The 288,358-nt window shown below is 48.0% G+C and overlaps 1 protein-coding gene, 1 long non-coding RNA gene and 1 other non-coding gene across 4 annotated transcripts; 1 reads left to right on the forward strand and 2 right to left on the reverse strand.

Annotated features, from left to right (window-relative positions):
* Nucleotides 1-40,979: 40,979 nt before the first annotated feature.
* On the reverse strand, nucleotides 40,980-229,769 carry PTH1R (parathyroid hormone 1 receptor). Of its 2 annotated transcripts, XM_074985260.1 has the most exons (15): nucleotides 229,497-229,769; nucleotides 228,056-228,450; nucleotides 143,052-143,123; nucleotides 133,552-133,648; nucleotides 102,768-102,878; nucleotides 101,939-102,057; nucleotides 92,817-92,911; nucleotides 86,687-86,873; nucleotides 80,462-80,615; nucleotides 68,031-68,091; nucleotides 62,559-62,625; nucleotides 58,852-58,946; nucleotides 50,599-50,740; nucleotides 48,181-48,222; nucleotides 40,980-45,577 (listed from the first exon to the last, which is right to left on the reverse strand). In XM_074985260.1, the coding sequence occupies exons 2-15, from the start codon at nucleotides 228,128-228,130 to the stop codon at nucleotides 45,215-45,217; spliced, it is 1,680 nt and encodes a 559-aa protein (XP_074841361.1). In that variant the 5' UTR covers nucleotides 228,131-228,450; nucleotides 229,497-229,769; the 3' UTR covers nucleotides 40,980-45,214. The 2 variants fall into 2 exon arrangements, with proteins under 2 accessions (XP_074841361.1, XP_074841362.1); XM_074985261.1 differs by lacking the exons at nucleotides 133,552-133,648; nucleotides 143,052-143,123.
* Nucleotides 124,784-124,856, reverse strand: TRNAR-CCG (transfer RNA arginine (anticodon CCG)). The gene has a single exon. It is a non-coding gene; the product is annotated as a tRNA-Arg (tRNA).
* Nucleotides 229,770-266,370: 36,601 nt separating the features above from the next.
* Nucleotides 266,371-276,769, forward strand: LOC142008967 (uncharacterized). Its single transcript, XR_012644284.1, has 3 exons — nucleotides 266,371-266,492; nucleotides 269,823-269,893; nucleotides 276,685-276,769. It is a non-coding gene; the product is annotated as an uncharacterized LOC142008967 (long non-coding RNA).
* Nucleotides 276,770-288,358: the final 11,589 nt, after the last annotated feature.

Genomic DNA, 288,358 nt, shown 5'->3' on the forward strand with positions numbered 1-288,358 from the left:
TGGAAATAATGCATTGAATATGCAAATTTATGCCTCATTTGCATTTTCGATTTGCCTAATTTGCATGCCTCTTTTGAAAGAGGAATGCAAGTGTAGACACACCCTTAGCCTCACATTGGCTCTCTTAAAGTGCGTCTACACTTGCATTCCTCTTTCAAAAGAGGTATGCAAATGAGGTAAATCGAAAATGCAAATGAGGCGTAAAATTGCATATTTGGCACCTCATTTGCATATTCTACTTTCAAAAGAGCTTCTTTCAAAAGAAGAAAGCAGTGTAGATGCTGCTCTTTTGAAAGTAAACCCCATCTTTGAAAGAATCCTTCTTCCAATTAAATAAAGGGAAGAAGGATTCTTTCGACGATGGGGTTTACGTTTGAAAGAGTGGTGTCTACACTGGCTTTCTTCTTTCAAAAGAAGCTCTTTTGAAATTAGAACATGCAAATGAGGTACCAAATATGCAAATTTACACTTCATTTGCATTTTAATTTGCCTATCTCTTTCCAAAGAGGAATGCAAGTGTAGACATACCCCTAGTCTCCTGCCTGTGTTTCCTGCTTTCCTAGCATTCCTGGGGACTCTCTAGGACCTACTGTCTATGGTTTTAACCTTTAAAGATGAGACAATTTCTCAAGAGTAAACCACTGTGAAAAGACTTTAGTTAACTGACTGGCTGGAAAGTCCAGAAAAGGATTTTACCCCGCTCATTCCTCACACAAGCCAATTATTTGCCCATCCTTGAGCATCCTGTTTCCCTTACCCACCTCTCTTCACTCTGCCTGCCATAAAGAAACTCCAAAGGCACAAAGGGAAGTCAGATGCTAAGTGACTGTCAGTGGGTATTAGATTTCCTAACTGCCCCTTGTACCATAAGAACACAAGAATGGACATATTGGGTCAGACCAAAGATCTGTCTAGCCCAGAGGGAGTGAACTGAACAGGTAACGATCTCTGTCCTGCCATCCATCTGACAAACAGAGGTGACGGACACCATTCCTTATCCATCCTGGCTAATAGCCATTAATGGACCTAACCTCCATGGATTTATCTAGCTCTTTTTTAAACCCTGTTCTAGTCCTAGCCTTCACAGCCTCCTCTGGCAAGGAGTTCCACAGGTTGATGGAGTCTGTGTGAAGAAGAACTTCCTCTTATTTGGTTTAAACTTGCTGCCCTTTAATTTCATTTGGTGTGCCCTCGTTCTGATATTATGGGAACAAGTAAATAATTTTTCCTTGTTCACTTTCTCCACACCACTCATAATGTTAGAGATCTCTATCATATCCTGCCTCAGTCTCCTCTTTTTTTTTCTAACGTCCTAATCTCTTTAATCTCTCTTCATACAGGACCCGTTCCAAACCCCTAATCATTTTAGTTGCCCATTTCTAAACCTTTTCTAATGCCAAAATATCTTTTTTAACCTTTGAATGGGATTTATTTCTGCATGGCAGGAAGACTGAAAGAAAAGAGTCCTGAAGTGAAACTATCAGCAAAACAGAGCAACGAGATACAGATACACATTTATGCGAAAGGCATAAAGCACTTCGGCTGTGTAAAGTACTAGAGAAAGCTGAAGCATTGTCATGATGCTGGTGCCCTTTGGTCCAAAGGGCCTGATCCTTGGGGATCTAGGTGAACAGCTGGACAAAGGACAAGTCCCTTTGGTTTCAGTCAAGCTAATGAGGTAGGTGAGGGATTGTGATGGTTATAACGTGTGATGCTGCTATACTTTGTTCTGAGGGGACTGGTCCCTTGGGTTCCAGTTTAACAGATGGACAAAGGACAAGTCCCTCTGGTCTCAGTTGAGCTAATGAGGTAGATGAGGGATTGTGGGGATTGTAATGGGAATACATTAATATACACTGCTTATCAGGAAGAGAGAAATGAATCATTCCTGAGCATATACCCTAATTAGGTGTTGGTAGAAGGAAGATGTCCATTGAATTGTCTTTGAGCCAAAGGATATTGACACTATTTCCAAATAGCGCTATGGCTGTGGCTACACAACCCCTCCCTCTCGGAAGGGGCATGTAAAAGCAGCCTTTGGAAAGTGCAAAGGAGGTGAGGATTTAAATATCTCATGCCTCATTTGCATACTCCCACAGGATCTCGAATCACAAACAGCTGTGTAGTTGGGATTCCTTTGAAAGCGCCCTTCTTCCCATTGTTATAGACCAGCCCTGAAGCTGATGGTTAGTCTGGTAAGCTTAGACTCTCCACAAAAGCACGTTTCCACTTTAATAACACGTAACTTATTATTTCCAGTCTCCTCCCTCACTGTCTCTGACATCTGGATCTTTGAACATAACACCTGATCACATTCACTACACACACAGCGCGTGCTGTGATAGGAAGCTAGGTGCTGATCCTGAGCTGATTCAAATGAGGGTGTGTGCTGTTCCCCTGGGGACAGCAGACCTGGGATTTCTGAGGGCTATAAAGGCTTGGACGCCTCTGTTCCCTGTAAGCTGAGCACTTGGATGGCACCCAGGAGAGCTTCAGGTGCTGCCCAGAGCCACCCACAGTGGGCAGCAAGGGTTTCTATGGGTGGTGCACATCATACAGGCCTCAGCGCACGTAATAAAATGTATTCCGCTCATGGGAAAAAAGGAGAGAGAAACCTTCTGGGCATCATGGGAAATTGCTTGAAAGGGGTTCCTGGAATTGGGGTGCAATGGTTGTTAACTAGCAAGGCAAAGACAGGGCTCACAGGCTAGGGGGGCAGGAAGTGGACACCCATTTAAGCACAAGACTCTCTCTCTCTTCCTGGAGGCAGGGGGACTCACAGTCCTGAGCTCCCTGCCAGAAATGTCGCAGAAGATCAAATGATTGCTCAGAAAACAGGACACTCATCTTTCTGGTTGTCTTCAGCATGCTGAGGCCTCGTGCTGTGTGAAATTGTCCTCTGCACAGAAAGCCGTTTCAGTCCTTCCGTGTGTCAGAGAAACACTATGCCGATATGCCAGGGCTGAACGGGGCCAGTTAGCAAAGTTTAATTAGAACTGAAACTGCAAGAGCAAAAGCAAAACACAGCACTCAGCATTTACTCTTCCCCCAAAAGGTCACCCACCTTTGGATTCAGTTTGTGCATTTCCCCAGGGCAGCGCAGTTTATGTGGATTAGCAATTAGCCACAATTCCAATTAGAAGTAGTTTATGTGGATTAGCAATTAGCATGAGAACAGGGGACTTCAAATTCTCTAGGCTTTGCTTCTTCAGCATTTTGGGCCAGCTGCCTTGCGCTGTTGATACCATGTAGAACTGCGAGCATGTTGCAGAGAAGCCAGGATTTTCCAATGTGTTGCTTGAGTTTTGTTACCCCGCTCAAGATACCTCAGAGGGACCTGTTTTTCAGGAAGTGCTGAGCATCTGCCAGGGGCACAGGGACAGGGAAGGGTACTGGGCCGTGGAACCTCCCCTTTCTACCAGCTGTAACATGCAGTGTGGGAGGGGGATGGAGAGCAGGCAGCAAGGGTAGGGTCTTGGGTGGGAGTGGCAGCATGGGATGGGGAATGAGGGGCAGCGCTCAGGGAAGAGGCAGTGCGGGAGCAGTATGGTTGAGCAGGGCCAGATTTTGGGCACGAGGGGCCTCCCACCTTGGGGAGCTTCCATCACCCGACCCTCTGAGCATCAGCCCCTGCTGAATCTCAGCCTAAGCAGCCAAAATCGAGGCACTCAAAACGCATTAGTCACTCTGGGGAAACTCGGGCTTACACAAATACCACCGGCATCTTCATTGACTCTGTGCCCCATCACATCACTCCTTTTCTCCAGAGGTTATTCCCCTGTCTAATCACTGTCGAGCTCTGCTCCTAAGGTCTTGTCAGGGGAGAATCCCATCAGGCTCCAGCATGGAATATTCATCATTTTGTAAAGCAAGGGGAAAAAAATGAATGTCCTTGGTTGTTAGCAGTAGATTTTTTGTGCTGCACTTTTAAGGTTTCGAATGTTCCTGGCATTTGGAGTTGTGGCCTTGTTTCTACATCAGTCATTCTTCCTTTTATTCCCCTGCCATCCATGTGACCTACTTCTGAAGGAAAGAGCAGTTCTGTACGCAGAAGCCACATCAAATAAAATCGGAATTCAGCCCTTGTACTGGCCTCCCAGTGCAGTGTTCTAGTCACCGCCAGGAGTGAGGCCATGTCGTCTTCTCGGAGCTCGCCGTTTGCACTGGAAGTCGAGAGATGGGACAGGAAACACACAAGAGGGGGTTCTCCAGCTCTCTCGGACGCAAGGGGGAAGGAGACCGATGTCTCTTGTTCATGCCAGGCCTCCGACTTTGCTGCCAGACACAGCCACGCCCTGACAGTGAGGAGACCATGTCCACGGAGGACCTGCTAGGCCTGCCTTTGGCTGTATATCCCAGGGAGACAGGGGTTACCTACAGAGCTGAGGTACCAAAGGAAGCATTATAAGGGAGTGGCCCAGAGACTGGCCTGTTGGCAGTGTTGCCCAAATCCAGGTCAGGGTGCTTCAGGCAGACCCCGGATGACCCAGCGGCAGAATACTCCACCTCTCTTAAAAAGCTCCCTCTAATCTTTTCCATCCATGCGCAGATTTTTCCACTCCCTGTGCGGAATAAATGTTTTTATGTGCACTGAGGCATGTATGAATGTGCAGCACCAGGAGAAACACAAAACCTAGCTGCAGGTGCTCTGCTAATCGGAGGGGTGGTGTGTGAATTTCTCCTCAGCCGCTGCCCAAGTGCACAGCTTACAGGACACACTGGCTTGCAGGGCCTTGGCCTGGGACCTGGTGGAATAGGGCGGGTCTGGGTTCCCCTGCCCCCTCCTGCCAATCTCACCCCTATTATTGTCAGCCAACTGCTGGAGTTTGGATGGCAGGCTGGTTGGTGCTCTGCTGGAGTGCTACAGCATGCAGACTGCATGTGTGCTCCCTTCTGCCTGAAGGCCTGAGCCACTACTACATTGCTCCTTAACTCTGCCCTGACTGAGGGCCTGAGCCTACAAGCACCTCCTTAACTCTGCCCTGCCTGAGGGCCTGAGCCTACAAGCACCTCCTTAACTCTGCCCTGCCTGAGGGCCTGAGCCTACAAGCACCTCCTTAACTCTGCCCTTGGGAAATGAAGCTGAAGGGGAAAAGAGTTCAAGAGAACCGGCAGTATTTTAAAGAAGTCTTACTGAAGGTGCAGGAACAAACCATCCCTCTGCATAGTAAGAAATACAGACATGGTAGGCAACCAGTTTGGCTTAACAGGGAAATCCTTAGTCATCTTAAACTCAGAAAGGATGCATACAAGAAATAGAAATGTGGACAGTTGACTAAGGCTGAGTATAAACATATGGCTGGAGGATGCTGGGGAGTAATCAGGAAAGCGAAAACACAATTGGAACTGCAGCTGGCGAGGGATGTGAAGGGTAAAAAGAAGGGTTTCTACAGGCATGTTAACAATAAATGGGTTATCAGGGAAGGTGTGGGGCCATTACTGGATGAGGGAGGTAACCTAGTGACAGATGATGCAGGAAAAGCTGAAGTACTCAATGCTTTTTTTGCCTCAGTCTTCACAGACAAAGTCAACTCCCACACAACGGTCCTAGACAATGCAGTATGGGAAGGTGGAGGGCAGCCATCTGTGGGGAAGGAGCAAGTTCTGAGCTATCCAGAAAAACTAGATTTACACAAATCCATGGGTCTGGATTTAATGCACCCAAAGGTACTGAGGGAATTGGCAGATGTCATTGCTGAGTCTTTGGCCATTATCCTCATGGCCATTATCTTTGAAGACTCTTGGAGATCGTGAGAGATCCCTGATGATTGGAAAAAGGCAAACATAGTGCCCATCTTTAAAAAAGGAAAGAAGGACAATCCAGCGAACTATAGACCAGTCAGCCTTACCTCAATCCCTGGGAAAATAATGGAGGGGATCCTCAAGGAATCCATTTTGGAGCACTTGGAAAAGGGGAAAGTGATCAAAAGTAGCCAACATGGATTCACCAGGGGCAAGTCCTGCCTGACCAATCTGATTAGCTTCTATGATGAGGTAACAGGCTCTGTGGACATGGGGAAGTCAGTGGATGTGATATACATTGCCTTCAGCAAAGCTTTTGATACAGTATCCCACAAGATTCTTGCCCATAAGTTAAGGATTGGATCCTTGGACTATAAGATGGGTAGAAAGCTGGCTTAACAGTCAGGCCTAATGGGTAGTGGTCAATGGCTCAATATCTGGATGGTGGTTGTTTCAAGCGGAGTGCCATAAGGCTCAGTTCTGGGGCTGGTGTTGTTCAACATCTTTATTAATGACCTGGATGAGGGACTGGATTGCACCCTCAGCAAGTTTGTGGATGACACAAAACTAAAGGGGGAGGTAGATACTTTGGTGGGTAGAGAGAGAATCCAGAGTGTCCTGGATAAATTGGAGGATTAGGCTAAAGGAAATCTGATGCGGTTCAACAAAGAGAAGTGTAGAGTCCTGCAGCTAGGGTGGAAGAATCCCAAGTATTGTTATAGGCTGGGGACCGACTGGCTAAGCAGCAGTATAGCAGAAAGGGACCTAGGGTTATGGTGGATGAAAGGCTGGATATGAGTAAACAGTGTGCCCTTGTAGCCAAGAAAGCTAATGGCATACTAGGGTGCATTAGGAGGAGCATTTTGAGCAGATCTAGAGAAGTGGTTGTTCCCCTCTATTCAGCACTGGTGAGGCCACATCTGGAATGTTGTGTCCAGTTTTGGGCCCCCACTATAAAAGGATGTGGTTGTGCTGGAGCAGGTTCAGCGGAGAGCAACAAAAATGATTAAGGGGTTGGAGCACATGACCTATCAGGAGAGGCTGAGGGATTTGGGCTTGTTTAGTTTACAGAAGAGAAGACTGAGGGGTGATTTAATAGCAGCCTTCAGCTTCCTGAAGGGGAGCTCTGAACAGAAGGGTGAGAAACTGTTCTCTGTGGTGTCAGATGGCAGAACAAGGAGCAATGGTCTGAAGTTAAAGAGGGAGAGGTGTAGATTAGATATTAGGAAAAACTACTTTACCAGGATGTTGGTGAAGCACTGGAATGTGTTACCTAAAGAGGTGGTGGAATCTCCATCTCTAGAGGTTTTTAAATCCCAGTTTAACAAGGCCCTGGCTGGGATGACTTAGTGGGGGTTGATCCTGCTTGAAGCAGGGGGCTGGACTCGATGACCTCCTGAGGTCCCTTCCAGCCCAAGGATTCTGTGTCCTGCCTGAGGGCCTGAGCCTATAGAGAACTCCTTAACACTGCCCTGCCTGAGGGTCTGTGCCCACAGACTGCTCATTGGTTCTTCCTGACCTGAGGGCCAGAACATACACAGCTGGTTATTTCCTCTGTCCTGCCCAAGTGGTTGAACTTATGGACTGTCTGGTGCTCTGCCCCTGCCAAAGGGTCAGTGCTCTAGCTTTCATTCATTAATTCCCCTAATTCTAGACAGTGATCTCAGTGGAGTAGCGAGTGGGTGTGGCCACCCTTCAGCCCAGAGGGGAAGGCTTTCTACCTCTGCCCTTCATAGCTCTTTATTTAACAGAGGTACTTTTGTATCCCAGAGATCAATTTAGGAGTGGCTAGATCAGTGCCGAGATTCCACAGTTCATCCTCTGCCGTAGGGGCTTCCAAAGCAGAACCTGCAGTAGCTCACTGAACCGCCCGGGTGCCGCAACTGAGCATTTTCAGGCTCTTTTAAAGGCATTCTTCACTAGATGCCAATCCTGAGAAGTGCAGTGGACACCTGTGTGACCACCAGCTTTTTTGGAGGGGACAGCGGTTCATTGGCGATTCTAAAAAAAACAGGGATGGGGGTGGGAAATTGTTTCAGATGGAACCAAAAATGAAACTTTCCCAAACTTTTGGCATTGCTGCTAAGATACAAACCAAAAGGTTTTGTTTCTGAAAATGTCAAAAGGAAATGTTTTAATTTTTTTTTCAGATTTTTTTTTTAAATTTTCAGCTGCAACCATTCAACAAAGCTGATGTCAATTGGTGAAATGCTTTGATATCATGGCATCTGCAGTTTTCACTCCTAAAAAGTTTCCTCCAGAATATTTTATCCAGGTTTAGAGTCGAGCACCTCTGTGGAGGTGGTGAGTGGCCTCAACCTGGAAGAATTGGACCTTTATAGAGCAACTGTGATGTGAATTACAGTGCTTGAACTGAAGTTGGTCCCTTGAAACAAACAAAATAAAATGTTGAATAGCAACAGAGAGAAAACCATGCTAGTCTATATACTACCAAAACAAAAAAGCAGTCAAGTAGCACTTTAAAGACTAACAAAATAATTTATTAGGTGATGAGCTTTCGTGGGATAGACCCACTTCTTCAGACCATAGCCAGACCAGAACAGACTCAATACTTAAGGCACAGAGAACCAAAAACAGTAAGCAAGGTGGACAAATCAGAAAAATCAGGAAATATTCATATTTTTTTCTGATTTGCCCACCTTGATTACTGTTTTTGGTTCTCTGTGTCTTAAATATTGAGTCTGTTCTGGTCTGGCTACGGTCTGAAGAAGTGGGTCTGTCCCACGAAAGCTCACCTAATAAATTAGTTTGTTACTCTTTAAAGTGCTACTGGACTGCTTTTTTGTTTTGAAAATAAAATGTATGTGTCCAATTCTCAGTTCACTTCCAGAGCTGCAGAAGTGTTTGCCCACGAAAGCTTACGCTCCAAAATATCTGTTAGTCTACATGGTACAACAAGATTTCTTGTCGATTTAAACTTGTGAAGGTTTTGGCCCAAATCCTTTAAATAAATCCATACTTCTGTTACTTAGAATATGAGAAGAGATAATGACATCAGAACCAGGGTTAAAAAAAAGACTGCTTTTCCACTGAGCACTTGTCCTGCTTGTCTATCGCTCTGCAAGAAGAATGGAAAAGGGAAATGTCATATTTCAGGCACAGTTAAGTCACTTTTGCACACAAATGTAGGTTTGCAAGTGTTCGCATGCTTTCTTGGGAGAACTCCTGCATGTAACTCGTGCTTTTCTTGACTCTAACCCCAGGCGCAACTGGATACAGTCAATAGAGACTGTTCGTTTTTTAACTGAACACTGAACCTCATAGAAAGCTCACAGTAACCTGGAACCACAGCAACCAAAGGCATCTTCAGCGAGGCCGTGGCAATAATAAAATGCACTTTGGGGTTGCAGTGCCACATGCCTCAGTGACCTTCACATCCTTAACTCATTCGTTGACTTTTCCTGATCTGAAGCTCCCTGTTACTTAGAGAGGCCATAAAATTACAGCTGCCACAACACAGAATAACTATAGCGACTGATCAGAGCATGACACTAAAGGGTGATTATTCTGCACTCTTGCTGCTCTAGGTCTAGTTGGCTGAAATCTTTTCCAGAGGTTGGAAGTTCATGACAGATCTTCTTAAGGTGTCTTAATGAAGGAGCGAATGTGCCAGCACTCACCAGAAGCTGAGATTTTACCTGTCACCGGCCAGTTGACACAAAAGAAGGATGATGTGGTTTAGCAATTAAAGGCACTAGCCTAGGTGTGAGTTGAGACTGGTGTGAGCTCTGCTCTCCCACAAACTTCATAAATGGTCAGTGATCCCCGTAAGCTGAGGGCTTGGGTGGCCACCTAAGAGAGATTCAAGTTCCACCCAGCTGTTTATCAGAGTGCCAACAGCCAGCAGCATGTGTTTCTACAGTGGTACACATCTGCACATGCCTTGGTGTGCCTATTCTGTGTGCCTCAGTTTCCCCTCTCTATAATGGGTACCGAGAGGATAAATATAGTAAAGCTTGTGAGCAGGCTTCCCTCTAATTTTTTCCAGCCGGGGTGGAATAACTGTTATGGGCACCAAGGCAGGTATGGATGAGCACCACCCTTAGAAACACATGCTGACGGCTGTGGGTGGCAGGCGGCGCTCTGCGAATCAGCTGGGCAGCACCTGAATCTTTCCTGGGTGGCCACCCAAGTGCTCAGCTTACAGGGATCCCTGGTTGTGTATGGATTTGATGAAACCTCAAAGACATTGAAAATGGACGGATTTTCCTCCATCCTGTAGTCTATATTCTTGGGGCCAGATCCTCAGCTGGTGTAAACTGCTGTAGCTCTGTTGAAATCAACCCAGAAGTACTGATTCAAACCAACTCAGACTCTGTGACCCACCCTATTGTTCTGTGGCTGGGAATTTTATTTTGCTTGTGTCCCTGATCCTGAGAATTGCTGTCTGGGTGGCTGCCCTCATTGACTGGTCACCCTTTGATTACATTGCAAGTTGGTAGTTTGATCTGGCTTGTTTTTATTTCCTTCTGGTGGAAAGGCCAGTACTGCCAAGACAAAACAGTGTAAGCAGCAGATGCCTATAGCAAGAGGAGGGATAGCTCAGTGGTTTGAGTATTGGCCTGTTAAACCCGGGGTTATGAGCTCAATGCTTGAGGAGGCTGTTTGGGGCAAATAGATATCAGGGATGGTGCTTGGTCCTGTTGAGAGAGCAGGGGACTGGATCAGGTGACCTCTAAGGTCCTTTCCAGTTCTGTCATTATTTATAATGGTATGCTCAGTGCCCATTGGTGTCTCATGCCTCTTCCTTCCAGTTTCTAGGAGATGTGTATCTCCAATTATAAAAACGTCAAGCCACATCTACATGATGTCTGCAACAATGCAGGATCACCATGGGGTAGAGCTGTGGTGGGGAACAAGCAGAATGTTATTGTAGCCCAGAGGCAATGCACACCTTCCTTCTGTGTTCAGTAGACCTTCAACATCATTTACTTGCCTTGCTCCTTTGAAATCAATGGGAGATGGGAACTTGAATATGTTGGAGGGTGTGGGCTAAACTGCTTTAGTGGCTGCTCAGGAGATCACAGAATCACAGGGCTGGAAGGGACCTCAGCAGGTCATCTAGTGCAGCCCCCTGCTTCAAGCAGGATCAACCCCCACTAAGTCATCCCAGCCAGGACCTTGTCCAGCCGGGACTTAAAAACCTCAAGGGAGATCTGATATTGCGAAGTATCTTCATCGTGCACCTAGAGAGAACAATTGACAAAATTAAGGAAGAGGTAGAAGGGATATCTGTGCACAGGATGAGAATCAACAACTTGAGGTTCATGGATGATGTAGTTATCATTGAAGAAGATGAAGAGAAGGTAGTGAGAACGGTGAAGGTGCTAAAAGAGGAAGGGAAGCAGTATGGACTGGTTATGAACATTGATAAAACACAAACAAGAGCATTTGGAGATCAGGAAATAGGAAGGAAGATCAGTGTAGATGGGACTGAACTAGAGAATGTAGAGAAGTTTGTGTATCTGGGGAGTAACACAACGTATGGTCTGTAAGAAGGGAATAGCAGAAGAAAGAGCGAGTTTGAAGGTGATGGATAAGATCTGGAAAAGCAAATTGATTAGTTTACGAATGAAGCTGAGTGTCTTGAAATTGTGTGTATTCAGCAGCATGTTGTACGGATGTGAGACATGGGTGATAATGAAAGATTCGCGAGGAGGATAATGGCATTCGAGAGCAGTTGTTATAGAAAGATCCTGAGAATAGGATGGATGCAGGAGGTCACCAACGAGGAATTATATAGAAAGATACAGCTGAAAAAGAACCTACTGCAGAGGGTTATACAAGGGAAGTTACAGCTATTGGGGCATATCTATGGAATGAATGACGAACGAAAAATCATGACCCTGGTACTCAGCATAATGGACAGTTCAAATAGGAGAGGCAGACCCCACAGGGAATGAGTAGATGATATAGTAGACTGGTGTGGAGCTAGTCTACAGAAACTAAGCCACTCCGCACTGGACAGGGAAAGATCGAAGGAAATAGTGAGGGAGGCATCAGACACTAACAGGCACTGAGCTCATGGTTGTTGTTGATGATGATGGTGATGATGATTAGTTTTCTCTTTAATACAGGGCCCATATGGCATTCCTGGCCTGCAAAGCACACCCGTGTGTTGTGTCACCCTCTAAAACCTGCTTCTCTGCAAGATAGCTGACTAATAGCAAAGCCCTGCAAATCTGTGTGGCTCCACTTTATCTCTGCAGGTAGCCCCATTCATGGATATGGGTGCATGTAGCCATGGCTCATTTTTGTTGATAAGGATACAGAATTTGTCTCTCTATGCAGGGCGGCACTCGATTTACCTTGTTATCTCTGGTGGTAGGGATCTGAGCTGCTTTTCTCAAAGTCTTGTCTTCAAGTCATGAGGTAATTTTTTTCTCTAGTCTGCAAAATATGTTTGCAAATGTGTGCAAGTGAAGGAGTGATAATGAGTGTGTTTGCCTGTGTGTACGGGGGTGAGAAAGAGTGCATGTGGGAGAGAGAATGTGGGAGAGTGTGTGTCTGTAAGAATGAGTGTGTATGTCAGGATGAGCATGAGGATGAGGATGCATGAGTAAGAGTGTGTCCGTGTGTGTGTGTGTCTGTGTGAGAGCATGTGTATGTGAAAGAATGTGTGTGAAAATGTGTGCACGAGCATGAGTGTGTGTGAGAGAATGAGTGTGTGTGGGAATGAGAGTCAGTATTTTCCAGCTGGCTTTATTTCGTTCCTCACCTTCTGCCCTCAACAGCTTTGCTTTGAGTCTGAGAATTCCCCTGGCCAGATCCTCAGCTGTTATCAATCCATTCAGCTCCACCAGCTTCCATGAAAAATCAATTTCTGCTCCTTCGGGGATGAATCCTAGGACCCTAAAGTGAAAATCACCGTTCCAGTGGTGCAAGAGTTACACCGTTCATGGAAGTATCTGAGACCACCAGGTTCTCCGCCTTCCTCTCCTTCCCGTGGGAAATGCAGTTTGTCTAAGTGCTGGTAGGTTTTGAGGAGGAGGTGGGCAGGTGGCTGGCTGATCAGCAGGCCCATGTGCACAGCAGTATCTGCTATTAGACAAAGACAAGTCAGAAGCTCACCAGGTGTAAACTGGAGACAGTGGTGCTTCTTCATCCCACACCAGCTTCAACTCCGAATTGGACATCACTGGGGCCATCACCCACATGTTGTCCTATTATTACTGAGGCCAGGCCTACGCTAGACAGAAGGCCTCACTCTTGTATAATTTATAAGGACAGCCCTGCACACATGCAAAAGAGCCATAAGGCTCTTCAAAGTAAGCAGCTAAGGATTCATGTCGGGAGAGATCAGGGCGTATGTGAGAGGAACATAACTGGCGGACTCCTGCAATACCCGAGCTGTGCAGTGTCTCCTTCGGGGGCCACCACCTTCTGGCAGAAATTAGAATCACCCTTATGACTCAGGCTTGCCCAATGGGCCCTGTGTAGCCATGGAGATCACAGGACCCTACCTGCCTAGAAAGAGTCCCCTTTACAGTCATTGCAAGCCCTTATAATGTGCATAATGAACCAGGCATGGAGCGGGGGAGTCAGCAGGTAGTTAAACAAGGAACCAGGTGGCTATGTTTTTGGCAACCATGGAGGGTTGGGGTCTGTGGAGCTATTGTCCCGTCAGATGCGTGACACCTGAATATAAGACTTTAAGGGTACGTCTACACGTAGCTGAAGATTGACCCAGTCAGGACTGATCTCGCAAGGCTCAATTTCATGTGCCTAGTGGGAACGTGCAAAATCGAACCCTCAGGGTTCAACAGTCAGTCCTGGTCCTCCTCATTATCGCAAGGAGGAAAAGAGGCGGACTGGAGAGTTTCTCCCATTGACCTCCCTCCGTGAGGATGGCCAGATACCTCGATTCCAGCTACGCAATTGTCGTAGCTGGAATTGCATATCTAGGATTGACTTTCAGGTCTAGAGTACACCTGGCCCAAGAAGGTGGAGTGCATCTGGTTTACCCTACACCAGGGGATGATGGGCTGGAGCTGAACTTGCAAGAATGGGAAAGAGGAAAGGAAACAACAGGGCCGGGGAATCATCAGTACAGGAGGCCTACAAAACCCAAACACCCACAGGGAAAGGTGCTGAAGCGATTTCACCATATAAGGTACAGCCCCAAACTAGGGAGGGTATAGAGGAATATTACCTTCTTTTTTCACTGTTAATGGCAGTGCAGCTGTAGAAAAGCAGAGCGTGATTGTGCTCTTCTGTATAGCGATCGAGATTTACAGTTTACTGAGACACCTCTTTACCCCAGAAAAGCCCAGAGATTAAGATTGTGATAAGCTAGTAAATCTTCTAAAAAACCATTTCCACCCTTCACCCAGCAAAATAGCTGAATGATTTAAGCTTAACTCAGTCGAGGAAATCCAGGGAGACAGTAGGGGAATTAGGGGCGGAACCAACGCAGCTCTCTTGAGATTGTAATTACAGTGAGGTTCTAACACAAATACTGAGAGAATGATTAGTTTGTGGCATTAACCCATGACAAAATTCAAAGGAGATTGCTCGCCGAACCACAATTAACATTGGCAGCAGCTCTGAAATTGGCCCGGGCTGGGGAATCGGCAAATAAAAACATACAGGAGTTACAAATACAAGTCACTGGCGCCTGGGAAGATGGAAGCAGCCTGCAGGAAATGTAAGAGCTTGTGCATACAATTGCAAGACAACCTGGGAAACAGATTCAATTAGCTAGCTGAGAGCATTGTCAAACACATAGTGTTCAGCTTTCACAGTGGAAGAATGTCACATTTGTGATACATTCAGAGTGTTGAACCAGAGCCAGGAAAGCGGACTCAAAAGCCCATGAGTAAAAACAGTCTTCCAGCCATGGTACAGATTGAACCTCTCTCACCTGGCAACATCCTCCTGTGTTAAATGGCATGGTTGGACCAATGAGTGGATCTGTAAATGGGGCCTTGGTAGAAGCTATAGTTTAATAGTTTCTCAGCCAAGCAGATTTCAGCAGACATTGGCAGGATACTGGGATGCAACAGCTAGCTGGGAACCAGTTGCCATCCTAAAGAGCCAGATCCATTATTGTGGGGATATTGCCTACTTCATGAACCTCTGCAGCAACCTCCGTGGAAGTTGGAGGGAGGAGCATAAGTTGCAGGTGAGGCGTTTGGGGGAGGCATCAGGAAGTTAGTCTGCGTGCACATGGCTGGAGAGCTGGCCGTAGCATCTCTGTAAATAATTCTCTTCCGAAAGAGCCATTTCAGCTGCACAACGATAGAATTCTCTCCTGGCACGTGGGACGTGAACCAATTGAGACACTAGAGGGAGACAAGACTGCGTGAGGGTGGGGTACGCGAGGTACCCATGACATTCAGCCTGAAGAAACTTTGTTTGATGAGGGGGGTGGAGGAGGGGACAAATGCTGAACACCTGGCAGAGGAGGGGCAGCAAAGCATAGGATTTAATGGGATAAAGAGCCCTTAGGCATCCAGCCCAGGGGGGCAGCAGACAGCCCTCCCCCTCGGACAGCTTTGGAGTGGCTGCTGCAGAACGAGCCATGTTGCATCATGTCTATGTCCACATCACAAAACTCAGCACTACCCACCCCAGTACCGGAGCCTTCAGCAGAGCTGCGTGGGACTCCCTGAGCCATGGAGCCAAGCTGCGGCAGAGCTGGAGGGGAGATATGGACTGTGGGATGCAGGGTGAAAGTTTGCCCTGCTGCTGGTTCTATCTTAGGTACTGATAGTCCCCATTAGTGCCGTATTTGAGCATCCCCCATGCTTTTAATCAAATTTAAGGTAGAGCTGCTTTATTATCCTCATTGTACAGAATCAGAAGGTGACTAAGACATGGATCCTCAAAGGTCGTTAGCTGTCTCATTTCCACTGAAGTCTCTAAGAGGTGCCTAAATACTTTGAAGAATCTAGGCTTATGTCCTTCTGAAGGTCACATGGGGGGATAGGGTGAATCAGGGCAGGGTTCTAGCCCCTGGACCATCTTTCCTCTCTGTTGATAAACTTCAGTCTCCTGGCTCGTCAGTGTAACCCACACACCCACTGGCTCTGTTCCTGGCCTCATGTAATGGCAATGAGACCACTTACAGAAAGAAAGAATGAGTCTCCTCTACAGCCTTAGCTGACAGCCAGCTGGATTCTAGCTCAGCTGGTAGAAGCTCATGCACTCAGCTCCCAAGGACCCTGCTGGTGTTACAGCAGCACAGACCTTTTCACCAGTACAGTGGCCACTCGAAAGAGCTCCTCGCCACACAGTTCCTGTCATTACCCTCCATTACCTGGGTGAAATAATAGCCTTGCCAAGGGTTACTCCCTGGGATCCACTGGGAAGGAGACGAAGACAAAAATTTCAAACCCAGCATCCGATCCAAATGTTCAGGGGAAAAAGAGAGAGAGCCTTGAAGATTCACCTGAGCGGGCAGCTGTTCTGAGCAACACAGACAGTTCCCTCCTGCAAATGTTCTACCCAATTTCCATTAGTTTGAAAGGTAACCTCTTGTTAGCTGGCTGCTCCATGCAATGAGCAAGTTCCTTTTTGCTTCCACCAAGCTATATTTCTGTTGTGCTTTGAAGACTTCATTCAATACACAGCACTTTCATCAGCTTGCTACCAGCCTCCTTCTGATGAAATGCAAGTCCTGAGCAGGTTAAATGACAATGAAATCCCTTTTGACAGTACCCAGATATGTCACCACACAAGGCCAAGACCGGACAGGATTATGGGGTTCACTTCACTACAGGGACAATTAGGGATAATGTGCTTTATTAAGCTTATCTGCTCCAATCTACTACAGCATTAAACTCACAAGGTACACATTAGCAAGCAAAAGCACAAGAGGAATGTATGTGACTGGATAAGAGACATTTTGGCATGCTTACGTCTTCTCTGGCGCAGGGAGTGCTGGTCCCAAAGCACCTCACATCAGGGCTGCAGCAGGCATGGCTCCAGCTGTGGGGATGACCGAGGCACCCCTGAGGTGGAGAGCCCCTGTTGAAACTCAGCTAGGGGCGGGACCTCACAGTGATTTGATCCTTTAGCTTCTTTACTGGGTGTGTGCATACTGGTTCAATGCCACTTTTAATGTTCTCCTGGGGCTGAAGCCAAGGTTGCCCTGATTACTGGTTGCTTAGGTTCCCACATCTAAGCTGCGTCTACACGTGCACACTATTTCGAAGTTAACTTCGATGTTAGGCGGTGAGACGTCGAAGTCGCTAACCTCATGAGGAGATAGGAATAGCGCCCTACTTCGACGTTCAACGTCGAAGTAGGGACCGTGTAGACGATCCGCGTCCCGCAACATCGAAATTGCCGGGTCCTCCATGGCGGCCATCAGCTGGGGGGTTGAGAGATGCTCTCTCTCCAGCCCCTGCGGGGCTCTATGGTCACCGTGGGCAGCAGCCCTTAGCCCAGGGCTTCTGGCTGCTTCTGCGGCAGCTGGGGATCTATGCTGCAGGCACAGGGTCTGCAACCAGTTGTCGGCTCTGTGTATCTTGTGTTGTTTAGTGCAACTGTGTCTGGGAGGGGCCCTTTAAGGGAGCGGCTTGCTGTTGAGTCCGCCCTGTGACCCTGTCTGCAGCTGTGCCTGGTATCCCTATTTCGATGTGTGCTACTTTGACGTGTAGACGTTCCCTCGCTGCGCCTATTTCGATGTTGGGCTGAGCAACGTCGAAGTTGAGCATCGACGTTGCCGGCCCTGGAGGACGTGTAGACGTTATTCATCGAAATAGACTATTTCGATGTCTCAACATCGAAATAAGCTATTTCGATGTTGGCTGCACGTGTAGACGTAGCCCTAAACACAGGTGTCAGGGCTGGTATGGCTATATGGTGTTTATGTTTGTGGGGTTTTAAGACCGTGATAGACCATAACATAGGGATGGGAACTCGGTTGTGTTACAGGGATGGACGTTTCCACTCCTGCTCTCTGAGGCCTGCAGGCTGCTCTTTAAGGCCTTTAGGCCTGCAGACAGGCCTACTGGCATGTCATGTGACAAGATGGAGTTACGTGGGATGGAAATAGAGGGTGAATTTCTCTAACCTGGCACTCTCTGGCCCAGCAACATCTGTAATCGGGCATTAGTTAATTTAGCCAGATGTTCATTTAGCATGGGTGTGGCCAGATTTTCCACAGCCCCATAAAGTTTGTTTCCAGCCACCAGTCCTGGTTCTTATTGCTGTTTTTATCTCCAATACACCCCTAAATGTCTTCTCAGAGCCCAGTAAGCAGTGGAAGTGTAGGTAATGCACTAGACAATATTGACCTCCAATGGTTTGGCAAATTCTCTGGTTTGGCCCAATCAGATCCCAAGGGTGCTGGACTAGAAAGATTGAACCTATATACATTTTTTTCTTGCTGGTGCAAAGTAGGGAAATTCTTAGCCAGAGTTCTTCATTAAAACAGAGTTCAAGTTTGCAATGAAGCAATGGGCTTAAACTGCAGCAAGGGAGATTTAGGTTGGACATTAGATAAAACGTGCTAACTTTCAGGGTGGTTAAACATTGCCTAGGGAGGTTGTGGAATCTATGTCACTGGAGATATTTAAGAGCAGGTTAGACAGACATCTATCAGGGATGATCTAGGTGGTGCTTGGTCCTGCCATGAGGTCAGGGGACTGGGTTTGGTGACCTGTTGAAATCCGTTTTTGGTTCCACTGTTCTATGATTTGATGTTTTCAGACTGAGCTGTACTTCTGTGTCCCCTCTGAGTGCACCGCAGCAGATTCAGCTCTTGTGTCTGTACCTGGCCATGGTGGTGGAACTTTGCACTTTGCTAACTCTTAGGACTCTTCTTCTCTCCCCCAGTTGGTCCTACGTTACTCCACTTCAGCTGGCCAAGCAATCACAGTGCCAGACATGCTCAAGTGAGGGATTTGGTGGGCTGTGCAGAGCGGTGGGATGAGCAAAACAACTAATACAAAACAACTGCATGATTAACTCCAGCCAGAAGGGTCAGAAGCTCCCTTAAAGTGGGTGGGGGCACAGATGCCCATAACATGGCCCTGCCCTCGCATGCCATACTGCCTCCAAGACTGGCTATTAGGGAGACTAGTGAAGTAATATCTTTTATTGGACCAGTGCCTGTTGCTGGAAGAGATCAGCTCTCAAACTGCACAGGCTTCTTCTTTCAGGCTGGGAAAAATCTTTAATCTGTGTCTAGGCAGCAAGTTTTAGTCCTGATGGAGGTGGAGACTCATTATCTGTCTTACGTTAGTGCTTGAATGGGTGGCAGCCCCTCTGTGTTAGGGGCTGCACGTATACACAGCCACAGACAATCTTTGACCCAAACAACTTGCAATCTAAACTGCCAGGACAGACAAACTGAGGTACAGAGAAAGGATGCAAGTTTGTTACTAGATTGTGCCGTGGGTTATAGGAATAGAACATAAATGCACTGAGCCACAGTTCAGGCCCTTATCCGCCAGATCAGGAGAGGCCAACTACAATAACCTTCAAATGTCTGAGAGCCACAAAACACTCACAGTTCACCCCGTGGGATGGCGTTTGCCGCGGCTCAGGGGAAGACACACCTGTCTGAAGCCCTGAGCCCTAGCACCTCCTGCTCTGTGGGGCTAAACCCACAAGACTTCCCCTCTCTCAGCAAGGCATAAGCCCCTAGTCTCACCACCCTATTGGGGTGGGGGGCAGAAGGCCTGAGCTCCCTCTTCTAGTGTGGCAGGTGGAGAATAGGGGCAGAGTTTTGGGGCTCGGTGAGCTGCGCTTTAACTGTAAAAGAGCCATGTGCCATTTGCAAGCTGAGGTTGGGCCACACCTACACTGGATCATGCTGCCTAGAAAGAACGGGCTAGGCATGTGAAGAGGGCAATAAAAATGCAAACTATCTGGCTGCAGCCTGCCATCCCTGTAATATTACCTGCTTATTATCCCAGAGGGGAAGACCCGCTAATCTCATTACCCATGAGCGAATCACGCTTCCAGCTGCGTTGGCCTCCTCTCCAGGTAAAGGGCAGCCTGCCTGGCATTTTTGCCCCTCAGAACAGGCGAGCCTAGAGTTACAGGGACATGCTCAGCTCTCTGGCGAGGTATTCCCGAAGTCAAGAGCCAGGCCTAAAAATAAGCAGAGCTGTAGTGTGATCGCAGCATGCTGTTACAACCAGGCTGGGGGCAAAGTGCTGCTGCTAACACACCAGCTGAGCAGAATTCAACGATCCTTCCATTAGGATCTTGACAGATGATACCAGTGTCTATTGTTAAGTGTTTTGTTCTATGTACATGTTTGGAGTTATGGAAAATTAAAGGGGAGCGGGTCAGACAATGAGCTGGGTCAGGTGATAATGATTTCATCCTGGGGATGCTGATTTCAAACAGTGAAATCTTTATCCTTGTGAAACACAAATGATCAGCCTCACACGTCCAGCTTGACAAGGTGAACATCCTGCAGCTGTCAGTTTTCAAGCCACGTTTGTCTGCACCCAGGGAGACTTTTTCCATCAACGGAGGTGTGAATAGTGAAATTGACATTTACTGACCTTTACCCATCAAAAGGGCCTCGTAAATTACTCACTGGCGAATTGTTTGGTCCCTGTGAGTGGAGTTAGTTTTCTTGCAGGAAACTTATCCTTCTGATATTTTCCCTAGTTTTGTGCAGTGCTTTTCTGCAGTGGCCAGCCATCACAAAAGGTGCAACACAACCCTCCTCTCAGACACTGTGGTGGCGGGAAACCTCCTGGATATCGAGCTTGTGGATCGTTAGGTCTCCCCAACTTCACCTTTGTACCCAGCGGGCATTTACTGACCTCAGTGTCAGTACCCGGCCCTCTGTCCCTTTTGGGGGGACCCACGCCTTCATTATTCTTCAGCTTAAATTGCAGCAAGGAGGGTTAAAATTGGATATTAGGAAAAAATTCCCAACTGTCAGGGTGGTTAGGTGCTGGAACAAATTGCGCAGGGTGGTTGTAGAATCTCCATCACCGGAGATATTGAAGGTTAGAAGGAACCCACCATGGCCTGTTCAGAATTTGCCATGTGCATTACAGGAAGGGCTCTGGACCTGGAAGCATGAGCGAGAGGTGATGGACTGATCAAATAGGACAAATTCTACGTTCCGCCCATACAGTGTGCAGAGTGCTGTTAGATCAGGGGTGTGTGATCTGAGGCTCCGGAGCTGCATGCAGGTTTTTAAGGACTTCTTTGTGGCTCCCAACTCTATAATTGCAAAATAAACAAAAACAAAAACAAAAACAAAAACAAAAACAACCCTTCCGATTATTTTTGATAAATGACGAATGTCAAAAAGCCCAAAAACAAACAGCTCCTATCTAAACAGCAAACGAGATGTGATCTCAAAACTTCCCCTTTAATATGTGCAGTGCATTGTGGGGTATGATCCTGTATCTGTGTTTTGATCGTGTTGCTAATAAAGTCTTGATTCTGACAAGGAAAAGGAAGCTTGCGACATTTCTGCTATGATAGCCATTTTAAGAGAGAAAACTGAAATTAAACATGAAATAAAATCAACGTCATTGGCGTGGGGTTGGAATGGCTTCAAAAATGAGGCAAATCGAAGGTGAAAACAGAGAATTTCAAACTGAACGGACTCAATCGTTTGCATTTATATCGAATTCGGCTGGGCTCCCTTTAGGTCTCATTTGCCATGAGAAATTTACCACGAACAAAAAATGCAACCTGGAGAGAGTATGTAAGACATTTGTGAGCAGCCTGCAGTAAACATGTATTGCATTGCCAATCACTATGGCTACGTCTACACGTGAAGCCAACATCGAAATAGCTTATTTCGATGTAGCAACATCGAAATAGTCTATTTCGATGAATAACGTCTACACATCCTCCAGGGCTGGCAACGTCGATGTTCAACTTCGACGTTGCGTGGCACCACATCGAAATAGGCGCTGCGAGGGTACGTCTACATGCCAAAGTAGCACACATCGAAATAAGGGTGCCAGGCACAGCTGCAGACAGGGTCACAGGGCAGACTCAACAGGAAGCCGCTCCCTTAAAGGGACCCTCCCAGACACAGTTGCACTAAATAACACAAGATCCACAGAGCCGACAACTGGTTGCAGACCCTGTGCATGCAGCATGGATCCCCAGCTGCCGCAGCAGCAGCCAGAAACCCTGGGCTAAGGGCTGCTGCCCACGGTGACCATAGAGCCCCGCAGGGGCTGGAGAGAGAGCATCTCTCAACCCCCCAGCTGATGGCCGCCATGGAGGACCCGGCAATTTCGAAATTGCGGGACGCGGATCGTCTACACGGTCCCTACTTCGACGTTGAACGTCGAAGTAGGGCGCTATTCCGATCCCCTCATGAGGTCAGCGACTTTGACGTCTCGCCGCCTAAAGTCGAAGTTAACTTCGAAATAGCGCCCGACGCGTGTAGCCGCGACGGGCGCTATGTCGAAGTTAGTGCCGCTACTTCGAAGTAGCGTGCACGTGTAGACACAGCTTATGTGTGCTACCCTTAGAATAGAGGTTACAAAAAGTGTGGTTTGATGCTCTTTGTTAAGGGCCATCTCGTATTCATGTGCCTTGCGGCTCTTGGATTACAGATTTTTTTACTGAATTCTTGGTCTTGGTCTTTTGGTTGTGGACCCCTGTGCTAGGTCCTGCCCACACTTCCTTTCCTCCTCCGGTCTCTCAGTAATACCACCCAGCCCCAGCTCTGCAAGAGAAGATGCAACAAGCAAACTGCCTCCCCTTTAGCTCCTCCCATGCCACAGCCAGCCTTAAAGGGATAGGGTATATCCAATGGAATAAGACCCTGCAAGAGTCTTAGTGCCAGGCATGACAATTGAAAGAAAACCAGCTGACTGAGGTTCACAATTTGCATCCTGTCTTCCCTGATCCCAGCAGATCCTTTGTCCCTCCTCCTACCAACCTGCGGGGGGATAAGCGGCCGGGGCTGAGGGTTTAAAACAAACCTTTGCTGCAGGCCTCATGAGTTAACCTGAGCTATCAAAGGGCTCCAGGAACCAGCAGGCCGCAGCGCCCTTGAAAGCCAGTGACCGGTTTGCAGCTTGGCCAAACAAACCCAAACTGCTGTCCTAGGCAGCTTGCAGGGCTCCGTTCTCAATGGTTCCTTTCTCTCTCCGTCCCCCGGCTGCTTCAGGTTGAAGCTGAGGATAGACTTGAGGCTTTGGGAAGAGCAGATGAATTCAAATGATGTGTCGTAAACAGCCAGGGGAGGCCAGAAAAGCCGCCTCCCGGCCTTCACAGAGGGAGCCCAAGGAAAGAAAATAACCGAAGAACAAGCTCTGCTCACCCTTGTCCCCAAGCTTGTTTTCTTGCTTGACTCTGGCCATGTTGTAAAAATGCAGACGTTTATTTTACAGGCTGCGGTTTCCCGAGCTGAACCCTCCCCAGTGGCTCAGGGACGTGTAGCTAGCTGTCCAGCAGAGCCAGCAGATACTGGGCTCCATCAACATGGCTACGTGCAGGTACTCACGCACTCTGAGCGGCACCGGGGCCGTGCTGGGAACCCAGACGCATGCCGACCTGTGCATGCAGGATGAAATGCAGAGACACGCAGCGCCACCAGCACCGGCCTCAATGCACACTCACTGAAGCACATGGCGATGTGGGTGTGCCTACTCTCTGCTGCACAGCCATACCCAGGAGCAGAGCTGGACCTGTGTGTGCTTGGGCCCAGTGACTAAGAAAGGCACAAATTAATCAACCAAACCGGAGAGCGTCTCTGGAAGTCACGGCCATGCCAGGTTCCCAACCCCTGCCTCAGGAGCACACCTCCAAGGCCTCTGCAGGCCCCTTTGTCTGCCACGCTGCACAGATTTCAGGGGGTGGGGAGCCCCATACCACAGTCTGAGCAGCACAGAGTGCTGACTGCCCTTGGCCTCGCCCATTCCACCCTAGGCCCCGCCCCTTCTGGAGGCGCAAAGATGGGCCTTCCTCCCACTTTGCCCCAGGGCCCACGGTAGCTGTCTGCCCGTTTGGTCATCTCAGGACCCATATGTAAATCGGTGGCAGAGACTGTCCTCGAAATGAGGGATTACCAATGCTGCTGCTGATCTGAGTCACTTTCTCCAGCTCTTCTCTGCAGCCACAATGGCTAGAAACACCCTACCGCACTGGCCTTCAGCCAAAGCTGGGATTCTCTCACCATCTCAGCATTGCTGGAATTGAGGCCCTGGAGGGGAAAAAAAGCACCAAATATTGTGAGGCTCACACTAAAAGCGTGAGAGCTGAGGATGCTCTGGGCTACCCTAGACCTGAAAGTCAATCCTAGATATGCAATTCCAGTTATGACAATTGTGCAGCTGCAGCTGACGTATCCAGGATCAAGTTCTCTGGCCATCCTCACTGAAGGAGGCCGTGACCTCCCTTACGCCTCATGAGAAGGAGAAGCACAGTGATCGGCTGTCGAGCTCTCATAGTTTGATTTTGCAAGTCCCCATTAGGCATGTGAAACTGAATCCCAATGATTGACCCTGACTAGATTGATCTCCTGGTAGGTGTAGATGTAAGAGAAACTCTGGGGAGCTCCTTCTGGGTTGGGAGATCTAAGCCCCAAGAACCTAACTGCAGAGCTCACCCTGGGAGATGATAATAATAAAACAAATATTTATTAACTTTTTATTTATTTATTGTTAAATTTCTATGTCCTGGCAGGAAGCCAGAAAATCCTATTTCATATAGTCAGGAAAACGTGTTCTTTGCATTCAAAGTCATTTCCCTTGATGAAAAAGTCCAGGATCTTTGGAAAAGATGGGTCAGGTTTCTGCAAAAACTTCTCTAAACATCTGGAATGTTTCTGAAGAGTTTATGAAAACAAAACCTTCCCGGGGTCTCCCACCCCACTGGCGCAATGGTTGGAGGTTTTGCCTTCCTTTGGATGTGGTTCAGATGTGTCCATAAGCTCCTTTCCTCTTCCTCCTGACCTTCACTCTGAGGTCTGGGTTTCACGTGAGCCTCCATGGCCAACTGAAGCCATGAAATTTCACCTTGATGGCCATGAATCATCCCAGGATCCCTTCCAGCTGGGCCCAAGTTTGTTCACACATTGCTAGTGAACACAATGGATTGTCAAGCAATGGAACCTTTCCCTAGGCAGGAGACCTCACAGACACAAAGGTAACTGCACTGCACTCTTTATGCCCTTTTATTGGCTGCATCTTCTTCCACAACTCTGCTTCCTGGTTTTACTTTGGGAACATCCAGCTGCGGAATCAGCAAGGGTACACATTCTCCCATGATAGCACCTTGCAAGGGTGGGTAGCCTTCTACACTGAGATTTGTGCCTCTTGGATCTTACCACACACTGCCAGAGATATCCTGTTATGCCCGATTTTATACCCACCAGAATAGTGAGCTTTACTGATCACGGCTCTGCTGCCTGCATAGCACTCACCAAGCTCCCAGGGTTCTGTCCCAGGATGCACTGGGCTCAGTGTGAAACCAGCGTTTGGTGTTTTCTGAAGTCCTGTAGATGGATTCTGCACAGCTTGGGTAGTGATTGGCTCCCCTCCGTAGCTCATTGGCAGGCTTTGAACCTGGGACCTACAGAAGTGCAGCATACAGAAGGGCTCCACTACCCAATAGTAGTAGTAGGTTGCTATCATCTGGTGGCTCAGAGGCTACAAGAAGGGCAGACACACAAGTTGGGATGACACACTACGCCTGCATCATCATTTACCCCTGTGTAAGTGGCAGTAAAGGATGATCCCAGCTCAAAACGGCACCAACTGCTCAGCAGAGACATAGTGACAACTCAGGAAGAGTATGGAGGAGTGATTCCTTGGGTAGGAATCTGGAGGGGAGTCTCCAGGACATCATAGTCTCTATCTTTGGGAAGCAAAGGGGGTTCCCGTGAGGACACAGCCCTCTACAGCAGAAAGATGCCGAATTGAGGGGGCCTGTAAGCTATGAATGATACTGATCTGTCTCCCTCCACCACTGTCATCACAGCATTTGAACATCTCGGAGCTATACCCTCACAGAGGCTGGGCAGAGCAGGCTGGGATCTGAGACATCAAAAGGTTAAGGGACTGGCCCAGGGTCATACAGGATGTCGGCAGCAAAGCAGAAGTGGAAGTCGGGTATACCATAATGCAGGCTAGTGTTCTAACCACTGGACCACCCTTCCTCTCCACTGTAAGCCAGGAAATGGATGGAGAGGTGAACAGGCTCCTTCCCAAGGCTGTTAGCAATTCCATTCTCTTGCCCTTGCCGAAGGCCCACCGCTGCATCCCAGCAAAGCTCTGAACGCTGCCACATGTGGCTCTGATGTTCTCCCCCTGCCGTATTGCCCTTGACACCTCCATAGAATCACAGAGCACTAGAACAGGAAGGGACCTCGAGAAGTCCTTGAGTCCAGTCCCCTGCCTCATGGCAGAACCAAGCACCATCCAGAGTCTCTAGACCATCCCTGAGATATGTCTGTCTAATCTGCTGGTAAATATCTCCAGTGATGGAGATTGCACAACCTCCTTAGGCAATTTATTCAAGTGTTTAACCATCCTGGCAGTTAGGAAGTTTTTTTTCCAAATGTCTGACCTAAACTTCCCTTCTTGCAAGTTAAGTCCTGTCCTCAGAGGCCAAGGGGAACAACTTTTCTCCCTCCTCCTTGTAATTCTCTTTTAGGCAGTTGTAAACCGCTATCATGTCCCCTCTCAGACTTCTCTTTTCTAAACCAAACAAGCCTAGATTTTCAGTCTTCCCTCATAGCTCATGTTCTCTAGGCCTTTTATCATTCTTGGTGCTCTTCTCCGGACCTTCTCCACATTAGGGGAAAACCTGGCACTGGATCCCGGGCTGGCTTCAATGGGAGCCATTCCATTCAATCAGTGGAGCCACCCTGCCTTTTATGCTAGCCCGAGATTTCGCCTTGCTCCTTCGTAAATCAACCATGGCTGCACGTTCGATACACTTGTCTCTTTGGACCCAGCTCCCCAGCTGTGTCGCTGCATTGGCGCTGTTCTGAGTTACACCACTGAGGCCTTCGCCTTGTTGGGTCAGATTTTAGAGGGACAGGCCCATCCCACATTCCTGATGGCACATTTCTGAGACTAATTTCTGCCATCTTGTGCCTCGCTGGGGGTTTCTCAGGCTTCTCTGGTCTCAGCTCCCCGCTGAAAACAGTTCTGTGGTTCACATGAGAAAGACTGGTTGGACCAGCCTCTGACAGGGATGCTCTAGGGTTACCTCATCTTGCCTCACCGCAGGGTAACTTCTCAAGGTCCTTTCCAACCCTACTTTTCTGGGGTTCTATGATACTACACCAAAAAAGTGTGTAAATTTCTGTAGTTATGTATTTATTTGCTGTAGATTATGAAGCTGCTAAGTGTGTCTGCGTAATGTATGGAGTTCTGGGCAGGGCGTGGTCCATGGTAAACAAAAGAGATGTGGTTGGCACACAAGATGTGTGGAAACCTGGTTTGTGGCTGCAGTTGTCTCCTGTATAAAGACAACTGTGATTCCATGTATGCATGTAGGTATCGCAGGTATTTTATATGGCTCCTGTGACCATATTACCTGACCACCTCTCAAGATTTAATGTGATGAACCTTAGAATCCTTCCGTGAGACAGTAAAGTACTAATATCACCATTTTGTTGATGAAGAATCTGAAGCACACTGAAGCTAAGCCAGGTCTACACAAGAAGCCCTTGGCTGGTTTATTATTTTGGCAAAGCGCTCGCTTTGCTGTGTCCGTACAGCTTTATTCCTGCACTCCTGAATGAAAAAAGTGTTATGGGTATAACCATGTCTTAATCCCTCACCTGACTGATACAGCTTTGTTGTAGACCTCAGCCATACACTGATTCTGTGCCAAAAGATGGAATTGACACATCCTCACATATGTCTATCCCGTGTTTCATGCATGTCCTGCCTATAACACCTGCTTTCTTTCTGCCTTTTGGTTGCCTTTCACTGGTATGGTTATCCTGGGGTAATGACTTGTTGTTTACCAATGGCTGTGGCTGTCACCCTCCAGAAGAAGTGTGAAATTCTGGTTGTGATTAGACTACCTGACTATATACTGCTTCACAATCCAATATTTATTCACTTCTGACATGTAACAAGGGGTTTATTAGCTGATCTCTTCTGTGCATCCCGCCTACCCCTCTGTAAGGTACTTTAGCTGAAGAGGTTGGTTGCTGTTGCATCGGGGAATTTATTCTTCGTGCCTTCTAAAATGATCCCTTAAGGGGAAGGATGATCCATTGTGTGGAACACTAGGTGCATATCTACACTCCAGAGTTATTCCAGAATAGCTGATTCCAGAGTTATAATTCCAAAATAAACTATTCTGGAATAAAGTGTCCACACTACAGGGAAGCCCCAAAATAAGCAAAACTTATTCTGAAATAGTGTGTCCACACATAATAGAGCCTATTTCAGATTAGAGCCCCTAGAAGTACAGAAAAGACAGGCACTTACAACCAGTGTTCTATGTCTACACAACAGCATTATTGGGAATAAACGCTTTTGGAATACCTTATTTAACAGGCACTATTCCTCATAGAATGAGGTTTGCAGAATTCAAAAGAAGCCATCCGCTATTTGACTATGGTTTCAAAATAGCAGTTGCGTTGTATAGACAGACGCTCATGAAGTTATTTCAGAATAATGGCCATTATTCTGAGATAACTTTGCTGTGTTGAAACACACTAGCTTAGAACGCGAAAGAATTGGAGTTGAGTCTGCTCTGCTACAGACTTCCTGTGTGACCCAGGGCAAGTCACTTAAAGTGTGTCTACACTTCAGTAAAACACCCTGTGACGCTGAGTCGCAGAGCTTAGCTCAGTACACTGGAGCTTAGGCTGTGGGACTAAAATGCACAGTGTAGGCATTGAATGAAACTGGAGCTGGGCTTGGAGATCTTCAGGCTACGTCTACACTAGAAGCAGCTGTCTACAGAAGTTACCGTTGGAAGACATGTTCTGACAAAGCATCTGTTAATAGAGTGCGTCTACCTATAACAGCGGATTGATCTTTTGATCTGCTCTGCTGACAAAAGGGCCCCCTGGAGTGGCTACACATTTTTTTGTCAACAGTTTCTGTCCACAAAACACATATTGTGTGTGTAGATGCTCCGTTTTGTCTCCAAAAGTCTCGAGCGCAGACCTAGCTTGGGTGTTTTAGAACCCAGTTGTAAACATCTGCACTGCAGTTTTGAGTCCAGCAGCACAGGCCAGCTTTCCAAGGCTATGCTGCAGGCCTTTTATTGCCATGTTGATGTGCTCCAGCAGGTCCGGCTCCTCCAAGGTATATACCTATGGGAATTGGGCACCTAAAACCTATGGGAATTTGGTCTCATGTTTGCTGGGCCTCAGGTCTCCCCAGAAAAAATGTGGCTGGTAGCACTTCCCTTCTTAAGTACATTCCTGAGTATCCAGAGTTCAGGTACAATGGAAATAGGTCTTGCTGTGAGTGCAGGGGATTTGACTCAATGACCTCTGAAGGTCCCTTCAAGAGACAGGTATATCTCTTCATATGCTTTCTTCAGCAGAAGATTTATATTTCTTTCTTTGTGGCGGGTTGATCCTGCTTTTGGGGGTTGATCCTGCTTGAAGCAGGGGGCAGAACTAGATGACCTCCTGAGGTCCCTTCCAGCCCTGTGATTCTGTGAGATGAGGCCCAGACAGATGCCCAAAATAGATACGTTGACTCTTTATTGGCAGAGAATTACTGTCGTGTTTCACTCCATAGGTAGCTGCATTTTAGCAGCTGATGAGTGATTCTCACACACATTTGGGATACACCTGCTGCTCCAGTAAGTAACCCATCATTGCTCCATCCCAGGCTTCCCCTCCAAAGAATTTATATAGTAGTGGATATAAAAGACAGCTGTTTGAACTTGGCAAACATAACCCCTTCTACTTTTCCAAGGGATAGTGTTTCCAAACAGACATAGTTTGAGAGGTTTGGTTTTTTTTTTTTTAAATTCACAAAGGTTGGCTGGCTTCAGCACAGCTCAATTTTCCACGACAGACGATGGTACTTTGGGAGCTAATATTACTTGTTAATCTCTTTCAGTTCCCTGGCCAATGGAGTGCATAGAAATGGAAAAACTCATGCCAGAGCATTTCTGCCAAGAGTCAAAAGACAAATGCTTTGGAACCTGCAGTCGCTAGCAGGTGGTGAGCTAGTTTATTGTGCAACAAACCAAAGGCTTGTTTTTTTTTACTGCTCCCCAGTAACTTTCTTGCATGTCCATTTTGTACACCTGTGGTGTTTTGAGACAGCCCAAGAAAAAGCTCTACAGGCCAAGGAACGCCTTGTTAATCACCGTTAAGTATAGCGCCCAGCACAAGAGGGCCCATGGACATTATATCCATACAACATCTTGCACAACAAGGCCCTGATCTCAGTTGGCATCTCGGGGAATTTCCATAATTCCAAGATAATTATTTCTGGCCAGACCCACATAATAATTAACTCTGGATGAGTAGGTAGAAAGGTGGGGTATTTTGTGCCCCAAATGGACATCTCTTGTGCTGCAGGTATTCCTGTAATGAGGACACAGGTCTGCAGAGCTGGGCATTCCCCCATCAGCTGGATTCTCCTGTGCATGTGGGTATTATGCAGATAAGCATTCGTTCATTGTGCATTAGACGTTTTCTGCTAAGCCTTTGGAGCATTCTGGAGAAACAGCTCTGCATTGTCCACTGCTGGCTTACTGAGGGCCTGGCATAGTTCTGAATGGAAAGAGAAGCTCTATGAGATACTGAGAGCACAAGAATATCAGGTGATATGGGAGCATCTTTCAAAATAGCCCTTGTGGCCACATTACGAGAATAATAGAAGCAAGAGGAATGTCTGCCTGGAAGGGCCCATGGTGGGAAGGAATCTCCTTCAGGCTCTATTATTGCAGCTTCACTTATTCTCCTTGGTTTTGTCCATTTCCACCAGCCTTAGCTAATGGGAATGCAGGGACTGGACACCGAGAGATGATGAGCATCCCCCAGCTCCCACTAAGTCAATGGAAAGTACTTGGGGTGTCATCTACAAAGGCACTTTGGCTCCTAACATCCATTCTGGATGCTGTTGCCCAACCCTCCTTGGGGGAGGCATGGAAGGCTGAATGGTGGATTGTTCTGCTGCTCAACATGCTGAGTTGAACTGTGTTGTGGATTCACATAATTAGAGAACACTGGAACTTGAAGGGACCTCAGGAGGTCATTGAGTCCAGTCTCCTGCCCTCACAACAGGACCAAGCATCATTTAGACCATCCCTAACAGATGTCTATCCAACCTACTCTTAAATATCTCCGCTGATGGAGATTTCACAACCTCCACAGGCAATTTGCTCCATTGCTTAACTATCCTAGCAGTTAGGAAGCTTTTCCTAACATACAGCTTAAACCTCCCTTGCTGCAGTTTAAGCCCATTGCTTCTTGTCCTTTTTCAGAGGCCAAGGAAAATAATTTTTTTCTCCCTCCTCTTTGTAGCACCCTTTTAGGGGCTTGAAAACTAATATCACACCCCTCCCAGCCTTCTCTTTTCAAACTAAATAAACCCAGTTCTTTTAATCTTCTCTCATAGGCCATATTTTCTAGACCTTTCATCATTTTAGTTGTTTTTCTCTGGACTTTCTTCAGTTTCTCCACATCTTTCCTGAAATAAGGGGCCCAGAACTTGACTGACTCCAGCTGAGGCCCAATCAGTGCAGAGTAAAGTGGAAGAATTATTGTTCATGTCTTACTCATAACGCTCCTGTTAATCCTTCCACTCAGCACTATCTGGGTGGTTTTCTCATGGAAATGCCAACCAGCCAGGTCTTCCAATGGAATTCCAAAGGTCCTTGCAAGCATGGAAACCCACTGCTCACAGGTAGTTCTCCTCTGTGCATCTCTGTAGCATGTTATCTTATGCTTATTTTGAAGTTACCATATTGGGTCAGACCACCGTTCTACCCAGTTACCTATATGGCTGGGACAAGAGCCCAGCATTTTTGAAAATTCATCCCACAGGCACCTAAGCAATTGTATAGGGTCTTGCTCTGTTCAGTGCAGACCATGAAAAGTGTGGGGGCTTCTGCAGAAACAAGGATTTTCCCAAGGGTCTTTGGTCAACAATGTCCCTGTGGCCCCACCACTGGGAGCAGCAGGAACTCAGCATGTTGAAATCCAAGCAAACCAATCCAGGCATAGCTGCCTGTATAAGTGGCCTGGTTTTCAGAAAAGCCCGGGCCCACAGTGCTGATAGAAGTCAATGGCAGTTTAGTCTGACAAAAAGACTTCAGAAGTTTCCTTGATACATTAGCCTAGCAACGATCAGTTGAAAATGAAGTGAAATGCAGCCACTTCTGGGCTACGTCTACACGTGCAGCCAACATCGAAATAGTCTATTTCGATGAATAACGTCTACACGTCCTCCAGGGCCAGCAACGTCGATGTTCAACTTCGACGTTGCTCAGCCCAACATCGAAATAGGCGCAGCGAGGGAATGTCTACACGTCAAAGTAGCACACATCGAAATAGGGATGCCAGGCACAGCTGCAGACAGGGTCACAGGGCGGACTCAACAGCAAGCCGCTCCCTTAAAGGGCCCCTCCCAGACACAGTTGCACTAAACAACACAAGATACACAGAGCTGACAACTGGTTGCAGACCCTGTGCCTGCAGCATAGATCCCCAGCTGCCGCAGAAGCAGCCAGAAGCCCTGGGCTAAGGGCTGCTGCCCACGGTGACCATAGAGCCCTGCAGGGGCTGGAGAGAGAGCATCTCTCAACCCCCCAGCTGATGGCTGCCATGGAGGACCCAGCAATTTCGACGTTGCGGGACGCAGATCGTCTACACGGTCCCTACTTCGACGTTGAACGTCGAAGTAGGGCGCTATTCCTATCTCCTCATGAGGTTAGCGACTTCGACGTCTCGCCGCCTAACGTCGATTTCAACTTCGAAATAGCGCCCGACGCGTGTAGACGTGACGGGCGCTATTTCGAAGTTACTGCCGCTACTTCGAAGTAGCGTGCACGTGTAGACGCAGCCCTGGTGACCAGCGCACACAGCTTAGCATCAAAGGCCGGGGGGAGGGAACAATTTTGTCCAGCAGCACTTACATCTACACTAAACTCAGTGGTGCCCCATATGGAATCAGTGGAGCTGACAGCCCCCGCGGTCACCTGGGCAAAGACTGTGTAGGGGTGGGGCTTCAGGCAGAAGGGGTGGGGCTTGGGCCAGCTAGCCCTCAGCATTACCCAGAGTGCAGTGCTGCCCCTCACCCTCAGCGCTATGCAGCACACACACCGCCAGACTCCCACAGAGCTGTAAGGGGCCTGGGCCCCATCAGCAGGCCTATACAGAACGTGCTGCGACTTGCAGCGGTAGCTTCCTAGTCAGTAGAGGTACGCAGATCTAGAAAGGTTTGCAGCAGAGGGAGGGCTGGTGTGCACGCTTAGGCAGAGGGAATACGTAGCACTGGTCCTACCAAGAGGGCTCGCAAAGGAGCTGGATACATTCATGGCGGTTCGGTCCATCAATGGCTATGAGCCAGGATGGGTAGGGACGGTGTCCCTCGTCGCTGTTTGTCGGAGGCTGGTAATGGACAGCAGGGGAGGGATCACTTGACGATTCCCTGTTCTGTTCACTCCTTCAGGGGCATTGGGCATTGTCCCCTGTTGGAAGCCAGGATCCTGGGCTAGATGCACCTTTGGTCTGACCCAGTCTGGCTATTCTTATGGAGCATTGGGCTGGAAAAGAGACGTTTCTCAGGGTTTGTATACAGAGGGACACACACACACACACACAAAACCCCGGAGCTCCTCGGATGGTCACAAAATCAATAAAGATTTATTTTAACTTTAATTCCCTTTTTTGTACATACATCCGTGTTTGTTTTTTTTTTCCATTTTCCTTTCATTATTTTGGTCCATACAGAAAAGTAAAGGTGGAGGAATGTAAACCATATGCGTTACTGAGGACATCACAAAGACGTGTCTCAATAGTACATAGAAATAAATCACAGTTTTGTCCTTTAGATTATTTTCCCCTCTGGTGTGAAATGTGATCTAAAAACCAACAGCCCAATGCAAAGGCTCCTTGGCTAATGCCCGCCCCTTTCCCTCCTGCTCCAGTCAGAAAAATGAGCTAGTATTTCGAGAAGAGGGCATTGCAGGCTTATGGGAGACAGGTGCTCTCTCCCGTGCCCATAGCTTGTCACTGGTAGCCACCAGCCACTGTTGGCTTAACATGGAGTTGCTGAGACATAGCAGTGGGTTTTAGCAGCAGGTAAATCACCTCCCATCTGTTTCACCCAGAAAGACAAGCAAATAGCACGGTGCTCGGCAGATAGGAGCCAGCATGATTTCTGCCCAGGCAGCTACAGTCCAGCTGTGGCTTCTCACATGTGTGCGTGACCCAGATCTGCAGCTGACATAAGTGAGTAAGTCCCAAGTCAATGAGCAGCTGTTGCAGAATTGACCTGTGGTGTTGTTCTTTATTAGAAGCCTCAGTGGGGGAACTAAGCCACTGAATGATTCGTATCTCACCATATGCCCCTGGCTTCCTAGTCCGCATGTCCTGTCACCTGAAACAGAGCTCATTTGATATTGAAGTAGCCTCTTAGGAACTGCCCCTTGCCCCTCCACACGCATAACCGAAAAACGTTACTGACAAAGTCTAGCATGGAAAGCCTGGCCCATTGTTCGGAAGATGACCCCGCTCTGCTCCCACTCCAGTTGTAGTAGAAGTGGGTTTCCCAGACAAGTCATTGTTTCCCCTTCTGTTTCAGGTGCCCCAGGGACATTTTGACAGGTTAGTCCAAGCGTTATAACTCTGCCTGATTGTCACTGTCTTCATGTCAGAGGAGGCAGGCCCACTTCTACCGGCAGGTGCCAAACCATTTAGTTCAACCACTTTCTTCCCAAATGGTCTCCTCTCCAGCTGGGCCACCATAGCCAGAATCACCTGTGTCCTCACTACTCCTGAATACCTCAACTACACATCAGACCTAGCTTCTGAAGTTCTGCTTCTGAGATCCCATTTCATATAAACGAGGTCATACATCTACATTACGCTGCCCTACCGCTCTTCCTTCTGTGCTCCTTCAAAGCTTGTGCTAATTTAAAGCAAGGAGGTTAGGGATCTGAAGAATCATACTGAGTGTGACATCCTGCCCCACTGCAGGCAGTGGGGCCAGGAGTTCCTCTGTAATTGACTTCAGTGGTACCATGCTGAGAGCCACCAGCTGAGAATCTGGCCCCAAATTACTGACTCTTGCACAGTCCCAGAAAGGAGGAAGGGCAGGCATTCACCAGAACTCAGAAAGGGGTTAGATCTGAGAACAAGAACCCTGGAATTCCTGGAGCCCTCTCTTGTGCTCAGACAATTGCAAGATGCATCTTATGGAAGGAGGGAAAGGACAGAAGGACGGAAAGAAGGTTGAAAAAGTGATCTCTGGCCATGCGGGGGAAGGGAGAGTGAAAGAACGGATGTAGTCAAAGGCGCTATTTGATCGCCCAGTGGGGTCGCCCTTCAGAGCAGAACTTGCTTTCGTGTGCTCATCATGTTCATCTTTACTCAGAAGAGCATCTCAGGATATGCTTTGCTAGGCTCTTGCAGGAGTGTTGTGTAGAGACGTTCTCCAGAACTGGTCCCTCACTTATATTCCTCTCTAGTCACTCATTCTGTTCATCAACATGGACTCGTTTAAATTTTGTTCATTGCATTACTTTCACCTGCTCATGTTTCCTCGAGTCAGAGCCCGGATTGGAGCTGATGCTTAACCTCACGCAGCCTCATTAAATGGGACAGCATGGCTAATTAGGGCTAAATTTGTTCCATTATGTTTGCAGAAGCAATGGCTTTCATGCCAATATAAATTCAAGAGCTTAACCTACAGAGGCTGGTACTGTTTCTTCTTATTAAAAAAGCCCCAAACATCAGCTGACTGAGCTATCAGAGAGTAAGAGGTCCCACTTGTAGCTGCAGTAACTAGAAATCTGTAAGTGGCTAAGCCAATTACAGAGAATTGTCAGAGGTAGAACTAGGAGCATTGGATTAACAGCATGAAACAACATTCTGTAGGAACCTCAGGCAGTGGGTTCAATTTTGATTGCTTTTATATGGTGTTTTACTCATTTAATTCAGTGTGTCATCCATGGAGTTACTCCTGGTGTACAACCATGGCTGGGATATCAAAATAAGGCCCTTCTTCTAACTGTGTGGCCTTGGTGACCAATTATGAATGGTCAATTGCCTCAATTTATTACTTCTATTCCATCCACTGCTCAGAATTGCCATCTGCTCAAGAAAGATTGGACAGCCAGGCATCATGCAGACATTGAAATAATAATGACACTGAAAATAATCTGGTGAAATAAATGCATAGTTACTTATCAGCCTGCCTCTGGGAAAATAAGTGTTTAATTACTAGCTGTTCCTGAGAATGGCATTTGCCTAATAAATGCACTCTTCCAAAAAACAAGAGACTGATTTGGCACTGTGCTGCTTCAGTTTTTCACTGCTGTAACACCACAGAAATCAATGGGAAATTGGAGTACTGTTGTGCTGAATTAAGCCTATTATGTCTCCTTTCAGATACTCTGCATTGGCTTTGTATTAAAGCTGTAGAGTGGGCTTTCCGCCAAAGCATGAAATTGAGCCCAGATAAAAAACATTTTACTGCATGAAAAACTAACCTCTAATATCTCTCAGCCAGCTGAACTCTTCCTGCAGTGCTCTAGCCAGAGAAATAGTTAGTGAAGGTAGTTGGCAGTAATTCCTAAACAAGGCCACTTGAGAAAGAAACCCCTTTGATAACATTGTTCTTTTAACAGATAGATGTAAAAATAATTTGGGGCGATGTGTGCGTGCGTGAATTTCAACCCATTACCAATGTCTGCGGCATAGGGTACATCTACACTACCTGGTAGATGGACACAGTCAGGCTCAATCTTCCAGGGTTTGATTTTGCAAGCCTAGTGGGGATGCACAAAATCAAACTGTTGAGGGGTCAACAGTTAACCCCTGTACTACTCAGTCTCACCTGGAGTAAGGGAGGTCAACAGGGAGAGTGTCTTCCTCAGTGATAATGGCCAGATAAGTTGATTGAAGATAAGTTGATTCCAGCTACGCAATTGATGTGGCTGAAATTGATTATCTTTGATTGACTTTAAGGTCTAGTGTAGACCTGCCCTAAGGCTGTTGTGGCAAAGATTGCAAAGAAGTGTAGAAATTCGAATGAGTTGCTTTGAGTCCAGAAATTGCTCCTGTGAAATGGATTTGGGTCAAATTCTTAATGGATAAATGTCTCCATCCAAACTGGTTCTAATTGGTCTTTTTGGCCTCTTCAGTGGAGAAACTAAGAATCAAAGGAGCCCTCAAGACCAGATTTGCCTCTCAAACCTTTAAATGAACATCCATTAATGGAAATAATAAGAAGCCACCCCAACCTCCTTCTCTCTTGTCAATGAAGCCAAGTGAAGCCAAGCTTGTGTGCCTTTCACTAGGATATGATGAATTGATACAGATGAGCTACATTTTGACTTCTCATGTTCTGTCACATGGATTCATAGAAACTTAGCCATGGTTTCCTTTCCTGCTGAAGCCCTGGCTAAGAGCTCCTCCCTGTAGCCAAAATTCTAGTTTTGATGCTGAAGGAGATCCGAATGAGGTCTGCCTGGCATGGTGATGAGCAGTAAACTTTTATAAGGGAGGTAGCATTTGATGTTTTGGGAACAGTATGTTTTTTTAGGCCAACAATATTTGCTGTCCAATAGGTCCAAGCTTTTAATTTCACATGTAACAATTTTATGCAGTCCAGATCACTAAATGGGGTGGACATAGTCTTTTCTTTTATTCAGGAAATTTAGAAACCGTGATGTTTTCCAGGCTAACCGAAAGGCCCTGGCATTCCTACTGGATATTATTTATTCCTACAGGTCTTCTGCAACCTAAGGATATGTCTACATAGCAAACATATTTGAGAATAGCAGCTGCTACTTTGAAATAACTATGTGAGTGTGTGCACAATTAATAAATTCAAAGAAACTGATGTCGTCTTTGAAAATTGGTATACCTCGTTGCATGAGGATGAGCACCTATTTCAAAATAGGTATAGACAGGCAATAGGGTCTATTTTGAAATCAGCCATAGTCCACCCACTGTCTCTGTTTTGCAGTAGGCTCTATTGTGCCTAGATGCTCTATTTTGAAATAGTTGAGCGCTATTTTGAAATGAATTGTGTGTGTAGCTGCGCTAATTCCAAATAAACTATTCTGGAATACGTCTTCCAGAATAGCTTATTCAGGGATAATGCTGCTGTGTGGACATAGCCTAAGTTTTCTGGCAATTTGTCAATATTTGTCATTTCAAGAGATAGGAGAGAAACCCCAATCTATGTGCAGAGATGCATTAAAAGCTTTACAAGTTTGGTATCTGGATGGGGTTTTGTGGGTGTCTTCTGCTCACTCTGAACAAAATGGGAACCTGTCACAAATACCAGCGAATTTAAAGTCAAAGGGCAATAGCTTTCCAGCAGAAGTCTCATCTAGGAATATCTAGCCTGAACGACATGCCCATGGGCGCAATACATTCTCTCACCCAACATGTGCAGTTGGCTGGCATGATGAAGACCTAAGCCACCAGGACACAAAGGCTATGGCTACACTAGTGAGTTTTGGTGGAACGTCCACACACAAAATGTGTTTTGTCGACGTCAACAAAAGTAGGTACTTCCGCCAACACCCTCCTGCCTCTCCCAGAAGAGGAAGAGCACCTTTTGTTGACAGGTTCTGTTGACAAAAAAGCTGTGTGGACGCTCCAGAGGGCCTTGTGTTAGCAGACAGGGCTTCCAGGACACAGAGTAGCTCTGTCTATTGTGCTTCCAGGTGCCTGTTTTGTCCAGAGAGAGGCGTTCTGTTGACAGAGCAGAGAGCTCTTCCAATTGGCTTTTGTGTGTGGCCCCACTCTCGACAGTGACTTCAGTCAACAGACCACTGTAGTGTATCGTAGCCAAAATGTTTTACCCATGTGCCAGACAATTACAAGTTGCAGATAGCAGCGTGGTGCCCACATTTACAGAGGATTTGAAGGTTAAGAGACCAAAATTGAAACCACCTGGCTGCCCATGAAATATTTTGAATTGGAAGAGACTGCTCTGATTTCCATTAGCTTGCATCGGAGCTCAAACAACACAAGACTCAGACCAGGAGATGGGGGAAGAGATGGTTTTGATTCTGTGTTTGCTTAGAGCATCAGCCCTTCAGTGCAAATAATTGTTAATTTTGCTGACTTTCTTTTGGTTTAGTTTCTCTTGCGATGGGCACACCCCTGTCTATAATCAGTTATGTACTTCTGAGGCCATATTCGTGTCTGCACAACTGAGTGCTGGGACCAAAGCAGTGTCCCTATAAGCTGAGCAGTTGGGTGGCTGCCCAGGAGAGTTTCTGGTGCCACCCAGCTGATTAGCAGAGCGCCCAAAGCATCCACACCTAGTAGCGTATGTTCCTACTGGTAGCAGCCATCCACACATGCCTCGATGCACATAACAAAATTTATTCTGCCCCATTTGGAAAAAATTAGAGAGAACACTGATGGCAATAATAAGATGATGATGATGATGATGATGATGATGATGATGATAAGAGACCAACCCCAAGATCCTTCTCTCTTGTAGGTGGTCTATAGACACACACGGAGCAGAGATGATAGCATCAAAGATGGCACAATGTTTAGAACAATGCAGAATCAGGCTCCAAATAATTTACATGCTCCTTCCTAGCACCTCCTAGGATCTAGTTCCAGTTTGACAGGCACCATCCACCTACCCGCATAAAGATGCTAAATGTGCAGAAACGCGGTCTCCTAATAATACACTAGAGCCAGCAACTTGATGGAGGGGAAAAAAATCTCTTGATTTAGCCCGTGGACAAAAAGAGGCAGCACAGAAATGAGTTCTCTGAGCTGCGTAAGAACCTCCAGACTCTACAATCGCAAAACACTTGACGTACCTAAGTTAGGAGTGACACGTCTCCCTGGGGATTATGCCTCACACCCTTTCATTCCAAAGCAAGGGAGAAGAAGAAGATGATGCAGGCACAACGAGATGGGGAACTCCAGAGCTCTCTGGTCAGTAGGGGGCAGAGTTACCCACAGGATGGCTTCACATATTACTCCAACAAACCCTCCAAGACAAGGGTGGCCAACCCGCAGCTCTTGAGCCACATGGGGCTCTTTGAGCCATTCAGTGCGGCTCCTTCTCAGAGCTGTACACCAGGAGCGCTGTCCACCACCCTGCACTCGTGCGCCAGCGTTTGGTGGAAGAAGCATGTGGCAGGAACTGCGGCAGGGGTGGCGGCTCCAGTGAGTCACCAGCAATGAGTTAGAGTGAGGGGGGCAAAGGGAGCTGGGGTGACTGGCTCTTGGGGAGGAGGGGCATTAAGTTAGAGCAGGGAGGCTGGGGGGGTCCCTGGCTCTCAGGGAGGGGGAGGCCATTGACTTAGAGCAGGGAGGCTGGAAGTGCCTGGCTCTGGGGGAGGGCACTGAGCCACATATTATATATATCTTTAATAGCTATCTATCTATCTATCTATCTATGTTAGGGTGACATGGGTTGCTATTCTGTCACATGAAATAGGTCTATTGTCTCCTTTGGGCTTTTGTTACAGGTGTTTTTTGTTTTTGTTACCTAGATAGATAGATAAATTGATAGATAGATAGCAGAGGTATATGGGGATAGATAGATAGATAGATAGATAGATAGATAGATAGATAAAACTAAATATATAACACATGGCTCTTTGCACTCCATCCATGGCTTTTAGCCCCCTAACTGATTGGCCACCCCTGCTCTAAGGGCTACCTCATACAGCACTTGCTCTGTTTTCTCACATTGCTTTCTCAGGAGAAGCGTCCATTGCACTAAATGAGAGCTTCGGCTTAGTAAAGGCCAGACTGATCCATTTACTCTTGTGGATTAGTACTGACAGATTCATGGCATAAAGTATTAATTAGTGAATGTGAGTAGAGCTATCGGAAGTTACAGCTGGCTAAAAGAACCTATAAAGACATTTTGCCCCTTCATTTTGAAATATTGACTTCTAAATTATTTCAGTCATCTCTACAGACGGTCAAAACCCCAAAGAGAATATGCTTTTACAAACAGGTCATCACCTTTTCCCCCCCAGTATTTTCTTAACTTTAGAATGGTTACCAAATTTTTGAAAGTTCACTTTCCATCAACACTATGAAAAACTGACCCAAAGAACGGACTGCGTGAGGGCCACGAGATCTTGCTCTTAAACAGTCAGAACTCCAGGAAGTTGAGAAGAGACAAAGTGGAGGAATAGGGCAATAAAGAAAAGAGACCATCTCTCAGGAACAAAGGTGAAATGAGTTTATAGGTGCTCAACAGACACACGCACAGCAGAGACTATAGGAGATTCCCCAGGAAGAACTCAACTTCTTCCTCTGAAGAGTCACTAGGAAGGAGAAGAGGAGCATCTCTGTATTTCAGGGAGGAGGCAGATCAGAGAGCTCAGCTTGCATGTAAAGGAAGAGAGTGGGGAGCCGGGTGGAAACAGAAGAGCAAAGCTTGGATGCGAGATAGATGCCAACTCCAAAAAGGGGCTCAAAGCTGCAGATCATTTTTTAACATGGGCAAAGCTGAAAAATAAGACATTGCAGAACAGACATCAAGGAGAATTGTGAGCTGGCTCAGATAAAAAGGAGGACAACCGCCCCCACTTAGAACCTTCTCACAACTGATCTCTAGACAAGCTTAAATTTCTTCTTGGGGGTCTGAAGTAATTCGGTAATTCCTTCCTTGCATCCAGTATCTGACCTGAACTAGAAATGTTGACAGAGTAATGAGGCGTATCCTTTCAGTGCTAGCGGTGGCCATGCCAGAGAAGAAGCCTTTGCACCAAGCCATCTCCCCGCTTTGGGTGGACACAAATTCACATCCTCTTTGTAGTCATGCACCAAAGTTCAATTTTGGAGGCTTCTTCCCTTTTGCAAGCAACTATTGGCCTCATCCAAAGCCCACCTCCACCTTTGTCATTATATCAGGCCCAGTATATTCCATCATCCATTATCTGCAACTCTTGCTTTCAGCACAGGTAGGATTTGAACAGGATTCAACAACAATACAATGAGATTTACCCTAAAACCAGACAAATTCCATTTTTATGTTCTTAATTCTTACATGCAAGTCTTTTCATGCATATGGACACTCAAAGGAAAAAAATTACTTATCATTACTAATAATTTGTGCTGGAAATGATCAAGAATAGATTTCCCTCCCCATCACCACTCTACATATCATTTTTGGTCATGTTTAGCAACTGACAGTCATTCAATCCGGTGACAAATTTTCATTTATTTACTATACACAATTATCTTTACAAATAAATTAATTTCATGGCTCTTGATAATTACTTGAAGTTCGCTAAAAAATTTCCAAATATGTGATTAATCTCAAGCTGTCTTCAGCAAACACGAGTAAATAATGAATCACTAGCAAGGAAACATTGCTAAGTGATTTCTTTCTTTGAGTGATACAGTCACAAGGGTCAAGCGTCCACTTGGTCAGTTTTGAGCCAAATAAATGTCCGTTGGGGACTGGGGGAGGGGTGCAGATTGAAAGGGTCCATGCAAGGGCTGGAAAGCTGGAGCCAACACACGGAATGCACCATGCTCCTGAGCTGAGATTACACATTGACAGCTCGTCTGAATGGGATGTTAAGTAACTCAAGTGTACACATGCTGGTGGCTGATTGACTGGCAATAACTTCTGCCTCCTCCAATTCCCTCCAGCGTGTCACACTGACCCAGCTTTCTGCAATGCTGGCTTGCTCTCCAGGCCAGACTGTCACTCAGTCCATTTTAACTAGCGAGATTGCTTAATTTATGCATAATATTATTAAAAAATAACCCACAACCAAACTGATTCATCCTTTGGAGACCTGACATTTCAATAGCTGCCATTCGGTGGTAAATTGCGAAGCATATCTGAACTTAGTCTAATCACACAAAACAAAAACAAACATCAAAAATAAATATTGTCACCTTCCAATATTTGCCTTATGTATATCTGAAATGGGGGTGCAGTTCCTTCAGAGACCCAGAGGGTGTGCCCTGTGGGTCATCACAACCCCCATCCCAGGTTCCGATCGGAAGCCCATCTAAATCAAATGGAATCTTTCCAAGGACTTGGTTGGGCTTTGGATCAGAGCTTAACCTGAGAGGTGCTGCAAAGGCAGGTACAGGACACTGAAGGTGGGGTCAGAGTACCAGCTGCTCCTCCTAGGGCCCCACCAGATTCCATCAGCCTTGGAGCTTGGGAATGAAGGCGATATACCCTGCAAGGAGCAGCACAGTCATTCGTACATCTCTGAGCTACCGGTCAGCAGACTTCACCAGCTCGGCTATGAAAGAGCAGAGCAGAGAGTTGATTGGCCAATGGGTGGCTAACTGCCCACAGGCCGATTCAAACCTGGGACTTTGGGAACTCAGTGAAGGCGCCTCAACAGTTTGAGCTAAAAGCCTGCTTGCGCTCAGCTGAGGAGGTTCGTTCTTCCTCTGCTTAAGTGATCTAAATGCCATTACATGGGAGAGTGAAACACCCAGAAGGTGTGTGGGTCACAGGTGCACCACTGGGTCTCCACTGGATTACTGCACCCTGCCATGACACCTCTTTCTGACTATGTTTTGACTGCAGCCTGATGATTCCTACATGGGGATCAGAATATATTCACATACTGGAAGCGCTTCCAAAGCGTATTATTACGGGCAGGATCAAGGCTCTGAAATCATAGTTCACCTGGGGCCATTAGGAGCGCAAGAAGGAGTTTAGCCTGCCTCAGCCACGTGTCCCCCAGAGAGTCTGTGAGGATGACCACATTGGAACGGCAGCTCTGTTATGACCCCCTCATGGCTCTAAATCATGCTCAGATATCAATGGCGATGTAAGGCAATAACCTCCGTTGGTGTGAAATGGCTGTCAGGAAGTTATGCCAGTTTTCAGCAGCCAAAGATCTAGTCCCCAGATTTTACCATTTGTCTGCCTCTTAGCCAGTCTGTCACTTAAAAGTACGACGTGCTGGAACACGAACAGCCCTTACTTCCATGGTGAAAGCAGAACATCAACAAAATCCACCAGCAAGGGAGATGGTAGCTGGTGAAACTATTTCCCTGAGCCCTTGTCATGCCCTTCACACAGATGCTACCTGACAGTTGTCCCTTTTTGGCCAACCACTGTGATCTCTAGACATCTGCTCTCAATAGGGAGTTACAGTGACCTCAGTGGAGCTACGACGGCACAACCATTTCCACCAGCTGAGGCTCTGGCCCACCTATGTGTGTGTGCGTGCATGTGTTTGTGTGTGTATTAATGATGGTCAAACCCCAGGAAATCTGGCAAGTTCAGCCATGAACCCAGAAGTCTGGAATTGCAAACTACCTAAATACCTTGGTTCAGCTGTCTCGCCCAGTCTCAGCTCCTTCCTGCTCCTTGCTGAAATGGGAATACTGCTAGAAAAGTCCCTCAGAGGATAGTTTGGCCTGTCCAGACCCAATGGGAATCAGGAAATGCAGAGGTGAGAATGAAAGATTTTTTTTAAAGTCAATTTTCATGAAAGTCAAAAAGAATGCAAGAAAGCAAGCAAGGAAGAAAAGATTTGAGTTGGCTTTATGCAAACACACATCTACTCACAGCCCAAGGCTTCTGCAAACGTTCCTCTCCATCCCCACCCACTTAATAGCAAACAGAATGGACCTCTTTCTAAGGCTGGACAAGCTCATGTTGACATTCTGATACGTGCATTTTAATCCTAGGGTTGTACTGGCTTCTCTCATTTTCTGGGATCTCATAAGAGAACAGGAAGCCCACTGCATCCAGTAGTTGTGAGTCATTTACCACAAAAGCATGCTGCATCACCAAAAAATCAGAAAGAGGGTCGTTCCAGGAGGGAATGGGCACAGAATGAACCCAGAGTGCTGGGTTTTATGAGAAAGGGGAACAAACATCAAACACCAGAGCTGTCCAGGCTGCGTTCTTGAACTGGTAGACATGGCTTGTGGGACTCGGCCAGTCTTGCATGAGTGATTGCAGGGTGGCTAGATCTCTGTAAAACGAATTAGAAAATCAAACCCAGCCAAGCAGTGATAGCAACACTCCAGGGCAGCTTGCACCACTAAAAGAAAATGGCGTGTCACATTCCTCACCAGATGGTCTTGTTTCACTTGGTTGAACTCCCTGCATCTTTGTGCTTGTGGACACTCTCTGAGAAGTGAAACTACAGAGTAGCATTTGTACATCCCCTTGTAAACTCTGAATATTCCTGTTGTTCAATAGGTCACAAGACCCCCGGGTCTGGAACACACTGCCTTCATTAACACCTTGGAGACCAGACCACTGAGTAAGTGTGATCAACAGCAGGCCACATCTGTGGTCCACTTTTCCCATATAACTTGATCTCTTGTCCCTCAGAACAGAGAAACTGTATGAAAACTCTTGGCATCCGATGTGAGGCCTGGCATTCTTGTGTCAACTGAATGCTCTCCAGGAAATACCTTCTTCTTCTTTCTTTACATCACTGTCTCTCTTTCTTCTTCAACGAGTACTGTGGGTCTCTCTCCGTCGTAAAGCCCGGAGCCATTCAGGTACTCCTCTTCTTTGTTGTACTGCTCTGGCCCAGAAGAAGGCATGGAGTTTTCAGAAATGGAGCCATTTTTGACATAGCCGGGCAAATTTCGGTGTCCGTTGATGGCACCTGGTACAAGTCTCGTATTGAGATGTAGGGCAAGTGCCCCTCTGGTGGTCACATTAGTGATGCTGGTATGGGAAACCATGGGTCCATAGCTATAGGTTGTGCTTCCACTTCGTGCTTTCCTTTTAAAATCAAGAGCTAAAGTCCACCTGCTCCATGACTTCTTTATTTCAGCTTGAACCTGGAGACGTGGAAAGAAAAGCAAGGAGATGAGGAATGGGGAAAAGTCCGGCATTGGCAGCTGGGGTCAGAAAGAGGGAATGCCAATAGGGAGACCTGGCTGGGAAATAACTAGGGGTAAGGTGATGCAATCGGGAGAAAAAGGATAGTTAAGCTGGGAATCGCAAACCATCCCTTGTTAGGTGAGATTGTGGAATGGTCTACTAAAGGAAATGGCAGAAGTCCCCTTGCTTGCACCGTTTACCACTTGGGTGGGCCAAGTGGCAGCCTGAGATAGACTAGAAGGCCTGTCAGGTCTTTCCCATCTCACAACTGGTATAAATGGACACAGCTTCCCCCTTCAATGGACTCTGGATTGACATGGATGGGCATATATGCATGTGCATCCTTTACAGGTCTGGCCCGCTATGGGTATATCTATACGACAGAGTTATTCTGGAATCGCTTATTCTGGAGTTAGGGTTCCAAAACTGACTCGAAATAGTATTTGCAATGTTCACAGCGCAAATTGAATTTCATATTTTGCCTTAGGGGCATGGTGGAGACATGGCCTATGTGTCCCTGACTCCCTCTCCTTCACATTATCTCTTACTCCTTGTGAAAGATGCGTGACCGTCCTCTCCAGATTTCCCAGCTCACCTGCCTATTCAATGTCCTGTCTGAACCATAAAGAACCACACCTCTGACCTCTAGCTAAAACGCTGAAAGGCTCAGTCCCACAGGAAGCCACACTACATTTCTTCAAAGTCTTCTCAAAAACCATAGTATGCTTCTGGTATAATGGGATCATTCAGTTTGTTCTCCATCTGCAAGTCTATTCCCCACCAGCCTGCCCTTAATTTAGAGCCATTGTTGGTTACACTCAGAACAGTAATCAGTGATCCCTTTTGACCGTGGGCTCTCCTACTTTTGAGTGAGCGAGTGTTGTTATCATGCCACTTGGTAGTTGCTATCAGGGCATGATGAATGTTTCTCCTCTAGTCTTTCTTAGGCCATTTGCTTTGTTCTTTTCCTCAGGTCCTGTTGAAGCATTAGTATTGAAATCAAATGCTTGGTCTGGACTAACATGGAAATTTAGAGCAGTAGAAAGTCATTACCCAGATTAGAATGTGGCTGGAGGGCCGTGGCTAACACTTCTATGCTGAAAAATAAAAAAATAAACCCCCTCAGGTTAGAAATAGCTACAAGCTGGCAGGGCTTTGGTTGTATACCCCCTCCAAACGATGGTACTTCGAACAGCCACGTTCTCCCGTTTGGTGCAAAACTGAGGAGAGTTTAGAGAAGATCTACAAGAAGAACGAGTGGCCTATCATGCGCCCCATGAGAGACTGCAGAAGCTCACGGACGGTCTAGACAGTACTTGGTCCTGCCATTGGGGCAGGCAGCTGGACTCAATGACCTCTCAAGGTCCCTTCCAGTCCTAGCATTCTATGATTCTGTGATAGGTAACTCGTCAAAGAGAATGTCTTGAGGCAAGCTGATGATGGCCCCTTGCATACTGACACAACGAGAAGATACCTGGTAGCAAAAGGCTGTATAATCTAGCAGAGCAAGATCTAGATCTTGGAAGGTGAAGTCAGCAACGTTCAAAGTGCCAATTTTTGACAGAGATGGTAATTAACCATTGGAACAGCTCACCCAGGGATGTGGTGGCTTCAGGTCATTTGCAGACATTCCAGCTAGACTGGGTATCTTGCTAAGTGATTACACTCTATTTCCAACACTAGCGATTGGGCTTGAGGTAGGACTCAGAGGGTGATATTCCCGAGCCTGTGTTATGCTGTGGATGATCACTGTGGTTCTGGCCTTAAACCCGGTGCATCTCTGATAGTGATGGATGGGAAGATGATGGACAGGTGACCCAACCCCACCTCAGCTCTCTCTGCTTCTCCAAGAACTATAGACAACTCCCCTAACCCCTCCAAGCAGGCATCCCAGATGATGCGGGAAAAAAGTTTGAGTGACGGTTTAGTGTCTGGTGAAGTAACTTAAGTATTAAGGTTCCAAGGGCAGAAGGTACCTCTGTCCCTGGAGGTATCTAAGAGCAGATTAGACAAAGACCTATCAGGCTTGGTCTTGTTACTATGCAGTCCTGCCTTGAGGGGAAGGGAACTGGACTAGAAGACCTCTCAATGTCCCTTCCAGTCAGAGCTGTCCCATCCATAGGATGATTTGGGGCAGCTGCCCCAGGACCCACACTTTTGGGGGTCCTGTGGTGGCTACCCAAACCACCTGAGGGATGGGAGGGACCTGGAGAATTAAGGGGGCCTAGCACGGGAGCAGCAGGGGTTGCCTCCCTCCCACTCACCACGGGGGCGGCAGGAGCCAGAGCGACCTCGCAGCCTGCTCCACCCTGGTCCGCTGCCCTCATGCTGGTGTGTTGGGGCATGGCCTGAGCTGGACTTCCATTTTAGATCCACTTTGCCCGGGGGAAACAACTATGAGAGGTGCAAAGCAGGGGAGACATTTCTACAACCAAGGTCTCATTCTCTGCTTGCCCGACTCTAGTGACCTCACTAGAGTTAAGCCCAGCAGGTAGTTGAATGTAGATATTCGGACCCCACTTCTAACCCCAGGAGAACCTTAAGAACCAAAGACACTCACCTCTCCGTTGCAAAAGCAGTATATGATGGCAACAAAAAATCCCTGGAAAGAGAAAACAGCACATTAGTACTTATCCTGTTGCATCCCACTGCCTAGCCACTGACAAGGGAGCGAGACCAGTTTATTTCAGTGGAAAACCAGGCTGGCTGTAAAATGGACACATAGTGCAAATGAAGGAAAATCCTATTGTCTGCTGGCCTACAACAAACAGGTGACAATTAATGACTGGCCGCCAGGCCAGTGGTTCTCAGCCAGGAATCTGGGCCACCAGCAGGTTTCAGGGGGGTCTGGCAAGCAGGGCTGGCCTTCAATTGCTGGGGCCCAGGGAAGAAAGCTGAAATCCCACCCCAAGGGATTGAATCCCTAATGCGTGAGCTCCCCCCTGAATATTGTAGTTTTATGAGGCCCCTCTGGCAGTGACCACTGCCAGCTGCCCTGCTTCTTACCCTGGAACGCTGGTCCTGGCTTTAATTGTGGTAGTGCAAGGGAGCCGTGGAGTTTTTCATAGGATGTTTGGGGGCTGGGGGCCGAAAGAGGTTGAGAACCCTCGCTGCAGGCTATCTGCTAACCAGCATTTAAAGCTGTGGTGGTCACCCTGTGGCCAAGGGGCTCCACACAACCCATCGGTCTTCTCTGTGTGGCCCCTGAGACATTCTGTTTACCGTTGTCAAGATTCTGCTGTTTTTTGTCCGTGTAGGTTTTTTCCTACTGGTATTATGAAAGTGAGACACGCTCAAAGGGAAGGCACAGGAAGTGAGGTGTGTCATGATTGTGTGACCCACACATCTACTGGGGGTGCTTCACTGGCCCATGTAGCGACACCTAGGCCACTCACGGAGAGCAAGAAGAGCCTCCCCTACAGCCTTAGCTGTGAGCCAGCTGGCCTTTAGATCAAACTGGAAAGGTTCCTGCACAAAGCTCCAGTGGTCCTAGATTCCAGTCCAGCTGGCAGCAGTTATGACTGCACACAACATCATGAGAGCCACGTGCTCCTCGACATCCAGGCAAAGGGTTGCTATGATTCGACTGGCACACCCCTCAAATTCTAGGCACACAAGTGCAGTTAGCAAAACTACCCTCTATCCAGAGGCCGCCTTGGCTATGACCATCTTGTGGCCCACTGAGATGAAGGTGGGCCCTACGTACAGCCCCTTCACTAGCCTAGGTGCCCATCCTGGATTTAAAGCACCATGCAAGCACTGGTCAGTTGACACGTCTGTGCTGGACTATGGTAGCATATGAACATTTGCGTCCTGTTGCAGAGGCCCTTCAAAAGGCTTTGCAGGAGCAGCTACTCAATGCCGGCCTGTGCCATTTTCCTGTTGTGGGAGCATTTTCAGCCTTTCAGAAAGGATCCCGTTTTGCATCAGGACAAAGTCAGGTTCTTTAGAAATTTTTCACAACCCCTACCCCCACCACCAGTGCTCTTGGAAGATCCCACAGCCCACGGCGTCAGGGCACTCAGTGGGGAAGCGGCCGTCCCAGGTTCCAACCCATACTCTGAGCCAGGCAGAGCAGAGAACGGCAGCTCCCTCTGCTACTTCTCAGGTGGGTACCCAAATTGCTCCTCCATGGAGTATAGCTCTCTAACACTCTTGCTGGAGCTGTTCCACCTTGTACAAATACGTACTTAGAGGTGGGAGAAAGGGGCTGACCCTACAGACCCATGTTAGGGCAGTCATTTGTAGGTAGACCATCCAGGATCAGTTGAAATGAGACACCTGTCACGCATTCCCTGGACACCCAAATGGGAGTCCAGGTTGCACAAAGAATGCAGGGCCTGGCCGGCCTGTTGGAGGTCAAGTCTGAATCTGCACTTCCCCAGGCTTTTGATCCAGGGTTTATCTGAGCCCAGCTGTAACTTCCCAGCCTCCTGTCAGCCACGCTAGTCAGTCGCTTAAGACTTTAAACTATCCGTCAGTGGATGGCCCTTAAGATGTGCAGAATGCACGTCACACAGTTTTCGTCAGAGGGCAGCATTCATTTTGGCTACCAGAGCGCAATCCTGAACTTGGATTCCTCTGCCCCTGCTTCTCATTGACTGCTGTGGGGCACTGCGGTGGGGCACTGCCATTCATGTGAGTGGATCAGTTTTCAGAACGAGGACACAATGATTTGAGACCAGCTGGTTTAAATGCATGCGGTTCTCTTAACCGATCCCAGCTGGGGTTCTAACCAGACCTCAAGGGATTTTCGTGGAAAAATGACATTAAAACAGTAAAATTCTCTGCCTGACACACTGCCCCAAATGCCTCACAAATACATCTATATCCAGTGCCAAAGTACAGCCGTTAAGTATTGGGAATTAGGCACATATTAAAAATCCTTTTCCAAACACATTTGATGCCCTCTTTCCATCCCACCAACCATCACTACATTGCCCATAAAATGCCCCGGAAGTTTAACAGGGTACTATACCTGGAAAGAGTTGAACAGCATTTCATAGTGCATTTGAACTTGCCAAAGAATCCCTGACACTTCTGTGTATGGCATAGCCATGAAAACTATATAGTGAACTCCAAACAGAGGCATAAGGACGAGAGTAGATTTCAGCAGCTTCCTGTGGGAACAGGGGAAGGAGAGAACACATGGAGAAAGTCACGAGTCTGAATTATCCTCTGGAACAAGAGCCGGCTGCTTAGGGTCTGGATTGAGGTAAAGTGATGGGATGGAAGGAGCTTGCCCATGATGTGCCACATTTTGGATATCTAGTCTCCACGCCTGTTAAGCCAATACCTTCCACCAGCAATAAAAGGTGGTGCTGTTCCACATTAGGGCTGGGCTGCCTATGCTCAGGAGGAAGAGTTTCAACACTGAGTGGAGCTTGCATCCTCTGGGGGGCAGGCCTCTCTTGTCGGAGCAGAGCAACTGAGCTCGATGTCAGGCAGCAGGGCTAGAAGGAGGCACTGGAGAGAACACAACCCCATCCTATGGAATGGGGCAACGCCTCTGCTATCGCCTTGCGGTTCCCTGGGGTGTAATGTGTGCTGGAAGTCCTCTAGATGGAGGAGCTACTCCACCTCACCAGAAGCCTGAGCCTTTGATACATCCCAGACCCTAGCATTTGGCTGTTTTATCCCTCGGAGGCCTAAGAGCACAGGCACTGACCAGAATTGAGGCTGATCAAGGAATGGAAACAACTGCCAGTGATTACAATTGCCAAACTGAGGCAGCTAGCAAGGGGGCACTGTTTCCAGGAGAGCTGGTGCTTTCACTGCCCAACGACTGACAATTAAAAAATAAAAACAGCTGAATCCCTCCAAGCCACAATTAACAGCAAGTCTCTCTGAGCGAGAAATAAACAAACAGAGAAGTCACGGGTGTGACATGGCAGCCAAATAAACGTTGCATTTTTAGGCCAAATTCCAGCACCACTTCCAATAAAACACAGAATCCAGGGACTGGAAGGGACCTCAAGAGGTCATGGAGTCCAGCCCCCTGGACTCATGGCAGGACTGAGTATTATCTCACTTTTGGATAATCTTTTGGGAGGAACCCAGGAGAGGAGATCTCGGAATCCTGAATTATTTTGCTTTCTCTCCTCGAGCTGTTGTATGCTGAATCATTTGAACTTGAGCCTACAAACGCTCTGGGAGTTCTCTAGCTGTGGAGGTCTCTCGGTTATTTACTTTCACAGTCAAACTTTGACTATGTTGCAAATATGCTTCATTGTCAAGGAATGAAAAAAAAAACAAAAACAGGACAAAATTCCAAATTTCCCATGAATAGTTAGCTTCACTTGAGCAATCACATTGTAGTTCAGCAAATGTTTCCAGGCAGCTTGAAAGAGGAAGTTTTAAAAAACAAGGAGGGAAAAATATAGAAAAAGGAAGGGTGGAATTTTACAGTACAGCTAAAGCCTTTTGCTTTATGCTCTTGCTTTAAAGTCAACCCAGCAGAGTGATGATTGAAAACTGTTAATTATTTTGGTTAAAGTACTGGGACCCCATTCTGCTAGGCTCTGTACAAATATCATTTATAGGCCCATATGCATTAGAGGTGCAAGGGGTGAGAATGCATCCCCCCCCGCCCGCGATCTCCAGTTTCTCTTCCTTTCTCCCTGCTGCATTGTGCGGGGGGGGGGGGGGGGGCAGACAGGCATGATGGGAAACCCAAGGCACCCTGGGAGCTGTAGCTCTTTGTCCAACTCTCTGTCTAGAGAGCTGGCCCTGGAGAACAGAAGGTATTAGTTTCCCAGTATGTCCTTCGTTGCTAGCAATGGGAGAAGGAGGGGAAAACTCTTCTTAGAGATGGAAACTAACTACAAACATGTCTTAGATGCTGCTGTGAATGTACTGTCATGAAGAAAAGTTTGCCATTACCTAACTTCATTATTACTAGCCAACATTTTAAAAGGCTGTGTCTACCTAGGAACTAACTTTGAAGTTAACTTCGAATTTAGGCACTACTTCGAAGTAGCCAGAAGAGAGTCTGCACACATTTCCCTTCAAAGTTAACTTCAAAGTAGGGAGCCCAACTTCAAAGTCCTTACTCCATTCCTGGGAATAGAGTAGTGCCCCACTTCAAAGTTTAACTTCAAAGTAACGTGTGTGTAGACGCTCAACTTTGAAGGGGTGTGAGATCTAGGGAGGTAATTGGCAAATCTGGGCTCCACCAAAATCAATGAGAGTTTTGCCATTGACTTTAAAATAAAGCCAGGGTTTTACTCTTAAGTGACAGGGCCAAGGTCTCATAGAAAGTCTGGGCACAGGCAGTAATTCCACTGAGACATTTTTTTTATTTTTGTCATGTAGACGCAGCCATAGTATTAACTGAAAAACTCCGAAGACGGAGAGTGGAATATTTTGGAATATTGTTTTTCACCTATAATATTACAGCAAGATCAGAGAAGGTGATTTCTACAAAGCCTTTATTACTCTCCACATTTTAGTATGTTACAGCAAAATCACTTTACCAGTCACTGTTTCCACTTAAATTTTTCATTAACCTCTCTTCTGCATACTCATTGCACCACTGTTTTGAATTCATTTCTATTTAAAAAAATTGTAGTCCACATTTCCACAATGAGCGCCCCCCAGCACCAGAAGTTCCTGTGTACAGGCCTCACGTAAGAGATGGCCTGGGAATGCTAAAAAGACAAGGCAGATGTAGGCATCCTTCAGTCTGCATAGACTATGGATCGCGCCCTTTAAAGTTGCAATTGAGGACTTCATTTACAGCGTCTATTGTGACTATGAAGACCCACACGAGAGTGACAGTCCTTGCTGCATCTCTTGCAGATGTGGTGGGTGTCTGGCAAGTCCTTATTGTGCTTTCTGTGCGCTCGCTTCTCCTCTGCTAGCTGTCTGATCTTCATCTCGCCCTTCTGAAGGCCCTTGTGTAACCCCTGCCTCCATCTGCTGCGGTCGTCTGCTAGTTCTTCCCAGTTGTCCAGCTCGATGTCTACCTCTCTGAGGTCTCTCTTGCAGACATCTTTGTAGCGCAACTGGGGGCATCCGGGAGGTCTTTTGCCAGAGGCTAGCTCACCATACAGGATGTCTTTTGGAATCCTTCCATCATTCATCCTGTGGACGTGGCCAAGCCAGCGGAGTCAATGCTGCCTGAGGAGGGTGTGCATGGTTGGGATTCCAGCTTGCTCGAGGACGGCTGTGTTGGTAATTCTGTCCTTCCATGATATTCCAAGGATGCGCCTGAGGCAGCGCAAGTGGAAGACGTTCAGCCTCTTTTCCTGGCGGGCATCCAGGGTCCAAGTCTCGCTGCCATAAAGGAGGGTGCTGAGGATGCAGGCTCTGTAGACTTGCATTTTGGTGTGAGTGTACAGCTTGTTGTTATTCCACACTCTCTTGCTGAGTCTGGACAGAGTTGTGGCCGATTTTCCGATCCTCCTATTTAGCTCCGTGTCCAACGACAGGGTGTCAGTGATGGTGGACCCGAGGTAAATGAACTTGTGGACGACCTCTAACGTATAGTTGTCAATGCTGATTGATGGGGATTCAGTAACATCCTGACCGAGCACATTTGTTTTCATTAGACTGATGGTAAGCCCAAAGTCCTTGCACGTTTTGGAGAACTGATCCAGCAGTTTTTGAAGCTGGTCTTCTGTGTGAGACACTACAGCAGCATCGTCTGCGAACAGCATGTCTCTGATGAGGACTTCCCGCACCTGAGACTTGGCTTTCAGCCTTGCAAGATTAAACAGTTTCCCATCAGATCTTGTGTGCAGCAAGATGCCCTCTGTTGAAGATCCAAAGGCGTGCTTCAGGAGGAGTGCGAAGAAGATCCCGAACAATGTCGGAGCAAGCACGCATCCTTGTTTGACGCCGCTCCTGATTCTGAAAGAATCCGATAATGCGCCGTCATATTGGATGGTTCCTCTCATGTCTTCATGGAACGACTGGATCATCTTGAGTAACCGTGGAGGACAGCCTATCTTGTGGAGCAGTTTGAACAGACCATCCCTGCTGACCAAGTCAAAGGCCTTGGTCACGTCAATGAAGGCTATGTAGAGTGGCTTCCTCTGCTCCCTGCACTTCTCCTGCAGCTGCCTTAGAGAGAAGACCACGTCAACGGTAGACCTCTCTGCGCGGAATCCGCACTGCGATTCGGGGTACACCCTCTCAGCAATCTTCTGGAGTCTGCCAAGGATGACGCGAGCGAACAGTTTACCAGTGATGCTTAGGAGGGAGATTCCATGGTAGTTGTTAAATAACAAGGCAGACAAAGACCAGAAAATCACCTGAGTCTCAAGGCAGAGCCAGGACGAAAACTGAGGTTTCCCAAATGGCAGGCCAAGGTCCTAGCAACTGGACTAGGCTACTCCACAGCTGCTTGTTGATTCCTCCGTACATGGTGCAGATGTCCACAACACAAATACCGCTGTCATTGTCAGCCCTTGAGGGCTGCACCAGTAGAGAGGACATGTGCCAAACTGATCTTGGAGCTGAACTCTCTCAGCCTATTCCCTGGTCCCTTCAGGTTAGGGTCAATGCTGCCTCTGGGAGCACGGAGAGGAGGCTTGGTTCCCCTCCACTGGAACTCTAGCTGGCTTGGTGGAAAGCAGAAGAAGCAGGGCAGAGACTGAGCGTGCATGGGCACTGTCCCTGCTCTGGAAGCGAGTAGGAGCATTTGATCTCTCACGGTTCCTGCTGTCTCATGCCGGACTGCAGTTTGGTGCTGTGGATCACGACCTTAGAATCATAGAATCATAGAAGAGTAGGACTGGAAGGGACCTCGAGAGGCCATCGAGTCCAGCGCCCTGCCCTCATGGCAGGACCAAGCATTTTCTAGACCATCCCTGCAACCCATCTATCTAACCTCTTCTTAAATAGCTCCAGTGATGGAGGTTCTACCACCTCCCTTGGCAATTCGTTCCAGTGTTTGATCACCCTAGCTGCGTCTACACGTGCACGCTGCTTCGAAGTAGCGGCACCAACTTCGAAATAGTGCCCGTCGCGTCTACACGCGTCGGGCGCTATTTCGAAGTTAACTTCGACGTTAGGCGGCGAGACGTCGAAGTCGCTAACCTCATGAGGAGATAGGAATAGCGCCCTACTTCGATGTTCAACGTCGAAGTAGGGACCATGTAGACGATCCACGTCCCGCAACATCGAAATTGCCGGGTCCTCCATGGCGGCCATCAGCTGGGGGGTTGAGAGATGCTCTCTCTCCAGCCCCTGCGGGGCTCTATGGTCACCGTGGGCAGCAGCCCTTAGCCCAGGGCTTCTGGCTGCTTCTGCGGCAGCTGGGGATCTATGCTGCAGGCACAGGGTCTGCAACCAGTTGTCAGCTCTGTGGATCTTGTGTTGTTTAGTGCAACTGTGTCTGGGAGGGGCCCTTTAAGGGAGCGGCTTGCTGTTGAGTCCGCCCTGTGACCCTGTCTGCAGCTGTGCCTGGCATCCCTATTTCGATGTGTGCTACTTTGACGTGTAGACGTTCCCTCGCTGCGCCTATTTCGATGTTGGGCTGAGCAACGTCGAAGTTGAACATCGACGTTGCTGGCCCTGGAGGACGTGTAGACGTTATTCATCGAAATAGACTATTTCGATGTTGGCTGCACGTGTAGACGTAGCCCCTGACAGTTAGGAACTTTTTCCTAATGTCCAGCCTGAACCTCCCCTGCTGCAATTTCAGTCCATTGCCTCTTGTTCTATCCTCAGAGGCAAGGAAGAACAAGTTCCCTCCCTCTGCCTTATGATACCCTTTTAAATACCTGAAAACTGCTATCATGTCCCCCCTCAATCTTCTCTTTTCCAAACTAAACAAGCCCAATTCTTTCAGCCTTTCTTCATAGGTCATGTTCTCTAGACCTGTGGTCATTCTCGTTGCTCTCCCCTCCAATTTCTCCACATCCTTCCTGAACTGCGGTGCCCAGAACTGGACACAATACTCCAGCTGAGGCCTAACCAGCGCAGAGTAGAGCGGGAGAATGACTTCTCGTGTCTTGTTCACGACACACCTGTTAATGCATCCTAGAATCATGTTTGCCTTTTTCACAACAGCATCACACTGTTGACTCATATTTAGCTTGTGGTCCACTATAACCCCCAGATCCCTTTCTGCTGTACTCATTCCTAGGCAGTCCTTTCCCATTCTGTATGTGTGACACTGATTGTTCCTTCCTAAGTGGAGCACTTTGCATTTGTCCTTATTAAACTTCATCCTGTTTACCTCAGCCCATTTCTCCAGTTTATCCAGATCATTTTGAATTATGACCCTATCCTCCAAAGAAGTTGCAACCCCTCCCAGCTTGGTATCATCTGCAAACTTAATAAGTGTACTTTCTATGTCAATATCTAAATCGTTAATGAACATATTGAACAGAACCGGTCCTAAAACAGACCCCTGCGGAACCCCACTAGTTACACTTTTCCAGCCGGATTGAAAACCATTAATAACTACTCTCTGGGTACAGTTATCCAGCCAGTTGTTCACACACCTTATAGTAGCCCCATCTAAGTTGTGTCTGTGTAGTTTATTGATAAGTATATTATGTGATACCATGTCAAATGCTTTACTGAAGTCTAGGTATACCACATCCACTGCTTCTCCCTTATCCACAAGACTCATTATTCTGTCAAAGAAAGCTATTAGATTGGTTTGACATGATCTGTTTTTAACAAAGCCATGCTGGCTGTTCCCTAGCACCTTACCACCTTCCAAATGCTTGCAGATGATTTCTTTAATTACCTGCTCCATTATCTTTCCTGGCACAGAAGTTAAGCTGACTGGCCTGTAGTTTCCCAGGTTATTCTTGTTCCCCTTTTTATAAATGGGTACTATATTTGCCCTTTTCCAGTCTTCTGGAATCTCTCCCGTCTCCCACAATTTACCAAAAATGATTGCTAAAGGCTCAGATACCTCTTCTATCAGCTCCTTGAGGATTCTAGGATGCATTTCATCAGGCCCTGGTGATTTGCAGACATCTAATTTTTCTAAGTAAATTTTAATTTGTTCTTTTCTTATTTCAACTTCTAAACCTACCCCTTTTTCACTAGCATTCTCTATGTCAGGCATTCCTTCAGATTTCTCAGTGAAGACCGAAACAAAGAAATCATTAAACATCTCTGCCATTTCCAAATTCCCTGCTACTGTTCCTCCCTCCTCACTGACCAATGGCCCTACCCTCTCCTTAGTCTTCCTCTTGTTACCAATGTATTTGTAAAAAGCCTTCTTGTTTCCCTTTATGCTTGTAGCTAGTTTGAGCTCATTTTGTGCCTTAGCCTTTCTAATCTTGCTCCTGCATGCTCGTGTTGTTTGCCTATATTCATCCTTTGTAATTTATCCTAGTTTCCATTTCTTATAAGATTCCTTTTTCATTTTGAGATCATGCAAGATCTCCTGGTTAAGCCAAGGCAGTCTTTTGCCATGTTTTCTATCTTTCCTATGCAGCGGGATAGCTTGCTTTTGGGCCTTTAATCATGTCCCTTTGAAAAACTGCCAACTCTCCTCAGCCATTTTCCCCCTCAGTTTAGCTTCCCATGGGACCTTACCTACCAGCTGTCTGAGTTTACTTTGAAGTGCTCCCCTCTGTTCGGCACTGGTGAGGCAAACAAAATGGTTAGGAGGCTGGAGCACATATCCTGTCTCAGTGAGGTCATGACCCTACAAGGAAAGGCTGAGGGATTTGGGCTTATTTAGTTTATGGAAGAGAAGAGTGAGGGGTGATTTGATAGCAGCCTTCTACTTCCTGAAGGGGAGCTCTAAAGAGGATGGAGAGAGGCTGTTCTCAGTAGCGATGGCAGAACAAGGAGCAATGGTCTGAAACACAGTGCAGGAGGTATAGGTTGGATATTAGGAAAAACTATTTCCCCAGGAGGGTGGTGAAGCACTGGAATGCGTTACTGAGAGAAGTGGTGGAATCTCCATCCCTAGAGGTCTTTAAGTCTTGTCTTGACAAAGCCCTGGCTGGGATGATTTAATTGGGGTTGTTCCTGCTTTAGGCAGGTGGCTGGATTAGATGACCTCCTGAGGTCCCTTCCAGCCCTAGGATTCTATGATTCTATGAAAATCAAGACATCTGGTCACCCTAAACATGCTCCCCCATGGCAGAAACCCCCAGCCCACTTCCCTAACCCGACGGCGATTTGCTGCTCATTGGGCAGAATGGGGTACACAGGTCTGCATAGAAGCCCCCACGGGTGCCTGACATACTGGGGATTTGATTTTACCCACTGTGCTCACACAACCACCATAGGCAGAAAGGGGACGCACCTGTACTGTTGTCTTGTATCGCACCTTCCTGCGTTTGTCTCCCGCAGCTTGGTTGCTAGGACTCGGATAATATTCATAAAAAGAATAAAGTTTACCTGGAAAAGAGAAAGACTTTTTAAAATCATAAAGCCAAACACTGTGGTGCTACTGGATAGAGATGGCATCTCCCCAGGGCCCCATCCTAGGTGTTTCCAGCAAGCATCCTCACCCCTTGCCAGGGAAGGTGAAGGTACAAAGTTCCTTTGGGAGATCAGCTGTCAGCATCCTCAGGCCAAGTGTGCCTGAGCTGAATGTTGTGCCAAGGAGCTAAGGAAGGTCTCCCTGCCTTTTTGTGGTCCCTAGCAGACCCCATTATGTCCAATGTTGTTGTTATCTCATGGTGGTAACAGGCACATGGGACCAGATTATCTTGACAGTTAAGAAGAAATTCACTCCTGAGCAAGGAGCCTGCCTGATGGCCAATGGTCTGTTTGAAAACCACGCGACAGGGGGAATATTTTTTCATGGAAAATACTGATTCATCCAAACCCAACTTCTCGTGGAAATACGTTGGCCTCAGTGATGTTTTCCGAGCTGCGGAATGGAACATTTAGTCAGAACGCAAGACCGGCCCGACACCCAGACTAGCCAACAGCTCACCTGGAAGTGCAAGACTCCAGTTCAAGCCCCTATGCCACACTGGGAAGAGCAGGGAGGCAAAACTTGGCCTACCCATCCCACCCCACCAGGCTAGAGGGTCCATGGCTCTTTTTGACCCAAACAATATGTAGTTATTTATATACAGCAGGACAGCTGCAGTAGAAGAGATTGAAAGTTAGCCTATTTCCCCAGGACCCTTGCCTGGGGTGTGAGAGACCCACATTTTGGATGTTCTCATCTTTACCTCAATGTGAGATGAGAACAGATTTCAAAACCTGGAATTCTTGTTTTCTGGCCAGGCTTAATTACGCAAAACTTCACGGCATTAAGGTGTGGGTTTTGTCTCTCCACCCGGCTCCTCCGTGGGGTACCCGAGTGCCTTAAAACAGCTGAATGACCAGAACCTGCTTCAACAGGTGATTGAAAATCAGCTTCTGAATGAGTCTTCTCCACCTACTCCCATCCCACCAGTCAGGTGCCCTTCACTCAGGATCAAGGCCTATTGGCTGGACAAGGTTGTGCGGGGAGCAGCTTTTGTGACCTCTGCTCTTGCTCCATGCATAGGGGATTTTAGTGTCTGTGGTGGTTAACACAGAAGCTTTCAACAGCCTTTAAAGGAAGTTGAAAGACAGATCATGAGAGCTGTAGTGAGAAGGGAAAGCATCAGGGAAAGGAATAAAATATGTTTGTGGCTTGGAGAGCTGTGTGAAACTGGTCTGCATGTTTCTGTGGTTCATTTATTACTTATGTCACAGCTGAGATCAAGGCCCCATTGTGCTAGGAACTGTACAAACACACAGTACAAGAAGCAGCCTCTGCACTGAAGAACATGTCATCTACATAGACAAGACAGACCACAGAGGAAGGAATGGGAGTTTCGTTGCTGTCACTTTACAGACAGGGATGTGAGATCAAGGGAGGTTATTGGCAAATCTGGGCTCCACCAAAATCAATGAGAGTTTTGCCATCAAGTTTAAAATAAAGCCAGGGTTTTACTCTTAAGTGACAGGGCCAAGGTCACATAGAAAGTCTGAGCAGAGGCAGGAATTTCACTAAGACATTTCAGCTCCTAGCCTAACATCTTGGTCATGAGGTCATCCTTTCTCTCTGGCTACAAATGGTCAAGCCATTGGGCTGTCTCTGGCTTGTGTTTGTTTCTTTGCTGTCCTTCCAAACACCTCAAACCTCCAACTTGATACTGTCTTATCACAGAACTTATGATCCCAATCTCAAGGAAACAAAGAAGGAAATTCCTCTTGCCTTCCAGAAACACCAGCAAAGCTTTGAAGGAAATGCGAACAATGGAAGGACTTCTATGTTAGCTGCTCCATAGAGGGTCTCTCAACCTTGTAAACCCAGAACTGTCTGAGAGCACACCCAGAAAACGCAAAACGTCATTGCAAAACAGATGACAAACCAATGCGGGAATTGAAAAGACAACCAAATGTGCAACAGGAACCCACAGGAACTAAACGGAAACAACCCACACTATATGTTTGCATGATAAATAGTTGCATTTGTAAATATCCTTGTCGAACCTCAGGAAGAAGCATTCTCTTTACAAGGACAAACATCCCTTGCCATTTACTAACCGGGCTTTAAATTAAATGCAATGGGCTTGCTGGCAATCAACCACTTAAACTATCTGAATTGTGTCTTCCACCCGACAGTGTTCTTTCCAATGATCATTGTGTGGTCTTGGCACTTTGCTCCTTCCTTTGCACAGAGGGAGTCAACACAGTCAGCTGGAGAATTTCCGTCAAAACCAAATTTGATCAAGGGTAGAAAATAAAAAAATAATAACTATGGACCAGCACATGAATGTCAGAAGGTTTCATTTGCAGAGGGGTGCTCACCCACACTGCTCTGTGACATGGTTTGTAAGAAGAATCAAGTCCATTCAGTCTGATCCCAATCTCTCTAAAGTCAGTGGAAAGACAATAGGAACAGACGCTTGCATGCATACAGGAGAGCTAAAATGCCTGGGCAGAGAAAGTCTCTCTCTTTATCATCTGTCAGAGGGCAAGGGAAAGGGAAAAAGTAGGGGAAATAGAGGAGATAATTTATGCAAATTGAAACAGATTTCCCAGGATAACTAAGGCCCCAGTCCTGCAAACACTTAGGCCATGTCTACATTACCTGGAAGATTGAGCTGCTCAGAGTCAGTCTTCCGGGGTTTGATTTCACACGCCTGGTAGAGACGCACAAAATCAACCTGTCAGGGACTGGCAGTGGATCATAACGGGGAGTAAGAGAGGCCAAAGGGAGAAACTCTCCTGTTGACCTTCTTCAGTGAGGATGGCCAGGTAAGTCAATTTCAGATAAGTCCATTCCAGCTACGCAACTGCCATAGCTAGAATTGCATATCTGAAATCAATTTAACTTCCTAGTGTAGACCAAGCCTTAAGCAGGAACATTACTTCATTCAGGCGAGTCAACCCATCTGTTTAAAGCTTTCCATTCCTGCCTCAGAAGAGGTCGGAGTCATTCCAACCCACTGATGTTTTCCATTCTGTTACTCCCGCTGCTACCTTCAGTCTGGGAAGCTGAATTGTTCTCCTACTGATATTGGGCTAATGATACTCAGAACTGACTAGCAGCAAGACCTGCTATACTCCACCTTCAACAAGCAAACTCCAGGTCATGGCTAGCCCTTTCCAAATGGGCGAGCAAATCTAGAATAGGAGCTCATGGCAATCAAACCACTCAAGATGCATAGGTTCAGTTCACAGGAGAATTCCAGGCTGCAAGGCTTAACTTATCTTCCTCCATGCAGAAGCCGAGCAAGATCACCCTCTTCCTCTCATGGGCTTCTGAGTACCAGGAGGGTTGGAAAGACCCTGATTCTTAGAGGACAGGTGTTTGTCTCTGCCTGAAAATCAAGCTCCTTGAAGATGTGTCAAGCCAAGGCCCACAAAGTGGAGCCTGTCACTAGTCACTTCCACACACCCCCTGACCCCGTGTGTATTTGATTAAAAGCTTGGGCTCACAGCCTGAGTTTCTTTCCTCCTGCAGCCTCGTACTAGCTCCCACTCCCCTTGCTGACCCAAAGCAAATCTGGTACTCACCACAATAGCTGCCAGGATGGGCACCTGAACGATCCATTTTAAGTTACCGGCGCTCAAGTCCCAACACCTAGGAAGAGATTGGCAGGACATCAGAAAATCCTCCTCTGGCCTGGCATGCAGCCTCTCCTTCCTGTTTGCAGCTCCGAGTTGAAAGCGGGAACACTGCAGTTGCCCTATGTGTCCGTGGAACCACCTCAAACCCATCCCCAGCCTTTCATTACCCCATCAGCAATGATTGGCATCAAAACAGGCCCCCTTTTATCCATACTGTCTCCTTTTAAAAGCCAGGTTTGCACGTATTTGAAAACTTAGGCTCAGACCCTCCAAGCACTGAAATCAGTGGAAGTTGAGCATTACTCTGGGCAAATTTCAGGGACTTGCTCCTTTTGCATTGTCAAAGCTTGTGTCCAGTCCTCTTTGAACTGGAATTGTACATCCCAGGCCATAATGGCCACGGCTCAGCAAACTACAGGGTATGTTCTGTTACACCAGAAGTGGCACAGATCTAAGTTAAGGTGGGTTTTTCAACCAGCACAAAGACCCGTGTGGACACATCTGAATGGGCTTAAAACTAGTTCTCTCTGTTTAGCTTGCAAGTACAAATTTATCGCCACTAACTGCACTGATGGAATTAATGACACAGGCTTAAATTAAAGTTAACAGTGTCCACACAAGGCTTTAAAAATCCTACCTATAGTTAAAGCTTTGTGCATAGACCAGGCCCAGGCAAATGGTGCAGAGGCAGAAGTTGCAGCCCTGAAGAATGAAGCTCTCTATTGAGAAGAGCTGCATGAATCCCCTCCCCAACTTTTGCACTGTCAAGGAGGCTGACCCATACCTGGCAACTGGTTCATTCTCTTTACCTAGTCAATCCTGGGCCTCTCATTTCAGCTGCTAATAAGGGGAGAAGCACTGACTGAGTTTTTCTGACGTAGTCACCTCTGTGTTGGGAACTGGATTAAGGCCGCCAAAGATATTTCAAATAGGCCACTGAGGCTACGTCTACACTACTGAGTTATGTCAACATAACAGCCATTATTTTGAAATAACTTTGCTAGCATCTACACTAGGCACACATTGGCCATGTCTACACTATCCCAAAACATCGAAATGGCCATGCAAATGGCCATTTTGAGGTTTCCTAATCAAGCGCTGAAATACATATTCAGCGCCTCATTAGAATGCCGGCGGCCGCGGCACTTTGAAATTGCCGCAGCTTGCAGCCGTGCGGCTCATCCAGATGGGGCTCCTTTTCGAAAGGACCCTACCAACTTCGAAATCCCCTTATTCCTATCGGCAGATAGGAAAAAGAGGATTTCGAAGTTGCTGGGGTCCTTTCGAAAAGGAGCCCCGTCTGGATGAGCCGTGTGGCGGCGAGGCGCGTCAATTTTGAAGTGCCGTGGCTGCCGGCATTCTAGTGAGGTGCTGAATACGTATTTCAGCGCTTCATTAGTAAACTTTGAAATGGCCATTTGCACGGCCATTTCGAAGTTTTGGGGTAGTGTAGATGTGGTCACTATTGAGAAATAACTTCGAAATAGTGGGTGCATTATTTTGAAACAATTAACCCTCATTGCAGGAGGAATAACGCCTATTTCAAAGTAGCTATTTCGAGATTGGTGCTGACAGAACAGAGTTATTTACGAAAACAGCCACAATGACGTCGAGTGGTGCTATTTCAAACTAGCACTACATGTCTGGAAATGCTATTTCGGAACAGCTGGGTTCTATTTCGAAATGCATTTTGTGTGTAGTTGCGTTATTTCAAAGTAAGCTATTTCAAAATAGATGATTCGAAATATCTTATTTTGAAAATAACTCTATTGTGTAGATGTAGCTTGAGTGAGACCATCAGACGGGAACCCTCGCATTACACTGGCACTGCTGTGGACTGGATGGTCTCCAGCAATTAAGAAATGAAAGGATCTGCAGCCCTTTGTTGGCACCACACCACAGCAGCAGTTTGCATCTTCAGATCAGGAACCAGTGTTCGCTCCAGGCAGGTGTTTGACGAAGGCAAATAAAAGTGATGGCAAAACCATCAATGGGAGCGGAAGGTTTTTATGCCGATGAGCGTTCACAAATGCCCTGTGTCGAGGTGACAAGGATGGGTTGTTCTCTAATGAGCTGAACGGTGCCACTGTGATCAAAGTCACATACTTTTGGGAGGTAGCTGAATTAGTCTGTATCTTCAAAAACAACAAGAAGTCCTGTGGCACCTCATATAACAACAGATAATTTGGAGCATAAGCTTTCACACTTTGTCAGATGAATGAATGGGGGAGTTTTCAGAAGAGGGTATAAAGAGGGAGTCTCAGAAAAACATGTATGAGAACCCCTCGATCTCCCTGGACACACCATTTGGGAGTGCACTGAGGTTACCCTTTGCGTGTAGGACAGGAACATGGCTGCAGTATGGTTTTAGATTTGGATGTGTACGGAGCATGCAAGCTATGCTGAACAAGAAAATATCAGATCCATTTTAAAACCAGTAGTGCTTGTCGCTGGGGCTACACCCATCCCCTACCCAGTGCCCAGGGTGGCTTTGACTGAAACATGGCATATTTCAGAAGTCAGTGCAAAGTATGTTCAGCTTTTGGGTTTGGAGGTGGTAATGGTTGGGTTGGGTGTAGGGCGAAGGCTTGCGTAATTTGAATTGGTTAGTTGGACAAACATCTGCCAGAGATAATCGAGTTATGCCTAACTTCACCATGGGGGGTGGACAAAATGACCTCTCACGGTCTTTTTCAGCCGTATGTTTCTACGACTGATCTCAAAGTGTTTCAGTGTAGAGGAGGGGACAAGAGTGCTAAATAAGATGAAGATTGGTAAATCAATGGCTGAAGATGAGATCACTTGATCAACACAACTGGAGATACTAAGGTAAATAAAGAGGGGTCACGGGTGGCGGTGTGTTTCCTTGGATCAACTGGTGAATGGAGAACAAGATTAGCTGTGCCTCCTGGGAGGGGCAAGGAGGATACAAATAATTCAAACACCGTTCAGGATGTCACTCTCACAAGACAGGATCTAAAAGATGCTGAGAGGGATCTGGAAGCGAGGTTGAGGTGTAAGGTGGAGGAAAACATAGGAGAGGAGCAACATGGCTTTGGGAAGTGAAGGAGTAGTATAGGCACAATGTCTGTATTGAGATGCATTTGCAGAATGCTACATGGAGAGTGGAACTGCTGTGTAGGTTTATTGGTCTTGAGAAAGCATACGACAAACAAGAGGACCGTTTTTCATAGGTTGCCCAGGTAACCTGTGGAAATCATTGCCAGGTGATGTGAGGCTCAAAAGTACAACTGGGTTCAGAAAGGAGTTGGATGAGTTTGCAGAGGAGACGTCCTTCAATGGCTATTCACCAAGATGGTCAGAGAAACTGTCCCATACTTGGGGCAGTCCTAAACCTCTGACTACCGGAACCTGGGAAAGGGGTGTGGGATAGATCACTATATAATTGCCCTAGTTTGTATACATCCTCTGACGCTCTGGTATGGGCCACTTTTGGACACAGGACATTGGGCAAGATGGACCATGCTCCAATTCACAATTGATACTCTTATGACTTGGTTCTTTGGACTTGGAGTATTGAAATACTTGGGAGGGGGACTTCTAGAACTGGAGCTGTGACAGAAGCTGTACCAAGGGTCAAGAGCTAAGTGGGGTACCAAACATGGAATTTCAGAGAGTTTTGAGGTGACAGGGGTATTGAGACAAGACAGTGTGCTGAATCCACTTCTCTTCGTCCTATTTATGGTGGTAATTAGTCAGAGAACAAAGCCTGCAGAGATGGAGAAAACTAATGTATGTTGATGACATGGCTCTTTTCTTTGACAGCAAAGAGGAACTGGTAAATAGGGTATCAGAGTGGGCTGAAGACCTACCCAAATCTAAGGTGGAAAATCATGGTTTGAAGGTAAACACATCGACTATGCCTACACTACAGCGAGGTGTCAACAGAAGTTACTGTTGGAAGATATCTTCCAATAAAACTTCTGTCGACAGATTGTGACCACACACAATGGCAGATCACTGTCAAGCTGCTCTATCAACAGAGAGCAGCTGACTGCCCACCCATTTTCTCGACAGAATGGCCAACCCGAAGCATAGCAGACGTGGCTGCCTGGTGATCCAGAAGCCCAGTCTGTAGAAAAAGGGCCCCCTGGAGCATCCACATGGCTTTTTTGTCAACAGATTCTGTCAAGAAAGGCACTCTGCCTCGTGGTGGAGAGGAAGAAGGCTGTCGATGAAAGCACTGCATTCTGTCGACAATATGTTGGCAGAACACATTTTTAGTGTAGACACTCTGCAGGTTTTGTTGTCAAAATACCAGTTTTGTCAACAAAACCCTCTTGTGTAGACATAGCCATGGAGAATAGAAGTTATGCAGGTACAGCGGGCAGAAGGAGAGCTCAGAAGAACCAGAAGAAAGAAGCGATACCCTTAGGAAATATGCTTCGTGCCCTTGGTGAGAGAAAGAGTGAGAGAGAGTTCTGGGGAACTGAAAGAAAGAACTCAGTGCACAGAGGCAGTACGAAAAAGGATGGAGGAATATTGTGAGACTGGCAAATAAGTAAGAAATGGGAAGAAGAGGTGTTTGCTGCATGTTTGTCCCTGCCTGCTCTATGGTTTGAAAACTGTGAGGCTTATGAAGAAGGAAGATACAGGCAGTAGAAAGTAATATCCTGAAGAAAACAGCCAGCAAGCAGAGGGCAGAAAGTGAAAGAAATCGAGGGGAAGTGTACTTGAGACTCAGTGATAGAATGGACAGCACACAGTTGAGGAGGGCTGGATGTCTAATAATAATGGGAGGCAAATGACTAGCACAGAAAGCATGGGAGGAATGGGACATCCAGAAAGGACCTGAAAGATGGAAGATACAATACAAAAAACTGTCAATAGAAGTCTTAATATGAAAAGACTGGTAATTCCAAGACCTACCACTCCATGCCATGGATCAGAAAAAGTGGTGAAGGATCATGGATTACCTTCAACCTCAGGTATAGGGGAAAAGGAACTGAAAAGCAAGTGAAAGTAAAGTACTGACCTCTGCTGGATGGAAATGGAACTATTCTGATGTGTGTCATAAGCCCTGTAATGTTCAAGCAAATGGGGATTCTCTTTTAGATCAAGTGGTGGAGCTCTATGTTTGTGGAGTGTTAGAATAATAGTTCTGGCCCTGCAGACTTCCAACAGATCCCAGTGCACCAGCTGTGAAGTTGTGGGTGGCCACAGACTGGTGACATAATTTAAACTAAAGGCAAACCAGGAGAGCTGCAACAGAACTACAGAATTTCATCCCCTGCTCAGTGCATTCCCTGCCTGCATTGTAAGGCTTCAGATCTGCAGACCTATCTAGTTCTTTTCTCTGGGGTCTCTAATTCACCCACAAACTTCCTGGCGCCAAAATCACAGCCAAGACATGACAAAAGAACAGGACAAAAACAACACAAAATCCAACCGACTTACTCTGTGTCTGCTAGAGCGGCCCTCACGCTGGCCCACACCGTGACAATTACAGCAGGAAGTCCTGAAAACAAGAAAGTGCTCATCAGTAAATACAGCACACCACGCATACTCAGCCAGTGCAACCCAAGGGACCTAGAGATAACACGAAGGAAGGAATTTAGAGGAATCCTCCACCGCTCCAGTACAGCAGCGGTTCCCAGCCTTCTCCAGATGGAGACCCATTTTGACAATTCCGGAAGACTTCATGACCCAAGGCAGTTCAAAAACGGGTGAGGGGGTAGCAGTGCTGGAACTAGCTAATCTTGCACCTGAGGCAAGAATATAAAATTGCGCCCCTCATGTTTATATAGTCAGAGTAGTTATTTCACAGAACAAGGGAAAATACGTGAATAATAATAAAATAATAACACTACATTTACTATAGTTAATTATTATTTTATTATAGTTGATCTGAGTTGTGGCAGGGGAAAGATCCTCATCCTCCAAACTGCGTCTCTGCAGCTCCTCTAGCTTAAGCCCCACATTCAGAGGCTGGAGAGGGTAGTCACACTCAGGCACTGGGGGGGCTGGGGGAGTCACACTCAGGGGCTGGAAGGTCACACTCAGGCATGGGGGGGCTGGGGGAGTCACACTCAGGGGCTGGAAGGTCACACTCAGGCATTGGGGGGGCTGGGGGAGTCACACTCAGGGGCTGGAAGGTCACACTCAGGGGCTGGGAGAGGCTGCGGAAGTCACACTCAGGGCCTGGGTGAATCACGCTCAGGGGCTGCGGGGAGATACGAACAAAAAAGAAGGAAAACTGACAAATCAGCTACACAGAACAGAAGGGGAAGCAAAAAGGAGAAAGGGAGGAGAGGGATGAAAATTATTTACTGAAAGAGTCTAATAAGTGGTTTGCCTGGGATGACTACAAATATCAGAGGTGGAGAAGCTGTCTTTGTAATGTATAATTGCTTCTCTATTGACAGAGATAGCTGCCGGCAGTGGCAGCATTAAGGAGCTGCACACGGCTTCTTTAAGAGCCGCGTGCAGCTCTGAGCTGCTGGTGATACTTTACAAACCAAATCATGACCCATCTTTGGGTCCTGACCCATAGGTTGGGAATCCCTGCAGTATAGTTTGGAGGCTAAGGGTCTGGTCCTGGTTTCACCACCAACTTCAGAGCTGGCTTCAGGCTCAGACCTATAGTCCATGTCTTGGTCCTATCCAGAACACCAAATCTGAATGGCCTGCAGTTCTGGGGAAGTTTGGAACCAGAGACAAAACCAACTGCAGACTATCGGTGTTTATATTACAGTAGCAATGATCGTACTTGAGACCTTAACTGAGATGCTGCTCCTACTACACTGAGCGATAGACATATGTATAAGAAGAGACAGCCTCTGCCCCAGAAGACTCACCAACTAACTGGGCAAGAAGGACAAACTGTAGGAGATGAACGACTGGCCAAGGGATATGCAGCAGGGGAGAGATTAGACCAGAACTCAGGTCTTCTAATTTCCACCCTCTCGGGATAGAAAGTACGCGAACCTTTACACACTCAGAACACACATGCCAAAGATGACAATCCCCTCAAACATTGACCGCCTATCTGCCTTCCACTGCTTCTGAGCTCTGGAGAACTTCTCAAAAGTTTGGGAAGCCAGTAAGTTGCCTCAAACTGTTCGTGCTCAGGCTATGTCTTCACTACCTGGAAAATTGACACGGGCAAGGTCCATCTTCGTGGGTTTGATTTCGCACACCTAGTGAGGATGCACAAAATCAAACTATCAGGGTCGAAAGTCGACTCCTGTACTCTGCAATCTCATGAGGAGTAAGGGAGGTCAGTGGGACAGGTTCTCCCCTAGACCTCCCTGAGTGAGGACAATCAGGTAAGTCGATTGTAGATAAGTCAATTCCAGCTACACAATTGCTGTAGCTGGAATTGTGCATCTACAATTGACTTTAAGGTCATGTGCAGACCTGGCCTCAGATTGGTTTGAATTCTCATTTTTGTTCATAGCGCTTTGGCAGCAGAGTCAGATGGCATTGCAACCCACAGTCAGGAAGAGCACTTTGGGTTATATGTCCTCTGAAGGTGCTGAAGGTGCTGGGATGTGTCTGACCATAAAGTTCACACAACCCTCTCACTGCTACTGGCTGAAAGGGGATACAGCAGAAATCTTCAGGGAGAGCCCATCCTTGTGATATTTCCAGGCTGATCTCCAGACCAAAGCGGTAAGTAGAGCTGGTTGAAAACTCTCCAGTGGAACAGTTTCCAGCTGGAATAAGCTGGTTCAACAAAAAAATTGAAACACGTGGCAGGAACATATTGAAACGGTCACATCTTTTTGCATTATTGATTTTGACTTTTTGATTAATATAATATAGAATCAAAATGGTGAAGTCAAAGCAAAATGTATTGGGAATATTTCATTTTGCAAAAGTTCTGAGATTTTGACTTTTTGTCCTGATTCAGAACAAAATTCCAAAATTTCTGCATTTCCCCTGAGACAGAAATTCCCAGTTTTGACCAGTTCGAGAGATACGTGGTAGCAATGAAAATTAGGGCCTGGGAGATTTTAATGGGCAAGTCATTCACAGTTCCAGGGTTTCTTCCACTAATTTAATACATATCTTGACATTTTATCCATCCTGTTCGCTCACTAATTTGATCCAAGAAAGACCATTTTCTCAACTGGGATGGATAAAAAGCTTCTTCCAGCTTAAGAAGCCTGCCACATGAATGAACAAAATCTAAGACAACACTGGAAAAATAAGTAAAGCATGAGAGCCAAATTCATCTCTGGTGTAACTACATTTATTTCAGTGGATTTATACCTGACATTAATTTTTATCTGTAAGAACTAAGAAAATACTGAATAATTGGAAATATTCTTTTTGGAAATCCAATTCTGCCTTTTTTATGTACCAAAATCCCCCATGAACTTCCCTGAAAATGTACGACTGGGTCTGCAATAACTGCCACCAATGGTAGTAAAATAGCCCCTTTCAGAATATGAAGATGAGGGTTATCATTCTCTGTATAGATTCTGGGCTCTGTGGGGCCTAGTTCAGGAAAGTCCTTACGTACGTGCTTAACTTTTAAAAACAAAAAGTCAGGAGTCCTGTGGCATGTAAAAGAACAACAAATTTATTTGACAATAAACTTTTGGGTTTAGAATCCACTTCATTAGGTGAACCTGACATGCCTCTGACAAAGCAGGCTTCAGGCAGTGAAGGCTTTTAGCCTAATAAATGTGTTAGTCTTTAAGGTGCCACAGAACTCCTCGTTTTTGCTGAAACAGGCACACATGGTACCCCTTTGAAACTTAACTTTAAATAGGTTTCAGCCCCATTGACGTTAAGCGTATGCTAAGTGCTTTCCCGAACAGGGTTGTGGGGCAGGGACAACCATAGAATCATACACTCCTAGGACTGGAAGGGACCTCAGGAGGTCATTGAGTCCAGCCCTCTGCCTAAAGCAGGACCAGCCCCAACTCCCAGTCAGGACTTTGTCAAGCTGGGACATAACAACCTGTAGGGATGGAGATTCCACCACCTCTCTAGGTAACACATTCCAGTGCTTCACCTCCGTCCTGGTGAAATAGTTGTTCCTAATATCCAAACTAGCTCCTCTATCTCTCACTATGACCTTGTCTCCATTTGTTTAGCCTACCCTTGCAGCAGTATGTAGGTTCTGTGCCACTGCTTGAGTCACACATACCACCGGTGTGCACAGGTAGAACCTCTCTAATCTGGAGCTCTCTTGTCTGGCAACATCCCTAATCCAACTTTTTGTTGACAAAACCCAGGGACCGTACAGATTCCCAAGGCATTCTGTTGCCAGTAAATCGACAGAGTGCACCACTTTTGTCGACAGCTTTATCCTGCTCCCCACAAGGCATAATGCCTCTGTCGACAGAGATCTATCTACAGAAAGCTAGTCTAAATGTTCTTGGGCTGGGGAGGAGGGAGCAGGGAAGGTCTCTGGTGACAGACAGGGCTTCCAGGACACTGGGCATCCCTTTCTGCTGTGCTTTTGGTTGTCTGTTTTGCTGATAGAGCACTCTGGCTGCTCTCTGTCAACAGAGCAGATTGCTCCTCCGATCCAATTGTCAGATGGCCACGATCTCTTGACAGAAGTTTTGTCAGAAGAGATCTTCTGACAGAAAGCTCTGTAGGCAGATCACTCCTATCTAAACATAGCCTTTGTGTCTTCTAAGAGCCAGTAAGTGGTGGAAGTGTTGGTAATGCTGCTAGACAATTTTGACCTCCCGTGGTCCAGCAAATTCTCTCATTTGGCACCGGTTAAGTCCTGAGGGTGCTGGATTATAGAGGTTCAACCTGTATACTAAATTCAGTGATGATACTCTGGCTTGATTATAGTGTGTTAAAATGATTCAAATACAATACTTTTAAGCAACAACAACAAAAAAAGATCTTTTCTCAATATTAGCAATTTTCCCCTATCTTTTTTGCAATTTTCCATTTTTTAGGGGAAAAAACTCCTGGAAAAGAAACAAAAACAAAGGCAACAAGGAGTCCTGTGGCACCTTATAGACTAACAGATTTTTCTGGAGCATAAGCTTTTGTGGGCAAAGACCCGCTTAGTCAGATGGGGCTTTGCCCATGAAAGCTTATGCTCCAAAAAAATCTGTTAGTCTATAAGGTGCCACAGGACTGCTCATTGTTTTGCAGATATAGACTAACAATGGCTACCCCTCTGACACATAAAAAACAAAGGGCTTTTTAAACCGCTTTCCCTTTCTCTCCTTCTTCTCCATCCTTTCTCAGGGGCAAAATGGAAAACAGAAAAAAGGGCAGGCATGGGGGTAAGAAGAGAGAGGAAAAGGAATAAGAGAGAAACTAATGGGATTATGGAGAAAGGAAAGTGAAAAATTTAAAAAGCAGAGAAGTTTGAAAGCAAACATTTTCAAAATACAGGAGCTGTCTGTACAAAATGGGACATATTTTGAAATTAGTTCCCTTTTCTAATCTGTAAAATTAAAATTTCTTTCACAAAATTTTGCATAATTCCACCTTTCCAGACCCAATATTGCTTCTAATTTTTTCCATCCATGTGTGGCGTAAGTTTTGTTTCACGCACCAAAGTATGAGTAGCTGTGAACCACCAATAGAAACACATGCTGCTGGCTGTGGGCGCTCTGCTAATCAAACGGATGGCATTTGAAGCTCTTCTGGGTGGCTGCTCAAGCACTCGGCTTACAGGGACCACTGCCCACACCCTTTTTGACCACCTCTATTTTACACTGGTGTCACAGGGACAAAATTTGGTGTTGCAAATTCTTTCCAAAGACCATAACTATTTGTTTAAATTAAAAAATATATGTGCTATGACTCATAAGTACCTCAGTCCTTGGGTTCCCTACAGTAGTTCTTTAACTCCAGCTTTTGCTGGGTCTCAGTTGGCTTCTCCCACTATTAGTTATTATGGTCATCATGTGAATACCCAACCTATGAATCCTTGGGCCAGGTTTTTAGTGGTGCCAAGGTCACAGGAGCTATGGGTTGCTCAGAACAGTCTAAAAACCATGCACAAGCTGTCTAAAGGGCGGGGCACCTGAAAACATCAACATCCAGCATTAGAAGACCCCCCTCAAAAGCCTACAGGGCACGGTTGTAAAGAAAGTCACAAATTAGCTGTTTTGGCAGCTGAAGAACCAGCCAAGAAGGACAAGCCTCACAAAAGCAATTGGGTCTCCTTCCTGCATGCCACCCCATGACCCCTCACACCCCAGCCCTGCACAGGTAGCCAGTACTCCACAGGCAGAGTCCCACTGGGTGACGATGCCGTAATTGACTTCTACAGTATCCACATTGTATGCGCTGTGCATGTCCCATCAATACACACAGTGTGTACAATGCAGGTTCTATAAAGTCAGGTCTCTCCCCTGGTGCTGCAAAGAGTGAGAACATCTCAGGCTAGGCAAAATCCTTCCCCACAGCTCCATCCCACCAAAGGATGTTCCTGAATGAACAGAAGGAACTCTCTCCCTCTCCTAACACTTTTGAGTCCTGCCTAAGGACAAACTTGGCTCCACAAAGGGAGACATCATTGGAGTGCCAGTGTAACCACCCACAGGTTGACTCCAACCCAGGATCTCAGGAACTTAATGCAGCAGCCTCTACCGCTTGAGCTAAGAGCCACACAGCTGTCAGTGGAGGCTGTAGAAGAGATTTTTTCTGTCACTGTTTAGGTGGTCTAGGTCGCACCACATGTGACAGTGACCCACAGTCCTCCATGCATGGGTTACACACATAAAAAAATTGTTCTGCATGCAGTCTCCCACAACATTCTTGCCCACAAGTTAAGGAAGTATGAATTGGATACATGGACTGTATGGTGGACAGAAAAATGGCTTGATAGTCGGGCCCTACGGGTAGTGGTCAATGGCTCAATGTCTGGTTGGTGGTCGGTTTCAAGTGGAGTGCCCCAAGGATTGGTTCTAGGACCAGTACTTTTCAACATCTTTATTAATGACCTGGATGAGGGGATGGATAGAACCCTCAGCAAGTTTGGAGATGGCACTAAGCTAGGGGGTCAGGTAGATACACTGGAGGGTAGAGAAAGGGTCCAAGTGACCTAGACGAATTGGAGGATTGGGCCAAATGAAATTTGACAAGGTTCAACAAGGAGAAGTGTAGAGTCCTGCAGTTGGGATGGAAGAATCCCAAGCACTTGTACAGGCTTGGGACAGACTGGCAAAGTAGCAGTGCAGCAGAAAAAGACCTGGGGATTACTGTGGATGAGAGGCTGGTATGAGTCAACAGTGTGCCCTTGTAAGCCAAGAGGGCTAATGGTACATTGGGGTGCATTAGGAGAAATTTTTCCAGCAGATCTACAGAAGTTATTATTCTCCTCTATTCAGCACTGGTGAGGCCACATCTGGAGTGCTGCGTCCAGTTTTGGGCCCCCCAGTACAGAAAGGATGTGAACGCATTGGAGTGGGTTCAGCAGTGGGTAACAAAAATAATTAAGGGGCTGGAGCACATGACCTATGAGGAGAGGCTGAGATATTTGGGCTTATTTAGTTTGTAGAAGAGAAGAGTGAGGGGCAATTTGACAGCAGCCTTCAACTTCCTGGAAGGGGGCTCTAAAGAGGATGGCGAAAGGCTGTTCTCAGTGATGACAGACGGCAGAACAAGGAGTAATGGTCTGAAGTTACAGAGGGAGAGGTCCAGGTTGGATATTAGGAAAAACTATTTCCCCAGGAGGGCGGTGAAGCACTGGAATGCGTTACCAAGAGAAGTGGTGGAATCTCCAACCCTAGAGGTTTTTGAGTCCCAGCTTGACAAAGTCCTGGCTGGGATGATTTAGTTGAGGTTGATACTGCTTTGGGCAGGGGGCTGGACTAGGTGACTTCCTGAGATCATTTCCAGCCCCAGAATTCTATGATTCTGTGATATAGATGGAAAAGATTAGAGAGAATATTGATGAGGACCTGGCTCTCAGTGTTCTGTGCTGTATTTAGCTGTAATTTACCCCTAGATGTCTCCTAAGAACCCAGTAAGCAGTGGAAGTGTTGGTAATGCTGCTAGACAATATTGATCTCCCATTGTTCAACAAATGCTCTAGTTCAGCACCGAGGATGCTGGACTAGAGAGGTTTTACCTGTTGACTGATTTTCTACAGTTATTGGTCATGCTCCTTACATTTCCTTTACATAACAGTTGCAAAGGACCTGAATGCTGTTGCTGAATTCATTGCCACTAGTAAAAGCTTTTCTTTTCTAGATGCCTGGCAGAAGCAACTTCCTTCTGTCACCTTTGTATCTGCTTTACTACAAGAAGGGACAGATCCTTCAGTACTGACCAGAGCGCAGGGACATTTTTCAGATGAATATCTTTTTAATCAAAAATGTAGATTTGGTCAAGTTGTACACCCACACCAAAATGCAAGTCTACAGAGCCTGCATCCTCAGCACCCTCCTTTATGGCAGCAAGTCTTGGACCCTGTACGCCCGCCAGGAAAAGAGTCTGAACGTCTTCCACTTGCTCTGCCTTAGGAGCATCCTTGGAATATCATGGAAGGACAGAGTGTCCAACACCGCCATCCTTGAGGAAGCTGGAATCTCAAGCATGCACACCCTCCTCAGGCAGCGGCAGCTCTGCTGACTTGGCCACGTCCACAGGGTGAATGATGGAAGGATCCCAAAAGACATCCTGTATGGTGAGCTAGCCTCTGGCATAAGACCTCCCGGACACCCCCAGTTGCGCTACAAAGATGTTTGCAAGAGGGACCTCAGGGGGTAGACATCGAGCCGGACAGTTGGAAGGAGCTGGCAGACGATTGCAGCAGATGGAGGCAGAAACTACACAAGGGCCTTCAGAAGGGCGAGATGAGGATCAGACAGCTAGCAGAGGAGAAGCGAGCCCACAGAAAACACAGTAAGGACTTGCCAGACACCCATTACACATGCAACAGATGCAGCAATGACTGTCACTCTTGCATGGGCCTTCACAGTCACAGTCAATGCTGCAAATGATGATCCCAAACGGAACTACGAAGGGCACGATCCATAGTCTACATAGACTGAATGATGCTACTACTACTACTTCTGTAGATTTGGGTTAACCTCATTTCTGTCAATTCATGCTGAATTCAACAAATCATTTCATATGAAAAAGAAACAACAAATTCCTCCACAAATCAATCACTGTGATATTTTTTATTTTGTCACAGCTCTGCATTTTGAAATGACCTTCAGTGTACTTTTAAAACCGTCAAAAACAAACTAATAAACAGGAAGTTTCAAGTCAAAAGAAAGCAGTTCGTTTCAGGCTGCAATTTGCTGGAATATTTTTTTAGAAAATTCATTTTCAGTTCAACCCAAAGAGTTTTTTTTTTTTCACTCAACTTTTTGGAACGGCCAAAGAGTTGAAAAATCAAACTCTTCACCCAGGTCCACTACTAACAACTTACGCCAGCAGAGGCTCTGGACTGTAAATCCTCTTCCAGATAAATCCTTGGACCCAACATCTGACAGCAGACTGATGTTTTGGTTCCTTCAGCATAAATTGATTTATGAGGAATGGTTTGGATTTTCCTAGAAATCACCACGGCATTCCAAATCCTCAGATGTTTGTTGTTATATAAGCAAAGGATCTTAGCTCTCTGGGCAAAGTTTTCCCTTCTATACTTATGTGAACATCATAATTATTTATCACTGGTTCTACATTGGTCTTCACTGTGGTATGGACTAGGTCCCTTTTTGAATGCCCCAAACTTATCAAAGCCATGTGTATACAGATAAGTATTTTATCATGCTAATCCAAATAAAGCAAACCCAAATGCAACTGGAGGAAATCATCCGTTCTCATTCCAGAAGAATTTAATTAAACAGCCACAAATGTTTGGAGTCACATGGTTAATTGGTGTTTTGACAGGTATGGCTTTAGCATTGTGGGCTGCTCGGTAAGTTGATTACACTTTGGCAAGGATCAGAAGCGTTAAGGAAAGGATCTGATTCCTGCTTGACTGTTTTCCTTTGGCTACTTTAGCAGTGTTGCTAAACGTATGGCATTATTTCTACTGACTTGCCCCTCAGTCTCAGATTTATGCTAGGAAATCATTTCCTGGGCTCGGTCTGTACCAAGCACTTCATTTTAATGAGGAACAGCAGCAGAAATGCAGCACGGTTCTCTCGGAAGCAAAAGAGACACAAGATTAAATTAGCAAAGTGCACCCGTTACTCTGGTAAGTTAAAGCGTTTTTAAGTATGTGAGTCCTAAGAATAGCTGCTGTAGCAACCAGAGCCCGAGACCCTTTAGAATCACCACTGAAGCACTGGGTGGCAACTTCAGATCCCTGCACCACGCGCTTCAGCTAGCTCTGAAGTGCATTGTGCTTTCTGGGCAGCGTTGAGGGCTGGCTGCTACAGCCCCACCCCTTCTGCCCAAGGCCCTGCCCCTTCCACCTAAGGCCCCACCCCTTTCCACACACTGCCCAGGGGCCTGCCTAGCATGTTAAATCCCACCCCCAGGCTTTCATAGCTTTTGCAATGTCAGCACCTCTGGACAGGATCTGGGACCCCTGTATCTTCAGAAGCAAACAGCTCAAAGCTCTTGGCAGCAAGACTGCAGCAGGCTTGTTAACTGCTGTGTGGCTTAGCCACCCCTAGAGTGAGACATAGTGCCATACTGAGCGGGCATGACGTTCATGTTACTCCTTCAATGTTGGTTCTCATCTGGCTAACTGGGAGATCCATTGGTATAGAAACCATATTGGAACATGAGCAATTATACACAGTGCCAAAGCAAAATTATGACAGGTGAGATATTCTCCAGAGCTTCTCCTGTTGACCTCCCTTGCATCTTGCGAAGAGTACAGGGGTCAACTATGACCCCTGAGAGGTTGATTTCATGCATCCCTACCAGACACACAAAATCGAAGCTCAGAAGATTGACCCTGAATGGGTTGATCTTCCAGACCAGTGTAGACTTAGCCTTAAGGTAGGACTACACAGCAAAGTTATTTCAAAATAACAGCGTTACTTTGAAATAACTATCTTAGCCTCTACACGACACAACTGCTATTTTGAAATAAATTCAAAATAGTGGTTGACTTATCTCAGAATTGGCAAACCTCATTGGCTGTGTCTACACTAGCTCAAAACTTCAAAATGGTCATGCAAATGGCCATTTCGAAGTTTACTAATGAAGCGCTGAAATACATATTCAGCGCCTCATTAGCATGTGGGCGGCCGCGGCACTTCGAAACTGACACAGCTCACCGCCGCGCGGCTCGTCTCGACAGGGCTCCTTTTCGAAAGAACCCCACCTGCTTCAAAGTCCCCTTATTCCCATCTGCTGCTTTCAGAATGCACACCGTCCATGTGGCCAGGAGGCTTTTGAAAGGACCCCTAATGTCGAAAGCCCTTTCTCCCAAAAACAAATAGGAAGAAAGGGCTTTCAAAATCGGGGGGTCCTTTTGAAAGGCCCCCTGACTAAAATCACTTGCGGCCACTATTATGCTAATAAGGTGCTGCATATTCATGTCAGCGTCTCATTGACATCTTCCGAACTCCCTCATTAATATGCCCCTTCCGAAAAGGAGGGATAGTGTGGTCACAGCCTTCGTGAGGAATAGCGTCTATTTTGAAATAACTATTTTGAGATAGGTGCTGTAAAGACAGGTTACAGTGCCTATTTCAAAATAAGCCGTAGGGCATCCAATGCCTCTGTTTCGAAATTGGCTGTATATGTGTAGATGCTGTACTTTGAAATAGTGAAGTGCTCTTTTAAAATTCATTTTTGCGTGTAACAGCCTTATTTTAAAATAAGCCATTCCAGAATAGCTCATACCAGAATAAGGCCACTGTGTAGACATATTAAACATTTCCTCTTCTACCTCAGTGTTTCCACCTTGCAGGCTGTTATCACCCTGTCCTCAAACGAGCTGCACCTCATTAGCCCTTGTGCTGTCTCGCCAAGCCCGCGGCAGAGCCAGAGCGAAACCAAAGCACATTCTCTTCTGAAACCTTCTGTGTAAACAGCCTTCCACTAACGGCTCACCCCCACATCTTCCCTTCCACCCCGCGCCAAGAAAAGACCCAGGCAGAAAAGAAAAAAAAAACTGCTTCCCCACAAATTGCAGGTTTCCATTTGCGTGCTTGGACATTTGAGAAATCTGGTGCCAGGAGGGTCTGAGGCCAAAGGAGGGAAATGAGAATGTAGGACTCCCCCCAAACTATCCTTCTGCGCCCTGGCTGCCCTGACCCTTCATATGGCCATTTCCCTAGAGGCTGTCAGTTTCAGGGGACCCTGGCCTGGTTGGGGTAAATTGAGGTCCCTCCAGTGAATTTGATGGAGCCACGCTGACTGTATTTCTAAGGGCAGAGAAACCTTTAAAGGAGGGAAACTGGCAATAGCGTTGCAAGATTCCAGGGACTCCCTTGGACTGCCGCGCACAGGGTCAGTCTGTGATAGAGAAATCCAGCTAATTATTATCTTCAGGGACTTGGTCCTCCCATGCTGTCAGTGGGGAGGAAGGCCCTGCCTGTGAGAGGGAAGGGCAGTGTTTTGGGAGGTCATGCAGGAGGAGTGCAACCTTTCATGTTGCAGATCCCAGGTGAGCGTGGTTCCCCTTGTATTGCTTAACAGGGGGATTCAGGAGATGCGACGAGTCAGAGGAGGGATTGGTGGACCAGGTCCTATATTGGTCCAGCTGCCTCATCAAAGGGATGGCCGGGAGGCTGAAGGACTGTCCCTAAGCATCTCCATGGCTGTTTGGTGTCCAGAAGGAGGCCTCCTGTGCAGGCTAGGGAGACGGTCTGTGGACAAGGGCAGATTATAAGGCCTTCAAGGGGGATTTCTCAAGCAACACCCCTCAGCCCATTAACTCTGTCTTCATTGGCTCTTTGACCCGCACAGAGACACACATGAAAACCCTGTCACTGTAGAGAGCCCCCAACGCACAGGCGACTCACCCCAGCCAAAGAGAGTGAAGCCCCAAAGATACTTCTTCTCGGAGAAAAAGGCCATGAAGATGAGGCTATGGAGATAGAGCCCTTCCACCAGGATCCAGTAGTAATTGGTCGCCAGGAAGTAGAGGAAGAAGGTGACGGCTACCTTACAACCCACCTACAGGGACGGCAGAGGGAGAAAGGGAGGTTAAAAATGCATGTGAACTTGAAGCAGTGGTAATCACGGGCTCGCAAACAAGCTGGAGGAGAAAAAGGTGGCTGTGGAAGTTGGAGTGGGTTCACCAGGGGGCATTCTCGGAGCTAGCAGCTTGGGTCTGGGGGAACGCCCTGTGTTTGCTGTAAGCTGAGTGCTTGGCTGGCTGCCCAGGAAAGGCTCAGGTGCTGCCCTGCTGATGAGCTGAGCGCCCACAGCCGGCAGCCTGTGTTTCTATGAGCAGTGCACATCCGCACATGCCTCGGTGCACATAACAAAATTTATTCTCTTTGTGGCTGGAACACATTAGAGGGAACACTAATTGGCACTGGGGGTTCTCGTCCCACCTCTACCCATCGTCTAACACTTTGCCTCTGTTTCCCTTCCCATCGGTCATCAGTTTAGTGTGTAAGTGCTTATGGGCACACAGGGCCCAGCCCAAGTGGCCGAAGGGGAGACTTTTAGGCACTCTTCTAACAAAACTGATGATAAAAAAGGAACATCTTGTGGGGCTTGCGTCTTTGATCGTGTAACTCCATTAACGCCAGGGGAGCTACGCCGATTTATACCAGTTGAGGAGTTAGCCCATAAAGTTTACTCTAGGAAGGGAGTCAGCTCATGACACTTGGTACAAGGTGAACTCTGGATGGAAGAGCCAAGGGAAATGTTCCGTCTAATCTTTTCCAGCCACATGTGGAATAAATTTTGTTATATGCACCAAGGCATGTGCAGACATGCACCACCAACAGAAACACAGAACCTGGCTGTGGTGCTTTGCTAATCAGCTGGGCAGCATCGGACTCTCTCTTGAGTGGCCACCCGAATGCGTAGCTTATGGGATATGCTGGTCAAGGGGCAGGAGGCATGTCTGACCACTTAGTCCTGTTGGGTTGTCGTGAGCAGGGTCACATTTTCAGCTAGTGGGCTGGATCTGGCCCCAGTGGATTTAGGCCGGTGTAAACGCAGTCTCTGATCTCAGGCCCAGCTCCTGGGTGTTCAGGAGAACATGAGTGAGCAGGAAAACTTTGGGCTGTCCTTTCTGGAGGAGAGAAGTCCTGAGATCTGCACCCTGGAATTTACCTTTCCCCTTTGCAGCTGACTGAGGGCACTCAAAGCCCTGGCTTGGGGGTTGCACATGATTTCCCACTGCTGGCCTATTGCTTTTACTGACTGTTCTTTCTTCTGCGCCAGTGACTCTGCAGAATGGTATCTGTTTGCATGTGTTGGCTTCTGGGTATCATTATACAGTGATTATTGATTCAGCCAGCGCCTCAGGAACCCAGAGCTACATGCACATGACAGGGGAGCCTGGCAGACACAACACACGGGGGGCATTGTGCAGATAGGGCACAAGCAGCAGGGGGGCACTAGCACATCCTGCACATGAGCTGCAGGTCCGCAGCTGCTGGAAATGGTGCACAGACACAACAGGCGTGCAACAGATCCTAGCCAGGAAGTGCACAGCTGCTGATTGCACAGACGTGGCTGTACGTGCGAAGACACGACTGCACAGACAGTTGGTAGAATATTTGTTAATTGCACACACTCAATCCCAGCTCCACTGATTTCCAAAGGAGCTGCACCCACTTCCAGCGAGGCTGCATTTAGCCCCGGTGAGCGACAGCACCATGCGAGCATTCGGCTGAAGGAAATGGACAGCCAGCAATCACACCTCCAGAGCCAGACAGTGCTTCTAGGGGCTCTCATCTGAAACAGCCGCTGTATTTTGAAACAGCTGAGTGCTGGTTTGATCCGCATTTTGCGTGTGGCTGCCCTATTTTGAAATAAGCTTTTCCTGAAAATCTCATCTAGAATAGCTTATTCGGAAATAATGCTGCTACGTAGACATAGCCCAAGAGTGAAAAAAACTATGACGATTTTAAAAAACTTCCCATTCAAATGATCATTTCTGTATTCTTAGAAAATTACCACCCACACTTTAACACCCCAACACAATTAAACTTTATTTTCCCTTTGGAAATAAAGTAACATATTAATCACCCTTTAGGTACTTGTCTGCTTTTGCAGTTCCCTAAACAGGAAACATCTCCTCCCATTTCTCTACTGCATAAAGGTGCCCTCTGAATGCAGCAAAGTACATGGATGTTTTTTTCAAGCTCCTTGGCTATGGCTACACCAGCGAGTTTTATTCACAAAACCCCGGTTCTGTCAACAAAACTGGTGGAATGTCCACGTGCAAAATGCATTTTGTTGACAAAAGTCAGCACTTCTGCCACCAACCTTCTGCCTCTCCCAGACGAGGAAGAACACCTTTTGTTGACAGGTATCAGAGAGGTAGCCCTGTTAGTCTGTATCTTTGAGAACAAGAAGTCCTGTGGCACCTTATAGATTAACAGATATTTTGGAGCATAAGCTTTCGTGGGCAAAGACCCACTTTGACAGGTTCAGTTGACAGAAATGCTGTGTGGATGCTCTGGGGGGACCTTTTCTCGACAGACAGGGCATCCAGGACAATGGGCAGACCTGTCTGCTGAACTTCCAGGGGCTTGCTTGTCAAGAGAGCAGCCGGGCAGTCCAGCTTCTCTTGTCAACTGAGTGGAGTGCTCTTTCAATTGGCTTTTGCTCTCGAACGCACTCTGTCGACAGAAGTTTTGTTGGGAAATCTCTTCCGACAGTGACTTCTGCCGACAGATTGGTGTAGTGTAACCGGAGCCTGTGTATTTTCCTTTTGGTTGACACAGACTATTGTGGAGGCAATGCCGCATTCAGCATCTTGACCAATACAAGGACTCAATCTGAAGATTTTCTGAACTAAACAGGAGTGACTACAGTTTGAGGCAAAGAGGCCTGGTCTGTGATAGACCCACATCCTCTGTAGCCTGGGGACATGTAACTAAAGCTAAGAAAATTATGAATTTGTCACTTCAGGAACAGGAAAAAAACTGGAAAAAATCCAGTTTGATGTAAAGCATCTTCTTTTGCTGAAGTATTAAATGTTTCAAATGACTCAAACCAATTTTTTCCCCCCCAGTGTCGAGTTACTGCTTTGATTCAGCCCTTGGTTATGTGTGTGTGTTTTCATTGGCCAAATTTGAAATGCAATGCAGTTTTGAGTCAAACTGAAATACTGGGATTCTTCCCAACCAAAATCATATATCCAATTCAACCTGATTTTGGCAAAAAGTTTGGAGGCCCCCAAAACATTTTTTGTGTGTGTAAAAACCAGTAAGCGCGTTGTTTTGGCCCAGGTCTTCACGTCATACATGGTGTTCAGCAGACTAGGCTAAGGTGGGAGGTGGTATTGCTAGTTTTGAAATAGCCTTTGGCTATTTCAAATTCAGAACACATCTGGTGGGATGGGGGAGGCACACTGCACACTGACAGATTGATCACCATGGGAAAAACTCAATGTGCCATTTCAGCTCCTGGTCCTAAGCTAGTACAAATTGGCACAGGCCCACTAACATCCGCTGGGGCAGGGAATATCTCAGGGCAGGTGTACACTAGGGGAATAAGTCAATTTCAGACACACAATTCTAGCTACAGCAATTACCTAGCTGCAATTGACATAGCTGAAATCGACATATCTGACCGTCTTCACTAAAGAAGGTCTCCGGGAGCATTTCACCCACCGACCTCCCTTACTCCTTGCAATATCAAGGAGTACAGGGGTCAACTGTTGACCCCAGATAGATCGATTTCATGTGTCTTTACCATATGCATGAGATTGAACTGTGGAAGGTTGACTCTGAGCAGGTCTATCTTCTGTGTAGTATAAAGAAGCCCTCAGAGTACAAAACCTCTAGGACAGGAACCATTCCTTAGCACACTGTGGGTTCTACCAAGAACACATAAATAACTAATAGAAATAAACTACAGTGGTAGTAGCCAATGATGATTAAAGCCAGCACGCAGAGAGGACAGTGCAAGCTATTATTCTAATATCATTCTATCCACCTCCTGGCCTTTATCAAAAGCCAATCACCCACAGAGCTTGGGGGTGGGTTACACAATAAACTGTAGCACAAGTCGCAATGAGGTGATCCATTTAATGATTTAAAATGTACATACTTTTTATCTAGGTCGGGGTCAGCAACCTTTCCAAGGCGGAGTGCCGAAATTTGACCCATTGACCTCTATGTAAGGTCCGAGTGCTGGTGAGACTTTTTAAAGTCACTAATAGTCCTACTTACAACAGCTTAATTAATAAATAAGGCTGTGTCTACCCGGGCTCAAATCTTCAAAATGGCCATATTTTGAAGATTACTAATGAGGCGCTGAACTGAATATTCAGCTCCTCATCAGCATTAGGACGCTTCCAGTCACGGCGCTTTGAAAGCGCGTGGCTCAGAATGGCTACACGGGGGTGCTTTTCGAAAGGACCTGCACCTTTTGATATCCCCTTAGTCCGCTCACTGAGAGTGTGTCTACATTTGCATTCCTCTTTTGAAAGAGGTATGCAAATGAGGTAAATTGAAAATGCAAATGAGGTGCAAATTTGCATGGTCAGCACCTCATTTGCATATTCTAATTTCGAAAGAGCTTCTGTCAAAAGAAGAAAGCCAGTGTAGGCACTGCTCTTTCGAAAGTAAACCCCATCTTCGAAAGAATCCTTCTTCCCATTACATAAAGGGAAGAAGGATTCTTTCGAAGATGGGTTTACTTTTGAAAGAGCAGCACCTACACTGGCTTTCTTCTTTTGAAAGAAGCTCTTTTGAAATTAGAAGATGCAAAGAATGTGACGAATATGCAAATTTATACGCCATTTGCATTTTCAATTTGCCTCATTTGCATACCTCTTTCGAAAGAGGAATGCAAGTGTAGACACACCCTGAGTGGGATAAAGAAATTTCGAAAGGTGCGGGGTCCTTTTGAAAAGGACCCCTGTGTATCTGCGCCGAGCTGTGCACTTTTGAAAGCAGCGCTTTCGAAGCACTGCGGCTGGATGTGTCCTGATGCTAATGAGGCACTGAATATTCAATTCAGCACCTCATTAGTAATCTTCAGAAGGGCCATTAGCATGGCTATCTCAAAGATTTGTGCCTGTGTAGACACACCCTAAATGAAGACGCAGAGCTTTACCGTTTAGGTGGTGGTTGGTAGCAGTAGCTGGTCTGCTGGTAATCCGCAGGTGGCCTGGCTTTGAGCAAGCTCCCAGCTGCATCGGGGAAGAGAGCAGGGCTGGGCTCCCGCCTCGCGGGCCAAAGAAAATCAGCTCATCTGCCACTCTTGGCACCTGTGCCAGGGCGTTGCTGACCCCCGGTCTAGGTGCCTGGGAGCTGGAGCAGAGTTGAAGACCTTTCCGGTCACTATGTCCCAGGTCTCTGCCACCTCCCTTCACGGCCAGCGAGTGGTTCCTGTGCGCTTTGTACGCAGAAGAGCTGCCGAGCGGAAAACTCATTTAAGGATGTGCTCTGGTGAGAGAACGAAACGCTGGGAAGCCAAAGGGATGACACGTCTGGTGGAGCAGAGGCATGGAAACTGTTCAGAAAGGGAATATCTCCACCGCTGTGAAGGATATGTTTATACAGCCAGCAGAGACCCGTGGCAGCCTGCCTCACAGGCCAGGTTGACAGCTAAAAGAGCTGTGCATGCAGCACTTTGGAGTTGTGGATCAGGCTGGAAATTGGCCTCTGACACCCTTCCAGAGGCTCCGGAGCCCCAGGCTCCAGCCACATCTTTACAGCTCAACATCACGAGCCCCACAAGCACTGCTCCGTCAACCTGGACCTGCAGGCCCACTGCCGAGGGCTGCGTAAACGGACCCTTGCACAACGAGGCCCTGCAGTTGCTCTTTAAAGAGGAGGTTCCTGTCTTGTGCTGGGAATGGCCCTCAAATCCTAGCGCTGAGATAACTGCGGCGGTCAGGCAGGTTAGGAGACCACTGGATCATCACTGGTATACTGTAGGCTAGATTCAAGCCAGTTAGAGGGAGTGGGAGATTTTCTGGTTTGCTCCCTGGGCTCTGACATCTCAGTCTCCTGTTATGGAACAGGCAGGAAGTGGAGAACTCCCCATATCACCGGAGGGAGCCACAGCAGAGGGAGAGGTTCGAAGTAACCGGCCATACTCACAAACTGGGACTTATCCGCAGGGGGGGCCTCGGTGATAGACTTGAAGTCTTCTTCAGAGAGCCGCTCCACCTCCTCCAGTGCCGACCCGGAGTACAGAACCGCGTCTTTGACGAAGATGCTGACCGCTCGCAGCATGAAGGAGACAAACAGGTGCATGTGGATGTAGTTCCTCGTGCAGTGCAAACGCCTGGGAGGGGAGACACGGGATTGGAGCAGGTTACACACCCGATTCAGGCTCAGCTGGGCTTCCCAGTGGCCCCAGGGGGTTGACCAATTCTGCAGGGTGTTGCTACTCCGGCACCTGCCTCTGCTTGGGAAAGCTGTGGCCCAACGCGAAAGCCACAGTTCAGCTCTGGTGCAAATTCACACCTGGCGAACCATTCAAAAAGCCACAAGAAGCAGCTGACCTCACAGTCGGGTGGGATGTGGGGCCCCGGCAAGAATTAAGTGTGCAAGATGGGCTTAAAGGTCCCTACGACATCATGCTCAATCATACACCCTGCAAAAGAGAGATAAAATTAAGGTTCAAGAGCCCATAGTCATTTGTGGCACAAGGATGTTAGTACTTACTTCCTATCCGACTAGATTCCTTCTTCAGCTTCAACTAGATACAATATTCTACTTCACTTCCTGCTGTGTAGTGTTTCTGGGCACTGTTAAACGGCTGCTGAGCTCCACACCAGAGGTGGCTGCATTGCTGTGAGAAGGGATACACTTGTTCCCTGCCCGGAGACTGTAAAGTGCTTGGAGATGTGTTAGGATGAAAAGCACTGTAGCGCTGTAAGAGGGGGAGGGGGGGTCGCTTTGGTGATTCCCTGGTCTGTTCACTCTCTCTGAGGCACCTGGCATTGTCCTCTGTCGGCAGACAGGACACTGGGCTACAAGGACTTTTGGTCTGACCCAGTGTGGCTGTTCTTATGTTCTTAGCTAGCGTTGAGAGAGCCGATGGGTTTACATACTCTGAAATCCCCAGCTGCTAAGATTACAGGTTTTAAGGGGAAAAAGGGTCTATTCTTTGGTATCCTCTTCTATTTAAAACCTCTGTGATGCAAAGAATGCTAAAAGGAATTGCTCAGCTATGAGGAAGAGCAGGATTTCTTCCTGCAATTGAAATGTAATTAACAAGTCACCTGATGATATGTGAGCCAGAAGAGAATCCTACTCCATCTTGTTCAGAGCAAAGAGAAATCAATAGAAGAGCTAGTTGGAAAATGGATTTTCTGTCCTGTGAAAAATTCTAAGATCTTGGAAATAAAATCCCAGATCATCCTTCCCCTTAAAAATTGCTAAATGAACTTCTGAAAAGAATCGTTGTGGGATAAGCGCAACGCTTTTATTTTCACTCTTTTGAAATGATTGAAAACCACCAATTTTAAGACCAGGGCAAATTTCAACAACCAAAGTGGTGCTTCCCCCCCATTTTTCGTTCTGATTATGTCAAAAGGAGAGGTCTGATGCGTTCAAAGTTCTTCCCCCCTCAACAGGAAGCATCAAAATTGATGCCATTTGGTTTTCTCGAAAGCCATTGCAGCAGTAAACTTGTTTTGATCTAAACATTTTGAGCAGCTCTAATAAATAATGCATTGCCTAACGCTGGGTGACCAGAGAGAACTTTGCTACTGAGCAGGGAAGCTATTTTCACCTGTCACTTCTCTGAGCACAGCTACGCTCTGGCAACGATCAGAGGAAGGAAGAAGCAGGAGAGAGCACAAGACCTGAAGTTAATCAGGATTCCCATTCAATGGGCCAAGGTTTGAGCACTGACTGCTTTAACAAGCTCTCTGATAAGAAGCAAAGTATTTTTCACTGGAGACACCCAAAGGAATAGGAGATTCATGGCCACGCAGAAGCTGCAGTAAGCATCTCAGAATAACTTGTTAGTTAACTTTGCCACTGTCCCAAAGTAGTTTGAGCCTGTCGTGTTGCATGTCTGATCTCCCTTTGCTGTGGAGGCTACTACAACTGCTTGCCTTTCATTTGCTGGAGAGAGGCCTGGGTGATTCTAGAGCCAAAGGTTTCAGAGCTGCATGTCCGTACTTTAGCCCTGGCTGCTTGGGAGCCTGTCTGCATCTGAGCCATTGCAGTTAGTCGCCTGGAGAGGTTACTCCCACAACTCCTAGTGGACACTGCCTGTCATGGGCTACGTCTACATGTGAAGCCAACATCGAAATAGCTTATTTCGATGTAGCAACATCGAAATAGGCTATTTCGATGAATAACGTCTACACGTCCTCCAGGGCTGGCAACGTCGATGTTCAAGTTCGACGTTGCGCGGCACCACATCGAAATAGGCGCTGCGAGGGAACGTCTACACGCCAAAGTAGCACACATCGAAATAAGGGTGCCAGGCACAGCTGCAGACAGGGTCACAGGGCGGACTCAACAGCAAGCCGCTCCCTTAAAGGGCCCCTCCCAGACACAGTTGCACTAAACAACACAAGATCCACAGAGCCGACAACTGGTTGCAGACCCTGTGGCTATGTCTACACGTGCCCCAAACTTCGAAATGGCCATGCAAATGGCCATTTCGAAGTTTACTAATGAAGCGCTGAAATGCATATTCAGCGCTTCATTAGCATGCGGGCGGCAGCCGCGCTTCGAAATTGACGCTCCTTGCCGCCGCGCGGCGCGTCCAGACGGGGCTCCTTTTCGAAAGGGCCCCGCATACTTCGAAGTCCCCTTATTCCCATGAGCTCATTGGAATAAGGGGACTTCGAAGTAGGCGGCGTCCTTTCGAAAAGGAGCCCCGTTTGGACGTGCCGCGCGGCGGCAAGGAGCATCAATTTCGAAGCGCGGCTGCCGCCCGCATGCTAATGAAGCGCTGAATATGCATTTCAGTGCTTCATTAGTAAACTTCGAAATGGCCATTTGCATGGCCATTTCGAAGTTTGGGGCACGTGTAGACACAGCCTGTGCCTGCAGCATGGATCCCCAGCTGCCGCAGCAGCAGCCAGAAGCCCTGGGCTAAGGGCTGCTGCCCACGGTGACCATAGAGCCCCGCAGGGGCTGGAGAGAGAGCATCTCTCAACCCCCCAGCTGATGGCCGCCATGGAGGACCCGGCAATTTCGACGTTGCAGGACGCGGATCGTCTTCACGGTCCCTACTTCGACGTTGAATGTTGAAGTAGGGCGCTATTCCGATCCCCTCATGAGGTTAGCGACTTCGACGTCTCGCCGCCTAACGTCGAAGTTAACTTCGAAATAGCGCCTGACGCGTGTAGCCACGACGGGCACTATTTCGAAGTTAGTGCCGCTACTTCGAAGTAGCGTGCACGTGTAGACACAGCTATGATCATAGCCCACTAAGGCCAGGTCTGCAACAGATCTGAAAGTCCTTCCTAGATACGCAATTCCACCTACAGCAATTGCAGTTGGAATCGACGTATCTATGATCGACTTACCTGGCTGTTCTCACAGAGGGAGGTCAACAGGAGAATTTCTCCCATTGACTTCCCTTACCCCTCTGAGAATGAGGAGCACAGGGGTTGAATGTCGACCCTGATAGTTTGATTTTGCGCGTCCATACTAGTTACGCAAAATCAAACCCCAGAAGATTGACCCTGACCGGGTCAATCTCTTGTAAGTCTAGACTTACACCTAGTTACCAGGGACAGCCCAAGGGGAAGACGGATGTGTCCATGGTACAAAATCAGAACCTGTGATGTCTAGACTCCTGGCACAGTGCCAGGTGTGAGTGTAGGTTACAGCAGTCTATTGGTTGCTCTACATTACACCAACTGGCAGTGGTCTCCCCACGATGGAGAAGATAGTCTAATTGTAGGAAAAGCTGAAGTACTCAATGCTATTTTTGCCTCAGTCTTCACAGACAAAGTCAACTTCCACATGACGGTCCTAGACAATGTAGTATGGGAAGGTGGAGGGCAGACATCTCTGGGGAAGGAACAGGTTCTGAGCTATTTAGAAAAACTAGATGTGCACAAGTCCATGGGTCTGGATTGAATGCACCCCAGGGTACTGAGGGAATTGGCAGAGGTCATTGCTGAACCTTTGGCCATTATCCTTGAAGACTCTTGGAGATCAGGGGAGATACCGGATGACTGGAAGAAGGCAAACGTAGTGCCCATCTTTAAAAAAGGAAAGAAGGACAATCCAGGGAACTATAGACCTGTCAGCCCTACCTCAATCCCTGGGAAAATAATGGAGGGAATCCTGAAGGAATCCGTTTTGGAGCACTTGGAAGAGGGGAAAGTGATCAAAAGTAGCCAACATGGATTCACCAGGGGCAAGTCCTGCCTGACCAATCCGATTAGCTTCTATGATGACGTAACAAGCTCTGTGGACATGGGGAAGTCAGTGGATGTGATATACATTGACTTCAGCAAGGCTTTTGATATGGTCTCCCACAACATTCTTGTCCATAAGTTAAGGAAATATGGATTGGATTCTTGGACTATAAGATGGATAGAAAGCTGGCTTGATGGTTGGGCCCAACAGTAGTGGTCAATGACTCAAAATCTGGATGTTGGTCTGTTTCAAGCGGAGTGCCTCAAGGCTCGGTTCTGGGGCTGGTGTTATTCAACATCTTTATTAATGACCTGGATGAGGGACTGGATTGCACCCTCAACAGGTTTGCAGATGACACAAAACTAGGGGGAGAGGTAGATTCGTTGAAGGGTAGAGAGAGAATCCAGAGGGACCTGGATAAATTGGAGGACTGGGCCAAAAGATATCTGATGTGGTTCAATAAGGAGAAGTGTAGAGTCCTGTACCTGGGGGGGAAGAATCCCAAGCATTGTTACAGGCTGGGGACCAACTGGCTCAGCAGCAGCTCGATGGTAAGGGACCTAGGGGTTATGGTGGATGAAACGCTGGATAGGAGTAAACAGTGTGCCCTTGTAGCCAAGAAGGCTAACAGCATACTAGGGTGAATTAGGAGGAGCATTTCGAGCAGATCTAGAGAAGTAGTTATTCCTCTTTAGTCGGCACTGGTGAGGCCACATCTGGAATATTGTGTCCAGTTTTGGGCCCCCCACTATAAAAAGGATGTGGATTTGCTGGAGCAGGTTCAGCGAAGGGCAACAATGATTAAGGATCTGGAGCACAAGACCTATGAGGATAGGCTGAAGGATTTGGGCTTGTTTAGTTTACAGAAGAGAAGACTTAGAGGTGATTTAATAGCAGCCTTCAAGTTCCTGAAGGGGAGCTCTAACAAGGAGGGTGAGAAACTGTTCTCAGTGGTGTCAGATGGCAGAACAAGGAGCAATGGTCTGAAGTTGAAGAGGGAGAGGTATAAGTTAGATATTAAGAAAAACTGCTTCACCAGGCGGGTGATGAAACATTGGAATGTGTTGCCTAGAGAGGTGGTGGATTCGCCATCCCTTGAGGTTTTTAAGTCCTGGCTGGACAAGGTCCTGGCTGGGATGACTTAGTGGGGGTTGATCCTGCTTGAAGCAAGCGGCTGGACTAGATGACCTCCTGAGGTCCCTTGCAGCCCTGTGATTCTGTGATTCTGTGCTCTCCTTATTCAGAAAAGGGGGCTGGAAGACAGGCCTGTCCCATGGGCAGGTAATTGTGGTGGTCATATCTCCAGCGTACCAAACTGCTGTGTCCCTCAGCTTGATTTAATTATGTCGTTTTGCTCTGCTGTGATTGGCCAGCCCCAGATTTGCTCCAATGATTGGCTGGCTCCTCTGTTCCACCCCATGGACGTGGGGGGACCAGGAATGTTTTCTTCCTTGGCTAGCAAAATTAGTAGGGCATCTCCTGGCAGGAAGAAGATGTTGTATCCAGCTATGTTGGGTCTATGTCCCCCCACATTGGGAGCATGCCAACTTCGGTACTTTGAGTCTATTTCTGCTTCCTGTGCGCCACGAGGAAACCAGGGAATTTTGCTTTCATGAGCTCCATTCAGTTCATATCCCTTTTGCAAAGAGCCATTAGATTTTTGGCTCCGTCTGCCACCAGGATTTGGGGTTTTCCACTCAACCCCAAGAAGTCTGTCTGAATGGCACCAACCACAACCCAAGCAAATAGTAACACAACCCCTGGACCTTGTAGAGGAAACACACGCACCCAAAGGAGGAGCTTCATTATTGATGGAGATGTAAATCTCAGGTCACCTGTGCAATTAAATGATATTTCCCACAAAAGGAAAAATGGAGCTGCCTACCTGAAGTACCCCAGGATAAGGACAGCAACTGTCAGGGATCCCAGCGAGATGGAGTAGCCAACGGTATAAATCAAATAGAGGCGATCAAAGACTTCCTGCAGCACAAATGAGAGTGGAAAAAACAGTGCCAATGTATTCTGCTTTATTATAACCCAACAATGCTAGTGGCACAAAGGTTCAGGCTGCCGAGAGCAGAAACACAAAGGTCAATGAAGCAGTAGGTGCTGATGTGAAAAGGTTATCGTGTGGGCTGAGTACATGGACAGCACGCAAAGTACTACACCTATACAATCACAGAATTCTAGGGCTGGAAGGGACCTCAGGAGGTCATTGAGTCCAGTCCCCTGCCCAAATCAGGACCAACCCCCACTAAATCATCCCAGCCAGGACTATGTCATGCCAGGACTTAAAAACCTTTTGGGATGGAGATTCCAACACCTCTCTAGGCAACGCATTCCAGTGCTTCACCACCCTCCTGGGGAAGTAGTTTTTCCTAATATCCAGCCTACTCCTCTCCTTCTTCAACTTCAGTCCATTGCTCCTTCTTCTGCCATCTGTCACCACTGAGAACAGCCTCTCTCCATCCTCTTTAGAACCCCCCTTCAGGAAGTTGAAGGCTGCTCTCAAATCGCCCCTCACTCTTCTCTTCTGCAAACTAAATAAGCCCAAATCCCTCAGCCTCTCCTCACAGGTCATGTGCTCCAGCCCCCACATCCTATTTGTTGCCATCCACTGGATCCTCATTTCCTAGAGAATTAGGGTTACCCTGAATTTTGCTGGGGAGTCATGATTTATATGGCTGTGCCAAATTGGACCTACGCGGTATGTTTCCTCCCAAAGATCCCAAAGCACTGGGCAAACTTTTGGCCAAGTTCTGGCTCTTTTTCAAGCAAAGTTCCCACTGATTTTATTGCCATATCTGCCTGACTCAGGCATGCAGCGTTTAGCCTGCCGGATATGCATTGCAGTGCCACTGATGTGCAGCCTGCTCTGGGGCGTAGCGTGTCAATTGGGGATGCTCAGAGGAAGGACCCCTTCTCTTATCAGTGGATCTTTATTGTCTGCAGGGCCATCCTTGTGACTTCAGGTGCCCTACACAGCCCGAGCCCCTGCACTATTCCTCCCTGTTGCAAATCTGGGCAGCAACTCTGCAGCTGGGTGTGGGGAGGGGGCAGGAGCAGGGCAGGGAGGCTGCTGGGGGACAGATGAAAGGTGAGTGGTGCAGCCCATCAGTGCTGTGAGTTGGGAGGTGGAGTGGAGGGGGCAGGGCCAGGGGATTGGGCTGCAGGGCTGAGAGGTGGAGGGGGAGCAGGGCCTGGGGATTGGGCTGTGGGGCTGGGAGGTGGAGTGGGGGCAGGGCCAGTAGGTGGAGTGGTGGGGGTAGGGCCAGGAGATTGGTCTGCTGGGCTGGGAAGTGGGGGGGCAGGGCCGGGGGATTGGGCTGTGGGGCTGGGAGGTGCAGTGGTGGGGGCAGGGACAGGGGATTGGGCTGTGGGGCTGGGAGGCAGAGCAAGGGGTTGGGGGACTGGGCCAGGAGGCAGGGTGGAGTGGAGGCCAGGGGATTGGGGCTGCCTGAGGCTCCGTCCTCGGCTGTGCCAGGCATGCACAGGCGCAGCACAGGAGGGCATAGTAGTGCCCCAAATTTAGCGGCGCCCTACTCAGCTGCACAATCTGTGCTGCAAGGCCTTGAAATGCAAAGTCTCATCAGACACATCTCCTGCAGGAATTTCTAGAGACCAGTTTTGCCCTAGGGGAATTGACCGGATACCTAAGGTCTTTTTTCCCTCTAATTTCTACGTCACCGCTTCCAGGAACCTCTTCCTCTCTGGAGTTTTCCCTAAAGCACCTGGAAGCTTAGCTCCATGCTCCGCAAGGAGCGACGCGTCTGTCGGGGGTTTGCCTATCAGTTGTCGCGGGGTGAACCCATCACGTCATCTCCTGAAGGGAGAAATAAGCTCCAAAGGAAACCAACCTATTCAGCATCTTCCCCTACCGCCCCGTCGCGGCCCGGAGTTTCAGGAACATTAGGAATGCTGGACTCTGAATGACAGCTCTGATTAGGATCTCGGGCTAAAAAAACCACACTGCAAAGCTAACCTCAGCCCCATGACATCAGAATACCCGGCTCTGGCAACGTTTCCTTGTGGTTTCTGACGACGGAGTGATGGGCTGGCCAGTTTTTTTTTAAATGCAGTGGTTTCAGCAAGCAGCATGGAAGCAAGACAAGCAGATGCTGCATTTTGAAAAACAAGATTCCCTTCAGGGCTTGGCTGGCCTTTCTCCCCAGTGGAGGTGGGTATTGGGGCTGTGCCGAAACATGTGTTTGCCTCCTTCCCAGTGGCTTGCATGCCAAGATGGGGTTGAAAAATTGATACGCCAAGGAGAACCAAATCCCCTTTCCTTCCCCATTCAAAACTTTAACTGGAAACGCCCACAGCCTTGCCAAACAATGGCTGCAGTGTAACACTTCTGCCCTTGTGATTAAAAGGGGATCAGGGATTGGCCAGTAGAAGTTCTAAGGTGCATGGTTAATATCTCTGTCAAGGGCAAGTAACACAGAGGCACCATGGGAAACCAGATTAATAGGTTCGCAGACCTCTAGGAAGAGACCAATTGGCTCAAGCCAACCCCCTGCTGGGCAGAATACAGTCTCCCTGTAGAATACTGAACGGGGGTGGGGAGGGGGTACGCTGACCCCCCCAGAAGAACACTCACTGATTTAATCCTCTGCTCCCAGGACACAGCTCGGCGTGGTCTAGGACAGGGTGCAGCGTACGTTCCCCTGCAGTTCTCCCTGCTGGTGGGAGAAGCTGGTATGACCCCTCCTCTCTAACCCATCACTAGCTTAGTGGTCAAAGTGATGGGGAGACGTTTGGAGGCTCCGCATCCTCTTACTCGCAACCTGGCCCTGGGGCAGGACCATGAATTCAGAAGACATAATGCTGCACCCTGGTAACAAAACGCTGAATCCTGTCTGACCGATAGGGGCTTCATCTGCAGTACATCCACTCCTCTCCCCGTCAGGCGAGGACTCTACCCATCCAACACCCCTCTGAGGGAGGGACGGACAGACAATTCCCATTTTACAGAGGGGGATCTAAGACCCCAGGTTCTCAGGGTCACAAGAGATGAGGCTAGAATCCAGCTCTTCTGAGTCCCAGTTCAGTTTGCTGCCCACTAGGCCGTACTTCACTCTACACAGCCAACCGGGCTCTTTCCCCGGTGCTTGCTTGATGCCAGCTCGGAATACATTGTTACGAATCAGGTTAGTGTCACTTTCCCCAACTGCCCAAGGCTCAAGAGTCATGTCCCCCAAAATCACAAGACAGGTGTGGAAACTCACCAGGGTTTTAAAAATAATACATGTGAGGGTCTGTTTAATTGCCTGTCGGTTTGGGCCTTCATGTCTTCCAGGGCTGCTCTGTAGCCATCATAGTGACAAACAGCCTTTTTTCCAAATTATGGGCCAAGAGTCATCCCCTGACTCCAGGAGCTGGAGCTTTCAGAAACACTCCGCTATGGTGATCAAATTAGCAGTTTGAGAAAGGCCAACTCTGAACGACAGCTAATCCCAGCCCAGAATTTGAGATTAAGTGGCTCATATTGTTGCCTTTGTTCTGGCATTTATTTGTTCACGAACGTGGTTTCACATCCACAACTATGTTCCTGCATCCTGGGCCATGGCATGTTTGTTCTTCGCCCACGCTCTCCTCTCGACAACAGGGCCCCTCCAAAGCGCTGGGAGGGGGCGCGGGGTGGAAGGATGTAGATTGGGTGGGTAGGGGAAGCCTTGTCACCCCTGCGCCCCGCTGGCGCCATTGTTTCAAATTCAACCTTGCCTCACCTGTGCGGAAGTGGGGAATTAACACACTGCTGTGCTCCCTTCCGAAGCCAGACAGCCTCAGCGAGCGCCTGCCTTGACGGGGGATTGAGACTGCCTTCCCTGGAGGAATAGCTGAGGTCAGAGGGCATTTGGGTGTGTCTTCTAACGGGGTGGGTCCCAGGCTGCTGGTGTTGATGCGCTCCTGTCCACATCCCTCAGCTGCCTCTTGTGTGTTGTCCCAGAAGATGTGGAATTACGGCACGACCTGGCCCCATCTCTGCTGCCCCTGCTTGTCCTGTCCCGTTGCTACTGACTCCCCAGCTCCTGCCTGGGGTGCACCTGCCTGTTCTTTCCAGTAAGAGAGCCTCAGCATAGCCCTGTCCCTGGGCCTGCAAGAGGGTATGGGAATGGCTCTGCCACGAGATCGTCCCTCCACCTAGCTGGGCCAGGAGTGGCTGTATCTTGATGCCGTCCCCAATGTGAACATCAGGGCTCTTTCCCTGGTGCCAGCTGACACGGCTGCTCTCCGAGCCAGCTGTAAGGCTTGCAGTCAAGCCAGGCAAAGTGCTTCCTGTCTGGGCCCTGTCTCTCCTGCCAGGCCAGGAGCCATGCCTTCTGCTGCAGTCTCCTACCGCCTAGGGCCAGGCCGTGCTGGTGCAGCCCGTCCCACAGCCACCTTCTTTTCTCTTCTCTTGCAGCAGGTCACCTCCTGGCAGTCACCGGGCAGTGCATGAGGGAGAGGTGGAGTCAAGACTACTTTCCCGCCTGCCTTGCAACCCACCCCGTGGGGGAAAGAGGTTGTCTCCTGCTTCTTTGTGCTCCAGTCCATGGAAGTCAGGAACTGCCTTCCCTCTGGAGCCAACTCAAAGGTGGAAAGACTGCAGCCCCTTCTTCCTCTGGGGCTGGTTTCTAGACATCCCTCCAGCATGGGAGCGGAGCTGGGTTCGCTCTGTTCGGCTCACCCTGCAAGTTCACTGCACTGCCTGCAGGACTGGCGCAGAGCTCTCCTGGACGGGAGTCCTCCCTGTGGCGTCCGGAGTGGCTCCAGCTGTTTCCTAATCGAGTTGCTCGCTCTCCCTGCAGCTGACTGCGCTTTCCTGCTTTGCTGATGGCCTCCTCCTTCCTGAATGGGATTGATGGGGCCAGAGGAATGAGCTAGTCCAGCCTATGGGGCCTCTCAGGCCCCTTTCCCAGCCGCGTGGGCTCTAAACAGTCTGTTACAGGGCTGCACGCATGGCTGTGCCTTGTCCCCAGAGACCTGTCCTCAGCACAAGTTGGTCAGACCTGGCACACTAGTGGGGCATGTGGGGAAACATTATGTGCAGTGATGGCACGTACCTGATTTGAAGCTAAAAGGGGACATCAGTGTCCAGTCTATTGATTCAGCACCTTTCAGTTGACTTAAACCTTTGTACTCTGGGTGGAGAATGGGTCATTTACAAGTCTTCTCCACTTCACTCTGTCTCGGGACAAAACTTCTGGCTGACCCCAGGAGCACCCTGTGGTTGTCCTTCAATCTCAGTAGATCTTCTCCACGTTGTCCGAGATCTTCCTCCTTTGTGTTTTCCTTGTGGGTTCCATGTGAGAGCTTGACGGACTCTGCTGGGGGATGGTTTTCTGAGAGCGTGGCCGAGCCATCCCCACCTACGTCTCTTGATTTGACCATCAACTGGTTCTCGCCCTGCTCTGTTCAAAAGGCCCACACTTGTGACAAAGTCTTGTTCAGGTTCTCTCTTCAAACAATCCTCCCAGCATTGATTGTTTTGCTAATTTAGAAAAAAAATCAGGTTCTTCGCTGATCAGTGTGAAATCCTATTTATATCATCCAGAGCAAGAGCAAGAGACACACAAATACGCTCCACACTCCTCTGCGTGCTACTGGAGCCAGCTATATAATTACCTACAGTAGCTAAAATGAGAACACAGAGAACCTAAACAAACACCTATCTATAGAGAGAGAGAGAGAGAGAGACAGGGAGGTTTTTCCAATGCTTTCTAGTGTTTGGCTTCCATGGGCTATGTTTGTCCACCCGTCTCTCTCTGACTCTTCCAACAAGCTTGGTGGATGATTGCTGGTTAAATGCAGCTGATCCCAATAACACAAAAATGCTGGTCTTCCAGTGGGAAAAAAATAATAATAGAAGACACTCTCTATGTGGAGATGATGAGTCTGGTGTGGCAGAAGCCATTTGTCTGACCTCTCTCCTTAGGTAGCTGGTTAAAGGGGCTTACTTATTACCAGTTCTGCAGATCCAACCGAGGGTGTGTAAGACTAAAGGCTGATATTTTTGCCTTATCACTGTTGCCCTCTGCCAACAGAGAGAAAAGAAGAAGAATATGTATTTTTGTTTGCAGCGTTGTTGTAGGCATCTTGGCCCCAGGATAGGAGAAAGACAATGGGGGAGAAACAGCTCAGCGGTTAGAACATTAGCCTTGTAAACCCTGGGCTGTGAGCTTGCCCCTGGAGTGGGCCTTTCAAGGTCCTGGGGGACGATTAGGTTAAAAAAAACTTTCAGGGGCCCTGCTATAGAGGCTGGGCATTGGATTTGATAATCTCTCCAGGTCCCTTCCATTTCTATGATATAGTAGTCCTAAAGCAGTGCCACTGCTGATCTGCAGCCTGAAGGAGACCTCTGTCACTGTGCCAGAGCCCAGTTCATTGAGCTGGGGACAGTTCTTCCACTTAAAATGCATCAGGGCAGGGATAGTTTGGTGGTTAGAGCATTGGCTTGCAAACCCAGGGGTGATGCCATCAATCCTTGTGGGGGCCTTTCAAGTGTCTGGGGCAGGCTAGGTTTAAAAAAAAATGTGCCAGGCGTGGTGATAGGTCCTTCTGTGAGTGCAAAAGGCTGGAGTCAATGACCTCCTGAGATCATTCCAGTTCTATCAGGTATGTATAATGACCTTTGGTGGACCTGGTTCTGTTGGTGAACAGACACCAACTTCGGAGCTTACACAGAGGAAGAGCTCTGCAAATCTGAGACCCCATCTCTAGCACCCCAGAGAGGGTCTCATTACAGAATCACAGGGCTGGAAGGGACCGCAGCAGGTCATCTAGTCCAGCCCCCTGCTTCATGCAGGATCAGCCCCTACTAAGTCATCCCAGCCAGGACCTTGTCCAGCCAGGACTTAAAAACCTCAAGGGATGGAGAATCCACCACCTCTCTAGGCAACGCATTCCAGTGCTTCACCACCCACCTGGTGAAGTAGTTTTTCCTAATATCTAACCTACACCTCTCCCTCTTCAACTTCTGACCATTGCTCCTTGTTCTGCCATGTGACACCACTGAGAACAGTTTCTCACCCTCCTTTTTAGAGCTCCCCTTTAGGAACTTGAAGGCTGCTATTAAATCACCTCTAAGTCTTCTCTTCTGTAAACTAAACAAGCCCAAATCCTTCAGGTCTTGTGCTCCAGACCTTTAATCATTTTTGTTGCCCTTCGCTGAACCTGCTCCAGCAAATCCACAACCTTTTTATAGTGGGGGGCCCAAAACTGGACACAATATTCCAGATGTGGCCTCACCAGTGCCGAATAAAGAAGAATAACTGCTTCTCTAGATCTGCTCGAAATGCTCCTCCCAATGCACCCTAGTATGCCGGTAGCCTTCTTGGCTACAAGGGCACACTGTTTACTCCTATCCAGCGTTTCATCCACCATAACCCCTAGGTCCCTTTCCATCGAGCTGCTGCTGAGTCAGTTGGTCCCCAGCCTGTAACAATGATTGGGATTCTTCCCCCCCAGGTGCAGGACTCTACACTTCTCCTTATTGAACCTCATAAGATTTCTTTTGGCCCAGTCCTCCAATTTATCCAGATCCCTCTGGATTCTCTCTCTACCCTCCAATGAATCTACCTCTCCCCCTAGTTTTGTGTCATCCACAAACTTGTTGAGGGTACAGTCCAGTCCCTCATCCAGGTAATTAAACAGGTACATTAAACAGGTACAATCCATAATCAACAGTGACCACACCCTGACACAAATCTTTCCCAATCTCCTTCCTCTGGCATTCAAACAAGCTCCAACCTCACCAAGCCCATCATCTGACGGGTGCTCCCCGCAGCCCAGGATCCACCAACTCAGGGAAGCACCAGGCCCTGCCAGGACAACAGACACAAAATCTGCCACCCTCCTTCCACTGCTACAATGACCGATCGGCCCTACAACAGACCTTTCAAGCTCCCAGGCCTTCTGCACATATGCCAATCACATGGTGTACCTCCCCCCTGGGCGAAATGCCCTAAAGACAGATAACTCTGTGGGTGAAACCAACAAACTCTATGCTCTGGAATGAACCCACGTGGAAAAACAATCAAACACCCGTGGGCTCCTGCTTTTCACAAAGCAATTGCTTCGTATCTGAACACTCTCCGTCCTTGCTAAGCTAGTAACGCCCCTTTTTGCATTGTCCGTCCAGCTTTTCCTACCCAAGGGTAGTACTTTGCACTTGCCTTTATGGGCTTGCAGCTTGATCACTTCCAACCCCACGGCCGCTTTGTGAAAGCAGTTTTGAATTCTGATCCTGCCCTCCCAGTGCTTGCAACCCCTCCCAGCCTGGTGTCATCCGACAATGTTCTATGCACACCCTCTACGCCGTTCCCCAAGTCATTAACGAAAACATCATTTAGCCCTGGATCTGGTACTGGCCCCCTTCAAACGGATCAGGGGTGGCCAAAATATCTGCAGATAGAGTGCAAAGAGCCACACATTATATATCTATGTAGCTATCTATAGAGATAGACATATAAAAATAAATATATAATATATGGCTTAACGTCACCCACCTTCCCCAGAGCCAGGTACACCCAGTGTTCCTGTTCTAACCCAATGCCCAGCCTCTCCCACAGAGCCAGGCACTCTCAGTGCCCCCCCCTACACCCTTACCCAGTTTCACTCCATCCCCCAGAGCTAGGCACCCCCAATCTCCCCTCCCTCCTCTGCTCTAACCCAATGCCTGGGACTGCTGCCGCCACCACCATCAGGAAAAGGAAGTTAACTGCTCCTAACTTCAGAAGAAATTCTACCTGGGGGCCTCAAGCTTGCAGCCAGCTGGATCCCTGCGAAAATGGATCAGGCCCCTTTGCGGAGCACACAACCAACAGCTGACTGTCTTCGCGAACATCCCACTCTGCCCCCCTGAGGTGGAGGGATTTCCCAAAGGAAAGGTTTGCTTGTGACCTGCATACACTGGGAACCTTTCCAGCATCGGGCGGCAGCTGGTGGGCCCTGCCTGCTTAGGAGCAGAGGGCTCCACTCTCTAGTTTTGCCCAGGTTCCCCTGTTGCATATGAGCACGACATACCCTCTCCTGCGTTTCATTGGTGAGGAACTTGGCGCATTCACTGTAATTCGCCCAGGTGCGGTTGTTGCCTGGCACCAGCTCCCAGCTCCCGTTCATGTCACACCGCCGATAGGCGTGGCCTAGCAAAGGGGAGGAGAAAGCAGACAAGAAGAGGCTTAGCAGACTGCAGAACAGAAGTCTCTTTCTTGATGTTTCAACCACCGGCTAACCCATTCTTAAAGCCCAACTCCCCCAGATGGCCTGCCCTTATCTGCTGTCTCTGCTGGGTGTGGAGGATTCGCACGGGGAGTGGCGGAGGGTGTGGGTATGTATTTGTTTCCTCAGGTTAGCGCAGAGGATCTCCATCAGCAGCTGAACTTCAAAGCTGGGCCATTTATTCTATCCAGGGCTCTCAAATCTAAGGCCAGGCCAGGTTTACACTCGGGCAGTGGTTCCCAACCTGGGGTCTGTGAGGGTACTGCAGGGGCTATGTCATGTTGCCTGCTATATTCCTGGAGCTCCTGGCTGGGGGGAAGCTGCAGTCGCTCCATCCATCGGTTTCCTGGAGCTCCGGAGCCGCGCTGTTGTGGGCAGGGAGCCAGTGGCCCCACCGTGTATGGTTTTTTGGGTTGGACCAGTGGCCACAGTAGGGAGCGGGGCCTGCGATTGGTGGTCGGAAGGCAGGGAGTGCTTGCCTCCCCAAGCCCTGGGGCTGGAGAGTAAACCAGGGACACAATCCAAGAAGGGAAAGGCCCCCCTCAGCCAGTGCCTGGCTCTCAGGTCCTCAGCCACCTGCCTTCTCGCTGCAGGCCACGAGGCTCCCACAGCACCTGGCGAGGAGCTTTCTTACCATTGTGATTGAAGTCGTAGATGTAGTCGGGACACGGCATGGGCACCACTTTGCCTGGCATGCCTTCGGGCCAGCAGACAATGCCATCCCACTCGGGCAGGCAGAAGCCATCTGCGGGAGAAAAGCGAAAACAAGAGACGTCACCGAGCCGGCTGCATTCAGCAGCTTGCAGCCAAGAGAAGCCCTGGCACTGGTCACGCTTGTTATATGTGTCCAAGTAGGGTTACACTCAGGGCACAAATAAATGCCCTTTGCCCTACTTGGCATGACAGCAGCACGCTGCATGCAGGTAGTTAGTAGAAAAACACGCCATCTACCAGCAGGTCACCATAAGCGGCATGGTCAAGAAGTTGGTAGGCTCAATAAAGCTGCAATGGTTACGCTACTAGTGCACAACCCCTAACAGCTGTCAGCAGCAGTGCAATAGAGACAACTTGGCCTGGACTTTGGTTCTTTTCAAAGGGACAAGGTCTAGATAAAGGGGCTGCCGACCAGGGTTCTGTGGGGATTCTTGTGCCTCTGGGAGCCACTTCCCATGTTGGTCTGAAATAGAATCCTAGGGCTCGCAGAGACCTCAGGAGGTCATCAAGTCCAACCTCCACCACCCAAAGCAGGGCCAACCCTAACTAAACCATCCCAGCCAGGGCTTCGTCAAGCCCTAAAAACCTCTAGGGATGGAGATTCCACCACCTCTCTAGCTAACCCATTCCAGTGCTTTCCCACCCTCCTGGGGAAATGTTTTCCCTAATATCCAACCTAGACCTCCCCCACTGTAACTCGAGACCATTCCTCCTCAGTTCATCCATCCCTCACTATTGAGAACAGCCTCTCTCCACCCTCTGTAGAACCACCTGTAGTAAAATCAGAGTGAGTGTAATCTTTGATTTCAATGAGAAGAGACGGGGTCCAGTTTTTGGAAGAGACTAAACTTTATGCATCTCATTCTTCATAATCCACAGTTAAAGTCTATCATCCTGCAGCCATCGTATAGGACAGAGACAAGATCTATATGGACGAAATAACTGTTGTCGAAAAGGGAAAAGGGAAGGAAAGCACATCTAGAAATTTCTCTCTCCCCTTTTCTGAATTTATTTTGAAATCTCCATTCTGAAAATCATTTTCAGTATTTGTCCTATTCTTTCATTTTGAAATATGTCTTGACTTGAAACAATCTGACCAGCTCCAGTGGTGAGACTAGCCAGAGCTACAGGAGCATAAGCTAGAAAAGAACAGAATAATGTAACTCTCTCCACAGTTGTGGAAGACTTACAGGGCTCAATACCAGTTCTGGAAAACTAGTTGAGTAAAAGTACAAAAGTATCACATCTTAATTGTACTCAGGTGTCCAGAAGTAAAAAGTGGCCATCCTATTAAAATCTATGGATAGTTCTGGACACTTGAGTACAATTAAGACATGACATTACTGTCCTTTAACTCAAGTAGCTTTCCAGATCGACACTTTGACTTTTACTTAATTACATTTTCCCAAGGCAACTGTATTTTTACGCCATTTATTTTTTGGGTACTTTTCCCACCTCTGCCTTTGAGGACTTGTTCCACAAACCATCACGCTTCAGGGAATAAGCCAAACTATAGGGCAATAGGGGCCAGGAAGAAACTTTGTTTGGAGCTAGGTTATCCCATTACTGCCTACTGCTGGATTCTCACACCTTTTTCTAAACCAGCTGCAAACAGAGACAGGAGATATGGGCCTGCTCTGATATAGCACTTTCTATGTTCTTTTGTTGCTAATCACCTGTTGGTACAAACAACACCTGATGAAGCAAATGCCTGTCCATGTTAGGTCGATGTCCTAATCTCTGCAGAGTGTGACTGTAAATGGTAAAGGATCCAACCTATGGGTCACACTGAAGAGCTTCCATTGGTGTAGCTGGGTCACCCTAGCCTGCCAGTGCAGACAATTTAAGTTGATGGAAGGGACTTTTCTCATTGACTTAACTATTACAGCCCCGCAAGAGCAGATACTTGTGTTGACTACATAGCCCTATGCACACTGGTGCTTATTTCGATGTAATTTATATCACTCCAGAAAATGACACATTCACTTCCCCGAGTGGCACAATTTCTGCTGATTTAAGCTGGAGTGTGTACAGAGCCCTAGTTTTCAGCACTCCCTTAAAAGGAAGAAAACGCTTCAGAATCTCCTTGTCTACCAAAACTGCCTTGCAGTAATTTATCATCTGTAAGGACCCAATCCTGCAGTGTTGAGCTCTCTGCTCCAGTTCAAGAACATGCTTAAAAACATGCTTATTTTTATGTACCTGAGTAGTCCCATTAAAACAGAGGGATCATGTTCATGATGCTGATAATTAAACATACGCATCAGTACTTTGCTGGACTGGAGCAGCTGGGATGGACTATTGAGAGCCTTTAGGATCATGCTCCGAGAACCCCTCTGAACGGAAAACAAGTGCAGACCGACAGACAGACGGGCCCCACTCTGTTTTAATTTCAGAGCTGCAAAAGAGGCTGCTTTCCCTTCTTCAGCATTTACTGCACTGCAGCCGGATACTCCCAGCAGAGCCAGATTCTCAGCCCTCTGCAGGAATGAGAACAGAATGGAATACCGCACGTTCTTCCCTTCTGTCACAGCATTTCATTATTAAAGATGTGACAAACGGTTCAAGATGACAGAGATGGTGCTCCTCCACTAACATCAAAGCCAGGCCACCAAGAATCATTCAAGTCATTTATCCTTTTCAATGATTTGGCCGGTTAAAGAACAGCTTTTAAAAAGCTGAGCTAATTTTCTCTCCTTTGATTTTAGGGGTGACACAGTCTGATTCAATGTGCTGACAATTAAGGGCATTCAGTGACACACATTTTAATTATTGAGTGCTTATTTTTAACTTAGTGCTGATGTAAGATAGCAGATTGGTAGCAATAGGAACTGAAGTCCCTGTATGGGCTGGACAGGTGTCTCCAGTACGGACATGACATGCAGAAAGCAGAGATTGATATTTCATTGGGCCAAGTTAAAGAGAAAATGGGTTTATATACCCCATTTCATTAGCTGTACCTCAGCTTGGAATGAGCAGCTTTTCATCAGTAAATGTCGATTTCACCATACACATACAATCCAACTAAAAATATTTTCCACCCACAAATAATCAAACTTTACAGATAGGCCAAATTAAAAAACACAAAAAACCAAAAACCAAAGCCCTGCTGCTTGACACCCAATGGAAGTTTGTTTTAAGGCTATTTTCTTTGAATACACAGTCACGCAATGATGACAAACTGTGTTGTCCCAGTTGGACAGTTTTAACTTTTTTGAAGTTCAGTATCTACTGTCAGGAAACAATGATTGCCTGTCCGCATTTAATTTCCCATAGTGGTAATATTTTAAATTGATAGAATGGGGAGTAAACAGCAGAAAACCCATCAGTTGGTGCAACTGCGAAAATTTAAATGAAAAATTTTAAAATAGGCAAAGATATTAATCAAAATTATTTTAAGAAAACAATAACCACATTCTGCCAAACCTAGGTTTACTGAAGCTTCTCTTATAACATTTTTCTTCAGTGGTAACATCTCATTTTCTACAGGTAAGGAAAGTTGAGGACTGATGATGCTTTCACACAGAAATCTGGTTGTTAACTGGGACTCAGCGCTCCTGGGTCCTGGATGCTTCTGATTTGCTGCTATTTTGAATTACAAAGCTGACAGACCAAGGCCTAGATGCACAAAGGTGTTTAAGACTTCTGATGCTTATCGCTTTCAGAGGACATTAGAGGTTTAAAGACCTGTGCAGATCTGGGCACAAACCAATTGCCACTGAGATCAGTGAAAAGGTTCCTGATCACTTTCATGGAAGCTGGACCAAACCCTAACTATCTGTCTGCCTCAGTTTGTCCGTCTGTGACACTGATACAAGAGTACTTTGGTCCCTCAGTAAGTTTAGCACTTATGAAATACAGGTTGAACCCATTTAGTCCAGCACTCTTGGGACCTGACTGGTGTCAAATGAGAGAATTTGCCAGACCACGGGAGGTCCATATTGTTTAGCATGTTAACATAAGAACATAGAAACAGCCATACTGGGTCAGACCAAAGGTCCATCTAGCCCAGTATCCTGTCTGCCGACAGCAGCCAATGCCAGGTGCCCCAGAGGAGGTGAACCGAAGACAATGATCAAGTGATTTGTCTCCTGCCATCCATCTCCCGCCTTCGACAAAAGGCTAGGGCACCATACCTTACCCCTTGCTCATAGCCATCTATGGACCTAACCTCCAAATAGTTATCAAGCTCTTTTTTAAACTCTGGTAGAGTCCTGGCCTTCACAGCGTCCTCTTGTAAGGAGTTCCACAGGTTGACTGTGCGCTGTGTGAAGAAAAACTTTCTTTTATTAGTTTTGAACCTGCTACCCATTAATTTCATTTGGTGTCCTCTAGTTCTTACATTATGGGAACACGTAAATAACTTTTCTGTATTCACTTTCTCCACACCATTCAAGATTTTATATACCTCTATCATATTGCCCCTCAGTCTCCTCTTTTCTAGACTGAAAAGTCCCAGTCTCTCTAGCCTCTCCTTATATGGGACTCGTTCCAAACCCTTAATCATTTTAGTTGCCCTTTTCCAAACCTTTTCTAACACCAATATATCTTTTTTGAGGTGAGGAGACCACATCTGCACGCAGTACTCAAGATGTGGGCGTACCATAGTTTTATATAGGGGAAGCAAGATATTCTTCGTCTTATTTTCTATCCCTTTTTTAATTATTCCTAACATCCTATTTGCTTTACTGACTGCCGCTGCACACTGCGTGGACGTTTTCAGAGAACTCCACTATAATTCCAAGATCCCTTTCCTCATCTGTTGTAGCTAAATTTGCCCCCATCACATTGTATGTATAATTGGGGTTATTATTCCCAATGTGCATTACCTTACACTTACCCACATTAAATTTCATTTGCCATTTTGCTGTCCAATCACTCAGTTTGCTGAGATCTTTTTGAAGTTCTTCACAGTCTGCTTTGGTTTTGACTATCCTGAACAGTTTGGTGTCATCTGCAAACTTTGCCACCTCACTGCTTACCCCTTTCTCTAGATCATTGACGAATAAGTTGAACAAGACTGGTCCCAGGACTGACCCTTGGGGAACACCACTAGTTACCCCCTTCCATTGTGGAAATTTACCATTTATTCCAACCCTTTGTTTCCTGTCTTTTAACCAGTTCCCAATCCATGAAAGGATCTTTCCTCCTATCCCATGACCACCTAATTTACATAAGAGCCTTTGGTGAGGGACTGTGTCAAAGGCTTTCTGGAAATCTAAGTATACTATGTCTACCGGATCCCCCTCGTCTGCATGCTTGTTAACCCCTTCAAAGAACTCTAATAGATTAGTAAGACACGACTTCCCTTTACAGAAACCATGTTGACTTTTGCTCAACAAATCATGTTCTTCTACATGTCTGACAATTTTATTCTTTACTATTGTTTCTACTAATTTGTCCGGTACTGACGTTAGACTTACCGGTCTATAATTGCTAGGGTCTCTTTTACAGCCCTTTTTAAATATTGGTTACCAACACTTCCACTGCTTACTGGGCTTTTAGAAGACATTTAGGAGTAAGTTATAGCTAAATAACAGCACAGAACAAAAAAACCCCATTATGGCACCACAAGAAATTTGGCCACACCTATGATAAGAGTCATCTGTGGGGCAGCTTCCTTTTGGCTTTCCCTACCATGCTTCATACTTAATCCAAGTGTATTGCCAACTCCTCCCAAGACTTGTGTGGTTGTAGGGTTCTTTGTAGATTTTTCTGTAACTTTTGTGTTTTTACGGATAAGGTTGTTAACTCTAAGCCAACCCCTTTTACCTCAGGGAGAGGTGACCCAGTGTGGATGCGAGACCTGGCATACTAAAAACTCTTCAAATCACAAGCTACAGACATTCATAAACAGATGTCTGAGGTACATCCTTCACATCAAGTGGCAAGACTATCACAAATGGGTAGCTTAGGAGCAGAGCAGGACAAGGACCACATCATGTTCAAGGCAAGTGAAGATGTGGATGGCTAGGCCACACTCTCAGAAAACCATCCTCCAGCACAGTCCATCAAGCTCTCACATGGCACCCGCAAGGAAAACGCAAAAGAGGAAGACCTCGGACAACATGGAGAAGATCTACTGAGATTGAAGGATAATGACTGGGCTACTCATGGAGTGAGCTAGAAGTTTTGTGCCAAGACAGACTGAAGTGGAGGAGACTTGTAGATGACCTATGCTTCCCTCAATGTACAAAGGTGGAGGGATAGGTCAGTGATTTGAGTGCTGCTCTACTAAATCCAGGGTTATGAGCTCAGCCCTTGAGGGGACCAGTTAAGGAGCTAGGGCAAATTTATATGTATACACAAATTTTAAAAAACAAGGCAGGCATGGTGCTTGGTCCTGCCAAGAGGGCAGGAAACTGGAATGGACTTGACCTCCCAAAGTCCCTTCCAGTTCTACGAGACGTGATGTTTAAGTAGTAAGGAAGTGGTCATCTGGGTAACTAAGATCATGCTGGATTATGGCTGTTATTTGCCGAGAGAGCGCCAGACTAGAGAGGTTCAACCTGCAGTATTTATGAAGAGGTCTGAGACTTTTGCATGAGCAGTACTAAACAGTGCAACATATTTTCATCATCTTTACAATCGTCTGCCAAAATTAATGAAAAGTTGGATTCAGTTACTCCTCTACATTTGCAGACAAGAGGAAGAGCCTGAATACACTCAGAAAACATTTTATAAACAGAAACATCAAACATGCCTGACCTAAGTAATGGCATGAGGTTATTATTGCAACCTTTATCTTACCTGTCACCATTAAGTAACTACGAGTTTTTTTTTTACCTGATCCTGTTTCAGGTGACATTTAGGACGAGCTTCTGATCCTCTCTACATTTGTTTTATTGTCGTTTTACTGTGTAGATGAAACATATTGTAGAACAGCTAGTGATTTATTGTTGTTATTTTGTAAAGCGATTAATGGCTTCAAAAAAAGGATGAGAAATAGCCACAAAATGTTTCGAAAGTTGCTTCCATTTTTCAAGATTCCAAAGGGACCATTTCTTTATTTGTGCTTTTTTGTTTCTACCAATTTCTCCTTCCCCTTAGCATTTTTGCTTTGTTTATCGCTCTAATTTTTTTGTTTTCCCTTCCACTTTTAAAAGAGAATGAAAAGCCGGAATAAAGTTGGGAAAAGATAAATAAATAAAAACTTTGAAAAAACATGAAAAATCATCAGCCAACAATTTTTCATGATGAGTTTTTTTAAAGACCATTTTCTCAGCTGGAGAATTTTTCATTCAAAAGTTTTAAGCATCTGCTTTTGGGCATTGCAAAAAAAAAAAAAAAGCCACATCTAATTTTTTTTATCCACAATATAATACTGAATACAGGTAACCAGAGAGCGGCAGCTGTTTTGTAACTGACCAGGTAAAAGCTTTTAAGGATTTTTCTTTTCAGCAAAGAGAATGTACATTAAGACTGCTCTAAACTGCTTGCATCACTGTGAGTGGCAAGGTAGATTTATATTTTAATACAATAATTTGAATATATTTGAATACCTAAACCTGCATGTTATGTTAGCATCAGCGGCTCTAAAAGGAGAATAAACAGTAGAACACAATTAAAATGTAACACAACCAAGTGTATAAGCCTCCAGTGGACATATATATATGCCATGTCAGCTAGTGAAAATCAGAGCAGCTCCATTGAGTTCAACACATCTCGGCCAATTTGCACCAGCTGCGGATTGTTTCAAGGAAGGAGGTAGGGAATTTGGTTAAAGATTCATGCAGTAACATGGTGTCAAAGAACTTTTCTCTGCTGAAAAAGTTCTTTATTGAACCTTTTCCCCCAGCCACCTGGATGGCAAGCAGGACGACCACTCCAGGGAATGTGCAGGACTGGTTGGAGTTTTACACAAACACTATAAAAATGATAAACAAACAGCCTCGGTAAACAGTATTTCCCGACGCCTGCTTTCCACAGGGTGTGGGCTCTGACATCTTGACAGATGCTTCCCATTCTGGACACCGGCCCAGTGATGGGAGGGTGCTGATGCGTCTGTGCTATCTTTGGGGCTGTTTGTTTCTTCTTCTACCTGACACCCTGGCATCTGTCTCTTTCTGTCGGGTGAGCACACACATAGCGCTTCTATAGGATGCACGCAGATCAGTGATCTCCACTGGATCACGTAGCAAATGTACTAGCCTGTATGCGACCGCGTCTTGCCCCCGGGGCTGCCAGAGGTAATTGGTACAAAGCGTAGGGATAGGGGTTTCAAGAGTAAAAGCTGCCTGACTTCTTATGTGTTCCTCTCCCAGCAGGCCTTGCTCGCAGGCCTACGCCGCTGGACTACATGTCCCACAATTCCCTTAATTTGGGGCTACGACTGGCTCTGGCTCTGAAACGCTCAGCTCACATTAGGGTTATTGCTCCATAATGTTCTTGTAACCCCCACACCTACTGGGTGTGGTTCACTGGCCCACGTAGGGGCACTTAGAGAGAGAAAGACCGAGTCCCCTCTCCAGCCTCAAGTAAGGGGCAGCTGACTTTTTACCTCAAACTGTAAAGGCCCCTGCACAGAGTCCCGGGTTCCAGTCTGTCTGTCTGTGTGCAGTTACAAGTGGAAGCCTGTCTGGGATTTCGACGGGTCGCTGAAGTGTGGAATGCACCCCCTCGGCTAGGGGAAGTGTGTAACTCCCGCACCTCTGGGCTACGCCGACACTAGAAGCCTCTGTCTACAGAAGTTACTGTCGGAAGTGACGGTCTCACAAAAGTTCTGTCAATGGATCGCGTCTATGCAGGAAAACGGATGGGTCTTTTGACCCGCTCTGTCGACGAAAGCCCACCCCCCCCCGCCCTGGAGCATCTACGCAGCCCTTTTGCTGACAGCTTCTGTCGACAAAATGCATTTTGTGTGTAGATGCGCTGCGAGTTCTGTCGACCAAACCCCAGTTTGGTCGGCAAAACTTTTAAGTGCAGCTGTAGCCGTGGGGTATGTTCTCTGTCCCACGTCATGGCACCTAGACCGCTTAGAGCTTGACTGAGTCAGCTTTATAGCCTTAGCTGAGAGCCAGCTGGCTTTCAGCTAGAACAGTAAAGACTAAGCTCCTGGGTTCCTAAGTTTAAGTCCACTGGGGAGCGGGGTTACACTCTGCCACTACACTTGATTCCTGACTGTCTGCTACCTCTCCTTCCCTTCTTGGGCTCTGTCTGTGGGTATCACATCAGCACTGCCCTGCTCTTCTGCTGCCTGGGAACCTTCTAGCAAAGGGCCTCTGACTAGGCCTGCCTTGTATTGCTCTAACCCTAATCCTGCTGAATCAGCCCCGACTGCTGTGTGTGTGAAGAAGTTTGGGACAGGACTTTCCTGCATTCTGCCTGGCTCAAAAAGCCACACGTTCCCAAAGTCTGGTGTCCATTAGCCATGCTCTTTTGCCTCTGAATTAGCCTCAGCACTTCCCTTCGATAATATCTCTGAGTCTGTGGCCATAAATAAGTAAATAAACCCAGAGCCCAGCCACATTCCCAAGTACATTCATCTGCATGGTTCCACTCCTTCAAATAGACACATTTCCAGACACACGCAGCTGGCTGTGTAGCTGCAGGCCCAGACAAATTCCCTCGTGAGATGCACATCCCACCCGCATGCACTCCCGAAAGTCCTGGGGCCTGGGGAGGCTGTGGAATCTCCATCACTGGAGATATTTAAGAGTAGGTTAGACAGACACCTAGCAGGGATGGTCTAGAGATTCTAGACGGTGCTTGGTCCTGCCATGAGGGCAGGGGACTGGACTCAATGACCCCTCCAGGTCCCTTCCAGTTCCGGTGGTCTATGATTGAATGATTCTATGATACCCGGATTAAGAGGGTGCCTGGTTCCACCTAGCAGCCAAAGACTGGGAGAAAATTTGCCACTCTTCCTTTCTTGCGGAGTACCCAGATGCACTGAGACCTCATCTGGGGTGAGTGAAGTCTTTGCTCTACAGCCTCAGCTGAGAGCCAGCTGATCTTCAGCTCAGCTGGTAAAGTGCAGGGCTTTAGACCTTATGCTCACAGGTTCTATTCCTGGGGCCAGCAACCTGGGTCTGGCAGTGTTACACTTGTATGAAGGCTGCTGCTAATGTGCCCTGGTCTGGCCAAATTCACAGCCCTCAGCTGCTGCCTGTTCTGCCCTCCTCCTTGCAGGACAGCTCGAGAGTACCAGGCTGAGTGTGGTTGCCCAGTGAAATCATACTGTTCTGCCCTCAGCATGAAGAAGTGACACTGTGATAATGCCAAGTCATTGCACCCTGTTATGCAACATGATGTGACCTCAGAGTCTAACATGTTTGTTATGCTTGATTGACACCACGTGACCTCAAACTTGGAGCTGTGTCAGGAGGAAGTTAAGTACTGTGATTCAGGGAACTTGCCTGGGGCCATAGAGTCTCTTACGAATTTGTTGCTGGATCCTGTCGTGCCCAGGTAAGTTGTTGCCCATATTGGTTGCCACCTGCCTGTTGAGGGCCTATGTGCCAATGAATTTGGGGGTAGCTGTGGGAGTCTAGCTGCTCCCACTTCCCTGGGGCTGGGCTGGGACCTCCTAACAAGGACCTAGGAAGCAGCCCCTGCGTGGTGCAATGACCTGGCCCCTTTCCCTGCAGTGTGGTAACTGAGCTTTTGCATTTTGCTGTGACATGGGGAGTACCTTTCCCAGCCTGAAGACGAGCTCGGCATAGCTCAGAACTCTGTCTCTCTCACCAACAGAAGTCGGTCAGTAAAAGCTACCACCTCCCTCTCCTTGTCTTGCTAATCTCCTGGGACTGACACGGCCAGAGCCACGCAGAGCACAAGTGAAGAAATACCGGCTCTGGGCTTGGGGCCTCAAAGCCATTGCATCACTCTGACTGCCCCCTGAAGGCTGGGCGCCCCCTTGTAACGGGGCTTTGCTGAGCACCAAGCAGAACGCTTGGTGGGGCTGCTGATCCTGCAAGGCATGGCATGGTGCGACAGGGGGACCCCCCCCCGGCTGCAGCCAGAGCATCTGGAGAGGGAGGGGTCCTTTGCGGAGAAGCCCTCAGGAAGCGGTCCGTGGAGAGACAATCGCATGCTTTCCGCAGCTCATCCCACTTAACAAGGCGTCCAACGAGGGATGGGCTCACTTGCTGCTAGATTTCCTCCTCCGCCCCCCCCCTCCGTTCTTTGCACAAGCTTTGCACACATGTGGCGAACACATTAAAACCATCTGCGCGCCTGCTTGGCAGCAGGGAGGTGTTTATCTAGGGGGATGGAATATAAATCAGCCTGAGTTATTCTGGCACCGTGCGAGGCCCCAGGGATACCGCATCTGGAATACGGTGTCCAATTGTGGTCACTCTATTACGGGAAGGACATTCAGCGGATTGGAACCAGGCAGGGAGGAGCGACCAAAAAAATGACCCAGGCCTTTCGGGAGGTGGTCCGGGTGGGACGTGCGTCTGCATGGAGGCGTTTGTCTGGGCCTGCAGCTGCACACCCAGCTGTGTGTGTCTGGGGATAGGTGCCTGTTAGAAGGGGTGGGACCACGCAGAGGAGCGTACTTGAGTATGTGGCTGGGCTCTGGGTTTGTGCTGGGGAGGCACAGGCTGTTTTTGGGAGCATGTGCCCGTGTGCGTCCGTATAGCTGGATGAGTGCGAGAGTGTGCTCACACCTGTGTCTCTGAATATGCACCAGTCTTTGCCTGCATCCACATCTTTCGGCATGCATGTGCAGGCTGCAGAGCTAGCGCATGGGCGGCAGCGTTCTGGAAAGCCTCACACATCGGTCAGCCCAGCAACTTTATGCTTTCTAGGAAGTTGTGCACATTACAGGAGAGACCATAAAGCAGCCTAAATGCAAAGTCCCTTGCTGACTTTCCCTTCCCTTGCAAGCTGCCCAAGTGCTCAGCTTCCAGGGAATACTGGGGAGCAGACCTTGCCCTTGCCTGTTACAGTCTGCATCATCAGAGCCCCAGGTGGCAAACGCTTTCAAGAAGGGCCTTATGGTCACATTCTCATTACACGGCCATGCACACAGGTGCCACTGTGCAGCAAGTACCTATGAGTGCAATGTGTTGCTAAAAGTCTCTGCTCATTCATCCATCATCCTAGCAGCAGAATGCTTCCAATTCTTTAGTACATTCCTTCTTGCAACACCCCTGTGAGGCAGGGCCATGATCTGATCCCCAGTTTAGAAAAGGGAAACTGAGGCATGGGGCACGCAAGGGAGCCTGGGTAGGGAATGGACCCCACAGATCATAAGACTCAGGTTAACAGCCCTAAAACCAGGCCCATCCTTCCAGCAGCTCATCACCCATATCTATGGACCTCTGTTGTGTTCCTTTCCCAGCCGTTCCCTTTGCTTATGTTTTATCTTCAGCCACATTTAATTTCGTCATTCATACTATTATTATGGTAACAAGTCGGGTGACTCATCGATCAGGACCCCCACTGTGCTAGGCGCTGTACAAACACAGAACAAAGAGATGGCCTTGGCCCCAAAAGAGCTAGTCATCTGCATATAAAATGAGCAAACACCAGGGGAATGCAACACACAGACCCTGAATCAAGCAGTTCCCTACACAGACTAACCCCAGCATTTTCATCTGCCCTTGTTGTTTTCCTGGGAGAGGTTAAGGTTGTGATGCTCCCTTATTATTTAAGAATGTCCCAATCCAAAGAGCAGCGAAATCAACAGAGAGTCTTTGCATTCACTCCAGAGGTCTTTGGATCAAGCCCTGAAGCATGAAAGCAAAGACCCTGGAGGAAGCAACAGCTGGATGGGGCAAACGCACCAGAGCAGTGGGTTAAAAAAAAAGGTTGGCAGGACATTTAACTCTGTGGTTCTTAGGCCTGATCCTGAGTGGCGCTGGGAGTTTGCATCCCTCTTTAAATTCAAGGGGCACTGAGGGCTCTCAGCAACTCCTAAGAGGTGCCCTGCACCTGGCACACTTGAGCATGTTGGTAATACAGCCCCAGCCCTGTTCACAGTGAGGGGGACAAAGTTGGCAGTTACCCTGGGGCTCCGTGAGTCCAAACGGTCTGGGGCTCCCAGCTTGATCCCTTCAAATCCCTGCTAGAACTGAGGACTGGCAGGGTAGGGGAGCATGGCACAGCCCAGGCCCGGGGTCAGCAACCAAAACAGCAAGAAGAAATATTTTTTCCAGGTTGGTAAAAAACTCAATAATTCAAGAGCTGCAATGCACATGAATACGAGACGTTCCTCAATAAGGAACGTGAAACCGTACTTTTTGTAACCCCTCTTCTAAGAACAGCGCAGGCACAGTGGGTGTATCTACACTTGTATTCCTCTTTTGAAAGAGCTGTGCAAATGAGATAAATTGAAAATGCAAATGAGGTGCAAATTTGCATGTTCAGCGCCTCATTTGCATATTCTAATTTTGGAAGAGCTTCTTTCGAAAGAAGAAAGCCAGTATAGACGCTGCTCTTTTGAAAGTAAACCCCATCTCTGAAAGAATCCTTCTTCCCATTAAATAAAGGAAAGAAGGATTCTTGCAAAGATGGGTTTACTTTCAAAAGAGCAGCATCTACACTGGCTTTCTTCTTTCGAAAGAAGCGCTTTCAAAATTAGAATATGCAAATGAGGTGCCAAATACGCAAATTTATACCCCATTTGCATTTTCGAGTTACCTCATTTGCATACCTCTTTTGAATGAGGAATGCAAGTGTCGACACACCCAATGATTTGCAATGCTCGTCTGTGCATGTTTACTGCAGGAGGTTCACAAACTTTTTACATATTCCATTTCCTCACACTTGACGTGTGTTTGTGCCACTGTCTTCCTGACTTGCACTCCCGAGCCTTCTCTCTCTCTGGAGGATGCTAGGGGGTCATCCAACATTTCAAGATCACACATTGTTTGCTAGAGAGAAATGAGTTGTTCATTTTGGGGCTTTTAGACGTTCACTGTTTATTGAAAATAATCAGGGCGGGCTTGTTTTTGTTTTTGTTTTTGTTTGTTTTTAACTTTGAAATTATAGCATCGGGAGCCCCAAAGAAGTTTTTAAAGAGCTGCATGTGGCTCTGGAGCTGCAGTTAAAAACCCCTGGTCAAGGTGGTGCCGAGGAGGGGCTGCCCTGGCCCCGCCCCTTCTGGCCAAAGCCACGCCCCTTCTAGGAGTATGGAGCTGCCCCGCTACTTTGCCTAGGGGCCAGGCATTCTGTTGGCCTCAGGCACAGACTCAGGCTGTTTCACTGCTATGAAAGTCTGGGCCTGGGGAGGCGGCCCCAGGGGACAATGGAGCCGTCATTTAGGTGGCCAACACACGTATGTTGGATAAACAGGCTTGGTTTCTTGACTAAAAATAACCCCATCTCCCTAGCAAATAAGAGGTTTATTAAAACAACAAGCCACTGCAAGGGAAACTGCAACACCTAGAACTCTGGGATCACCACTGGCCTCGACTAATTACAGGCTTGTGTAAAAATCTCTCTCCCTCCACAAAATGTCCCTTCTGGTTTTCCAAGGCAGGGCAGGACAGGCTTTTAATTCACAGGGGGGAGGGAGGGGACGGTCTATGGCTTAGAGCTGGGGGTTTCGCTTCATCTCCTTCCAGGTTTGCTTTGGGGGTGAAATCAGCTCAGCCACTGCTGCAGAAATGTAATATTTCTGTGCGTAGCAAAGAAATGGAAGGGTTTCCTGTTCCGATGGAGCAGCTTTCATCTGGAGGTTAAATTAAAAAAAAAAACAAAACAACCAGCAAGCTGCATACTTGTGGGGATGGTTGGATGGGTTAGTGTGTGTGTGTGTGTGTGTGTGTATGTGTGTGTGTGTGTTTGTTTGTTGGGTCTTCCTGCCTCCGTGCTCCAGCCCAGGGCTGTACATAAGGAACAGAGATGCAAAGAGGAGCTGCCTGGAGATGCAGTGGGTATAAAGCCACCTCTGCTCAGGCTCTGCCCTCACTGAGCATCACCCCAATTCAACTTGAAATTGGTTGATAAACCAATGCACCCGGGAGCGGCGGGTGGATCCTTCCAGCCCCAACCTTTCTGCCCAAGGCCCTGCCATCCTGAGACCCTCTTCCCTTCCACGGCCGGAGCCCTGAGCTCTCCTGTGGCCTGAATTGCTCCAGGCCCAACCCCTGCCAGCCACCCCAACTGGCTGCCCAACCCCCAGAGTGGCTGGACCTCTCCTGGCTGACCCAACACCAGGCTTGGCCCGAGTTGCCTTGGGCTGCACTGCCAGGCCCAATCCCACAGCAACCCAGGGCCACGCCAGTGGGCCGGAGCGCCCAGCCCACCCGAGCCTGCCGCACCAGCTGGTACAATTCCAACCTGCTCGAACAGGCGCGACTCCTTCCACCCGGTCTGAGCCGTTTGGGCCACGCTGGTGGGCCCCACCCCTGCAGGCCAGCCACTGCCACACCAGGCCACTGGTTGACCCCCTCCAGCTAGCCCAAGGACTGTCCCAAATCTTGAGCTCCAAGCCCTGGCTGAAGCTAGCCCTGCCCACTAGGTGGTCAGGCAGAGCATTTGCAGGGTGGCAGGTTTGTACAATTAACAGCCCTTCTCCCCAGTGCACAGCCCCGGGGCTCCCGACATGCCGGTCACTTCCCCGCCTGGGCTGGGCCAATGCAGCAGCAGCTGTGTTCCCCCCTCCATCCTTGGGCACCCCTGGGCCGCTTGGGGAGAAGGAGCAGCCATCCAGTGAGGAGAGAGCAGCAACGCCAGCTGCCTGGCGCATCCAGGTGAGGCAGTTTCCCCAGGTGGTTGCAGGAGGCGGTGCAGGCGGTGCAAGGGGTAGGGGAGAAGGGGCAAGGTGCAGGGGTTGGGGCATAGGAGGGTGTTGCAGGCACTAGCAGCAAAGGCAGCACAGTGCAGGGAGGGAGGTGCAGAGGTTGGGGAGGGAGGGGAGTATGGGGTGACTATGGGGGACCAGAGGTAATGGGGGGCAGCATGACCACAGTGGTCACGGGCACCACCATGCAATTTTGCCCAGGGTGCCATTTTCCCTAAGGCCAGCCCTGTGCAAGACACTCACCCTAGAAGCCCCTCAGGCAGCTGGGCAGGTGCAAGGCCTCTTCTCTTCTCTTGCTGTCACCATTGCAGGGAGGGGCTGGTGGGGGAGGGCTGCTAAACATGTCTTCTCCTCTTCCCTCCTGCGGTGCAGCTGGAGAAGCCAGGGATCCCCCTACTGGGAGCCGACTGCCTCAGGCCCTGAGCCGGGGCAGCCCCTTTGCAGTGCTGCAGGAAGCAGCTTTCACACTCGGAGGGGCCTGGGTCTCTGGACATGGACGGCTGAGCCTTCCCCGGCCTATGACACCCACTTCTCCTGGGTGCCACTCACACCTCCAGATCTGCTGATGACAATACAACTCAGCCTGCCTGACTGAGCTAACCTCGTTATCCCCAGCCTTGCTCTGGCCTGTTTATACCTGGCCCTGCAGATTTCCAGGACCAGCATCTGAAGAAGTGAGTTAACTCACGAAAGCTCATGCTCTAAACTTTTCTGTTGGTCTATAAGGTGCCACAGGACCCTTCGTTGCTCTACAGATCCAGACTAACACGGCTACCCCTCTGATACCTAACTTTGATTTAACCCTGGTTTATATCCGTTTAATGTTGGTTTCTTAGCTCTTGGGTAGAAGGTTCAGACGGGCACATCTTCACAGGGCAAAAGTTCCGCTCTTCTCTGGAGCGAGCTGACCCATGGTAACAAACCTGAGGTGCAATCCTAGCAGAGGCCAGGCACTCTGTAGGCTTCACATGAGAGAGCAGGGCAAGATGTAGGGGGAGGTTTGGGTTTACTGTAAGCCATTGACTTGTGTGAACACCCTAAGCCGGCTTGTCTTCCCGAGGGTTTTGCTTCACACCAGTCACAAGGTGCGAGAGAACTTGAGGTGACAACACACTTTTTCGCCTAGTGCAGACGGGGCTAAATCCGTACTGCCAGAGGACTTGTGACTGCAGCACAGGCGGGTATCTCTGCGCTGTTATTTTTAGCTAAATTAAAGCTAGTCCAAGCTGCACTCATGTCCCTAATTTCAGTCTATATCTATCCTATGCAGAGCCATAGAACCCTCAGGCTGGAATCATCGAATCATAGAATACTAGGACTGGAAGGAACCTCGAGAGGCCATCAAGTCCAGCCCCTGCCCCAATGGCAGGACCAAGTTCTGTCTAAACCATCCCTGATAGACATCTATCTAACCTGCTCTTAAATATCTCCACAACCTCCCTTGGCAATAAATTTTAGGAGGTCATCGACTCCGGCCCCCTGCCCAAAGCAGGACTAACCCCAACTAAATCATCCCAGCCCGGGCTTTGTCAAGCTGGGACTTAAAAACCTCTAGGGATGGAGATTCCACCACCTCTCTAGTCAATGCATTCCAGTGCTTCACCACCCTCCTGGTGAAATAGTTTCTCCTCATATACACCGGAGACCTCCCCTACTGAAACTTGAGACCACTGCTCCTTGTTCTATCATCCGTCACTACTGAGAACAGCCTCTCTTCACCCTGTTTAGAACCCCCCCTTTAAGGAGTTGAAAGCTGCTATCAAATCACATCTCACTCTTCTCTTCTGTAAGCTAAATAAGCCCAAACACCTCAGCCTCTTCTGCTAGGTCATGTGCTCCAGACCCCGAATCATTGTGGTTGCCCTCCGCTGGACCCTCTCCAATGCATCCACATCCACATCCACATCCACTTTCTATTCTCAGTGGGTGGGCAGCAGGACTGGACACAGTACTCGGTGTCTCAGAAGTCACGTAGGCTCATACTATCCCTAAATCTTAGGTCAACCCAGTTATGTCGCTTAAGGTTTGAAAAATTTACACCCCCCCCAAGAGATGTAGTAAAGTTGACCTAAGCCTCAGTGTAGACACTGCTAGGTCAACAGAGAGGTTCTCCTGTCAATATAGGTAATCCATCTCCTTGAGAGGCACTAGCTAGGGTAACAGGGAGGTAATTCAGCTGAACTATCTCTGCTCAGGAGTGTGGACTTTTTACACCCTGGAGTGAGATAGTTAGGCCAACCTCCTCTGTATGTGTAGATCTGGCCTTTGTATGTAGATATGCTGGGGCCTGGTGTATGCTAAAATGTCACATCCATGCATCTATGGTGGGAAAAAAAAATACCCCTACCCCCGACAACTGACAAGGTAATATGCCACGTTCACCCTGACTTGTCCCGATGGGGTTCATATAGGCTAAATGGGGGCCCAATTAAGTGGGCAGGCCATATCTGAGGGCAACCATGTGGCTAAGGAATTTGTGACTGAATGAGGGAGCCCTCGCTGACAAGAATCTAGCTGGGATGGGCCTATAATGGCAGGAAGCTGACGGCAGAGAGGCTGGCAGGGAAGGACATTGCTGTTGCTCCCTGGGAGAAGGGAGTTGAGAGGCTGACAAACCCAGAGATGCAAAGAGAGCCAGAAGCTAAGGCAAGGCTCAAAGTTCAGCAGACTGCAGGCCTGGCTGCTGACTAGAGGGTCCCTGAGCTGGAAGGCGAACCTAGGTTCCCTGGCCAGGCATTGGGGAGTGGCACAGACTGATCTGAGCCTGTTCATTAGAACAGACTTTGATACGCTGGAAGGAGGGGACAAGCAGAGTGACCTGGCTGGAGGGCCAAGCCCTGGAGAAAGAGCAGCGGGCATTGTGGAGACGGAGAGAGAGTGGCAGGAAGGAGCTAATCCCTGGCATGGCCTGGAGAAAAACCTCTTTCATTGTGTGGGCCCCATGACACCCGGCTATGTCAACCAAACCCCCAGCGTGAGCGCAGCTATGTCGATGGAATACTGCTTCCATTGACTATCACTAGGTTCAGTCAGGGAAGGGGCGTTCAAGACCGAGAGAGAACACCCTTCAATCAGTGAAGGTTGTGTCCGCACTGTGGGGCTACACTGCTCTAGCTGTGCTGGTCTAGTCTTTGTAGGATGGACTGAATCATAGAAGTGGAAGGAACTGCAGAGGTCATTAAGTCCAGTCCCCTGCCCTTGCAGAAGGACCAGGCACCATCTAGACCATCCCTCACCATCAACTTGCTCTTCAAAATAGCCAATGATGGAGATTCCACAACCTCCCTAGGCAATTTATTCCAATGTTTAACCTCTCTGACAGGAAGTTTTTTTCTAATATCCAACCTAAACCTCCCTTGCTTCAGTCGAAGACCATTGCTTCTTGTCCTGTCCTCAGAGGCCAAGGAGAACAATTTTCCTCCTTCCTCCTTGAAACAACCTTTGGAAGCTGTTATCATGTCCCTGCTCAGTCTTCTCTTTACCAAACCCACTTCTTTTAATCTTTCTTCAGAAGTTGTTTTCTAGACCATTAAACATTTCTACTGCTCTTCTCTTGACCTTCTCCAATTTTGCCTGAAATGCGGCACCCAGAACTGGACACAATACTCCAGTTGAGGTCTAATCAGCACAGAATAGAACAGAAGAATTAGTTCTCCTGTCTTGCTTACAATACTAATTTTAATCCATCCCAGAGTGGCATTTGCTTTCTTGCCATGGAGTCACACTGTTGACTCAGATTTAGCTTCTGGTCCACTATGGCCCCCAGATCCCTTTCTGCAGTACTCCTTCCTTGATAGTCACTGCCCATTTTGTAAGTAAGAAACTCATTGTTCCTTCTTAAGTGGAGTGCCTGGAATTTGGATTTCATCTTGTTTACCTCAGATAGTAGATTTATCCTGATAGTTGTTTGCACCTAGGTACCTGTCAGCTGGACTTAAGGAAGAAGCAAACCACAATGGCTATGTCTACACAAGATGGTTTTGTTGACAAAACTGGGCTTTTGTCAACAAAAACCTGCCAAGTGTCTACACACAAAATGCATTTTGTCAACAGGATGTGGACAAAACTTGGCACTTCCTCCCACTGCGTTCTGCCTCTCTGGGACGAGGAAGAGTGCCATTGTTGATAGTTTCTGTTGACAGAAAAAGCCGTGTAGATGTGCTGAGGCCCCCTTTGTTGATAGAGAGGACCTCCATGGCATGAGCCAGCTGGACCGGGAGTTACCCTCTTCATCTGAATCATAGAATCATAGAATGCTAGGACTGGAAGGGACCTTGACAGGTCATCGAGTCCAGCCCCCTGCCCTCATGGCAGGACCAAGTACTGTCTGGAACATCCCTGATAGATATTTATCTAACCTGTTCTTAAATATCTCCAGAGATGGAGATTCCACAACCTCCCTAGGCAATTTATTGCATTTGTTCCATTTGTCCATTTATTCCATTTATTTCAAAAGTTCCACCCTGACAGTTAGGAACTTTTTCCTAATGTCCAACCTAAACCTCCCTTGCTGCAGTTTAAGCCCATTGGTTCTTGTTCTATTCTCAGAGGCCAAGAAGAACAAGTTTTCTCCCTCCTTTTTATGACACCCTAGCCGTGTCTACACGTGCACGCTACTTCGAAGTAGCAGCACTAACTTCGAAATAGCACCCGTCACGGCTACACGCGTCGGGCGCTATTTCGAAGTTAACTTCGACGTTAGGCGGCGAGACGTCGAAGTCGCTATCCTCATCAGGAGATAGTTCAACGTCGAAGTAGGGACCGTGTAGTCATTGCGCGTCCCGCAACTTCGAAATAGTGGGGTCCGCCATGGCGGCCATCAGCTGAGGGGTTGAGAGATGCTCTCTCTCCAGCCCCTGCGGGGCTCTATGGTCACCGTGGGCAGCAGCCCTTAGCCCAGGGCTTCTGGCTGCTGCTGCTGCAGCTGGGGATCCATGCTGCAGGCACAGGGTCTGCAACCAGTTGTCGGCTCTGTGGCTCTTGTGTTGTTTAGTGCAACTGTGTCTGGGAGGGGCCCTTTAAGGGAGCGGCTTGCTGTTGAGTCCGCCCTGTGACCCTGTCTGCAGCTGTGCCTGGCACCCTTATTTCGATGTGTGCTACTTTGGCGTGTAGACGTTCCCTCACAGCGCCTATTTCGATGTGGTGCTGTGCAACGTCGAAGTTGAACATCGACGTTGCCAGCCCTGGAGGACGTGTAGACATTATTCATCGAAATAATTTCGATGTTGCTACATCGAAATAAGCTACTTCGATGTAGGCTTCACGTGTAGACGTAGCCCCTTTTACATACCTGAAAACTGCTATCATATCTCCCCTCAGTCTTCTTTTTTCCACACTAAACTAGTCCAATTCTTTCAGCTTTTCTTCATAGGTTATGTTCTCTAAACCTTTGATCATTCTTGTTGCTCTTTTTCTGGGCCCTTTCCAATTTCTCCACATCTTTGTTGAAATGTGGTGCCCAGAACTGGACACAATACTCCAGCTGAGTCCTAACCAGCGCAGAGTAGAGTGGAAGAATGACTTCTCGTGTGTTGTTCACAACACACCTGTTAGTGCATCCCAGAATCATGTTTGCTTTTTTTGCAACAGCATCACACTGTTGACTCATATTTAACTTGTGGTCCACTATAACCCCTAGATCCCTTTCTGCTGTACTCCTTCCTAGATAGTTGCTTCCCATTCTGTATGTGTGAAACTGATTGTCCCTTCCTAAGTGGAGCACTTTGCATTTGTCTTTATTATATTTCATCCTGTTTACCTTGGACTGTTTCTCTAATTTGTCCAGATCATTTTGAAGTTTGACCCTAACCTCCAAAGCAGTTGCACCCCCTCCTAGCTTGGTATCATCTGCAAACTTAATAAGCATACTGTCTATGCCAATATCTAAATTGTTGATGAAGATATTGAACAGAACCGGTCCCATAACAGACCCCTGAGGAACCCCACTTACACCTTTCCAGCAGGATTGAGAACCATTAATAACTACTCTCTCAGTACAGTTATCCAGCCAGTTTTGCACCCACTTTATAGTAGCCCCCTCTAAGTTGTATTTGTCTGGTTTATTGATAAGAATATCACGCAAGACCATATCAAATACCTTACTAAAGTCTAGGTATAACACATCTATTGCTTCTCCCTATCCATAAGTCTTGTTATCCAATCAAAGAAAGCTATCAGATTGGTTTGGCATGATTTGTTATTTTACAAATCAATGGCGGCTGTTCCCCTTAAGAAGCTAACCCAGGTGGGACTTGAACCCACAATCCCCAGCTCCGGAGGCTGATACCTTATCCATTAGGCCACTGGGTCTACCTTAAGCAGAGCTCTTTGCTCTCTGCCTTCAGTCACCTTTCCTTTGCCTACTCTCCATGTGGCTGCTTTCTGTTAACAGAGTGGATCATTTTTGGATTCACTGTTGTGTGTGGGCATAGCCCCTTGAAAGAAATTTTGCCAGAAGATCTCTTCCTACAGCGACTTCTGTTGACAGATCGCTGTAGTGTAGACATAGTCAATGAGGTTTAAATTGAGTGACATCTCTCCACAAGGGCTCGACTAAATCCATTCAAACCAAAACAAAAAAGCAGTCAAGTAGCACTGTAAAGACTAACAAAAGTAGGTGATGAGCTTTGGTGGGACAGACCCACTTCTTCAGATCTGAAGAAGTGGGTCTGTCCCACCAAAACTCATCACCTAATAAATTATTTTGTTAGTCTTTAAAGTGCTACTTGACCGCTTTTTTTGTTTTGACAGACTACAGACTAACACGGCTATCGCTCTGTCCCCATTTAAACCAGTGTAAGTTTCTGTGTAAACAAGGTTGCTACACTCCACTTGAGAAGAGTAAGCATAGCTGTCCTGCGTGCCTCCTCCAGCCTCAGAGACACGATGCCTTCAACAGCAGGATGCCCTGTAGCCCCCTCTCCCACCGTCTGATTGCAGTCATGGCTCAAGAAGGGCTCAGAGCCCTCAAGTAACCAAGCAAACATCACGGCATGATGCAAACAGAAAGGGCTTGATTGGCTCTTCAGCCCAGGGAGGACCAAATCCAGCTTTCTGGAGATCAGAAGTGGATTCAGACCTTTCTGTAAGGTTTTCTCCTGGGCATCCAGCTACATCTCCTGTCTTGAGATTTCTGTTTCAAATAGGATGGGAAGCCTCTGGCCCTAAAGTCTATAGACTTTGTTCTTGCCTGGACCTGATGGTGATGTTTTCTAGATCACTGAATCCTAATCGATTTGACCCTGAGGCCATGCAAAAATCCTCCTGGGCACTGGACGGCAGCCAGACTTGGTGAAGCGTAGAAGAGGTTGAGAGGGAGATAATCAGCCACATATGACCTAGGTCCTTTTGCCTCCACTATCATAAGCACAGGCTGACCATCGCAGCAGAGGGATGAGAACCACAAAGCAAGTTCCTCAATAGGAGCTGCCCTGGAACCTGTTGCTCTTCAGCTTTGTCCTGCGTTGCAAAGGATGCTTGAACATGTGCCTAGTCATGCAGCGTGGAGAGGAGACGCACTGATGTGTATTTAATGGAGACAAGTCAACAAAAGCCGAAAAGGGAAGGAGAAAATGCCAAGTGGAACAGACCAGAGAATGAGCAGCTCCAGCTGCCAGAGGGTCGTGCTCGCAGAGGGTAGGTACTTGTCTCTCCCAGGGTTAGCTGCTTCCCGGGGAAGGGCTAATGAAAGCCATGCAGAGACGGGATCACACTTTCCAATCAGAGAGCCAGTTCTCTGCTGTGTGTCTCCGTGAGGTCAGTGGGACTGGGCTGTGTAAGCTTAGGAAAACCCATGCAGAGAATTTGCATAAGCCCTTCCCTCCAAACCATGCTCTCCGTCACTTCTTTTCTAAGGGCTTTTCTATGGTGCTGTGCAGAATTCAGACCCCTCCAGCTACTTTCTTTCCCTCGGTGATTTCAAGTCATTGATAAAGGGGAAAAAGCATTCACCCTACTCTCTGTCTACACTAGCAAGGCTACACTGGCATAGCCCCTAGTGTAGACAGCATACACTGACAGAAATTTTCCTGCCTGCTTAGGAATGCCAATTCTCCAAGCTACGTCTATGCCAGGTGTGGGCAACAATGTTCACAGAGGGGCCACTGGTTGTGGGCCGCTCTGGGCTCCCTGGAAGGGGTGTGGCCTTGGGCATAAGGGGCGGGGCTACAGAAACAAAGTGTGTGTGTGAATATGAAATAGAAACACTTTGTGCAAGAGAGGCAGACTTTGTGACACACATGGAGTGTGTGTTGCACTGTCTATGTGACAGTGACTGTGTGTGTGTGTGTGGAGCACAGACTGGGGATGTGTGACCATGACACGAAGTGTGTGCACTGGCTGTTGCTGGTAAGTTGCTGAGAAAAGCCGCCCTCTGTCTCCTGAAGGAAAATCTGTCCAGCTCTGTTTTCTCCCCACTCCCCTGCTCAGCACTCCTGAGTGAGTCACTTATCATCTGTGCATCTCACTGGAGCAGCTCCGCTGTGTGTCTCCCTCTCCCTGATCCCTGCTCTGCAGAGGTGGGGTACAGAGGCAGGGAAACAGCCTGACTTCAGTGCTACCATCTCCTATTCCCCTTTGAACAGCTCACAGGAGAATCCAAGGAGCAGCTGGGCTGCAGCCAGAGCAAGGTGCAGAGATAGGCAGCTAGCTGAACAGATGCTGCTGGGTGTAAGTACGCCCGCTCTGCTCACCAGCTGGGTGGGCCAGAGAGAAATGCTTGGTGGGTTGGCTCCAGCCCCCAGGGCCGATTGTGCCCCCACCTGATTTACTTTCTTCTGTTAGCGTAGCTGTGGCCATACTGCAGGATTTGCCACCAGAGCTGTACTGACAAGGGGTGTGTGGTTTTTTTCATACCCTGACTGACATAGCTTTACGGATTTAGCTGTTAAACATAGACCAATCCTCTGTCTAAAAGACAATGGAGCAGGCATCAGTGATAGGACCAAGTCAAAATCTGAGGACCAAACAACACTTCACCACCACTGAACTACAGGGAACTTGGGCTGCAGATCAGCTCTGCTCTGTTCTGGCAACAGCCGGACTAAACCCCTCTATCTCATCACCTTCACACTGCCCAGGGTTCGTAGCGTCCAGCAGAACTGTTTAGTTCAGGTCTATCTCTCATCTCTAGTCACATTTCCCTATGGGAGCCAAGGAAAGAATGGGGCATGGAGTTATCGAGCAAGGGTCTGGTGCTGTCCTTTGACGTATTTCCACCTGAGGCACTAGGGCTACGCTGATTTACACCAGGGGAGACCTGGCCCATGAAATAAGGCTGAATAATAGGAAAAGGAGAAGGAGGAGGAATTATAGAGGTTTGCAGACATACATGAAGCAGGATCTCAGACTGTGTTCCCGCCAATATCTTCTATCCGTGGGTGGAATACATTTTATTATGTGCACCACCAGATGTGCAGAAGTGCACCACCAGTGGACACACATGCTGCCAGCTGTGCTGTGCTAATCAGCTGCGTGGTACCTGCATCTTTCCTGGGCAGCTGCCCAACTGTTCAGGTCATGGGGAACACCAATCTCAGATCTGTTTTACCAGTCTCAAAACCAAACTGGTTTCTTGACTCTCGTGGTGTTGACAGACTGAGGTTTTAGTGCACAGGGATGTGAACGAACCTCTTCCTCCAGTTCCATCCACGTGGACTGGCATCCCTGGACTTCTACCTTAATCCCAGGAGAATGGGGAGCATGGCTTTGGGGTTAAGGCACTGGACTGAGACTCAGATGATGAGAATTCAGTCCTCAGCTCTGCTGCTGACTCTCCTTTCTGCCCTTGGGGGGGATGCTGGATCAGGCTGTGCCTCACGTCCCCTTCAGGAAAACGGGAGGGAGGAGCACGAGTGTCCAGATTCATGACATTTGACGTTTTCATCCTGACATTACAAACTTCAAATCGTTAGTGCCTTCCAAAAATTAGGCCACTAATGATGTGAGGTGGCATAAAAATCAGAATCCAGGGAAAACAAGCAGGTAATTGCATAGGGCCAGGGGTAGAAAGAAAGGTCCTTAACCAAAGGACATCTGACATCTCCAGGCCTTAACTCCACCCCAGCCCGAGCAGTTTAATGCTGAAAAACATCCTGGACAATGACTTCCTCCTGACGCTGTTATAGGCCTCCCTTGATGACAGATAGAGCCAGGGAAGGACAGAGACAGGGGAAAAGAAAGCAAGAGGAGGAAAGAAAAGCTGCTCAAAACCAGGAGGAAATGTTCATACAACGTCCTTCCTTTTTATTGCCATCAAAAAGCTTTAGTGAACAATTGCATTGACAGTTCAAAAGCTGCAACTATTTGACCAACGCAAGACAAGACTTCAGTAATCAGTCCCTTAGGCATGACAGTAACAAGCTCTATAGGAACATCTAGGTACAGATAGATAGATAGATGGATAAGGTGTATGGAGATACGTAGATAGATAGATAGAACAAACACTGAAAGTGGGATTTAGGACGAGCCTACATTAAACAGTTAGATTGACCCACCTACATTGCTCAGGGGTTTTGAAACGTACATACCTACCTAACCCTGGTGTAGACAGTGCTAGGCAGATGGGTGAGTTCTCTCCCCGACCTACCTACTGCCTCTCCCAGGGGTGCATTAACTCCTGCAAGAGCAGAACCCCTCTTGTCGGCGCAGGTCATGTCTACGCCTTAGCTGTGATGCTCTAGCACTTCACATGCAGCCAAGCCCCAAGGCTCTGTAGCCACGTTGGTGCTTTTGAACAAACTCATCCCTTTCCCCAAATGGAAACCTACCCCAGGGGTTCCCTTATCTCCCCCACTGGAGGCCCAGACCCTGCAGCCCCTTACGAAGGCATTTTGGCACTGAGGCAGAAAGAATTTTTATCACCTGCCAAAGGCGAGTGAAGTGAGCCAGGCTGCTGGGAGGGGCAGCTCTTCTCCTAAAGCCTGGCCAGAGAGGGGAATGACTGGGCTTCTGGATGCCGGGTAACAGGGGGAGGGGGGGCTATATATAGGCCTCTGCAAAGGAGCATTGTCCTCCCAGAGATATGTTTTGCAAAGCAGACACAATAGCATCCTTGTCTGCAGCCCTGCTGGGTCACCTTTCCCAGAGGCTTCTGTCCACTCGCTGCCCTCAGACAGCGCAGGCTGCCCCAGGGCAACAGGAAAACAAAATAGCTGATGAGGGGATGGTTCATCACAAGATCAGGGAGGTCTGATACAAAGGGATTGTTGAAGAGCAAACAGCAGTGTCCCACGTTCAGTGCCCTCAACTCAGCATGGCCCCACTGCCCCCAACACCTGCCCTGTCACTGCCCCAGCTCAGAACGGCCCCACTGCCCCCCACCCACTGCTCTGTCACTGCCCCAGCTCAGAACAGCCCCACTGCCCCCCACCCACTGCTCTGTCACTGCCTCAGCTCAGAACAGCCCCACTGCCCCCCACCCACTGCCCTGTCACTGCCCCAGCTCAGAACGGCCCCACTGCCCCCACCCACTGCTCTGTCACTGCCCCAGCTCAGAACGGCCCCACTGTCCCCCACCCACTGCTCTGTCACTGCCCCAGCTCAGAACGGCCCCACTGCCCCCACCCACTGCTCTGTCACTGCCCCAGCTCAGAACAGCCCCACTGCCCCCCACCCACTGCCCTGTCACTGCCTCAGCTCAGAACGGCCCCACTGCCCCCACCACCTGCCCTGTCACTGCCCCAGCTCAGAACAGCCCCACTGCCCCCCACCCACTGCTCTGTCACTGCCCCAGCTCAGAACGGCCCCACTGTCCCCCACCCACTGCTCTGTCACTGCCCCAGCTCAGAACGGCCCCACTGCCCCCACCACCTGCCCTGTCACTGCCCCAGCTCAGAACGGCCCCACTGCCCCCCACCCACTGCTCTGTCACTGCCCCAGCTCAGAACGGCCCCACTGCCCCCACCACCTGCCCTGTCACTGCCCCAGCTCAGAACAGCCCCACTGCCCCCACCCACTGCTCTGTCACTGCCCCAGCTCAGAACAGCCCCACTGCCCCCACCCACTGCTCTGTCACTGCCCCAGCTCAGAACGGCCCCACTGCCCCCCACCCACTGCTCTGTCACTGCCCCAGCTCAGAACAGCCCCACTGCCCCCACCCACTGCTCTGTCACTGCCCCAGCTCAGAACGGCCCCACTGCCCCCCACCCACTGCCCTGTCACTGCCCCAGCTCAGAACGGCCCCACTGCCCCCACCACCTGCCCTGTCACTGCCCCAGCTCAGAACAGCCCCACTGCCCCCACCCACTGCTCTGTCACTGCCCCAGCTCAGAACAGCCCCACTGCCCCCACCCACTGCCCTGTCACTGCCCCAGCTCAGAACGGCCCCACTGCCCCCCACCCACTGCCCTGTCACTGCCTCAGCTCAGAACAGCCCCACTGCCCCCACCCACTGCTCTGTCACTGCCCCAGCTCAGAACGGCCCCACTGTCCCCACCACCTGCCCTGTCACTGCCTCAGCTCAGAACAGCCCCACTGCCCCCCACCCACTGCTCTGTCACTGCCCCAGCTCAGAACGGCCCCACTGTCCCCACCACCTGCCCTGTCACTGCCTCAGCTCAGAACAGCCCCACTGCCCCCCACCCACTGCTCTGTCACTGTCCCAGCTCAGAATGGCCCCACTGCCCCCCACCCACTGCTCTGTCACTGCCTCAGCTCAGAATGGCCCCACTGCCCCCCACCCGCTGCTCTGTCACTGTCCCAGCTCAGCACAGCCCCACTGCCCCCCACCCCCACCCTGCCACTCCCCATCTCAGCACAGCCCCACTGCCCCCCACCCCCACCCTGCCACTCCCCATCTCAGCACAGCCCCACTGCCCCCCACCCCCACCCTGCCACTGCCCCATCTCAGCACAGCCCCACTGCTCCCCACCCACTGCCTTGTCACTGTCCCATTTCAGCACAACCCCACTGGACATACACTGTCCCACCAGCTCCGCCTTCCTTAGCATCCACCACTCAGTACAGCCCTGCTCTTGTCTCACTTACAATCCTCGCCTCTAGGACACTATTCCTCATACAATGAAGTTCACTGAATTCCAAAGAAACTGGCTGCTTGTTTGAAATTCTTTCACAAGAGCAGCGTTGCTGCGTGGACGCTTGCAACCGTCCTTCGCGGCTGTTATGCCGAAACACCTTTGTGGTGGAGAGACACCCCCGGTGTCACACTCGCAGCCGAACAGAGGGAGGCATCTGCAGTGGGTAGAGATAGGGTTGTTCCCCTTTGAATAGTTACAGCGCCCTACCTGACTCTCGTTCCCTCCAAAGCCACTAGCCACACTCAGATGCCCTGGTCCTGCCTGGAGCAGGGCTTGGCTGTTGCTGATATACGGGCGTCTGACTGGGCCTTTGGACCATGGATACACCTGGGAGCAGAGTTGGGGTTCTCAAACACAGCCAGTGCTGCCTGGCGCGCTCACAAGTGGAAACCGTCACAGCAGAGAGAGCCTGAAAAGATCCATGAGCCGTTGAGCTCCAGGATAACTGTGTTATGGGAGAACTGGATTTGACAACCCACAGGTGTTTTCTGCCTTGGCTCCCATAAGCTATAAGCAAGGAAATCTAGTCTTGGTGTATGTATCCTGACAGAACAAAAACGTCTGCGCAATTGCAGCAAGAAGTCCTGTGGCACCTTATAGACTAATATATTTTGGAGCATAAGCTTTCAGGGGCAAAGACCTGCTTTGTCAGATGCATGGGTTTCAGAGAAGGATTTAAAGAATGGGGTCCCAGTAAAGAAAGGGCCAGAGCTGACAAGGTCTGTTCAGTCAGGGTGGAAATGGCCCATCATCTCCATGTTAACTGCCGATAATGGGTCATTTCCACCCTGACTGAAGAGACCTTTTCAGCTCTGGCCCTCCCCTTTACTGAGATCCCCTCTTTAAATCCTTTCCCGAAACTCATGCGTCTGACCTAGCGGGTCTTTGCCCACGAAAGCTTATGCTCCAAAATATCTGTTAATCCATGAGGTGCCACAGGACTTCTTGCTGTTTTTGAAGATACAGACTAACTCGGCTCCCTCTCAGATACTTGCACAATTACAGTGCAACTGAGATCGATAAAGCAAAGGGGCAGATTCAAGAGTGGGGTGAAAGTGTGAACAGCTGATTTTGGTCTGCGTGTCTGTAAGATTCTTGCTGAAGTTGCTTTGCTGATCAGTAAAATAAATAATTATTATTGGCTGTTGCTAGGGAGTTTGTTAGCCTATTAGGGACTATTATGAATTATGAGCATGATCCAGAAAAACATTTATAAGCAAGTTTGTTAGAGAGTGAATTTTGGAGAAGTTTGGATTTTCTGTGAGTGAGGATCAGCGAGGTCGCCGTGTTAGTCTGTAGCTTTGAGGACAACAAGAAGAAGTCTTGTGGCACCTTATAGACTAACAGATATTTTGGAGCTAAGCTTTTGTGGGCAAAGACCCGCTTCATCAGATGCATGAGTGGAGGGGTGGTTTCAGAGGGGTATTTAAAGAGTGGGGTCCCAGTAACAGGGAGGGCCAGAGTTGACAAGGTCTATGCAGCAAGGTGGAAATGGCCCAGTATCAACATCACTTATCAAAAGAGGAAGAAACAAGTCAGATCAGACAGAGAAGAAGGTGGGGATGGCTAGGCCACACTCCCAGAAAACCATCATCCAGCAGAGTCCGTCAAGCTCTCACGTGGAACCCCGAAGGAAAACGCAAATGAGGAAGACCTCGGACATGAGAGGATTTACTGAGATTGAAGGACAACAACTGGGATACTCCTGGGCTCAGCTAGAAATTGTCCCCAGAGACAGAGTGAAGCGGAGGAGACTTGTAGATGACCTATGCTCGAGCTGGTGTACAAGGGTTTAAGTCACGTGAGTGTTTTCTCTCCCCACACCACCCTCTTGCCATCAGGCCATGGTTAGCCGCCTGCAGTGAAAGCAAATGGAAAGGAAAGGCTGAGCCAAGGCTGGCGCAGGAGGTGGAGATGGCACACATGCAATACGCCTCCCATGCCAGACCTCTGCCGCCGCAAACACTCACCGTGCACCTTGACTTTTAGGTGGCGCTCACACTTGGCCTTGGCTTTTAGCAGCAGGAAGATCTGCTCCTCCTTGGTGATAACATCATCAGCATCCACCTGTAGGGAGACAGAAGCACGAGGTACATCAGCGGCTGGAGACGGAGCACCGAGCGTCAGAGACCGATGCTCTGCAGATCCCCAGTGCCCACAGGGATTTGCTCTCAGAGCCCTTGTGATGGCCCCTCACTGCCCTCATTGTGAATCAGGCAAGGGTGGACAGGGCAGAGGCTTCTCCCATTGTATTCCCTGCTGGGAGCAAGTCCATGGGGTGCTGTGTCCTGCCCCCAACTCCCGTTCAGAGAGGCAGCCAGTCACAATGGCAAGTCCTGGCAAAGCTGCTACCACCCCTAGCAGGGGAGCAGGGAAAGATCCAAGCTCTGGGAGTTGTGCTCCCTTCTCTGCTCCTGCTCCCAGGCCACTATGCAGCCCACTCTAGTCAGGGAAGCCTGGGTAGATGGACCTGAGGTAGCTTTGATCTGTGTCTTTCCAGTGACCGTAACAGTGATGCTGCAGCAGAGCAGGACAGTTACTCGAGGACATGGACAGGGGCGTGGCCTTGGATAGAAGGGGCAGGACTAGGTGCAGCCAGCCCCCAGTGTAGGCTGAATTACACTGCATCTCCCCCACCCAGGCTTCCGTGATGCCCAGACCACATCACACACAGCTCTAGCAGAGATTTAAAGGGCCTGGGGCTCCGGCTGCCCCTTCTGGTGCTGTAGCAGCAGCAGCTTGGCACCACGGGTCCTTTTAAATCACGAGGCTCTGGGCAACTGCCCCCTTTGCCCTGCCCCGGCAGCAGACACTGCTGTGATTCGAGCAGGCTTCAGTGACTACAGTCACACCACTCATTGCAGAGGAGCAAATCCATGGCTGAGTCTCGAGAGCAAGGAAAACAATTCCCACCCCTCAGCCAGCGATGGAAATATCACTATCTGTGTTCTACAGAGGGGAAACTGAGGCACGGAGGCACTAAAGCCAATCTTTGGTGCCCAGCATCAGGCTAAATTCCAGAGATACTTAGCACCTGCCACTCCAACTGAAGTCAACGTGGTCTGAATTTGCATAGGCCCTTGGAAAGAGCAGACCCAAGGTGTCTCCAAAATCGAAACCCGCCTTGGAAAATATGCAGCATCTTATGCATCTGATGCAGCGGGTCTTTGCCCACAAGAGCCCATGCTCCAAAATATCTGTTAGTCTATAAGGTGCCACAGGACTTCTTGTTGTTCTCCTTGGAAAATGTTGGCCTATGTGACTTGCCCAAGGTGCTACGGGGCACCCAACATAGCAGGGCCAGAAGGAAAACCCAGGTGTCCTGACGCCATGCCCCTGCTCCGAGCACTAGGCAATGCTACCTTTCTTCCGCGCGACTCCCCTGCCAAGATTTGTTCCAGCTGGACAAATCAGCACTGGTTTGGGCCTGACTGCAAGCAGATGTTGTGTGGGTAGGAATGGTGCAAACATCTCCTTTCCCACTACCTTCCCAGGGAAATTCCGGTCAACAGGTTTCAGCTGATTCCTGAAGGTTCTAGTACAGCTAGACCAACAGGGCTACTGGCCCTCCTGCAAAACCAGTGAAAACTATTCATGGCTCCAATAAACCTCCTCAAGTTACCACCAGGGCTCTGCCAGTGCTAGACCCCTTGTGAGCAGAGGTAATACTGTGCTGTGTGGGCCAACATCTGCAAAGGACTGAGAGGAACGGACCCCTGGTTAGCTTCACTTAGGCTGCACAACAAGGAAGGTCCCCCTGCACCTCTGCAGAGGTGAAAGACCTGGATTCAGGGAATCACAGGAGGTCTTCTGCTGTACTTCCCTGTGCTGAGACAGGCCCTAGCAAACCTAGATCCTCCCTGAGCATCCTTTGTCCAACATGGTCTTTAAAACTTCTAGTAACAGGGACTCCACAACCTCCTAGGTGGCCTGTTCCAGTATGAAGCATCTTAGTGTAATGCCAACAGACCCAGGGATAGAACCTGCAAGCATAGGGTCTAAAGCCCCTGCACTCTACCACACAAGCTAAAGGCCAGCTGGTTCTCAGCCAAGGCTGTAGAGTAGAGACTTCCCTCACCCCAGATGAGGTCTCAGTACCTCTGCGTACCATGTGAGCTTCCTCAGTAGACCTTTCTTTCCAGCAGGAATCCAGCACACGCACCAAACCATGCAGCTTTGTGCCTGCTGGACCGTCCCCATAGGTTAACCTGGCACAGCACATTTCTGTTGGCCTCATTTCATCTCAGCTAACATCCATGGGACCAGCCTGACAGACTCTTCTCCATCTCAGCTCCTGTGTTTGTAGGCAACCGTATAACATGTATGGGGGCTAAATTTCTCTTTCAGAAGACATCCGGGTAAATTTGCCTAAATGCTAACCTGCTTGCGTCCTTCCTCTGAGGATTCTGACCTGTCACAGCCTAGCAGTGTTCAGAGACTGAGATTTTACTGGCAGGAGGAAGAAAGGCAAGGTGGTAGTACCACAAGACCTTTAGAAAGGTCTCAGCTGGTGAAACATGTGAAGAGCCTATGACACAAGGATCTGCAGTCACCTGCACATTATACAGCGAGTGAATCAGTGAGATGCTGTCCCATCCTATTCAGGGCTGGGATGACTTAGTTAGGTTTGGTCCTGCTTTGGGCAGGGGGCTGGACTCAAGGCCTTCCTGAGGTCTCTTCCAGCCCTAGGATTCTATGATTCTATGATCAATGAACTGGAGCCAAATCAGCTAAAGGGGGATTTTCAAAGGCGTTGAAAGGGCATCTGTAATGTTTAAGAGGCTGGTCCAGTGTGCAGGACATTAGCTTAGGGCTTGGAGGTCTGAGGTAAAGTCCCTCCCCAGCCACAGACTACCTGGGTGGTCTTGGGCAAGTCACATAGCTATGGCGCCTCAGTTTCCAGCTGTACAATGAGGACAATAGGCTACCTTTCCTCATATGGGTGCTGTGCCAGTACATTAGAGCTGGTGAGATCGTGCAGTTGTAGAGGCTGTATGAGTGTCTTGGATAGACATGGTTGGTTTGGAAATCTTCTTGTAAACAGTATAAGGCCAAGGACACACAGCTCTGGTCCCATTTGATAGAGGTACACCAGCCCACCCACCGTGCCTGCATTACAGTCTGTAAGGCCACTCTCCCAGCCACCTGTGACATCCTGCTCCTTGGCAGCTTCCTTGCCTGTTCCTGGATATATTTAAATCTTGCTCCATAATTAGAATCCCCATTGACACATTCTTTGACGCCACATACAACTGTCCCTGGATCTTGTGGAGAGACAGAGGACAGCTAGACGTACACGGAAAGGGAGCAATTTCTAGGGCCAGATGCCAAAGCCAGCAGCACCGGGGAACAAAGCTATTGAAAAAAACACATTGAGTAATATTTCAATACAGGAACATAGATAAATATAACCCTGGGGAACAGCTGAGCTGGGATTCCAGCCATCCAACTCCACCCCCACCCCCCCATGCTTCAAAATACCAATGGAGTTAAAAATATAGAGGGCTCCTGCCCCTTTAATTCCCACAACCTGTCCCCATTCATACTGTGCTATTCCAGCTTCCTCCAGCAGACTCTGGGCCACATGACACCTGCCTTGATCAACATCCCAGCCAAATTCCAAGAACAAGCATTGACTTCAGGGCTGCCAGCCCCTACCCCTGGAGTCTGGAGGGCTCCAGGAACTGATCCTGTAAGCTTTGCATGCAGGATCCTGAGAAGAGGTGGGAAAAGTACCCAAGAAGTTACTTGAGTAAAAGTGCAGCTGCTTTCACTTCTGGAAACTTGAGTACAACCAAGGTGTGCGCTGCATGCATGTGTGCGTGTACTTCTACTCAAGTAGTTCCCCAGAGGGGCACCAGTAACTTGTACTTAAGTACATTCACCCCAACGCAGCAGTACTTTTACACAAGTAACTTTTGGGGTACTCTACCCACTTTTGATCCTGAATTAACACCTCAGTATTCCTTACACAAAGCCTGACCCTGCCCAGCCTGCAGCATCCTAGCTACCCAGAGCACTGCATCCTGGTGGTCCCAGAGGTCAGTGTATCCTCTGCCTGCCTGTGGTGTAATGTGCATGCCCTGGAAGGGTTGTCCCCTGCTGGTGACAGCACAGAATCCTTCTGACTTGGCATAAGGTAGGTGTACACACACCATTAGAACCCCAGGGAGCACAAGACGCACAGGTCAGGACCCAGACAGGCACAAACAGGTTGGAGACCAGGGCAGAGTTACATCAAGGCATCTTTCAGGGGTGTGTGCAAATGCACAGCAAGCTACAGCCTGTGTCCCCGAAATGCCCAGTCTTGGGGTACATCTACACGGCAGCTGGGAGGGGTGACTTCACCACCACTAGCTTGACCAGAATTGGCAGCTAAAAAGAAGGTGGTGGCTGTAGCTGCATGGGGTGGGAGACAGTTCAAGTCGGGGCCCATATACGTGACTAAGGTCTCTGATAGTTTCACATGCAGGACAGCTTGCTTATGCCACCACGGCCACTTTCAGCACCCCAGCTTGAGCAGAGATAGCAGGAGTCCTTGTGCCACAACCGGCAAATACAACCCCATTGTAAGACGATCAGCAATAACAGAGCTGAGAAACGAAACATGAGCTAAGCAAGGTCCAGCATTCCCTGTGAATCGTGCAGCTGCTCAGGAAAGATTTCAATGCCACCAGAGTGCCCACAGAGAGGTTTGTGTTTTTCCTGGAGGTGTACATTTGCACATGACTTAGTGCATGTGTAACAGTCCACAGGTGGACTTGAACCTTGGACTTCTGTGCATGAGCTTCTTCAGCTTGAGCTAAAAGCCTCCTTGGGCTCAACTAATGCCATGGAAAACTCACTCTTTCTCTGCGTAAGTAGTCTAAGTGCCACTAGAGGGGACAACAACCCACACCTCTACGGCTATGTCTACACTAGAGTGATTGGCCAACGTTAAGTTACTGTCAGAAGATACCTCCCGACAAAACTTCTGTGGACAGATTGTGGCCACACACGAAAGTGGATTGCTCTGTCAATCCGCTCTGCTGAGGGAGAGCAGCCGGACTGCTCGGCCGCTCACCCGACAGGACTGCCAACCAGGAGCACATCAGACAGAGCTGCCCAGTGACCCGGAAGCCCTGTATGTCGACTGAGGGCCCCTCGGAGTCTCTGTATGGCATTTTTGTTGACAGAGTCTGTTGAGAAAGGCGCTCTGCCCCCCTGGGGCAGAGGCAGAAGACTGTCAATAAAAGTGCCAAGTTCTGTTGACAGTCCATCGGCAGAATGCATTTTTAGTGTGGATATGCTTGGTGTTTTGTCAACAAAACGCTCTGGTAGAGACGTAGCCCAGGTGTGTGGGTTACATACAAACTAACAGATATTTTGGACAATAAGCTTTCGTGGGCAAAGACCCACTTCATCAGATGCATCTGATGAAGCAGGACGTTGCCCACAGAAGCTTATGCTCCAAAATATGTTAGTCTATAAAATGCCACAGGACTTCTCGTTGTTTTTGAAGATACAGACTAACTCAGCTACTTCTCTGATACAGAGTTACATATGTGCCCTAACTGAAGAAGCATACCTGGAGCTTCAGAGACTCAGTTAAACTCAATGGCCGTTTCTACACAGGCCACTTTCTTCGAAAGTGGCATGGTAATATACGGCCCAAAATATGCTAATGAGGCACGGATGCAAATTCCCCGCGCCCCATTAGCATAACGTCACTTGATTTGGAGTCTGGAAGACTGTTCTTCCGGACTCCAAAACGCCATGTAAAAGCACGGCCCTGGGGGAGCTTCCAGAAGGAAGTCCTTCTTCTGGAGGCCCCTTCTTCCCAAAAATTTTTGGGAAGAAGGGGCCTCAGGAAGAAGGAGTTCCTTCCGGAAGACCCCCCCAGGGGGCCGCGCTTCTAAACAGTGTTTTGGAGTCCAGAGGAACGGTCTTCCAGACTCCAAATCACGTGACCGTATGCTAATGAGGCACGGGGAATTTGCATGGGTGCCTCAGTAGCATATTTTGGTCCCTGTATTGCCATGCCACTTTCGAAGAAAGTGGCCTGTGTAGAAACAGCCAATGAGTCTCCACTTGCAACCGCCCACCAAAAGACTCAAAGCTGGGACCTCTGGAGCTCAGTGTAGGAGCCTCTACAGTTTGAGCTAAAAGCCAGCTGGCTCTCTGCCAAACCTGTAGAGATGTACATTCTCTCTCTGTAAGTGGTCTAAGTGCCACCACATGGGCTAGTTAACCACCCTCCTGAGTGTGTGGGTTACACACATAAAAAAATTCATTCCACACATGGACGGAAAAGATTAGAGGGAATATTGATGATGCCCAATGACTGGGACACACGACAGGGTATCAGGACACTCGGCTAACCCTGCTGTTTGGCCTTGGGTGAGTCCCTTCCCTTCTACGTAGGGCTGGCCGGGAATTTTTCAGTGAATCGTTTTCCCACAGAAAAATATCAGTTCATCAAAACCAAACCCATGCATGAGAACTGGTTGGTTTTGAAGTATTTCTGGGGGTGGGGTGGGGCGGAGAATAGTCTGGAATTGTCAAAGCATCTCATTGTGACATTGGCTAAATCAAATTTTCCCGTTTCCCAGCCTGAAATGACTTTTCCTTCAGAAATTTGAGCTCATGACAGAAGCAAATATTTAAAATGGTTGAAATAGAAATGCACCTCTTCCAACTGCCCAAACGAAACGTGTTGCCTGATCCAAATTGGAAAAAAAAATTCTATTTGGTGGCTTATGAACATTTTGACATTCGGTTGTGATTAGGAATAGGAACAATCTCTCAAGATCTCAAATATTTTCCCAGGACGGAAAATCCACTTCCTGTCCAAGTCAGTCTTGCTGAGCTCTTTGTCTATTGAGGCAAGCAGGGGGTGTCTCTTGTTAGGCATTTGTACAGCGCCGAGCACAATACAGGACAATACAGGACCCTGATCTCAGTTGAAGGATGTAGGTGCTATTGCAATTTAAATAGTCAAGCACGTACATGCTTTTTGTAAACCATGGCTTTGAAGCGGAGGCTGATTTTTAATCTATAGCACAGAATCTTCCCTTCACACCGAGCATTTCCATCAGAGGCAGATTCATAGAATCATAGAGTCCTAGGGCTGAAAGGAACCTCAGGAGGTCATCGAGTCCGGCTCCCTGCCCAAAGCAGGACCAACCCTATCTAAATCATCCAAGATGGAACTTAAAAACCTCTAGAAATGGAGGTTCTACCACCATCCAAGTGCTTTGCCACCATCGCTTTTCCTAATATCCAACCTAGACCTCCCCCACTGCTACTTGAGACCATTGCTACTTGTTCTGCCATCCCTCACCACTGAGAACAGCCTCTCCCCATCCTCTTTGGAGTTCCCTCTCTGCAAGTTGAAGGCTGCCATCAAATTGCCCCTCACTCTTCTCTTCTGCAAACCAAATAAGCCCAAATCTCTCAGCTTCTCCACATAGGTCAAATTGTCAGGCTCATGGAGGGGGGCATAATTATGACAAATAAATACATTTTTATAACATATGAAAGAAAGAGAGAACAGCAGAAGGCTCCAAGAGCTAGCAGAGACCTCAACATGTTCAAATGTACCTGTACAGGTTTTAAATTCTACCATGATGGGTGTGACACAGAAACCTTGGACAAATGGACAGGGTCAGATGAACCAGATTAAGAAGGATAAAATCCACAGCAAAACCTCCCTCCACACGTGGCAGATCCTTTCAAAACAGTTACTCCAGTGGCCCAAATGGTGTTATTCCAGAATCTGGCCCTGTCTGTTTAAAATTCTCTGAGCTGTTCTTAGTGTCACTTCAGGTGATGATAAAAGCTAGGTGGGAAGCGCACATATCTAATTTGCTTCTTGCTGCTTAAGATGATTATTTATTTCTTTTCTTTTCTTGGTTAAGCAATATTTGTATTACTTGGTGTCTTAGGGAATGTCTACATTACAGAGTTATTCCAGGATAGTTTATTTTGGAGTTATTATTCCAAAATAAACTATTCTGCAATAATGAGCCCACACTATAGGGAAGCCCCAAAATAAGCGAAACTTATTCCCAAATAGTGTGTCCACACACAACAGAGCCTATTTTGGATTAGAGCCCCAGGAAGCACTGCTCAAATATTATGTCTACGCAGCAGATTTATTTCAGAATAAGATATTCCAGAATTTCTTGTTTCAAAATAGCCCCTATTTCCTGTCTATTCAGCCCCCAATCCAAAATATTTGAAAATGAGGTTTACCAAATGCAAAATAAGCCATCTGCTATTTTGAAACAGTGGTTGTGCTGTGTAGACACTTGCAAAGTTATTTGGAATAGTGGCCATTATTTTGAAATAATTTTGCTGTGTAGAAACACCTTTATAGGCCCTAGTTGAGACCAGCACCTCACTGTGCTCAGCTCCACATGGAGTGCAGCAAAAGACAGTCCCAGAACAGAAGAAATTACAGTCTAAAGGGACAGGACATAAACAAGAAGCTTTGTTATGTCTTTTTGGAGAAGGGGAAATAAGGCACATCACAATTAAGTGAGTTAATAAAGCTTCTTGTTTATGTCTTTATCTCTTTGGCTACATCTACACCGGCCCCAAACTTCGAAATGGCCACGCAAATGGCCATTTCGAAGTTTACTAATGAAGCTCTGAAATGCATATTCAGCGCTTCATTAGCATGCAGGCGGCTGTGGCACTTTGAAATTGACGCGCCTCGCCGCCGCGCGGCTCGTCCCGACGGGGCTCCTTTTTGAAAGGACCCTGCCTACTTCAAAGTCCCCTTATTCCCATAGAATAAGGCGCGTCAATTTCAAAGTGCTGAGGCCTCCCGCATGCTAATGAAGCGCTGAATATGCATTTCAGCGCTTCATTAGTAAACTTCGAAATGGCCATTTGCGTGGCCATTTCGAAGTTTGGGGCTAGTGTAGACACGGCCTTTCACTCCTGGCTTCTCTTGCACTCAGACAACATGCTTCCAACATGACAGCAGAAGAGGAAAATAAAGACCCAAATCTATTTTCATTGCAACATACGTATGTAACCATGGCAGGTTTTGTGAGACTCCTTTATGGGGGCAGCATTGAGGGAAATTGAAAACGCAAATGATGTGCATATCTGGGGCACCAGTCATTGGCCACTGTCAGAAGACAGGATCCTGGGTTAGATGGACCTTTCGTCTGCCCCAGTCTGGCCGTTCTAATAGTGAAAACAAGCAGCTTTCTTTTCAGAACTGCTGCGTTTTGAGCTGTAATAATTCTAAGAGACCTCTCCAAAGGGGCCATTTGTTTTGAGTGGCGCCCAGTCAGCTTGTCCAGCCCACTTAGCCTGATTTTTGGAGGGGCTGAGCAATCACAAATGCAGCTGTGGTTGATGGGAGCTGCAGGGATTCATCTGTGGCCCAGCCTTGCTGTATTGGGTACCCAAAACTGTTGGGGTTTGGCCCATTGTGGGGGTTCCCTCCAAATGCTGCTGGCATGCTGTGTACCTCAGTGTCCCATCTGTGAAACGGAGTGGGTGGGTGGGTATTCTGGAATGGTTCTTTCACTCCGTCAAAGACCTACAGGTAGAGAGAGAAACGATGGTTACCAAAATGCAGCCAGAGGCCAGTGAAATCCCTGGAGCCGTGTGGCTTTCTCCCTGGCTTTTGGCCTCTCAAAGAGGCATGGGGGCATTGAGTTTACCTGCAAACTAACTGCCAGTCACAAGACCCTTCCTACGAGTAGCACTGAGGCACATGCAGGCCGGCATTCGAACCCCAAACCTGGCTGCTGTTACAGCTCCCTCTGCTACGGCCACATAGCCAAGATATTTCCAGGTAACAGCCACTATTTTCAAATAACTTTGCTGTCATCTACGCTAGGCACACGCTATTTTGAAATGAATTCAAAATAGTGGGAGCATTATTTCAAAATCGGGAAACTTCATTGCATAGGGCCTGTTTCAGAATTGGTGCTGTTATGTGCTTTTCCCTGTCTTAACAGAGCCTATTTTGAAATAGTTCTTTCAATATAGATGCTATTTTGAAACAAGCGCTATGCGTGCAGAGCATGTATTGTGAAATAGCTACATGCTATTTCAAAATACAGTTAGGCGATGTCTACGCTAGCCCCAGAACTTTGAAAGGGACATGATAATGAACCTAATCAAAAGATGCTAATGAGGCACTGCTGTGAATATGCAGCGCCTTATTAGCATAATGGCAGCCATGACACTTTGAAAGTGCTGCTTTCAATTGCATGTGGCTCGTCTACATGGGGTAATTTTTGAAAGGACCCTACACACTTCAAAATCTCCTTATTCCTAGGAAGTGTGCAGGGTCCCTTGGAAAAGGAGCCCATGTAGACAAGCCGCACGCAACCGAAAGTGGCACTTTTGAAGTGCTGTGGCTGCCATATGCTAATTAGGTGCTGCATATTCATGAATGAATGAATATGCAGCCCCTCATTAGCATCTTCCAATTAGGTTCATCATCATGCCTCTTTCAATGTTCTGGGGCAAGGGTAGCTATAGGAGCCCTATTTTGAAATAGCTATTCCGGAATAGCTTATTTCAAAATAAGGCTGCTGTGCAGATGTAGCCCTCCAGGGCTAAAAACACACAGCTGTTCAGGTGCAGCGTTTCTGACTATCCCCTCCTTTATGGACTGGGCGCAGACAGAGATGCCTAACACGTTCAACAGTTTGCTACATTAAGACACATATAAATATGTAGCTCTTTTTATCACAACATTTCAAAGCACTTTTTCAACAGCCCTTAGTATCATGATTTTATTATAAGAGGGAAACCGAGGCACAGAGCCGGTCCAAGTTCACCCCCAAGTCAGAACCATGAACCATGTTGGTATTTTCCACCCAACCATGCTGCCTCTTGCCTCAGTGGCACCATTACCCAATCACAGACTCCCTTCTCTTCATCAACCTGCATCTAGACGCTGGTCTTCAGCCCTCTCTCCTGTGCACCTACATTTGATTCATAGTGGTCCAAAGGGAAACCAAGGGACCTGGATCCATGTTCAAGTCACACTCCCCCTTTCCATCCAGGCCAGGCTGGAGAAGCAAATGATCCAACCAGAGAACCAAATGCGATGATGAATCTCGGTCGTGTGCCACCGGAGTGCATTGAGCGTACACTAAGGTGAAAGCACCCCAATCCCTTGCCTTGACCATACGGCAGAACTGCCTGGCAGATGGCCATAGCGACTGGAACAGCTGCCCTGAGGTAAGCCCCTAGGAGCAATGGCATAAGCCACAGTTTGCAGCAACGTATCTTAACTTACATTGTCATCAGTCAAAAGCTTCTGTAGTGCAAGATGATTGCTGGGGGTGGCTGGACACCAAATAGCCAGAGATGGATCTGGAGGGTATGTGACCTGCCTGGGCCTGATGCCTTTTGGGACGTGGCTCCAGACAAGTGTGAGCCACATGGCTGCAAAGAGCAGTGTCACCCACCTACACGAGGGATCTGTTCCCTGTGCACGTGGCCTGAATGCTGCTGGAGGCTTGGAGACCAGGGAGCCAGAGTGGTGCTAGGAGCTTTGCAGGAGTCCAGATCTAACCCTGTGGAGTTTTGCAGTTTGGCTGAAGTTAAGGCAGCCTCAGGGGACAATAAAGTACCTACAACTAATCAGGGGATTCCAGAGCCTATCATATGCACTTCACTCTCCTGGTAAAAACATCCTAAGTCCCCTGCTCCAATGTTCCTCCTCCTGCACTCAGGATGAGAGCAAACCCATGGATGACTCGGGTAGTAGGGAGAAGACGACAGGGCTAGGTAGATTGCAGTGCTCCTAACAGCTTGCAATCGAGACGACATCTGCTGGTATTTCTTTTCCCCCTCCGTCAATGGCTTTCGCCTCTTGGCTTCTCGTCACCTCCTTTTGCCAAAAAGTCTTGCAAGGAAGGATGAAGGAATCATTCTGGTGTCAGCAAAGTGCAGACAAGCACAGCCGGAAGAAGGGGAGGCGGGTTAGATAGTTATTCTATCCAGAGCCCGTAAAATAAAAAGCAATTTTCTCCAATCCTGCCATCATCCTCCACTGGAGGAGGCCGTGGGGTAATTATGATAATGTTTTTTGGTATTTCCATTTCATTGGCCAATCTCCCAGCCACTAAAGCAAACCCCAAGTCTCAGCGGAGAGGTCATATTCACCCTTGTTTATGGGACTCATTTTCAGAAATAACACTATCCTTTTTGTGAAACTGTCCTGGCAGCAGATCAGCAACAGAGCAAAACGCCAACAGATTCCTGGTTAAGGTTGAAAACGTTGCGATGGCTTACTGTGCTGATATAAGGGGCTGGGCGGGCCGTGCAGTCCGGACCACGGCTAATCGTTTTTCTGGAGCAGAAGGGGAAATTCAGCAATTTGCACTGGTAATTACAAAAACAAAACAAAACCCAGGCAGAGCCAAGCAGAGTGAGACTGAGGCAGGAGAGATAATGAGGCAGAGACCAGGTGTGCATCTGGGCATACAAAAATGTCACCACAAGTTAAGTGCTGTGCACCAGATCAAATTCTCCTTGAGGCCAACTTTAGATGAGGTGTTGCTCCCTGGCCTGGTTGAAATGCTGCCTTCTTGTGTTCTGAGTCCAGGTCTGGGGCAGTTTCTGCAGCACAGACACCTGGCTGGCTCCAGCGAAGCCCGAGGTTGTAAGTTAATCCTGGCAGAGGAGCCTAGTAAAGAACTTTGAAAGTCTGCTGCTAGGATTGCAGCCCCGGCAAGGCATGGAGAGACAGGTTGTCAGAAAACCAAGCCCAGTAGGGACCTAGCCCTTGGCTGAGTGGGGTTGGGGCTGCTGGGGGAAGGAGAACTGGGTTTCTGTTTGGATCTGGAGCTAGTAGTATCAATTGATGTAAACCACCCTAAACATCCACTGTGCTAGTAATAAAGAGGCTGCTGTGTTAGTCTATATTGTAACAAAACACACCAGCAGTCATGCAGAACAACAAGAAGTCCTGTGGCACCTTATGGACTAACAGATATTTGGAGCATAAGCTTTCGTGGGGTCTTAAAGACCCCACGAAAGCTTATGCTCCAAATATCTGTTAGTCCATAAGGTGCCATAGGACTTCGTGTTGCGTTCAAAGATACAGGCTAACACGGCTACCTCTGTGACACAGCAGTCATGTAGCCCTTTAAAGACTAACAAAATGATTTAGGAGGTGATGAGCTTTCGTGGGACAGAGCCACTTGATCTGATTAAGTGGGTCTGTCCCGCAGAAACTTATCACCTAATAAATCACTCACCCATGGTGCTGGTTAACCAGGGCTACCTGATACGATCTGGGCCCTGCTTTCTAAAGAAGGACTTGGGTTAACCTCCCAGAGTGGGGACCAGGGCTGTGTACACTGTCCCCGTGTAAGCCCACACACCTACGGGTGTGGTTCCCTGTCCCATGTATTGGCACCTAGACCACGTACAGAGAGAAAGAATGAGGCTCCTCTCCAGCCCAAGCTGAGAGCTATCCAGCTTCTAGCTCAAATGGCAGAGGCTCCTGCACTAAGCTCTGGCAATCACAGGCGCGAGTCTGCCTGTGGGTGGTTATACTTGTGCATCTGAGTCTCCTGCTGCTGCCCATGGAAGTGCTTTCACTTAAAACTAAAAAAAACTAAAACAAAAAAAAAAAAAAAACAACCCACACCCTAACCATCTAGAGCATCCCTGACAGGTGTTTGTGTAACCTGCTCTTCAGTATCTCTAAGGAGGGAGTTTCCACGACTCCCATAGGTAATTTATTCTGGTGCTTAACCACCCTGAGAGTTAGGAAGTTTTTTTTTCCTAATGTCCAACCTAGCTGCAACTTAAGCTCATTGCTTTCCGCCCTATCGTCAGAGGTTAAGGAGAACATCTTTTAATCCCTCCCCCTTGAAACAATAGTTTGGTACTTGAAAACTCTTATCATGGCCCCTCTCAGGCTACGTCTACGTGGCAGAGCTATTTTGGGATACCACGTCTTTGACCCGGGCCTGTCATTTTGAAATGGTTTTCAGAATAACGGGTGTGCTATGTTGGTGTCCCTGCACTCCTCATTGCAAGCTGCGTAGCTTATTTCAAGCTTAGGTTGCCGTGTCGACGTAGCCAAAATGACCTCGGGAAGCCATTGCTGTTAATTTTCAGACACATATTTCCAGAGGTTCCACGTGTGCAGGGCACTTCAGCAGCTCTTCAAGATGTTCCTTCCATCTGCTGAGCTTGGGTTTGTTAGCACGTGTCCCTCATTATCCTGTACTGGCTGATCCGCTGTAGGCCATGACCCAGACAGCTTCCACGTGACCTCATATGGCCCTTTCAAGCTTCTCTGTCCTGCCGTGTGTTCTGCTTGTGGTGCAAGGTTTTCCACGATGTTGTTCTTGACCCGTTTTACAGCCTTTTTAACTTCCCTGTTTGCAACTGAATACAGTCTCTGAGCTTCCATGGAGACTGGTCTTGTTTTGCTGCTGTTGACTGCCGCTTTTCTGCCCTTCTGTTCCTTCACATCTCTCAGAGCTTCTGCTGTGATCCATTCTTTGTGACGCCTTGCGCTCTTTCCCCGTGTCTTATCACACGTTTCCTCCGAGGCTGTTTTGGTGCATTCTCAGATTTGTTGCATGGTAACGTCTTCTGGGATGAGGTTTGTCAGAAGTGCGTTATCTGTTGGACAGCTCCGCTTGGGAACCAGCTTTTGTCCCTATATCCTGCAGCTGCTCCACGTTGAATTTCAATCCTGGCTACGTCATGGTGCCCTGCAAATCCTCAGCTCCCTCCTGAGCTGCCAAACTCACCTGGGAACTAATTCACTCCCCACTGCATGGGGAAGTACAGTTTGAGCCCACTGGACCACACCGATGGCTGTTTACACTCATCACACAAAGCCTTAGGAGGGTGTAACTTACTGGGTGCACCTTGGCCTTTGAGGCATTCAGTGCAGAGGGGGGTGCCAGCCAAGAGACAGTCCTGTATAGTAATCCCTTGATTTATGCAGAGGTTGTGTCCTGGGTAACCTCCACATAAATCGAATTCCGTGTAAATTGAGGGGGGTTGGGGCAGCGGGCAGCTGGGGGAAGTAGGGGTCAGCCACATGGCCCCCAGTTTCTCCCAGCCGTGTGCCCAGTGTGCAGAGAGAGGCTTGTGGCCTGGTTTCTCCCAGCTGGGAGAACCAGCATGGCAAGCAACTGTGTCAGGGACGGCAGAGCGACTCGCGGCTGCCTCCTGACAGGAGCACTTTCCCCACTCTTGTCGTGGGTGGCAGTCGCGTTAACCCGAGACACGTGCAACTTGCAAGCACAGGCAATGCAAGTGACCTCTCTGCAGAGTGCTAGGGTGAGGTGCAGGGCTTCGGGTAGGGGACATGGGTAAGGAACTCTGTAGTCAAGCTCGTCCTTGCCAATTTTGCAGCCCTGACAGGCCATATCTAAAGCTGGTATCAATGCAGCTCCATCGACTCACAGGGAATGATGCCTGTTGACATCCACTCAGGCCTGGTCTCCTTGTTCTCGCGCACCTGGATGCAACCTGCAAGGATGCAGATATTTGGAGCTGATTGGCCTTCTTGCCATGCTAGGGCCTTTGAATCATGGTGAGGCTGAGATTTGTGACCAGCAAATATTGTTTAAAAAGGCATGTAAACAATTTACAGTATTGATTGCCTGTTGCTTGGCCATGGACTCACATGGGTCTGGTCAACATGTTCAGGAATGATGCCCTTGGTGAGAAATTACCTGTGTTTCTGATTACAGCCCAGGTGTAAGCCAGATGTGCTGTGCTATGCAATGGGCAGCTTACAGCTGACAAAACCTCAGCACAGTTTCCCACAGTTTTCTCGGTGTTAACACAGTATATTGGTTGCATAGAGATCGTGCAGTCATGACTGTGGGCATGAGCATCAGTAACATGCCTGACTCCTGTATAACTCACTGGCTTAGGGCATGACACAACTTCCCATTGTGGCCGATTGGTTAGAGGATAACAACCTACTACTGCTGCCTGCCGGGCGAGAAATAGCTTTAGCTCAGGCACAATAGTCCTGCATAGGTCTGAAAAATCCGACTCCGCAGGGCGAACTCAGATTAAAGTCACTCCAGTCTAGGTCACAAAGTTGTTCGTAACATCTATTTGAACCACCAGGATGATAGCATGAGCACTCAACCACTGACATGGACAAGCGTAGGAAACATGACAGAGACCGGTGCATGCCCTTTAGTTGGTGGGATTCCCCTCTTATCTCCTTGAAGAGCTACTGTTTTTCACTGGCTGATCTATCAGGGGCACCATTGAGGATGTGAATGTTGGTGTGACACTGCAGATTCCTATTTGTCTTGGCCAAGAGAGCTATTTCTCTTTTCTGGGAGAGATGATGTGAGTGAGAGCCTGACAGGCTCTGTGTTGGGCCCTGTTTCCTAGCACACACTCCCTGCTTAGTGACAATGTTGGCTTCTTTTTCTCTTTGTGCAGATGTTCCTCAGCTTTATTGGCCTCGTAAATGCCTGTTTCAAGAGACCATTTTGCAGTTATCAGGGCTACAAGAGAATGGAATCTACTTATTTTATTTTTACTTTTTATTGCTGTTTCACGTGAACCCAACAGGAGGCGGAGCTTGCGGGTTTCTGGAGAGGAATCACAAGAGAGAACATGTGACTTCTGCCCCTTCCAAATACCAGGAAGATGATGTGATCGCTTTGTAATTCTAGTATGCAAATTTGCATGGCTGAGCAGATGTCATCTGGACCTTTGCTCCTCGGGGGGGTTTGCAATCTTTTAGGAACTGTCCTATTCCATGGGTGCTCAGGGAGACTGTGATCAGGGAGGACTCTACAAGCACAAGTTCCCGGATGGCTTTCAATGACTCCGTTGCCCTCTCTCTGAACACGAGTCCTTAGACGCTGTCTCTTCTCCCGGGGTGCAAAGCTTTAAACACTAACTCACCATAGCCCTGCCTAGGTCCCCAGCTCAGCACAGGGTAATTCTTGCAGTTATACTCGATGGCTGTGTCTACACTTGCATTCCAATTTTGAAAGAGGTATGCAAATGAGGGAAATTGAAAAATGCAAATGAGCCACATATTTGCATATCTGACACCTCATTTGCATATTCTTTGTTCAAAATAGCTTCTTTCGAAAGAAGACCAGTGTAGACGCTGCTCTTTCGAAAGTAAACCTCATCTTTGAAAGAATCCTTCTTCCCTTTTTTTATGGTTCTCAAATGATAAATTGCAACCCCATCTTAATAGGGTCACCAGGGCTGGCTTAGCCTTGCAGGAGCTTGTGGTCAAAGCCAGAACCCCGGCTCCACCAGCCAGGGCCAAAGCCAAAGGCCCCAGGTCACATTACAGTCTGCCTGTCTGGGGCTGTGCTCCAGGGTTCCCTCAAATTCCTTTTCATCCACTGGCAGAATAAATTTTATTATGTGCACTCAGAGATGTGCACCAGCAACAGAAATACATGCTGCTGGCATCTAATAGACAGATAGCAAGATAGACAGCGAGATAGGCAGATAACACATGGCTCTTTATAGACAAACAGACATTTTGGAGCATAAGCTTTTATGGGCAAAGACCCGCTTCTTCAGATGCATCTGATGGGCCGTGTCTACACTAGCCCAAAACTTCGAAATGGCCATGCAAATGGCCATTTCGAAGTTTACTAATGAAGCGCTGAAATACATATTCAGCGCTGCTTTAGCATGCGGGCAGCTGCGGCACTTCGAAATTGACGTGGCTCACCGCCATGCTGCTCGTCCCGACGGGGCTCCTTTTCGAAAGGACCCCGCCTACTTCGACGTCCCCTATTCCCATCTGCTCATAGGAATAAGGGGACTTCGAAGTAGGTGGGGTCCTTTCGAAAAGGAGCCCCATCGGGACGAGCCGCGCGGCGGCGAGCAGAGTCAATTTCGGAGTGCCGCAGCCGCCCGCATGCTAATGAAGCACTGAATATGTATTTCAGCGCTTCATTAGTAAACTTCGAAATGGCCATTTACATGGCCATTTCAAAGTTTGGGGCTAGTGCAGACATAGCCGTGAAGTCGGTCTTTGGCCATGAAAACTTATGCTCCAAAAGATCTGTTAGTCTATAAGATGCCCCAGGACTTCTTGTTGGTTTTGAAGATACAGGCTAGCACAGCTACCCCTCTGATACATGGCTCTTTGCGTTCTATCCACGGATCGTAGTCCCTGACTGGTTGGCCACATCTGTTCTAAGACACTGGAGGGACCTTGGTGTCTGACTTGGATCTTTAGGTGCTATTATAATAATAGCCGGCCCCTTTGACTGCAGCACCTGCAGAGAAGCCAAAGCCTGGCAAGCTCACGGTGGCCCAACTCCAGTCCCATACTTGGGGGTGTGCTTCAGCTCGGTGCTGTGGTCTAGGAGGTAGCAGTCTACCCTTGCAAACAGCGGCGCTTGCTGTGGTACGCGACTCCTACCAGGGCACAAAGACGCTGTCAGAGAGTCCAAAGGACCATGGCGATCGCTTACTCTGAGCTCACGTGTAATGCAGGCCAGAGAACTGCGCCGAATAATTCCTGCCTGAACTGGTGCGGGGGGAAGCCAAGCTTGATTTAAAAATGGCCCTGATGGATAATTCACCATGTCCCTTGGTATACAGGTCCAATGGTTACATCAGCTCAGTGTTAAAATATACGTCTTGCTTCCACTGTGAAATCATCCAGCTTCAGCTTTCAGTCACTGGCCATTGTTAAATCTTTGTCCACTCAACTGAACAGCCAATATCCAATGTCTGTCCCCAGCAAGTTTTCATGTCAGCCCCACCATTATTTCACAGGTCTGTGATCTGCTCAGGATGGCCGTGTAACCCCCTTTTGGAGGGGCACAGTCTGTGCCCACCCCATAGCCCAGGGGCAGAAGGAGCATGACTCTGGGAGCAAAGCAGCTGTCGGCTCCCATTGCAGTTCCAGAACCCAAAAGAGCTCTGTGCCTACACGGATTACTGGGCGTGTGCCAATGTTCCCTCAATCCTTTCCATCCACGTGCCGATTTTTTCCACCCATGTACGGAATAAATTTTATGTGCACCAATACATCTGCAGATGTGAACCACCACATAAATAAAAACCTAGCTGTTCTCTGCTAATCCTCTAGGCAGCATGTGAATCTCTCCTGAGCAGCTGCACAACCATGCAGCTTACAGGGGACACAGGGGCATGCCCCTGCTTGTTCCCCCTTTTGTGCACATCCTGGTTTGAGATGGAGGGATCCTTGCTCCCTTTAATTCCCTACCGGGCCATCCCAGGTAGCAAGGTGTTGACTTGCTTCTCCTCACCACAAAAAGTGGGCTTTTTAAAAAATGTGTTTCTTGGAGGCAGGCGGCCAAGTGGATTGAATTTCAGCAACACCATGTTCTGAAACGCTCTACGCAGGCAAGCATGCAAAGCTCTCAGGTGTTGGCACTCTCCCTCAGAGAAGAATGCAAGGCTCTATCCAGCAGAGCGGCTGGTCCAGAGTGGGGCTCAGGCTGGGACGTGTATAAACTTCATACAGGAGCTGAAAGCACAGCCCCAACGCTGCTAGACAGCACACTCCTTATCTGGGTGGGGATCCTTGCCAGCATCCCCGACAAAAAACACTCAGAGGCTCAGCTACGCTCGGAACATTCAGACACCGATGGCTGCATCATCTCTGGCTGGGATCTTGTCTCATACATACTCTGCAGGTTTTGCCACCTCACTACATCCCATGCAAAAGCAGTCCAAGTCTGGAACGATTAAGACTCTCCTGGTGCTTTTCACGAGGCATGGAAGGCAAACGAGTGCTTTTCACGAGGAACAAATGCTTGCACACTAGTGTATGGAATCACACTCTGCTTCCTGAAATTGCCCTGTGGCTTCACATGGAACCAGCCTTGCTCTTTACTTATTTCCTGTCTCAAACCATGGTCGGGTGTTGTATGGTGCTGTCGCGACAGCAGCTCTCACTCCAGAGATGGCTGCATTTCAGCGGCATGAAAAGCACAGCAGCAAGTCATATGAGGGCAGCGATGTAGACAGGTGCCCCGGGGCCCTAGGGTAAGGCAGGAGGGAGGCCTGACTCTGGGCCTTGGAAGGGGAGTGGCCAAGAGCAAAAGGGGCGTGGCCAAGAGCAAAAGGGGTGTGGCCAAGGACATTCAACCCTCAATGCCCGGTGGATTGCAGAGCTGGTACTCCCCCACACACTCCCTCACAGCCCGAGTAGCACTGCCAAGGCACTTCAAAGGGGCCTGGGGACAACTGCCCCCTTTGCCCCCTGCCCCCATCAGCAGGCCTATGTGTCTGTCTAGCAATAGCTTCTGCAATATGGACAGATACTGCCCTCCTCTTCTCTGCTTTTTGCACCGCTCTTGTGATACCAGCCTTCGATTCGGTGCTGATAGTAGCACTGTGCTTCTCCGCTCTTGGGTGCAACCGCCAGGAGGCAGAGCTGCATGCAGAACATTAAAACCAACAGAGGCTGTGAATCGGAAAGCATGCTCCATTATCGCTGTACACACAGCTTAAATTCGTCACTTTCCCAGACGCCGGCTACCCGTCTAGCTACACCTTTCCCAGAGGCAGAACACTGTTTGCTGATCAAGCAGCTTCCTTCACCCATGTCGGATAAACGCAGATTTCTCCTCTCTGATTCAAATAATGCCCCATACACTATATGCAGAGGGGCCAGACTCATCCCTGGTGTCATTCCATACAAGTCAGTGGTGTTACACCACAAATAAATTTAGCTTAGTGTGGACCAAATTGGCTAGACTAAATATCACAGGCAATTTACTATAAGAACAAAGACATCATGGTTGTGATTTTGCTACACACCTGTTGGAAAATGAGTCTAGCAGGAGATCTAGAACTCTGATCCTAGGTCTCAAAGGAGAGAAGACTCTCTCTTAGCAGTATAAGGCATATGATACACAGTAGCGCTGCTCTGATTCCCTCCAGTGGAGGGCAGTACTACAGGGTCCTCCTCCAGTGTGTCAGTATAGTGTGAAATGCAAGACATTGCTTGTAGATTAACTACTTTAACATCAGCCTGTTGCTTGTGTTGAAAGTCAATTACAAAGGGTAATCATAAATGCAGTGCCCCCTGAATAATTACCTGGTATTGTCTGTACAGAGCAAGTGTAGCTGCTAACAGCAGGCTAAAACCTGGGACCTCAGGAGTTTAGGGCCAGCACCTCTACAACACTAGCTAGCAGCCAGCTTGTTCTCAGCTTAGGCTGCAAAGGACAATTGCTCTTTCTCTGTGACGGGCTCTAGGTACCACTGCATGGGACGTGAACCACACATAGTTGTGTGGGCTACATAAGATCTAAACTTGGGCTTCCCACAACTCAGTGCATTAACCACTAGCTTCTCCTCCGTCTACACCCAGCTGAGAGGAGCACAAAAATACCTTGTACAGGGGCCTAACAAGCTTTGTTCCTTTGATGCGTGCAGGGGTGCTGACAGCCTCTGGAAGCCCTTGGACAAGGTGGCAGGGGACAGCTCCATGCCCCTGGAAGGGGTGGGGCTTTAGGTAGAAGGGGCAGGGCCTCAAGCGGAAAGGGCGGTGCAATGGGTGGAAAAGGTGGGGGATTGGGTGGAAAGGGCAGGGCTTCAGGTGGAAGGGGTGGGGCCTCAGGTGGAAGGGGTGGGGGCAGGGCAGCCAGCCGTCCACCCCACCCTGGCAGCACTCACAGCTGCCCAGAGTGCGTGGTGTGGCACTGCAGAAGAGATTTAAAGGCCTAGGGCTCCAGCTGCTGCCCCAGTAGCAGTGGTGATGGCCAGGAGCCCCAGGCTCCCCCATTGGCATACCTGGATGCATATGACTCTGCCACCTCAGTACCAAGGTTCTGGGTGACAGTTCAATTCCCTGCCATGACTGGGGTACCACATATTGGTGACACAGTTTAGTCTCTTGAGGGCCACAGTGCTAAATCTGTGGACTTAATATAGGGATAACCGTGAGAAGCTGAATGGCCTTTGTGATACAAGAGGCCAGACTAAGATGATCTCTTCTGGCTTTCATGGCATCCAACAACTTTTGAGGCAAATAATTGTTGACATTAAAAACAAAAGGGAGGCCGCCTTTTTGTGGAATGCAGGCGATTTTGGGACATCCTACATCCGACTGTCTCTGCAGGACACTGTAGTTTCAATACTCTTAACTGTGGCACCTAGGCTCACAGAAGCAGCTGTTTGCTGACCTGAGACCTAACACAGAACTGTCGTACATTTAATCGGTCTTAAAAAGAGTTATGGGAAACAATTGTCATGCCCCAGGGAGAGCGGAGAGTGACAGATGGTTTGACGGTTGTTATTCCTTCTCCATAGAAGAGACACTTTTAGGGGCACCTGTTTAATATCGTGAAAAGTGTAAAACGGAGCACAGCAGTGAATGGGAGTTAATCAGAGAATCATAGAACGCTAGGACTGGAAGGGACCTTGAGAGGTCATTGGGTCCAGCCCCCTGCCCTCATGGCAGGACCAAGTACTGTCTAGACCACCCGTGATAGACATTTGTCTAACCTGTTCTTAAATATCTCCAGAGATGGAGATTCCACAACCTCCCTAGGCAATATTTTTTTCTGCAGAAAAGGCAAACTTTTGGTTGAAAAACTAGAAGCATCAATTGTTCAGTTTTCCAATGAAACGCCATCATTCAAATGCTTCGGTGTTTGGTTTTGACAAACTTCACCATTAACATTTAATTTTTTTGATGCAAAGTCAAAATTTCCCTTGAAACAAATTAAGTCTTTTCTAAAGCTTTTGTGTTTTACAGTGAAAAGCCAAAATTTTCCATGGAAAACACCCTGTCTGTGAAAACGTTAGATTTGCCCAAACCCCATTTTTTTTAACCCAAAAACAGTTTTGATGGAAAACTTCCACCAAGCCCTGGAGTGCAATGAGGTTTCAACTACGTCAGCTGAAGATCATCCGGCCATGGGTATAGTATGAATCGACAGTAACGCTGCATTAACCAGTGTCTTATGCAACTGCGATGCATTAACTCGAGTATCATAAGCAAGGTATGATAAATAATTCTTCCACTCTACTCTGTGCTGATTAGGCCTCATCTGTAGTATTGTGTCCAGTTCTGGGCACCACGTTTCAGGAAAGATGTGGGAAAATTGAAGAAGGTCCAAAGAAGAGCAACAAAAATTATTAAAGGTGCAGAGAACATGACCTATGATAACAGCTTTCAAGTACCTAAAAGCGTATTAGAAGAAGAAGGGAAGAAAATTATTGTCCTTAATGATAGGACAAGAAGCAATGTGTTTAAAGTGCAGCAAGGGAGGGTTAGCTTGGACATCAGGAAAAAAGTCCTAAGTTCCAGGATGGATAAGCATTGGAATAAATTGCCTGGGGAAGTTGTGGAATCTCCACCACTGGAGACATTTAAGAGCAGGTTAGCTAAACATCTGTCAAGGACGTTTTAGATGGTGCTTGGTCCTGCCAAGAGTGAAGGGGATTGGACTCAATACCTCTTGAGATCGTGTCCAGTTCTACTATTCTATGAAAACAAAAGGTCTGAGCTTTTATGTATCCTGCAAAAAACAAGGGTAAAAGAGAAAAGTAGAATTTATTTTACTATATGGGTGCACTCCTGCATCTCCTGCCTCAGGCTAGAGTGCATGCTAATTAATTTGGACTTTTGTTACAGGAAAAGTCAGTTTTCCAATCAAACTTTTCATTTGTGCTTAACATGGGCTCTCAATGCTCATCCGCATGAAGAGTTACTCCAGAAGACCTATTCCTATTTAACTCCATGTGTGGACATTCTGCTTCAGGAATGACAATACCTGATTCCAAGTTATGTGAATCCACATGGCTACGGCCTGGTCTATACTACGCCCACCCCATCCTGGTCAGTCTAAGGCCACTCTTTTCAGAAATAACTTATACTGACATCAGAACATCAAAATAAGTTATTTCTGAAAAACCCTGCAGTGTAGACATAGACTTAGTCTCCCAGATATCCCTGCTGATGGTGGAGGGACAAGGGGCATCCACCCTGGGGTCTGGCAGCAGCAATGGCAGCCAGAGCTCTGGACCCCTTTGAATTGCTCTGAGGGCTGTGGCGCGTGGGGTTGTGGGGGAAGGCTGACATGGCTTGGGCAGCACTAAAGGCTGACTGTCCAAGCTCCACCCCTTCTGCCCAAGGCCCCGCCCCTTCCCAGGCTCAGAGCTGGGTCCCCACATAGCTACTGCCTCTCAAGTTGGTGGATTCCCAATGGGAGTATCTCAGTCCCGCTGCAGTTCAGATGAGGAGAGGCAGAGAAGAAGAAAAGAATGTCAGTAACTGCCCTGTGCCCCTCCAACAGCTACCAACACCTGCCCCTTCTGTGATAAGACCTACGGCTCCAGAATCAGGCTGATCAGCCATCAATGGACTCGCAATAGGACAGTGTCATGAAGACGTCCTCCTCACTAACGAATGACTGCTGAGCGAGAGATCCCTGTCAGCATAGGTGGTCTCTACCTGAGGAATCACTGCAGTGCTGCTGTAGCATTTTAAATGTAGATGCACCCTCCGTTTCTCTGTGCCCCGGCTTCCCCAGGCGTAACGCTGCTTCTTTTCTTTCAGCTCTGCTTTGTCTGTTCAGATTGCACGGATTGTCTCTGGCTTTGCAAAGGCGTGTACAGCTCCTAGCACAACGGGTCCATTGTCTTATCTGGGGACTCGATAACAAACAGCACATGAGCTGGGGGAGGGCTCCAGTTTGCTCCCTGTCGATTTCAATGGGATGTTTGCCAGCTCCTGTGGGTGAGCGCTCTGGCATTCAGAGTGGCAGAAGTTTGGCCTTTCGCTTGAAGGGCTGATGGATTTTCCAGCACAGTGGTTCAGGCTACACTGTGACCATTGCATTTTTTTTCCCCCTTGCCAAGACATAAACCTTTACCATTGCAAGGAGGTGCTGACTGAGTTCAGAATTCCATGGAGAGCACCCGGCAACCGCCTGACTTTTGGAGGGAAACAGCTTTTTGGCTGGTGACCCTTGCCCATAATCTGCTAGCCAGCACCAGGAATCATCAGATCAGGTTAACCTGAGCTCCAGATGTATCCAAAAGAGACACTGAAATTGGAAAAGGTTCAGAAAAGGGCAAAAAAAATGATGAAGGGTATAGAACGTCTGCTGTATGAGGAGAGATTAATAAGACGCAGACATTTTAGCTTGAAAAAAAGATGATATTAAGGGGGGATATGATAGAGATATATAAAATTATGACTGGTGTGAAGAAAATAAATAAGGAATTATTATTTACTCCTTCTCATAACACAAGAACTAGGGGTCACCAAATGAAATTAATAGGCCGCAGGTTTAAAACAAACAATAGGAAATATTTTTTCACACAACTACCCGGTGGAACTCCTTGCCGGAGGATGTTGTGAAGACCAAGACTATAGTAGAGTTTAAAAAAGAACTAGATAAATTCATGGGGGATAGGCCCAACAATGTCTATTAGCCAGGATGGGTATGGACGGTGTCCCTATCCTTGGTTTGCAAGGGGCTGGAAATGGGTGACAGGGAACTGATCACTCAATGATTCCCTGTTCTGTTCATTCCCTCTGAGGCACCTGGCATTGGCCACTGTCGGAAGACCGGATACTGGGCTTGATGGACCTCTGGTATGACCCAGTATGGCTGTTTTTAAGTTCTTATGTATCCAGCTTCAAAACTGGATATGCAGCATCAGTCCGGCCAACAGAAATGGCTGCAACCAGTCAAAGGAGATGAGCAAATGGACCTGATGCAGAGATTCCAATACCAAGCTTGGTGTAGTTTAGAGGCACCTCCAGGCTGCTCCAAATTCGCCTCTGCTCTTATGCCTTCCTAGAAAGCAAAGGCCAGCTGTGAATTCTGGTCACACCCACAACATGTCCTCGATCTGCCCCCTACAGGAGGTGATAAATTTCATGCTCCTACAGGAGAATAGCCTACTACTTCTGCCCATTAAAGAAGCTATTCCTTTAGACCAGGGGTCAGCAAACCCCAGCACTGGTGCCAAGAGTGGTACGTGAGCTAATTTTCATCAGAACTCAGCCCTGCCCCTCTGCCTCCCTGCAGGTGGGAGCACGCTCAAATCCATGCTACCTGCGGATTAACAAAAGACCAGCTAATGCTACCAAGCCACCACCTAAACAGTAAAGCTCTGCAGCTTCATTTATTTATTAATGAAGTTGTTGTAAGGGGGACTATTACTGACTTTAAAAAGTATCACTGGCCCTCAGACTGTACACAGAGGTCAAAAGTTCAAATTTCGGCCCTCCGCCTTGGAAAGGTTGCTGACCAAGTGGTAGAGGTCTGCACTTTGGCACAGGTAGAGTCTCAGTTCACAGTGTGTTGATACCCCTCACTTTGGGATTCATTACTCTGCCAGGACTGAGATTAGCCTGGGAGTCTGTGTGGGTCATAAGTAGGACACCTCTCCTCCGAAAGCTGAGTTGGGCTTTCTCCATTTGGAAGTCACCCTTGGCATAGGGGGGCCTTCCCCATCACTTGGAGCCTTTACATCAAAATTTAGGCACCTCACCAAAAGAGACTTTCTCGCTCAACCACAAGACAGGGGCTTGCCATGGGAAACACCGGGTAACATTCCATAGCCTGAGTTGCTCATGATTCAGTTGCTTTGAACTTCACTGGGATGTTCACAGAGCAAGTTCACTTCAGGTTCTCCCAGAGACTAAGTAAAGCTTAACTCAAAATGGCCATATGGGCTGTACAGGCCTAGGAAAACCACTAGTCCTTCTCGTACACCAAGGCAATACTGTCTAGGTTAGGATGCTGACTAAATCAGGTTACTTGGGTTCGGTTAGGGACAGCAAGAAGTGCCTGTCATGACTTCACCCAGAACCGGGCCCTAGTAGAAGTGGTCAGTCTTTATATCTATCCTGATGGGCCCTGATTGGCCTCTACATGTTTCCAGCCCTTCTAGGTGCTGGAGGATCAACTCTCACTGGTTCTGTCTGCTGCTGACCAAGGGAGGTCTCTGTAGACAACCCCTAGAGGTCTGAACACACTGCTCTTCCTTTCCAGCAGGATGATTCCTAGGGTGGGGTGTGCTAAGATGGCTAGGCCTCAGCCAAGGAGCATCAGATGCCTAGCACTCCCCATCAAAGAGCTCCATGGCTCTGCTCAGTATAATAAAAAACAAGCCAATCTTCAGGTATGGAGAAGGCATTTTTAACCTACCCCAGACCCCTTTAACCTGCTTATGATTCTTCCTAATCCTGGGCCAGAAATCAGGGCTAGTGCCTTCATCCTGGTCTGTGGCAGGCTGGAGATTCGGGGCCTGGTGGGAGCTCGAGGTAGATTGTGAGCAACGGTCTTGGAGCGGGAGCTGGGGAGCACAGTGAGCGTATTCTCTGCAGATCTGGAGTGCACAGCCTCGGAGAAGCACTGACCGGCTGCCAGCCTTTCTAGACGGTGCCAGGAAAGCAGCTCTGAGTACACAGCGAGTTGGCTTGTCTCCCGGTGTTACATTAAAGGCACTTTGCAGCTTGCTTGGACGGCGCTCTGGAGCAATAACATCGTCGTCCTCATTGTCCGAGCGAGGGCTTTCTGACAGTACAAGAATCGGGAGGCTGCTCTTAGCTGGGGCTAATACGATATACTAAGTGGGTGATCTGCTACCAGCCCTGGGCTTCAACTCTGGCAGAGTTCTCATGAAAAATCGGCCTTTTCCTTCCCAGCTGCTGCTGGGGGGCACGCACCATGGACTAGAGGGATCAGGAGAACTCTTTCCATAGGGCGGCAGCATGGCCTAGTGGATAGGGGACAGGACTGGGTTTTGGGAGACTTTGCTCCAACTGTTCGCTCTTCTGTGTTGACCTGAGGTAAATCACTTCTCGTATGTGCTCCTCCTATATGAAACATTTCCCAACCGTTGAGCTCTGCCCTGGAAAGGCTAAGTATCTGAGAGGGTATGACCTGGGGAGCACTGGTTAGGTTCAAGCCAAGGAAGTGCTGTGTAAGAATTCAGTTCCCCTCAGCATCCCATGGGGCAAAGGCACAAGATGGGGGACTGCAAGAGGCAGGGACAACAGAAGAGAAAGCATCTATTCCCAGCCTCTGCTTCCTCGCCTCTGTGTGCCCCTGTTCTACATCTGACACCAGCTAAGGAGGAAATAAAAAAGACATATGGAGATCACATCTCACAGAGCTGGCAGGGACCTTGGGAATTCAATGAGTCCAGTTCCCTGCCCTCTTGGCAGGATAAACACCACCCCAAACATCTCTTTGCCCTGAGGCCTAAATGGCCTCCTCAAAGATTGAGCTCACAACCCTGGGGTTTAGCAGGCCAGTGCTGAGGGGCACGTATCTCACAATGGCAGCCCAGCCAGGCAGCTGTCCTGAAGCTCTGCAACCTTAATTACCTTCACATTTTTCATAGGTGAGTCTTCCCACTGCAGCTTCTGAGCTAAAATGCCTCTCCTGTTTATTTGGCTCATGAGGAACCATTAAAAGAGGGATATAGAGGATCAGATGGAGAACATCTTATTATCTGTATATAAATCCATGGCATGCCCACAACTGGAATACTGCGTATGGATGTGATTGCCTCATCTCAAAAAAAGATACCCTGGCATTGGAAAAGGCTCAGAAAATGGCAACAAAATTGATTAGGAGAACAGCTGCCATATGAGGGGAGATGAACATGACGGGGAATCTTCAGCTGGCAGAATTATGAATTTATCAGAAGACAGCACGTTGGGCTAGATGGACCTTTGGTCTGACTTAATATGGCCCATTCTTATGTCCTTATTCTCCTGACGTGCTCTGCTCACACAGAGATCTAGGAATATGGCCAACCTCACAATTTCTCAGTTCCATTCCCAGCTTTGCCAAGACCCTGAAACAGCTCTCTGCCTCAGTTTCCCTGCCAGTGGTGATAACCACACCTCACTGGAGTGCGAGGAGGGTGATCCTGTGAACATGACTGGGATCTGTACACAGAAGGTTCTAGAGAAGGGCGAACGCTGGAGCAGAAGGATGGGGGACTTTGGAGACATGGGTTTCATGCTCGGCCCTGCCACAGATTCTCCCTGAGGCACCTGTATTGGTGTTACCACCTATGCCAAGAGAGATCTGATCCTGACTGAGGCTATTAGGTGCTACTCTAATGCAAATGTAACCCACACCCCTATCTCTGTGTGGTTACCTTTCCCATGTAGCGTTACTGAGACAACTTCACAGAGAAAGAATAAGCGTCCTCCACAATGAGAGAGCTGGCCTTTAGTTCAAGCTGTAGCGGCACCTGCCCTAAGCTCTAAAGGTCCCAGGTTTGCTCCTGCCCGAGGGCAGCAACACAAACACCTTCTGAGTGCCTCTGTGAGAAAAACTACTTTCACGTGGGCAACAGCCCAACAAGGTTCAGTTTTGTAGGGGAGGGAGAGAGGAGCTGGGGAAGAGATGGATTTCTGTCAGTCATACTGCTTAGTTCAGGCCTTCAGGCAATGACTGACGGATGCCACTTTGTGGGCCTCTCTGAAAGAGGCTACTGGGGGCAGCGCATCTGCCTCTCCATCCCTTGCAGCAAGGCTGGCATTCGGAGGCATGCAGATCTGAGCCCCTGAATGCAGACTGGGCTCACAACTTCTGTTAGCCTTTGATAAATGCAGCAGCTCTGAGAGATGCTGCAAGCTCTGGAGCAAGGTGGGAAGGGGACCCAGCGCCATCCCTGGAAGGAGAGGAGCGAAGGGACAAGGCCTAGGACATTCAGCTCTTGGTACCGCTGGAACCATGGCATCGCCTCTCCAGCCACGTGTAGTTGTCTGCTGTGGCAATTCAAAGAGACTTGAGGCAATTGGGGGCCTGAATAAATGAACTAGTGCTAGGAGGGGGAGACAGGGGAGGTAAGGGATGGCTTTGGTGACCAGGGACCAGGGATTCAGGGCCTGATCCAGAATGTTTGACATTCAGGGTTGCCCAGGGACTAGATACTTCAGAACAAGATCTGAGCAGCATCCATACAGTCGAGCAGGGAATCGGAGCCAGTCCTTTCCAAGCCCATAAATAAGGCAAACAAGCAGGATCCCCCTTAAGTATTTAAGGTTTATAATGGTATGCAAGGGTACTGTGCAAGACATGGATGTACTGACCATATCTGCAGCATATTGGATCTCTCTTTTCCCTATGCTGGAGTCGGACCAAGAGAATACATCTGCACAACTCAATCCCTCCCTCTGGGCTGAGATGAGCAACGACACCTGCTAGCTGCTATTCCTGGAAAGCCGTGCACGGCACCCAGCGACACGGCAGCTGTCAGTAAAAACCATGCAATGCTGGAGTGCCTTTAACACATTTCTTTCCAGTCTCCAGACCAACACCGCCGTCCTCAAGCAAGCTGGAATCCCAACCATGCACACCCTCCTCAGGCAGCGTCGGCTCCGCTGGCTTGGCCACGTCCACTGGATGAATGATGGAAGGATTCCAAAAGACATCCTGTATGGTGAGCTAGCCTCTGGCAAAGGACCTCCCGGACGCCCCCAGTTGCGCTACAAAGATGTCTGCAAGAGAGACCTCAGAGAGGTAGACATCGAGCTGGACAACTGGGAAGAACTAGCAGACGATCGCAGCAGATGGAGGCAGGGGTTACACAAGGGCCTTCAGAAGGACGAGATGAAGATCAGACAGCTAGCAGAGGAGAAGCGAGCGCACAGAAAGCACACTAACGACTTGCCAGACACCCACCACATCTGCAAGAGATACAGCAAGGACTGTCACTCTCGTGTGGGTCTTCATAGTCACAAGAGACGCTATAAATGAAGTCCTCAATTGAAACTATAAAGGGCGCGATCCATAGTCTACGTAGACTGAAGGATGCCTACTTCTACTACTACTACCAGATTGCCTGAATGCTTTTGTTTAGCTGGGGAATACGGCCAGGGTTGTGGGAGAGGAAGCAGTTTCTATGTAGCTAAGCAGTGTGCATGGCTTAAACAACCTTCATCCCAACCCAATGGAGATCTATAGATCTTTAATGGGCAGGACTCATGAATAATTTGAGGAGCAGTATTGCTTAATAGCTATAACACTAGAGAAGAACTCAGTTCTAGTCCTGGTTTCAGTGTTCTTCTGTGTCCGGTCAGTGTTCCGTACCTCAGTTTCCAGATCAGGAAAATGGGAGCAAATAAGCAGGTGCAGCCTCAGTATTCTACGTGACAAGTGATCAGCCTGTGATGCAGGGGTTTGGAGGTTCGGGTCCCACCTGCATACTGGGGGGAGGGATTTGACAGTGGCTTTTTAACCTGATGGAAAAGGCTCCAAAGAGAATGGAAACTGTTAGCCACAGCTGTGGTGCAGTGGTCTGGCTGCCAGCCCTGCCATGGTGGCCTCAGCTTTGGAAGCCAGGGTCCAGGCATAGCAGCAGGGGCTAGTGGCCAGGCTGGAACTGCTGAAGGGCCCCGAGGGTGCCAGACCAGGGAGGTCCAGCCTTTACTGAGAAATTGTTGGCTTGCTCAATTTTCTCTTACAATTATGAAATGACTCACTTGGACTATAGTGATTTTACTCCCATTTCAGTGGGTGGCCCATGGAGCAGCATGTGTGTGGAATTTTAGTTTGTGCAGACTGCTAGTGCTTTTGGCATACCCTGGAGTACAATCAGGCAAATATCTCAATCTGTTGCTGTACCCCCCCGGAGGACCTCAGTGTACACCCAGCGGTACTTGTAGCCCTGGTTGAGAACCACTGGGGTCACATACTTCTGTTCTTTCACTTGCATGAGCTGGGCCAGGCACTGGATCACTGATATCCACCCCAGAGGGAGCCTCATTTTATTCGTGGAAGGCGCAAATCCCCATATGTGCTGTCTATAAATTAATGTGTCATCTGCTTTGGAAGCTGTAGGAGGGTGAAGTTCACACCCATCTCCTTTCTCAGCGCACACACAAAGGTCATTGTCCAAAGTCAAAAGAGGTGGGAAAAGTACCCAAAAAGTTACTCGAGTAAAAGTACAGGTGCTGGGGAGGGGTGTACTTAAGTAGAAGTCTCCAGTGTCCCTATGGAAAACTACTTGAGTAAAAGTACTCACCATCACATCCTTATTGTACTCAAGTACCCAGCAGTGAAAGCAGCCGCACTTTTACTCGAGTAAGTTTAAGGGTACTTCTCCCACCTCTGAAACTCACCATGTCTACTTGCCTTTCCTCTAGCCTGCACTCACAAACATAAACTTCAACCTCCAAGTTCCTTCCTCTGGTTAGGACCCCTTCCCAGGAGATCACCTGTCCTCTCCACTAGCTTTCTCCTGCCTCAGAGAGGATTCCCAGTGCTCTGCACTTCCCGAGTAGTGTTGAGGGGACACACATGGTCTGGTTTGGATGGTGACTCAGGAGAACAGCTCTTCACCTCCACACAGGCGCTCCTGTACTCTGGCACCTGGTTATGGGCATTCTGGGGCTAATGGGGGCCCTAGAAATTCATGATACCTTTCTAGCATTCGGCGTTCTAACATACCCAGATGCAGCGCTTGGGTTTTGTTGCCTGAAGGTCTTAACTTCCTCTCCCCTAGCTGCCAACACCTTGGGCTCTCTGGCTGGTGAATCAGGTGGAAACCGTGCTGCTGTGATGCTGGTGGGAAGGGAGGCTCCGTCAGCACCATGCCACTGTAGGCCCACAGCCATCCAGCCTATTTTTATTGAACAGAGTCCTAAATCAGGGACTAAGCAATGCTGGAGGCTGTGTAACTGTCTTTATTGGGCTGGCACGCGGGGCTGTTTATTTGGTGGTAATAATTTGTGGCTGTCAGACAGCTGGCTGGCTGGCCGCCCTGTGGGAAGAGAGACTCTCCTCTCTCAGCCATGGGGCCGAAAATCATTTTGGCAACCTGTCAGGTGAATGAAAGATGTCTGCCAAGATGGGGTGGCCCAGGGGATCAGGCTAGGGAAGACAGAGCCACCCCTCTCTGGGCTATCACTTTCCTTTCTACTACTCTTACCAAGAGCCATTACCATTCTTTGGCTACTCACTGCCTGATCAGAGATACAGGAACAAAAGTATTGCTGGCATGAAACAGACCTGATGGCCACCTAGATCAGTATCGATCTCCAACAGTAGCCAGTAACAGCTATTCCAGAGGAAGGTTAAAGAAACCCTGTACAGGTTGGACCTCTCTAGTCCAGCACTCTCCGGACCTGACTGGCATGAATGAGAGAATCTGACAGACCATGGGAGGTCAATGTCTATCAGCATTACCAACACTTCCATTGCTTACTGGCCTCTGAGAAGACATGCAGGGGGGTAAATTAGAGCTAAAACAGCACAGAACACTGAGAGCCAGGACAGGTGGCTGTAAACAAAGTTTATGGGACCACGGGAAACTTGGTCAAACCCATGAGAAGTGGTCGTCCAGCTAATTAAAATCATGATGGACCACGGATGTTGGCAGATGAGAGAGTTCTGGACTAGAGAGGTTCAACCTTTAGTGGGATAACATGCCTCCATGGCAAGTTTGCAAACCCTTAGTCATTAGAAGTTGGTTTAAGTCCTGAGCATGATGTTTCACGTCCCCTCACAAGCTCTCTTTTTCTTTTAGGAGTCATTTTTCTAACTACAGCCATTCCTGCTGTCCATATAAACGTCAAGTCCCTCTCTGAATCTTGGTAAACCCTTGGCTTTAATAGCTCCTTGTGGCAACGAGTCCCACAGTCTAATTACACACAGGGTGGAAAAGTATTTTCCTTTTATACCTTCGGCATTTGCCTCCGTTCATTTTGGTTGCACGTCGCCTTGTTCTTGTGTCATGAGACAGGGAAAATGGACATTCCTGATTTTCTCTAGACCAGTCAATACCACCACTCAAGAACAAACATGCATGTGGGTCTCAGAGCATTTCATAGGATCATAGAAGATTAGGGCTGGGAGAGCAGGTTATGTGGTCTAACACCTGCTTGAAGAAGGACTAAACCAAATAAATTTCCTAAGGCTTGACCCAAAACTCTTTGAAGTTCACTGAACAGTTCCAGGTGACTTCACTGGGCTTTCAACCAGGCCTCCATTGGCTAATTCACCCCAATAAGGAGCAGTGTTTGGCACCATTGGCTACAGATCCAGTAGAGAGGCAACGTGTAGAATGGTCCATGGAGACCGAATGACCATCTCAGTCCAACAGGAGCCCTTTAGGTCAGGGTTGGGACATTTTGGTGGAGCATTTACATGGGCCCATCAACTTCAGTGGGCTTATTCCCAATTTACACCTTTCTACAAGTGGGAGGAAAACCAGGCCCAAGAAGGTGGATGTGAAGGATACAATGAACAGGTCAGGATGTCATAAAGACAGCCTATGGAACGAGCGTCTCCGAAAAGAATAGGGTAATTCATTGGTGCTAGATACCTGTCTAAGTTCCACAGCAGCCATAAGAGGGTCAGAAAACAGGTGTGAGTGGTGGACTAATGCAATTTGCTCTCATTCGGGGTTCAGTTGGTGTGCAAATTAAGCATAAGGCTTTGTATCACATATTCCAAACTGCCTAAGTGAGCTGGGAGCCAACCTTAGGAGATCTGCCAAAATTGGTCTTCTAAGGCATGCAGATGTGTTTCAAAATGTCTTCACCGTCTCGCACAAACATAGGTACACTGGTGTCCCATTGATTGTGAACATGCCTAGCGCAGGCGTGCTGCACTGGTGTGAACGGTGAACTAGTGAACGGTGAACCCACAGTTTCAGAAGGGTTGCTGTGTAAGCAGCATCACAAAATACAAGTGGTCCTGCAGCACCTTAAAGACTAACAGTTTTATTTATTAGGTCATGATTTTTCCTGGGTCACAACCTAATAAATTAAACTGTTAGTCTTTAAGGTGCTACAGGACTGCTTGTTTTGTGTTATCACCCACAGATCTTCAGTAATAATGGAGGGAAACAGATGATAAAAGCCCCAACATGGTATGTGACCCCCCATTGTGGAGAGGGTGATGTGGGCAGGAAATATACTGGCTCCTGATCCCTGAGCGGGACTGGCTTTCTCTTATTCTTTGCCAAAGTTTGCCATCCCAGTAAAAATCTCATGGAATAGGAATGAAAGGTACGGGGCAGTCACTGACAGCCAAACCAGGTTCTCACACCATTGCAGACACTGGAAGGACTTCAAGGGTTAAATATGTCTGTGGCCAGATCTCTGGAGATATCTCCTTGGAGTTTCATGCTGTAATGCTGGCCTTCACAATGAACCCCCAGATGCCATCACTGCTCCCCGCACCTCCTTCTCAGCCATGCCAGAGCCAAGAATCATCAGCCAGTGGCTCCTTTCTAAGAACTAGGGCGCACCCGACCAAGGGGCTCAGACCTGACTGCCATCACCAGCAGCCTTTGCAGTGAAGACACCCTTTGTGGGACTTTGCACGGCATTTCCTAGCCTCAAATTTGATTCTGTCCAGAACTGGAGACAAGGAGGGGATTTGGCTTCTACAGCAAAGCATAAGGAGATTCTCCAGTGAAAAATGCTGATGATTATTTATCAGGTCCCACTGCTGCTTAGATGCTGACGTTCCTGCCATCACCTTGCTGTCCCACCCCTCTGGTCACAGCTCCAACACATTAGAAGGACTAGATCCATGTGCGAAGTTGGGATCAACTGAACAATTAGCAGGTCTTTTTCATGTACTAATGCTATACCTGAGAACATTGGAAATAATTACAGATGGGACAGAGAAATGTCACATCAGAAGGCATGGCCAGCACAGGGGATTCAGGGAAGAACTTTTATTATTTTAACAACACCTGCACATATATAGCAAATAATTCCCAGAACCCTTTGTGGCCTTAAAGAAACAAAGTCACATAAATGTTCATCATGACCAGTTAAGAGCCCAACCTTTAAAGGCAACAGGTACGCAAAACTCCCACTGGAGTCAAATAACTCAGGTCCTAAACTATCGTGCTTTGAACTAGATTAACACTAATGCTCAGGTTCATCCCACAGCAATGTGGGCATGAGTCTGTAAATAAGACCGGCCATACTGGGTCAGACCAAAGGTCCACCTAACCCAGTGTCTTGTTCTGACAGTGTCCCATACCAGGTGCCCCAGAGGGAATGAACAGAACAGGTAATCATCAACTGATCCCTCCCTGGTTGGCCATGCCAAGCTCCTGACAAACAGGCTAGGGACACCATTCCTCCCCATCCTGGCTCACAGCCATTGATGGACCTATCCCCCATGGGTTTATCTAGCTCTTTTGTGAACCCTGTTAAAGTCCTGTTCCACAGAGCACCCTCTGGCAAGGAGTTCCACAGGTTGATTGTGCTGTGTGAAGAAATACTTCCTTCTGATTGCTTTAAACCTGATACCTACTAATTTCATTTGGTAACCCCTAGATCTCACATCACTTCCTCCATACCAGTCATGATTTTACCAACTTCTATCATATCCCCCCTTAGTCTTCTCTTTTCTAAGTTGAAAAGTCTCAATCTTTTTAATCTCTCCTTATACGGTATCCGTTCCAAACCCCAATCGTTTTTCTTGCCCTTTTCTGAACTGCAAAGATACATATATTTTGAGATTAGATGACCACACCTGTACATGGTATTCAAGATGTGGGTGTCCCATGAGGCAATATAGAGGCAATAAGATAGTCTCTGTTTTATTCTCTATCCCTTTTTTTAATGATAACATTATCCTAACATTCTGTTTGTCTTTTTGTCCGTCTTTTAGGAGTGCTTCCCCCGCATAGCCCTGAAGGCATAAATCAGCACGAGAGCTGCTTGTTCTCAACTCAACAGAAATTTGAAGAAAACCAAACCATTGCATGGGGCTGGCAGATGGAAGGCACTTTCAGCAACTGCTGGCTTGGGGGCCCAACACAATTTGCACGGAAGAGTGAATAAAATCCCATAGACACCACTGCCAGCTGGACTGAGCACCTGGTGAAGCTCTGAAGTACTGTGGCCTGGGGCCGTGGGGCCCTGTGCCAACCCTCAGCTGCACAACATCTGTGAGAAGCAACTCACCATGGAACTTTCCCTCCGCTGTTTCCATCCGACTGACCCTTCTAATCCATAATCACCAGTGGGCGACTCTTAGCTCTTGCATGCCTGGCCTGCCTTCCTCACCAAACCAGCTGCTTGTTGTGGTTCTGAGATAGCCACCCTAGCAATGAAGTCAGACAACCGAGGACCTCAGAGGCACCCAGACAGAAGCTGGAGCTGCTTCCCCTGGCACAGTGTCCATGTCATAGAAGACATCAGGGGGTTTCTAAGCTCTCATCTGGGCTGCCGTCCAGCTCTCGGAAGAAGAAAATAACTCTGGCTTTGCCAGCATTCATCCAAACCATGCAAAGGCAGAAACAGAATTGCCCTAATTGAATTAGACTGTTTCCCATTTACCGACAGCTCAGGGAGATGAGCCTTTTACCTACATGAACCCTTCTGCCTCCTAATTGCTTTCCCTAATTCTGATTTTCCCCAATGGCTCGATTTGCCATTTTGCTTTTTAATGATGATTACCTCTGGTTTTCCTCCCATGAGCCTTAGATCTGAGCTCCAAAGCAGCGTGTGCATGCAGCAATCCACCAAAGTACATTTAAATGACCTATAAAACAAATTATACGACCCACATCACAGCAAACAGTTGCCCTCTCATTGTATTTTCGGCTGTGGCAGAACGGGAAGAGAAAGGAATAGGCGGAAGTGTTTACTTGATCTTGTATGAGGCACCTGGCAGAACAAGCTACGTGGAAGTAGCTTTTGGACTATAATCAGCAATTGGAAAAGAGGGGCGAGGTTAATATTTTCTCCCAGGGGAACTGAACCGAGGTTTGCACTGGAGTAATTGACCGTAGAAGTGCCACTTCTGGCCTAGCAGATCAGAGGCAGAACCACATTCATCGCTGGGGTAACCCCAGTGACAATGCAAGGATCACTCTGCTTTTTATACACATTCAGTCCTTGGCATCTCTACCACTAATTGTTTCCTGTTCTGGGGGATTTTGTTCCTCCGATCTTCTCCACAGAGAAGGGGATGGAGACCCTGGAGTCACTGAAATTCAGCCACCCGAAAACAGGCCTGCGGGAACACATGGGCCAGACTCAAAACAGTAACACCAAGAGAAAAATGGGCCACATCTTCAGCTGGTGTAAGTTACTAGATTATTCTAAAGCTAAAACGGACCACCACGATCATCTGTACCCCACGAGTCAGAGAACTTTGCTAAGATAATTCCGAGAGCAGAGTTTCGGGAAACAAACAAAAAAACAAAACAAAACAAAACAAAAAAACAAACAAACAAACTGCCAAACTTGATTTAAGAGTAGTCCATGACCCTTGTTAAATTGTTCCAATAGTGAATCACCCCCACAATTACAATTTACACCTTTCACTAGGTGTAACTCAAGACATGCCTTTGAGTTCAGTGGATCTATGCTGATTTACACCCATTGCGAAGCTGGTCATCAGTTTGTACTGCCATCCAGCCCCTGCACTTCTGGGGCCAGGGTAGAATCCTGAAGTAAGGCAGAAGACTGGGGTTTATTCTCAACGCTACCACTGGCCTTGGACAGGCCACTTTGCCTTTCTGTGCCTCAGTTTCCCCAAGTATAAGTGGGAACTAAGGATAGTGACATCCCTTACAAAGTCTCTTGAACTTACTATCAGGGAGCAAGGTTAATGTACACAGCTTGCAGGAATCCTCTGACTCCTGGCTGGTAAGAGGAGGGGTTAGAGCAGTAAGTCCTGCAAGCTGTCTACTTTCCCCTCACTCTCTAATACTGAGGGGAAGGGGAAAAAGAGCAAATAGCATTCCCGTTCAAGAGGCTTCCTGCCCCTGCCCTCCCAAAATGCCACCCCTACACATGCCCCAGAGGGAATGAACAGAACAGGGAATCATCAGCTGATCCCTCCCCTGTCACCCATGTCCAGGCTCTGACAAACTGAGGCTAGGGATACCATCTTTTCCCATCCTGGTCAACAGCCATCGATGGACCTCTCCTCTATGAATTTATCTCGCTCCTTTTTTAACCCCATTATAGTCTTGACCTTCACAACACCCTCTGGCAAGGAGTTCCACAGGTTGACTTTGTCTTGTGTGAAGAACTTCCTCTTTCTGTTGGCTTTAAAGCTGCTCCATATTCGTTTCATTTGGTGACCCCTAGTTCTTGTGTTACCAGAAGTATTAAAAACCGCTTCTTTGTTTACTTTCTCCACACCAGTAATGATTTTGATTTGAGGAGACAACACCTGCACGCAGTATGCAAGAGGCGGGCGTACCATGGATTTATACGAAGGCTATAAAAAAATTCTCTGCCTCATCCTCTACCCCTGACTTAATGATTCCCAATATTCTGTTTGCTTTTTTTGACTGCCGCTGTGCATTGAGTGGATGTTGTCAGAGAACTTTTTACAATGGCTCCAGGATCTCTCTTTCTTGAGTGATAAGAGCTCATTCAGTCCCCCCGTTTTATAGGTACGTTTGGGATTACCTTTTCCAGTACCAGTACTTTCCATTTATCAACATTGAATTTCATTCATCGTGTTGTTGTTCAGGCTCCTAGTTTTGTGAGATCCCTTTGCAGCTCCTTCACAGTCTGCTTTGCACCCAACTACCTAAAGCAGCTTTGAACCATCTGCACATTTGCCCACCTCACTGTTTTCCCTTTCTCCAAATTCAACAAGAAGTCCTGCGGCACCTTATGGACGAAGAGATATTTTGGATCAAAAGCTTTCCTGGGCAAAGACCCGCTTCATCAGATGCATGAGCATGCATGGGTGCTTGCCCACGAAAGCTTATGCTGCAAAATATCTCTTAGGTTATAAGATGCCACAGGACTTCTTGTTGTTTTTGAAGACACAGACGAACACGGCTACCTCTCTGATACTTTTTCTAAATTGTTTATGCATATGTTGAACAGCACTGGTCCCAGTACAGCCCCTGCAAGACACCACTAACCTTTCTCCATTCTGAAAACTGACCATTTATTTCCACTCTTTGGCTGCGTCTACACTAGCACACTATGTCGAAATAGCCTATTTCGATGTAAGGACATCGAAATAGGCTACTTCGAAGTGTATCATCTACGCATCCTCCAGGGCTGGTGCCATCGATGTTCAACATTGAAGTAGCGATGGAGAATGTCGAAAGGAGCCGCCCCAGAAGGAAATGTGGAGCGTCCACACACACAAGCACTCCCCGTTGAAATAAGGGGCCAGCAAAGCCACAAGTTGCTCCCTTAAAGGTCCCCTCCCAGACACAGTTGGCCTGCACAGCACAAGATCCACAGAGCCGACAACCGGTTGCAGGCCCCATGCACACAGCATGGACCCCCAGCTGCAGCAGCAGCCAGAAGCCCTGGGCTAAGGGCTACTGCACACGGAGACCGTAGAGCCCCCCAGGGGCTGGACAGAGCATCTCTCAACCCCTCAGCTGATGGACACCATGGAGGACCCCGCTATTTCGATGTAGCAGGATGCAGATCGTTTACACACGCCCTACTTTGACGTTGAATGTCAAAGTAGGGAGCTATTCCCATTTTCGGATCGGAATAGCGATTTTGACGTCTTGCCCCCTAATGTCAATTTCAACATCGAAATAGCTCACAGAACATGTAGATGCGACACGTTCTATTTCAATGTTGTGCCAGCTACTTCGAAGTAGCTGGCTAGTGTAGGCACACCCTTTGTTTTCTCTCTTTTAACCAGTTCACCAGTCCATGAAAGAACCTTCCCTCTTATCCCATGACAGCTGACTTTGCTTAAGAGCCTTTGGTGAGTGACCTTGATAAAGGCTCTCTGGAAATCTAGGCACACTATGTCCACCATATTCTCCTTGTTCCACATGCTTGTTTATCCCCTCAGAGAATTCTTGTAGATTGGTGAGGCATGATTTCCTTTTACAAAAACTATATTAACTCTTCCTCAGCAACTTAAATCCATCTACGTAGCTGATAATTCTATTCTTTACTATAGTTTTAAGCAGTTTAATCAGCACTGAAATTAGACTTGCCAGACTGCAATCACCAGGATTACCTCTAGAGCCCCAAGTTCTTCTTGGGGTTTTCTCTAATGCTGCATTTTTGCAGGGCCCAGCAATGTGGGGTCATGATCTTTGCGAGGGCCTCAAGCGTCAGTACCATATCAAATGATAAAATAAGGAGAGGTCTCAGTGAAATCACAGGGGACATGGGAGGGAGATGGAATGCAACTAACTAACTGATTCCCAGGCTAACACTCAGGTGCAAAAATGCAGCGGGGTCTTTCAAGACAGCCCCTTATAACCTTGGTTTATAGCAGGAGCGCTTGATGGTGTTACAGGTATTCTGAGGACAAGAGAAAAGGGAAAATTGGCAATTAGGAAACATCAACATTTATGTTTCGTTGGCTCTGTAAATAATTCCATTTCTTCTCTCCTAGAAGATTATTCATGGTTTTCTTTAACGTCTGTCAGGAGCCCTTGGATTCATTATTAATCAAGGGAAGACATAGCTTTTCTTAATGGAAATGCAATAAATGTAACCTGTCACCACCATCCCTAATGGTTTTTTTCCCCCTGCCCTTGCCGCAACGAATAAATACCTGCATTCAACTGATTGAAAATGTTCTAAGTCCAGGGAGGATTGCGCATTCCATTTCCCACACATTTTCTGTTTGGGATAACATAATATTATACTGTGTGCCAGGAGCACTCCTTGGAATGACTGCATCTGATAAGGGACCTAGAGGTCATAGTGGACCACAAGCTAAGTATGAGTCAACAGCATGACACTGTTACAAAAAACCAAACATGATTCTGAGATGCATTAACAAGAGTGTTGCGAGCAAGACACAAGAAGTCATTCTTCCGCTCTACTCTGTGCTGGTTAGGCCTCAGTTGGAGTATTCTGTCTAGTCCTGGGCACCGCATTTCAAGAAAGATGTGGAGAAATTGGAGAAGGTCCAGAGAAGAGCAGCAAAAAACGATGAAAGTTCTAAAAAACATGACCTATGAGGGAGGACTGAAAGAACTGGATTTGTTTAGTTTGGACAAGAAAACATCTTTCAAATACCTAAAAGAGTGTTACAAGGAGGAGGGAGAAAAATTATCCTCCTCAACTTCTGATGATAGGACAAGAAGCAATGGGTTCAAATTGCAGCAAGGGAGGCTTAAGCTGGGCATTAGAAAAAGCTACCTAGGGTTGTTAATCACTGGAATAAACTGCCTAGGGAAGTTGTGGACTCTCCATCACTGGAGATATTTAAGAGCATGTTGACAAGCATCTGTTGGAGATGGTCTAGATGGTGCTTGGTCCTGCTCTGAGTGCAAGGGAATGGACTCAATGACCTCTTGAGGTCCCTTCCAGTTCAAGTATTTGATGATTCATATGGATAACGAGAATATTCAGAATCAGTGTTGTGGATGGCCTTGTGTGTGACTGGTTGTGGGTTCTGTGGTTGCAGCTTACCAAGGGATGTGGCGGATTCTCTGTCAGCACAAGTCTTTCAAACAAGGCTGGACAGCTTTCTAAAAGGCATGCTCTGGCTCATCCCTAAAATATGATCTTCCTGCAGGATTTACTGTGATCGTGTGACACAGAGGGTCAGCCCAGATTATCACAAGGGTCCTTGTTGCCAGTCTATGAATAGCTAGAGTTAACAAAAAGAGATTGTTGAATGGGATGTAAGACCTCGTGCTTAATGGTGTATAGCAACCTCTGACTACCAGGGATTACAATGAGACTGTCATGGGAGGCAAGAGGGGAGGATTAACCCAGACCTGCCTGGTGCGCAGTTTCTCGCGCCTTCCTCCAAAGCAGCTGGCAACTGCCATTATTGGAGGCATGATGGTGGTGGAGATAAACCAGGGCTGCCACCTATATTCTTACGGCTACAGTTGTATGGAATGAGACATGACTTCTCATGAATCCAGCAACATGGCACTCGGTGCGCTTGTCATGGTCTTGTGACTTGTAAGCTACTCCTCAAGGCCTAACTACCAGGGGAAACAGCCATCAGGAGGCCAGCTCAGAAATGCAGCTTCCCTGCCCAGAAGATGACATCTGTAAAGCCAGCTGCTGTCTATAAAGAGGCCACACACTGGATAACCTTTCCTATAGACAAGGCCGACAGCTAAAGAGAGAAGGCAGATGTCTTTAGAAAATAAGCAAGGTCAGTCCAAGGGCAGGTCCACGCTAGACCTGAAAGTCTATCTTAGATACACAATTCCAGTTACGAAGCTGGAATTGACATATCGAAGACTGATTTATCAGGCCATCGACACAGAGGGAGGTCGACAGGAGAAACTCTGCCTTACTCCTCACGAGAATGAAGAGTACCAGGTTTGAATGTCACACCTTGGTGGTTCAGTTTAACACTAAATTGAACCCCAGAAGATTGACTCCGAATGGGTCAATTTTGGGGTAAGTATAGGTGTACCCTTAGAAGGACAGGCAAACAGAAGAGGCAAGGGGAATAAAAATACTGAACTGGTAAATTGATTGCAACCCCGACATTTCACTAGGTTTTATAAAGGCAAAAACTACTTGCCTAGCATTTACTCAGGACCTGACTAGCATGTTTAACACCTGAGTGGAGATACTGCCATACTTTCTATTTGGCCCATGCTGTTAGAGAACAGTTGGTCTTTTTCAGTGGGAACAGAGGGAGGAAACTGCTAATAAGCTTTCCTTGCTTTATTCAGCCCAGGCAGCTGTCCAAGGCTACGTCTACACGTGCACGCTACATCGAAATAGCTTATTTCGACGTAGCGACATCGAAATAGTCTATTTCGATGACTAACGTCTACACGTCCTCCAGGGCTGGCAACGTCGACGTTCAACTTCAACGTTGGGCAGCACCACATCGAAATAGGCACTGCGAGGGAACGTCTACACACCAAAGTAGCACACATCGAAATAAGGGTGCCAGGAACAGCTGCAGACAGGGTCACAGGGCAGACTCAACAGCAAGCCACTCCCTTAAAGGGCCCCTCCCAGACACAGTTGCACTAAACAACACAAGATCCACAGAGCCGACAACTGGTTGCAGACCCTGTGCATGCAGCATGGATCCCCAGCTGCCGCAGCAGCAGCTAGAAGCCCTGGGCTAAGGGCTGCTGCACACGATGACCATAGAGCCCCACAGGGGCTGGAGAGAGAGCGTCTCTCAACCGCTCAGCTGATGGCCGCCATGGCGGACCCCGCTATTTCGATGGTGCGGGACGCAGATCGTCTACACGTGCCCTACTTCGACGTTCAACTTCGAAGTAGGGCGCTATTCCCATCCCCTCATGGGGTTAGCAACTTCGATGTCTCGCCACCTAACACCAATTTCAACTTTGAAATAGCGCCCAACACGTGTAGCCGCGACGGGCGCTATTTCGAAGTTGGCGCCGCTACTTCGAAGTAGCGTGCACGTGTAGACACGGCCCAAGAGCACTTAGCTTACCAAGACCAAAATGCTGTGGTGATCTGATCCATACCAGAAAATTTGGTCTCAAAGACCAAAGGGAAGATTGTGTTAATGAGACTATGTTCTCAGGAGATGGTTCCAATCAATGTGCCTGTTAGATTTGGTTAGCATGCACATTAATGAAGCCAAGGGAGTTTACCCAAGTTTCTGGAAGTCCTCCCGCAGTGTGGGATGTATTTGTGACAATGTGGCCCCCATATTCCCATGGAAATATGTTTGTGACTAAAACTATGCAAAATGTGCATATTTGCAAAATATGCAAAAGCTTTAGGCAAAATGTGGTGGGTAACCACTCATCAAAAGGCTTGCAGCCCATTGAACACATATGTTCTGTTTGGGTGCATGATCATGCTTGTATGTGAAGTTAGAAATATGATGTGTAAATCTATTTATGTCTAGATCTTCTAGTGATAGCCATTAGTGGTACATAAGGAACTTAATGACTTGGTTCTCAAGACAATGATCTGTGAATAGTCACATGTGGCCCCGTCACCTGATTCTGGAACTCATTTTGAATGTAGAACCTTTCCATGGGTGTGTGTGAAAAGATGAAGCTGAACACAAAAGGTTTCCTTTCAGGGACAAAATCTATAGGCAGGGAACCAAACAAAGGGCAGTTGGCAGTTGGGAGATACCCCCTGCTTACCACCAAGACGACTGTTGCAAACGTCTGAGACTGACCAGCGGGGAAGGACTGGGCCCATGCTTGGAGGCTGCCTAGCTTGTTAGAAAAGATAATTAAAACTACGGCTGGGGTAAGAAACTGCATGTAACTAGCATCATAGAGTATTGGAATAAACTGGTGTGGTTTGTTTTATTTTAGCTTAGTACATTATTTTGGTTTCTCTGTCATCACTTGGAACCACTGAACTCCTACTTTTTCTATTTAATCAAATCACTTTTGTTTATTATCAAACCCAGCGTGACTAACTGTTACCTGGAGCGGGGAGAACAACAGATGGGCATCTCTTTCATTCACAAAGTGGGTGAACATTATATAAAACTTCTATACAGAGTAAGATGGATTTATCTGGAGGGTTGGTCCCATTTGGGCTGTGCACCTGGGTGTTGTCATGTCCCTGTGACCGAGTCCCCTGGACCTGAACCGTTCTTAGTGTTTGTGTTGCCCTGCTGGGAGCTGTTACCCCACCTTTGCGCCTTTGCTGAGTGAGACCAGAACTTTGGGCTCAGCAGGTCAGGGTGGTGAGGTGCCCCATTGGGCAGGTAATGGAACTCAGTGGTATGATCATCCATCAGGTGACAGTCTCAAGGAGATCTCTGGGCTTCAGCCTCTTACAGTATTTCAGTGAAGCTGTGCTTTAAAAATGAGTCTTAGGCCATGTTTACATTACCTGCAAGATCAGCCTGCTCAGGGTGGATATTCTGGGGCTCAGTTTAGCATGTGAGGTAAGGATGTGTGAAATCGACCCATCAGGGGTTGGCAGTTGACCCCGTCCTCCTTGCTAGCGTGAAGAGTAAGGGTGGCCGATAGGAGACTTTCTCCTGTAGATCTTCCTCAGCGAGGTCGGCCAGATAAGTCATTTGCACATAAGTCAATTCTAGCTATGCAATTGCCACAACTAGAATTGCGTATCTGCAATCAACTTACCTGCCTAGCATTCACCAAGCCTTAGAGTCAAAACCTTTTCTGAGCACATGTTCTGAGCTTCTGTATACAAGAGGTGAAGCCACTATACAAGAGTTACTCCCTTCATTAAAGCAAGTTAAGGACACATTTTAGCAAGGCTTTTAACACAGTCCCACGTGATGTTCTCAGAAGCAAACAATGCCAATGTGCTCCACTTTTCTATAAGGCCGGCGCAAAAATGGTAAAAAGCCCGTACTCAAAGAATAGCAATTAGTGTTTGCTGTGAAACCAGGAAGGTGCATCCAGTGGGGTTCCCCTAGGACTCACTCCTGTACCTGCTACTATGCAACATTTTCATGAATGACTAAGCCAATAGAGTAGAACATATGTTTATAAAATCTTCAGATGACACCAAGCCGGGGGGTGGGTGGGGTTTGTAAGAACTTTGGAGGGCAGGATTAAAATTCCAAATGGCTGTGACAAATCAGAAAACTGGTCTGAAATCAACAAGATGAAATTCAGTCGCGTTGAGGGCAAAGTGTTATGCAGAGGAAGGAAAACTCGAAAGCACAATTACCTAGTGGGGAATAATCAGCAATGGGCTAACACTGCTGAGAAGAATCGTGGGGGAGGCAGTGGAGCGGATCACAGATTGAATGAGACCCAACAACGTGGTTCAGTTGTGACAAAGGCGAATATCATTCTAGGATGTATTAGCAGAAGTTTTGAATATGCAACAGAGAAGGTCTTTATCAAGCAATAGTCAGCACTGGCAAAGCCTTAGCTGAGGACCTTTGTCCAGTTCTGGGCATGCCACTTTACGAAGGAGCCCAAAGGAGAGCAACAAAAGTGATCAATGGTTTTGAAAACCTGACCTATGGAAAAGGGTTAAAAAATCTGCACAGGTTTTTGTCTTGACAAGGGGAGGTTGGATACCAGTCTTCAAATAGGTTATGAGCTGTTAGAAAGAGGCTGGGGCTCAATTTTTCTCTGTTGTCCACTGAAGGTAGGACATGAAGTTACAAGCTTAATCTGCAGCAAGGGAGATTCAGGTTAGCTATTAGGAAAACCTTTCCAATTGCAAGCCTAGTTCCGCGTTGGAACAGGTGGCCAAAGGAGAGTGTGGAATCCCTATCACTGGAAATTTTTAAGAACAGGTTAGACAAGCACATAGGATGGTTCAGGTTTTCTTGGCCCTGCCTCAGGTGCGAGCTGGTCTAGGTCATTTCTCAAGGTCCTGTCTAGCCCTACATTACTATGATGCTATAAGACCATGCAGTCGTGGCTTCTGGCAGAGACAGGGTGGGGGTGGAATCTATTTTGGGAAAGAGAGACAGCATTTCCAACTGTCTGAGACCTCACCAGGCCTAGAATAGCCCACGGAAGTGTCCGAAAACAAAAGGCAGCTCAGCCCATCACGCAGCACCAGACAGGGACCTAGGCAGTATCTCCAGAAAGCACAAGGGATTGCTTCGTTGGGATCACTGCAGAAGGAAGCATGAGGAGGAGAGGGGATGAGGGCGCAAGGAGGAGAAAAGAGGAGAGGGCTGGGGATAAGGAAAATGAAGAGTGAGGGACAGAAGGATGGAGGGGCAGTGTGGTCCAGTGGGTTCAGCACTAGGTGAAGCACTTAAGAGGACTCATTTCCAATGACAAGCAAGGCCCTGCTCCCATCTCTGGCCCTGTTTTCCCACCCCTGCTCTGCCTTGCCTTTTCTGGTAGGTCTACGCTGGGATCAACAACCTTTCCAAGGCAGAGGGCAGAAATTTGGCCTTTTGACTTACACATACGGTCCGAGTGCCAGTGATACTTTTTAAAGTCACAAATAGTCCGGCTTACAACAGCTTCATTAGTAAATATATGAAGCTGCAGCACCCTTTAGGTGGCAGTTGGTAGCATTAGCTGGTCTTTTGCTAATCCACAGGTGGTGTGGCTCTGAGCATGGCTTCATGGGGTGGGGCTGAGCTCCCGCCTCGTGTGTTGATGGAAATCGGCTCACGTGCCTCTCTTGACGCCCACGTCAGGGGTAAGATGACCCCTGCTGTAGCTGGAAGTATAATTTTTGGTGGGAGACACAGCCCTGCCAGCTCTGACCGAGCCATCCACCCTAAAAACAGCTGTGTGGCTGCAGCAACACAGCCTGGATGACTCTTCTAAGTGCCTCTGTATGTAAGTAGGGCAGCTAGCCCACATGGCCATCACCTACTTCAGAACACCAGCTCAGTTGAAGCTTGTGTGGGTATGTCGACATGAGCTGGAGATAAAGCGTCCAGCTCCACTGGAGAAGAGAGAGGATGGAAAGCACCTGCCACAATGAACGGTGGAATCTCCATCTGTAGAGGTTTGGGAAAGCCTGGGCTGGGATGATATCATCAGGGTTGGCCCTGCTTTGCGTGGGGGTTGGACTAGATGATCTCCAACCCTAATCTTCTACAACCAAGCTAGGAGGGGTTGCAACTGCTTTGGAGGATAGGGTCAAAATTCAAAATGATCTGGACAAATTGGAGAAATGGTCTGAAGTAAACAGGATGAACCTTAATAAAGATAAATGCAAAGTGCTCATCTTAGGAAGAAACAATCAGTTTCACACATACAGAATGGGAAGCAACTGTCTAGGGAGGAGTATGGCAGAAAGGGATCTAGGGGTTATAGTGGACCACAAGTTAAATATGAGTCAACAATGTGGCGCTGTTGCAAAAAAAGCAAACATGATTCTGGGCTGCATTAACAGGTGTGTTGTGAACAAGACATGAGAAGTCATTCTCCCACTCTACTCTGCGCTGGTGAGGCCTCGTTAGAGTATTGTGTCCAGTTCTGGGTGCCCCATTTCAAGAAAGATGTGGAGAAATTGGAAAGGGTCCAGAAAAGAGCAACAAGAATAATCAAAGGTCTAGAGAACATGACCTATGAAGAAAGGCTGAAAGAACTGGGCTTGTTTAGTTTGGAAAAAAGAAGATTAAGGGGGGACATGATAGCGGTTTTCAGGTATCTTAAAGGGTGTCATAAGGAGGAGGGAGAAAACTTGTTCTTCTTGGCCTCTGAGGATAGAACAAGAAGCAATGGGCTTAAACTGCAGCAAGGGAAGGTTCAGGTTGGACATTAGGAAAACTTTCCTAACCATCAGAGTGGTCAAATAGTGGAATAAATTGCCTAGGGCGGTTGTGGAATCTCCATCTCTGGAGATACTTAAGAACAGGTTCGATAAATGTCTATCAGGGATGGTCTAGACAGTACTTGGTCCTGCTATGAGGGCAGGGGGCTGGACTCAATGACCTCTTGAGGTCCCTTCCAGCCCTAGTATTCTGTGATTCTATGCTTCTAACTCTTTGAACATCTGATCTTTAATAATACAAGGATGGGGAAGAACAGGAGGACACACATGAGGCAAGGAGGAACGAGACACCAGGAGATGGTTGTATGTGGTGTTCCTGGAGCCACGTTTGCCCTAGGATGCTCAAAAGACAAACTGGGTGAGGTAGTAGCTTTTAGCAGCCCAGCAGCTGTTGGTGGCAGAGACTCCCTTGCAGGCTCACTCAGAGCTCTCTTACAGGTCTTTCTCCGGCAGCAGTCGGGTCTCCCCACCTCGCCTCCCCGGGTGGAGGTGGTGACAGAGACAATATTGCTGCCAACCTGCCCCATGAGAAGAATGCTCCAGCGTCCTTCAGAACTGACAGGACCCAGGGTTTGTCACAACTGTGCCCTTTCTGGTTTCATTTAGTCTTGCGTGAGTGCGTGTGTGACAAGAGGGGTGGAGTTGCTGATTGTTCTTACCCCTCCATTTTTCGCAATTGAAAACAAATGGCAGCTCACCCTTTTCCATTCACTTGGTTTTACGGCAGCTTGAAATTAGACCGGCGATGCGCTTCCTCACCAACGCCATCGATCTTGGACTAATTACACAGGCAGTGCTAATTGTGGGAGCTGACATGCAGGCAGACCACAGCATTCCTTTGCTGTGTTTAAAGGGAAACGTCCAGGGGCAGGCTCTCTCGCTGGGACGTTAGTCTCCCAAAAGGATAATTAGAGGCTTGCAAAGGAACAGGATCTGGCAAGGAGGCCGCGTTCCAGCCACTGAGCATAGCTGAGTCTGTAGCGAGGCTGGAAAAGTACGAAACAAAAGCCAGGCTCGAGTCAAGAGGAAGAGAAAAATAAGTCAGTGAATTCAGACAAGGTGAGCATGGTGGGTGGGGCTGCGAAGTGACAAGCCTTTTGACACTCCCCTTCCTTGGCAGGGAAGTTACTGGGAGGTGATCTGCCTCTCTGGTGTAGCTGGCAGCTAATGGAAGGAACAGGCAAAGAAATAACGCCACTGCAGTTTTGCAGGTGAGCATACTGGACTATTTCTGGCTCTGCCACTGACTTGCAGAATGACCCTGGGCAAGTCCCTTCACTTCCCAGGCCAAATCTGTGCAACAACATTTCAGCCACACAGCTTCCACAGTTACTGAATCACTTCTATGTGTGTGTGTGACCTACTCATTTAGTGTGTGTGGTTCAGTCGGTTATGTGGGCACACCTGGTGCCTGGTATTGTTGGTGTGCAACCTCACCAGGATCTCTTTTATAAACACAAGAAAAAAGGTCTTCCATTTTACTGTGCGCTGATGAGGCTTCGGCTGCAGTGCTGGGTCCTATTCTGACTGCCAAGTTTCAGGAATGATGTGGACGAATTGAAGAAAGCCCAGGAAACAGCAACAAAAAATATTAAAAATCTAGAAAAAAGAACTAGGAGGGAAGATTTTTAAAAAAATCAGGGTTGTTTAGATCAGAGACAAGAAGACTGAGAGGGGATATGTTAGTTTCCATGTACACGAAAGGTGTTTTACAAGGAGGAGGGAGCAAAATTGTTGTCTGGATCCTATCTGTACCCTCCAACGTATCTACCTCTCCCACTAACTTTGCGCCAGACTCACTGAGGATGCAATCCAGTCCCTCATTCAGGTCATTAATAACGATGTTGATCAGTACTGGCCCCAGAACCGAGCCTTGGAGCACTCCACTTGAAACCAACCACCATCCAGATAGTGAGCCATTGACCCCTACCCACTGGGCCCAACTGTTAAGCCAACTTTCTATCCATCTTACAGTCCATGTACTCGATCCATACTTTCTTAACTTATGGGCAAGAATGTTGTGGGAGACTGTGTCCAAAGCTTTGCTGAAGCCAAAGGATATCACATCCACACACATATATTAGGGAGAACACCTCCTTCCAAAAAAAAAAAAAAAGTACGTGTAGATTCTCCATGGGCCCTTTTTTCGAAAGAGTGGTCCTTATGGTGCTGGATTTTTCAATCCCTGGCCCATTCTTTCGAAAGAGGAGGGCCTGTGTGGATGCTCTCTATCGAAAGAGCGAATCGATCTTTAGATCTGGTTTTCTGTCTGTGGACGCGCTCTTTCAAAAGAAGATCTTCCGGAAATGGTTGGCTTTACCTCTCCTCCATATGCTGACTCATCACGGCCATCTGATCTTTGCCTGCCAGGAGCCTACAGTTCACGTTATCTGGGTTTAACACAGTAACCGCCCTCCCAGAAAACCCCCAGGAGAAGAACCCTGTGGTGAACCTTACAGGTCTAGTCCAGCTCCGTTTTCTGCAGTGGTGCCAGAAACGCAGAACTCAAGGAGACCAAAACTCCCAACATCCTTGGTTCAAGATGAAGGAGGCTGAGGCAAGAACAGCTTCATTGTGTTACTACTAGGAACACACAATGTAGGACTGCAAAAGTTTGTCTACACCGGTTAGTTATTGCAGAATAAAGGCTGCTATTCTGAAATAACTTTGCAAGCGTCTACACAGCAAAAACTGCTATTTGAAAATACTTTTGAAATAGCGGATGGCTTGTTTTGAACTCTGTAAACCTCATTTTGCAAGGAATAGTGCCTATTTCAAAATATTTCAGAACAGAGGCTGCGTAGACAGGGAAAAGGGACTATTTCGAAATAAGCTGTAGTGTGTTCGGGGGCTATAATCCAAAATAGGCTCGATTGTGTGTGGACGCTCTATTTCGAAATGGCTAAGAACTATTTTGATACGCATTTTGCGCGCAGCCGAGCCCACAGAAAGCACGGCAAGGACCTGCCAGACACCCATTACATATGCAACAGATGCAGCAAGGACTGTCACTCTCGTGTGGGTCTTCGCAGTCACAGCCGACGCTGCAAAGGAGGATGCCAAACGGAACTACGAAGGGCGCATTCCATAGTCTACGTAGACTGAAGGATGCTACTACTACTACTACTACTACTACTATGCAATTTGAAGTAAGCCATTCAGGAAAATCTCTTCTTGAATAGCTTATTCCGAAATAACGCTGCTGTATAGACGTAGCCTAAGTGGCATCAGAATCAAGCGGTCATGCTGCCTTTGAGGTCTTGCAGGTATTGATCCTTAGCTGTAGGCTATCTGATGTTTGTATCAGTGATTCCAGAAGAAAACAAACTCCTCACTGATCAAGTCTGCAGCTGACGCAAGCACTGAGGATGTGGTAAATAACAAAGAGGCTGGATCGTTGCTACAGACAGATCTGGATCACTGGGTAAACTGGGTGCAAGCGAACAACATGAATTTTAAGGGGTTATTGCTGGGAACAAAGAACGCAGGCCATGCTGCCAAGTTGGTGGATCTATCATGGGAGGCAGTGGGTCTGGAAAAGATTTGGGGGTCACTGGCCAAATAGGGTTTGCAGGGTGATGCTGGGGCCAAAAGAGCTAATGGGAGACCCTGGCTTGCATGAGCAGGGGGATCTCCAGAAGGAGCAGAGAGGCTGTTTTACCTGGTTTGGGCCCTGCTGCAACCCCTTCCAGAATCCCACACTCAATTCTGGTGCCCACCTGAGGTGAAAAAGTACTCCAAAAATTACTTGAATGAAAGTGCAGCTGCCTTCCTGTCTGGGTATTTGAATACAGTCTAGATGCGACACACCCGTGTGTGTGAGCTCGTGTGTGTGCTTTTAGCCAAATAGTTTTCCAGAGGGACACCAGAGACACTTACTTAAGTACAGCCCCCTAAAGCTGCTGTATTTTTACTCAAGTAACTCTTTGGGTACTTTTCCCACCTTTGATGCTCACCATTCAGAAGGGAGGTTGTTCAATTGGCCAGAGTTCAGAGATGACCTGAAAACAATTAAAGACTTGGAAGAGCTGCCTGCTACTGATGCGCTCACAGAGCTTCATCTATTTAGCTCAAAAAGAGATGAGAGGGGGTGACCTGACTGCGGTTTCAAAGTAGCTCCATGGGCAGAACTGGAAAAAATACCCCAAAAGTTACTTGAATAAAAGTACAGATGCATGGGGCGGGTATAATTAAGTCAAAGTCAAAGTCAAAAGTCAAAGTATTCTTCTGGAAAATTCCTTGTGTACACCACAAAGGCCTCACGTCTTCATTGTACCCAAGTGGCCATCCCACAGAAATCCATGGGCACTTCTGGATACTTGAGTACAATCAAGACGTGACACTTCTGCACTTTTACTCAAGTATTTTTCCAGGCAGGCGGCTTGATTTTTACTTAATTACACCCCCAAGTAGATGTACTTTTACTCAAGTAGCTTTTGGGGTACTTTTGCAGGGGGAACAAATATTCAGTAGCGGGCTCTTCAGCCTGGGAGGGAAAGGGTTAACACCCTCCAACGACTGGAGATTGAAGCTCGCCACTCACTGCCTGGAAAGAAGGGAGACTGCTTAAGCGTTGGCGCAACTTGCTAAAGGTCTGGGTAAATTCTCCATCCCTAGTGATGATTTTAAATTAAGATTGGTTTCCCACGAAGCTCTCCACCAGGAATTATCCCGGGGCAGGGCCCTGCCCTGTGTTTATACAAGGAGGTCAGAGCAGACGATCACACCGGTCCCTTCTGGCCTTGGAATTTGTGAATCTACAAAGGGATCTTTTGGCTCATCCAGCCCAGTCCCCTGCTCTGCAGCTTAAGGCTTGTTAGGCTGTTTGCCCGGACTGTGCCTGTTGGGCGACTGCTCCAGAGCATGGCACAGCGCCTCGGTCCAGCCACTGAATCAAAGAGGAGATACCCCTTCTGCATCTCTGCTCACAGCACCAGTCTGGTGTTTCCCATCCCCACACTGGGCATCCCAGCTGTTTGCTGCCACCTATGGCCAAGACCTAATAATTCAGGGAGCGGTGAGAAGCACAGGACCGGGCCTGATTCTGACCTCCTTCACCTCCATGTGAATGCGGAGGGAGGAAGGTGAGGGCAGAATCAGTCCCAGAGGAACTGACTCTGAGGGGAGACCAAAGGACTTTCTTTGTAAGCAGCCGAAAGGGGAAGCTGATCTCCCTCCATGGGTCAGCCGCTGTTCGGAGTTAAACACACGCAGCTTTGCCCTGGGGCTGGCTTCAGAAAGATGGGAATTCTGCCATCCAGCTAACTCGGCGGGGTGGGAGGGGTGGTACCGCTAATCACTCCCAAATGCTGAGAGCCAGAGGAATGAACAGTGAGGGGCTGGCTTTGGATGCAAAGCAAACACCCCTCCCCAGGGAAGAGCCCCTCTCCCAGCTGCTTGGCTGCCAGTGACATCTTCCTCATTCTGGTCAGAGCCATCCAGGGCCTGGCCACTCAGAAGAAATTGCTGCTTTGCTCTGGTGGTTGGGTGAGCGCTACTTTGGGTTTCCACTTGGCAACGAGAAGTAACCCCTGTCTAGCAGCTGTCCATCACAGGATCTCAAGGGGCTTTACAAAGCTGGGTCAGCCTCAGAATGCCCATTGTGCAGCCTGAGGCGCTGAGGCACGGGGCAGGGAGGCGGTGTGCAGAAGGGAGGTGGCTGAGTGGAGAACCAGACCTGCTACACTGTGGCTCAGAGGAGTCCGGTGCTGGGAGGCTGGGCGGAGTGCCTCAGTGTACCCAGTGTTCAGAAAGGAGCGCTTTGCAGCAGAGACTGGCCTGAGGGTCAGGGGTCCGGGAAAGGGAGCCGCAGCCCTGGTGATTCAAAAGGGCTGGGGTTCCTGGCTGCCGCCACGGTGGCACCAGTGATGGCTGAAACCTTGGGTCCTTTAAATTGCTGCCAGAGGGCTGTGGGGCACGCTCCAGGTGGCACTACAGGCTGGCTGAAGAACGGGTGGTGCAGTCCAAGCAGTGCTGAAGGCTGGCTTCCCTGGTCCTGCCCCTTCTGGGAGCAGAGAGCCGGTTCCCCTCACCTTGCCCAAAGGCCCAGCAATTCTGCTCCCCCGACCCCGCAGACCCCGACGAGCTCAGGAGACTGGCTGAGATGAGAAGTGGCTACTGTGTCATCCACACATCCAGCGGCGTGGGTCACTGGCCCATGTAGTGACAGCTAGGCCTCTTCTACAGCCTTTGCGGAGAGCCAGATGGCTTTTAGCTCCCACTGTAGCAGCTGAGGTCCCAGGTTCTAATCCGCCTATGGAAGGCGACATCTGCTGAGCATGGGCTGTGCTCTGCTGAAGGAAAACAACCCCAGGGGCTCAATGCAGCATGACACTGTAGCTTAGAGAGGCCTGAACTGCCCCGCTTGCTTCAGTTTCAGTATTTTACAGGAGTTCTCTCGCTCATCAGTGGCACAGCTGCAAACCCAGAAGTCAACGCCTGGGCATACAAGGCAGCAGGGTATCAAGCTGCTGGTGTTTCACATCCCAGTCACCCCTCTGACACGCACCGGAACGGTCAGACACACTCTGTAGTGTAATCTTCTCTGCACAGAGCACGGCGTATGAGAAAGCAGAAAGCACCACGCCAAGGGCTGGCAAGCAAATAGAAATGCCGTTTTGTGACAAATTTCAAGGGTTCAGATTTTGTTTTGGTTCTGCACCAGAACAAAACCTTGGGAAAATATTCACCGAAACTATGAGAGCGAGAGAGAGAAATCCACCCCCCGATTAGCCAATAACTCGGCAGTTACAGCCCTCCCAGTAGCGATCTGAGGCTCTGGTTTGGCAAAGACCAGCTTTCTCTCTCGTACTCTAGATCTGACAAAGCGCCCCAATTAAAATTTCGTCAGAGCCAATACATTCCTGCACAGAGATTTGCTTTTGATGAATCAGCCTTTTCCCACCAAAAACATGGATAATAAATGGGAAAAAATTAATCCTTCCTGTTTAATGGAAAACTAAGACAGGACTAAAGTCTCTATTTCTTTCTGCAGGGTAAAAGACAGGGGGGCCTGGCAAGGGGGCATGGATATAGACACACACCTCAAAGTCCCTTTGCCCTGCTGGTATGGAACGGGTTGAACCTCTCTCATCTGGTGCCCTCAGGACCTGACCAGAGCTGGATGGGAGAATTTGCTGAACGACAGGAGGTCAATATTTTCTAGCCCATGACCAACACTTCCACTGCTTACTGGGCTCTCAGAAGACATTTAAGGATAAGTGAAAGCTAAACAACAGCACAGAACACTGAGAGCCAGGGCGAGTGGCTGTAAATAAACTTTATGGGACCACGGGAACCTTGCGTGATAAGTGGTTGTCCAGCTAACTAACATTATGATGGATTACGGAGTTTGCTGGATCAGAGAATTCTGGATTAGAGAGGTCCAATCTGTATAATGTAGCTTCAGTGCCAGTGACTATCTGGCCCTAAAGCTACGTCTACACTAGCACACTACGTCGAAGGAGCCTATTTTGAAGTAAGAACATCGAAATAGGCTACTTCGACGTGTATCATCTACACATCCTCTGGGGCTGGTGCCATCAACGTTCAATGTCGAAGTAGCGACAGGGAATGTCGAAAGGAGCTGCCCTGGAAGGAAATGTGGAGCATCCACACACACAAGGGCTCCCCATCAAAATAAGGGGTCAGCAAAGCCTACAGATGGGGTCACAGGCTGGACTAGCCCTTCTGGGGCACCAGCAAGCCGCTCTCTTAAAGGGCTCCTCTCAGACACAGCCGGCCTGCACAGCACAAGGTCCGCAGAGTCGACAACCAATTGCAGACCCCGTTCACACAGCATGGACCCCCAGCAGCAGCAGCAGCAGCAGCAGCAGCCAGAAGCCCTGGGCCAAGGGCTGCTGCACACGGCAACCACAGAGCCTCGCAGGGGCTGGACAGAGCGTCTCTCAACCCCTTAGCTGATGGCTGCCATGGAGGACCCCGCTATTTCGACGCAGCAGGACGCGGATTGTATACACACTCCCTACTTCGACGTTGAATGTCAAAGTAGGGCGCTATTCCCATCTTCGGATAGGAATAGCGATTTTGACGTCTCGCCGCCTAATGTCGATTTCAACGTCGAAATAGCTCACGGCACGTGTAGCCGCGACACGTGCTATCTCGATGTTGTGCCAGGTACTTCGAAGTAGCCACCTAGTGTAGATGCACCCAAAATGTTTACATTGAGATTCAGACAGTGCAAGACAATGGGCAGGGCCACAGAAGTGACTGTACATCCACAAGGCTGCAGGGAGTCTGTTCAGCCTCTGCTGTAAGCTAGAACAGCCTCAGGGCTGTGCAAACAACACAGGAATGCAGGGGCAATATTAGAAAGGCAAAGGCACAAAATGAGCTCAAATTAGCTACAGGCATAAAGGGAAACAAGAAGACTTTTTATCAATACATTAAAACCCATTGCTCCGTGAGCAGGAAGAAACAGGAACGAGAAGCTTGGAAATGGCAGAGATGCTTAATGACTTTTTTGTTTCAGTCTTCACTGAGAAGTCTAAGGAAGGAATGCCCAACATAGTGAATGCTAGTGGGAAAAGGGTAGATTTAGAAGATAAAATAAAACAAGAACAAGTTAAAAATCACTTAGGAACGTTAGATGTCTGCAAGTCACCAGGGCCTGATGAAATGCATCCTAGAATACTCAAAGAGCTGATGGAGGAGGTATCTGAGCCATTAGCTATCACCTCTGGAAAATCCTGGGAGACAGGAGAGATTCCAGAAGACTGGAAAAAGGCAAATATAGTGCCCATCTATAAAAAGGGGAATAAGAACAACACAGGAAACTACAGACTGGTCAGTTTAACTTCTGTGCCAGGAAAGATAATGGCATAAGTAATTAAGGAAATCATCTGCAAACACTTGGAAGGTGGTAAGCTGATAGGGAATAGCCAGCATGGATCTGCAAAGAACAAATCATGTCAAACCAATCTGATAGCTTTCTTTGATAGAATAACGAGCCTTGTGGATAAGGGAGAAGCAGTGGATGTGGTACACCTAAATTTTAGTAAGGCATTTGATACGGTCTCGCATGATATTCTTATCAATAAACAAGGCAAATACAACTTAGATGGGGTTACTATAAGGTGGGTACAAAACTGGCTGGATAACCGTACTCAGAGAGTAGTTACTAATGGTTCTCAAATCTGCTGGAAAGGTATAACAAGTGGGGTTCTGCAGGGGTCTGTATTGGGACTGGTTCTGTTCAATATCTTCATCAACGATTTAGATATTGGCATAGAAAGTACGCTTATTAAGTTTGCAGATAATACCAAGCTAGGAGGGGTTGCAACTGCTTTGGAGGATAGGGTCAAAATTCAAAATGATCTGGATAAATTGGAGAAATGGTCTGAAGTAAACAGGATGAAGTTTAATAAAGACAAATGCAAAGTGCTCAACTTAGGAAGAAACAATCGGTTTCACATACACACAATGGGAAGTGACTGTCTAGAAAGGAGTATGGCAGAAAAGCATCTAGGGGTTATAGTGGACCACAAGTTAAATATGAGTCAACAATGTGGCGCTGTTGCAAAAAAAGCAAACATGATTCTGGGATGCATTAACAGGTGTGTTGTGAACAAGACATGAGAAGTCATTCTCCCGCTCTACTTTGCACTGGTTAGGCCCCAGTTGGAGTATTGTGTCCAGTTCTGGGTGCCGCATTTCAAGAAAGATGTGGAGAAATTGGAAAGGGTCCAGAAAAGAGCAACAAGAATGATCAGAGGTCTAGAGAACACGACATATGAAGAAAGGCTGAAAGCATTGGGCTTGCTTAGTTTGGAAAAAAGAAGATTAAGGGGGGACATGATAGCGGTTTTCAGGTATCTAAAAGGGTGTCATAAGGAGGAGGGAGGAAACTTGTTCTTCTTGGCCTCTGATGATAGAACAAGAAGCAATGGGCTTAAACTGCAGCAAGGGAGGTTTAGGTTGGACATTAGGAAAAAGTTTCTCACTGTCAGGGTGGTCAAATGCTGAAATAAATTGCTGAGGGAGGTTGTGGAATCTCCATCTCTGGAGATATTTAAGAACAGGTTAGATAAGTGTCTATCAGGAATGGTCTAGACAGTACTTGGTCCTGCCATGAGGGCAGGGGGCTGGACATGATGACCTCTCAAGGTCCTTTCCAGTCCTAGCGTTCTATGATTCTATGAAACTTAAATAACTGGTACTGATTCAGAAGAGGCCATTACATAAGCCAGGGAGTGTGGGAAAGCAACGGTGATTTGGCCATGTCTCCTACTTTTCAGGGGAGTGTTTGGTAGGGAAGACTCTTCCTACACCTTGAGAATCCTTGACTGCCCCGTTACAGCAGCTTCACAGATCCAACGAGTACAACTTTCCAGCCATGGCCCCAAGTCATGAATCTGGAGCAGCAAATCACCTTGGAAGTGACTACTCCAAAGCCCAGGTCAGTGCCGATGGGCATAGCAGTCCCACACTACACTACACTGACACTGGCCCCAGACCAAATGGCATCCTAATACAGGAGCAGCTTTGGTGATCCTCCCGCCTTGAGCTAAACTTTTGAAGACTTGATTTTAATCGTATTTGTAGCCCATTTCACAATGTCAAAGCACAATCTGTGCGTATGATTTATCCCTGTCATGTCAGATGATAAATTTGCACATAAATCATTCCATATATATGCAAATTAACACATGATAGTTCCTCTAAGCTTATAGAAACTTTTTCATTGTAAGGGTCTGTCCTCTGTGGAGGTTAGTGCAAAATGAATCCACATACGGGATATCTGAAATGCGTTACTTCAAACGTTCTGATTTCCCTTTCGTCGCTAACAACAAAAACAGCCGCCCACGTCCTGCAGTTCTCCAGCCCACTGGTCACCTGCCCCTATATCCAGCCCCGAATACAACCAAACAAATTGTGCGTACAGGAAGGGACAGGAACGACGCTCGGTGTGCTGCATTTCCACAGCACGCTTCCGCTGAAGAAACGAAAGCACTTCACCGGCTGCACAATTAATTAAGACATCCCACCACGAGCTTGTGAGAGTAGAAGGTTTGCACTGAATCTGCTCTTTTGCTGCCCAGACGTACAGCTGGCAGCCAAGCACGTGATTTCTGATAAAGCCAATAAGCCTGGAGGGAGCAGACTCTCCCTTAGCTGCTGTTGGTAGGACAAACGGGAAAGTAATTTACGGGCTGTGTGTACAGCCTCTAGCACAACAGGGGTCCTGATCCATAATACAAATAATCAATGAAATGAAGAGGCTATGGTGAAAACGTTTCCCTTGACATCAAAGGGTGCAGGGCACATCTCTCTCTCTCCCTCCCTCTCTCTCTCTCTCTGCCTTACCCACATAACTAGGTGTGGGTCACTGTCCCACCTAGACCACTTACACAGAGGAAGAATGAGTTTCTTCTACAGCCTTTAGCCAAGAGCCAGCTGGCTTTGAGCTCAAATACCAACAGCACCTCCATTAAGCTTCAAAGTTCCCAGGTTTGAGTGCACCTGTTGGAACTTACATGTACATGCAGCATGGGCAGAGGTGGAAAAAGTATCCAAGAAGTCACGTGAGTAAAAAAGGTACAGCTGCTGTCACTTCTGGATACTGGAGTACTTCTACTCAAGTAGCTTTACCAGCAGGACACTGGTAACTTGTATTGAAATACCGCCCCCCCAGCAGCTGCACTTCTACTCAAGTAACTTTTCGGGTACTTTTTCCATCGCTGAGTGTGGGTGTGTGTTGTAAGTGTGCATGTAACGTGGTCACATGCAAAGATGCATAGCATATGCATGTGTACATTGCGGTGGGCATGTTTTGCAATGGGTCTGTATTGTGTATACGTGCTTTGTGTTTTTCATAGCATGAGCAGTCTGGGTCCTGAGAGCATGGCCGAGTGTGGTTAGTATCAGGGGATGGGTAGTTGTGTAGATTGTGCAGCGAATGTGCGCAGGGTACATTCCCTGAAACCAGATTTTGCAATATTGGAAAGAAAGCCACAAGCAGGTTGCATGCTGTGAGAAAACAAGGTTGTGTAACCTTATTTCCTGTAGCCCTTGTGTTCCTTTGCTCTCTGAGAACAAACCTTCTTGCAGGCTACGTCTAACCTAGGTACCATTCTGCAATCAGACAATCCCGGCACAGGGACCAGCATGTTATTGCTGGATCCGAACTTTAAACTATCAGATCTTTGTGGCGGAGGGTGGTTTTAACCTCTGCCTACATCTCCGGGGCTGCCTCGTTGCACAGCGCCCACCACTTCCTGGCTGCACAACGCCGAGAGCAATGTGGGGTTGCTGTGCTAATACAAATAATGATATGGAACTGCAACATGCCAAAGGAGCTAGAGGGAAAACGCGAGTGAAGAGTTAAGTGTAAAGACCCTTTCATGATTTGGTGCAGGGATGACTATTTGCAAAGGATTAAAGACATCTGATGTCCGTTTTCCTTTTAAATTTCAGTTCCCCAGTGGACTCGCACCCCGATTTCCCTCTGCCTTCCTTCACCTTGCAGGCACAACAGCACGGCACTCAGCCACTGGGGCCGGCAATCTGGCTGAGCCAGATGCATCTTTCTCCATGTGCCAGTCCTTCACCGCAGCCAATACAATGGCCTAATGCAGCAGGAATGCTCTTGTGCTTCCAGGGCTGTTTAGAGATACAGCTAACACTCACTCATGCTCCAAAGCTATAAACAAAGCTATAAACAAACTGCCACTGCCCCTCCATGCAGCTGGGGCTGCTTGTGTCTTGGCCGGGGATGCCAACAGGCACCCATGGGCCAAGGTCATCCTGGTGTTTGGAAGTCCCTCTGAGGTGATTTAGGAGACTTGCTGATCCAGCACCTGTGCCTTGTGGTCTCCATCGGTCCTGTAACTGCTGTCTCTGAGGTCTTGTCTGTGCTGGAGATGAGATACCAATGCCTGTCATCACTGTAGCTGTGACCAGGCCTAGATTATTAGACAGGCATGTGCCCAGCTCCACTCCCCGCCCGCTTCCGTTGGTGCCATATCAGCATTTCCGCTTTCATCTTCAAACTCACTTCTCTAGCTGTGGTGGTTAGGGAGTAAAGCATGACACCAGCAGAAAGGTAACACAAAGTGGTAGCTGCCTGAGCCTGCAGAGATCGTGAAACAACAGTTCAGTGATAGGTGCAATGAGGAGGCGTGAGTGCAGTGCCTTGCTCTGACAAATACTTCCTGTGGGACCTTGGTCAAGTCACTTGAGGTCAGACTTTTAAAGGCATTTACGCACCTCATTACTGGGCCTTAGTTTTTTGGTGTCTCAGTCTCCTATCTCTCCTGGGGAGGTAGTACTGCCCTGCCTCCTGCGGGTATTGTGATTGCCAGGGGTTCGGCTGCTAAAGCATCATGGCCCGTCTAATTTCAGGGTGCGGTGTGGGTAGACAGAAGCCGGGGTTGCAGTGTCAAGACGTGCCCCTCTGCAAATGGAGATGATGAGTCCATAGCGGGCGCTCTTCCTTCTGATGCCATAATGAGCTTTCTGCCCCGCTGCGACACCTGAGGTGCCGTCCTGCAGACATGTGCAAGCCACTAAACTCCCTGTGGCTGGACTCTCGCTTGCATTCAGGATCTTCTGCCCAGGCAGAGGGGAGCGAAGGGGCTCAGGGAGATGACAGGTAACAAAAGTGCCTGTGATATCTCTCCGAAAGCAGGAGTGAAAGCATCTGCCTGCTCAAATCCCAGCTCATCTGATCAGATTCCGCCCAGCCAAGCACCATCTGCAGCTTGTCCTGGTGCGAAGTTCGAGCCCTTTGATTGTATTTCTGATCTGGAAAGCTGCCCCCGCTGTTAATGCAGGGGACACGGATAAATACTGTGCCTCTCTAGTGCAGCACATGTCAGATGGGACCAGGAATGCATGTGCTCCACCCAGGGCTACGCATGTCAGAGGCCGTGTATGCTACCTCCCTGTGCAACACGTGTGTTCCTGTATCTGCCCATCCGTGCATAGCCTGTGCACATGAGTGCATGCCCGCCTAGATTCACTCGTTTGTGTCTGGGAGCGCACACACAGGCCTGTGTAAGTCTGTGTCGGTGAACCTACCTGTCTGTGCAAGCATGCATGAATGCATACCTCATCTGTGCACAAGTATGCGAGTGCACAAATACAAGTAAGCTTGTGAGTGCACCTGCCCATCTGTGTAAGTTGCATGAGTGCCCACCAAGGGTCTGTCTATTTTTTCCACTCATGTGCGGGAAAAATTTGTTATGTGCACCGAGGCATGTGCGGATGTGCACCACCAGTAGAAAGACAAGCTGCTGACTGTGGGCGCTCTGCTCATCAGCTGGGTGACACCTGATTCTCTCCTGGGCGGCTGCCCAAGTGCTCAATTTACAGGGAACGTTGGTGCACACCACTTTGTGCAAACACATTTGTGCAAGTAAATACGACTGCACGTACCTGCCGGAGCAAACACAGCTGTTCAGGTCCATGTGAGCGCACACCCCTGCTCGTGCAAAGGTGTGAGTGCACACTCATGTCTTGCAAAAAAGTGCAAGTGCATGTACCTGTTTGGGCAAACATATCAGTGTGAACGTGTGTTAGTGTATTTGTCTAAGCAGGAGTGTGCTTCACCAGACACTTGTTCTATGTTTTCCTGCCATTTGGCCTGAAAGCCTGCCTGTGTGCTTTTCACTCTGTCCTTCTCCCCCCACCTCCTCACTCCAGAGTCCATAGAAAGCTTTTCCAGTGTAGACAGCCACCACAAATGGCTCTGGAATTCTTGATGCAGCTGTTTGTTCTGGCACCGTTGCAACCAGGTCTCGAAGGCTTGAAGTCAGTTGAACCACATAAACTTTCCTGCGGGGTCAGGTTTCAGAGGTATGCGACTGGGGATGCCCCCACTGCATGTTTCCAGAGCCGGCCCCCGCCCCTTTCCAAAGATTGCCGTCATTCCTGAGCCGGGAAGAAGGGAAACCTAAGACGCCATCGCAGGAGGGAAAATGCAGCAGCCATAAAAGTGATTGACGAGGCTGCCGGATCCCATTTCAGGGCTGGGTCTGTCTGGAACAATGGTCCCATTGTTACACCAGTCACAGCACAGGGCCGAACCACTGGGCCAGACCTCGAGGGCTTTACTCCCAGCCAATTCTCCTGGACCTCGGAGATAGGGTTGTGGCCCTGTTTACCCATGTCTGAGGAGTTCTGTTTCCCATCTGTCTGAGGAGAAAGGTAATCGAGGTCTGTGGACAAAATGCACCAGAGAAACGTTAAAGAATTATTAGTGCTCATGCCCACTAAGCAGCATAAACGGGATACAATTCTGCATGACGGCAGCACCCAGAGTGTGAAAAGGAGGCTCATCGTACCAGGCAACGTAGAGATATAGTGCAAAACAAGGTGTAATTAGGAGAAAACTGCCTGGTTTGCAGGCTGCAGGATCCAAATGCAACAATTCTGTCTCCCCCGTGCCACTTCACGCGTCTCCCTTGGCCTTCGTTCCTTACATTCAACCCTGCAGAAACCATCTGTTTAACATTAGCATTTAGGTTTCTATGCAGCAGTACCTAATGGGCTCTAACAGCAGCAGACCCCCGGAAAGAGACTGCCCTCGCCATGCAAAAAATGTATGACTCTCTGTGGAGGAAAGCCCACCTCTTCAGGACAGCGGCTGAGCACACGTTCAAAGGCAGGCTCATGCTTAAGTACAGGGACAGACTTATGCCCATGCATAAGTGTCTTCCTGAATCGGGAGTGCAGCTGACACAGGCAGTATTAACATCCCTGTTTTACATCAGGGAAACTGAGGCACTGAACGATCGGGTGACTTGCTCAATGTCGTAAGAAGCTGGGAGCTGATCACTGATCTCCTGAATCCCAGGTGTAAAGGGAGACAAAAACATCCATGTTATTTCACAATGTCAGCAAAACAAGGCGTAACTCCCAGGCAAGACAAGCCTGCAGCATTTCCTAGGGCGTAAACAGCCTGCTTCCTGCCAGCCTGCCCCCCAGCAGTGGGTGGTACTGAAATGTGTGCTTATTTCATGACAGGCTGGATCCAAGCTGCAGGGAGAGGTAGATATGCTGGAGGGTAAGGATGGGGACTTGAGTGACTATGACAAATTGGATGATTGGGCCAAACTAAATCTGATGAGGCTGAACAAGGATAAGTGCAGAGTCCTGAACTGGGGATGGAAGAATCCCAAGCATTGCTACAGGCTGGGGACTGACTGGCTAAGCAGCTATTCTGCAGAAATGCACCTGGGGATTACATCAGACAGGAAGCTGGATATGAGTCTACAGTGTGCCCTTGTTGAAAAGAAGGTGAATGGCATATTGGGATGCATTAGGAGCCCTGGCAGAAGGTTGAGGGAAGTGATTGTTCCCCTCTATTCAGCACTGGTAAGGCCACATCTGGAGTACTGCGCCCAGTTTTGGGTCCCCACTACAGAAAGAATGTAGACAAATTGGAGAGAGTCAAGTGGAGGGCAATGAAAATGATCAGGGGACTGGAGCACATGACATGAGAGGAGGCTGAGGGAACTGGGGTTATTTAGTCCCCCAGAGAGTGATGGGGGATTTGATAGCAGCCTTCACCCCCTGACGGTGGGTCTAAAGAGGATGGAGAGAGACTGCTGTCAGTGGTAGCAGATGACAAAACAAGGAGCAATGGTCTCAAGTTGCAGTGGGGGAGGTCTAGGTTGGATATTAGGAAAGACTATTTCCCCAGCAGGGTGGTGAAGCACTGGAATGCGTTACCTACAGAGGCGGTGGAATCTACATCCTTAGAGGTTTTTAAGGCCAAGCTTGGCAAAGTCCTGGCTGGGATGATTTAGTCAGGACTAGTCCTGTTTCAAACAGGGTGTTGGACTAGATGGCTGCCTGAGGTCTCTTCCAACCCCTAACTTCCAAGATTTACAGCCACTGAACTTGGAGCTTCCATTTGAATTGTTAGCTCTGCTAAGGGCCAGCAACATACATGCTCCAACTTTCCCGTCTGCGAGAAAGTATCATCAGGGGGATACTGAAGTTGCAATCAGTTCAGAAATTTTAATGGGCTGTCTAATCAATGAAACCTCCTTTTCCCGAATGCTCCTTTCCATTACGGGCCTCCGAGGCTCTGAGTGACCAGCTTGATCCCACATCATGAATTTACCCAGTCCCTAAATATGCCCCTCTCAGTGGATCAGACTCCCGTCACCAGCCGATAATGCCTGGCTGTCAGAGATGCCCAGATAAAGCCCTTGAGGTGCTCACTGGGAAAGCAGGAGATGACATTTCTGCAGCAGGGACTGGGTGTCTATTTGTTGTATGCAGCGAGTGTGAGAAGCAAGAGGAACTGGCTGTTGTAGCAGTGAAGGAAAGATGGCTCCCTAGGGACCCGAAACAGCTCTCAGGGAAGGCAATAAAGGGCTCTCCATTGAGGACCAGACATTAAGGCCCCAAAGGCCATAAAGTAGTGTAATGGAATACAAACCAGAGAACCTCATCCAGTCAGCCCTGCATCTAATCCACAACTTCTACTGCATCCTGGGACTTGGAACAGGCCCCATGAACAACCCTCACCAGTTTCTTCCTTCAAGAAGGGGGGAGAAAACCTACCTGCTGCCGTCATTCCAGGCATAATCTGTCCCTCAAGCAAAGTGTAACCCACGCACCTAGGTGTGTTTCACTGTCCCATGTAATGGCACCTGAGCCACTTACAGACAGAAAAAATGAATCTGTTCTACAGCTTTAGCTGGGAAGCTGGCAAAGTGTAGAGGTTTGACTGCATCTCCCAGACCCAGAAACTTGGCTATCTACTCTTGAGCACCAGCTACTAGGACTTTATTTATCCACTGCACGCATGCACAGACCTCTTGTCACAACCCAGGTCTCAGAGCTGATCAGGAATTTTCCAACCAATTGATTTGTGGCTGGAAAACTTTGAGACCAAAACTTTTCATGGGCTCACACTAGTTTCTATTAACTGTTTTCACGGAAAGGTTGTGCTGGTCCAGGATGGAATTTCTGGTCAAAACTGGCAGAAAAAGACCTAGATCTAACTACATCCCATACGAGCGCCCTAACCACTGACTTACTGGCTCCTCTGGAGAGTGTAATCCCAGAGGCACTGAGGCCACTGACTATGGAGAGTGATGCCTCTGCTCTACAGCCTTGGCTCTGGGGTTACAAGTGGATGGGGGAGAGATGCCTGCAGCCGAGTGAGAAACATCCCATTGTCATCCTGATGCAGAAGAAGCAGAGAAATGTTTCCCGCCCAGCTGTCTTTCTACTGTTCCTTGTCTCAGGAGTGATGAGCAGATTCCCAGCCCGGAAAGGAGCATTGTGATCCTTCCTGGATAAGGCCAGCCACAGAACAGCCCCAAAGAAAGTCTTTCAGAAAAGTTTCCAATCTCCAGTGAAACATCGCCAGTGATAAAAACTCCATCCCGACTCTTAGCAAACTGTGCCAGTGGCTAATCATTCTCATGCTTAAACATCGATCAATGTCTTATTTCCAGTGGCAATTTATCTAACACACATTGCACCTTACAGGCCTTGTGAACAGCATGCTAAACACAACAAGGTTTGTGACAAACTCCCCTTGAATACACTGACTTCTCATTGGAGGGAGCATTCCCAGCATCGAAATAACACACACACATCACACTGAACTGGAAGGGACCTTGGAGGTCATGAAATCCAGTCCCCTGCCCTCTTGGCAGGACCAAGCACCATCCCCTTTCTTTCTTATTAAAATCTATTTGCCCCAGATTCCTAAATGGCCCCCTCAAGGATTGAGCTCACAACCCTGGGTTTAGCACTATTTTTGTTCTCAGTGCATGTGAGGAGCGCTCAATACTCTGAATTTTACAAGGATCTGGATTATGGAAAGCTCACATCCTTGGGATATTTCAAACAGCCTTGAGGCCTGGAAGTTCCACCCTTCTGTCAGGAAGAGTTCTTTCAGTCACGCTGTAATAAAATAACAGGTTTCCATCCCACAAGCCAGGTGGAATTACAAAACACCAGTGTCATATGTATTATTCCCTGTTGGTTGTTAATCCTGCCTTCCGCATTGCTAGAGTGTGTCCTATTCAAACACTTTATTTATTTTGGGATGTTTAAACTATACAACCTACTGTATATTTTAGAGAGTTTGTCTGTTTGTCCAAGAACTCCTCCTAAACGGTAAAAGCTCGGACCACCAAATTCACTATACAACTTCCTTTTATCACAACTCAAAGCAACGTAAGGGTTTGGTTGTGCCGGGAAAAGGACACGTGCCTGGAATATCTTCATTAAACTGGACAGAAAAGGGACACACTCACTAGGTCAAGCACAGTCCTCAACCCTGATGTAACTGAGTGAATGGTAAAAGAGACTGAACCAAGAGGAGCCAGCAAAATAGGATGACTCTAAGAGAGGATTGCTTCTTAATACGCATTACACAAAAGCGATACGCTGGAGAAAATTGGAAGAGCACCCTGGTTTGGCACAGCTAAATCAATGTGTAAGGTTTGAAAACTAGAAGATCACAGCAAATGCTAAGAATTTGTAGAGAAGAAGAAAAATGCACTTGAAGAAATTCCCGTTTAAAATTTTTACTAAAATAATTAAACAGAAAAAAAATTAGCAAGCCCCTTTTTTTAAGAAATCCAAAATAAAAATTACCCTCGTCAAATAACACCATATTTTGTAAAACTACAATCATTTAAATAAAGCATATACATTTTCCTTTTATTTTCCACCCCCAAGCCCCATAAACTGAATTGAGTTAAGGACCTCAGAAATGCCAGGTAAACCTGTTAGTTAAATATAAATAGAAGGAAGGATTTGACTGGCCCTGCTGCTCCAAAGTAAGCCCAACCCTAACCTGGGTAAAACCATCCCAATGTAAAGCAGCAAAGATTTGTTAGTGGATAATAACAGGAACAAACAAGTCATATTAACCCTTTCAGATGAAGCATCTGAATGGATGTTTCAGGGCCGTGGGGAGATTAGGGTTAGTATGAAAATGTCTGCCCACAGTGTGTGTACATTTTAGTTCTGAATAGACAGACAGATACCCCCCAAAAAGCATAAGGACCTAATTTTTTCCAAAATGCTTAATGATCTGGGGGGTCAGCTGAAATCACCTTGACAGGGCCTGATTCCCAAAGACTGCGTGAGCCACACATTCGAAAATCGGGGTCTTTTATAGAGCCTCGTTCTGAACCCCCCCACCCCCCATCTCAATAGGCACTTGGCAAGGTTTAAGCCAATAGGGTGACAACTGCCTGAGGTAGCTGAAAAAATCATAGGCCAAATTTAGACAAGAACCTTGTGCACAGACGTGAAAAGTGCACCACGACTCAGTACCAAATACATGTCATTGCAACTAAGATTTTAGGGACAGAGTCACTGGCAGGGCCTTCTCCACTCTGGTGAGGCAAAACAGCTGTCAATTTGGCTTAACCGGTTTAACAACTGTCTCGCATCAAGCAATTGGCGCAAAACAGCTGGAGCATTCTGGGTGGGGAGGAGGGGAAATTGGTCCCCCCCGATTCTCCCCAGGACACTGAAGGAATGTCTGTGATATGTAGACATGCTATAGAACAGCATGGCCGCTACAGGCTGCAAATAAAAGATGCCCTGAACCGAGGCCAGCTGGAGAGAATGTAATTACACAGTTAAATGCCGAGGCCACTGACGGTTTCATAACAAATAGAGAGCGATCTGGCCGGAGTAACATTACTTTTGTTCTGCCTGAAAAAGGAAAGCTCCCTGGCAACTCAGATGTCTTCTCTTAGAGAGGAGCATTCAGAGGAGACAGGAGCACCAGCTGGGTAAATAACAACAATTTACTGTCTCTTTCTGTGCTGAAGAAATTCCCACATTATATATGAATGTAAAAATTGCTGGACTAGATCATACCACTTGGCTGGCCAGTAGCAGCTGCTTCAGAGCAGTGTGTAAGAAGCCCTGCAATATACAGTCATTGTGTATTCTTCCATCAAGGAAAGTTTCTTCCTGACCTCTATTAATCAGAGGTTGGAGCAGGCCCTGAAGCATGAAGGCATATTCCCTTTCAAAACTTTTTTAAAAAGTCATTACTACTATAAAGCTATCCTGTATTCGTCTATAGCTAATAACAAGTGGTCCTGTAGCACCTTAAAGACTAACAGAGTTATTAGGTAATGAGCTTTTGGGGATAATACCCACTTTCTCAGATTTTAGAAATCTGAGAATTTAAAATCTGAGGAAGTGGGTCTTAGTCCCGAAAGCTCACTACCTAACACACTTGTTAATCTTTAAGGTGCTACAGGACTGCTTGTTACTATAAAGCTGGGTAGTCTTATTATCAATATCAGCCTCCAAATCATTTCTGAGTCAACTATTGGCCTCAACGAAAGCTTGCAGCACTGAATTCTGCACACTAGGGGTACATCTAGACTACGCGGAAGATTGACCCGGATTAAGTTCATGGAGAACGGGTCCATCATCAATGGCTATTAGCCCAGCTGGGTGGGAATGGTGTCCCTTGCCTCTTTTTGCCAGAGGCAGGGAATGCACGACAGGGGATGGGTCACATGCTGAGTCCCTTGGAGGCGTCTGGCGTTACCCAGTGTGAGAAGACAGGAAACTGGTTTAGATGGAGCCTTGAAACCTGTAATAGTCTTGGCCTTCACAAATTCCCCTGGCAAGGAGTTCCACAGGTTCCACTGTGCATTGTGCAAAGAAATACTTCCTCTTTTTTTGTTTTGAACCTGCTGCCTGTGAGGTTCATTCAAAGACTGAGTCAGGCTGGGAAACACTGTGGCATCCACAACTGGTGGTCCTGCTTAGAGCAGGGGGCTGGACTTGATGGCTTTTTTAGGCTCTTCCAGCTCTATTGTTCCATGATTCTATGATTCACAGGAGTTGAAAGCCCATGTCTCCAGTCCAGTCTTCTCGCCTTGGGTTCCATTGCGGCCGATGGTATTTTACCAGGGCCAAAGGTGGAAGGGGTGGGGCCTAGGGCACTTAGCCCTTAGCGATACTCAGATTGCGGTGCTGGGCCCCCTCCTGAGATCGGCGAAGAGCTCCAGCCACCTTTGAAATGCCAGGCCCCAGCACAGCTTCCCCCTTTGTCCCCCCTGCCATCAGACCTGTTCAGACTTAGCCCCTGCCCCTTCACTGGGAGAGACCACAGTGGGTGCATCTCTCCTGAGCCAACGCAGGCCGCACTCCCTGAAGAAACAGTTGCCTCTCTCTGCAGACAGCAGAGCGCTTAAGGGGCTTGTGCGCAGGGGGAAAAATCCTCCAAAAGACCTAACATTTGCGCAGAGGAGTAAATCCCACACCACGTCTCACTCACACACACACGAATCTGTGTCAGACCTAAATGAAAAAAAAAGGGGTGGGGTTTTGAAGAGGAAGGTGCCCAACCGTACTTATAGCCAAGGGGATTTGGGTACCTAACTCCCTAGGGCGTCTTTGCAAACGGGAGGCAGATGTTTGCACGGGTCTCCAGGGACACAGTAGCTGGAACACCACGAGCCACAGGGAGGCTGTTGAAGACGGAAGGGCCTGCCCCGTTCTCTTTCCCACTGTGATCAGATTTCCACTGATTGGCCTCCCCTTTCCCGCCCCAGCCTCTCCCTGCTTTTGGACCAGGCCCTGCACATCCAGCACTCCTTCGCCAGCTATTTTGGGAAGTGAGCAGCGCTGGACTCCCTGCGGTTGAGGCGCTCGAAAGGAGAGCGGAAAAGCAGCAAGCCGGGAGAGGAACCCCCGCCTTCATCCCCCGCATCCTACCCCCGCAGCTGGGAGACCTATTGAGATTTTCTCAGCTGTCCGAGCCAGCCTCAAACGCCTTCACCTGTCCTCCACAGCCCCCCGGAGTGCCCCCTGCAAAGAAGCAGCCCGGAGCTTTACCACGCAGCATGTCATACTGGGAGGCTGGAGAGATTTAACTCCGCCGGTATGCAACCAACCACAGTTATCTGACCCTGTCCCAAGCCCCAGAATGTTGATTGATGTGCTGATTCCCAGGCTGGGTTCTGTAAACATGGCGGAGAGGGCCAGCACCATTTGGGGAACGGCCTCAGATGTGGCTGTCCCAGCTCCCCCCCCGCACTTCTCCCTCCCCTCCTTCGAATGGATCGGTTCCAAAAAACCTGGGCTGAGCCAACTGTGGAGAGGAGCGCGCCGGGCTGTGCTGGAGGAGCTGCAGCTGCAACAAGGCGACCACTGTGCAGACAACACATTACATCCTCAGTGTACTGCGAAACTGACGTCTTCCCTGGGCAGCCCGTCAGCTCCATCATCCAGTGAGGGGGCTCAGGGTAACCATGAGGCAGGGAGGTGCTCTACTACCTGGCCCGCTCGGGGCCAGCCGAGCTCAGAGTCAGAGGGGCCGGGGAAGGACTGAAGTGGGACAGGCTCGGGGAAAGGACACAGCCCCTCTCTCCTACCCTGTCCAGGTCCCACTCTGGACCACAAGCTAAATATGAGTCAACAGTGTGATCCTGTTGCAAAGAAAGCAAACATGATTCTGGGATGCATTAACAGGTGTGTTGTGAACAAGACCCAAGAAGTCATTCTTCCACTCTACTCTGCGCTGGTTAGGCCTCAGCTGGGGTATTGTGTCCAGTTCTGGGCACCGCAGTTCAAGAAAGATGTGGAGAAATTAAAGAGGGTCCAGAAAAAAGCGACCAGAATAATCAAAGGTCTAGAGAACATGACCTATGAAGAAAGGCTGAAAGAACTGAACTTGTTTACTTCGGAAAAGAGAAGATTGAGGGGCGCCATGATAGCGGTTTTCAGGTATCTAAAAGGGAGTCATAAGGCGGAGGGAGAAAACTTGTTCTTCTTGGCCTCTGAGGATAGAACAAGAGGCAATGGACTTAAACTGCAGCAAGAGAGGTTTAGGCTGGACATTAGGAAAAAGCTCCTAACTGTCAGGGTGGTCAAACAGTGGAATAAATTGCCTGGGGAGGCTGTGGAATGTCCATCGCTGGAGATATTTAAGAACAGGTTAGATAGATGTCTATCAGGGATGGTTTAGACTGTACTTGGTCCTGCCATTGGGGCGGGGGGCTGGACTCGATGGCCTCTCGAGGTCCCTTCCAGTCCTGGCATTCTGTGATGCTATGATTCTGTGCATCCAGCAGGGCTTGGAGTGTCATCAAGTGGTCAAGGTGCTGGCCTGAGCTCTGCCACAGATTCACTGATTTACCATGGGCAAGCCTCTGAGCCTTTGTAAAATTGTGTGTGTGTGTGTGTGTGTTCCCTGTAAGAAGAGATTCAGGCATCTTCCAGCTGATTAGCAGAGTGCCCCCAACCGGCAGCGTGTGTTTCTAAGGTGGTACAGATCCACATGTGCCTTCACACAGATTCCAAAATTTATTTCACCCATGGATGTTAAAAAGAAGAGGGCGCACTGGCTCTGCCTGGGCTGGGTGAACAATGCCAGCCCACAACTTTTCCTCGGTTGGGTCAGTAATTCCCTCCTCCTCTTTCACGCTGCTGGGAATAGCACGTCCCCTGTCCAGGAGAACAGAGTTAGCTCCTTTCCCAGCTCAGCCCCAGTTCAGACTGGAGTACCGACCGTGCCCTGGGAATGAAAACAACGCTGATCAAAGCTCCTGCCCCTGGAGCCCTGGGCCATGCCAGGGAGAGAGTGAAAGGCTGATGTCTCATGGCACGTCTTTGCTAGAAGCACGCTCCTTACACCCAGGATAGCCCAGGGAATCAGCTTTCCTGTGCTTCTAGCATTTGTTGCCGCCTTGCTTTGCCTCTCTCCTTTAAATGCAGACAGGACTAGAGCAGCTGAGAACCACGCTATGGGGGAAAAGATACAGTAGCTCAGAGGGGTCGGACTCCCCATCCATGGGCAAGGTCTGTCCCACCTGACAAACTGATATGACCCACACAACCTGCGCCGTTTGAGCAGAATCTGTGCTTTCATTTAAAAGACAAAGTAAGACACCAGCTCTGATAGAGTTGGGCTTTCTCCCAAGACCTTAACTTCCCAAGAACTCAGCCCAACTCTGGATTCATCACCCAGGTTTCTCTAGCAGCATACACTTACACCACACAGAGCTGATCAGACACACATCCAGGAGAGCGAGTAGCGGAAATACCCCCAATCCAAACTGAATTCACTTTATAGACCAGGGATCAGCAACCTTTCCAAGGCAGCGTGCCGAAGTTTGACCTTGTGACCTCTAGGTACTGTTGGACTGTTGGCGATATTTTTTAAAGTCACTAATAGTCCTACTGAACAGCAGCTTCATTAATAAAGAAGCTGCAGAGCTTTGCCGGTTAGGTGGTCGGTGGTAGCACTAGCTGGGCTTTTGTTAATTCACAGGCTTCGAGCAGGTTCCCAGGTGCAGGGGGGAGGGGCTGAGCTCCTGCCTTGCATGCTGATGAAAATCAGCATGTGTGCCAATCTTGATACACATGCCGGGGAGTGGCGGGGGGTGTTGCTGACCCCTGTTCTAGACTATTTACCCCTTCCCTGATGCATGTGCTTCCATTCCGCGTTGCATCATGTACTTTCTGATCAGTCTGATCTGATCGGTCTGATCTGTACTTTCTGATCTGTGTTGCATCATGTACTTTCTGACCGGTCTGTACGTATCATGCTTTGTTCCCAGGCTATTCCTGGCCCATGTTTTAATGTTGTTAATTTGGTTTGTTAATACTTGAATATGTTAATTTGCTCCCACCCCTTTTTTTTTTCAGTTTCCTTGCTGCCTGCTGATCCTCCTGGCACACATTCCTGCCAATATTATTTCTTGCTCCTGTAATCTTCGCCTCAGCGAAGAGACAGAAATGTTTCAAGGTCCTGCAGAGCCCTTGCTGGCAAGTTCTATAGTGGCACCTTCTCGTTCTGCGAGCCCCCACCCTGCAGTGCCACCCCTTAGGAGGGTTCCCTGGAAGCTCGGCGCTTGGGTGGCCACGCAGGAGAGGTTTAGGTGCCGCAGCTGGCAGCGTGTGTTTCTGCTGGTGGTGCACATCTAAACATTCCTTGGTGCGCATAACAAAATTTATTCTGCCCCGGATGGAAGCTATGACACGGAACACTGCCCCTTGGCTGGAGCAATTCAGAAGAGCCACGAGGCCCGCTTTGCTGTGGGAAAGCAAAGCCCCAGACTGCGCGGGACGAGGAATGAGGGGGGTGATGGCAGCGCAGGAAGAGGCCAGCCCACGGGAGTAACAAGCAGGGTAGGCAGCATGAGACCTAGTGGAGCCAGCTGCAAAGCTGGAGGTTAACACCAGCTGAGCTGAGAGGGCTAGTCTGTCCTGCCCCTGGGCTTGTCTTGCCACAGGCGAGCGATGTCACATGGCTGGCAGGGAGCCAAATATTTGTTCCCTCCTTCGGCCAGAGATCTGCTTATTCCACTGTTCTTAGGACCCTTATCTTCCTGACCCCAAGACATGCTGACACAGTCTGATCAGCCCAGCCAGGGATGTGCCCGCATTGACCCCTATGGGGAACCCTGTCAGGCATGCAGACCTGTTAATAAATAGGCTGATGGCAATCCAGCTTCTCAGCTGCTGTATACCACTGGGCTCCCTCCGCTTTTCTTACACCAGCTGAGGAGGGGGCCCCAAAGTCTGACTCCTGTACCGGTGTAAATCCGGAGCAACCCCCATGAAGGCTGCAGGCTGGATTGTTTTCAGGTGTCACAGACGCTTGCGCCAAACGGGTGGGGAAAGAGTCAGCCGGAGACGGTGGCATTTTACACGAGCTGGGCAGAGATGGAGACAAGGACGCCAGCCCCGAGGCGGTGGAGAGCAGGGTGTAAAACGAGCCTCGGCAAGCTGAGAATCAGGGGGTCCCTTCCCCAGCCTGGTGCGGTGTTCCACGGTTGCCCCGTACCTACAGGAGATGTGAGAGATCTGGCTCAGCCCGTGTCCCCTTCCCGCTGGCTGTGCGTAGCAAGGACAAGAACTTTGCTCTCTGCATCTCTTCAGATTAGATGCATCCATTTACGACTGCCTGATTTCTAAGCAGGCCTTGGAAATGGATCAATCAGGAGCGCACCTGAATCTGCAGCTGAGCCCAGGCCTTTTCTGGAGTCTGGAAAACTTTGCGTCTGCATGTTGGGTTCTCACTACCCGCCCTGCATTTAAATCAGGAGGAGGCGAGGCCAAAACGCCATAGAACAGGAGGATCTTGCCTGAGTGCATGTTAGAAACACTGTAACTTTCATAAGCAGGGCAGCCCAGTCACAAGAAAGCTAACCCAAGTGCAGCAGAGCGAGGGTCAGATAAGCATCTGAATGTTTCCGATGGTTATCTGACCTGAATCTCTAAGCCTTCTGAGAGTCATCCTCCTTCTGGTGCAAGGCAGACCCTACAGCTCATGAACCAGTCTTCAAACTGGAGCTCAGCTGGTTGACTCAAATGGAGTTTCCAACCTTACTGACTTCCGTGGAGTTACTGCCGATTGCCACCCGCTGAGGATCTGGCCCCGGGAACTTTGTGGTTTCTATCATGAGGTTTTGGCAAGTTGCAGAGGAAGAATATGATCTCAGCAATGGAAAACGAAATAAAACAAACTCACAATTATGGTGTGTGGTGAAAGGCAGATGAAGAAACATGGTAATGACTGGAATTGAAGCGACAACGCTTCATTATGGTACAATGAGATGCTCAGAGCTTTATCCAAGCAAAGCCAAAGCGTGGTGGTAGGAATAGAAAAGTCCCTTTGGGCCTCATCCTGAAATCTTTCTCCTTCTGAGTCAAGAAAAGACTGCCAGACCTCCTGCCCTGGTCCAGCCAGGATGTTACTCAACAAGGATGTTGCAAATCCCCGATTGGAGTTTGATTTGAACCCAGATCCACTGAGAGATATGGGCACACGGGATGGGTATGTGATGCTGCCAGGGCTGGCCTAATGAATTCGGCACTGGAGGTGCTGCTCTGGGTCCTGCACGAATGTAACTCCATTGGCATCACTCCCAATCCACACCAGCAAGTGAATCAGGCCCTGCTCCTTTGCAAAGCAGCCCAAGAGGTAGGGAACTCTGATCCATAGGCACCAGAACAAGGGGGCGCCCCCATTGTTTCCCAGCTGTAAGGGTGAGCAGTGGGGGGAGGGGCAGAGAGATGCAAGAGGGGGTGGGGTTTGGATGAGAAGAGGGAGCACAGGGGCGGAGCCTCAGGAGAAGTGGGTGTTCACGGGTGGGCTTGATGAGAAGGGGCGGGGCTTGCAGCATTAGGGGTGGGGCCACGGTTCAAGCATCGGTTCACTTACAGGAAGCATCCGCCACTCCCACTGTGAACAAAGGGCTGGAAGAAGCTCCTGGACCTTTGAATCCATCTTGTAATGTCACAGGAGTCTCCACCTTATCATGTGCTTCTCACATACATCGAGTGTCAATTTCCTGAGTGTGAAATCAAACTCCAGAAGATCACTCTTCTCCTGGAGAATGCTGACTTGGCCTTAGAAGAACCAACGCCTACCGTCCCCCTCGTCTGCTCCATCTTCACACTGAGCCTGGAGAAATAGAGACACTCCGCAATGTTCTTCTCTGGATCTCACCCTTAAGCTGCGTCTACACGTGCACGCTACTTCGAAGTAGCGGCACCAACTTCGAAATAGCGCCCGTTGCGTCTACACGCGTCGGGCGCTATTTCGAAGTTAACTTCGACGTTAGGCGGCGAGACGTCGAAGTCGCTAACCTCATGAGGAGATAGGAATAGCGCCCTACTTCGACGTTCAACGTCGAAGTAGGGACCGTGTAGACGATCCGCGTCCCGCAACGTCGAAATTGCCGGGTCCTCCATGGCGGCCATCAGCTGGGGGGTTGAGAGATGCTCTCTCTCCAGCCCCTGCGGGGCTCTATGGTCACCATGGGCAGCAGCCCTTAGCCCAGGGCTTCTGGCTGCTTCTGCGGCAGCTGGGGATCTATGCTGCAGGCACAGGGTCTACAACCAGTTGTCAGCTCTGTGTATCTTGTGTTGTTTAGTGCAACTGTGTCTGGGAGGGGCCCTTTAAGGGAGCGGCTGGCTGTTGAGTCCGCCCTGTGACCTTGTCTGCAGCTGTGCCTGGCATCCCTATTTCGATGTGTGCTACTTTGACGTGTAGACGTTCCCTCGCTGTGCCTATTTCGATGTCGGGCTGAGCAACGTCGAAGTTGAACATCGACGTTGCCGGCCCTGGAGGACGTGTAGACGTTATTCATCGAAATAGACTATTTCGATGTCGCAACATCGAAATAAGCTATTTCGATGTTGGCTGCACGTGTAGACGTAGCCTTAAAGTCCTACTCGGACAAAGAAGACATTCAAGGTCATCATAGCGGTTCCAGCTTCATCATTTCCCTGGGGGATTCTCGGACCCCACTGAGACTTGCCAAAACCTCATGATAGAAACCACAGAGTTCCCAGGGCCAGAGCCTCACTGGATGGCAATCGGCAGTAACGCCACGGAAGTCAGTAAGGTCGGATACTCCATTTGAGTCAACCAGCTGAGCTCCTGGCTGCAGGCTGGTTTATGAGCTGCGTGGTTTGCCTTTCACCAGGGGGAGGATGACTCTCAGAAGGTTTGGAGATCCAGGTCACTTCCACTCTACCTTTTCCTGCTCTGCTTCTTCCCACCGCTGCTCCAACCCCATCCTATCTTTTCCCCCTGACTCACTTAGTGCAGCCCACCCATGCTTTGCCCACTCCCCTGAACCGCTGATCTATGGCAGGAGGGGCTGATTGGTGTGCTGAAAGGGCAGGAGAGGACATGCAGAAGCTGCTGGTGGGTGCTCAACACCCCCTATTTTTTCTCCATGGCTGCTCCAGCCCTGGGGTAGCCATGGAATTGGTGCCTATGGAAGTCCTAAACCCTGCCCAACCCCCGATCTGCATTACTGGCTATTCAGCACCAGAATCCAAAGCTGCCTTGAGCCTTGCAATCATGGTCCTACAAAAGAAGGAGGCTTTGTTCCTCATAGCAAAGGAGGGGTTGGGTATCGATCGAGGATGCAGGGAATTGTGGGCAAGTGGAGGTGAATCCAAAGCCCACTGAAGGTTTTCCATTGACTTGACTGGGCTTCATATCAGGCCCAGACTGAAAGCCCAGCAGAGGGCAACAAAAACCATTAGGGGGCTGGAGCACATGACCTATAAGGAGAGGCTGAGGGATTTGGGCTTATTTAGTTTGCAGAAGAGAAGAGTGAGGGGGGATTTGATACCAGCCTTCAACTTCTGGAAGAGGGGGTTCTGAAGAGGCTGGAGAGAGGCTGTTCTCAGTGGTGACAGATGGCAGAACAAGGACCACTGATCTCAGGTTCCAGAGGAAGTGGTATTGTTGGATATTAGGAAAAACTATTTCCCCAGGCGGGTGGTGAAGCACTGGAATGTGTTACCTAGAGAGGGGGTGGAATCTCCATCCCTAGAGGTTTTTAAGTCCTGGCTTGACAAAGTCCTGGCTGGGATGATTTAGCTGGGTTGATCCTGCTTTGGGCAGGGGGTTGGACTCGATGGCCTCCTGAGGTCTCCTCTAGCCCTGGGATTCTATGATTCTATGGAAGGAGGAATACAGAAGATGCACAACCAGAGAGGTCATTAATATCTTGCCAGAGGAAGAGGCAGGCTAAGAAGTTGCTAGGGCACGCCAATGGCTTTGCGGTATAAATCAGCAATGTGTTGAGCTCCTGATTAGCGAAGGCAGGTAATCATGTGGGAAGATAGCAGGGTTCCCCCTCATTTTTCCCATCCATGGGTGGAATAAATTTTGTTATGTGCACTGAGGCATGTGTGGATGTGCACCACCAGCAGAAATACAGGCAGCAGGCTGGGGGTGGCTGTGGGCTCTGCTAATCAGCTGGGCAGCAGCTGGATCTCTCCTGGGCAGCCGCCCAAGTGCTCAGCGTCCGGGGAACACTGGCAGAGTGCTGTGCTGTGAAGAACAGCGTGCACCAGCAGAGCCCCAAAAGTTTTGCTCTGGGTCAGAAGGGTGGTGTGACTGATGGTTTTGCAGAGCCCTTTGACACACCAAGCTCCAGCACACACCAGCCCTAGATTTCCTTAGGAGAGAGGGGCCAGGTAACCATCGAGATATATACACACCTCATAGAGCTTTTTGCTGATTCACTGCTCCATAAGGATTAAAAATGCAATACTTGCACTTAACCTCAGCACTGGAGGCTAAAGTTCAGTCCCTTGCAATCCCTCCCCCACACCCTTGGAAGGCCCCTCAAGGGTTGAGCTCAGAACCCTGGGTTTGCAAGGCCAATGCTCTAGCCTCAGGTAGGAATCTGGGTCTGGTTCCTGAACCCAAGAGCTTGCAACAGAAAAACTGGGATTTGGGTTAGGCCTCTCTCTAAGCTCACTCTCTCTCTAGGCATTCACACCCAAATCCTCACTATCATAGCTCTGTGACGTAATGCGCAGAGCTGGGGGTGAAATACTGATCACGTACTGGAGCATCCTGATTGCTGTAACGCAAGGAGTTTTCCATGATGTTCCACCTAACCCCCTAGCGCTGCTTGTTCAGAATCATCACGGTTTGCAGCAACAAGGTATCATAAATCCAAGGATCCCTGGGCCCTGTCAGAAAGGTGTGAGCATGAAGCGCTGTAGGAATGAGACCGTTGTGCCCATTTCACAGATGGAGATGATGAGGCAGAGAGTGAGAGAGGTGAACTGACTCCCCTGCAGTTGCTAAGCAAGTCAGTGGCAAAATCAGACAGAGATTCTCTGCTTCCCACTTCCCCGCTCATGCCCCTTGAACATGGTTAGCTAATCAGAATGATCGTCTGTTCTTTCCTTCCTGCTCATCCATGAAATGGAGATATCTCCCATGCGCTGTTGGGGTGTTCCTTACAAACACCCCCTCCTCGCCTGGCCTGGAATGGGTGTGCACTGAACCAATCTATCCTGACACACGGATTTGTAGATTCTGAGCCAGAGGCCAATGAAGACAACAGAAACTTTTCTGTTGACTCCAAGGAGCCCTTAAACTGACAGCGTTTAGCATGTTTCCACCCCACAAACCTACAGTTAACGCCAGATGTCTATACAATTTAAATAAATGATTGGGAGAGGTGTGAAAAGGGAACCCTGATGAGTTGCAATACCACTACGCCCTGGGAAAAGCCTTCTGGCAAGTTAGAGATACTGCTTCAGGCTGACACAGCAATTTACATCTTTAATGTGTTTCACAAACACTGACTCATCTCTGGATTATTTTTAGATGCCAATCGGGTGTTAAAAGACCAGGCCTTGGCCTGATGGATGACTGATACCAGGAATTGTTGCACTGGAAAGCATTTCAGCAACTAAAGGCAGCGTGGGCATCCTCTGCCACTTGTTTGGCCTTTCAAACCGCTCAGAAGATGAAACGAGACAGGTCAGTTTCTGCTAGTTGTGCCCACACATTTATGCCTGTGTGTGTGCTGCCCGGCCAAATGTCTAACCCAGCGGTTCCCAACCTTTCAGCTATGGCGGACCCCCCAGGGACCTTCCCCAAACTATTTGCAGACCCCCAATCACACCCCAAGCTGTCTGTGGACCTCATCGGAGCCAATTCTAGCCACTCTGCACAGTTCATTGAAGGAAAAAGGAACCCACAGTACAGATTTTCAGACAGCAATTCATGACATTATTGGAAAATGCTGAATTTAAAAATAATCATTGTTTGTAACTTGGCAATTTATTTAAAACTTATTTTTTATGATCATTTTTATTTATCTTTTATTTTTTTCATGGACCCTCGGCAATACTCTTACCAACCCCCAGGGGTCCGCAGATGCCAGGTTGGGAACCACTGCTGCCCAGTTCCCACAGGCTGTGGGGATTCTCTACACCAGAAGCCAGTGGACCAGGTACTGAGCTGGGGTCAGAGTTCCCTGTAAGCTGAGCACTTGGGCGGTGACTCAGGAGAGAATCAAATGCTGCCCAGCTGATGAGCAGAGCACCCACAGCTGGCAGCTTGTGTTGCTACAGGTGGTGCACATTTGCACAGGCCTCAGCATACATAACAAAATTTATTCTTTACATGTCTGGGGAAAGAAAATAGAGGGAACATGCACTGGTAGCCTGAAGAAAGGGGTTCAAATCCCAGCTGTGACCTTCTCCTCCCTGTGACTCTGGGTATGTTCACTCAACACTCCAGTACATCCACATCCTTTCTGTACTGGGGGCCCAAAACTGGATGCAATACTCCACATCTGGGAAAGTCAGTGGATGTGATATACCTTGACTTCAGCAAGGCTTTTGATACGGTCTCCCACAACATTTTTGTCCATAAGTTAAGGAAATATGGATTGGATCCTTGGACTATAAGATGGATAGAAAGCTGGCTTGACGGTCGGGCCCAACGGGTAGTGGTCAATGGCTCAATATCTGGATGGCGGTCTGTTTCAAGTGGAGTGCCACAAGGCTCGGTTCTGGGGCTGGTGTTATTCAACATCTTTATTAATGACCTGGATGAGGGACTGGGTTGCACCTTCAGCAAGTTTGCAGATGACACAAAACTAGGGGGAGAGGTAGATACGTTGGAGGGTAGAGAGAGAATCCAGAGGGACCTGGATAAATTGGAGGACTGGGCCAAAAGAAATCTGATGCAGTTCAGTAAGGAGAAGTGTAGAGTCCTGCACCTGGGGCGGAAAAATCCCAAACATTGTTACAGGCTGGGGACCGACTGGCTCAGCAGCAGCTCGATGGAAAGGGACCTAGGGGTTATGGTGGATGAAAGGCTGGATATGAGTAAACAGTGTGCCCTTGTAGCCAAGAAAGCTAACGGCATACTGGGGTGCATTAGGAGGAGCATTTCGAGCAGATCTAGGGAAGTAGTTATTCCTCTTTTTTCGGCACTGGTAAGGCCACATCTGGAATATTGTGTCCAGTTTTGGCCCCCCCCGGAATAAAAAGGATGTGGATTTGCTAGAGCAGGTTCAGCGAAGGGCAACAAAAATGATTAAGGGTCTGGAGCACAAGACCTATGAGGATAGGCTGAGGGATTTGGGCTTGTTTAGTTTATAGAACAGAAGACTTAGAGGTGATTTAATAGCAGCCTTCAACTTCCTGAAAGGGAGCTCTAAAGAGGAGGGTGAGAAATTGTTCTCAGTGGTGTCAGATGGCAGAACAAGGAGTAATGGTCAGAAGTTGAAGAGGGAAAGGTGTAGGTTAGATATTAGGAAGAACTTCTTCACCAGGCGGGTGGTGAAGCATTGGAATGCATTGCCTAGAGAGGTGGTGGAATCTCCATCCCTTGAGGTTTTTAAGTCCCGGCTGGACAAGGTCTTGGCTGGGATAACTTAGTGGGGGATAATCCTGCTTGAAGCAGGGGGCTGGACTAGATGACCTCCCGAGGTCCCTTCCAGCCCTGTGATTCTGTGATTCTGTGACCTAGCAGAGCCGTGAGGGAGTGGTGAAGAGACACCTCCTCTCACCTCGGGGTGACGTTGGAGAGGTCTGAGTCCGCCCGATGCTGAAGACATCCCAATAGGACAAATGGGGCAATTCCTTCCCCTTGGAGTTGTTCTTTCTGGCTCTCTGCAGACTCAGGGTGTGCTGCGCTGCCAGCAGCGATGTGGCTGAGACAGGTGTAGATATCCCCAAGCTAGCTTCGAGCTGCCCTGGGGCTGTGGGCTGGATTAGGCTGGTCACTGCCCCACAGGCAGCAGGACCCTCGGGCAGGCTAGGCTCCCTGCATTCTGCACCCTGCTCGCTGCTCACAGCAGCCGGCTGCAGGGCCTGTGTGGGCTCTACACACCACTGGTTCCTTCCACACCCCACCCTCTGCTCCCTGGTCCCAGGTCACAACCCCCTCCCCTCCCCCGCTTCTCCTCCTGCACCCCTCCGCCAGGACAGAGTATTCTCCTGCACCTGTACCTCCATCCCTTCCCGGACTGCAGGTTCCACTGCCACACTTCTGAGGCAGGCAGACATCACTGCATGCTCTCAGTTGCACTCAGGTCACATTTGAAGTGGTCTGTGCAGGGTTCCCTCTAATTTTTTTTCTAGTTGGGGTGGGATAAATTTTGTTACATGCACCAAAGGATATACAGATGTGCACCACCCCCATAAACACAGGCTGCCAGTGGTAGAGTGCTGTGGACTAACCCTAGTTGTTATGTTATGGGAACAAGTAAATAACTTTTCCTTATTCTCTTTCTCCACACCACTCATGATTTTATAGACCTCTATCATAACCCTCAATTAATCTCCTCTTTCCTAAGCTGAAAAGGCCCAGTCTTTTTAATCTCTCTTTATGCGGCACCCATTCCAAACACCTCATCATTTTTGTTGCCCTTTTCTGAACCTTCTCCAATGCTGATATTTAGCTTTCTAAAAATGAGACGACCACATCTGCACATAGTATTCAAGATGTGGGCATACCATGGATTTAAATAGAGGCAATAAAACCGTCTTTGTCTTATTCTCTATCCTTTTTTAAATTATTCCTAACATTCTGTTTGCTTTTTTTTGCCTGCTGCAGCCCACTGATTGGAGTTTTTGGAGAACCAGCCCTAATGACTCCAAGATCTCTGTCTTGAGTGGTTATGGCTAAATTAGTCCCTATCATCTGGCATGTATAGTTTTTTCCCCATGATTTGAAAAGAAAGGGCTTCAGATTAAGCAGGATAAATAGAAATTCTTATTCCCTGCTAGATCAGCTTGGAGACTGAGTTAAGTTCTGCCTTTAGTGATATCCCATGTGTCCTCAAGGATAACAGTGGAGATGACCAAGGGGATCTGAGAGCAGAATGTGGGGCACAGGTCTCATTAATTGCCTGCCCCACACAGTATTCTGTCCATGTGATATGCAGATGATTCCATTATGTTATCTCAACACCTCCTGCCATCTCAACTGGACACAAGATTCACCTTTGCTTGCTATATTTTACTTATTGTTACTTGGGATTGCTTGGGAATTGACATGTTCCGCCCCAAGGCTGCTACATTTCAGCGGAGGATTGATTTAGTTGCTGCTCAGCGTCTTTGATGCAAGTTGCTATGTAAAAGTAAGTATTTATTACAATAGCTCTTGAGATTTGGCTCACATTCTTGAATATTCTGGCCTAAGGCATCCAAATTGCTGAATATGAGTTGTGTTCCAGTAAACAAGATGATATTAAGTGTTTCAGGAGGGAATTCCTGCTTTCCTGCTCTGAACATTTTTTACATAAGGTTTTGATGGATGCTGGTGAATTGTTTCCTTAGTATTTCATTTGCTCTAATAAACCTGTTTGAGGTTTTTGATTGTTATTCCTCCCATTTCTTGTTTACACTGCAGTCATGCAAAGGATTTTGAGTGGATACAGAAACTTTTCTGCCTATGCAGAGAAATAGCTTACCCCAAATGGAGATGCCTGGTTTTTTTTTGCTTTTTTGTTTTTTTTTATGATCACGTAAATTTCAGAGCATGAGGCCAGATCTGCATTATTGGAGAAAGTCAACCTAAGAGAATAGCATAGCTGGAGTTGACATACCTTACGTCTAATTTCTGTGGCAACCTCAATGTGAGGAGGTCAATGGGAGAAACACTGCCACTGATTTCCCTTACTCCCTCATAATTTGATGGAGAACCAGGATCAATGGGAGAATCATCAGCAGTTGATTTAGCAGGTCTTTAATACACTCATTAAATCAAACCTGGGGAGATTGATCTCTGGGTAAGTGAAGACAAACCTGGAGTGAAGATCAGAGGTATCAGTGTTCAAAAGAAGAAAAAGAGGTAGTCTATGAAGTGGGTAAACAGGGGTTCTCCTGTCCCCATAATTAATCTACCTCCCCAGGAGGTGGCAGTAAAATAGCAGAAAAATTTTTCCTTCCACCTAGCACTGTCTACACAGGGATTTAGTTCGGCTCGATAACGTAACTCAGGGGGTGTAAATTTTTCCACTCCTCTGAGTGGTGTAGCTAGTTCCGTGTCATTCTGTAATGTGCACCAGCACGAAGGCAGAGGAGGATAAGGCATGGTCTAGAATTCAATTTGATACCTGCGGAGCTGATATCGTTATCACTGAGGAAAATGAGGAGAAGGTAGTGAAAGTGGTGCAGGTGCTAAACAAGGAAGGGAAGTGGTACAGACTGACTGTGCACATTGATAAAACAAAACCAATGGTATCTGGAGATAAGGAAATGGGAAGGAAGATCAGCGTAGATAGGATTGAACTAAAGAATGTAAAGAAGTTCACATATCTGGGGAGCAACATAACGTATGATCTAGACTGTAAGAAGGAAATAGCGACTAGAATAGCAAAAGCAAGAGCGAGTTTGACGGCGATAGATCAGATCTGGAAAAGCAAAGCGATTAGCTTAGGAACGAAGCTGGGCATCTTGAAAACGTGTGTATTCAGCAGCATGTTGTACGGATGTGAGACATGGGTGATAATGTAAGATTCGAAGAGAAGGATATTGATGTTTGAGAGGAGTTGTTATAGAAAGATCCTGAAACTAGGATAGATGCAAAAGGTCACCAATGAGGAATTATATAGGAAGATACAGCCGAAAGAGAATCTACTGCTGACGGCTCTACAATGGAAGTAACAGCTATTTGGGCATATCTGCAGAATGAACAACAAATGAAAAATCAAGACCCTGGTGCTCAGCATAATGGACAGTTTGAACAGGAGAGGCAGACCCCACAGAGACTGGGTAGATGATGTAGGAGATTGGTGTGGAGCTAGTCTACAGAAATTAAGCCTCTCCGCACCAGACAGGGAAAAGTGTGAGGAAATAGTGAAAGAGGCATTAGACAGCAACAGGCACTGAGCCCACGGCTGTTGTTGATTACGATGATCGCTAAAACGGTCAGAAGTGTGACGACAAATCACACCATTAATAAGACAGCTGTCCAGTAACATCCCCCAGTGTGGATGTAACAATGCTGATTGTGTCAACGCTAGGGTGTTATGCTGACCACAGTCTCTGTAGCATAAACCTGGCCTCTTAATAAGGCCACATGACTGAGGGGCAGCTTCAAATTTCCCTGTATTTGAAATTGAGCCAGTGAATTGCAGAGGTGGAAAAAAATACCCCAAAAGTTACTTGAGTAAAAGTGCAGCTGCTTTCACTTCTGGAAACTTGAGTATAATAAATACGTGATACGTGTGTGTGTATGTGCGTGTGTACTTTTACTCAAATCATTTTCCAGAGGGATAACGGTAATTTGCTTTACTTTTACTCAAGTAACTTTTGGGGTACTTTTCCCCTTCTGGCACATCAGAGGACTGGAGGAGACCTCCAGAGGCTTTCTAATCCAGTGTCCTGCCTTCATGGCAGAACCAAGTATTATCTAACATGAGCTTGTACAAATCCTTAACAATACTTCTGAGCTCCTGTGTTATTTCACAGGCTTGGATTCCAATCCCATTTCAGTCAGAGGCTGCTTTGCCAGGGAGTTCAATGAGATTAGGATCTTCTGCATAGATTTGGAAGCCAGAAGGTACCATCGTGAACAGCTAGATGGCTGTTAAGCCAGGTCACTGTGCAGTGCATTAGAGCAGCATCTTTAACCAATGGTGCCAACTCAGAGGGTTCAAAAAAGCGGCAGTCAGCCCCCTGGGCCCACCAACCACGGGGGATCAGCTGACAATCATGAGATTTAGAAGACTAATTCCTCTGGGGTGCTTTCATTCACCTTCTTGTTCACCTTCACCTTTCAGGCTTGTAACAGCAACGAAGGGTCCTGTGGCACCTTATAGACTAACAGAAAAGTTTTGAGCAGAGCTTTCGTGAGCAAAGACTCACTTCATCTGATGAAGTGAGTCTTTGCTCACGAAAGCTCTGCTCAAAACTTTTCTATTAGTCTATAAGGTACCACAGGACCCTTCGTTGCTGTTACAGATCCAGACTAACATGGCTACCCCTCCAATACTTTCAGGCTTGCTAATTCCGGCTTTTCTCTACAGGGTCAGAACCTTTCCAAGGAAAGCAGAGGGTGAGAACTCCAGGAGCTGGGCATCTAAGTAAAAATGTCAAATGTCACAGGACTTTTGACGAAATTAAGAGAGTTGGCAGCTGTACCCTCTCTGGAGCAGCATCTGGCTTTGTTTCGGATGTGGGTGCAGCAGATAGCACAGCGGAGGTCCTAAACTTTGACCAGGGCCTCCTGAAACAACCAGAGAAGACGTAACCCTGTTGATGCCTCCAAAGCACAATGCTGCCAAATGTTATGGCTATACAAAGTCAAAAACAAACAACAGATCCCAGATCTCTTGATTGGGGAAGTCTGCATGGGACACTGAATCACACAACACTAGAACAGGAAGGGACCTCGAGAGGTCGTTGAGTCCAATCCCCTGCCCTCATGGCAGGACCAAGCAATGCCTAGACCATTGCCAATAGGTGTCTCTCTAACCCGCTCTTAAATATCTTCAGTGATGGAGATTCCACAACCTGCCTAGGTAACTTATTCCAGTATTTAACCACCCTGACAATAAGGAAGTTTTTCCTAATGCCCAATTTAAACCTCCCTTGTTTTGTTTTAAGCCCATCGTTCCTTGTCCTACACTGAGAGGCCAAGAAGAACAATTTTTATTCCCTCCTCCTTGTAACACTCTTTTAGGTACTTGTAACCACCATCATGTCCCCTCTAAGTCTTCTCTTTTCTAAACTAAACAAGCCCAGTTCTTTCAGTCTTCCCTCATAGCTCATGTTCTCTAGACCTTTAATCATTCTTGGTGCTCTTCTCTGGACTCTCTCCATTTTCTCCTCATCTTTCTTGAAATGTGGTGCCCAGAACTGGGCATGTGCAGCTCAAGAGGATCTTTGGGTGACAGCTCTCCTGTAATGCTCGTGCATAAATTGACACTCCCTTGTACCCGTCCCATTTTAAGAGCCATAATGCCCAGTCCTAATGTAGCTAGCTCAGGTCAGATTGGTCATCAGAATACTGAACGTCTTGGCTTGTAAATCACGCCTCACAGATTAGTCTAATGCCAAGGCGCGTTTGCTTTGTATTTTGTGGTTTAATATTTATAGTTCAGGGAGATCAGTTAATCCCAAAGTACAACAACAAATATTTTATCTTTCATAAATATACTGTGTCTGGATCAGTGTCCTCCCAAGTGTGAACAGAAGAGAACATTTCAGACATTGTTTTATGCTCTTCAGGGCTGTCTTTCTAATGAAACTGGACAGCTGAGATTTGCAGCTTCTCTAGTTGTGATTTTTTTTTTTTTTAAATTTTTGGCAGCGTATGGGGACAGAACATGATGATCTGTTCCTTCTAGATGTGAATTATTTCAGGAAGAAGGTAATCTGTCAATCCTATGATTATTATTTGTAACTTGTATTACCATAGCACCTAGGATCCAGAGTTGTAGATCATGAATTCATTATGGTAGGCCCTGTGCAAACTCAGAAGAAAGAGACAGCCCTGGCCCAGAGAACTCTTGTAATCTAAGTAATTTAACCCTTCACATTTCCAAATCCCATGGAGATGTGGCTCCAATCATAAAATCAGAGAGGTAAAAGGAGCACCTCCTTAATTAGTTTTCCTTAGCTATACTGGGTCCTAGCTGTTTTAGGCACAATCAGCCAGATCCCTGGCAGGTGTCAATCATCTCAAAAATCCTGCCACCCATGAAGCATCCTAAAGAAAAAGGCAATGGCAGAGTAAGAGAGAAACTGTCCTCGCTTGAGCATTAGCTAACCTGGCAGCTCCCTACTTCTGATTTCTTAGCCCTGCTGCCAAGATGAGGGGCACAAAGAGTGTGACGAGATTTTCAGATCTCAGCAACCCCGGTGCTGACAGTTACAAAAAGGATCCCCAGCTGGCAGAAATCAGCGTCAATTTCAAATCCAGTGACGCTAATTTACACCAGTTCAGGATGTGGCCCGGTCTCTTTTGACGTGAAATTGAGTTATGCTGCCACGGCAGCCAGGCAAGAGATTGCAAACATGGAATTCAGCACAGGGGCTTTTTGACAGAGCATCTGTTCTCATGAGCAGTGCACTTAAAGCATCCAGGTTAAGAGAGAATGAATGGGAAACAGCTGGAAAAAAATCCCTGGGCTTTTTTTATTGTGGATATTTTTAGGAAGTTTTTTTTTTTGCTGGGATGTTTAAAACTCCCAGTGGGATTAAAATTGAGTGCCGGAGGTCTCAACCTGTCATATGTACTAGTGACACATGTCACCTGTGGTCCCTCTAATTTTTTCCATCCATGGGCAGAATAAATGTTGTTATCAGCTCCCAGGTATGTGTGGATGTGCACCACCAGTAGAAACACAAGCTTATGGCTGTGTGCGGCTGTGGGCGCTCTGCTAATGGGCTGGTCTGCCCCTGAATCTCTCCTGGGAGGCCACCCAAGCACACAGCTAACAGGAAACCCTGCAGGTCACCCAGAGTTTCTGGTGCATGTCACATAGCTATTACAGCCCCTAATTTGCAGGACTTTGCAGCTCAGACCAAACCACCTCCCTCCACCTGGAGATGTCTGACTGCCCCATAAAGTTCAGACATTCTTTGTCACAACCGCACAGACTGCAGGCACGAACGCACCAGTCTACACTATATTCCAGTCGGCGGGTCAGCAATGGCATAAATCAGGAATAACTCCACTGAAAACAGCATCATTTCTCTGGGTCTATGGCCGAGAGCCGAACGCCACCCCAAAAGCCTGCTTTTGCACAAACAGCATGAGATTAGATTCCAGACCTCTTAAGGTCCTGCAACCTTAACGGGTCTGATTCTGGTGTCACCTACATCTGTTTTACAGTGCGGCCATTACTTTCAATAGACACCCATGGCATTAAGTGCAGAATCAGGCTCAGTGGAGTCACAACAGTGTAACGAGAGAGGAAGATTTAGTCTCTTACCGCCTAGCTGTGCCTTACGCTGCATGACAGATTTCCTTCCACCACCGTGCCGTTAAGGTTGAAAGATCCTATCTATGTGCAACGTTAAAGCCAATTGAAAAGCAGAGGTGGTAAAAATACTCCAAAAGTGACTTGAGTAAAAATGCAGCCGCTTTCACTCCTGGGTACTTGAGTACAATCTAAATGTGGCCTGTGTGCATTTTACTCAAGTAGTTTTCCAAAGGGACACCGGTAACTTGTAGTTAGGTACATTCTTCCCTTCCCAGCAGCTGCATTCTTACTCAAGTCACTTTTTGGGTACCTTCTGCACCTCTCTTGAAAATTGGCTCAGCCAGACAAGCTGCTTCCTGTCTTGTGTAGGTGCTGAAGGACATCCTGCATAGCGCTTTATACCCTGGCTTCGAGCTCCCCGGTGTTCACTCTTTAATGGTCTAAGCCAGGAGTTCTCAAACTTCACTGCACTGTGACCACTTTGGGTGACATATATTACTGTACAACCCCAGGAGCGGGGACTGAAGTTTGAACCTGCCCAAGCCCCAGCGCCCTAGATATGTATAGGGGCAGCAAAGCTTCAGCCGCAGATGAGCAGCCTGTTTTCTGAGCCGCACGCCAAGGGCAGAGGCAAATCCATAACTTGGCTACCCAGAGCGGTGGGGCTCAGGCTTTGGCCCTACGTCCCAGAAAGTCTAATGGCAGACCTGAAGCTGTAACCTATTTGGGGGTCCTGATCAGTATTCCCTGTTACCTGCATGCTTGGGCGGCCTCCCAGGAGAGGTTCAGGTGCTACCCAGCTGATTGGAACAGCACCCACAGCCAGCAGCATGTATTTCTACGGGTGGTGCCCATCTGCGTATGCCTGGAGACATACAACAAAATTTATTCACCCATGGAGGGAAAAAAATTAGAGGGAACACTGCTCCTGATCCCCAGGCTGAGAATGACTGGTCTAACTCAGAGTTGCAGCGAATGGGTTAGTGGGCTAAGTATCCAGTTTAAAATACCTGGGGCCATGCACAGATCTCAACTCCCGCAGGAGAAATCCCAGTGAATCCAGAGTGATCCAAGCCTAGTCCCTGGATGCCCCAGAACCATGGCTTCCAATGCCAGGGGTTCATTGTATCCCCTAGTCCTTTGGAAATTGATAAGCTGAGTTTGCTGGCTGGGAGTCTGTTAACCACAGTCCTGTCTGCTTTGCATGGCTGTTAAAGGTCTTGCCGCTTTTAGCAAAGATCTGCCCCAGAGCCTATGGCCAAAATATCTTTCGCCCACAGTCCATTACTGCTATGTGGTGTGATCGCTGCTAGTCACCCCAGAGGTGACTGCATCTCAGTGATTCCTTAAACATATTGGAATCTTTGAGCTTCTATCTGGCTACATATATGGCCCCTGTGGTGGTGGAGGAATGCGAGACACCCTATCAATGCAAGCGGTTAATACCGCACAGCATTGTTCACGTTCATTGTCGGAGTAGGTTAAAAATCAGGCCCCCGACACGTCGAAAGTTCTGCCCTGTACGGCAGGTTGCCGTTCAGTAACATGACATGTTTTTAATGCTCAGGATCGTAACCCTGTAATCCTCCTGAGTAGGAGCTCAGAGAAATGAAGAATTTCTTCCCAAGCTATGGATTATTTTGCAGTCCCTCGGACAACTTTCTTAGCTGTCTTTGCTGGAGGGTTATAAGAGCTTTCGAGGTTTTCCGAGCCTGCAGCTGTGCATGTTCCTGATTGACGTGAATGAGATTACACTGCCGTGATACTGGAGTAACCCAGCAGCGAATCTGGCCCTTGGCATCTGACGAACGTGAACAGTGATGCTAAAAGCCAGAGAAAGTACAGATCTCCCTGACGGGATAACGGATCTGATGCCTTGTGCCCTTAAACAAGCATCTCCGTTGCCTTCAGTGGATTTACTCCTGATTTCCACCAGCCTATGTGCAGAATCAAACTTTGAGGATCGACAACATCAACAACAGACCCAGGCCAGAACCTCAGTCTCCTGTCAGTGCTGCAGTTCGTCCTAGAGTTTATGATACGAACTTGTTTGTTTCTCTCTAGCCCTGGTCTCTGCCCATGAACAATTCACCTGTAAAATACCCATTAAAAGCCCACCAGAACTGAGACAGCCTGTGTGTTCATTAACCCAGCGATCACAAGGATTTTGCAACACGCAGGTAGCAGAATCTGCGTGTGTCGATGAGAAGGGGAACGGGTGGCAACTCGTAGCAGAGGCGCCGGGGCTGGACGGAACAGCAGATCTCCCAGTCTGTGTTCACTCCCAGTGTTTCAGGCAACACACATTTAGCAGATTCAAGTCACCATAGTCTGCCAACACTGGCCACCCTACTGAAGTCCATGGGAGTTTTGCTGTTGACTTCAGTCGGGGCAGGTCTAGGAAATGTGATGTTAGCAGGTGGCACATATTGAACTCTATTATTATAACCTAACAAGGGCTGAACAGTAACAGAGAGATAGCTGTGCTGCAAGTTGCAGTTAACTTTTGGTCGGCTCCATATCAGAACCAGGCACCTTTTATAGTGGGGGTGCCAAGAGCCATTGAACTAAACTGTAAAACCCCGTACATAAAGGAAACCACCTCAAGTCATAATTCCAGCACCTATGAACCAGGGGGAAGAAACATTGATTTTTTTTCATATATAACCAAGTGCCTATCCCTAGAGAGACACAGCTGCGTGAGTCCAGTAGTCTGAATGCATGCGGTGTTGGGTGGTTCTCCTTGTTTGACTCAGACCCCCTTCACGGGCAACCCAACAACTCACATGCTACTATGTAACACCACATTCTGTGCAACTTCCCTCCACTTCCCCGAGCCATGGGCCCAAGTCCGCAACACAGGCAACTGTGTTCCACGTAACTCCCAAACGCATTTCAGTGGAAACTGGGAGGTAGGGCCAGGGAAACTGAGTCCCATTCAAAGCACTTTTTATCTTCTACATCCAAAGCAGACACGATCCTCGGCAGTGACCCCACACCTCCAGACTCATTTTCCTTGCCTGAAACATGCTCAGGAATTACCATGCCAGAGGGTGGAAGAAATATGCAAAAGTTTTATAACCAGTGTTTTTCATGCAGATGGCCGATCTCTTATGACACTTCGCTTCAACCAAAAAGAATAAGCAGAGCAAGTCACCTTTGACAGCACCGCTCTGAGGTACAGACCTCCGTTTGAAGGAAGTTGTCTTAACAGCGGTTAGCTCCTCAAATAATATCTGTCTCACCACATAAAATCATAGTATATTATAAAAGTACACAGCTTTAGATGGGATAGGGTTAATGCTACTTTCATTCCCTAGAGTGTAAACCATATACCATTCATGCGCTGATGTTTTGGGCTGCAAAGCAGATCCAATGTGCTACTGTACAGTCACTCTGGGATCGGAAAGCAATAGTTTGCTGAAATTAAGCTTCACCATGATTATATTAAGATTAACATTGTCATCCGGAGCAGCAGGCTAATGTTTTGTCCCCATTAATAGGATAGGGAGTGGAGTGGAGCTGCTCTTAGAATTATGTCCCATTGCTGGTTCAAATTAGTGGAAAAGTAATTTGGAAGCGGGCAATGAAAATTCTTCGGAAAGTTCAGTCATTTTAATTTTGTCTAGCGTAGCAGCTTTTGGACGAAAAGCCGCATGGACTCAGCACAGGATCCGCCAGCAAAATCAAACATTTCGTCTAAAAAGCCAGCGCGGTGCCTGTTTTTAAACCTTGGTACAGTAAATTACTCATCAAGGAAACAGCCACAGCTAAAGGAAACAATTGCTCAAGAGTGTGAAGGAGAAACATTTAACAACTTACCAGAGCATAGACAGAACTCAGGACTGAGCAGCAGAGGATCAAGCCCAGGCTGTGATAAACCAGATATGATCCCATATCCAAGAGACGTGTTGCCCATCCACGATCTCTGAGGGAAGTGGATGAAGGATCTGCCAGTGATCCAGTTGTAGATGAGTTTTTTTTTTCTTCTTCTTTTATTTTTCTTCCGTCCCAGGTTTTTTATTTGCTTGTTTGTTTCCACAGTTTTAGCCAGAGAGGCACATGACAAGAAACCCCAGTCCTTTGCCTCGCTTTCTCATGGCTGGAAATCTCTCCCGTTTCAGCAGTGTAGTGAAAGGGTCCATGTGAAGGGAACACCAGCACCCGTTTCAGGCAGCGCTGCAGTTCTCCTGGTGCTGTTTGTTTGGGGTGTGCATCTGTCTCAGAGCAGAAAAATCACATCCATATGTCAAAACTGCTATTCCGCTTCCTTTTTATGAGGCAGTGGGAAGTTCAAATAATTTCTTTGTCAAACGCAAACGCAAACACACACACACACACACACACACACACACACACACACAGAGGTAGGAAGGGTGTGGGGGGGTGTTAACCACGGCTGTATTTTTAGATCTAGTAATTTTATCTTTTAGATGAGGAGGGAGAAGTTTTTTTTTTTGAGAACTTTTTTTAAAGCAAGCAAACAAATCAGAAAGTCACAAGGATTTTTTTTTAAGCTGGAAATATTTTTGCTTAGCAATTACATTTATGCAAACAGGAGAGCTGCTGGGTATTTTTGCTCGTGTATTTCAGGGCAGCTCAGCTCCACAAGAGGTTTATTCTGTCAACCTTCCCTGGATGCAGTGTGTTTTAGTTACAAATACGGATTTTTTTTTTCTTCTCTCTCCCTCTCTATCCCTCTCAAAAGATCTGCAGTCTCAAAAAGCCAATTGAACATGGGCTGAAAGTGTGGAGCTGAGGAGCTGCTCTTTTTTTTCTTAAACAGTTTATTTTAGATGTTGCAGTTTAAAAAAAACCCTTTTTTCACTTACTCCATGAATTTTTTCCAAAATCCACGCTTTTCTATGTGCCCCAACACACACACACACACACACACACACACACAGAGCTTCTTGTCCTGTGCTCAGGAATCAAATCACCAAAGCCCAGAGAGGCAAAAGTTGCTGCTTTTTCCCCTCTCCCTCTCACTGTGGCTTTAGCGATTCACCAAATGAGCATGCTGCCCCTGTGTTTACCTCCACACGGACAAGAGGGGACTGGGGGGAAAAGAAGGCAGTACACTTTTTATTTGGGAAAAATCAACCGGCCTCCCAGGATATCCTCTATCGCTGCCATCAAAACATATCGCTCCTCTCGACAGAGACAAGAAAATCTGGAGATGAAAACTTCCCCTTTTCCCCTGTGCTGACATCCCCCCGCCCCCTCCACACACACTCCACACGCACACCCCGCTGAAATTTACCAGCTTGTTAGTTTCAGGGCAGGAACGTTACTCCGAGCTGTCAGTTTCATTCATAAAGCTGCAAGACCAGGCACCGTCTTTCCCTTAGCAGAGGCTTTGGTTTTGTGTTAGGAATCTCAGACAAAGCGCAGCCGTCCCTGCAATGATATTGCTTTTGTGGGGGCGCGTTAAGCAATAACGAAATAACGCCCCCGGGTTTATTTTTAGCTTGGGGGGCGGTATTTACATCGGGAACCGTGAGAATCAAATGATTTTTGTTTTTGCAGGAGCAGCAGGTTTCTTCTGGCGGTTGTGATTTTTTTTTTTTAATAGTTGCAAGAAAATATCGAGTTAGCTCTAGAGCAGGAGCGAAAGCATCACATTTTCTGTGTGCGTTTCTTTTATTGGGGGGGGGGTGGGGGCGAGAAGCTCTCCGGTTGGTTTGCCCGGTTTTTTATAGCTCCCCTTGGCTGTGAATGGGGGCCTTCAGCTAATGTTATGAAAAGGGTCTCTCTCCCAGCCCGAGCCTTCCTGTGAAAGAGAGAGAGAGAGAGACAGAGGCTCTTGAAGCAGCCTCGTCCCGGCTGCTCCCCCCTCCGTGCCAGGCTGAGCGGATCTCAGGGAATGTGTGTGGTTTTGGAGCGCAAGAGGCTGGGATAAAAACCCAGCATGGGTGGGAGCCCATTGGCTGGCCGTAGGCACCATGTGACCCTCAGCCAGGGAACCACAAGGTTGGCCGCCTCCCATTCCCACCCCTTCCCAGCCCCGGCCGCCTGTTGGCTGGGGCCGCACGGGAAGCACATGGCCCCGCTGCAGCAATGCGGGGGCGGCTTTATGGGGCGGGATGGGAGGCGGGGAGGGGGCTTGGCCAGGCTGGAGGCAACCCCGGAGCAGAAACAGCTCTGCCGGGAGAATGCGCCCCCCGCCCCCGGTCCCTGGGAGAGCGCTGCGCTTTTGCAAAACTCTGGGGAGGAGCGGGAGGAGATTTATCAGTGGCTTTGTTTGGTGCATTGTTATTCGTTTCCAGTCCTGCAGGGGCCGGGGAGAACTGGCAGCTCCCACCCAGGAGCTCTGGGCAAGCGGTGCTTGGCAGGGGAAACCCACCTGGCCGGCTCGGGGCTGCCCTCCCTGGAATGGATCAAGCCCGGATCCTTTCCCGTAGCCTCCCGTCTTGGCCCTGGGCTCCCTCTATTTTTGGTTTTGTTTGTTTTGTTTTGCACGCCTGGGCAGAATAAATTTTGTTGCCTACACCGAGGCTGGGACGATGTGCACCACCCATAGACGCACCTGCTGCTGGAGCTCTCCTAGTGGCCTGGGCAGCACTTCAGTCTCTCCTGAGCAGCTGCCCCAGGGCTCGCTGCCTGGACTGGGCAGGGAAACACCACACACCAGGCATCAGCCAAGGACTGAGTGCTGGTGCAGGGCTTCCCCCAGGAGTGCAATGTGCAGCAGGTTGAACCATTAAAGGCTGAGCCCACGTTGTACTGCCAGAGCTGCACATGGGCTGCATTGCTCCAGGGGCCTCCTGGGAAGCCCCTGAGAGCTGTGTGGGGAGGTGTCCCTGCAGGGCCAGCCTCCACTTGCTGACTTGTGCTGGAGGCATGTTTGCTGTTGCAGGATCCTGAAGGCCAGTTTGCCCCCTCTAGTGTTCCCTGTAAGCTGAGCGCTCGGGCAGCCAGGAGAGATGCTGGGGCTGCACAGCTGATTAGCAGAGCGCCCACAGCCACCCACGGTGGGTAGCATGTGTTTCTCTTGGTGCACATCGGCAATGCCTTGATGCACATAACATTTATGTTGCTCATGGAAGGAAAAAAAAATTGAAGAACATTGCTCCCACCCCTCACTAGCGTGCCATAGGATCTGCTTCACCACTGCTTTCCTCATGGCACTGGCCTTCCCCAGCCCCGGATTCTCTGTGGGTGTTGTTATTGATTGCTTGTTAAGAGCCTTTGGCAACTCAGGTTCTTGGAGCTGAAAAAGACTTTATTAAAGACCTTCCCGCTCTGGAATTCAGGGGAGGGGCCCAGAGGCCTGCGGATCCTCAAAGGTATTGCACTGTCAAACCCCCAGGAGGACCTTGGGGCTGGTCACCCTTGAAGGATCTGACCTAAGCTCTCTGGGGCCAGGACTATGATTTCATTGTGTGTGTGTGTGTGTGTGTGTGTGTGTGTGTGTGTGTGTGTGTGTGTGTGTGTGTGTGTGTGTGTGTGTGTGTGTGTGTGTGTGTGTGTGTGTGTGTGTGTGTGTGTGTGTGGTGTCACACCAAACACAAGGGATCCTGATCCAATGTTCCCTTTATTCCATCTGCAGATTTTTTGTCCCATCCGTGTGTGGAATATTTTTTTACGTGTACCAAGGCATGTCTGAATGTGCACGACCTATGGAAATACATAAGCTAGCTGCAGGCACTCTGCTTATCAGCTGGGAGGTATTTGCAATTCTCTTCAGTGGCTGTACAAGTGTCCAGCTTAGAAGGAATGCTGTCCTGATCTCCAGACAAACCCTAAGTACATAAATGGGGGCTTATAGAAAGTCTGCAGGAGGGCTTCTCCAGTCATTTGTCCCAGTGCAAAATGTGTATACAAACAGGGAGGTCAGAATGGCCCAAGACATTAGGGAAAAAGGTCCATTGGATTTCCACATTGGCTGCCGAATGTATAGGTGTTATCAATTTATGTTACATCTCACAGCCTTTACTCTGCCATCACTATGCCACTGTGGGACACTATGGGCCTGTTAGCTCCATATTACCAACGAGGAATAGTTCTACAAAAGACTTTGGTCCTAATTCCCTTTGAAATCCACAGGAGCCTAAATACCTTGGAAGATCTGGGCTTGTGTGACTCCCCCCCAGGTTACAGAAGAAACTTCTGGCAAAGCAGGAAATTGTACCTGCATCTTTGTAGACTCTACCTCAACCTTCTTGTCCTGTGCCTGTGATTGCGAGTGTGAGTGTAGGGTGGGAGGGACCAACTCAGCATCGTGTGCAGGGGTGACTGCTTGTCTACGTGCGAGGGTCTGCTTTGCCCCTGCATCACTGTAGTTCTCGTGGTGGAAGAAGTACCCAGAAAAAGTGACTTGAGTAAAAGTTATGCTGCTTTGAAGACAAATGAACTAAGTAAAAGTCAAAGTATCCTGCTAGAAAACTACTTGAGGAAAAGTATACACGTATTTAAGTATCGGGAAGTAAAAAATACCCATCCTATGGAAATCTATGGTTAACCGCCCGAGTTATAATAGAGCACCATGATTTAATAGATAGCTAGATAGACAGATAGATATGCACTCTTGTATGCATAGAGTTTGCTCCTGCTCTGCTGTGGACAGGGGTTGCTCCAGCCATGCTCCTGCATGTTGATTGGTTGCTTTGCACATGTGACTGATTTAGCCAATCAGAATGCTGGCTTGCACAAGTACCTGTAAGGTGATGAAGGTAGCGTGTAACTAAGTGCTTCCGGAAAAGGTAGTGGAGTAAAAAGTACAGTGTTTTCTTTAAAAAAAAGAAGAGATACTTGAGTAAAATATGAAGTAGCAAAAAAACCCAAACAGAATTACTTGAGTAAAGTTTGGTGCTGGAAAAGTATACTTGAGTAGTGTAAGTAAGTAGTTCTACTTAGTTACTTTCCAGCCCTGAATGGTGTGATGGACAGATTCGCTCCAAGGTGGGGATTTACCCTGCTGGTGTAAAGGACAGGCCAGCTGGGCTCTGAGCGTATTTGTATATGTATGTGTATTTCTAACGGAAGGTGCTGCAAGGAGAACAACCCCGAGCATATTCTGGTGCTGGAGAGATCTTTGGTATTTGGACTACGTGCAGCATTTCCTTGGCATTTAAGCCTAAAGATCCTCCCAGTCAAACATCAGAAATAAAGGGGAGGATCCACCACTGATGTAAGTTACTGCCATCATGGAGGGAAACCAATTTATACCAGCTGGCTCAAATATGTTGAGCTTCAATAGGCCTCCTGATCCACATCCCTAGTCTTGGGCTGATGTTCAGGCAAGCTCTGGAAAATAAAACGATCACTCACTCTCCAGTTTCTTCCTCGCAGTTGGAAGGTGGTTTCTTTTTTTCACGGACACAAAGGTTCCATCACCCTAGGAAGTGTCAGAAGACCTTTCCGCTGCGTTCCTCCACCCAGTTTCACTGTGATGGGATGCACACTGCACTCAGATCTAGTACACAGCCTGTCCTGAGACAGGGGGGAATCACTAGTAGCAACCGACCTGACATTTGTCAATTGCATTGTAAACCCGAAGTGTTGCAAGACTCATTCCCAGAAACAGAGTCAAATAACAAAACCTCAGTGAGCGAAGAGGGGGAGTTGCATGGTCTGGCTTTGTTTTCACTTGGCTAGGGATGGTGGTGGTTTATGTGTCATGCCAGGGCCAAAATACACCGGGTGGGCTCCAGCTTTGCCAAAATTTAACACCATCAGCAAACAGGAAAGTCGCGGAGCCTTGTGACTGTATTCTGAAGTGCAGTTTTTCATAGACTTCAGTGACTCCTGAGGAATTTAGTTTATTAATATAGAAAATGAGACAGCTCATAGTGGGGAGAAGAGGTGTATATGAGCCCTGATCCTGCTCAATATCCCATCGATTTCAAGGGTCTCTGGTTTGAGCCAGTGTTCTTTCTACTTTTTTTTCCATCCTTGGACAGAACAAAGTGTGTTATGTGTGTAACCCCCACACCTACTGGGTGTGGTTCACTGGCCCATGTACTGGCACTGAGTCCACATATGGCAAGAAAGAGACTGAGTTTTCTCTATGCCCTTGGCTGAGAGGCCACTGGCTTTTTAGCTCAAAGAGCAGAGGTTCCTGTGCCAAGCTCCAGAGACTGCAGGTTTGAGTCTGCCCGTGGGTGGTTACGAGTGCACCACCCATGGAAGCTCACGCTAGGTACTGCAATCATCTGCTGGACAGCACCTGAATCTCTCCTGGCTGGCTGGCTGCCCAAGCACTCAGCTTCCAGGGCACAGTGGAGTCTGAGCCCTTGCTGAGAATATGGGGGAGCTCTGCTTCTTTCCTGCATGTTGCACAGAACATCTACTCCAGAGGGAAATTGGTGCATGTCCAGCTCTAGCTTCAGCCGAAACATTTCCCATGAAAATTGACAATAGACAGTAAAAAAGAAGGGAGAAGGAGGCAGCTGATTAAGTTTGGAGGGACTCCCTTGATTGCATTATTGTTATTTAGCTTCACAGCAATGCAATTAAAGGTAGAGTTTGACTCTGAGGGCCTGAATTCCTGTGGCACCTTATAGGCTAACAGATATTTTGGAGCAGAAGCTTTTGTGGGCAAAGACCCACTTCATCAGATGCGTGCGGGGGGAGGGGGCTTCAGAAGAGTATTTAGTCCCAGTAAAAGAGAGGGCCAGACTTGACAAGGTCTATTCAGTCAGGGTGGAAATGGCCCATTATCAGTAGTATACATCAAGAGAGGAGAAAAAACAAGTCAGATCTGTCAGGGGGGATATGGTCCCTTGTCAGATTCTAATGTGGAGGTGTGAACATCCAGTGCAGAGAAACTGCTTTTGTAAGGGGCCGGCCACTCCCTGTCTCTGTTTAATCCTTGGATGATGGAGTCAAATTTGCAAATGAATTGCAGCTCAGAGACTTCTCTCCCCTTTTTATTTTTAAATTTTGTTGTTGTAGGACTGCTACTTTTAAATCTGTTACTGAGTGTCCACGGAGATTGAAGTGTTCTCCTGCAGGTTTATGTATGTTACCGTTCCTGATGTCTGATTTATGTCCATTTATTCTTTTACATACAGACTGTCCAGTTTGGTCAATGTAAATTGCAGTTGGGCATTGCTGGCACATGATGGCATATATTATATTAATGGACATGCAGGTAAACGAGCCCCTGATGGTATGGTTGATGTTAGGTCCTGTGATGATATCGCTGGTGTAGATATGTGAGCAGAGTTGGCAGTGAGGTTTGTTGCAGGGAGTGGTTCCAGGTTTAGAGTTGCTGTGCTGTGGTCTAGAGTTGCTGGTGAGGATTTGTTTAAGGATGGCAGGCTGTCTATAGGCGAGGACAGGCCCGCCTCCTAAGGTCCATGAGATTGAAGGATCATCATTCAGGATGGGTTGCAGATCCCTGACGATGAGTTGGAGAGGCTTTAGCTGGGGGCTTCATGTGATGGCCAGTGGTGTTCTCTTGTTTTCCTTGCGAGGCCTGTCTTGTAGCAGGTGGCTTCTGGGTACCTGTCTGGCTTTGTCAATCTGTTTCCTCACTTCCTTAGGTGGGTATTGTAGTTTGAGGAAAGCTTGGTAAAGGTCTTGTAGATGTTTGTCCCTGTCTGACAAATCGGAGCAATACAGTTGTACCTTAGTGCCTGGCTGTATACAATGGATTGGGCAGTGTGCTCTGGATGGAAGCTGGAGGCGTGTAGATAAGCATACTCATCCGTGGGTTTTCAGTATAGGGTGGTATTTATGGGACCATCACTTATCTGCACTGTAATGTCCAGGAACTGGAACTCTTGTGTGGACTGGTCCAGGCTGAGGTTGATGGTGGGGTAGAAACTGTTGAAATCATGGTGGAACTCTTCAAGAGCCTCCTTCCCATGGGTTTCACTTTTACGTCCCAGGCTGCTTTAAAAATAGCAACGAATCATCAGGGCTGAGCCAAGAAAACCCTGAGTCATCGCTGCTATTCTGCTGCTCTAGGTCTGGGACACTCTCAAAGCATGGTAGCGTATTTGATTCAATCTCAGGCAGCTTCTGGGTCAAAATTGACTCAATTTGCAAATCTAAAAAGGGCCTTTTTCTCATTGCTCAGGACGCAAATTCAGCCTGAAGGCCTGACACCCAGGCATCTGCTTCTCACGCCAGCCAGACAAATTTGGCAGGAGGAACAGAGATGAGTTTTTTTCAGGGATGCCCAGGAAGAAAGAAAACCAGTTGCACTTGTTCAATACTTCTATCAAGACATCCTTCAAAGAGAATCATAGAATGGTAAGGGACCTTGAGAGGTCCTCAAGTTCAGACCCCTGCCCTCACAGCAGGACCTAGGACCATTCTTGACTGAGGTTTATCTAATTGGCCTCAAGCCCTTAAAAGATTTTAGCAGGAAGTTCATTGGAGGACAATAGTATGGACTGAACTCACACCTCTTCGCTTAGGAAGCCGGTGCTCTGGCCACTGAGCTATTCCCTACTTGGAAAGTTTATTTCCAGACCTCACAATGCAGGACAGGAAGTCTCCATTGGGCGAGTTGAATCCTAAACTTCCTGGACCATACACAAGTACAACAAGGAGTCCTGTGGCACCTTATAGACTAACAGATATTTTGGAGCATAAGCTTTCATGGGCAAAGACCTGCTTCATCAGGTATTCCAGAATATTTCTTATTCTATAAGGTGCCACAGGACTTCTTGTTTTTGAAGATACAGACTAACTCAGCTACCTCTCGGATACTATACGCAAGTATTTCTTCCTTTCTCCTTTGCTAGCCCAGCTCATGCTTTCTGCCCTTGAATCTGTCACTTGGTCACAGTCTTTTCTTCCCCTTTCCCTTACAGGTTCCTCTGTGAATTTAGGGAAGAACTCTTTTTTTTTTTTTAAGAGGAAAGTTTGGTGTTGCAGTACCCCCTGGGGGGGGCTCAAACCCACCACCTTGATGTTAACAGTACTGCCTTTTGGCTAACTGAGGCCTAAAAGGGCCATCAAATAACCCAGTGGTGACTGGGACAAGCACTCCAGGGGCAGGAGGCACTATCCACCTGCCCTGCCTGTAGCTCCCCCAGTCCCAAGCCCCTCCTGCCCTGGTCCCTGCCCTTGTCCCACCCCTCCTCGCCTCTTCTTTCAGAAGTGCCGTGCCACATCTGGTGAGCCCAGGGCGGTCTGTTCTCACCCCCAGTGTTGTGCAGCCCAAGAGCAGCATGAGCTCCTGTAACTCACACTGCTGCAGGGCCGGGGCAGGACCACCCCTGCACTCTCCGGAAGCAGTGCAGCACTGAAGGTGATTGCAGGGGGAAGCCTGGGCACTGGGGGTGCACATGTTCCCTAGTGTCCACCCCTCCCTAGCAGTGCCCTGGACTGTGAACTGGAACACAGAATTTCAGCTAATTCCCGCTGCGTGGAGCACAACGTCTAGTTATGCCCCTTGTCTCATCTGAAGACATGAAGGGATGGAGAATCCATCACTTCCCTGGGGCTTTTGTTTCAGAAGAACAGCCACACTGGGTCAGACCAAACGATCCATCGTGTCCTGTCTTCTGACAGAGCCCGATGCGGCCAAGGGAATGAACAGAACTGGAGAATTTATCAAGTGATCCGTCCCCTGCTGTCCAGTCCCAGCTCCTCAGGGGCAGATTGCAATGGCTGACCACCCTCACTATTGCAAGATTGTGTCTGATTTCTCATTTGAGTTGGTCTGGCTTCAGTTCCCAGCCCTGGGGTCTCGTTATGCCTTTCTCTGCTAAATTAAGATGCTGTTTAGTATTGTATTTGCTCCCTGTGACGGTGCTTACGCATTGTAATCAAATCACCTCCCAGTCTTCTTTTTGACAGGCAAGACGGGTTAGAATCTGAGAATCATAGACCTGGAAGGAACCTTGAAAAGTCATCAGGCCTAGACCAGGGTTCGTTCTAATTATTTTAATTCTCTGGGTGGAATAAATTTTATTCCATGCACCAAGGCATATGCAGATGTGCACCACCCATAGAAACACACAGCTGGCCACTCTGCTAATCAGCCGGGCAGCACTGGACTCTCTCCTGGGTGGCCACCCCAGTGCTCATCTTACAGGGAACCCTGATCTAGACCTCTGCACTCACAGCAGGAACAAGCATCATCTGATGGGAATAAGTCAAATGCAGTCTGCCAGGGCTAGCCCCTGCCGAGCTGCTGATGCTGTATTTACCTGCACATCCACAGATATGACCCGTTGCAACTCCCGTGGGCCCTGGTTCACCCTTCCTGGCCAACAGGAGATGTGAGAAGCAGCGTAGGCCAGCACACTGCTCCACACAGCTCCCGTTGGTTGGGAATGGTGATGTGCACCCAATGGGAGCTGCAAGCAGCTGTCCCTGCATATGTGCAGCTAAATAAAGAGCTGATGGCTCACCAGGGCGAACTGTGTCTGGCCAATGGTCCTTTTATCGTCCACCCCGATCTAGACCATTCCTGCCAGTGACCAAGGGACTGCTAACCAGGTGACCCCTTCCAATCTCCCACTAAAAGCATTTGATATTTTCAGCTCCCAGATCATTTTTGAGGCTTTGCTCAGAGCCCTCTCCAGTTTTTCAATATCCTTTTAAACCTGCGAGCGCCAGAACAGGGCGGGATACTGCACAGCCATCTTTTTCCCGGGTGTGACTGATGGGGAGCGGAGGGAGAACCCTGGGGTTGCTGGTCGAAAACGGCAAGTGGCTTTTTCATGGGACATTGGTGGTGGGGGACGGAGGGGGGCAGAAAGGGAGTTGGGGAGTCATTGCTCAAAAGCATTTCCTGCAAAGAAGTTTTCAATTTTCAAAAGGCTGATTTGCTGGGGCTGGTTTCCCATTCTTTTAATCAACAGGAAATTTCAAACAAAATGAAAATGTTGGGTCATTTTGCATTAGAAAAAAGTTCTGCCAAAATAAAAGAAAAGGGGTGTGTGTGTGAAAGAGAGACCCAGCTATTCTCTGCAGCGATAGCTTCATCTCCAGACAGGAGCCCCTGCTTTGAGGGGCAGCTGTGCTCACTGCATCACAAACACCCTTAGAGGGGAGCTCGATTCATTTTGGAGCCACTGCTGAGTGTAAGCAGGACAACAGGCTCCAGGGCTGGGAAAAGTGAAGACAGCCAGGTAAGTTGATTTCAGAGACGTTGACTCTAGATAGACAATTGCCATATCTAGAATTCAGTATCTGAAATCAATGTAAAGGTCTAGTGTAGACCTGCCCTTAGTTAAATACAGGCCTGGACTCCAGTGTTCCCTGGAAGCTGAGCACTTGGGCGGCTTTCCAGGAGAGATTCAGATGCTGCTCAGCTGATTAGCAGAGCACCCTCAGTTGGCAGCCTGTGTTTCTATTGGTGGTGCTCATTTGCACATGCCTTGGTGCACATAACAAAATTTATTCCTCAAAAGGGGTGAAAATTAGAGGGCGCGCCGCTGCACTCCCACTGTTCTGCCAGGAGATTGCATGCCCTCTATCAACACTGAACAGAGATGTGCCGTCCCTGGAGGAGAAGTGGAATTGTAAGGCTGCTGCAGGAGATTCAACATCTAAGGGCCAGATCCTCCTCTGGTGTGAAAGTCAATGGAGTGCAGAATTATAGAACCCAAGAGGGCTGGAAGAGACGTCAGGAGGCCATCATGTCCAGCCCACTGCCCAAAGCAGGACCAACCCCAAGCATATCATCCCAGCCAGCTTACAGTTGCTGAGAACCTGACCTGAGGTAGGTGAAGCCCTGAGTGGCAGAGGTTTCAGGGAGGGAAGGGCTGATTCCATAGTCTGCCCTATTGCTGCAGAAAGGGCCAGCTGCCAATGCTAGAAAGCCCCGTCACTCCTCCTCTTTGAACAGACGCTGCTTCAGGCCTGAGCCAGGGCTTCTGCTCCTCCATCCTCAACTGCTCCCCCAAGCATGAGTGTAACCCACTGAAAGCCGCTGTGCAGCTTCTGCTAAGAGGCTGTTGGCTTTTAGCTCTTGTGGCAGAGGCTCACAACTTTAAATAAAGGGAATAAGGATTCTTCTGAAGATGGGTTTACTTTCAAAAGAGCAGCGTGTACACTGGTTTTCTTCTTTCAAAAGAAGCTCTTTTGAAATAAGAATATGCAAATGAGGTGCTGAACGTGCATTTTTGAGTCCCCTCATTTGCATACCTCTTTCGAAAGAGGAATGCAAGTGTAGACACACCCTTGGTGTTGCACTAAATTAACAACTTGGGAGAGACAGAGGAGAGGTGTCTCCTGTAGGGATCCTAGTATCTGCTTCCCCAAAACAAGGGACTAAGCACACGGTGCCCATCTACTGTTCTTCCCCCTTGTTATATAACTTCCAGAGAATCAGTGCCAGGAGACCCATGTGTAAAGAGAGAATCCGGAGATGGAAGGGTGACCATCCACACTTCAAGAACATTCCACATATTCTGTGGTCCTCACCAGTGCTCCCTCTATATTGTGTGCCTGGAAAACCACCCAGGAGAGACTCAGGGGCCACCCAGCTGATTAGCAGAGCACCCACAACTGTCAGCCTGTGTTTCGATTGGTGGTGCACATCAGCATGTGCTTTGGTGCACAGAATAAAATTTATTCCATCCACAGATAGAAAAAAATTAGAGGGCACACTTATCCTCACAACGGAGAGGTTCCTCTGGAAGGAAGTGCCCTGAAAAGTATGGAAGTAAAATCTCTGTGAGAGACCCCTGCCTGGTGTAAGCAGCTACTGGCAAACAAGCATCAGGCCATTTAATCAGCAGCAAACTGTGGCTCATGTGCTAGGACCAGACAGGCATGGAGACCAAGACAAATGCTGCAGCCAACAGCTGCCCATCCACTGGGGCACTGGCCCTTAGGTGAACAAAATCCTTACTTCTCTCTTTTCCTTTAAGAACCATACTTAGCTTGTCCTTTATTCATTAACACTGGCTGCGTATGTGGCCAAGGGTCACCCGGCACAGGAATACATTCTACTCTCCTGGCCAGGTGGACTTTGTGCCCCTCTTGCTGTATTTCCATAACCTTTGGAGACCAGAGGCATTTGGGTAGGTGTTTCCCAATCTTTCATTTCACTGGCAGCCTGGAAAATGCCAGCATTGGACCAAACAACATTTTGGTAGAATTCCTCGGCAGAGCTGCTTTGCTGAACCCCCAGGTCTGAACCCTGAGCTTAGCTGGGCAAGTGTTAATCCTTACTGACTCCAATGAGTCCAACCAGCCACTGAAGTCACTGGTTTTGCAGCTGAGCAACTAAGAGCGGAATCTGGCCCCGGCACATGGTCTGTTAATCCTCTGGCAAGCCCAGCTGTCCAAAAGGAAAGCACAGTTTCCCCAATACAGCCTGGCAGGATGCACAAACTATTAATGTCCCCAGGAGCTGTCAATCATCTTGTCACTCCCATGGTCCCCCATTGGAGACATTTTAACCCTTCAGGTAACGTAGAGCAGCCTGAAGGTGGCTCTAAGTTACATTGGTTTGCGATGATCCGCTGGCTAGAGCTCTCCAGAATGTGGCACTTTCGACCCATACATCCTCACCCTCACTGTGCTAGTCAGGAGAGACCAAAAACAGCCAGTGTAGGGCTGGCAATACTGTCTTTGCTACCTACCCTTGGATTTCCCCATGCTAGGCAGCCCTCTAGCATGGCCAGAATCTGCCTCACAATTAAGTTTCGTAGTCACACAGAGGCCAGGCAGAAGGCTCCATTGGGTTTGTCTTATTTGCTTTTCCTCCCACCTCTGTCATTCTTGATGTATTAATGCCAGGCTGTAAAGCTAGGCTGGAAGTAAAGAGTTCCCCCTACCTCTCCTCTGCTGTTGATCACACATCAGCTTGTTTAATGATTCATGCTTATGAAGTGCATTACTAAATCCGACTAGCTGGAGAGCCCACAGAGAGTCACGCTCAGAGGTGAAGAGATGTGGATGAGGCACATCACCAAAAAATGCATCCTCTCTTCCCCATCCCCCATGCACAGGGCGGCGTTCGCTCTGCTTCTCTTTGGGTGTTTCAGACCACAGCCACCTTTCCCTCTCGTGGTTGCTACCAGCTCAGCGGGCTTTGCACTGTTGTTCTTCCATGGGCAGAGCAGATCCAGAGGCAGGGACAGGGTCTCTGGTCAGCACAAATGCAGCGACCAGTCAGGGAAGTAAGCACTGGGTGTGACAAGAGGTGGAAGCAGCCAGAGGCCCTGGAGGACGTTCTGATCCTCTGCAGCCCTCCAGTCTTCAGAGGGCAGAACATGCAATCAATGAAGCAGCAAGCTCAAAGCATCCCCTAGGCCGAGCCAACCCTCACGGGCAGATTGTGCCTGGAAAGAGCATTCGTGTTCCCAGCCCACTGCCTCTTCCCCATTAACTCTTTCTGAACAGCCAGCCATAGCTCAGCAAGACGCATGTAACTCCTTGGCTTCCTTCTGCCCCTTGAGTCAATTAACGCAGCTCCAGTGGAGCTCTGCTAGCTTACAGCGGCGAAGAGCTGTTAAAATAGTACGGACTGCTGTAGATGCTGACTTGGTGGCTGATCTGGGGCTGGAGCCCCCAGGGAACAAAATGGTGGGTGCTGAGTACCCAACTGATGAGCCATAGTGATCAGATCCTCCTAGGACCTCCTGCCTGTTGCTGTTCAGTGGTGGACAGGTGGGGCTGGAGAGGAAGGGGTGGGGAGAGAAAGGGGCTGAGTGAGGGTGGGCACTTGTGGGGAGGGGGAAGAGCAGCACAGGAAGAAGGGGGCAACGTGGGGCCTGGGGCACGGAATGGTGTGCGATAGAGCAGGTGTAACCCACACACTTGGGCTGTGTCTACACATCCCGTTTCTTCCTGAAGAAGTGGCAAACTAATGAGCCACCTGGAAGATGCTAATGAGGCACAGATGCAAATTTTCTGCACCTCATTAGCATATCAGCACATGGTTCGGAGTCGAGAAGCAGCTCTTCTGGACTCCACGAACATGTGCAGACGTGCAGCCCACAGGGATCTTCCACAGGAAACCCTACTTCCCGAAGCCCCTTCTTCTCTAAAATTTTGGGGAACATCCCTGGAAGATCCCCACGGGCCGCACGTCTGCACGGCTACTTTGGAGTCCGGAAAAGCTTCTTCTGGACTCCGAACCACGTGCCGGTATGCTAACAAGGCGCAGAAAGTTTGCATCCATGTCTCATTAGCATCTTCTGGATAGCTCATTAGCGTGCTGCTTCCGGAAGAAGCGGCGCTCGTAGACACAGCCCTGGTGCGGTTCGCTCTCCCATGTAGTAGCACCTAGACCCCATCACAGAGAAAAACTGAGTCTCCTCTATTATCTTAGCAGGCATTCAGCTCAAACTGGAGAGGCTCCTGCACTAAGCTTCAGAGGTCTCAGGTTCAAGTCTACCTGTTGGTGGCCACATGGGTGTGGTGCATGCCCAGGGCAATCAGAAAGTCAGCACTAGAGCCCCTCACTGCAGTGTGACTCAAGAGCCCTGCAACCAGAGAGCCCAGGCTTGCTTTGCTTAAACATGGCAGCATTGACATGTGTGCCTGATACAGGCAACAACATCACAATAAGCACAGCTGGGCTTACAGCTGCAACGACCTGGACCAGCCTGGCTTTGTAAATCACAGTGGCTCTTGATCTTGCTTGTGCAATAGGTTCCTCAGCCCCATCCAACTCCCAACCAGTGATCTCAGAGCTGATCTCAATGTGCACTGGAGCCTGGATTTTCTCTTGTAATCCAGGCAAGATGGATGGGGAGGTGGCAACAGGAGATAAATGATCTTATCGCTGCCTCCAGGAAGAGCCCTTGCTGAGTCACTGGGGGAGCAATAAGGGCTATTTTTACAGCTGCTGAGCATGTAACTCAAACCCTGCTATCATAAACAGTCATATAGCATCTGTCCTTGTAAAGCCCTCTCTATCGCTGATGAACTTGTCATATCGGGGGCATGGAAAGCAGGGGAGGGGTGTACATGGGGCCGCCTTCCAGTTGCCCAATGATATAATCTGACCCAGGGTGAGGCTCCTCGGTAGTTCACAGTTCAATTCCGATTAGTGCTCAAAGGTGATGGTCTGAATCTGCAGAATGTTGCTGGCAATCTTAGAAGGAATCAAGTACACAAGATTGAGCTTGTAGTGCATCTGGACTGGAAATAACACAAAGGCAGCCTCTGCCCTGCTGGAGTGCGTATGTCATACAATCACTCTGATGTGCGTGAGCATTGGGTTTTCCGTTCGAAAGTAGCAGGGATAGTTTTGCAGGTATATTTTCCAAGTTTACCTTCTGTTAAATGGCAAATTCAGTGAGATGGTAAGGGGGAAATCAGGGCTGAGTTTAGCCAGGACCTATAAACTCCTAGTATCCTTTTTTTTTTAAAAATATTTCCATGCCTTGAGCGCCTCGTGCAGCTGGGCCTGACCCTGTTCTAAATGCTGGCAGAATCTTGATACTGACCTGGCCCTGGTCCCTCACCCTGCAGACCTAATCTACACCCTCTTTTCAAGCACCCCTGAGCTTTAGGAAAATGCTGAATCTTGAGCTACAACGGAAGTTCATCTCAACCCATGGGAACTTGGCCGTGAACCTCAACAATCTCAAAGCCTTAAAAATCAGGCCCATCTGCAAGTCTCAACTACGTCACTGAATCCAGCATCAGTTTAGCATCATGGGAAAGTCTTCAGACCAGGGGTCCCTCTATTTTTTTCCATCTGGGGCAGAATAAATTTTGTTCTGTGCACCCAGGCATGTGCAGATGTGCACCGCCCATGGAAACACGTGCTGCTCACTGTGGATGCTGTGTACGTTCAGCTAATCATCTGGGTGGAGCCTATATATCTCCTGGTTGACCTCGCACGCCATCTCGTACAGGGAACGCTACATCAGACCTATCTGCTGGCCCATACAGACATATAAAAAAATCAGTTTTTATCTAAACAGCCTCACAAACCAATGTTTTTTAAAGTCACCCTTTCCTGGGTGCAGCTACAATCTACATTGCTAAAGTCTTTTTGTTGTCCGTTATCGGCAAATTTCAGTAGTGTGCCAACAGCCCATTTTCTCACAGTCTTCCTACATATGCCATGGCAATAAAGCCTTCTGTAGTGAACAGCATAAATAAATAAAATCACTATCATGGTCTGAAGTTACAGAAGGAGAGGAGTAGGCTGGATATTAGGAAAAACTACTTTGCCAGGAGGGTGGTGAAGCACTGGGATGTGTTACCTAGCGAGGTGGTGGAATCTCCATCCTTGCAGGTTTTTAAGTCCCAGCTTGACATAGTCATGGCTGGGATGACTTAGCTGGGATTGATCCTGCTTGGGGCAGGGGGCTGGACTTGATGACCTCCTGAGGTCCCTTCCAGCTCTGTGATTCTATGATCATTAAGAGGTGAGAACAGAAACAGTCAAATCCCTGCCGATTCAATGGCTTTGGGGCAAATTACTTTCTGCCTTCTGATCTAACTAGGTATTTTGTTTGAATTTAAATGTATTAAATTTCATAGGGTTTGAGCTCAGAAAGACTTCCATCAGCTCATCTTGAGTGATCTGTATCTCACTCCCCATTACATTTCATCAAGGTGAAATTAGGACAAGGAGCAATGGGGCTTAAATTGCAGCAAGGGCAGTTAGGTTGGACATTAAGAAAAACCTCCTAATTGTCAGGGTGGTTAAACACTGGAATAAATTACCTAGGGAGGTTGTGGAATCTCCATCAGAGGAGATATTTAAGAGCAGGTTAGATAGACATCTATTAGGCATGGTCTCTAGATGGTGCTTGATCCTGCCTTGAGGGCCGAGCCTGGACTTGATGACTTCTCAAGGTCCCTTCCAGTTCTAGTGTTCTATGACTCAGTGATTAATGCACTGTGATACACCCTGGATTTTAGTAAATCTTTTGATACCTTCTCACATGACTTTCTCATAAGAAAACTAGGGAAATGCAGCCTAGATTAAATTATTCTAAAGCAGGTGCAGAACAGGTCTTAAACCATACTCATTATCAGAGGTTCACTCTCAAACTGGAGGAGGTAGGTAGTGGGGTCCCACAGCAGGGTCAGACCTGGCTGTGGTACCATTCAGCATTTTATTCATGATTTGGATAACTCTCATAGAACTGGTGGATGACACCAAGGTGGGGGCGGTTGCAATTACTTTGGATGACAGGGTCAGAATTCAAAACGATCTTGGTAACTGGGAGAAGTGGTCTGACACCAACAAGATGAAATTCAATAAAGACAAGTGCCAAGCATTCCATGTAGGAAGGAAAAATCAAAGGCAAAACTACAAAACAGGGAGTAATTGGCAAGGTGGTAGCGGTGCTAAAAAGGATCTGTAGGCTTCAGTGGATATTTAATTCACTATGCACTATCAACATAACGCAGTTGTGAAAGGGGCTTATTCAGGGACATATTAACAGAAGTGATGTATGTAAAAGGCAGGCGGTAATTGTTCTACTCTATGAACACGGGGGACACCTTGGATGGAGTGTGGTGTCCAGTTTTGGGTGCCACACTTCAAAACGTGCACAAATTGGAGAGACCAGGGGAGAGCAATGAAAACCAATACGAGATTTTGAACAACCGACCTATCAGGAAAAGTTTGTAACCAGGATATGTTTGGTCTTGAGTCACGGAAATTACCCGGGGGACCCGATAAGAGTCCTCAGGTATGTTAAGGGCCATCATAAAGAGAGCTGCGATCAATAGTTCTTCATGGCCACTGCGGGTTGGACATCTTACATTTGGCTTAATCAGCAGCAAGGGAAACTGAGATTAGCTATTAGGAAAATCTCTCTAACTATAGCGATAATTAAGCACTGGAACAAGTTATCAAGGGAGGTTGTGAAATCCCGGTGTGTGGAGGTTACAGAACAGGTTGGACAAACGCCCATCCTGAAGGGTCTAGGAGCGCTCGGCCCTGCCTCAGTGCAGCAGGATGAACGAGGAGACCTTTCTCTCACAGGCCCTTCCATCCCTGCGTGTCTAGGATTCTCTGTTAAGCCCGGAGATTTTTGACAAAGACCTTGCTGTCCTCAGGTGGTCACAAAGGTGTCAGAGGGAGAGACTGAGGTGCTTACATGGTGGGTGAAAAGATTCTTGAGAACATAAGTGCCGTCTCCTTGGACGTGCTGTGGCTACAGCTCCACGCCCTGGAGAAAAATTACCAGGTGTTGAGCACCCACCAGCAGCCAAGCCCTTCCCTGCACTAGCAGCCACGCCGACCAACTCTTCCCCTCTCTCCTAGAGCCTCCTGCCCACCCTGACTGGTTGTTTGGTGGCATTCAGGATGCTCCAGGAGGGAGAAGAAGGAGCACAGGTCCCACGTGGAGGAGGAGATAGGCAAGAGTTAAGGTTACAGTCAAGGATGGAGGCCAGGCCTGGGGCAGTGTGGAACCCAGCACGCACTGGATAGGGGGAAAGATGGAGCCTGGTGTTCTGGCAGAGCTGAATAAAACTGTGAGGCCTCCACTGCAGCTTAATGGGTGTGGGAAAAATTGCTGTCCCTCTCCTGGCCTGGCCTAGAGGGCAGGCTGCTGTGAGGGAGAACAAGCCTGCCCCACACTCATGCTGCTGTGATGGCTCTTGCCCCTTTGGACTGGGCCCAAGCCCCCACTCCGGCCCACTGGCAGTTACCACCGGCAGATATGTCAGGCTCCTTCGAAGGGGGGCTCTAGCCGTCTGACCCCCTCCTGAGAAGACAAGGAGGGGAGAGAGGCCACTAACCAGAAGTGGAGGTGGGAGGTTGAAGCCAGGGGTGAGAGGCCCAGAGGGCGAGTCACAGGGGACCGGAGCAATTGGAGGAGCCGGGGGTAATGGAGCCAGGAGCTGTGGGCATTCGGGCTGGTGTGTGGGGGGGGGAGCAGGAGGGTCTGGGAGAGGTAAGGAGTGGGGCAAAGGCTGCTGGGGATGGGGAGGCTCTAAGAAGGGACCTTTGTGGGGGAAAGGGGCTTGGGCCAATGGCTACAGAGGTGCAGGAAGGTCTTGGCAGGACACGTGCATGTGGTGGGGAGGGGGCTGTGTGTGCACTGGGGTTTGCTGAGGCCACAGGCTGCAGGGTGTAGTTTGGAGATGGGGCAGCAGAGAGCTGGAGGGATGAAGGTAGTGGGTGGGGGCTGTGGGGAGGCAGGTGGAGGGGCTGGGATTGTGGTGGGGCTGGTGGGTGCAGCTGGCTGGCTCCTTCCTCCACAATTCCTGTCCCTGTCTCTCTTCTGCCCCGGCTGGCCCCAGCCCCAGCCCCAGCCCCAGCCCCAGATTTGCTTGCATCGTGGAGAGAGGGACTGGCCACCCTGGGACAGGGATGAGGCTGGCTGGGAGCCGGTTGTACTCAGGACAGATTCTGCCTGAAACCCATAGAACACCACCCCCCGTCCCTTGGCCTTGCCTTGCTGCCCAGCTTCAGAAACTGTCCCAGGTCATCCTGCTCCTGGCAGCTGCCCTGTGGCTGCTGAAGGCAGGATTCACTTGCTCAGCTGCGTGCATGGCGGGGGCAGGGGTAATGTACCCCTATACAGATCGAGTTACCAGCCACCCATCCCCTGCATTGACAGGGAACAGCCAAGGAGAGATCTACCCAGTGGAGCTACAGACCATGCTACAGGGGCAGGCAAAAACTTCCAGCATCCCTCCCAACCTGCCTGGGAAAACACCTTCCTGACCCCACCTCTGGCCCTCAGTTTGACCCTGAACTTGTGAGCAAGATCCACATGTGGGGAGCTCTGTTAAGAAAACAGTACTGCACAGGAAAGCAGGGTGGGGCCTGCTCGGTCCCAGACCTCACAGATCCGATCATTGCTCCATGGGCTATTAGTCAGCACCTTCTCCGGATTTGGAGATTGCACACATGACATGCTGCAGAGAAGAACGCTTATCCTCTGCTTCAGCTTACCTCTGCGTAAGAGCAACAGGTGGGTGTTGGCAGGCAGGAATGAACCTGCAACCTTAGGGTTAAGGCCATGTGCTTCTACAGCATCAGCTAAAAAGCCCTCCGCTAAGGCTGCCGAGCAGACTTCACTTTCCCTTGTCACTGGCCTCCAGGCCTCTTGCGTTACGCTGGTATAACCCCACTGATGCTGAAGACCAGGAGCTGGATATGGTCTGAAACCAGGTCTGCATCAGACCTTAACGTCAACCATAGACAGGCAATTCTAGCTACAGCAATTGCATAGCTGGAATCCACTTATCTACAATAGACTTAGCTGGCCGCCTTCACAGAGGGAGATCGACAGGAAAAACTTCCCCATCGACTTCCCTTGCTCCTTGTGAGATCGAGGAGTACAGTGGTCAACTGTCGAGCCCTGATAGTTCGATTTTGTGCATCCCTGCTAGACACACAAAAGCGAACCCTGGAACACTGAGCCTGACCAGGTCGATCTCGTGGGTAGCGAAGATGTACCCTAAATCAGCCTTCCACGACCTGCTTCATTGCGTTACACTGATGCAGCAGAGCAGGGCGGGATGAAGGCTGGACTTAGGGTACTAATTGGGGAACCCAAGTTCAATCCTGGACCCTGCCACAGACTTCCTGTACACCCTGGGCAAGTCACTTAAGCACCAACCCACCCACTGGTTTGAAATACCTTGAGGAGCTGAATCTCAGTCTGTTGGGGTTCTCTTTTCCCAGTGTAACTGCACATCAGAGGGGTGTTCTAAACCAAACACAGCGACGCATGTGAGTTGCTCTGTGTGCGTGGTGCTGGGTAACACATGAATACCTTAAACAGAATCAGGCCTTCAGAGTCAAATTCTCCCTTTAGCTGCACCTCTGTCAAGCTGAACAAGAATGCAATGGGGGAGTCCCTACACACTTACACTGGTGTAATCAGCCGCCTCCTTTCTCTTCTCTTTTACCATCTATTGTCACTCCTACCTAGGGAATAGTAACAGAGAGGGACCCATGCTAGTCTATATACTATCAAAACCAAAAGCAGTCAAGTAGAACTTTAAAGACTAGCAAAAAAGTTTATTAGGTGAGCTTTCGTGGGACAGATCCACTTCTTCAGTCTGTCCCACAAAAGCTCACCTGATAAGTTATTTTGCTTGTCTTTAAAGTGCTACTCGACTGCTTTTGGTTTGGATACTGCCTAGGGAATGTTTGGGCTCAAACTAGAGTTGGGCATGTACCGTTTCCCTCTGGTGTAGGTGTTCTCTACAATGCCAGCAAGGGCTTGGAGCGCACTGTTCCCTGTAAGCTGAGCACTTGGGCATCCACCTGGGAGAGAATCAGGTGCCACCCAGATAATTAAGACACACAGCCTGTGTTTTGATTGGTGGTGAACACATAACCACCAAGAGGCAGACTCAAACCTACAGCCTCTGGAGCGCAGTACAAGAGCCTAAACAGTTTGAGCTAAAAGCCACCTGACTCTCAGCTGTTGACCACACTGGCCCTTCCCGCAGGCTGGCTATGTAGCATCTGTTGCCAGGAACAGCACCAATGGAAATAGCAGAGGTGGTGCCTGCAGATGCCAGCACCACACAGAACCTCCTTGCTCTTCCACTTGTGGGGGCGGGTGGAGGCGGGGGGAACTCGACAGCCACTTCCTGAAGCAGAGCAGAGCCAGGGGAGCCTACATGAACCCAGTCAGACTGCCAACCAGGAGTGGCTCCCTCCTGTCCAAACTCCATCCATAACCTCCTCCCTCACTCCCACTCCCAGCCTTGAGCCTGCTTCTGTATCCCCCCAGTGCACCCTGAACCCTCACCTCAGAGCCAACACCCCCAGCTGGAGCCTTCACCCCTCCTGCACCCCAGTCTGGAGTCCCCTCCCTCAACCTGAAACCCTCATTTCCGCCATATGTGTCCCCCAAATTATGTTTTCTGTGGGCTAGTGCCCCAGGCTAGAAAAACGTTCCCACCCCTGTGTTAAGGGCCCTGTTGTGTTATGGAAGGAAATGCAGCTTGCTATGGGAACTGAATGTTGAAACCCAGTTTACCTCAGAAGCTTGCGGCAACCAGGACTGACCACATCCTGATGCCTATTCCATTCTGCTGAAACAGAGGGAATGAAATATGAGCTCATCTCCCAGCTAGTGGTGGGGCTGAATAGGAGGGTCTGATTCCCCACCCCACCACCTTGCCAGCCCCAGCAGTCATTCACAACTGGGGAAAGCTGCTCTGTACCCACCAGCGTCAGAGTACGACCAGCCTGCTGCTCTGCACCCCATGCCCAGAATACAGAAGAACACAAGAACAGCCAAACTGAGTCAGACTAGAGGTCCATCTCGCCCAGTATCCTGTCTGCTGACAGTGGCCAATGCCAGTTGCCTCAGAGGGAGTGAACAGAACAGGGAATCATTGAGAGATCGCTCCCCTGTCATCCATTCCCAGCTTTTGAGAAACAAACTAGGAACACCATTCCAACCCACCCTGGCTAGCAGCCTTTGACGGACCTGTTCTCTGTGAATTTATCGAGCTCTTTTTTAAACCCTCTTATAGTCTTGGACTTCACAACATCCTGGCTACATCTATGCTTGCTCAAAACTTCAAAATGGCCGTGCAAATGGCCATTTTGAAGTTTACAAATGAAGCGCTGAAATACATATTCAGCGCCTCATTAGAATACGGGCGGCCTCGGCACTTTGAAATTGATGCGCTTCGCCGCCGCGCGGCTCATCCAGATGGGGCTCCTTTTCGAAAGGACCCCGGAAACTTTGAAATCCCTTTATTCCTAACAGCAGATTTGCATGGCCATTTTGAAGTTTTGGGCTAGAGTAGACACGGCCCCTCTGGTAAGGAGCTCTACAAGTTGACTGTGCACTGCATGAAGAAATACTTCCTTTGGTTTGTTCTAAACCAGCTACCTATCACTTTCATCGGGTGACCCTAGTTCTTGTGTTTTGGAACAAATAAATAACTTTTCCTTATTCACTTTCTCTGTACCCGTCATGATTTTATAGACCTTGTGGCAGGGTCAGTCTTGTTCCTGGGCCCCAGGTCCTCTCTTCGGGCCCCTGGCCCCACCATGCGAACTCCATTACACTTGCTGCGGCATGGGGGGTGGTCTGGGCAGAACCAGTTTCCTACCCACTTGGCCCGGGCTCGGGCCCAGGGACCCTGGATGGCCGCTACTGGCAAAGGCTGACTTCCTTCACCCTTGCCCCTGCAGATCCTCTCCCTGGGCCACTTCCCCAGACAATTCCCCTGGTACCTCCTTCTGCTAGTGGTAGCCCTGGCAACAAGTCCCCTCCTTTGTGTGGCTGCTCCAGCTGATCAGTTTCGCACAGTGTCTGGTTGAGCTTCAGGTCCCTTGAACTGAGGCAACCCAGCCCCCGGGTTGCTGAGGCTTCTTCTCCTCTTTTACGGCCTCTGGTGTTCCTCCAAGTCGCCTTCCCTCTCCTCACTCACCTTCCAAACTCTCCTTAAACACTCTGTGGGGAAGGCTTATAAAGGTAGCCCTGAGTGGGATCAGCTGGCCCTAATTGACATAGGACAGCCTACTCCTCAGCTACTCCCACTCTGATTGTCAGGTTCATCTCTGCCCTGTTTTTACTCCTGTCTTTCCTACCCTGGCCCCACCCGGCCACAATCTCTATCATATTCCCCTTAGCCTCCTTGTCTCTAAGCTGAAAAGTCCCAGTCTTTCAAGTCTCTCCTCAGAGGGCAGCTCTGCCAGACCCCTAGTCACTTTTGTTGTCCTTTTCTGAACCGTTTCCAATGCTAAGATATCTTCTCTGACATGAAGTGACCACAACTGCACACAGTATTCAAGATGTGGGCGTGCCAGGGATTTATATGGAGGCAATAAGCTATTCTCCATCTTATTCTCTCGGTCTTTCGTAATGATTCCTAACATTTGCTTAGAATTTTTGAGTGGCGCTGCACCTTGGGTGGATATTGTCAGAGAGCTATGCACAATGACACCAAGATCTCTTTCTCTTGACTGGTAACAGCTAATTTAGTCCCTATCCTGTTATAGGTATAGTTGGGATCATGTTTTCCAATGTGCATTTCTCGACATTAAAATTCATCTGCCATGTGTGGGGAAGGAACAAGTTCTGAGCTATCTAGAAAAACCAGAAGTACACAAATCCATGGGTCTGGATTTAATGCACCCAAGGGTATGGAAGGAATTGGCAGATGTCATTGCCGAGCCTTTGGCCATTATCTTTGACAACTCTTGGAGATCGGGAGAGATCCCGGATGACTGGAAAAAGGCAAACATAGTGCTCATCTTTAAAAAAGGAAAGAAGGACAATCCAGGGAACTACAGACTGGTCAGCTTTACCTCAATCCCTGGGAATATAAAGGAGGGGAATCCTCAAGGAACCCATTTTGGAATGCGTTGCCTAGAGAGGTGGTGGATTCTCCATCTCTCAAGGTTTTTAAGTCCTGGCTTCACAAGGTCCTGGCTGGGAGGACTTAGTGGAGGTTGATCCTCCTTGAAGCAGGGGGCTGGACTAGATGACCTCCTAAGTTCCCTTCCAGCCCTAGAATTCTATGTTGTTGCCCATTCACCTAGTTTTGAGAGAAAAGGTTGATTCTGTTTTATTAAGTCACACGAAGTACAAGGCAAGTGGCTACTGCACATTGCCACCCTGTCGAAGGCCCCAGGTCAGTTCTTAGCCTTGATCTCTCCCTCCACAAGCCTGGGGCAGTTGGGCTATTTATCAGCTTCCCACAGTCCTTTTTCTGGCTGTTGAAGGCTTTTGGAGAGATGCCCCCATACAGACAGAAGGTGAGAGTGAGATTGAAAAGTTCACTGGATGAGAATCCTTTGGAGTGATGGGAGAAAATTAAGGGATGAAACATAACAAGCAAACAAGTCCAATGGCAACACGAGTGAGCCAGGCTTGCAGGCAACCAATTGCTCTGGACAGGGGTCGGCAACTTGTGGCTCCGGAGGTGCATGTGGCTCTTTAAGGAGCCACTTGCAGCTCTGAGCTCTGCTGCCACTGACTCCTCTTGCAGCTCTGGAGGCTGCTGCCACTTAAACAAAATTCTAAACTCAGTTGCCTGCTGTTGACCCCACTGAATTTAGGTTTGTGTTTAAGCAGTGACAGCTGGAGCCACTCAGCAGTGAGCTGGGGCAGGAAGTCTGGCAGAGGAAGCAGGCTGGGCAGGGAGCTGCCCCTTGTGGGTGGAAGTCTAAGCCAGCAGGAGAGCTGCGGGGAGGGCAGCCAAACCTGCCCCTGCTGGAGTCACACAACTGTGCTGAGAAGGAGGAGGAGAAGGTGGGGAAAAGCGGGAGGAGGAGGTAGCCACTGCAGAACTGCCTGAACTAAGGCAAGTTAAGCCTGCAGGTGGGTGGGGGTAGGCTGGGGCTCAGAGGGGTTAAGCCTGGGGGTGGGGGGCAGGTTTCTGGGAGGGGGGAGTGGTAAAGCCTGGAGATCATTATCACCAACAGCCATGGGCTCAGATCCCATTGGTGTCTGATGCCTCTCTCACTGTTTCCTTCCATCTTTCCCTGTCCAACGCAGAGTGGCTGAGTTTCTGTAGACTAGCTCCACACCACCCTACTGTATCATCTATACATTCTCTGTGGGGTCTGCCTCTCCTATTCAAACTGTCCATTATGCCGAATACCAGAGTCTTGATTTTTTGTTTGTTGTTCATGCTGCAGATATGCCTGAATAGCTGTAACTACCTCTATATAACCTGCAGCAGGTTCTCTTTCAGCTGTATCTTCCTATATAATTCCTCATCGGTGACCTTCTGCATCCATCCTATTCTCAGGATCTTTCTATAACAACTCCACTAGAACCCCAATATCCTTCTCTTCCAATATTTGTTATCACCCATGTCTCACTTCCGTATAACATGCTGCTGAATACACACATTTTCAAGACGCTCAGCTTTGTGGTTAAGCTAGTTGCTTTGCTTTTCCAGATCTTATCCATTGCCTTCAAACTCGCTCTTGCTTTTGCTCTTCTGGGGGCAGGTTTGGGGGCTGAGGTGGGTAAAGCCTGGAGGTGGGGGTAACAACTTTTTAACTGGCACAAACAATTGTGTGTGCAATGTTATTGAAAAAGCACCGTCTGATGTTATTTTTTAAGGACCGTCTGGATAAATTGGAGAAATGATCTGAGGTAAACAGGATGAAGTTTAATAAGGACAAATGCAAAGTGCTCCACTTGGGAAGGAACAATCAGTTTCACACATACAGAATGGGGAGAGACTGTCTAGGAATGACTACAGCAGAAAGGGATCTTGGGATTATAGTGGACGACAAGCTAAATATGAGTCAACAGTGGGATGCTGTTGCAAAAGAAGCAAACATGATTCTGGGCTGCATTAACAGGTGTGTTGTGAACAAGACATGAGAAAGTCATTCTTCCGCTCTGCTCTGCGCTGGTTAGGCCTCAGCTGGAGTATTGTGTCCAGTTCTGGGCACCGCAGTTCAAAAAAGATGTGGAGAACTAGAGAGGGTCCAGAACAGAGTGACAAGAATGATTAAAGGTCTAGAGAATGTGACCTATGAAAAAAGGTTGAAAGATTTGGGCTTGTTTAGTTTGGAAAAGAGAAGATTGAGGGGAGACATGATAGCGGTTTTCAGGTATCTAAAAGGGTGTCGTAAGGAGGAAGGAGAAAATTTGTTCTTCTTGGCCTCTGAGGATAGAACAAGAGGCAACGGGCTTAAACTGCAGCAAGGGAGGTTTAGGTTGAATATTAGGAAAAAGTTCCTAACTGTCAGGGCGGTCAAACAGTGGAATAAATTGCCAAGGGAGGTTGTGGAATGTCCATCGCTGGAGATATTTAAGAACAGGTTAGATAGATGTCTATCAGGGATGGTTTAGGCAGTACTTGGTCCTGCCATTGGGGCAGGGGGCTGGACTCGATGGCCTCTCGAGGTCCCTTCCAGTCCTAGTGTCCTATGATTCTATGATTCTATGATATTCACATGCACTGAGGCTCTTCTCTTGAAAGATTAATTTTGCAACTGAATTGGAAAAAAAATGGCTCTTCTCATGGTTTGGTTTGCAGACTGCTGCCTCTGGCGAATGATTGGGGTATGTGGGTTTAGCATCCCAGGTGGCTGGTTCAGAGCTGGCCTGTGCTAGTGGCTCCTATCCGACAGCCTCTGGGAAATGATCTGGTGGATTTGCGCCAGGTCCCTGAACAGCTGACCGCCTCCCAAAGAAAACGAGATGTGCTGTTGATGCAAAAAGGGACTGGAGGCTGAACCTCTTGGGGTGGTCGTATGTTGCTGAAACAGCATGGCCCTGAAGGTTACCCACAGACTGAGAGGTTACTTTGTTCTGCCCTGTTGTTATTCCAGGATTTTTTCCCAGCCTTAAATCCACTTAAAACAAGAAATCTCCAGTGGCTTTGGTGCCACAAGACCACACCGCTGATCCTCAGCCTTGGCTCTGTTGCTTTGTCATCTCATGTTTTCAGGCTCCAGTGTTGGTGGTCAGACAATCTTTCCTCTCTGATCTTAACCTGAGGCTCTCCAGAGCACAAATAACCCTTCAGCATCTGCTCTGCCTGGGAGGTGGATGAGGACTGGGCAGTTCTGGAACCTTCATTTAGGATTCGCCATGTCACTGGCAGGGAAAAGTCCACTCCCACCCATCCCCAGTACACAGCAGCTTGTCGGCCTCCTCAGCTCATACTGACATATTTTAACACACAATTCTTTTCCATTTTGAAATCCATTTTATTCACGGCTCAGAGCCTGGAGCAGCCCTAGGAGAGACGTTGTCAAAATCACTGTCTATTTTGGTCGAGCAGTCACACATGTTGCTGGTAGCTGATGCTCATGGCGCACTAAGTCAGCTGTGAGATATTTATACATAGAAACAGTCCTGTGGCAACTTAGGGGAGGTCTACACAGAATAGTTATTTCAAAATATCAGCTCTGGAATTTCCACTCCAGTTCATCTGATGAAGCGGGTCTCCGCTCATGAAACTTATGCTCCAATATATTTGTTAGTCTGTGAGGTACCACATGACTTGTTAGAGTTTTAGCTGTTATTTTGAAATAACTTCCTAGCATTGACGAGACACAACCACTAAATTCAAAATAGCGGTTGAGTTATTTCAAAATAGGTAACCCTCATTCTAAGAGAGATAGCACCTATTTCAAAATAGGTGCTCTTAAGACAGGGAATAGCGCTTATTTCAAAATAAGTTATATTTTGACATAGGCTCCCTATGTGTAGATGCTTTATTTCAAAATAGCTAAGTGCTATTTTGAAATACATTTTTGTGTGAAGCTGTGTTATTTTGACATAATTTGTCTCAAAACACGGCTGCTGTGTAGACATGCACTTAGAGACTAATAAATGCATTAGGTCATGAGCTTTTGTGAGTAAAACCCACTTCAGCAGATGGAAATGGAGTAGAAACACAGAATCCAGGATTTACATAGCAGGGAGCTGGGGGATAGGCGGGGTGAAGAGAACTTACCTGTCCCTAGTAGAACCAGTTAATGAAGCATATGAAGCTGGCTGTGTCTCTTTCCTGAAAGTACCAAAGATGGGGAAGACGTCAGACTTGTAAATCTATTCCACTCCAGGACTGCACCTACACTAACCCCCTCCTTTCGGAAGGGACGTGGTAATGAGCAAGTTGGGAAGATGCTAACGAGGTGCTGCCATGAGTATGCAGTGCCTCATTAGCATAATGGCAGCCACACGTGATTTGAAAGCACTGCTTTCCAGTCACACCCCACCCGTGTAGACGGGGCTTTGGAAAGGACCCCCCGGACTTCGAAAGCCCCTTCTTCCTAAAACCAAATAGGAAGAAGGGGCTTTTGAACTGGGGGTGCTTTCGAAAGGCCCCTGGCCACACAGGTGGCATGCGATTGGAAAGCAGCACTTTTGAATCGCTGGGCTGCCATTATGCTAATGAAGCACTGCATATGCAGGGCAGCACCTCATTAACATCTTCCCAACTTGCTCATTACCATGCCCCTTCTGAAAGGAGGGAGCTCGTGTAGACGTAGCCCAGATGTCTCCCTCTGTCATCTTGTGGTAAAATTCTTGTGTACAAGAGGTTTATGCACATTCATTTTAGGCTGGCAGTTGCCCTTCACAGTATCACCTCAGCCCCAATCAATGCCAAAAGACAGGGCTTGATTTATAAAGGGACTGAGGGTGGGAGAGGTTGATGGGGATAGAAAGGGAACCAGGCTCGGTGGGCCAGGAAGTTCTAGCAGTCTTGTGTTCCTACAGACCTTGAGGATGGATGTTACAATGTTGAGCATCTTTTCTGCATAAAATTCATAAAATTCCCCTGCTTTTATTTTACCAACCAGCAAACAGAAATCAGTTAATGCTACTTTTAGGGAGCTGCCATATGGTTCAAGTTTAGAGCTAATTAAAAAAACAGGGGGAAAAATGCCTTTATTAAAAATATTGAATTGCTTCCCTTGTAAAGGGTTCATAACCCAACTACCCATGTCCCACCCAGTTTATCTCTGAAACTCTGCTTCCTCCTTGTTACCGTTGAGATTTCCAAAGGCGGGAGTGGAAGGAGGAGGAAAGGAAATACGTTCAATGCCCTTGCCATCCTTCACTGCATTCCGTGCATGGGAAAAGGGGATTGGGGCAATGTTCCCCTCTAACTTTTCCCATCCATGGGCAGAATAAGTTTTTTGTGCGCACCAAGGCATGCACGGAAGTGCACCACCAGTATAAACACAGGCTGCCAACTGTGGGTGGCTGCAGGCGCTTTGCTAATCAGCTGGGCAGCACTTGAAGCTCTTCTGAGTGGCTGCCCAACCACTCAGCTTACAAGGAACACTGGGTAGGGGGAAGGACAAAAGAAGAAAGGAGGGGAAAAAAAGACCAAATACCTGAGATTCAGAAGCTCCAAGTTGAAAACTCTTGCTTTTGACAAAAAGCTCTGGGCAATGAAACCAAATTCCCTCCCTCTGCCCAATGTTGTCAATTGAGAAACAGTCCCATTTTCCCTGATAGTTTGAGTGCAAAAGTATCTGCTGGCTGCACTCAGCAGATTGTGAGAGGGACATGACTGCTAGCACAACAAGGTTGCTAGCTTGAACTCAGGCTGGGTTGGAGCAGGAATCCACCCACTATTTGGGATGTCCAACTCTAGTGTACAGGGATGAACACAACCAACGTCAGTGGAGACACTGGGTCCGTTGCCAGAATGGTACCTTAACAGACACACAACTTCAAGAAGTTGTAGGTCAGGCTTGTGCATCTAAGGGACACTAAGGAAGCAACAAGAGGCTACTATGCAGTCTGTGGACAATTAAGCAAGTCAAATGGACTCCTTGTTAAAGGGGATTGCATCATGATTCCAAACGAAAAAGAGAAGAGAAATCCCAAACCTCATTCCTGAAGGACATTAAGGATTAACTAACTGCAGTGAGTGAGTCTTCCACTCAGTGTGGTGGCCCGACTCAGCAAGAACATAAACGACAGAAGTATTGGCATGTGAACAGTGTAGAACTAACAGTCACAGCAGCCCTCCCAGACAGATCTTGGAAAAAAGACTAGCTGCAGATCTATGGGAATTCAGCTTGGGAATTTTACCTGGTCATAGGGGACTGTTTTTTTAGGTCTATAGAAGAAACAGCATTGAAGCCATTATCAGTCACCAGCAGCTTCGTTGGACTGGTCACGTGGTCTAGATGTCTGATTAGCATCTCCCAAAACAGATGCTGTTTTCTGAGATGGGGGAAGGACAGAGGAGCATTGGTGGCCAGAGGAAGTGATATAAGGACACGCTGAAGGCACACATGAAGTGCGGCATCCGTGTCAACCCTTGGGAGACCCTTGCCCAGGACTGTCCCCAGTGGAGAGTGTTAATCCGTCAGGGAGTGGCACAATTTGAGAGGTTCCACCACACTGCAGATGAGGAGAGGCGGAGAAGGAGAAAAGAGCAGCAAAAATTGCCCTGGGCCCCTCCAACAGCTACCAACACCTGCCCCTTCTGTGCTAAGAACTGTGGCTTCAGAATTGGGCTGATCAGCCACCAATGGACTCACAAACAGGAGGGTGACAAGCAGACTCCCTGCTTGCTGTTGAGTGCTTTAAAGACATCGGGTGTTGTAGTGTTATCCAGAAAGCAGAGTGGCGGACCAAAAATCACTGCAGCAGAATTTAAATCATTCCAAACAAAATATGATTTTGAGCGTGTTCCCAGTAGCTCACATTGCTACAAGTGAATGGAGAGGCGAAGAGAGCTGCAAAGACCAAGGAAGACCTACATTAGGACGATCTGTTCCTTGCTCTTCTGAGTTGCAGCTCAACACCAACAGCAGCAGTCCAATATATCTTCTGATGGGAACACAATTCAGAACTACTGTTCCAACTTTGGAAAAGAATCTATCGCTAACGTGGACAGATATGAAGAGAGTCACCAACTTAGATAAATGCACGAAAGAGCCTATGAACACTTTGACAATGGACAGCACTCAGAAAACAGACCCATCTAGAACCTGATGATTGCTCATATCAGCTAGGATGGAGAGAAAGGATGGCCACTCTAGTTGAAACAAAGCAGAATCCAGAGACCAAGGCTGACAGTGGAGAGGTCACAGAAACCATCAGCATCTTCAGTTTATTCCTTAGAAAGAACCACCAGAGCAAATTCTACCAGTGATGGATGCAGAACAAAATGGTGGTGATTCAGAGATTCCAAAATGGATATTAAACATCTCATAGAGCTGGAAGGGACCTCAGGAGGTCATCAAGTCCAGTCCTCTTGGCAGGACCAAATATCGTCCCCCTTTTTTAAAAAACAAAAAATCTGTTTGCCCCAAATCCTTAAATGGCTCCCTGAAGGATTAACTCACAACCTTGGGTTTAGCAGGCCGATGCTCAAACCACTAAGCTATCCCTCCGAGACATCCAGGTGACCACCTTGCCACCTGAATGTATACCTATGAGTCATATAGACAGGATGATATGTACTAAACTTCAAAGGTAGTGAGATAGTGCATATTTTGTAATAAATTGTAGGAATGTAGAAGACGTAAAGGAACGCCTAGCTGTATTACACAGTTCAGCCACTAGGTGGCGAGGTGTGGGAAAGCCGTCACTTAGGAGCAACCTTACCCCTAATTTGTGTAGGATACCAAGCTGGTAGGGGTTGCAAGCGCTTTGGTGGAAAAGGGTGACTTTTCATTATGATCTGGACAAACTGGAGAAACAGTCTGAGTTAAATAGGATGAAATTCAATATGGACAAGTGCGAAGTACCCCAAAGAAGGAACAATCAGTTGCTCACATACAGAACGGGAAGCGAGTGTCTAGGACGGAGTATGGCAGAAAGGGATCTAGGGGTCACAGTGGATCACAAGCTAACTATGACTCAGCTGTGACACTGTTACAAAAAAAAAGAAGGAAAGCAGACATCATTCTGGGCTGCATTAACAGGAGTGTTGTGAGCAAGACACGAGAAGTCATTCTTCTGCTCTACTCTACACTGATAAGGCCTCAGCTAGAGCATTGTGTCCGGTTCTGGGCACCACATTTCAGGAGAGATGTGGACAAGCTGGAGACGGTCCAGAGAAGAGCAGCAAAAATGATTAGAGAGATGACCTATGAGGGATGACTGATAGAACTTGGTTTGTTTAGTCTGGAATAGAGAAGGCTCAGGGAAGACATGATATCAGCTTTCAAGTACCTAAAATGTCATGTGAAGGAAGAGGGAGAAAAAATTCCCCTTAGCCTCTGAGGCTATGACAAGAAGCAATGGACTTAAACTGCAGCAAGGGAGGTTTAGGTTGGACAGGAGGAAAAAACTTCTAAAATGTTAGGGTGGCTAAACACTGGAATAAATTACCTAGGGAGGTTGTGGAATCTCTCCTGTTGGAGAGATTTAAGGGGAGGTTATACAAACAGCTACCAGGGACGGACTGGATGGTGCTTGGTCCTTCCGTGAGTACAGGTGCCTGGACTTGATGACCTCTTGAGGCTCCTTCCACTCCTGTGATCCTATACCAACCTGGCAGTGCGTTAAGCATGTTATGCTCTACGCATCTGGTGTGCATCTTGTTCAGAAGTAAGCTCTGTGGCCAGTCTGTATCTGATACAGAAGCCTGACTGGCTAGTATCTACCATGTCCAAAAAGTACATGGCGTATTCTTTCATTTAGGTCATAAGCATCCTCTCTTTGCCATAGCTTTCCCTTGTTTTTGCAGTTGCATTGTGAATACATTTTTGCTTCATAGCAAGTATTCAAATTTTTGCAGCTGCTAACAGGGAGCTGTCCTCATTAGAAAAACAACACAAAACTCTTGGTACACTTGTGGGGTGCCGGGGGAGTCTTGAAGGAGCATCGAAATGTGCTGTGATAGAGATCAAGCAGAAAAGATTTCCAAGGGTTCTGGTCGTGATGATAATGCTCCACCTTTGCCCATCCAACAACTTTATCACTGGGCAAACAGCAGGTCCAAGCCCATTGTTCTCAGGTATTGTAATAGAGTGACAGCTAATAGGGACAGCTGGCTGTCTATTGCAGTGCCCCCTTTACATTCATGTAACCCCTTCTGCCTCCCCACCCCAAAGCAATCTGTGGACTTGGATGAGCTCATCCTCACAACTCATGTTTATTCCCATATTCCAGGAAGAGAAACAGAGGCATGGCAAGATGAATTAACCCAGTGCCTCCCAATGGGGAATCCGGGATTCCCAGCTCTCAGTCTCACCCTTACTATAACCACTGGTCCAACTTGAGAGGCGGGGAGGGGGTGAATATCTATTATTGGGCAGTTTTTAAAACCAAACTGGGCCCCAGGGTAATTTTCAACCCCCGCCCTCCGCCCAACATCGGCAGGCCTGGGGCCAGGGAGAAGCCTGGCTGCATTCTGTTCTGGCATGTTTGACCTCAAATAGCATTTGAGTGATGAAGGGCTTATTCACCTGCTTTGGTCAGCTGACGGGAAACGGAAAAGATCAGGACTGTTTCTTTTTGGGCAAGGCAGATAAAGAGAGGCCACATCAGGGGGAATCTGGAGTAGGAGCAGAAAGATTATTTTATCCCTGTATTCGCAATGGTCAGGTTGTACAGTGCTGGTGCTCACAGTTCAGGAAGGGTGTTGACAGACAGCAGAGAGTTCAGGGAAGAGCCACAAGGACAGTTCAAAGGATTAGTTTTATAATGATAGACTCAAGGAGCTCAAGTTATTTGGCTTGATAAAAGAGAAGATGAAGGTGTTTTTGATCACAGTCTATAGGGGAAGAGATGTTTGAGAACAGATCTTTAAGATAGCAGAGAAAGGCACAATGCTATCCCATCGCTAGAAGCTGTAGTTAGACAAATTCAGGCTGGAAATACAGTGTAAATCCTTTAATGGTGTGGGCAATTAGCCATTGGGAGACTAGACCAAAGATGTTGATCGATTCTCCATCTCTGGCAATTTTTCAGCCAAGATTAGAGGTTTTTCTAAGGATCCTCTGTAGGAATTGCTTGGAGGAAGGTCTTTAGCCTGTGTTATGCAGGAGATCAGACTAAATGAACACAATGAACCTTTCTGACCTTTGAATCTACACTGATTAGTTGCCGCCCTACGAGGTAAATTATGCTGTCCTACATAGCCTTTAACAAGACAGCCAACAAAACTGAATGGCAACAAATTAAGGACAGGTAAAAATACACAGCCTTCTACGATTAACCTTTGGAACTCATTGCCAGAAGATAGCATGAAAAATTCAAACCCTGGTTAAACATTCTCCTGGGTCTACAGTCCTGTTAGATGGGATACACAAGATAAACTCTCACGCTTCTGGACATAAGCAAGGCAGTAAGTGTCAGGGAGTAAAAATTTGTGTGCGTCGGGATTATTTGTGATTGCTCACTATGGGGGTTCGGGTACCTTCCTTGGGAGTACCTTGTGCTAGCCATTGGCAGAGGTGGGGTATTAGACTGGAGGGACCTTGGGTCTGAACTCATGTGGCAACTGCTATGGACCTAGCTATCCTATTTTAGGCACTGATAACACAAATTCTCTCCTCATTATTGGTGGGAGGATTGGGCCTGGGAGGGTGGTTTATTCTGCAGGTTAAAAGACTTCTGAGATTCCTTCAGAGTCTGGGATCCTTTAATCGCCATCTCTGGAAGCCAGTACACCAAGGCTCTTCTTGCTTTTTAATCCGCCCGTGTATAGCAACACTCACATCGCACTGCTAGTCTAATGAGCTCTGTCACTCAGGGTTCTGGTCATAATCTAGTAGAGTCGGGGGTCATTGTAGATATCAGATGTGGCCTCTGATCCTGAAAAGGTCATGTAGGGATTGAGTTCCTCCTGTGCCACTCCCAAATGAGAAAACAGCCATCTCTGGAATTATTTGTATTCCGGTGCCTCCTAGGATTATGTCTACACTGTGCTACCTTGTCCCTGCGGTGTTCCCTGTAAGCTGAGCACTTGGACAGCCACCCAGAAGAGATTTGAATGCCCACAGAGTGCCCATAGCCTGTGTTTTGATTGGTGGTGCACGTCCGCACAGATCTCAGTGCACAGAACAAATTTGATTCTGCAAATGGATGGAAAAAATAGAGGGAACACTGCTGGCCTGTATTAGCTGACTTGAGCTCAGTCATGCGGGGAGTGTAGACACTGTATCATAGGAAGACAATGGGAGCATCATAAGGACCTGCTGATGGATAATTTAAAAATGTGCCATATTGACATTGACACATGCCCAGGATTGCCCAGATGCGAAGAACTACGCCATGGTCCCCTGCATTTTGAACTTGCCCACTGACAAGCTGAGGAGAACAAGAGTCGCAGGAGGAAAGAGAGACCGGCTTCCTGTCATGGTCAACAGCCTCCTGCCATACCTGGAAACATCTGTGCTCACTATAATACAATGTGTGGCTCAAGGACAGGCCTGGTCAACTACCTGAGGATCCACGACTCCCATGGAAGATGATCACACTTGGCAATGAGTGATCTCCGTCATCAGACGTACTTCCAAATTCCTCATTAAGATCTGAACCTCATTGTGCTATGCATTGTACAAGCACATCGTGATAAGGTGATAGGGAACAGCCAGCATGGATTTGTAAAGAACAAATCATGTCAAACTAATCTGATAGCTCTCTTTGATAGGATAACAAGCCTTGTGGATAGGGGAGAAATGGTAGATGTGGTATACCTAGACTTTAGTAAAGCATTTGGTACAGTCTCGCAAGACATTCTTATCAAAAAAACAAGGCAAACACAATTTAGATGAGGCTACTATAAGGTGGGTGCGTAACTGGCTGGATAACCGTATCCAGAGAGTAGTTCTTAATGGTTCTCAATCCTGCTGGAAAAGAATATCAAGTGGGGTTCCGCAGGGGTCTGTGTTAGGACCGGTTCTGTTCAATATCTTCATCAATAATTTAGATATTGGCATAGAAAGTACGCTTATTAAGTTTGCAGATGATACCAGGCTGGGAGGGGCTGTAACTGCTTTGGAGGATAGGGGCATAATTCAAAATGATCTGGATAAATGGGAGAAATGGTCTGAGGTAAACCGGATGAAGTTTAATAAGGACAAATGCAAAGTGCTCCACTTAGGAAGGAACAATCAGTTTCATACATACAGAATGGGGAGAGACTGTCTAGGAATGACTACAGCAGAAAGGGATCTAGGGGTTCTAGTGGACCGCAAGCTAAATATGAGTCAACAGCGTGATGCTGTTACAAAAAAAGCAAACATGATTCTGGGATGCATTAACAGGTGTGTTGTGAACAAGACACGAGAAGTCATTCTTCCGCTCTACTCTGCGCTGGTTAGTCCTCAGCTGGAGTATTGTGTCGAGTTCTGGGCGCCACAGTTCAAGAAAGATGTGGAGAAATTAGAGAGGGTCCAGAAAAGAGCGACAAGAATGATTAACAGGCTAGAGAATGCGACCTATGAAGAAAGGCTGAAAGAATGGGGCTTGTTTAGTTTGGAAAAGAGAAGATTGAGGGGAGACATGATAGTGGTTTTCAGGTATCTAAAAGGGTGTCGTAAGGAGGAGGGAGAAAACTTGTTCTTCTTGGCCTCTGAGGATAGAAAAAGAGGCAATGGACTTAAACTGCAGCAAGGGAGGTTTAGGTTGAACATTAGGAAAAAGTTCCTAACTGTCAGGGCGGTCAAACAGTGGAATAAATTGCCAAGGGAGGTTGTGGAATGTCCATCGCTGGAGATATTTAAGAACAGGTTAGATAGATGTCTATCAGGAATGGTTTATACAGTACTTGGTCTTGCCATTGGGGCAGGAGGCTGGACTCGATGGCCTCTCAAGGTCCTTTCCAGTCCTGGTGTTCTATGATTCTATGATTCTATGAAACTGACCCTCCCCTGCAAAGAGACATGACAATTGATAGCTGAAGGAAAGCATTATTATCCTCATTGAACAGGTGGGGACAACGGTCGAGTGGGAAATTAGAGATTGACTTGTGATTTCCTGAGCCCCATGCCCGGGCCTTCACTTTGGAACCTGCTTCTCTTTCAGGATTATAGTCACTGCTTTCAACAAGCAAGTCTACCTCTGGAACTGTGGTAAGTTTGTCCTTCAAATAAGCATCTCTGACTCTGAGACAGTGTTTGTTCTCTTTGTGTTAGTCTACCAGCATTTTTTTGCATGTTAATTCTTCTAGCTGGAGGCCACGATCAGATTTCAGCTTTGTTGTCTGCCTGCAAAGAGACAAAGCTCCGAGTTCCCTCACACTAAAGTGGGTCAGAAAAAAATGATTTTTGAAGAAGGTCTGTGGGTCTTCAGACCTAGTGCAGCCTTGCTGGTGATCATGCGGGCACTGGTCACATTCAGGGTAGGAGCACTTTGTAACTGAACACTTCCCAAACTTGAATGTGCAAAATGCCACTTTGTGAAGTGTTACTTTCATTTTACATGCAGATAGGAGAGCAGAAGTGACTCTCCAAGAGGTTGGGGTAAAGCCTGGATTTGAACCTAGATCTCCTAAGTGAGCATTACAGCAACTAGCCAAACTACCCCAGCCTTCCTTTGCTTTAGGGCTGTGCTGCAGGGAAGCCATGAAAGCTGAGCAGAATGTCCCCGTGAAACCAAGCACAACCTATTACATGGTTTGGTGGGATTCTGGGGCTATGTATACTTACCAAAGTTATTTTGGAATAACAACTCTATTCTGAAATAACTTGGTGACCATCTACACTACGCACATGCTATTTCTTAGTAAATGCAAAATAGTGGGTGCATTATTCTGAATTTCACAAACCCCCATTGCAGGAGGAATAATGCCTCTTTTGAAATAGCTATTTCAAAACAGGTGCTGTCATGACACGGAACAACTCTGTTTTGAAATAAGGCATAGCCCTATCCAATGGAATTATTTCAAAATAGGCACTGTACAGATGGGTGTTATTTCAAAATGAATTCTTAGCAATGCCTACACCTTTTGGAAGGGGCATGGTAATGAGTGGGTTCGAAAGATGCTAATTAGGAGCTGCCATGAATATGCAGTGCCTCATTAGCATAATGGTGGCTGCACGTGATTCAAAACAACTCCAAGATGAATTGGGAATAAGGGAATTTTGAAGTCCAGGGTTAATTTCAAAGCACCTGTGTCTACATGGCCTGTTTGTGTTTTGAAAGCTGCATTTTGAAGTGTGACTTGCTGTTATTATGCTAATGAGGTGCTGAATATTCATATCAGTGCGTCATTAAACAGTTCCGATCCATGTCATTTACATGCCCCTTTCGAAAAGGAGATGCCTGTGTAGACATGGCCTGTCTTAACAGCATCACTTTCAAAATAGTTATTTTGAAATAGGCACTATTCTTCGGCTATGTCTACGCTAGCCCTCCCTTTGAAAGGGGGATGCTAATAAGACACTTTGGGATATGCTAATAAGGCACTGCAATGAATATGCAGCGCGTCATTAGCACAATGGGGGCTGCGGCACTTCGAAAGTGCCGCTTTCGATCAGCTTGTCTACACGGGGTCTTTTTCAAAAGAACCCTGCATACATTCAAATCCCTTTATTCCAAGGGGATTTCAACCTGTGTGGAGTCCTGCATGTTCATTGCAGCACCTCATTAGCATAACCCAAAGTGTCTCATTAGCACCCCTTTCGAAAGGGGTGTGCTAGTGTAGACACAGCCTTTGTGAAATGAAGTTTACCTATTTCAAAATAAGATTGCCACTATTTTGAATTTATTTTGAAATAATGGTTGCGTGATGTAGGCGCTAGGTTAGTTATTTTGAAACAACTTTGCTGTGTCGACCCCCCCTAAAAGATTAGCCTTTATATCGTGTGGCAGTGAGTTTCTCAGGAAAATTCTGTGGTTCTCCCCCTAGTGTTAAGCACGCTGCCCTTCAGTTTCATGGGCTGGACAACCTCTTGTTAAGGGCTCTGTAAGAGCACAATTCACATTCCCAGAAACCATGAGTACAAGAGCAGGTCTGCTGAGGTTAGTGCAAACCTGGGTCACGTTTCTGAGCAATCCCTGGTCTGACTTGCTGGGTATGGTGGTGAGACAGGGAACGCTGAGTTCAGAATGCAGGCTTGAGTCAGCTCCTGAAGAGAGCACTCCACAAAGTGGAAGCCATGTGCCAAGATTTCCAAAAGTGAGGAGGGATGTTTGGCTGCCTCAGTTATTAGGCTCCTGGCTCGAGGAGCTCAGAATCCACAGTTCTCGTTACTTTTGGAGGCCCCTTGCCCCAATCATGTGGCGAAACTGATCTTTTTTTACACCAGGCTTTGTTAGCTGTTTCCAACACCACCAAACCCCAGTCCTCCCAAGCAGCATCCCAGGTAGAATCATAGAATACCAGACCTCAAGAGGTCATCAATCCCAGCTCCCTACACTCATGGCAGTACCAAGCACCCTCTACACCAGTGGTGGGCAAACTGCAGCCCATGGGCCTCAGGTGGCCTGCAGATCCCCAGCTGTCCCCCTTCCCCAGGCATCTCTTGTGGACTGGGGAACCTGGGCCCTGCACTTCCTAACTCTCCACCTCCCTCCCAGCACTTTTTTGTGCTCCATTCCCTGCTCCTTCCCCGCCCCCCCCTCCCCAAACTGGATCACTGCAAATCAGCTGTTTGTGGCACTCCAGCTCTGGGAGGGAGGAGCAGGTAAGAGCAGGGCTCCTGTGCAAGAAAGGAGTGGGGGTAGGGGGCAAACGGGGACACATGTGGAACCCCAGTCGGCTGCAGGCTGCTGCAACCCACTGGGGTGAAGTAGGGCCACTTATGGGGCCCACCTGCTATTCCTCGTTGCCCATCCCTGATCTAGAGCACCCCTGACAGATGTTCATCTAACCTGCTCTTACAAATCCCCAGTGTATTCTCCCCTTTGGCAGCACACTTTCAGATTCATATTCCTCTTACAACAGCCATGCAGGAAGGACACACTTCTCCCATGGGTCCATGACTTTGTTTAACAGGCCCCCAGGAACTCTCTGCCCACTGAGACAGGCCATTTCTGCAGCTGGCGAAGGAAACCCTGTTTTAAAGCATGCTGAAGAGTGCCGCATTCCCTCTCTTACAGAAGTGATCTTTTTCAGCAGCAAGGCCAGTTAAGCTGCAAGCTTGGGATTTTAAGGAGCTGTGATCAAATCTCTCTCCTGCCATAGGCACTCTGCATGACCTTAGGCATGGTGTTTCATCTCAGCATCTCTGGCCTCCAGGCTTAGCATAGGGATAAGAAACCTTCCCTACCACCCCCATGTCTTGTGAGGATGATTATGCAAAAGATTGCCTGGTGCTCAAATACTAGGGTATCGGGGGTAGAGGGGATATGAGTACCAAACCATAGAAGGGACTGGGAAGGGAAGGGGCACAACACTGGGTCTGTGATTGACACCTGCCTCCCCTCATCTCATGCACACCATCAGAAATCTCTTACAGGGTTACTGGCTGTATCGCCATTGGGCTTTCGAAGATGAGTCAACTTGTTCATCAATGATCTAGAAAATGAGGTAAGCAGTGAGGTGGCAAAGTTTGCAGATGACACCAAGTTGTTCAGGACAGTCAAAACCAAAAGGGATTGTGAAGAACTACAAAAAGATCTCAGCAAACTGAGTGATTGGGCAGCAAAATGGCAAATGAAGTTTAATGTGGGTAAGTGTAAGGTAATGCATTTTGGAAAAAATAACCCAAATTACACGTACTACATGATGGGGTCAAATTTAGCTATGACAGATCAGGAAAGGGATCTTGGAGTTATAGTGGATAGTTCTCTGAAGACATCCACGCAGTGTGCAGCGGCAGTTAGTAAGGCAAATAGGATGTTAGGAATTATTAAAAAAGGGATCGATAATAAGACAAAAGATATCATACTTCCCCTACATAAAACTACGGTATGCCCACATCTTGAGTACTGCGTGCAGATGTGGTCTCCTCACCTCAAAAAAGATATGTTGGCATTAGAAAAGGTTCAGAAAAGGGCGACTAAGATGATTAGGGGCTTGGAACGGGTCCCATATGGGGAGAGGCTAGAGAGACTGGGACTTTTCAGTTTGGAAAAAAGGCGATTGAGGGGCGATATGATAGAGGTATATAAAATCATGAATGGTGTGGTGAAAGTGAATATAGAAAAATTATTTACCTTTTCCCATAATACAAGAACTAGGGGACACCAAATGAAATTGATGGGTAGTAGGTTCAAAACTAATAAAAGGAAATTTTTCTTCACACAGCGCACAGTCAACCTGTGGAACTCCTTGCCCGAGGAGGCTGTGAAGGCCAGGACTCTATGGCTACGTCTACACGTGCAGCCAACATCGAAATAGCTTATTTCGATGTTGCGACATCGAAATAGTCTATTTCGATGAATAACGTCTACACGTCCTCCAGGGCCGGCAACGTCGATGTTCAACTTCGACGTTGCTCAGCCCAACATCGAAATAGGCGCAGCGAGGGAACGTCTACACATCAAAGTAGCACACATCGAAATAGGGATGCCAGGCACAGCTGCAGACAGGGTCACAGGGCGGACTCAACAGCAAGCCGCTCCCTTAAAGGGCCCCTCCCAGACACAGTTGCACTAAACAACACAAGATACACAGAGCTGACAACTGGTTGCAGACCCTGTGCCTGCAGCATAGATCCCCAGCTGCCGCAGAAGCAGCCAGAAGCCCTGGGCTAAGGGCTGCTGCCCACGGTGACCATAGAGCCCCGCAGGGGCTGGAGAGAGAGCATCTCTCAACCCCCCAGCTGATGGCCGCCATGGAGGACCCAGCAATTTCGACGTTGCGGGACGCGGATCGTCTACACGGTCCCTACTTCGACGTTGAACGTCGAAGTAGGACGCTATTCCTATCTCCTCATGAGGTTAGCGACTTCGACGTCTCGCCGCCTAACGTCGAAGTTAACTTCGAAATAGCGCCCGACGCGTGTAGACGCAACGGGCGCTATTTCGAAGTTGGTGCCGCTACTTCGAAGTAGCGTGCACGTGTAGACACAGCTTACTAGGGTTTAAAAAAGAGCTTGATAAATTTTTGCAGGTTAGGTCCATAAATGGCTATTAGCCAGGGATAAAGTATGGTGCCCTAGCCTTCAGAACAAGGGCAGGAGATGGATGGCAGGAGATAAATCACTTGATCATTGTCTTCTGTTCTCCTTCTCTGGGGCACCTGGCATTGGCCACCGTCGGCAGACGGGATGCTGGGCTGGATGGACCTTTGGTCTGACCCAGTATGGCCATTCTTATGTTCTTATGTTCTTATGAGTCCCTGCTCCAAAGGGTTCACATTTTAAACAGACGGGCTCAGATGGTGTGCAGAGGCTCTAAGAAGTGACCCACGGTGAACTCGAGGGCAGGCTGCACAACCCAGTGAGCTGAGCTCTCCTGACCTCCCGTTCAGTGCCCTAATAACAGGACAGCATGACGTCCTGTCAGCCTCAACTTTGCTAAGGATTTTTACCTGGACAGTCCCTTATTTGAGCTGCCTCACAGGCATCCTGATTTTTAAGAACATGGGCAAACTGTCCTGTATTTCCAGGGGTCCTGTTCCCTCAAACCCCATGCCTCGGGGCAGCAACCGATGATACGGGGGAACCCCACTATGGGGCAGCTGCCCCGTTCCCCAGCACGCCAGGCCTAGCACTAAGATCTCCCCCAGGGGGCTGGTGCCTCATTCCCTGGTGTGAAAACCTCTGCTGCTGGGGAGCCCTTCTGAAGGGCAACTGCCAGGTCCCCTGTGCCTCATGGTGGCAGTGCCCACTGCTCGGAAGCTATGGCTATGTGCCCCAGTGCCCCATGCCTTGGGCTGGAAGCCCCTCCTACCAGAGAGCCCTGCCTCAGAGCTGCTGCCCCATTCTCTGGCAACCCCCACCAGGAGGCTGGGAAGCCTCCATCCCTGGCACCCCACTGTGGGGCAGCAGCCCCCATTGCCAGGAAGCCCTAACCTGGGACAGCAGCCCCTCATCCCCTGAGACCAGATGTCCCGTATGTGGCATGGGGCAATGTGGTCACCCTAGCTAATGAAAATGCTGCATTGAACACATCCTCGCTGGCCCATGGCAAACTCTGAGTTGGTGGGCCCCTTTGGATTCAGACCTGTTTGGTGACGTGTGAAAACAACAAGGTTTCCTCTCACCACAAGCGTCTCGGACATCCAGGCTCACTCTGGGCCAGGGAGAGAGTTGAGATTAGTTCCCTGAGCAGACCGCGGTCAGCCATGCCTGCGGGCAGACTGAGAAACACAAGCCATGGCAGAGAGCAATCTCTGGAGCAGGTGTCTGGATTCCTCCAAGCTGTCTGTCTGTCTGTCTGTCTCTCTCACTCCACCCCCCCAGTGTGATTCACCCTAGCCCAGTGGCCTCCAAACCTATTTCCAAAGGCATCGGGGTCAACAGTGGACACTTTAATAATTTCCCTTACAAAACCCTATGCCGAATCCCAGTTTTGCCTGCCCCTTCAATGTGAGGTGTGTCCCTCCTTGCTATGAGCTGCCTCAGGTTTTGCCTTGCTAGCCAGGTGGGCTAAATCTCGCTGTGTGCCCTGTTTCCCCCAGCCCCGGCCCTGGGGAGGGAGTTTGTGCCAAGGTACCCAACTTGCCACAGGAGGTGCCCCATCCTGGCCATTGTGGGGATTAGCTCCCTTCCGACGGCTGCGCTCTGCCTCTTTCTCCCTCTGCGGCCCCTCTCTCACTGCAGGAACGTCCACCTGTGCTTTGCACCTCAGCCATGGGCCAGGTCCCTGTGTGGTTTTCCCTTCCATGGTTGTGTCCCCAAGGCCCTGCTCACCAGCTGTCACAGGCAGTGCTCAGGGGGATGCAGGCCCACCCTCTGCTTCAGGTTCTGGGCCAGGGAACTTCAGACAGTAGCCAAAATGTGGGTCTCTCCTGCACCGCACAGATTTTCTCCCCACAGCTTCTTCTTGTCCCTCCCAACAGCTCCAGGCTCACAAGACCCTCACCTCCCTCCTCCCAGGGAATCACCAGGCTGGGGGTGGGGGGTGGGAGTGGGGCTATTTGTCTACCCCCTTCGCTCCCTTTCTCCCAGGGCATGGCTGCAGACCGCCTTCCTGCCACCTGCTCTGCTGCCAAGCTCCTGTCATTCTATAAGCCCCACTTGCTCCTAAACAGGTCAGCTCCCCCTCAGAAGGGCTTTCCTCCCAGGCCCAGTTCTCCCAGACTGCAGCCTCATTGGCTGACTGGGGCTCTTGCAGGGCCCGTATGGCCAGCTCATGGCTGATAATTCAAACACCTCAGGCCATAGCTTAGGGTGCTCCCACTGGGCATCCATTCCCTCCCGTCCCCATCCCCAAAACAAAGGTACAACAGGGCTGAGTACAGAGCAGGCCTTTAGACTACACTATATACCCCACCCCTGTGTGATGTAATTATCCAAAACTAAGAAGAAGGTGCCTCTGCTCAGTAGCAATTCAGACAATCACAGACGGTTTATGAGGGAGGCATTGTGATGCCCCTCATTCCAGATTCGCTAAAGATGGCCTGTCCAGAGACAACCGCCTCGATTTCCTGTTGCCTCCCATGGCGTTGCTGAACTAGAGGGACCTTTAGAACTACCTGGGCCCAGAAAATGTAATGATTTGCCTAAAACACCGGTAGGATTCCAGCAAACAAAAAGACCTAGAAACTGAACCCAGCTGCCCTGACAGTCAGTCTGTTGTTTAAATCAGGGGTGAGGAAAGTGGTAGGAGGGCAGGCCCCTTGGAGGGGCATGACATTTCATAAGGGGGGTGCACCACAACCTGCTGCTGGGTCTCAGGCTCGTCCATGTAATTAAAATGTTGAAATAAGTTACTTTGTTTGTACACATATTCAGATTTATATACCAATAAATGAAGTTTTTACATCTTACAACCTTATTTTCTTAGACGGCCTGAAAGATTTTTTTTTTTTTTTTTTTATGAACATTACTAAAATTTCCATCGGTTTGGATCGCATTAGATAGGTTGGGGGCAGGAGGCAGGGGGCGTGGGCAGCTAATTGCATGGATTAAAAGTGAGGCCTGATCTGAAAACGTTGTTCTCTTCTGGTTTAAACCATGAGATCATCTTCTCTCTCACCCCTGTACGGCTCAACCATCTTCAGTTTATTCCCTACTGACACCATACAACCAGTGATTCCTGTAAGATGAGCACTTGGGCACCTGCTTAAGAGAGAATCAGATGCTGCCCAGCTGATTAGCAGAATGCCCACATCTGGCAGTGTGTTTCTAATGCCAGTGCATAGCCGTATGACTTGGCGCACATAAAATTTATTCTGCCCATGGATGGAAAAAAATAGAGGGACCCTTGCCTACAATTATTAAAGGACTTCCATAGGTGACAATACATAGGGGAGGAAGTGCATTGGTGTGCAAGAACGGCTGCCCAAATGAGTCATCGAGGCAAGGAGCTGATGATGATACTGACAGAGAGACTCAGACTGCAGACAGAAGAACAACTAGCAGATGAGCAAGGAGAGATGGAAGGAAATAGCGAGAAAGGCCTCAAACACCAACAGGCACTGAGCCCACGGCTGTTGCTGTTGATGAGGATGATAGGTGTGTATTGGGCTATAATTCAGCAGACAATTCTGATTAGGGACTAGCTCTAACTCATCCTCTCCTTACTTCGTCACCCTCACTGGGCCAATTGAAGTGAAAATATTTTGATTCGTCTGCTGCTAATGCCCCCAGTTATAGGTCTGAATACACGCAATAAGTGGATCCACTGAGGAAGGTGGGAATCTTGCTGTCAGTTTTAGGGTTGAATTATTCTTCGATATAACCCACAATCTAATGTATATTTTGCTGACCCCTCTGCAACACACTGAGCAGATGTTTGCATATTGACTGCCTCCCATTTAGCACCCATCAGCCTCCAAGTGAGTTGTTCAATTTGTACCATCTAATCAGTGTGAGAAAGGGTGGTCTTTCAAAGGTGCTGGACCTCGGAGATTTGTCGTCAGGTACCAAATTTATATAGCAACTAGAATAGCGAAAGCAAGAGCGAGTTTGAAGGCGATGGATGAGATCTGGAAAAGCAAAGCGATTAGCTTAGGAACGAAGCTGAGTGTCTTGAAAAAGTCTGTATTCAGCAGCATGTTGTACGGATGTGAGACATGGGTGATAACGAAAGATTCGAAAAGAAGAATATTGGCATTCGAAAGGAGTTATAGAAAGATCCTGAGAATAGGATGGATGCGGAAGGTCACCAATGAAGAATTATATAGAAAGATACAGCTGAAAGAGAACCTGCTGCAGAAATGGAAGCTACAACTATTTGGGAATATTTGCAGAATGAACAACGAACAAAAAGTCAAGACTGTGGTATTTGGAGAGGCAGACCCCACAGAGAATGGATAGATGATGTAGTAGATTGGTGTGGAGCTAGTCTACAGAAACCAAGCCACTCCACACTGGACAGAGTAAGATGGAAGGAAATAGTGACAGAGGCATCAGACACCAATGGGCGCTGAGCCCACGGTTACTGATGATGACCAAATTTATTACCGACTTCTTCAGGAAGGTTCAGCAATTCACTTGATCTCTGTGCTTCACATGGTCCCATCTGTAAAACAGGGATAATGCCACAGTCTCAGCAAAAAAGACAAAAGAAAACCATGCAGAGGAGGGGCCTTTTCTTGCACATGTCCGGCTTTTAGCAGAATGTAACTCTGGTTTTGGTTAGGGCCCCTATGCTCTAATCTTCTCCTCCAAGGGTGTTCCTGCAGCTTTGTTAGATCTTTCTGAAGTTCCACACCAGTCCCTCTAGAGTTAACGAATTAGATTACTTGTGCCTCATTGGCAAACTCAGCCACATAATTAACTTCCTTCCCTGACTTCTAATCTCTAGTCCAGTTATCATGTATTTGAGTGTATACAGAACCTCAAAGGAGTCTGAGATGCATCAGGAAGTTAGCAAGCATGTTTGAAGAATTCCATGCATTACCCTTTCCTGCCCTCACTTATTGGAAACTCTGGTCTGGGAATTTTGCCCAGTGAGATTTTTCTCAAGAGATTTCTAGTACTTTGCCAAGAGTACTTTGACAACTTCTCTTCCAGCGTGATGGTACTTTGGGTCCTGCTGAAACCACATCATAGAGGCAAGGTCATGAAAAAGTGAACTATAGGCTTAAGTGTGACTGGAAGTTTCAGGAAGATTATTTTATCCCTGATGATTAGCTCCTCTGTAGTTTTCTTTTTAGAGCATAGTGCTAAACTAGAGTTTGTCTACACACTTTCTCAGAGAATGCAGCTGACTGCACCTTCCTCTGCTTTTAGAATAAACTCATTTTATTTCATTTTTGAACAGATGTAAAAGAAAAACAAAACCAAGATCTACTGCGAAGAGCAAAGGTGAAGGAGAACTGGAATGAATCAGACAAGTGCAATTCAACAAGGCAGTTTCAATGCACCAGATTTATTTATAAGGGAAAATAAATAACAACACACTGTATGCATTTCATTGTCTGCATTGGCCTCTCTTTTCTAGGTGCTTATATAATGCCCCCCATCTTTACTGCTGAAGAATCTGGAGCACCTTTCAAGTATTTGTAGATGACATTCCTGTGAGACAATATAGTATAGTACAGCTTTAACCTCTCTTGTCTGGCACCCTTGAGACCTGACTGGTGCCAGATTAAAGAATTTGCTGAACCATGAGAGGTCAATATTGTTTAGCAGAATTAACAACCCTTCCACTGCTTACTGGGCTCTTAGAAGACATTTGGGGTAAAATACAGCTAAATGACAGAACACTGAGAGCCAGGACTGGTGGCTGTAAACAAACTTTATAGGACAACAGAAAACTTGGCTACACCCTGATAAGTGCTTGTCTGGCTAACAAAAATCGTACTAGATTATGGATGTTGCCAAATGAGCGAGGTCTGGATTAGAGAGCTTCAACCTATACCCATTTTGCAGATGGGAATCTGCAAAAGAAGGGAAGCGATTTGGCTAAGCTGTGGATGACAAGACTGGACGGAACTCCATTTTCCCAGGAGAGATGACCTGAAGCTCAGGAAACTGAAGAGTCAGGGATACTGCCATTGCATTCAGTCCCAGTGAAGAGCACAAGAGGCAGATATATTTGGCTTATCCAAAGAGTGGGTTCACCTTGGCAATTTTTCTCCACCAGAATCTTGCTGGTCTATTTCAGCCTTAAACTTGCAAAGTGACCATTGGAATTTGAGAGGACGTAGAGAGCAACATTCAGACATTCAGCTGCCATGTTCATCTGCTGGAACTGAGCCCTGTGTCCCTCGCCGTGGTGACTGGTTATTGCCCCATGGCCCTGCCCCACCCTTCTCCTGATCTGCACATGCCCAACACTTCTCTCTCAGTGTCATCTGCAGATCTGAGTGACCAGTTCTTTGCCCCTTACAAATCTGAGAAGCATTATAGAAATGCAAAGTGTTATGAATACAGAGATCTCGGAGTCACTGTGGGTAGTTCTTTGAAAATATAAGAACGGTCATACTTGATCAGACCAAAGCTCCATCTATCTCAGTGTCCTGTCTTCCGACAGTGGCCAATGCCAGATGCCCCAGAGGGAGTGAACAGAATGGGTAATCAAGTGACTCCTCTCCTCTTATCCATTTCTAGCCTCTGACAAACAGAGGCTAGGGACACCATTCCTATCCATCCTGGCTAATAGCCATTGATGGATCTAACCTCCACGAATTTCTCAAGCTCTTTTTTGAACCCTATAAGGTCCTGATCTTCACAACATCCTCTGGCAAAGAGTTCCACAGGTTGACTGTGTGCTGTATGAAGAAAATCTTCCTTTTGTTGGTTTTAAACCTGCTACTTATTATTTTCATTGTGTGACCCCTCATTCTTATTTTATGGGATCAAGTAATTAACTTTTCTTTATTCACTTTCTCCATAGCTGTCATGATTTTATAGACTTCCATCCTATCCCCCCTTAGTCTCCTCTTGTCTAAGATGAACATCAATCCAATGTGCAGCCGCAGCCTAAAAAGCTAATGTAAAGCTGGGAATCATTAGGAAAGGGGTAGATAATAACATGGAAAATACTATTTTATTCTTATTACATTATTAACAGGAGTATCATAAGCAAGATACGAGAAGTAATTCTACTCTGCTCTGCATTGATTGGGCCTCAGCAGGAGTATTGTTTCCAGTTCATGGCACCACATTTCAGGAAATATATGGAGAAATTGGAGAAGGTCCAGAGAAAAGCAACAAAAATGATTAAAGGTCTAGAGAACATGAGCTAAGAGGAGAGACCGAAAGAACTGTATTTGTTTAATTTGGAAAAGAGAAGACTGAGAGGGGACATGATAGCAGCTTGCCAGTACCTAAAAGGCTGCTACAAACAGGAGGGAGAAAAATTATTCTCCTTAACCTGTTATGATAGGACAAGAAGCAATGGGCTGGAATTGCAGCAAGAGAGGTAGGAAACACCTCCTAACTCTCAGGGTAATTAAACACTGGAACAGGTTGCCTGAGGACGTGGTGGAATCTCCATCACTGGAGATATTTAAGAGCAGGTTAAGTACACATCTTTCAGGGATGGTTTAGATGGTGCCTGGTCCTTCTGTGAATGCACATGATTGGACTTAATGACCTCTCTAGGTCTCTTGGAGTTCTAGCATTCTATAATTCTACATTGCCATATATGAAATCAGGCCACTCCTGCATTTTGAACATTGTGTGCAGATGTTGTGGTTCCATATAAAACAAGAATTGTTATTGGAAAATGTGCATTAAAAGGAAAAAAAATGGGATATGGAATGACTGCCATATGAGGAGAGATTAGTAAGACTGGGACTTTTCCATTTGGACAATAGATGACGGATGGGGAGGACATGATGTGGATCTACAAAATCATGACTGGTGTGGAGAAAATAATTAAAGCAGTGTTATTTAATCCTCGTAACACAAGGACTGGGGCCACCAAATGCAATTAATACAACGCAGGTTTAAAACAAATAAAAGAAAGTATGTATTCACACAATCTACAATCACCCTGTGGAACTCCCTGCTAGAGGAGGTTGGGAAGGCCAAAACTATAATCAGGTTCAAAAAAGAGACAGATAAGTTCATGGAGAATAAGTCCACGGTGACTAGGAGCCAGGATGGGCAGGGATGGTGTCTCTAGCCTCTGTTTGCCAGAAGCTGGGAATGGCCAACAGGGAAGGGACCCCTTGATGATTCCCTGTTCTGTTCTTTCCCTCTGGAGCACCTGGCATTGGACACTTTTGGAAGACAGCACACTGAACTAGATGAACGATTGGTCTGACCCAGTATGGCCGTTCTTATGTTTTTATGTTCAGAGATACTTTCCATCACATCCCTTCAAGCAGAAGCCATTTAACAGTAGTTTTTAAAAAGCAGGCCACTTGCTGTTGTGCGAACTTCTACTTCCGCTACATCCTGCAGACACTGTCTGTTTTTGATTCCCCAAGAAGTCAAAAAAGGAAGATTCTGACTAAGATAAGGTAGAAACAGCCAGCTCCTGAGCCCCCGTGAGTGCTCTGGTAATGGCAGTGCTAAGGAACCACAGTGTACTACTGAGACAAACTGTTTGTGAAGCAGAAAGTTTGCCCGGAGTGTTCCATGAGCTGTCAGCAATTCTTTAACTGCACCTGGCCTGTAGATAGTCAAGCGAGTGGAACGAATCTATTTCCGTTGGGGTAAATCAGTCAGGGAATTGTTGAGCTGCTGACCCATGCATTGGCTCAGCTGCTGGAGGCATGTGCTGCATGTCTGTCAAGAGGGCAGAGTCCATGCTCAGGAGTGGGGCTGGGGAAGGAGGCCCAAGGTTGCGCTTGAGTGGCAGAGCACAGGAAGCAGGATTGCAGAACTGCAGAGTTGGAAGAACACAGTCCAGCAGATCAGGTAGTGGACTGAGACAAAAGAGGCCCTGGTTTGTATGGGATCTACCCCTGACATTCTGAATGAAAGACATGTCATCGTTCTGTGCCTCCATTTTTCCATCTGTAAAATGGGCATGACATTACCTTCCTTTGAAAGCAAGGATGACTTAGTGCTTAGTGCTTAGGGTGATAGCCAGATTATAGAAGACCAGGGTCAATTGCTTGATGCTCCACAAGCTTCCTGTGAGATTTTGGGCAAGGAACTTGATATCCGTGTCTCAGTTACCCAGTGGTGATGTGAGAGTGGCTCCATGAAAAATTATGGGCTGCCCAAGAATTCCCATGATGGGAGCCATTGGAATAACAAAATTATAAAACTGGTGTGACTGGGAGAAGACTCAGTCTGGCTATTTATTACAGGTGACTCATACCGTATCTAAGCAGACGTACAGGGAACTCAACTGAAAGGAGGCAGAAAGTACCTGGGTGAAACTTGCTCTTCTTCCTGCCTCATTACTTTGGGAGAAGGCATGTTCTGCTTCTCAAGTCCTGGCCTCGTTTTGGATTCTGAGCGACGGCTACTGACTGAGGAAAAAGCACCAGCAACTTGGTCACAGACTTCCACCTCCTGCTGCACCTTAAGGTGGGTCTCCCATCCAACTCCTCCACCAGACTCGACACTGCCCAGCCTATGAAATTATTGCCCACTTAAACCAACCTCACCAAAAGCTTTGATAGTGACTCCCGTAGAGCAGGGTCAGGACCACAGAGTCCAACCTGGTTATCATAATGTAACTGCAGGCAGAAGCTATTTTAACTAAGTCTGACCCAGAGCCCTAACTCTATGTATGAACAGGAGTGTTGCAAGCAAAACACAAGAAATAATTCCTTCGCTCTGAGCTGCACTGATTAGGCCTCAGCTGGAGTATTGTGTCCAGTTCTGGGCACCACATGCCAGAAAAGACATGGACAAGTTGGAGGAGGTTCACAGAAGAGCAGCAAACATGACTCAAGGTCTAGAAAACTTGACCTATGAGGGAAGATTGATAAGAAACGTGTGGTGTGTGCAGTTTGGAACAGAGAAGTCTGAAAGGGAACATGGTAAGAGCTTTGATATACCTAAAAAGTTGTTACCAGGAGGAGGGAAAAAAAATAGTTTTCTGAACCTCTGATAAGGCATGGAACAAAGGATTTAAATTGCAGCAAGGGAGGATAAGGTTGGTTCGAACAGGAGGGGCAGACCCCACAGAGAATGAGTAGATGATATAGCAGATTGGTGTGGAGCTAGTCTACAGAAACTAAGCCACTCTGCACCGGACAGGGAAAGATGGAAGGAAATAGTGAGAAAGGCACCAGACAACAACGGGCGCTGAGCCCACAGTTATTGATGATGACGATGAGGATAAGGTTGGACATTAGGAAGAGCTTCCTAGCTGTCAGGGTGGTTAAGCCCTGGAATACGTTGCCTGGGGAGGCTGTGGAATCTCCATTACTGGAGATATTTAAGAGCAGGTCAGACAGACAGCTGTTAGAGATAGTCTAGGTGGTTTTTGGTCCTGCTGTGGACTTGGTGCCTCTCTAGGCTCTTTCCAGTTCTGCGATTCCACATTCCAAAACTCCCATTCCTGCATAAGGTGTGATTTTGTTTTCATCTTGTTGCCAGGCTGTCCTCGCAGGCCGGCTCTCAAAGCTCTTGAGAGGATTAAACCCCTTAAGATAGTTACAGCCAAGAACTGCACTGCTTAGCTGGAAAAATGGTCCCTGTCTTCTTTAGTCACCTGAGAAGAGAGTCATAGATTCATTGGTCGCCTTTGTGATCATCCCGCCTGGCCTCCTGTGAAACACAGGCTGCGTATGAATTCTAATTTCCCTTTTTAAATTGGCTAGAGCGACCCAGAATGGATGAGATCATTATGAAAACCGTATGTTTTGACCTGCCAATGAAGAGGACCCTTTCAAACAAATCCTCCAGGCTTTGGGCCAGATCCTTTGCTGGGGTAAATCAGCATTGCTCCTTTAAAGTTAGAGGAGGATTGCTTTACACCAGGTCAGCTCTGACCTCTGTCCTTTTAGGCAAGATTGCCTGGAGCACATTGGAGACCTGATTCGTCCGCAATGCGCTGAACCAATAACAATCAGGATCGTCTCCTTCCCCTCCACTATATGACTCCTTCCTTTCACAAGTTCCAGGATAACAAGAGAACACTGTGGAGGTGATCACAACAGCTGACTCTGTGGAACTGAGGGTGCTCACCTTCTTGAGAGAAGGGACCTCACTGGTTGATTATTTCAAAGCAGAAGGAAGACCAGAAGTGTGATTTGGAAACTGCATTATCAAAGGGAAATTTCATTAGCTTTGCAGTGCTGCTTCACTGACTCTATTTATAGCTCAGAAAGTCTGTAATGAGGAGCTGAAAGATGCTGTTAAACTCAAAATAACTAAAATTCTGGGGAAAAAAAAGAGTTCTCCAGACTGTTTCCCTCCTGTTCTGCTCCTTTCTTCTTATGCTTGGCCAAGTAACATTGTTGAAATGTCTGAGACTGAGACCCAATTTCATGCTCTTCTCATTCGACAAACCGTCTTTACGGGAGTGGAAGGGGTGACTATGCCCATATGCGGTGATGCGCACAGCCTTTGTGGACACAATGCATGGCAGCAGAACAAGCATCTGATCATGTCTCCCACTAGTGGCCAAAGTAAGCAAGGGTCAGAGCATGTGGCTTGTTTAGAACTAGAGCTGGCAGGAAAAGAGGAAATGCTCTGTTTCCCTTTCACAAAGTTCAGACAGACCTATTTTCCATTTCTCATGAAAGTTGGTTATATTCATGGCACTTGAACAGGAAAAATAGAGTATTTGTTCTCAGTTGTCTGGAGGGCTGCAAAATAGCACAACTTTCTTACTTAAAATCCAGAACTCTAACACAAAACAAAAAAAAAAAAACAGAGAAAGAAAAAACAGACTGCTCCATAAGGCAGAGAGGCATGACTCATTCCCTTGCTCCTTGCAGACTAACTGCTGAAGCAGACCCCCAGATCATGTGCTTCCTTAGAGACACCCCTACCCTTTGACTGCATGTAACAATTTAAAGGTAGAACTTACAATTTTAACAGAGTTTTCAACACACCTGTTTCCATGACATTTTTAATCAGGATCAAAGATGTTTTCAGTCAACCGAAAGATCAATAGCTACTTTGGCTGCTATGTGGATTGTAAAGATATTGCTGATGTTGTGGATGCTTGTGGAAAAATTTCAAGGCTTCAAAGCTGTCAATAGGTTTTCAGTAAAAGGTCTGCTGTCTAAAAGGGCACTTTTGCTTGAACAAGAAGTTTTTTACGGAGAATTCTACCAGCTCGATAGAGTTGCTGGCTTTGGTGCTGGTAGTCCTGTGTCCTATAGGTGTTGACAGCTTTGGTGATGGATGTATTTCCTGTCAGACTTGTGATAGTGGCACCGTCTCTTTTCACCCAGAGACTTAGACTGGCAAACTTAGCTTTCCTTTGAAAACAAAACAGTCCATTTCTCATTGTTACTCTCGGTTTGTGTTTTTGAAGCCAATGATGTATGCCGGATTTTGCAACATCTGAATCAATAACTCCGAGAAAACAAAACAGCAGTCATGTAGCACTTCAAAGACTAACAAAATAATTTATTAGGTGATGAGCTTTCATGGGACAGACCAATGTCTTCAGATCATAGCCAGACCAGAACAGACTCAATATATAAAGCACAAAGGTCCAAAAATTGTTATCAAGGCTGGCATATCAGAAAAGCTGTTATCAAGGTTGGCAAATCAGACGAGCTGGGAGACAGCAGGGGAGTGGGGAGTGGGGAATTTAAGAGTTAGATAAAACGTCAAAGTATGTAAAAGAGTCCTTATAACGGGCCAGGTAATTGCTCTCCTTGTTCAAATCACATGTTAATGTGTCAAAATTGAATATGAATGTTAGTTCTGAGAATTCCCTCTGCACACGGTTAAAGTCCTTTTTCAGCACACCATAAACATTCAGATCTTTAACAAACTGGCCCACTCCATTAAAGTGCTGGCTGACAAGTTTGTGTATTTGGAGGTTTTTGATGTCTGTTCTATGTCCATTCATTATTTGTTGAAAAGAGTTTGTAGTCTGTCCTATGTACATGGTGTGTGGGCATTGTTGGCACATGATAGCATATATGATGTTAGTTGAGGAACGGGAGAATGTGCCTGTGATTCTGTAATTAATGTGGTTAGGTCCAGTGATGCTAGCTCCAGAATAGATATGTAGACAAAGTTGGCAACAGGGTTTTGTTGCAAGAAAAAGTTCCAGGATCAGTATTATTGTGGTATAGTCTGTGATTGCTAGTGAGAATCCTCATAAGGTTGGGACATTGTCTACAGGAAAGAACAGGCCTGTCATCTAGGGCCTTCTGGAGTGTGGCATCATGATTTAGGACAAGTTGTAGGTCTTTAATGAAGGGTTGTAGTGGTTTGAGTTGGGGGCTGTAGGTAATGACAAGTGGTGTTTTGTTATTGGCTTTTGTGGGCCGATCTTGGAGTAGTTGGTTTCTGGGTATTCGTCTGGCCCTGTCAATTTGGCTTTTGATTTTTCACTTCTCCCGGTGGGTAATTCAGGTTTATGAATGTTTGGTAGAGATCTCGTAGTTTTGGTCTCTGTCAGTAGGATCAGAGCAGATGCGATTGTATCTCAGGGCTTGACTGTAAATGATGGCTCATGTCAGGCGTGCAGGATGGAAGCTAGAAGCATGTGGGTAAGTATAGCAATCAGTGGGTTTCCAGTACAGAGTGGTATTGATCAGGCCATCAGTGATTTGCACTGTAATGTCCAGGAAATTTATCTCTCGTGTGGAGTGTTCAAGGCATTACTTGATGGTAGGGTGCAGAGATTGTGAGGGAGCGAAGGGAGGAGGGGCGGGTGTCCCAGGGCTCAATGAAAGCTTCTGGGCCCAGCTAGCACTGCCCGGCTTTACCTGCAACCAATTCCAGGCCTGGAGGGAGGAGAAAAGGAAGCAGCCTGGCTCAGTTTGGGGCTGACTAGCAGGGAGGCAGGAGGAGGTTCTGTCACCTTATGACAAGAATCATAGTCCGTCTGCTCAGAAAAAGTAAGCCCCTACCCTACCCCATGGGAAAAGGGGAGAACCCAACGAGAGATCTCCAACTAAGGGAAATCTGGACTGTTGAGATCTCACACCAAACTTAAGTACTAGCTAAGGAGTGGTTCAGAGCTCCTGGGTCAGGACCACAGGGGCAGGGGGCCAGCACCCTCCTGTGTCTCCCCAGCTACTCTGTGATCTAGCCCCTAGGCTATCCAGCCACCAGGAACTTGGCCACAAATATGTATTCTGTTCCATCCACCTCAGTGAGGGCTAACTTACTCACCCAAACCCAGCGCTTTGTAACTATCTCATCTCTCAAAGCATTAGATAAGGATGATCTGCCCAGCTTACTGGGAATGACAGCTTGTTTTGGCACCGCTAATGAGAGGGCTTTTGGAGAGCACAGCTAGTTTTGCCCACCCCACAACCAAGAACCCAGACCAAAGAGGCCCAGCAGAGCCCCCTCAGGTATCTGAGGCCCCCAAATGGGAGCCAAGCTTAAGACGTTCAGTGAAGAAGCCAAGCCTTAAGGAAGGGGAAACCAAAAGCAATCTAATGAGTGCACTTGGAGCCCATAGAACACGCATGATCATATATTTTCGACATGAAGTTGCAATTAGGTCTTGCATGGGTGGAGTTTATTTAGTGGGAGGAGCGTGGATGAGTACCATCATTTTCTCCCCTTGCCCTGCCACCTTCTTCCAAGCTGACTCCTAATTGTAGGATCCATTATTTCGGAGATACACTGGCTTGAGGACCATCTCAGTGAGGTCTTGAGTTCTCTCAACCATTGGTGAAGTCCATGTACTATGGTCAGGCATCATCCATTCGCCAACTTCTCAAATTCCACCCAAAGCATTTAGTGCACAACCCCTTCACATTATGGTGTAGTTCTCAGAGAGGTAGCTGTCTTATCTGTATCTGCAGAAACAACAAGGAGTCCTGTGGCACCTTAGAGACTAACCGATTTATTTGGGCATTGGCTTTCTTGGGTAAAAAAAACACTTTGTCAGATAAATCATCTCCATGCAAATGATGAAGTGTTTTTTTACCCATGAAAGGTTAGACTCAAATAACTTGGTTAATTTTTAAGGTGCCACAGAACTCTTTGTTGTTTTCATGGTATAATTCATGCTCTTTGCTCACGCCTAGGACCGGAATAACAGGATTGGATGCAAGGACAGAGAGACACTGGTAGAGTCAGGGCAGGACTAGAATAATCATGGAAATACAGATTCATATATTTCTGGACACAATATCTTCACCCCCAAAAAAGTCTAGGGATGTTGAGAGGTCACCTTGTCTAGGTCCTACACTCATCAACTATTCTGCCCATTTTCTTTGTGATCTAGCCATTAGACCACCCAGCCACCAGGAACACAGCCACAGATATGTATTCCACTCCATCCACCTTAATGAGCACTAACTTACTCACCCAAAGCCAACGCTTTAAATATTAAGTATCTCATTCCGGACAGCTGTTTGCCTAACCTGTTCTTTAAAACCTTTAATGGAAGAGATTCCACAACTCCCTATGTAGTTGAGTCCGGTGGCTAACTACCCTGACAGTTAAGAAGTCTTTCCTGATGTCCAGTGGAAACCCCTCTTGCTAAAATTTAAACCCATTCCTTCTTGCCCTCTCTGCAGAGGATAACAAGCACAATTTTTTCCCACCTGCTTGTTACAACCTTTTATGTATTTGAAGGCTGCCATCATGTCCCTGTAGTCCTTTCTTCTCCAGACTAATCCATCTTTTTCAGCCTTTCCTCATAGATTATGTCTTCTAGACCTTTCCTAGCTTTTGTTGATCTTCTCTGGACCTTCTCCACATCTTTCCTGAAGTGTCGTTCTCAGAACTTGATACAGTGCTGCAGCTGAGGCCTGATCAGTGTGGAGTACAGCCGACTAGGATACGTTGGTAGAAGGAAGAGGTGTCATCATTCTGGATTAAGGTGCACAGGCCTAGCCATATGGAGAGTCTGACCTGCTCAAACCTGGCACAAGCTGTCCATTTATCTAGACTTTTTTTGGGGTGAAGATCTTGTGTCCAGCTCTGCCCTTTACGTAGGTGGGTGTAACTTCCATTCAGTTGCACCCTGTCAGCTAAGCAGAACTGGACTCTTGATATCTACTAATGGCTGCTGCTAAGAGAAGAAGCAGGATCTTGTGGCCATTAAGGCATTGGAGCGGATCTTAGTTCAATACGCACTCGGCCATAGAGTCTCTGCGTGACCCTGGGTGGCTCCCAACCTCTGTCCTTCGCCTGTAAGAAGGGGTTAATAATTCATCCTCAAGCTTACTGAGGTTAAGAGGACCCACTGCTTATTATTTGGATGGACAGCACCTAGCACGATTAACTTCCCAATCTCAGCTGTGCCCTCTGGCTGCGACTACAATAGAAATACAATAGAAATAGCCACACTTGTCTTTAAGGCCAGATTCTGCCACCGACAAGTGATGGAAAGCCCCAGATGATGTCAGCTGGCTCATGATGGCGTAAAGGAGAGTAAAATTTAGCTCTGAAATCTGAGCGCAGCAAAAAAGAGGAGACAAATTGCACGGCCCCCATCTACTCATTGGTGGGAAACCAAGCCATGGAGCATACTGACTAGTTTCTTTTCAAAACAAAATGAAACACGGCCAGCACTGAAAAAGTCTGTTTGTTCTTACATACTGTTGTAATTTACCGGCCCTATTTTCCATTTGTTAAGCAAATATCAGTGTTTCCTTTCCTCCTACTTCATCTTTTCTGTATTGTTATATTGGCCTTGAAATTAGAATGCAGCAGAACAGCCTATTACTGGTGTAACTCCAGGAGTACTGAGACCTCTGATAAGGGGCAGTTGAGTCTCTGCTCAGTAGCTATGGCTGAGTGCTTGCTAGCTTTTAGCTGATGCTGTAGACAAATCATACAGCCTAGCCCCTAAGGTTGCAGGTTCATTTCCTCCTGCCGACAACCCAGGTTCCATCAGCCCGACAAGCAGGGGCTCATCCAGGATTTCAAATGGGTCTCTGAGGCTCTTGACATGCTTCCTTGGCTACGGGGAG

The sequence above is a fragment of the Carettochelys insculpta genome, chromosome 2 (genome assembly GCF_033958435.1).
Source record: "Carettochelys insculpta isolate YL-2023 chromosome 2, ASM3395843v1, whole genome shotgun sequence".
In the NCBI taxonomy this organism is placed as follows: Eukaryota; Metazoa; Chordata; order Testudines; family Carettochelyidae; genus Carettochelys; species Carettochelys insculpta.

Excerpts from the sequence above, each read along its gene's own strand:
- PTH1R (XM_074985260.1), bottom strand. The coding sequence starts at position 228,130 with ATGGGATCATATCTGGTTTATCACAGCCTGGGCTTGATCCTCTGCTGC. Across the intron at positions 102,058-102,767 it reads CTACGACTTCAATCACAATG|GCCACGCCTATCGGCGGTGT; the intron begins GTAAGAAAGCTC and ends CCCCTTTGCTAG. Across the intron at positions 58,947-62,558 it reads CCATCCTGGCAGCTATTGTG|GTAAACTTTATTCTTTTTAT; the intron begins GTGAGTACCAGA and ends TCTCTTTTCCAG.